This window comes from Typopeltis vanoorti, chromosome 14 (genome assembly GCF_054136105.1).
Source record: "Typopeltis vanoorti isolate ZY-2024b chromosome 14, IOZ_Tvanoo_1.0, whole genome shotgun sequence".
NCBI lineage: Eukaryota > Metazoa > Arthropoda > Arachnida > Uropygi > Thelyphonidae > Typopeltis > Typopeltis vanoorti.
The window spans coordinates 18,062,395-18,301,801 of NC_143562.1; the positions used below are offsets into that span (position 1 = coordinate 18,062,395).

Here is a 239,407-nt window from a genome sequence, read left to right on the forward strand (position 1 = left end):
TGTAGCGGATTTATTTAGAAGTATAACATCATCCGCATAAAGCAAAGAGCTGACATTAACGTCTCCAATTTCGATATCAGGTTTAATACCACATTCCTTCATAATGTGATCCATATAGATAATGAATAACAGAGGGGATAATGTACATCCTTGTCTCACACCAGATTGAACATTAAACCATCTTCCTGTACTTCAAGTCTAACTGCTGACTTACAACTCAAATAAAGACTAAGTATTGCTTGATATAATGCCCCATTGACACCATATAACTGCAGCGTATTGAATAGCTTCTCTCTTGGCACCTTGTCATATGCCTTTTCCAGATCGACAAAACTTAAATACAGATCTTTGTTATATTCCCATGCTTTCTCGACTATTTGTCGTAAAGTGAAGATCTGATCCTGACAGCCTCTATTTGGCCTGAATCCAGCTTGTTCTTCACCCAGCTTTTCTTCCATAATTCTTCTCAACCGTTTCTCAAGTATACTTGCATAGATCTTGCCAGGAACACTCGGTAGGGAAATACCTCTGTAATTCTCACATTCAGTTTTATTTCCCTTTTTATATAATGGGTACTATGAGAGCTCTACTCCAATCATCGGGAATTCGTCCCTCTGTCCAAGTTTCCTAAACTATGCAGTGCAGCCACTGTAAGACTCTTATACCACCATACTTCAACATTTCTGGTCGAATATCATCTACTCCTGCTGCCTTTCCACATTTCAAGCCTTTGATGGCTTTTTCTACTTCAAGTATGGATATGTATTCCTGACTGCAAGCCTGGTCAGTGTTTTTTTACCACTGTGCTGTCATCATTGCTTGTTCATTTAGTTTTTCAAAGTAATTACTCCATACTTCAAGGATATCTTTTTCTCTTGTTTTCATGTCACCTTTATCATCTCTTCTTATCAACTCTTTTTACAGCACTCTTTCCTCCATTCCTAAGCTTCTTCAACAACCTCCAGAATATTTTACCACCTTCTTGATATTTATTTTCTATATTCTTGCCAAAGTCCTCCCATGACTTTTGTTTAGCTAGTTTTACACAGTGTTTAGCATTCATACATTTGTCTCTATATTCTCTAAGAGCACAAGCTGACTTATTTGACAGGAACTTTTAATATGCTTTCTTCTTTTCCTTCACTGCCTCTTTAACTTCCTGTGTCCACCAGGCAGTTCTGATTTTTTTTTATCCTTGCAGACAACCTCGCCATATGCCTCTCTGGCAGAATCAATCAATGTTTTCTTCAGAGTTTGCCACTGAATCTCTAAGGTTTGATTCCTGTTCTCAAACTGTTTCATTTTTTTTTTTTCAATAATCTTTCTATATTTTAGTCTACAGTTCACATCTGAGAGCTGCTCAACTTTTATTTGCTTTAAAACTTTCTTACATGTTTTTCTTTTCAATATGAAATTCAATTTTATCCTGCTCAAGACTAAATAGTGATCACTTCCAATTTCAAATCCTCTGTACACTCTGGTGTCCTGTACTAGGCAGAAAACATCACTATCGACAATATCATAGTCAATGAGACTTTTCTTATTCCTTGCCTCTTCTCTCCATGTGAATTTGTGCACATTTTTATGTTGGAACATGATGTTAGTAATAACCAGTCCATGTCCTGAGCAGAAATCCAACAGATATTTGCCATTATTATTAGCTTTGCTCTTTTCTCCAAATTTTCCCAAAATATTTTTGTATGTCTCACAATCATTTCCTACTCTGCTATTTAGATCCCCAACAAGGACCAACTTTTCCTTTTTCATTGTGTCAGTTGCTTTTTCTAAAGCCTCAAAAAATTCCTCCACTTCTACCTTAGTAGAACCTTCTGTGGGACCGTAGGCACAAATAAGTCTCATTATCTAGTTCCCCATTCTCATATTTGCCCACATTACTCTACTTGAGACTGACTGCCATTCAAGAAGATTAGCCTCGTATTTTGTGTTGAATACTATGGCTACTCCTTTTCCTTGATTGTCATTGCCTGAATATAACATTTTGTATTTATTGCTCAGAAAGATCTCACCAGTTTTGGTCTTTTTTGTTTCAGTCACCCCTATTATGTCAATCTGGTACTTATCTAATTCCTCAGCTAGCTCCATTTCTTTGCAATTCAGGCTTCGTACGTTGATAGTACCGATCTTTAACTCTGGTGATGTTGAGTTGAGGTTTGTTTTCAGATTTGTTCCAGTAGCTGACTTTTCGCTGTTCGCCCTGGTTCCCTGGTGAAAACAACGGGGGCCTTGTTTAACCAGGCGATGCCCCAGCCGGCATGAAATTTTGTCATGTTGTACCATAATTTTTATTTTGGTTTAACTAATAAGAATACAATTTGTTCGGCTAAATACCAAATTGCCAGCCCATCCTCGTTCGTTCAGTATCAAAGTAGATACCCAACAGGGTGCACTACGAGAAGGTGGAGGATTGGACATTAGGTCAGAAGCCCTGGCCGGTTCTCTGCATTCCTTTAAAGGCTATGTGGAGGTCTCCTCTCAGTTATACAGCTTTGACCCTTAAGCACCCCATATATATATATATATATATATATATATATATATATATTTACTTTTAATACTTAAAAAATAAACAGCATAAACTACCCTATTGGTAAATGTTATAGATGAGAATTCTTAATATTCAAAAGTTGGTTGAGTTAAAGTGAAGTAGCCAGTTTGTTCTAGTGAAATCCAGCATGTTTCATGAACTTATGAGTATAGTAACATACTGGATAAGAAAGTGTTAACCGCATTCAAGTAAAGAGAACCATGCCATTGAACAAATAGTGATGAAAGCAAGATTTTTAGATGATGCATAACAAATGATTTTTTTTTTTTTTTATAAATCATATAAAGTGTTTCTGGTATGAGCAAATATACATTAGGAGGAAAATTTGATTCTTTAACTGGTGAACAGGGGAAAATAAAATTAAGACTAAATGCTTCTCCAGCCAATTACCAAAATATCTTTAAAAACAGTAATGAATTTGGTGCATTGTGTGCAGTAGCAGAAAAATCAAGTCCTTTACCACTGGCATTTCTTATTTACATGCCTGAATAGGATGTACTTTTTCGTGAGATTGGTGGAAAAATTGCAATACTAAAATTCTTATTTTCATTTATGATCTGAATGGAGCATTTTCATAATAGTAAAACTATCAATCATTTGAATAAATGGACTCTGGAGATCCTGTGAACTGAATTAGAAACTTCAAGGGAAATGTCTGACATGTTTTGTGATGTGAAATGAATGCAGAAAACAACCTAAACTTTGTACAATTCTGCTGGGTTTGCTGAAGAACTCGAAGTAAAGCAAGAAATAGTTCTAATCTACCTGAATAAGAAACAGATGAACGATGCAATCTTCAAAGGTGTCTAGTGTGGAAGCTGAGAAAGTTGTAAAAGTAAACACTTCCTGCTCATTTTTGGCTGTTTTAATTTTAACCTACTGGTCTCAGAGCCTTTGCTTTGATTATAATTCCAAACCCACAAGCTATTTTCAAAGTGTTCTAGTTCTTTCATTCATGACATTTCAGATTTGACAGGCTGTGCTCTATTCAACACTAATGTCAAATAAAGATGATTGACTGAGAATATTCAACTTAGAAGTGAAGGTAACTCAACTACAGTACTTGGCTCAGATGTGTGTTGTGATTCTTGATATGATATAATTTTAAATCAACTGAAGTTTCTTGTGAAAGTGTGAAATGTTGTCTATTTCTATCAGAAGGGACACAGCTCCTAAATTGAATATCAATGATGTTGCTACTTTGTTGAATATCGAACTGAGAGAAATATAAGATCATACACATGTAACTTGATATCTATCATTATTATGTGACACCTCCAGAGAGTCCAAAGACTCAACGAGGGAGGGCACCAACTATTTGTCCCCACCACTCAAGACACCAACTGCAACGAATTGCAGCCACACCAGTGGCATCTATCACCAACCACTGCTAGTATTTTTACAGACAATCACAAATATCCATGTCCACAACGAGATTCAAACCCCGCAGCCTTTTGGCTGGAGAGCAGATATGCTGATCACTTGGCCAACCCAGCTGGCATTTTGCCACATCTTTCAAAAATAATATTTTGGCTATGTTTTGGGTTCGTTGCAATAGAAATTTTGTCTATTTCCCAAATACTGAGAAAATCAATCTGTTATTTCTGTTGAAATTGGATTAATAAGTGAAGTGTTTCATATGTCATTTTAAACAATCTTTCCAAGAGGAATTTGTAGAGTGGTGCTGTGTAAAATCTTAGCAATGTTCCAGTACTCCTGTACAGTATGATATATATATATATATAGGGAGCTCTGCCTCCCTGGTGCCTATGGCACCCAATCACCCCATGTTCCGGACTGGTAGGCCGGTTCTCGTTGAATTCCGATGACTCGACACTCAGGGTAGCCCTGAGTTTCAAAACGTTTCAAATAACTTGACAAAAACGTTAGCCTACATCTGTTTCAAGCCAACGTAACATCCGTTGCCAATTTCAGCTTATCATTTTATAGTATAGATATAGATAGAGTAGATATATATATATATTCTGTAGACAACTTCTACTGTTTTCCTACCATACCAGCTTTATCGATCCTGTTGTCTGTTTCCATGTTTAACTTACACTTTCACTACAAATCGTGCCTAAAACGTTTTACTTGTTCTATAGGTTCTCCATTCACAATGCAGTTGATATTTTCAGTGTCTTTGTCTTATTAAGGCTGACCTTCATACCATATCTATTACAACAGTTATTCAATTTAGTCAGGGAATCTTGCAGACTTGTAGCAGATCATCTGCATATAGTAAAGATCTCAGATTAAATCTCCAATTTTGATATCAGTTTTAATACCAATTTCCTTCATAATGTGATCCATATAGATAATGAATAACAAAGAGGGATAACATACATCCTTGTCTGACACCAGATTTAACATGAAACCACTTTCCTGTACTTCAATTCTAACTGCTGACTTACAGCTCAAATAATGACTAAGTATTGCTTGATATCATTCCTCATTGACACCATATAACTGTAGCATTTTGAATAGCTGCTCTCTTGACACCTTGTCACATGCCTTTTTCAGATCTACAAAACTTAAATACAAATCTTTGTTATGTTTCCATGATTTCTCAACTATCTGTCGCAAAGTGAAAATCTGATCCTGACAGCCTCTATTTGGCCTGAATCGAGTTTGTTCTTCACCAGGCTTCCTTTCTACAATCCTTCTCAACCATTTCTCCAGTATACTTGCATATATCTTAACAGGAACACTCAGTAATGAAATGCCTCTGTAATTCTCACATTGTTTTATTTCCTTTTTTATATGGGTACTATGAGAGCTCTACTGCAATCATCAGGAATTCGTCCCTCTGTCCAGGCCTTCTGAACTATGCAGTGCAGCCACTGTAAGACTTTTATACCTCCATACTTGAGCATTTCTGGTCGAATATCATCTACTCCTGCTGCCTTTCCACATTTCAAGAGCCTTTGATGGCTTTTTCTACTTCAAATATGGATATATATTCCTGACTGCCTGTCGGGTCAGTGTATTTTACCACTGTGTTGTCATCACTGCTTGTTTCATTTAGCAATTTTTCGAAGTAATTACTCCATACTTCAAGGATGTCTTTTTCTCCTGTTTTCATGTCACCTTTATCATCTCTAACTCTTTAACAGCACTCTTTCCTCCATTTCTGAGCTTCTTCAACAACCTCCAGAATATCTTGCCACCTTCTTGATATTTATTTTCTATGTTCTCCAAAGGCCTCCCATGACTTTTGTTTCAGTTTTACACAGTGTTTAGCTCTCTTACATTTGTCTATGTATTCTCTAAGAGCACAAGCTAACTTATTTGCTAGTAACTTGCTTTCTTTTCCTTCCCTGTTCACCATGGAGTTCTGATTTTTCTATTCCTGCACACAACCTCACCACATGCCTCTCTGGCTGAATCAATCAGTGTTTTCTTCAGGGCTTGCCAGTGAATGTCCAAGGTTTGGTTCCTGCTCTCAAACACTTTCATTTTTTCTTCAAAAATGTTTGTGTATTTTAGTGTACAGTTCACATCTGAGAGCTGTTCAACTTTTATTCACTAAAACTTTCTTACATGTTATTCTTTTCAATATGAAATTCAATTTTATCCTGCTCAAGACTAAATGGTGATCACTTCCAATTTCAAATCCTCTGTACACTCTGGTGTCCTGCTTCAGTGGGAAAACATCACTATCAACAATATCATAGTCAATGAGACTTTTCTTATTCCTTGCCTCTTCTCTCCATGTGAATTTGCGCACATTTTGGAACATTGTATTAGTAATAACCAGTATATGTCCTGAGCAGAAATTTAACAGGTATTTGCCATTATTATTATTAGCTTTGCTCTTTTCTCCAAAATTTCCAACAATATTTTTGCATGTCTGACAATTCGTTTCCTACTCTGCTATTTAGATCCCCAACAAGGAACCAACTTTTCCTTTTTCATTGTATCAGTTGCTTTCTCTAAAGCCTCAAAAAATATCCTCCACTTCTACCTTTGTAGAACCTTCTGTGGGACCATAGGCAGAAATAAGTCTCATTGTCCATTTCCCCATTCTCGTATTTCTCCACATTACTCTACTTGAGACTGACTGCCATTCAAGAAGATTAGCCTCATATTTAGTGTTGAATACTATGGCTACTCCTTTTCCTTGATTGTCATTGCCTGAATATAACATTTTGTATTTATTGCTCAGAAAGATCTCACCAGTTTTTGTCTCAGTCACCCCTATTATGTCGATCTGGTTCTTATCCGATTCCTCAGCTAGCTCCATTTCTTTGCCATTCAGGTTTCTTATGTTGATAGTACCGATCTGAACTCCAGTAATGTTGAGTTGGGGTAAGTTTTATAATTTGTTCCAGTAGCTGACCTTTTGCTGTTTGCCCTGGTTCCTTGGTGAAAACAACGGAGTCCTTGTTTAACCGGGTGACGCTTCAGCCTTCATGAAATTCTGTTATGTTGTATCATCATTTGAAATATTTCTGCATTAATAGTACAAACCTATCACCATCAATCACATTACTCATTTTTCCATCTACCAGGTTCTGCAAATGGTATTCTCTCAATCTCTCTCACATTCATTATTCCAGAGACCTGACACTGGTGTAGTCACACTTTTTTGGAACCTTTGAAAATTTTCCTTTTCTCTTCGAAAGGGAGAGGACAAAAATTCAACCTAATGTACCTCCAGTTCTAAACCGAATATTACTGATCTGCCACTTTTATTTGATAAGTATTCAAAAGGATGCTGGCTGCTAAATAAATGAAGTATTGTATCCAATAAATAATTTTCCTCTCTTCCAGTCACCTCTACAGGCCACATTGCACAACTAATTCTGTCTAAATTTTAAATAATTATTCATTCTGTTTTATGCTCCTTTAAAATTTCAAGGGAAAAAAAAAGAGATGGGGTTTTTTACGGGAACGATTTAATTACCTGAACAGTTTACACTGTTTTACCAAATTTGGAATAGAGCTGTTTTTTTACATTGCTTAAGATCTTCTGAATTATTCAGCCCCAACTGGATTAATATAAAAATTCACTCCACATCAGACTAAAATGAGAGGAGGAAATTACAGGAAGGGCAGTGTTGAAATAAATCATTTATGAATCTTTATATATATATATATATATATATATATATTAATCCTCACACATTAGAATTCTTGTAAATAGTTTTGGTTATTGTACTACTGATGCTTGTTACGTGCATGATTGAAGAGCAATATATATTTTGATCATCATTTAAAACTAAATTGTACTTACTAGAGGCCTGATAATTGTAATACAAGTAATATTTGTAATAAGATTTTTATGTGTCAAATACATAAAAAAAAAAGGCATCTCTGCATAGGAACTTTTCAAGTAAGAATGAATGCTGTGGTTGATGAATTGTCTGATGATTTTTTTTGAGGAGAAAAGATATATTTTGCTTAAATGGAAAATTAATTGAAAAGGAATTTTTCTTTAATCTTAAGTGTATAAGTTATATAAAAAAATTAATCTTAACTCAATGAAAGAAAAGAAGTCAATGTTCATTGTGCCATGTTTGTAGCCAGTATAAAGTGGAGGAATATGATGCTCCCAAGTCAATGCAACTTTGACCAAGTGAAATGGCTGCAAGAAGAGAACTGATGGAGTTTGAAAGAGGCATTGTGATTATGTCATATTGCAGGCCTAGCTGTTCAGCAAATTGGGTCATTCCAGCTCAACAATCAGTGATACCATACTAAAATGGAAGTGCAGGGAGCCGACTACTACCTGAGTGGACAACCAACAACACTCACCGAATGGGACTGTAGGGCTATGAAGGATATGTAAAAACTGCTATTTGCCAGCCAACATATTGAATGTAGTCCAGGCATCGAATGGAACACAAATCTGCACAAAAACATTCAGAACCAAAGTTCTGAATGTTTTTGTGCAGATGAGTTTTCATGGTAGGACTGCAATATGCAAGCCTCACATTACCCAAAGCAACATGTACAGTGGGATGCGGAGGCTTGGAAAGCTGTTATGGAGCGAAAAATCAAGCTACATCCTCTACTGAGTAGCTGGCTGGGTATGGTGAATCTCTCTTACCATAGTACATAACCCCAACTATGAAATTCAGAGATGGCAGTGTGATGGTATTGTCCTGTTTTGGCCTTGGACCTCTATGGCATCATGAACATTGAACTCTGAGGTTTCTGAACAATGCGCTCTGTCATAAAGCTGCAGCTGTAATAACTGTATGGTTTGTGGACATGAACATCACTACACTTGACTGGCCTCCACAGAGCCCTGATCTCAACCCTATCAAACATCTGTGGGATGAACTGGAGCATCAGGTGAGGTCAAGGGACATCTGCCCAACAGTCCAGGACCTCATTACATGCCTACAGGAAGAATGATCCAAAATTACCATTGATCACTATCGTACACTTTTCGAAAGTATGCCCCATATGATTGCTGCAGTCACTGAAGTGAAAGGAGGTCCTACATCTTATTAAAGTGGGTGCCATGGCTGTTTGTTCCTCATACTATGGCATCTGTTGACTTCTTTCTGAGCAGTGTATTTCACTCTAGTAGCTACCACTTCACATGAGATAGCTCAAACTCACTCAGCTAAACACTGTTCTTTCTGAAAAGTTTTATGTGGTTCATGTGTGAAAAATACTATTTCCTTATTTTTTGCACTTGAAAAATAAGTTGTACTTGCTAAAAAAACATTTTGTACATAAACACGTGAGCAAAGTATTGAAGGAAGGTGGTTACTAAACTTCTGAAAGATGATCAATATAACAGCAACAATAAAATGAGTCCTGGGACTATATGGAAGAGTCATGTTATCATGGCAATACTACTAATTATTTAATATATATAATTAGTAGTATTGCTTTTATTATTTTGTGACACCTCAAAGTAGCTTTCTAAACTGTAGACCATGTACTTTCTCAGCATAAGTTTTTTAAATGTACACTATCTGATCAAAAGTATATGGACAACCTTCTGTAATTCATAAACTGATGTCTAGATGTCACTATGACCTCACTTATTGGTATAAAATAAAAGGAGGCACGGAGCTGTGTGTTGTTCAATGATAAGAAGTATGAGCAGAATGGGTAGGTCAAGGGAACGCAATGACTTTGAATGTGGACTAGTTATTGGCTGCCACATCAGTAAGAAATCTGTCAGAGACATTTCAACCCTCCTGAAGTTGCCTAAGCCAGCAGTTGGTGACACGACTGTGAAGTGGAAATGTGAAGGCACAACAAAACCACGGTCGGGTGGGCCGCATTTGATGACGGACAGAGACCGTCGAGTGTTGATGAAGGTGGTGCGTGGAAATCGCCAGACATCAAGTGAAACAATCACCTGGTGCTTGTTTCATCACAATGCTACTAGCTGTCCAGCCAGAACAATGACTGTGCATCGATAGTTAAGAGGAATGGAGTTCCATGGTCGAGCAGCTGCCCATAAACCAAACATTTCTCCTGTGAATGCTAAACGCTGCCTGCAGTGGTGTAAAGAGCAACACCATTGGACGGTGGACAACTGGAAACTTATGATTTGGAGTGATGAATCACTCTTTACCATGTGGCGAATGCCTAGAGAACGATTCTTGCAAGTGTATGTAGTGCCAACAGTGAAATTTGGAGGTGGGGGCGTTTTTCATGGAATGGACTTGGCCCTCTCGTAACACTACACAGAAATCTAAATGCGGAAGGGTACAAGGACATTTTGATCCATTGTGTACTACTGTCTATGGTTGAAGATCAATTCGGTGATGACTATTGCCTGTATCAGCATGACAATACTATGCTACCTGCCATAAAGCAAGGCCTGTGAGGGAATGGTTTGTGGACAATAACGTTCCAAAAATGGACTGGCCGGCCCAGAGCCCTGACCTAAATCCCATAGAACGCCGACTTCGCTCCACACCTCACATCACGAACTACTCTGGCTACAGCTCTTCAGGAAGAATGGGCTGCCATTCCTCCAGAGACGTTCCAACACCTGGTAGAAAGTCTCCCCAGCAGAGTTAGAGCTGTCATAGAAGTATTAATGTTCACTACTGGAAAGTGTCACAGGGAAAGCCTGATTACAGTTTCGAGTAGGTGACCAGATAGTGTATATATGATACATGGAGATTCTTTGTTTCATGTAAAGGGTGTTGTACTTTCTCAGCATAAGTTTTTAAATATACACTATCTGATCAAAAGTATATGAATACCCCCTCTGTAATTCGTAAACTGATGTCTAGATGTCACTACGACCTCACTTATTGGTATAAAAGGAGGCACAGAGCTGTGTGTTGTTCGGTGATAAGAAGTATGAGCAGAATGGGTAGGTCAAGGGAGCTCAATGACTTCGAATGTGGACTAGTTATTGGCTGCCACATCAGTAAGAAATCTGTCAGAGACATTTCAACCCTCAAAAAAAAAAACTAGAAATGAAGTTTCCATTCATTTAAATACACTAATTAAAGATATGTTATGATAATAATCCAAGGCGCATACATAATTATAACTACTGACCTTCTATAGAGTACAGTAAAACAATATAAATAATAGGTACATTTAACTGGATATAATTATAAAATATAAAAAATTTTGATGCATACGAGATTGCATCAAACTCTGATGTGTGTTTCAACATCAGACATTTCAACCCTCAAAAAAAAAACTAGAAATGAAGTTTCCATTCATTTAAATACACTAATTAAAGATATGTTATGATAATAATCCAAGGCGCATACATAATTATAACTACTGACCTTCTATAGAGTACAGTAAAACAATATAAATAATAGGTACATTTAACTGGATATAATTATAAAATATAAAAAATTTTGATGCATACGAGATTGCATCAAACTCTGATGTGTGTTTTCTGGTAAAGACTTTCTTACTGTTTTAGCTGCTGATCAAGAATTTTATGGTCCTTGGTTGACACCAAGGACCATAAAATTCTTGATGATATTCAGAAGAGGATGTTCCAATGAACTGATGCAGCCTCCTTCACAGTCTCACTTCAACCACTTACTCACAGATGTTGTTTTGGCTCCTACTCATCTTATTCATTCAGTTAACAAGGTTTTTATCATTTTCCTATTCATGGTCCAATCTTTTATCTCTTTCATTACACTTATTCTATGGATAAGCCTTTCATGTAGTGTTTTGCCAACCATCCAAAAAACAAAAGGCTTTTTTTTTTAAATCAGATTTTTCAACTTCCTATGTGTGGTTTGTTTAGAATGAGAGTGGAACCTTCATTTTAAGTACTGCATTTAGTACTTAATGAAAAGGACTGCCTACTGAATTGTGTGTTTCCCTATAGGTAATGAACCAGAAGTAGACTTTGATGGAATTTATTGGAGAATCGTTTTCTGTTATTCATTCCACTATCAGAAAGTCACCCCATCATAAATGGATAAGAAGATATTCAATATTTTAAATTAAGAAAGCTGTATAGATACAGGCTTATCTCTGATCAGCATCAAAGGTTTGATATTTGAGTGTTGCTTGTTTCAATAGATATTTGGTTCTCCACTCAAGTAAAAAATCCTAATCAATGATGAATTCAGAAATCCTGTTATGTGCATAAACTTTTGTGCAATTATATCCTAGGAACTACAGCGAGCAACATTTGGCATCTTTAAAACTGATTTAACAATTTCCTTCTACTACTATTCATTCAGGAAGAACCCTTAGTGCTGCTTGTTTATGATTTCGTCTATTTATCACTTATGAAATTAGATGGTTCCTTTGAGCATGTTTTATATCACGGCAAGTTTACACAAAACTAAATACTGTCTGCATCTCCCAGATTTCACAATGGATATTGGTATATCCATTTATAAAAAACAAAAGCATCTAGTCTAGTGCAAATGAAATTCTAGAACAAAAAATAAAATAATGATTTAAAGAAATACCAGGAAACTTGTATAAAGAAACTTTATTCGGATTTTATTTTTATCAATGCATATTGAAATACTAAAATATATCTTAAAAAAAAAATACAAATAATAGCACCACAATCTGTTTGCTCTTCCCTGAATACATATACTGTATAAAAATTACAAGACTGACTAGTTCTTAAAAAATAGTGTGCTTGGCATTTGGAATGCAGTTATTCAAATAACATTTTAATCTATTTACAATACTCTTTTACAAGACTTGGCTTCAAATTTCCATTAAAACTGGAATATTAGCAATTAACATCATTTATTAATATTTAACAATTAGTATAAAGTTGCCATCAGTGTGCTTTAGGTTTGTGAACACATCTGTTAACAATCTGAAAAAAGATTCTTGATTGCTCTAAGAAAATGTATGTATGAGCAACCAAGAAACTTTTCTCAACACTTCAAAAAGACAAGGGAATATTAACTAACAGTTGATTAATTTTCAGGACAAAGGAAGTTCATTTTTTTAATTCATCATTATAGGCAAACATAAAAATGTGGACATGACATACAAAACACAATTAAGCATAAATAAAAAAGGGAAAAATTAATGTTACATGACAAAGTATAACGTTACGAGCTAAATATTTCCTTTAGTGAAGAAAACTGAATCATAACAAAAATACTATATTACTGAAATAAAGAGCCAAAATCTCCAAGGATTTCTATCTTTGAGTTTCTTATTCGGCTTTGAAATAATGTGGGATTTAATATCCCCCGTAATTTAAATAACTATACATATATATTGTCGAAGTGATTGAAATCATGGAATACCTTATTTTAAGAATCATTTTGTACCTGAAGATTAAGCTAAAAAAAAATACTTGTGCTCATTAACTTAATTTCATATTGCATTAATCATAAAGGAACGAGGTCTACAGCTGATGTTAATAAGTTATCAGTGCGTGATTACGTAATAAATTTACAATTTTACTGCTGACACAAGAAATATCTTTACTAGGTTCTCTCTTGAGAAACAGATATCAAACTGACTCATAACAGTCACTGTTCAAAAAAAATTTACTACATTATGAATATCAGGATATTAAAACAAAGTAATGAAAAGTTACTTCTAAGAAAGAAAATTTTAAAGTAGACACCCACATTTATTGTGGAATACTCTCAGATGTAAACAGCAATTCTCTAACTAGCACTGCACAACACTGAAATTACCTTTATGCAAAAGTAGGCTATTTTTACATAACTGTATATATGTTGAATATAAAATGATAATCGTGTCCTATCACCCAGCATTGAGTCAGTTTGAGGATGAACCCTCCAAGGCATGCAAATGCATAAGTGTTGTCATCATACTGATTGAGTTGTATATGCCATTCTCACTGTCCAACGGAACAGTTCTGCTCATATGCTATGATCACATGGCATCATGTCTGGTTTTGAGCCCATACAATTTGGTCTTTGCTTTCTGCACAAAAGACATGTTACATGATTTTAAATGCTGACTGAAGGTGCGAGATGTTTGATAAATGTATGAATGGTATAAACTCATTTTTCTATGTGAGAAAGTGAAACAAGCATTCACTTCTCTGCTCATGAAATGTAAAACTTACTTGGGATGTAAAACAGGAGAAATTGCCTGAGATATGAATCATGGATGAAGAGTTGGATGATCTTGCGAGAGTTCAATCTTACTAAAAATGTAAACTGAAATGTTAGAGCTTGAGATGCAAGATTGCAACTTACTTGAAAAGGGGCATGAAAACCACTTCACTTCAAAACAACAAAATTTAAAGGACTATGGATGAAGACAACTCCATGGATAGAACCAAATGTATAGCACATTTCACTTATGAACTGCAATTGGGATTTTCATCTACCCTTTATTCAAGCATCTTATATGATGATCTTGTCAGAGTTCAATCTGACAAAAAATGAAAATTAAATGAAAATTTTTCCCAGAAACTATACTTAAGAAAATTAAAATCATGATTTGGGACAAGATTGGAAAGTTCCTGAAAAGGTCATGATGATCACCTCATTTCAAACAGCAAAATTTAAAATGAGCAAAAAAAAGTTCTTCAATGATAAAAAGAGATGTTGTTGCATCAAAGCTGCATTTGAAAGCCACAATGGAAAATAAATATTGCTTTATTCCAATAGCAATACACTCTCCATATGAAGAGATCTTAAAGCAGTGAAGATTTGTTTCTTAAATATGTTAACTACAATGAATACAGCAGAGCATCTGCAATGATTTTAAAATGATAGCACTTTTAATTAATGGGCATTAAGCTAGGCTTCAAAAAACTTTTTTTTTTATAGCAAGATAGCAAAGCAAGACAAGCAAAATCTCAAGACTAATTATGGGGTTAAAAAAATCACCAGCTCAACAGCATTGTGTTCCAGTGAGTGCATTCTGTATCCTCTCCTTGTGAAACTCAAGAAAGTTCTCTTGTCATCTTTCTGCATTAAATTCAGTTTAATGAAAAATTCTGTTAAAGCTTTTATAAGAAGAGGTGATAATATTCAGTACTGAATGAATAAGTAAATAAGTGATGCAAAAAAATGAAAGTAGCCAGTTTTATAACCCTCAATTATGAATGGCAAATTCTTCCAATGACATCTTAAATTATATTGAAAAAGAAGCATGAAAACTTTTAAAGCTATTATAGCTAATTTTTAAAGTCTGTTAAAAGTGACAATTACAGAAATCATGCAAACACATGCTAAAGGCAAAGCAATTGGATACGTGTTATTAAAAATTCACTTTTGAATTCTCATTTCGATTTATTTCCTACTACAGTCAACCCTCCTATAATGCGATTAATTCGTACCGCGTTATATGGATATCGTGTTATAAGAAACTCAGATTTAACGTGCAAACCAGGTTAATTCGTGCCGCGTTATATGGAAACCATGCCATAAGAAACTCAGAATTAGTACGAATCAGATTGATTCATACCACAATTCATACCGCGTTATATGGGAACCACCCTTTAAATGATTTAAAATTTGGAGTTTGTCCTCAAGAGTTATAAACTTTCTTTTTAACTGTTTTCTTGTTTCTTTTGTGTCTGACATTATGCAAACCTGGGGTTAACAATTATTTTATTATTATTATATTACAACAAATAAAAAATATTACCTACAGTATTGTGTAATGTTGTCCAATTACGATAACATAAAAATTAAGCAAGCAAAAGGCACTTTATTGAACACTAATCATGATATGTACGTCTGCACGGATTTACAGACAGTTTCCTACTAAGTTGCACTTAAAATTGATGACAAAGTGGGTGGTTGCAACAGCGAAAGTTCGGCAGCGCTATTGGATAAAAAAATTCATGCAAATATGCAACAGCCAATCATACGGTCCATTTTAAGCATTAAAACAGAGACTGTGAACAATCTCACATTGTTTCTTCACTTATAGGGGAATTCCCTAATAACTGAAATTGGAAAATAGTGATGCACCTTCACCAAAAAGAAGGGAATTCCCCATTAATTTCAACTGCAAAAATTTAACACAGATAAATTCATGCTATAGAGAATCTTCTTAAACCAATTAAGTTGATGGAATGTTGTTGAACAGAAACCGCGTTATAGATGGACTGTTGCAATATTGGCTCCGCGTTATATGGAAACCATGTTATAAGAGTACCACATTATAGGAGGGTTGACTGTAATTGTGTTGGCTCTGTTTAGGGATGAGCATGTGAACAATTCTACCAGGACATTTCTTATATGGAACAAGAGCACTCAGGGAATTGAAACTTAAGCATGCTTGCTGGTTCTTAATTAACAAAACTACTGTATGAGGATTCAAGGAAGACTTTTTTTAAAAGCGTAAATATATTCATAAATAGAGTGATATTTATATGAAAAACTGGAGAGTGACAGGGCAATTCTATGTCATACATGTGGAAATTAATTACACTGCCTACTTTTGCTTCAAGGCAAAACAAAATTTTCCAGTCATTGCTTTCCCAATAAAGCTATTGCAAAACAAGCTTTTTTTTATTTTCTTTTGCTAGTGGGGGAGAGCACCAACATCTGTTTAAAACATATACTCTTTTTTACATATTATTTATTCACAGTTGACTTTACATTTAAGGTAAGATAAAACCATCTGACCAGCAAACAGTATGTATCTTTAATCGTTTATCAACATTCCTGTACAAACACGATTTGGTAATTAAATGTATCTTGAACAGGTTTATTTTATTATCATCATTATGTATTTATTTGTTACAGTAAATACTAAACAAAATTCAATTACATCTGAGCATGTAATAAAAAAGATATCACAGTTGTAGTTTGGATGCAACATTTATATAGAAGGATTTTATATATAAATACTTAAAAATTCTGTTCAAAGTAACATTATTAATTCCCTGCAAAAATAAAGCAACTATATATATCCTATTAACAATAAAAAAAACAACTGCCACACTAATATTTAAATTAACATATGGTTTTCACAATACAGGTTTTGCAAACTGGCATCTAGTTTTTTTAATGCTACTTTATATAATTATTGAATCTATTTCAATAAACTTGCTCAGCTAAAATGATATGATATAGTTACATGCCTACTAAGCATAACACTAATATGGTGGAGAGCCAGATGATTCAATTTATATAGAATAAGAGAAAAATCAGCCCCCCCCCCCCTCATAAAGGGGATAAATACTACTTTGATTTTATATTCCTTAAGTATTTTTGCCAGTTTTATGGAAACAGAGCTGATATATGGGAGTGATGAATCCTCTATTTTTTTCTTCATTAGAAATTTCTCTGGTTTCATGTCGGTTGAGTAGTCTGGAGATGGTGTGCTCACTATAGCCATTTTGAAGGAAAGTGTGTCTTAAATGTTGACAAGGCTAGTTTGTCCTTGTCAGTGATGAGTTAGCAGGCTCTTGCTCCTAGTGTGGAAATGATACCCAATTTTTGAGGTCAATAATGATGGGATGAAGCATGTAGATATCTGTCAGTATGTGTAGGCTTTTGAAATATAGAGACTTAATTTATCTGATTCCTTAGTTAATAGAAGGTCCAGAAATGGGAGTGAACCGTTAGATTCTAATTCACAGGTGACTTTTATGTTAGGGTGTTGATGATTTAGGTATTCATGAAAAAAGTAGAAGTGAAGGTGTCCATGGTGTCCGAAGTATCTTTTCTATAATTCTGGTTTATGATGGAATTCTTGTAGGGCCTTGTTTTCAAATGTTTCCATAGATTTGCTAAAACTGGCAAGATAGGACTTTATATTTGATTTTATATTTGAAGTATCCAGATGAAATGCAGGGTTTGAGGAGTGCCATAACCTTCTTAGAGAATTTATCGTGAAGCAGTGCAAGTAGATCATCAGTAGGAACATTGGTAAAAATCTGGCTACGTGAAAGCTTGCTAAAATGTCATGTTCATCAAGGATAACATTGCTGATGCTTGAAACAAAATGCTCAGATTTTTAACAACAGTGATATATATATATATATATATATCACCATGTATCACTTCCCTTTCATGTTAGGCCACCAAAAATAAAAATAAAATAAAATGTTTCAGATGCATTCTATTACTTCCAAACACAATGTTTGAGCCCAACTTCTACGGTAAATATATATATATATATATATGTATATACACACACACACACACACACACACACACACACACACACACACACACACACACACACACAGATATATATTATGGGAACAAAAGTTCATGTGTGTAGAGGCTTAAGTGCTGTGAGGACAACATGTTGGAGGCTTAATGGATTTTTTACAACACTCAAAAAGAATTAAAATAGAATTTAATACTTCCTATATTTCGTCCTGGTCACTAGGACATCTACGGGGATTACAAAAACAATTAATGTAACATATACACAAATAACAAACAATACTAAGCCCAACCACGTGGGTGACACTAAAGTCCTATCTAGGTAGAGCGCCCTCTAAGGGCAGTAGTAGGTGGCCTGGAATGTGAGGTGGGAACTCTGGTGATGAGTGTTTCCCAAATCTTCGGAAGCTTAATGCAACCGTATTTATTGAGATTTGGTTGGTTTTTGAGAGCTGCTGCTGCTGCTTCTAAGAAAAGTCTCTCTTTCTTTTTTTATAGAATGGAAGAAAACCACCATGCTCCACCACAGCAAATTCAAGAAGAGAGACTTTTCTTAGAAGCAGCAGCAGCTCTCAAAAACCAACCAAATCTCAATAAATATGGTTGCATTTAGTTTCCGAAGATTTGGGAAACACTCATCACCAGAGTTCCCACCTCACATTCCAGGCCACCTACTACTGCCCTTAGAGGGTGCTCTACCTAGATAGGACTTTAGTGTCACCCACGTGGTTGGGCTTAGTATTGTTTGTTATTTGTGTATATGTTACATTAATTGTTTTTGTAATCCCCGTAGATGTCCTAGTGACTAGGACGAAATATAGGAAGTATTAAATTCTATTTTAATTCTTTTTGAGTGTTCTAAAAAATCTATTAAGCCTCCAACATGAGGGGAACAAAAGTTGTTCCTGTAATAATGTGCTTTAGGCACCGTCCCCAAAACACTAAAAAAATATTTAGAAGCACTTCACAGTTAGATGGATTAAAAACCGGGCAGTTGCAAAAGGCCGCTTTGTTCGGCACAGCATTCATATTCAGAAGGTATTTCCACAATTCATAGGCCCTTGGGTAGGGCTCGAATTAGTGAAATAAAACCAGCCTTTTTACTTAAGGCTGTGAAAGCAAATCAAGCTCAGATGAATATTATATATCCAAAAAGCTTTAATGACTGTTACCGAGAGATAAAAAGATGACATGGTATATTTAAAAAGATACTAATAGTTAACAAGTTTCGTTGAATAGATCAACATCTTCAGGTTTCACAATCAAAGAAATATATAAAGAATTACAGAGACTTAAAATTGTAATAACAGAACAAGCACAAAAAGACAGTAGCGTGTTTGAAAACAAAATGCGAGCTCGAGTTCCAAACAAACGTATACTACGCGCTGTCGCGAGTGCACCAATACTGAACAGAGGCAATGTGTGCATCAGAGAGAGAGAGATTGAAATACTTAGGCTGTTGTTGATATGAGAAGAATCTAGAGAAATTTCTCTAGATTCGACAATCTTTCTTTCGAGCTCATCATAGCACACATGGATGTTAGAAGTTTGAGTCTAGTTCACAATGTGTTGGCGGCCTTCTTAAATGAAAGTTAACTGAAAAGAGAACGTGGCTAGAGAGAGCGGTGGCTCTAATCCTGTTATAGGAGATATCTCTACGGTGTTCTTCCAAATGTAGAAGGATGGATTTAGCAGTCTGACCATAGTATGGCTTTCCACAATCACATAAAATCTTGTACACTCCAGGAAACTGAGTAGGAAGATGTTTCTCTTTAGGTTTACTAAGTATTGAACAAAGTTTTGGGAGCATAGTGAAGCAAGTTCTGAAGTTAAACTTCTTGAGAGCTGAAGAGAGATGAAGGCTCTAGGGGAAGAGGGATCTTCAGAAGTAGTTGAGTGACTGGGGGAAAGAAATTTGTCAATTTTCTTAGGAGAGAAACCATTATTACTAAAAGTTTTTTTAAGAAAAAGGAGTTCATTTTCAATTTCTGTTTCTTCTGTGAGTAAAGATTTGGCTCGGTGAGCTAAGGTGGAAATAATACCAAATTTTTGTGGGGGGCCAGTGATGGGATGAAGCATGAAGGTATCTATCAGAATGAGTAGGCTTTCTAAAAATTGAGATTTTAATACTCTCAGCACATCTGGTAAGTTTCAGGTCTAGAAAGGGGAGGTAGCATCGGATTCCAGTTCGAAGGTAAAAGAGATTTTTTTCATGACACTTGTTTAGGTGGTCTAAAAATAAATTGAGGTTGTTGACACCATCTTCCCAGATGAGGAAAATATCATTGATATAGCGATACCAGAATTTTGGTTTAAGGTGGAAGGAGTTAATAGCTTTTTCTTCAAAATCATTGAGAAATATATCTGCGAGAATTGAAGAGAGCAGGCTGCCCATGGCCAGACCTGAGTTTTGTAAGTTGAAGGATGGATTTAGCCAGACTGCTAAATCCATCCTTCTACATTTGGAAGAACACCGTAGAGATATCTCCTATAACAGGATTAGAGCCAGCGCTCTCTCTAGCCACGTTCTCTTTTCAGTTAACTTTCATTTAAGAAGGCCGCCAACACATTGTGAACTAGACTCAAACTTCTAACATCCATATGTGCTATGATGAGCTCGAAAGAAAGATTGTCGAATCTAGAGAAATTTCTCTAGATTCTTCTCATATCAACACCAGCCAAAGGTTCAATCTCTCTCTCTGATACACACGTTGCCTCTGTTCAGTATTGGTGCTCTTGCGACACCGCGTAGTATACGTTTGTTTGGAACTCAAGCTCGCATTTTGTTTTCAAACACGCTACTGTCTTTTTGTACTTGTTCTGTTATTGCAATTTTAAGTCTCTGTAATTCTTTATATATTTCTTTGATTGTGAAACCTGAAGATGTTGATCTATTCAACGAAACTTGTTAACTAGTAGTATCTTTTTAAATATACCATGTCATCTTTTTATCTCTCGGTAACAGTCATTAAAGCTTTTTGAATAATATTCCAACTGAGTAAAAAAAAAAAATATATATATATATATATATATATATATATATGGAACAGTGATTTTCTAAAGCCACAAAGCATAAAAACAATGACTAAATCTTTAGGAAAGAAACAGGGCAGAGGGTGAGAATTGAAATTTAATAACTGAAGAGAAGTTCAGTAGATTCACTAAACAAATAGTAAGAAAGCAAATGTCTTCAATAGATGTAATTTCCTTCAGTATTATTATTATTATTTTGAACATTTATGGCTACTAAAAATAAATACTGGCATCTGGTTAAGGATGCATATCCCCCCCCCCCCCACAAACATTATAAAAATAATCACTTTGATCATGAATATTTAACAAAATTAGGTTCTAGAAACATAACACAGTGACCTTGTTACTACAGGTTTCACTCCACCAACTATTTATAAACAAATATCCATCAATATATACATTAAAGACAGTACACAAAAAAAAAACTCTGACCAGTCAGAGAACTAGATAGTAATGGTGTGTAGCATTGCTATCTATTAAAATACAGGGCTCATTTTATATCAAAAGAAGATATCATCAAGCATAACACATAAGCAAGTATATGTACAAATTATCAACATTATTACATTACGTAACATTTCATGTCTATTTCTTACTGGGAAGGGGACTTCCTTTCTTTGAGGTATTATTAAGGAAAGACAGATCCAGTGACTCTCGATCTTTCACTATTTGAGACTGGCATTTCTGCATATGTTTCATGACACTTTCCAAGCTGAAAAATTGTAAAATACCCTTCTGTATAAATAACATTAATTAAAACACAAAAGTAAATTAACTAAATTACCACAAATTAAGTAATGCTCTGTTTACAATGGCACTTGTCAGTGGCAGGATATGTAAAATTTAAAAACATATGTGAATCACTTTTTTTTGCTAATAGGTTTTGTAAACTTTTATTAGCAAGGTTACTTTGAAAAGTAACCTAAATTAAATGGTTTTTTTTTCAATAATTTGTTTTAAGATATACTGTTCGTGTTGAAAGTTATATTTGGTCTTTATTAACTATAATTAACACAAAACAGATATTTGGATTATAAGACCATAGGTTTAATACACATATGTACAAATTCGTTGACAAGTTCGCTAGCAAAACTGACTAGCTTTGTCAAGACAAAATGGTGAAAAAACTAATAAATGCAAAAAAAAAAAAAAAAAGGAAGAACAGTAACAGTTTACAACGGTTAGACAACAAAATTGGAAGGCACAGCGTGACACGGTATATGTAAAGCGCGATACTTCAGTCATTATTATAAATACGCGTTACATAGTTTTTAGCATACTGTATTCTGCTAAACTTAATGAGTTAAGATTTTTCCATATATCCTTTAATATTACTCCTTGGTTTCTATTAAGGTTGTTTCCTGTTAGAAAATGATATTCTAGCTAATATTACTCCAAAACCAACAGTCTCGTGGAGATACGTTGATGATGTATTTATTATCTGGAGAGAAAAAGTAGAAAGCTTACATGAGTTCTTATAAAAATCAACTCTTTTCATGACAAAATCAAATTTACTTTAGAGTTAGAAAGCAATCATTAATTACCTTTTTTGGATATACTTGTCAAAAGACTAGAGAATGAAGATATTAAACTCACTATATATAAGAAACCCACAGATACTGGACGGTATCTCCATTATTCTTCAAATCATCATCATCATCATATACAAAAATGCAGCATCATCCATATGCTATGAAAGAGAGCACAACATAGTCACAGACAAACAAGACGTACGTACAGAACTTTCCCACATCTCCAAATCTCTATCTCAAAATGGGTATCCTCTAAACTTAATCAATAAAATGCTCTATAAAAACAACGTATAGCAACTCAGTACGTATCCACCATTGTCATAAAATAGCTAGAATTTTAAAGCCCTATAACATCAAAGTGGTGTTTAAACTGACTGCTACCACTAGACAGTTTTTAAGATACCCTAAAGACAGTGCACCTTTTTTCAAATATGCAGGTGTTTACAGCATACCTTGTACGTGTGGACTATCCTACATAGGCCAAACTTCAAGAAGCTTAGAAATTAGACAGAAGGAACATGTCGGAGACGTTAATCATAACAGAACAGACACCTCAGGTTTTTGGCGCATCACTTCTCAACTTCAAACCATGCTATAGATTGGGATAACAGCTCAATATTATATATGAAGGAAGATTACAGATATCGAATATTTAAAGAAGCTGCAGTGGTCCTACGAACAGGAAACCACCTTAATAGAAACCAAGGAGTAATATTAAAGGATATATATGGAAAAATCTTATTAACTCATTAAGTTTAGCAGAACTACAGTAAGCCAAAAAATATGTAACGCGTATTTATAATAATGACTGAAGTATCTCGTTTCACGTATACCATGTCACGCGGTGCCTTCCAATTTTGTTGTCCAACCGTTACTGTATTCCTCCATTTTTTTGCATTTATTAGTTTTTTCACCATTTAGTCAGTTTTGCTAGCAAAACTAGTCGACGAATTTGTACATATGTGTATATGTGATTATAAGACCATAGGTTTAATACATCCATATGTGTATTAAACTTATGGTCTTATAATCCAAATATCTGTTTGTGTTAATTATATAAATACTGTATTATCCACACATAATCGTTTTGTTCTTCTAAGAGTAGATTGTCTACAATATTTTTAAGTCTTTTATTCAGTATTTTACTATATATTTAAGCATATTCATTTATAATTCCCATGGTCATCTCTATCTCCTTTCTTAAATACAGATAAAATCTCAACAATCTGATATAACTTCACATTTCCTTTGAGAATTATTTATTAATTTTAAAAATCTTTGATGTGATAATTCAATAGAAAAGAAATTTTCTATTTCTTTTCTCTTTAGTTTTTAATTTAGAAACAATTAAATAATGATCTGAAAACATTTCCTCTGCAAAAATGTACATTACTTACATGTGAAACTAGGTTATAAATAGTAATGATAGAGTTCAGTTAAAGTTCTTATTCCCCTGCATTCCAAGTATATTATGTGTGTGTGTGTGTGTGTTTTGAAAGAAAGTATTGCAGTAGTTACTTTTAAATTACAGGAAAAGTAGAAGTTGAATAATTCTTGACCATTATTATTTATGCAAATTTCTCCATATTACTATAGCATCTGGGTTTGAATTATTTCAAACTCTAGCATTAAGGTGTACAGCTATCAATATGTTATTATTATTATTATTAATAGAGACCGCCAGGGAGTCAGAGACTCATCGAGGGAGGCCACATACTACACACACCAGCTATCATACTTATTCTTGAATTCATTCACACAGCTTGCACTCAAAACATCCAATGGTAATCCATTCCAATCATGCACCCCCCCTCTAAGAGAAAAATCTAGCTCTCACACTCTTCTTGGCGGCCTTCATTCTCAGCTTCCAAGGATGCCCTCTTGTACCTTCCCCACACTCCATAAATTGAAATCCTGTATGACCCTTTCAGAAATTTGTAAGTCTCAATCATATCACTCCTCTTTCTCCTGTTTGCTAGTGTCTGCAGTCTACAAATTCTCAATCTGTCTTCATAATCAATATTCCACAATCCTGATGTCATTTTTAGCACTCTCCTTTGTACTGTCTCCAATATATCACAATGGAAACCAGGAGACAGACCTGCGCACAATAGTCCAAGTGAGGTCTTATCAAGGCCTTGCAAAGAGGCAAAATAACATCCTTATCTTTACATGTAAATGTTCGTTTCAGCATTGCAATTATCTTTTGAGTTGTATTTGCAATCTTTGCCACATGACCCCTAAACTTCAACTTCCTATCTATTAACACTCCAAGATCCCTAGCCTCATCAGTTTCTTCTAGCCTAATCCCACCAATATAATACAATATTGGATATCTAATCATGTGAAACTATGTTATAAATAGTAATGATACAGTTCAGTTAAAGTTCTTGTTCCCCTGCATTCCAAGTATATATATATATATATATATATATATATATGTATACTTGGGATTATGTATGTTTGTATATGTATATGTATGATGATATATGTATGTTTGCATACTTGGGATTAGGAGTTAAAATAACCAAGTTTATAAAATAACTTGGTTATCCTAATATATATATATATATATATATATATGTTTGGTTTTTTTTTTGAAAGAAAGTATATTGTTCTTTTTATTGCGTTTATTTATTTGTTTTTGTAGACCCCTTCATAAAACTCTTCGAAACGCTGTTTTTTAATCATCTTTTATTGATAGTCAATATAATAGCAAGCTTATTATGTTTAGGAGTGCTCCTTTTCATTAAGTTCGTGCACTAAATTAATCTCCACTGATATTTTAACTCTTATCAAATTAACAGCTTCAACAAACTTTTCTTTTCAAGAACGAGTGTGGTAAAAAAAGCAAAAGCGGATTATAAAAGGAAACTAGCTTTGCAAGCAAAAGAGAATCCAAAACAGTTCTTTCAATATGCTGCAAACAAGAAAAAAACTGTACACGGTAAAATGATTTTAAGGAATGACGATGGTAAGGAGGTCACTGAATCAGTCGATATAGTGGAGTTACTGAGCGCGCACTTTGCAAAAGCATATCATCCAGGTGGTGACATTGAAAAAATGAAGGAACCATTAGTTTATACGGGAATAGTGATGAATGAAGTGGAGGTGACTAGTCTATTACAGAACCTTAATGTGAACACATCTGTGGGATTGGATGGTATACCGGCACGGGTCTTGCATGAAGTGGCTAAAGAATTATCAGTGCCCTTGACCATGTTGTTTAATCTGAGTCTCAGGTCTGGCTTAGTCCCGAAGGTGTGGAAAGAGGGGAAAATAGTTTCACTGCATAAAGGAGGATCCAAGACTACGGTTGCAAATTACCGACCGATCAGCATATCAGGAGTCGTTGTCAAGGGAAAAATACAGGAATGGATTGATGAAAACGAGATATTGTACAGTGCTTTGTGAAGGGTAGATCATGCTTCAGTAACTTGCTCAAGTTTTATAACAAGGTGACGGCTGAACTGGATAAGGGCAATGGGTTTACAGTGATACTGCTGGACCTGGCAAAGGCGTTTGACAGGATACCACATGGAATACTAATCCGTAAACTACAACATATGGGAATGGATATAGGGTTGGTGAGGTGGATAGGTGGTTGGTTGATGGAGAGATATCAAACAAAGAGTAGTTTATTCAGGAGTAGAGTCCAAAAGACGACCTGTGACTAGTGGTGTGCCGCAGGGTTCTGTTCTTAGACCACTGCTGTTTAATCTGTTCATTAACGATATAGGGAAGGATCTAAGTGGAACAATTCATTTGTTCGCTGATGATGCAAAGTTGGGTAGGACAATAGTGAATGCAGAAGATGTCAAAGTCTTGCAGGATGACTTAGATAGATTGGAGTTCTGGGCTAAGGAGAATGGATGTCAATTTAATGTGACAAAATGTAAGGTTATGCATTTTGGAGTGAAAAGATTAGCAGCAGTATACCACATTTGATGAGGCCAGGGACTTGGGAGTGTTGGTGGATAGGGAGATGAAGTTTAGGGGGCACACTGCAAAAGTAGCTAAATCAGCTCATCAACTCACTTGGTTGTTGAAAAATACCTTGACGAGCAGAGACAAGCAAGTTATTGTACCTCTGTACCGAGCCTTGATAAGACCTCATCTCGACTACTGTGCCCAGATTTGGTCACCTCGGTTCCTTCTTGATGGGGAGGAGGTGGAGAGGATCCAGAGGCGAGTGACTAAGATGATAACAGGTCTATGGAATGAACCATATGAGAACAGGTTGAAGATTTGTGGGTTGCAGAAACTAGTTGATAGGCAGAAAAGGGGAGATATGATTGAGACATTGAAATAGCTAAAGGGATTCTATAGGATTAATTCAGAGGATATTTTTGAGATCAGGACTGGTGGTGGGAGAACTAGGGGACACCTATGGAAGCTGGGCAAGAGTGTGGTTAGCAGGGGTGTTAGAGCTGGGTTCTTTACTTTTAGAGTGGTAAATGAGTGGAATAAGCTGCCAGAGTCTGTTGTGGGTGCTATGACGGTGAACGAGTTCAAGACAAGGTATGATAGATACTGTGAGAATGTAATCGCATAGGTGTGTGGACATGATGTTTAGGGCCTCCCTCGATGAGTCTAAGGACTCCTGGAGTCGCCCGAAATAATAATAATAATAATAATAATGATATCTACATTCAAACCTTCAGACTCCCTGGGAGTCTAAAGGTTTGAATGTAGATATCATCCAAAATAACCATAGCCAAACTGCTTTTGTACATCTAGAATCCAGTATATACTGCTTAGTCAAAATAACACCCCTATGGGCAAGGTGCATTGTGCCATGTAATGAGTCATGTGTTTGTAGCTGGTATAAATTGTAGGAATATGATGCACCCAAGCCAGTGCAACTGTGTCCAGGCAAAATGTCTGTGAGAAGGGAACTGAGTTTGAAAGAGGCATTGTGATAGGATGCCTTGTTACAGGCTATCTGTTCAGAAAACTATTAACAAATTGTGCCATCTCAGGTCAACAATCAGTGATACCATATTGAGATAGAAGCAAAGGGAGTCAACTGCAAGTGCATGCACACTGGAAGACCCATCACTTTCACCAGATGTGACTGTAGGGTGCTATGAAGGATAACATGCAAAAACTGCCATTCTTTGGCTGCCATGTTGAATAAGGAGTTAAAGGCATCAACTGGAACACAAATATGCACAAAAAACATTCAGAACTGAGGCTCACAACATGAGTTTCTATGGTAGGATCACAATGCAAGTTTCAAATTACCCGAACCAACATGCAGCCTCATCTTCAGTGGTGCAAAGACTATGTACAGTGGGATATGAAAGCTTGGAAAGCTATGTTATGGAGTGACCAATCATGCTATACACTTTAATGAGCAGATGGATGGGTGTGGCAGATGTCCGATGAACATCCTTTACCAGAGCGTATAACCCTAACTATGAAATTCAGAGGTGGTGGTGTGATGGCATCATCCTGGTTTGGCCTCTGTGGTGTTACAAACATTGAACTCTGAGAGAGAGAGAGAGAGATATCTGAACATTCTCAACAATGCAATGCTTCCTACTTTGTGGCATTTCTACAGAACTGACATAGACAATGCACCATATCATAAGGCTGCTGCTGTAACTGCTTTGTTTATGGACATCACTACAATTGACTAGCCTCCACAGAGTCCTGACCTCAACCTACTGAACACATGTGGGATGAAATGAAGCATCAGGTGAGGTCAATGGATGTCTGTTGCACAACACAGAACTTCACTACATGCCTACAGAATGGTTCAAAATTCTCATGGATTGCTATTATACGCTTGTGAAAAGTATGCCACATAGGTTTGTGCAGGAAAAAAGAGGGCTCACATCTTATTAAGGTGGGCATCGTGGCAGTTTAGTTTATTCCTTACAATATGATGTCTGTTGATTTCTAATCCCCCTCCCGCATAACTTTTGATAGCTGGTATGTGGATGATGTCTTGTGTATTGGTGAACCAAATATGTACAACCTCACTACCAACCTCACCCAATGATTTCAGTAAAAGCTGAATTTTACCTACAATCAGAACAAAACAAATCTATATATTTTCATAATTTAATTTTAACTATATTCAATAAATTAAAGATGCTAAGAAATTATATTCTTGGTTTAATCCTTTATCCTAGTGTAAGCAAACAAAATTCGCATGCGAAGTAACTTCACGACTGGGCTACTTGTATACAGAGGCTAATGACTTTACATTAATTGCCTTGGTGGTGGTGGTTTTTCCCTTTCAGTCATTTCCAACCCTAAGTGACTTTGTAGGCATTGCCCACAAAGTGATCCTGGTGAGATTTTTTACAGGGTAGTTCACCATTGCTTCCCACCCACCCCAAATTTTATCCAGGCTCAGAACCGGCATATGGCTGGGACGTATTCATGACTGTAATCCATGTGTGTTCACGGGGCTGGTTTGACCGTGAACACACATGGGGGAATGAAAAACCCCTATCCCATATGAGACCGGCTAACTCATCATCGAAAGAGACCAGATAAAGGTTCCTCACATCACCAACGAGAATCGAACCCAGGTCTTTTCAAACAAAGGGCTTCTATACTGACTGAGCTACGGAGGCTCATCAATTGCCTTAGTATCCTGTAATGCAACACACATCCTTGCTTTCCTAAAAAATGGTTACAGCTCTTCCCATAATGCACAGCATTAGGGAAGGGCCACAATGGCCCTTTATTGAGGTGAAAAAGTAAAGGGGTGCTCATCATAGGCCTAGAGTAGTTAGTATAGGGGTACAAGAGAGAGTCTGATAGCATTAGGAGAAAGAAAAGACAGATAGATAGCATGAGAGATATAAAAGAGCTGAGGCCTTTTCTCTATCATCAGAGCCAAAGGCTATCAGTAATTCTTTTCACCAGTCTCATGCAGATGAACAACCAAAAGACCATTTGAAACTAAAGTGCAAAGATGACTGATACCCAGTTGGTTAGCCTTATCTGAGTTAACCACCTTGAGTTGGCCTTCTCTCCCTAGGATTGCTTTCCAGTCATCCCTGCAATTGACCATAAGACCACATTGAACTAAGAGGATGGAACCATTTAAAAAACCTCTCACAGTAAAATGAGGACAGTATGGCTTTCTACAAATTCACTTGGTATGTGTCCTGACAAGAGAAAAGAATTAAACAGTATAACTAGAATGGGAATACTAAAATCCCAGGCCTCGCAGTGAAGTTCTATCCCTAGACCATCAGGTCCTGGGGATTTTTCTTGTTTGGCATTCTTTATAGGCCGTGTTAACTTCAGATGCTATAATGAATCTGTTAAGCCCATCTTGGATATGAAAACAGAAAAGCCATTAATGTTCAAAGAGTTATAATTTCCCACAGTACTATTGTCTTCAAACAGATTTTTGTAGAGTTTCTGAAAGGAGTCAAGGAAGTTTACGAACCAGCTTCTCTCTTTATACAGGTCTTTCACCTTTTTTCTTTTGAGGAAAGTCTGTTTCTTTCCACATTTCAATCAAATTCTGTTTTACTGCTTGTTTGAATTTTAACCACATATCCCTGTTCCTGGTAACAGTATTCAACTTGAAGAGAGGGTCTGGAATTTGGTTGAAAAGATTAATGGTAAATTTGGTGGAAGTCTCCATGGTCCAGAACTGATCTCTACTTGTTCCATAGTGTGGAATTTAAGTAGAACTGGATTATGATCTGTCATGTTGATGTTAAGATGTTTTATCCGAATTATCCTATTTATAAGGGAAGAAGATATATAAATTTGATCAAGACAGGTACCAACACCTTGATTCATGTATGTGTAAGCCTAGAGATTAGGATTGTAAATCCTCCATATGTCTATTAGTTGAGAATTGTTGAGACATGCTTTTAACTGTGCATATCCCACTTTTCCTGGGGTGTCCTCCTATTTTGTCTAATGTGGGGTTTTCAATACAATTCTCCAACTGCTATGATGTAGTGGGCACTGTATAAATATGGCTCCAATTCCTGGAAGAATTTTCATCTAACTTTCCATTGGATGGAGCATAAACATTTATAAACCTTATTATATGTCCACAGTAATCCTAGTCTATTGTCAAGACTCTCCCTTCTGCATCCCTTTGGATATTACAGAATGACCCAAGGAGGTGGGCAAGAATAAGAACCTCTACTCCAGCCCTGTTAAATCTTCCAAAGCTCCAATAAGAAAGAAGTGGATATCTATCTGCTAAAGTTTTTATATCTTTATTTCTTGGAGAAACAAAAACCTAATATTATGGTGTAGCATAAGTTGGAGAATATAGTTTGTTTAATTTGCCTGTGGAATCCTCATGCATTTAATGAGGCAATGCAGAAAGGAGATGCTATGATTAATGAACTGTCACTGGTAAGTCTTTAACTTCTAAATTTTGGATGAACCTGATGAGGTCTTCAATCTGTGAAGGAGCAACTGTATAGCCTGCTTCTTGTAAACTGTTTTCCTGTTTTTAACAGTTGCTTTCCATTATTTCAATTTCAAGCCTATCATTCTTGATTTGGAAACTAGTTATTTTCTTTTCATGTAGATGATAATTGTACTGAGAAAACTTTGAATCAATAAACTTCATTATATTTTCTTTGATCGTATCTCTTGCTTTTCCTTTATTAGCAAGAGATGGCTCTTCATAGTCCATAAACTATTCTGAGCCTGAAGAGTTTTCATTTGATGATCCACAATCTTCTCCATCTTTACGTTTTTTATTATTTCTTTTTCTTTGAGATGTAGTTCCTTTTTTTAATTTTTTTTTGTTTATCCTCAATTTTTTTTTATTAATTCATCTTTCCTTTTTTGATGATCTTGTCTGCATATTAAGTTCTTTCAATCTTACTTCCTTTTTTGTTTCTTCTCCAGTTTCTCCTTGTAGAATAGTTTCATGTTTTTGCATTTCGTCTTGTATCTGTTCAGTTGTTATATTAGGTTCATTATTGGTAATTTCAACTCATGTTGTTTCATCTATATTTGACTGGGTAAGGGGCTCTTGAAGATCTGGAATTTTGGGACTAATTTCTAGCTGATTTAGTTGCACACATTTTGTGATTTTACCAAGTGTAGTTTCTTTAAAAGCGCCATCATTACTAGACTGAACTGGAATATCTGAGAACTCTTCATTATGCTTCTCTGATATATATGTTGTTCTAATTGGCTCTGCTGGTGCTCCCACTCTTTCAGCGAAAATTCTAAAAGGACAGGTGGTAATGCGGTGTTCGGAACTTTTGCATTTCTGACAGGATTTGAGACACTGATTAGCAATATGTTCGATTTCCATGCAGTTGAAACATTTAGATTTGGGACAGTTATCACCCAAACCACAACTCAGGCACTGTCTTTGTACTCTGGGATAGTTTACCATAACTCAGGATGTACTGATGTTGACAAAATTTGGTACAGACGTCTTCATATCCATTGTGAAGGTGATATCACCAGAAAACAAGTTTGGATCGTCACCTGATAAACCCTTTTCTATGTTATAATCGTACTCCATTTCGAGAATGTCTGTATAAGAATTTCATTATTGTTCTCTATATATTCCATTGGAAATCTTTCAACTTTTACTGTTTTTTTCCTGGCTCCCAACCATTACAGGAATACTAAGATGAAAAGCCAAACGGCTATTTTTCTGGCGAGGTTGATAAGTTAAGGGGATAAAAATCCCTTATTGTTTTTCAGCCAGTAAGCGAAACTAAGATCGAAAACTACGATCTGTAATGTTTCATGCTGACGAACTGTTGGCGTATCCAAGCGTAAGTGACCACTTGGTAGTGCCACACCACGGCAACTCGTTGCAAAGGTGGAGCAAGTTCCCTCACTGTTCTTGATATTTTCTCATAATGTAAAATACACAGCTCTTAGGAGATGTAGTACTGTTTTACATTATGAGGAGAGGTCACTACCCAGACCGGTTTCAACCTTTTTTGAGGTCTCATCAGTGAGTAGCTAGACCTAGAATATCAGAGTTTAAGTGAAAAGAACTTACGAACTTACAAAGAACTGGTGTGGCACTACCAAGTGGTCACTTACGCTTGGATACGCCGACAGTTCGTCCGCATGAAACGTTACAGATCATAGTTTTCGATCTTAGTTTCGCTTACTGGCTGAAAAAGAATAAGGGATTTTTATCCCCTTAACTCATTACAGGAATAATTGTGCTGCCTTTGAAAGTAAATCCCTGTAATAGCTTATCTCTTGTTTCCACATCTTTAACTACAATTAAATATTACCATCCACTGTACAGCATGAAAGAATAAATCTTACTAGAACCGACTATCTCTTTTAAAACCTTGGTCACTAGTCTCACTTCTTCACATACTGGAATTTCAATTCCTAGAATTCGCTCCCATGAAGGAATTGGTATCATTATCTTGGGAGAGCGGGAGACTAAAACCTCTGCGTTTGATTGTAAGAGAAAAAGAACCTTTCAGTCATAAGACTGAGAATTAAATAATCCTGTGATATAAAAACAACTCTACACTAACAGTAAATGCTCTATTTGAGCTACTATAACATGGCAGCCATGAAGCTACCAAAAGTAATCCCATAATGCAGATATAACTGCGCTACTAACAATCTTAATATTTACTTAAAAAAAAAAAAAGAAAAAGTTAACCAGTGCAGTTAATCAGAGGTTGAACAATTCTTCATGTGTGTTGAATTGTTGTTTCAGTTTAAATCCGCTATTTAGGTAATGGTGTACTGAAAATAGGCATTAACATTAAAAACCATGTGTTTCAATAAATAATAGTTACACCACTGTCTGAGAAGTATATTAAATATTCAAAATATTTAATTAAATAAATAAAAGTTTATATTTATGAAAATATTCAAAGTATATACTAACTCATTCATTAATTTTGTATTTTCACTTTTTACAACTGAAGTCTCTTCACGCAGAAGTGAAAGCGATGTTAATGTATCGTCTCCTTGATGTGACAAAGGACTGTTCTGTCCAGGTATATATGTTGAAGGAATCACAATTGACTGAGTTGGTGTAGAAAACGTTGAGGGTGAAGCTCCTATAAGTCTTTCATGATGAACACTATGATCCCAATGCGGTGGGGACATCATGGCAAAAACAGATCTTTGAGTTGATCCAGGAGTGCCAGTACTACCCCCACTACTTGGTGAAAGACTCTGAACAGAAGGAATGTATGAGACATGAAATGGTTCTAACCCAGGCTGAACACTCCTTGGAGAGCTCCTCTGTAAACTGTGAACTGTTTTGACCTGGAAAAAAAAAAAAAAACATTTTGTCCCAAATAATAATTATTAATAAATGAATAGCTATCAAATCAAATCCTGCATACCAAAGATTTTTATCTGATCCACCACCACTCTTGTGCAACTCTTACATAAAATCAATATATCTAAATAAAAAGATAACTCCTGACTAGCTTATATGTCTCAATCATATTCTCCCCCTTCTCCTCCTATTCACGATACTTTGCAATTTACATTCTCTCAATCTGTCCTTGTACTCCACATCACAAAGACCACTGACCACTTTTGCAAATCTTCTCTGGACACTAACATATCCTTGTCGCCATAAAAACCTGTAAAAATCTGTGCACATTAATCCATCCATATGAGGCCTGATCAAGGCCTTATACAATGGCATCATAACTTCTTTATTTCTACATGTCAGGATCCTCCGTATCATTACCATTGTCCGATGGAACAACTTCACAACTTGTGCAATGTGGCCCCTAAATTTCAGGTTCTTGTCTGGAGATCTAGGAGTGATCTCTCATCTTCTCTACCTTCTTTAAAGTTTCTCCACCAAGTGTATACTTTGCATCCCATATAACAAATAAAAATATAATTAAATATTAAAAATACAAAAAATAAATAATCATATTTAAGTTAATTCTGGAATTTGTGATGAACTATTTTTCACAAGAAAGACAATTTAAGTCCATCATTTCTATTTAGATTTGGTCAATGTAGCAAGGTGTCTCACAACTTTCTTTGTATAGATGTTCCAGGATATTACTTTTATGGCCTGATTATTTAATTTTCTTCCAAAGAAAGTGAAGTTTGGTGGTAATAGCATGCTCCGCAAGTCCTGATTGCCCTATCTCATGGAACTTAACAAAGTCTTATTATTCAGGTCCCCATGCATCATGAGGAACAATAAGACTATGTTATTGTTCATTATGATGCATGGCTACTGATCTGCCTGTTTGGCCAAAATATGATAATCCACATAGGCAAGGATTTGATATACTAGAGGGTGGGCTGAAGGTAGAAGTTTATCTTTAGATAAGCCTAAAAAAAGTAGATATGTTGTTAACAGGATGGAAGGACACTTGTAGGCCAATGGATCTAAGTAGTGTGGCTATACCTCCTGAGATGCCTTTAACATAGAATGGTGACATGACATACCACCTCTGTATCACTATTTCAATGAGAGAGATGATAAGGAAACTCTAATTTTTAATTATCTTGTTGACATATGATTCAGTAAATCCATCAGTAATGAAGGTACACTTGATGTAATTTATTTCTTGGGAGAGCAGCAATTCAGTGGAGCAAATATAAAGTCCAGTATATGTTTTCTTTCTGAATACTGAGAAGTGAAGGTTGATGAACCTGGTTGATGAAGTAATAGGGGATCTAAAAATATCACCTGATTATTCCCTTCTAATTCAAGAGTGAACTGGATATGATGGTGAAAAGTGTTGATCTTCTTGACAAACTTTTGTAGATCTGTATGGGATCCATGCCAAACCGTGAAAACATCATCGACATATCTGGAATTGTGGGCATGGGAAAATGGATGTCAGTTCAATGTCAGTAAATGTAAAGTCATTCACTTCGGCATGATTAGATATCCAATGTCGTGTTATATTGGTGGGATTAGGCTAGAAGAAACTGATTAGGCTAGGAATCTTGGAGTGTTGGTAGATAGGAAGTTGAAGTTCAGGAGATATATAGCAAAGATTGCAAATGCAACTCAAAAAATAATTGCAATGCTGAAACAAACTTTGACATGTAAAGATAAGGATGTCATTTTGTCTCTTATTCTCGACCTCGTAAAGATAGATAGGGGTCTAGGGACATGAAGAACCTGCATCACAGGTGGGTATTATTAGGGGCACAGGCATTGAGGAAGCAGATGGATTTACTCTCCAACTTCCAGTTTATAGAGACTAGGCATCCTGCAATCTCAACTTGGACTACTGTGTGCAGGCCTGATCTCCTGGTTTCCGTTGTGATTCTGATACAGTGAAGAGAGTGCAAATGAGAGTATTAAAAGTGATATCAGGATTATGGAATGCTGATTATGAAGACAGATTGAGAATTTGTAGACTGCAAACACTAGGAGATGGGAGAAAGAGGGGTGATATGATTGAGACTTACAAACTTCTGAAAGGGTCATACAGGATTTCAACTGATGGAATTTTTCAATTTATGGAGGATGGGGAAAGAACAAGAGGACATCCTTGGAAGCTGAGAATGCTGCCAAGAAGGGGGTGAGGACTAGATTTTTCTCTCAGAGGGTGGTGCGTGATTGGAATGGACTGCCATTGGATGTTGTGAGTGCAAGCAGTGTGAATGAATTCAAGAAGTCATATGACAGTATGTAGCCTTCCTCGATGAGTCCTTCGAGATTCCCTGGAGGCCTCTTTAAATAATAATAATATCATCTGTGCCATAAGGATGGCGTGAGAAGAATACTATTCAGTATATGTTGTTCAAATCTTTCCATGAAGTAGTCAGCTAGTGTGGGAGAAAGAGGACTATCCACTGATGTGCCCTCAATTTTTTGGTCAAGTTTGTTTTGACATGTGAAGTAATCAGAATGAATGACAAAGTTAAATAGGCTAACAATATCTGCTGGACAATCTTGCTTGAATTTCATGTGGTTTCATAATGATGAAACCCACATGAAAGTTCACGTTGAAATGAGAACTATTTTGATAAATGAAGAGGACTTTCCATGACTTGCACAGGATTTTCCTGTGAACATTGCAAAATAGATATTTTGTAACATGGAGAGCCAATACAGTCTGCCACAAAAAAATGATTCTGTTAAAATAGGCATTTAACAAGATGGTTGTAGTATTAATGTGTCAACTTGTTTATTTCAAAAATGTAAACTTCCTGGAATATGAAGTGCTATTAGTAATCTGAAAAAAATAAATAAAATAAGATAAACTAGCAATGGGATTTATAGTTAGTGAATAAAAGGTCACCAATAAACAGATGGAACTGGTGAATGAATTAAATGAATATATCAGATAAAATTAATACATCAGTTTACTAATTTATCTAATTGAAACTGTAATAATATTCTCGAAATGTTTATTACATTTTTATTATTTGTATTTTTAGTATATAAAATAGCACATTATCATCCTTTATCACTATTCACCCTTCTGTTCAACTTATATGTCAGATTAGTATGAATTATGGCTTACTAGTGCAGGCCATAATTCATTTCAGCCATTCTTTAGCCACTGCTGAGCAAGACTCCTCAAGTACTTCAATTCAGTTTCAACTACTGTCTTTCTGTCTGGCCACATGACCATCCTAACACATTTCCTAATTTTTAATGTTTGTAATGTACCACTGTAATGTCTCTCTCTATGGTAAAATACCATTATAACAAACTCACTGGCCTTGCAGAAGTCCAACCCCACGTCTGAGGCATTTGCCCACGTGCAAGGCGGAAGTGGCAAGAGGTAGGGGTTTGCTTTGTAGGGTAAAGCACCAATATGGTAGCATGAAATTTTTTTTTAAAAGTTGGATGGTTACATCACACCCAGAAAACTTTCTAGTATCTTACCAAAGTTTTCTTTTGTCTAATACTGCTACCACCTTTTTTTTTTTTTTTTTTTTTTTTTTTTTCCACTTGGATTGTTACATTAAACCCTGCAGAGAACCCTAAAAATTGCTGGCTAATGGGGCTCTGGCAAACCCAATTCCATGAAGAGCATCTGTTCTGATCACAAACTTACTACCGCGTCCGGGGTAGCCGACACGTCGAGAACTGCAGTCTGGGATCTCGATGAGAAATATGCTACAAGGCCTCTCAACATACTTCAGCTAAACATCAACAGCACTCAAAAAAAAAGATGGAAGAACTTAAAAACATTCTATACAAAAATAACATCCACATTGCATGCGTACAAGAAATGAAACTAAATCAAAATCTGAAGCTTCGAATTAAAGGCTATTCAACATTAAGGAAAGACAGACCAGATTGTTCTGGCAGAGGTCTAGCTATACTCCTACAGATCAAACACATCAAATATAAAGAAATCACATCGACTACAAACAGCAATATAAATAGTAACACAGAGGTTCAAGCAGTCAAGATATTTTTACCAAAACACTATTACAATAGTCAATGCATATCACCCAGACAACACAGATATAAATACAGAGATACTTCAACAACTAAGTCAAACAACGTCAGACACAAAGATCCTCTTAGGAGATCTAAATGTCAAAAGCCCAACTTGGGGCTCCCCACAACTAGATCAGAAAGGTGCACAAATAGAAGACATAATTGATGATCTAAACCTTGAGATCATAAACAACAAGCAAAATACATGTCCACCAAAAATAAAAATAAAATTAAAAAAAAAAACAGGCACAGAATCAGCATTAGATTATGAAACTGCGAGTCTTACCCAGTGGAAAATACTAAAGAATGCCATCAGTGATCATAGACCTATTATCACAACCATTAATTTGTAGCTAGACCAAAAACCACAGACAAAGAGATCTTGGAACTTCAGAAAAGCAAACTGGCCTAAATACAATTATTAGAAACATATATTGTACTAGCACCCGCTAGTAAAGAACTTGATCAGCAACTACTAACAAAACTAACAACATACAGAAAGATGCAAAAAATTTCAATTCCCAGAGGACTCAGGAAAACAATTGGGTTCCATTTTGGAAAGATCACAATATCAATGCTATGATCACTGAAAGAGATATTATCAACGAACAATTACAAAATAATACAGAAGACAACAGAAAGAAGTTAACAGAATTAACTCAAAACATAGAAGATGGAATTTCTAACTGCAAACAAAAAAAGTGGGAAGAATTCTGCAATAGACAAGATCCAAGAAAAGACTCACAACACTGGAACATCATCAGATTATTAAACAATGCAACACTTCCAGATACTGACCACTCTTCAAACACAGTCTCCTCAGGAACCAATACAGCAGCAAAAAACAAACAGATGGCAAATTTATTAGCCAAGCATTACTCTAATGCAAGCAAGCTGTAACACAACAAAGAAGACAAAAAGTGCAGGAAAATTGCAAAACATCTGCTAATACAATCCAGAACCTATCCTTCTGATGACATCTTTACTCGGGACCTCACAATGTCAGAATTAGAAACAGCAATTAGTCAAAACTGACCCCGACAAATCACCTGAAATTGATCTTATCTTTGGACATATGATTAAAAACATGAGAAAAATAACCAACAACCTTCTGAAGATATTTAACACCTCCTGGAATGCAGATAAACTAACAAAAACCTGGAAAACATCAGTCATTATACCCTTTCTAAAACCTAACAAAAACCCTAGTGGCTGTAAAAGCTACAGACCAATAGCTTTGATTAGTTCTCTCTGTAAACTAAACAAAAGAATACCAGACATGAATTGGCTCTTAGAAAATAACAAGATCAACTTCTACCAAACTGCATAAAGGTCTCAACACAGTACAGAAGATCAATTATTAATTATTTTATCTTAGCCAATCAGTCATAGATGGCTTTCGAGAACACCAAAGAAGATAACAGCAATATTCTTGGAGACAGCAATGCATCTGGAGACAAAAGTTAAAAATTGCATATGATACTGAAATAAAGGAGAATTCATTAATTTGGATTTCATATTTCATGAAAGGAAGAAAAATGAAAGTAAAAGGTAATGGAATTTATTCCAACATTCATTGAACTTGGGCTGGAATCCCACAAGGTTCTGTTTTAAGCCCACTCCTATTTTTCATGTATATGAACAATATCCATCCTCACATAATAAATGACACAAAAATAGCATGCTATGCAGATGATATAGTAATCTGGCACACAAGCAGTAATCCTCAACAATCCGAAAAAGTCCTAAATAATTCAATAAAAGACTAAAGATGGGCAAAGGAACTTAAACTACAGATAAATCCAGAAAAAACAAAACTGAGCATCTTCTCCACTGATAGAAAAAATAGACACAATTACAATCCTCAAATCAAAATATATAATACCAAAATAGAAAAAACAGTCTCCAAAATACTTAGGCCGAAACCTAGATACTAAACTGAGATTAACAATAATTCATATTACAAATATATCTAATAGAGCTCTTAAAAAGCTTAATATCATCAAAAGGCTTTGTGGAACAAAGTGAGGTGCAAAACCGAAGACACTCAAAACTCATATGACCCACTATGGAATATGCCTCATCAATCTGGGCTCCAGCTTCTACTAGCTCAAAAGAAAAACTTGACAGAGTACAATCAAGAGCAGCAAAAATTATCATAGGTGCAGTCTCATCCACAAATAATTTAAAAGCTCAACAAGAGTGTGGGCTTCAGGAGCCAACAGGATCACATCTCATTCAGGACTTTTGATGCCTGGACAAGAAAATCTAGACTAAAGAGATCATCTACATTACAATATGATCATGAAATTAGAAAACAGATCGACTCAGAGCACCTATCCATTGAAATAAGCAAAGAGACATTCTTTTTCCCTATTCTACTAAAAAACACAATGATAAACTTAAATCTCCTTAACCTTGTTCAAAAAAGCCTTACAGCAAGAAAATAAAAGATAAGGACTTGACACTATACATCACTTAAATAATCCAAACCATGTCATTGCCTACACTGATGGATCATCTGGTGAAGATCCTCAACCAAGGAGGTTCAGGGGTTTTTCTAACTCTACCTGGAGGCGAGGAAATGCAAATCAAAACCACAGCTGGCAAATAGCTTTAAACTTCACTTGTGAATTAACAGCCGTATAAACAGCTCTCAAATTCTATCTCTCAAATCCAGTAATAAACATTACAGAAGGAATAACCATCTACAGCGACTCAAAGTCTGCATTTGAGGCATTAAAAAATGGAAATACAAACCTCACACTGGAAATTCATGAACTATTAACAACCTTAAATTTGAAAAATAAGAACGGCACACTGCAATGGATACCAGCCCATGTAAATATTGAAGGCAATGAAAGAGTAGACAGACTAGCCAAAGAAGCAAGATAATTACCTCAAAAATTACACCCACTATCACTAACTGATGCTAACTCTGTCGCCCAAACAAGATTGGTAAAACAAACTATCAAGAAGAAGAATGAAATCAGTGAAATTAATGAAAATAGAGAAATAACTACAACCATCACCACCAGGCTAAGGATCGAAGATTTTAAAGGCATGAAAATTCATTGAGACAGTAGTAGGAGCTATTAAACATGCAAAAACTGTTTAGACGTTGAACTAACACCTGTCCATATTTATTCTTGTCCAGAAATTGCTGCTGCTCTACAGAAAATTGACAATAACCCTAGAGAAAAGCTCTATTCCATCCAAGTTCAACAGATTGCCAAAGCAGTTCTACAGATTAACGGTCATATCTAGAAGCTCTTCAATGGACTTGACAACAACAACAAACTCGCTCACTACAAAACACTATTGACAAGTCCTAGTCAAATTCCCACTGACAAAGTGCTGTGTCAAAAGAAATACAGTACAGCTTTATTCTCCCTCCTATTCTGATTTTGCTTTCCTTATGCTAACCATTCTTATAGCCTGGGCTTTATAATGTTTACACACTATTTTCTTTTTCTTCACCACCTAAATTTTTCTTTTTCTTCACCACCTAAAGTCCCTCCACCTATTTTATTTTTATGGAGCTCTTTTCTTAATAAATTCACACATTCATTTAACACTCCAACTCAATTTATTATTCTAACTCTGTGCAATTCAACATATATCCCTTCTTAATTGAAAGCTCCTGATGCCTCCATGTCAGAACTGTATGGTCAACTGTCCAACTGTCTACCAACTGTAGACAGTTGGATCCTTATTCAAATAAAAAAGCTACCATAATCATCATTTTCCTCACCCCTCAAAGAATATACCAGATATGATAATCTAATGCAATTACAATTTCATTATTAGTTTCTTATTGATAATTTTCTTGCAAATTAAATTTATTATCTTTATATCTTCCAAATTAAATTATAGGAGCCGTGATCGTCTAGTAGTTAGGACATTGCATTGTGGCCGCAATAACCCAGGTTTGAATCTTGGTCATGGCAAAGGAAACTTTTCCCCAGGATTTGAAGGGGATAAATTAACTGTGGAAAGGGTACAGAGGTGGATAACAAACACAGTCTCAGGACTGTACAATGTCAGTTATGAGGATCAGCTGAGGGAATGTGGCTGCAGAGTTTGGTGGATAGAAGGAGAGGTGATATGATTGAGACTTTTAAACTGTTGAGAGGTGGTTACATGGGAGTTCTTTTGCTTGGTTGAACAGCGAGAAGGGGTGATGACAAGGGGCCATGATAGAGTGGTGAGAGCGAGAACGGTCAATGAGTTTAAGGAGTGGTATGAGAGACTGTGTTTCCTAGGAGGGACCTCCCACAATGAGTCTTGATAGACTTGCGTTTCCTAGGAAGGCCCTCCTGCAATGAGTCTTTTGACTCCTTGTAGACCTAAATAATAATAATAATTATTATTCCAGTAAACAGGCTTATACGTTGGTTATGCATTACTAAATCACTTAAGAAATTGACAACATAGATACGAATATAAATTAAATTACACTTTAATAAATATTTCCGATATTTCGGCAACGTCATGTTGCCATCTTCAAAAGGAATGTACAAAAAAGGCATGTGCACGTAGGCACTACAACACAGTAACTGAGAATGAAGTGATGAAGCTATTGTTCTCCTAAAAGTCCTGATGGTGCCCCCCCCCCCCTAGCAGACTAAGTAGGTGTTCTTGCCGTTGGGCTGAAGGTTTGCTGATGTAAGCCTCCCAAATTTGGGGTAGTCTCATACAACCAAATTTGTTGAGATTTGGAGAGTTTCTTGGGGCTGAGGCTGATTCCATAAATAGTCTTTCGAATTTGTATTTGCTACAGTGTATTACTGTAGCTTTCTTCCACCATATTCTGTGGCGTGTATCCAGAGCAAGGTCTGCAAGACCAGAATGGATGTACTTGTGAAAACAGATGTAGTCCTTGTGTTCTGAAATTCTGATATTCACTGTCCTGCCTATTTGGCCAAAGTAAGACAGTTTACAGCTGCAAGGGATCTGGTATACACCAGGTAGGTCTAGGGGAAGTGGTTGGTCTTTAGTGGAGCGGTGTTAGATCCTGAATGAAGGAATCTTGCAAAGAAATCATTCATTCAGAATCTGACATACTAAACTACACAGACAAAGAGAAATACCTGCACATCACCTGAAATTAAAAGTGAAACTTCTTCACATATGTATAAAATTACATTCATTTTATGTACCATGTATTTAATCTATTTTGATCATATTAAGATCAAATTAAAGAATTTCTTAAAAGAGGAATAATTTAACTTATTTTAAGCCTCACTTAAGCTGTATAGAATAACTGTGAGTCACCAGATAGATATTAAGTAATAATTCTTAGAAGGTATACTACTACAAGTGTCCAGCATAATGCTGGCGGCAGTAGCTTACGTGGAACATATATCGATGCGAATTCTGTGAATACAAGAGCATAACAGCAAAGGGAACTGAGAAAAAAGAGGGCATTCAAACAAAGAATATAAGTGGATGAGTGCTGTATTGAAGCTCTCTTGTCTTATCGTTTTCCTGATTCCTGGTTCGGAAGTTAGTGGGTAGTTTGCATAAGGGGGGATGAAGTGTCTGTGCTAAGATGTCGGACAGCGAGCTTTTCTGAGAATGGAGTAGGATTCTATGCAGAGCTGAAGATAAAATTTCCAGTCCTAGCAGAATCGAGCCATCGCTGAAAAGTCCCATCGAAAGGAATGAAGATGTTTCCTGAGACGCAAAGATTTGAGTCCATGTTCGGCAGAAATTATGAAGATAGCATAACCCCTACGCTGGCGTAAGGACAGTCAATAGACAAGAGGTAACCAGACAGACGTACACGTGGAAGATGCAAGAAAAAGTTCGATAAAGTAAAATTACTCTATTTTGTGTTTAGAATTCCTTAGAAGAGAGAAGATTATATGTGAATGTAAATTATGAACATTATTCTAAAGAACTTTGTGGACAGACTCTAATTAGATAGTTAACCTCCTTCTGAGAGTAACATTAGAATGTTTATATTATCTTATGAATAGCTTGCAAAAGGGAGTTTTAGCTTAACATCATATCATTTGCAATCTATCCCAATTTTCAATTACTGTGTTTTACGATGTTTCATAACCTTTGTTTAATTTAAAGTATGTTAATTTCTTAACTCGAGTTTCCTTATTTAGTATTGAGTCAAATTGAATGTATGAATTTTTAGTGTATTTCGTTTTGATATTCCAATAAACATGTCATATTTACCTAAACCTGAGTCATGCCCGATTATGATTCCAAACTATCACTTACAAAAATAGAACCTATTTTGATGGGAAGGAATTAGAAAGTGTACATAATTATAGTTTAGGTCACGACTGCAGTCTGAATCTATACAGCCGTATTAAAGTAAAGTATTGTGTAAGAATGCCTCAGAATCAAGTATTGTCTCCCTGAGTAAGGATCTTTTCTGCTATAGGATACTGGCAGGCGCAGCATAATATAAATTTGCCAGTATCCGAAGAGGAAACAATCCTAGATGTAAGTATATTAGGCCCTATATCTGAAGAAGTAAAATAGTGATAGAAAGATAGAACAGGAATATATAAATCAGTAAAATATAGAGAAAGCAACAACATAACAGCGGATTTTCTGTATGGTGTGTAACAGGAGGTCAAGTCATGTTTTTTTAAGATTTTGGTAATTTTTTCCGAGGTGCCTCAGATGTAGGAAATGGTGATATAGATTTAGAGTAATCCTTGTTGTGGAGGGGGGGTTGTGGTTTGTAGGTTTCAATATTTTTTGGATTTTTTTTTAGGGGGGGGATGATAGCATTGGCTGAGAAAGTGTTGAGGATGTGATTTAGTTCAGTGTTTAGGGCCATGTCATTAGAACAGATTAGTTTAGCCCTGTTGTATAGTGTTTTCACCACTCCATATTGTTGTGGGGGGGGGATGATTGTTGGTGAATGTACCTGCCTGTATGGGTGGGTTTTCTATAAACTGAGAAAACCAAGATTCCATCAGGCTGGCAGGTGACTACTTTGTCTAGGAAAGGAAGGCTGTTGTTTTCCTCTTTTTGCAGGGTGAACTTGATTCTGGGGTGTTGGTTGTTTTAGTGTGTTAGGAAGGAGAGGAGTGTATCAAAGCCATGTGGCCAGATAGCGAACACATCATCGACATAGCGAAGCCATATGGTTGGTTTTTGTGGGGCAGAGTTTAAGGCTTTCTCTTCAAAAGTCTCCATATAAAAAGTTGGCCAAGGGTGGGAAGAGTGGAGAACCCATGGCTGTCCCCTCTATTTTTGTAGAATTTTCCTTGCCAAACAAAATAGCCTGAGTTCATTGTGAACTGAAATAGGGCTGTGATATCGGGAGGAAATTTAGCTTGGATTAGCAAGGATTCTTTGAGTGGGACATTTGTGAATAAGGAGGAGACATCAAAACTGACCATTATGTCAGCGTGTTTGAGTGCAAGGATTTCTATGCTGGCTTTGGCCAAATGTTTAGCTAGTTTGTATGTGGGAGAATCAATGCCATCCACTATGGGACATAATGGAACATTTTCCTTATGTATTTTTAGGAGTCCATAAATACGGGGGGGGGGGGGGGGGTTATGGAGTTAAATGGTTTTAATTTGTTAGTGACTTTTACAGGCGAGAAGAAGTGACCTTCTTAAGGAGCCTGTGGAGTTTTCTAATTTGTGAGTTGGTGGGATTGTACTCGATAGGGAGGTAAGTAGCCTGATCTAACAATAGAGCATTCAGCTTGCCTGTGTAATCCTTTTGGTTAGGCAATACTGTAGCGTTCCCTTTATCCGCTTTGGTGATTATTATTTCCTGGTTTTCCTTTAATTCTAGTAGAGATTTAATTTCCTTACTGGGCATGTTAGTTTTTGGTGGTTTTGCTTTGGTCAGAATACAAGCCACATCCAGTCTAATATCATTGGCGATGTGGTTTGGAAGGTGTCGTATCCCGCGTTCAATTAGTATCATAATATCTTCAGCAGGTATTCTTCTGGGCACAATGGCGAAGTTGTGGCCACGTGAAAGAGCATCGAGTGCTTCAGGTTTCACACTAACTGATGAAAAGTTGACTACTGTTTTGGTAGGATGTTGTAGTTTCGAGTTCGAATTCTTTTTTAAATTTTCAAATTTTTTGATGTGTCAATCTCATACTTTTTTAAATTCTTTCTCCACAGCAGTGCATGAGATGTTGTAGAATAGACCAAATTTTGAGGCTTAAGGTGCTTGAAAGGTCATCTTCGAGTGCCTGGATAGCTAAGTTAGCTTCGTTCAGGAAATAGCGAACACATCATCAACACAGCTCTATTTCAGTTCACAATGAACTCAGGCTATTTTGTTTGGCAAGGAAAATTCTACAAAAATAGAGGGGACAGTCATGGGTTCTCCACTCTCCCCACCCATGGCCAACTTTTATATGGACACTTTTGAAGAGAAAGCCTAAAACTCTGCCCCACAAAAACCAATCATATGGCTTCGCTATGTTGATGATGTGTTCACTATTTGGTCACATGGCCAACACCCCAGAATCAAATTCACCCTGGAAGAAGGAAAAAACAACTGCCTTCCTTTCTTAGACACACTAGTCACCCACCAGCCTGATGGAACCTTGGTTTTCTCAGTCTATAGAAAATCCACCCAAACAGGCAGATACATTCACCAACAATTCCCCCCCCCCACACACACAATAATATGGAGTCATTAAGACACTACACAACAGGGCTAAACTTATCTGTTCAAATGACAATGCCCTAACCACAGAACTAAACCACATTCTCAACACTCTCTCAGCCAATGGCCCACCACAAAAAATACTGAACCCAATAAACCACAACTCTCCCTCCCCCCCCTCACAACAAAGATTACTCTAAATCCATCACCATACCCTATATCCGAGGTACCTCAGAAAAAATTACAAAAATCCTAAAAAAACATGACTTAACTTCTTGTTACAGACCATATAAAAAATTGGCATCCCTTATCCCTCTACTAACCCCCCCCCCACTAGACCTACCTGGTGTATACCAGGTCCCTTGCAGCTGTAAGCTGTCCTACTTTGGCCAAACAGGCAGGACAGCTAATATCAGAATTTCAGAACACAAGGACTACATCCGGTTTCACCAATACAGCCACTCTGGTCTTGCAAACCATGCAATGGATAACCCCCATAGAATACGGTGGAAGAAAGCCATGATAATACACCATAGTAAATTCAAATACGAAAGGCTTTTCATGGAATCAGCCCCCAGCCCTATGAAACAATCCAAACTTCAACAAATTTGGTTGCATAAGACTGCCCCAAATTTGGGAAACCTACATCAGAAGACCTTCAGTTCAATCACCCAAGAATACCAACATTGCCCACTAGGGGGGCACCATCAGGACTTTTAGGAGAAAGAATAGCTTCCTGCTTCATCCTCATTTACTGTTTGTTGTGCCTGCGTGCACGCGTCTTGTTTTTAAGTTCCTGTGAAAATGGCAACGTGACGTTGCCGAAAACTGGAAGTGTATTAAAATTTATTTTAATGTATATCCTAGTATACATTGTAATTTCCTTAAGCTTTTTTAGTAAAAATGCATAACCAACGTCTAAGCCTTTCCACGAGAATATAAGTTCAATATTGCACTGAAGACAATATCTGGATTCTCTTCTACTACTGTTTTTTGTATAAACATGGCATCTCCTTACTACCAGATATGTGGGATAGGTAATATGCTACCAACATGTCTAAAATTCTATTTTAGGAGGATGCAATGACTGATGACTTGTACACTGTTCCATAGTGTACAAGTCATCAAGAAAGAGAAAAGAATCTATTTCTGCACCTTCTATTATGTGTCCTGTTATTTTCCCTCTCTCAAGTACAATAGAACATAAAATGTAAGAATGAACTTTTATGTTCAGGAAACTGTTTATTATACAATAGGTACTGGGGAAACGTGTGCAACAACTGGAAAATAAATTTCTATTTCAGCATTTTCCTTAAGGAGGGATAGTATTTGAACATCTGATCAGCTTTATCCATATCTTTCATGTGCCGTCTGCTTGTTCTAGTCAACTAAAGATGAAAGCTTTATTTTTCTGTCATTTGTGCTCATTTAGTCTTTGTCACGGTTTCCATCTCTAATAAGTGCATTGCTGAAATTACTCATCTTGTCCCATCTGCAAAAGTATTTAGCCTTTACTCATGAAATTCGTTTCTCCTTTCTTTGTTTCCTTTTCCCACAACTGACTGGTGCCCTCTATACAGACCAAAGTGTCACAAATGTAAGCCTGTGACTGAACCATATTGTAGTAAATGTCCACACATATTCTGTATACTTTACACAGCAGATCTTTTACTAGGTTCATCACTGTTTCTTTTACATACTTATCCATTCCTAAAATTACTTCACAATTTCAAAGGCAGAACAGGATTTTGCAACAATGTATGTAAGCTTTAATTATGTATATATCTGGTTTATCATGTTGAGAAATATTGTACTTCAAATGCCCTATTCACTTCAGCATACTCTCGTTAAGAGAGGGTGTTCTGGAATATATGTGGTTTTGAATTTCTGCACAAAATAATCACTAGTCTGTGTTGCTTTCAAGAATGGCTAAATTATCACAGAAGTGAAAGAATTTCTGAATTAGTACAAAATGATCTAAAAATTCATTAAGAAAATCATAAAGGTATTTTTCACATCAAATTTAAAATTAAAAACATTACGATAAGGAAAGTTCGTATACTATACCACAAAGTCAAAAGCCAGTTTCAAGAAAATAAAGCTGCAAAGCTTCAACTTAAATGCCATGTCATCAGCAAAGCACTCATTACAATCTAAATACCTGAGACTTCAAAAGCGAATTACCAACATACATCAATAAAACGAAAATGAAGAGTATTATCTAACCTTTGATAAACAAAAATCAATTTTAAATCCCATAACACTAATAATTGTTTTAATGTCATGATATGACAAATTGCAAACTTACTAGATGATCAACTAGATTCCATACGTCCATTTGTCTTTGTTTTTGCCATTCGTCTAGTCTGATATCCCAGTTTTCTGTTTCAGTTAATGTGAGGGTTAGCTCAGGATGTAATGCTTCAGCTTCCTTTCTCAAATGGAACACTTTCCTTAGTACATGAAAAAAAAAAAAAAATGAATTAATAAAATAATTTAAACAATGTAAGTAGGTACAGTAGTCACTAGTTATAATGCCATCCAGGGCCGGATTTAGACTTGCTGAGGCCCTAAGCTATACAAAACTAGGAGGTCCCCTACTGTTTTAAATTACATCAGCTGGTTCTCAGAAAAATTTTAAATATATACGCCTTTTTAATATATGAAAATATATTTTTTAATTTTTATTAAAAAAATAATAAAGTATGCGTTTATTTTCTAAATAATGATTTTAAAAATTAATTTAAAATTTTAATTAATATGTTTTTGAGAGGGAAAAAACCTCTTTTGTTATAATTTGTATATTTAAAATTATTTAGAAATTATCATCATGATATGTCTGACTTCATTTGAGTGATTTTTCCACGAATATTTTTTTATCAATTTTTATATTTTTTTTATTTGAGGCCCTGGCAGATTGAGAAGACCTAAGCTATAGTTTTTTAAGCTAAATCCGGCACTGATGCCATCTCATATAAGGGTTGTTTGAAAAGTTCGGTAAAAAAATAAGTTATACACATTTTTTTGGAAAAAATCACCTTTACTTCTCAACATAGTCTCCATCGAGGTCTACACATTTGATCCAGCGAGTTCCCAATTTTTACCATCCCATCTAAAACGTAGGATTTATCAAATTGTGCAAAATAGTTATTGACAGCCATGATGACATCCTCGTTCTAAGAAAATTTTTTTCCAGCGAGCCAAATTTTTAAGTTTGGGAACAAAAAGAAGTCACAGGCCAAGTATGGAGAATATGGTGGATGTGGAATCAATTCTTGACTCCCATGACTTTTGTTTAGATAGTTTTACACACTGTTCAGCATTCTTGCATTTGTCTCTGTATTCTCTAAGAGCACAAGCTGACTTATTTGCCAGGAACTTTTGATATGCTTTCTTCTTTTCCCTTCACTGCCTCTTTAACTTCCTGTGTCCACCATGGAGTTCTAATTTTTCTATCCTTGTAGACAACTTCACCACATGCCTCTCTAGCTGAATCAATCAGGGCTTTCTGCAAGGCTTGCCACTGAATCTCCAAGGTTTGATTCCTGTTCTCAAACTCTTTCATTTTTTCTTGAATAATCTTTGGGTATTTTAGTCTACAGTTCACATCTGAGAACTGCTCAACTTTGATTCGCTTTAAGACTTTCTTACATGTTATTCTTTTCAATATGAAATTCAATTTTATCCTACTCAAGACTAAATAGTGATCACTTCCAATTTCAAACCCTCTGTACACTCTGGTGTCCTGCACCAGAGAGAAAACATCACTATCAACAATAACATACTCAATGAGACTTTTCTTATTCCTTGCCTCTTCTCTCCATGTGAGTTTGTGCACATTTTTATGTTGGAACTTGGTGTTAGTGTTAGTAATAACCAGTCCATGTCCTGAGCAGAAATCCAACAGATATTTGCCATTATTATTAGCTTTGCTCTTTTCTCCAAATTTTCCCAAAATATTTTTTTATGTCTCACAATCATTTCCTACTCTGCTATTTAGATTCCCAACAAGGACCAACTTTTCCTTTTTAATTGTGTCAGTTGCTTTCTCTAAAAGCTCAAAAAATTCCTCCACTTCTACCTTAGTAGAACCTTCTGTGGGACCATAGGCACAAATAAGTCTCATTGTCCAGTTCCCCATTCTCATATTTTCCCACATTACTCTTCTTGAATGGCAGTCAGTCTTGAGACTGACTGCCATTCAAGAAGATTAGCCTCGCATTTTGAGTTGAATACTATGGCTACTCCTTCTTTTCCTTGATTGTCATTGCCTGAATGTAACATTTTGAATTTATTGCTCAGAAAAATCTCACCAGTTTTGGTCTTTTTTGTTTCAGTCATCCCTATTATGTCGATCTGGTACTTATCTAATTCCTCAGCTAGCTCCATTTCTTTGCCATTCAGGCTTCTTATGTTGATAGTACCAATCTTTAACTCTGGTGATGTTGAGTTGGGGTGTGTTTTCAGATTTGATCCAGTAGCTGACTTTTTGCTGTTTTCCCTGGTTCCCTGGAGAAAACAATGGGGGGGGCCTTGTTTAACCGGGCGATGCCCCAGCCGGCATGAAATTTTGTAATGTTGTACCGTCATTTTTTATTTTGGTTTAACCAATAAGCATACAATTTGGTCAACTAAATCCCAAATTGCTAGCTCATCCTCTTTCGTTCAGTATCCAAGTATATACAGGGTGCACCACGAGAAGGTGAGGATTGGACATTAGGTCAGAATCCCTGGTCGGTTCTCCGCATTCCTTTAAAGGCTATGTGGAGACCTCCTCTCAGTTATACAGCTTTGACCCTTAAGCAAGTCTGCAGGTAGAATTGAAGTATAGGAAGATGGTTTCATGTTAAATCTGGTGTGAGACAAGGATGTACATGATCCCCTCTATTATTAATTATCTATATGGATCACATTATGAAGGAGAAATTGAAGATGTTAATGTCAGCTCTTTGCTTTATGCGAACGATGTTATACTTCTAAATAAATCCGCTACAAGTTTGCAAGATTCTCCTGACTAAACTGAATAACTGCAGTAAAATATATGGAATGAAGGTCAGCAATAAAAAGACAAAGACAAAGAAAATAGGTAGAATCGTTGAAAATGTCAACTGTGTTTTGAATGGGGAACCTTTGAATGGAAGTAGTAAAACATTTCAGCTACTTAGGTACAATTTTTAGTGAAAATGGTAAATTAAATATGGAAATAGATCAACAAATCTGGTATGGTAGGAAGTCAATTGAATTAATTCATATGGAATAAGAGAGAAATTAGTTGGAACACTAAATTAGCTGTATACAAGGCAATGTTCAAACCAGTTTTTACTTATAGATCTGAGAGCTGGGTCAGAAGTAAAACACTTGACCAAAGACTAGAGACTGCAGATATGAGAGTCCTGAGAAAGATTAGAGGCATGAACAGATGGCATCAATGGCAATATCATATTAAAAACGAGGATATTAGGAAAGAACTTGATGTCAGCATCCAGGAATGCGTCAACAAGGCTAATCTCAGGTGGTATGGTCACTTGAACAGAATGGGCGAGGAAAGATTAGCAAAGCAAGTGTTCTCTGCCAGGTTGGCAGGAAAACGACTGAGAAGAAGACCAAGATATAGGTCGATTGATATGGTACAAAGTGCCTTAGACGATATGAATATAAGATCTGATAATGATGTTGGAGTCTTGACAAGTAACAGACTGATTTGGAGGAAAATTGTAGATAAGAAGTTAGTAATGAGGTAAATTTTTATGAAGTACTATCATATCCTGTACACCCCTTGAGGGTACATATCAGGAATTTGATGATGGTCATCAAATTTCCATGGCTTGTGCCCAAATATGGATACATGACATGGAAAGTTCAGATTTCCCCACCAATACAAGATTACATGGCTCTGTACTGTACTACTTTCTTCCTCCTGTTTCCTATACATAAATGACCTTGTCCTACTGAACAAAAATTTTGTTTGTAGCTTTACTAATGACAGTATACTTGATTTGTTTTCTTCATTTCACAAACTACTTTACAATGTACATTGGGGTTCAGTATTCTGAACTACAAAATCATCCAATAATCAATGCCTAAACTCTGATATCATCACCATTCTTCCATGAGGTGAGAACAACATTCTCAACTTCGATGCTACCAAAACTCAGTTCTGTCTTATAAGAAATGTCTCACTTCACTTCCCACCACCTCTGGTAACATAGATCTACAAACAAGACTGGATGACTTGCACCTATAGTTGAGTCAAACACATCAACATTAACTTATTAAAAAAAAAAAAAAAAAAAACTAAGTGTCCTGATGCTATCCAAAAGAGTGTAATCCAATTAACTGATAATTCATCTCCCACAAATGCACCCAAATCACTTTCTGTTTGTCTGTCTATATAAGTATTTTCATGAGCAATGGTCTGTGGAACTGCCCACCATCACACACAACACATACAGTGGTTTGCAATATTAAATACGAGAACTATAAAATCAAAAGTATTCTACAATGTATTCCTTACCAAATCACATATATTCAATATGTAAATAAAGTAACATATGAAATTTCCAATAATTAAATGTTCATTTATGCTTTAATTCATTCTACTTCACTTATGTATTAAATAGATGTATATTCTGCCCATATTTGAGAGAACCATAGATGGCAGAGTGCCAAGAAGAGTCAATTTATGTTCAACGGAGTAAAAGAGTAAGGGATGTACAAATTTGGCACCAACACACAAAATCATGTGCTTTATAGATAAAATTTTCCAACAGTTATACAAGCAAAATAGTTACCACTTTAAAACCAGAACGTTCATAAAAGTAAAAATTAATTTTCTGACGTGTAATAATAAACACTCATCCCACAAAAGATTGATTACCCTATTATCGGAATGGAATTGCCTTCTTCTGCCATGCACAGAAGTGTCGAGGGTTCTCTCATCTGTGCTCGAACTATACATCACATTCATACGGAGTATCCCAATATTTTCTACAACAACCAGTAATACTGTACTGTAGATATATAAATCAAATTAAGAACTATATAGGACATTTATCAGCATTGCACACAGGAGCTTGACCTCTTTCATAGCATTACAGGCATTATAATGTGCATATCATCAGGCTCTTTTATACAGTGCCAAAACTAAGACCATTAACTATTTATAATTTTAAAAATACAACAAAAATTATGAAGTAATATAGTAGCAGAAGAAAGCTAATTGTGTTACATAATTTAGTGGTTTGCAGAATCAAGTAAGAGAATCATAAAATGAAAAGTATCTACAATGTATTCGTTAACACAGTATGACAACAATACTAAACATACAAATGCATCACTTCTCAACATTCTCCCACTTTGAACGCACGTAGTGCATAAACTTCTGGACAACTATGGGGGAGGGATGGCAGATCTGCAAGCAATGTATGTATCATTACCTCTACTTCTTGACTGCTAGTAAAATGGCAATAATTTATTGTTTAAAATACAATACTAGAAGAATGTTAATTATGATAAATAAACTACTGGTTTGCAATATTAAGTAACAACCACAAAAATAATATCTACAGGGTGTCCCAAAATTCACGCAAGATTTAAATTTAGCACCATTTGTACGGTAAAGTGTTGCCAACGAGAAAAAAAAGACAGCATGACAGCTGACAGTTCAGGGTTATTAAAAATGGAGCGCTACACGAAAGAACAACACATTTTCATTGTTGAGCAACATTTTAAAAATAATGAAGGTTTGGCAGCTACAGTTCGCAATTTTCGTACAAAATATGGTCGAAATAGTGATTTAACTTCATTAACTGTGAAAAGGTTAATTAAAAAATTCAAGGAAACTGGATCAATTAGTGATCTTATACACTCTGGCCGTCCTTCAACAAGTCGTTCAACAGAAAACATCGAAGCAGTTTGTGAGAGTGTTGCTGAGAGTCCAGGAACATCAATTCGGCACCGTGGTCTTGAATTGGGCATTTTGAGAAGCTCTCTACAGCGTATTCTCATGAAAGATTTGCATCTTTATGCTTACAAAGTTCAATTGACTCAAGAACTGAAGCCTACTGACCACACAGCGAAGAGAGTTCGTTGAATGGATTATGGAACAACAACAAGTGGATGCTTATTTTTCGAACAAAATCATCTTCAGCGAAGAGGCTCATTTTCATCTTGATGGTTTCGTTAATCGATAAAATTGTCGCATTTGGGGTTCAGAAAATCCATGAGTGATTGCTGAGAAACAAATGCATCCACAATGTGTCACTGTTTGGTGCAGATTTTGGGCTGGGGTCATCATCGGTCCATTCTTCTTTGAAAATGCGGCTGGTAAGGCAATAATAGTTAATGGTGCTCGCTATCGCGACATGATAATCCAGTTTTTTGTGCCTAAATTGCAAGATATGGATGTGGACGACATGTGGTTTCAACAAGACTGTGCCACATGCCATACAGCCCGAAAAACAATTCAATTACTGCACGAGTCATTTCCTGGTCGTGTAATTTCCAATTTTGGTGATCAGAATTGGCCGCCCAGATCATGTGACTTAACGGCGTTGGACTTTTTTCTTTGGGGTTTTTTGAAATCTAAGGTTTATGCTAACAAGCCCATGACCACCCACGCCTTGAAGGAGGAAATTGAGTGCTGTATCAACGAAATTCAGCCACATTTATGCAAAAATTTTGACAAAAGAGTGCGTATGTGCCAGCAAAGCCGTGGAGGCCATTTACCCGATATGCTATTCCATGCATAACCCTATACTGTATACTTTATGAATCAATAAGAAATTACAATTTTTAATTAAAAACCTGTGTTTTCTATGAAAATTACTTCTTGCATGAATTTTGGGACACCCTATATAAGATACTTTTAGCATTTGTACGAGGATAAGTCAGAAAACACTGCCAGTTACCTTCTGTTGGCAATAATAATAATTATTATTACCATTATTATGTATACTCCTTCAGGAAGTCCAGGGACTCATCTAGAGACAACCATTTTGTCATATATATACTTAAATATCTATCATGGGCAAACCATTATCTCCTATATTAGCAAATTTATATTTAGAAAACTTGGAGGAAAATGGGCCAGATTCTTTAAAGAAGTGTCTGAATCATCTCAACAATCAATACCCAAGAGTACAATTTACCTTGGAATTAATGGTTCTCTCCTGTTCCTGGATGTAAAACTCATTTGTGTCAAAAAAACTGAAGATCTCCACTTATAGAAAACCCACACATACCAACAGATACCTTCATGCACAATCGCATCATTATCCACCTCAAAAACTTGGAATCATTTCTACTTTGCTTGCTTCCTCCTCAGTGAAGAAGAGATTACCAAAGAAGTACAATTTATTTCTTCTTACAACTTTCAGAAAAACAGCTATCCTAAACAGATTGTTTGTAACCTACTTTTTAATCCACTTGCTCACCGTATTGAAGATAGTATTGATGTAAAAGGCTTTATATCTCTACCTTCTATCAGTTCTGTTTCATCAAAGTTAGCTAAAATACTCAAGAAATTTAAAATCTGCACTTCTTTTACTCCTCTGTTCAAATTCCGTTTTCCTTACTCGGTACATACACCTAAACCGAAACATGATAGCCTAAAGTATCCAGGAGTTTATCTTCTTTGGTGTAACTACAATGCACCTTATTTTGGTCAGACAGAGACATCCATTGAGTTGCATATGGGAAAAACCTGTGACAGACATTACATATGGCAGACCTAGAGTCAGCACACTATCTAATCATGTTCTTAATTCTACTCGTCCTAACAAGGAAGAGTCTGTCACTCATCCAGTGATCTGGAACAAATCAGAAAACATTTTAAGATGCTACAATGAACTGGAGAGAAGAACTGTAAAATTAACAGAAATTGTCCTCAATCAGGTTCATACTAACCTTAGCCATAACCTATCTGACTGTCATTCTTCAGCTATCCAACTTTGGTGTATCCAGAATGGCTTCAAATGTTAGCAATACATTTACAAGTTAATTTATACCTGCCTCTTGTAACATATTTTTGCATTTCTCTTTTCATGTTATGCACCCGATGAAGTTTTCTAAGAAAATTATACTAGTTGTGTGATCAAATAATAAATAGTATTTTTCCCAATTTTAGTATAATATAACTTGGCTTCTAGTCATTAAATTTATTTAATCATGTCATATAGCAGAATAATTCTGTTGTAATATATATACATACATATATATATATATATATATTAAAAAAGAAATGGTTCAGGTATTTTCACTAAATGCAGAATGAGATGCTTAACAAAATTTTACATTGTATCCAACACTACCTGATGCATGCAAAAATATCTTGTAGCTGTGATTTCCTATGAGTAAGACAAAGATTAATTAGAGGCTCCATTTCTGCGTTGTCATGTGCAGTATACCTTTCCTCTGAAAGAAATATAATTAAGGTTAGTATTATCGATAGAATTAAAAACAAAAAGATAACAAATAAACGAAACATTGAACTAATTTCCAAAACTGAAAAACATATGGCAGAAGGATTTACTATTTATTTTTTCTAAATAATTTAAGGAAATTACAACGTAAACTAGGATATACATTAAAATAAATTTTAATATACTCAATATTTCGGCAACGTCACGTTGCCATTTTCAAGGAACTTAACAACAAGACACGTGCACGCAGGCACAACAAACAGTAAGTGAGGAAGAAGCAGGAAGCTATTATTTCTTCTAAAGTCCTGATGGTGCCTCCTAGCGGGCAATGTTGGTATTCTTGGGTGATTGGGCTGAAGGTCTTCTGATGTAGGTTTCCCAAATTTGAGGGGCAGTCTCATGCGGCCAAATTTGTTGAGGTTTGGATTGTTTCTTAGGGCTGAAGCTCCACGAAAAGTCTTTCATATTTGTATTTACTATGGTGTATTATCGTGGCTTTCTTCCACCCTATTCTATGGCAGGTATCCAGCGCATGGTCAGCAAGACCAGAGTGGCTGTATTGGTGAAACCGGATGCCTGTCCTTGTCTTCTGAAATTCTGATATTTGCTGTCCTGCCTGTTTGGCCAAAGTAGGACAGCTTACAGCTGCAAGGGACCTGGTATACACCAGGTAGGTCTGGGGGGGAGGTTGGTCTTTAGTAGAGGGATAAGGGATGCCAAATTTTTATATGGTCTGTAACAAGAAGTTAAGTCATGTTTAAAACATAACTTCTTGTTACAGACCATATAAAAAATTTGCATCCCTTATCCGCTCTACTAAAGACCCCCCCCCCAGACCTACCTGGTGTATACCAGGTCCCTTGCAGCTGTAAGTTGTCCTACTTTGGCCAAACAGGCAGGACAGCAAATATCAGAAGACAAGGACTGCATCCGGTTTCACCAATACAGCCACTCTGGTCTTGGTGACCATGCGCTGGATACCTGCCACAGAATAGGGTGGAAGAAAGCCACGATAATACATCGTAGTAAATACAAATATGAAGGGCTTTTCATGAAATCAGCTTCAGCCCTAAGAAACAATCCAAACCTCAACAAATTTGGCCGCACGAGACTGCCTCAAATTTGGGAAACCTACATCAGAAGACCTTCAGCCCAATCTCCCAAGAATACCAACATTGCCTGCTAGGAGGCACCATTAGGACTTTAGGAGAAATAACAGCTTCCTGCTTCTTCCTTACTTACTGTTTGTTATATCTGTGTGCACGTGTCTTGTTCTTAAGTTCCTTGAAAATGGCAACGTGATGTTGCCGAAATACTGAAGTGTATTAAACTTTATTTTAATGTATATCCTAGTTTATGTTGTAATTTCCTTAAATTATTTAGTAAAAAATGCATAACCAATGTCTAAGCCTTTCCATGAGTTTTACTATTTAACTGTATCATAGAACTGCATACCCCGACTCAACTGAGTTGGGGGCATACAGATCTTTATCTACTATTATTAGCATAATAAGGTCATCCTCATCATCAAATTCTTGATATGTACCCTCAAGTAGTGTACAGGATATGATAGTACTACATGAAAAACATCATTACTATCTACAATTTTCCTTCAAATCGATCTGTTACCTATAAAGACTCCAACATTATAAGATTTTATATTTTTATCTTCTAAGGCATTTTTACTCTATCAATCTACCTATATCTTGGTATTTTTCCTGCCAACCTGACAGAGAACATTCGTTTTACTAATCTTTCCTTTCCCATTCGTTTAAGTGATCATACCACCTGAGATTAGCTCTGCTTAAGGATCAAAGCTGTATAACTGAGAGGAGAACTCCACATTCCTTTAAAGGAATGTGGAGAACTGACCAGGACTTCTGACCTAATGTCCAATCCTCACCTTCTTGTGGTGCATCCTGTTAGGTATCTACCCGGATACTGAGCGAATGAGGATGGGCTGGCAATTTGGGATTTAGCAGACCAAATTGTATTCTTATTGGCTTAAACCACAATATAAAATGATGGTGCATAACAAGGTAAGTAGCTTAAATATAAAACAATATATACAAAATTTCATGAAATACATACAAAAAAAAAGTTTTATTAAGTAGCCAATCATCCATAGTAATATAACAGATAAACTAACTTGCAATTTTAACAGATAACAGATAAACATTCTTGCAAATTTTATATCTGTGGTGATCATGTTTCAAGCAGATTTAAGATTAATTTTTAGTGAATTAAAAAAAAAGTAACAATAAATGAAGCATTTAACTGATTTCCTTTTCTCCATATTTTCCTCCAAACATTTCTGTCTTGGAATAGTTTCCTCTGCTGTTTATAGAATGGAGAAGAACAATTTTTTCTTTATATTAAATGTCTTCTCTAATTACTTGCAAAATACCTTTACCTCGTTCTGGTGGGCCATTCTGTAGAACCACAGATTGAAATATCTCATTGTCTAATTTCTCGTTCTGAAATTTGTCCGCATCACTCTACATGAAAATGGCTTTCATTCAAAAAGTTTTTTTTTTTTTTTTTATAGTGCTGAATACTACAGATACTTCCTCTTTTTTCTTTCCGATTCTTAATATCTGATTAAATTATTTATATTTATTATTTAGAAGGATATCTCACTTGGTCTTCTTAGTCTCAGTAACACCAATTATTCATATATTATGGTAATTTGTCTGTTTCTACCTATCTACATTCTCCTCTGACTCTTTTTGGTATCTATCTTCAATTGGAGTTTGTTTTAGTATCTGACTTTCACAGTGACCCTTGCTACCTGACAAAATTTGCAGGTGTCTTGTATAGCATACAAGATATAGTGATGCTGAACAAACACGATATCTAATTATATTATACCACTATAACATATATGAAGTTTCAGTCAATATCAAATACAATTTGGTCAGCTAAGTCTCAAATTGCCATTCATCCTTGTTCAATATTCAAATGAATACCTAGTAATTGTTGGACAAATGGACTTTCTGTCCTCCCCCCCACACACACATTCTTCATCACCTTTCGAGGGTTCAGCAGTAAAACAGTTCCGCAGGCTGGCTGCTGGATATTACACAGGACTGAACTGCTAGTAACGAATCTGGAGGCTTCTCGATCAGCCAGTGTCAAATCCTGCAGTCACATGTTTTGTCAGTTCGTGACTGGAGGAAGACCAAATACTGTGGCTGTAAGGGGAACTGTTGAGGCCGCATATGGAGGAGACCGAGTTCCCTCTATGAGGGTGGTATGTTTACATCTGCTACCTTTCACTGCATGCCCCTACTTCTTCTTTATCTCTTCTTCACAAAATACAATGAACCACAACTCAAACAAATGCAATTTTACTGAGGATCTCAAAAGTTCTCCCACAAAAAAATTAGTTAAAAAAACATTCCAAAATCCAATCAAACAACCCACCAATATCAATTCTTACCAAAAAAAAATTTCCACATCTACTTCGCCAATATCTGTGGTCTAAAAAGCAATATAAATAATGTGCACCACCAACTATAGTCATCTAAACCAGAAGTACTATTCCTATCAAAGGGGACTTTAATGTGGGACTGGATGGTATTTCACCATGCATTTTGAGAGAATGTGCTAAAAAACTGACAGCTCCTTTGACATGGCTTTTCAATGAAAGTCTGGATACACGAAAGGTGCCCAGGGAATGGAAGGAAGGTAAAATAGTGCTATTGCATAAGGGCAACACCAGACTGGAAGTGTCTAATTATAAGCCAGTTTGTGTGTCATCAGTAGTTGTTAAGATCTTGAAGAAATTAGTGAGGAACCATATACAGCATTGGGCAGATGAGAGTAATGTTATTTGTGAGAGTCAACATGGATTTGTTAAGGGGCACTCTTGCTTTACTAATATGCTAGCCTTTTATAATAAAGTTACAAGAGCAGTTGATGAAGGAAAGGCATATACTACCATTTTCTTGGATTTAGCGAAGACATTTGACAGGGTGCCACATGATAAGCTGATATTTAAGTTGCAGCACATGGATTTGGATGTCAGGTTGGTCAACTGGATTCAGGACTGGCTGTCTGATATGTATCAGAGTTATGTATGGTGAGACAGTTTCAAGGAGGAAGAAGGTTACAAGTGGGATCCCACAGGGTTCAGTACTAGGACCTATATTGTTTAACCTTTATATCAATGACATTGTCAGTGGATTGCAGGGAGGATATTCAGTTGTTTGCGGATAATGTGAAGCTGAGAAGGGTTATTAGTAATAGTGCAGATGTGGTAGCCCTGCAAGAGGATTTGAATAAGCTAGACAGATGGGTAAATGAATAGGGGTGTCGGTTTTTAATGCAGCAAAATATAAGGTCTTCAGGTTTGGGAAACTTCATACTCTATTGGAGGAGTTGTACTGGAGGAAGTAGGGGAGACAAGAGATCTAGGATTGATGATTGATAGAAACCTGAAATTCAGGGGACATATTGCAAAGGTGGTGAAGGTAACACAGAGGATTGCTGCAATACTGAGAAGGATGCTGACCTGCAGAGATAAAAGAGTTATCATTCTGTTGTATAAGACCCTGATCAGACCACACTTAGACTATTGTCCTCAGATTTGGTCCATATATTTGAAGGGAATAAATTAACTGTGGAAAAGGTACAGAGGCAGATAACAAAGATGGTTTCAGGATTGTACAATGTTAGTTATGAGGATTGGCTGAGGGAATGAGGACTGCAGAGTTTGGGAGACAGAAGGAGAGGTGATATGATTGAGACTTTTAAACTGTTGAGAGGTGGTTACAGGGTTGGCACTGGGAAGTTCTTTCTCTTGGTTGAACAGCGGGAAGGAGTGATGATAAGGGCCATCCCTGAAAATTACAAATGGAGGCTGTGAGCAGGAGGGTGAGGAGTGGTTTCTTTTCATGGAGGGTTGTTGAACAGTGGAATGCATTGCCTGATAGAGTGGTGAGAGCGAGAACGGTCAATGAGTTTAAGGAGTGGTATGATAGACTTTGTGTGGAGGCCTGAATAATAATAATAAAAACTCACATTGGCTCCCCTTTTTGCATTTCACCTACCAAGCAGGCAAGGATGCCGAGGTGTTTGCCAGTTTAATAAATGTATTTTTTTTCTCTTTTGGTGCTGTTTTATAATGTGGGATCTCTATTAGGAACAATTGTAGGTCCATATTAAAAAAAATTCTATTTTGCTTTCTTTTGCAGAAACATAAAGAAAGTTGATTTCATTCACTCTTCTGCACATGATTATTATTATTTTTTTTTTATCAGTAGTAATCTTGGGTACCTGCCTAATTTTTTCATTGGTACCTGATTAGATGCATCAACAACCATTGCAATCTTTTATATATATATATATACACACACACACACACACACACACACACACACATGTTTACATATTTGTATATGACATCTCTGTAGGTGAGTGGTTCAATGTATCAATTGCCTGGTTTTGAGATTCATCTATGATAAGATGACCTAAGTAAAGCCAAGTTAGCTTGTTTTAATGGTAGGATTTTTCTTTTAGGAAACAGGAAAACTAATTCTTGAACATGCAATTGGTGGACCTAGAAGATTATGGAGTCAGAACTAGCTTCCCTATCCTAGCAAAATTAAGGTGTAAGAAAGTTAAGTTACTTGGCTGAAGCAGACCAGAAGGCCAAATAAATGAATCATGAATCTAACATGCAACATGATTTTGTAGTTTTAATGACTGTAATAAAATGCAAGTAATGGCTGAGTCCTATCTGCAACAAGAGGGGGGGGTATGTAAAATCAAATGAAAAAAAAACATTTTATTTTATGGAAGAATTTTAATTTTAGTAGTTTGAAACAATGTAACTGCACATTTTTCCATACTATACGAGTTGCAAGACATTATGAGAGTTTTAGAATTAGTCAGGTTGTTTGAAGAGAGAGACTAAATGCATATATAAAAAACAGGTGGTTGTTAAGAATAAGTTCAGAAGTAAATACAATATTGTGAAATACAGAATAGATGACTCCAAAAACTCATACAAGGATAGTCTGAAAAGTTCTCAGCCTAACAATGAAAAAACAAATTTATAATTTCAAAATTATTTTTATTTTTCAACATAATCTCCCTTAAAACTAATACATTTATTCCATTGATGCTCCCACACCATTATCCTGTCCTTGTAGTGGTTTTCAGTAAGATCTAAAAAATATCCATCTACAGCTGCAATCACCTCTTGATTCGAAGAAATACGTGACCAGCGAGGAGGATTTTTAGTTTTGGAAAGAGATAGAATTCAGAGAGAACCAAATCTGGGGAATAGGGTGGATGTTCCAACAATTCACAGTGTCTTAATTTTCCCATTGCCAAGACACCTTTGTGGGCAGCTGCATTGTCCTGATGAAAGATTATTTTTTTTCCTTCTTGCCAGGTCTTTTCTCATGGATTTTTTCATCTAGTCTGGTTCAAAGATTGGAATAATATTCTCTAACCACTCATTAGCTACTATAAACTTTTATTACATTCAACACAGGATATATAACACTGTATATAAGATTTTTCTCACCTTTTGTTCTTTTTTTTAATCGTCCATAAGCAGCAATTATCTTCTGAGTACTAAAAAAATAGTTTGATAAATTTATTTAGTTTCATAATTTTATATTTGTAAATAAAATTACTGAAATTAAGCATTTTATAGTATAAACAGAAAATACTAAAGCCATAAAATTTATAAGTATTTTGTATTCCACATATAAAAATCAGTTAAATGCATTTAACTGTCAAAGTCTATAGAGCTAGCCTCTGATAGAATGGATAGCACCCCTGGTTGGTAACCAACAGGTTATGGGTTCAAGTCCCACTGGTATGGATGTTTGTAAAAGTCTAGGTAGGAGATGATTTCCAACACACAGTGTGAGATAAACACGAGCATTCATCTCACTGCCTGTGAGATGAACAGTGATCAAGTGAAGAGTCAGTTTGAACAAATGAAGTGAAGGCCATGCTTATTAAAGGCACTCAAAAAAAAAAAAGTTTTATGTTTGGTCTCTAGAAAGTGATGTAACTTGGATTATCTGATGCTTAGTACCTATGAAATTAATGTACTATTTGTTGCCAAGTTTTATGGATGGGATTATCATAAAATAAACTATCCCATATACCTTGAGAGTATATATGCCCAACAAGCCTGTCACTGCAAATTAACGAAATTATTGCAGAACAATGTGGAGAAAGCACCCAACTATAAAAATAATTCAAATAATTCAGTGTCGCATTTCACAAGAACCACATTTCAGATGTTAAGTGAATAACACTACTCCCAAATGCCATTTAATCACTTTTATTTATAGCTAATACTACTTGTTAAAGTATAAGCTCGACCATAAAGACTTAAACATGGATTCCAACATCATAGTCCCCGGAAAAACAGATATAATCAGCATTCTTGGATGTGAATGCTAGGACCATTTACTCTATTGAGCAATTCCTACAAGAGTACTACTTCTAGAATCAACTGTCAGAAAAAAAATCAGAGCAATGCTAAATCCATACTTACTCAAGCAAGTAACAGCTTCAAATAAATCCATATTCCAGAAGTATATCAAAAACATCATAACAAATACAACATGGATTACTAGCTTTAAACTTCCTACTAAAAATGCTAATTTATTCAAGCTGATAAAAATATGGCCCAAATTCTGAACTAAAACCCCAGAGATAACCATTTCTTGCAAGTTCAAAATACCATATTACAGTTAAGCATAAGCAGGATGCAAAGAGACAAAATACAAGAAATACAATAGACACCTGCTACAGTCAAAACCACTAAGTACCAGAGACAGTTTTAGCGCAAGGGTCAGTTACTTAAGTAAATGTAGGGGAGAAAAAAAAACACTGGCCTTACCACCATCATCATGAAACAAAGGAAATGGCAGGAAAGATAAGAAAATAAATCGTAAGAAAATCGAAAAACATAGAAAATCACAGAAAATTTAAAAAAATAGAAATTGTGAGAAATGAAAAGGAATTACAGGAAATAAAAAATAAATCATGGGCCATAAAAGCAATTGCAAACATAAGAAAGTAAATCATGGGAAACAGAACAACAGAAATCATGGGAAATTGTAAACTGACAGCAGTTTACAAATTGGCAGAAACATAAATGACATGAAAAAAAGTACACATGCAAACAATAATGAGAGACATAAGAAAGAACTAGAGAAGTATGAAATTATACAAACAGAAATCCAGAATTTATATTTAAATTTTGAGATGTTATGTCAGCTTAATGTCACCTGAAATCTTCATAATAAATTAAACATGTGCAGTCTGTACTAATAAAATCAAAAATATCCTGAAAACTTCAACAGTCAGTCAACTTTATAAATGGCTGCCTTCAATTACACAGAAGGGGGCAAAGTGATGAACATTAGTCTGCATTAGTTAACCCGAGGAGAGGAGAAAAGTGATTGATGGAGCTGGTATGAATGTCATAAATAAATTTAATTCAGAAACAAATGAGTACACAAAGACAATCAAAAACAAGAGATCAAAATGAGATTGTCAAAGTGCTTCAATAAGGATGTGGTCATTCCTCACAGCAATACAGCATTCACAACAATGTTTCATAGTGTTTATAATGGTATCTAGGAATTCAGTTGGTAATAACCATTGCTCCTGCAAAGCTCTCCTAAGTCACTCAAGGTTTTGGGGAGAAGGGAGGAGGTTAAGAGCAACACTGTTTGGGATACTACCTAGAGCATCCCAAACATGCTTAATATGATTAAAGTCAGGAGACTTGGTTGGACAGTCCACATGTATGCAAGATACTCTCTTTTTGAAGATACTGGTTCATGAGTTTTGCTTGATGAGTACAAGCATTATTGTCTTGTAGGATAAATGTCTCTTTTATTGCACTTACATACAGACAAGCATAGAAGTCCAGGACCTCATCTCGTTAAGGTGAAGCATTCAAGGTTCTGTTAGGTAGCACATACAGGTTGGTGCATCCACCCAATGAAATGCCTCTCCAAACCATCACACTACCTCCACCATAAGTGTCCCTTTCATGAATATTAAAGGGATGATAATGTGTCCCTGGTTCACTCCAGATCAAAGCATGCCTAGTATCACTTTGTAATGCAATTATATGTATGCTCCATAAAACACAAGTCGAATTCAGATTAGTAAAAATGTATTCCTGCTTGAAACAAGTTTTTTTTTTTTTTAATTATGCCTCCCTCCCCCACCTCCATTGTGGTAAAATATATCACACAGAAATAAGAATGCTAGTATAAGTCAAACTAATTTTGTTAAGGAACATTCTTCATATATTGTTCCTTGATCGTAATCTGCAGATAATATGATATTCAAATAATAATGTTCAGATTACAAATGTTCTCAGAGATAAAAGACAACAGTAACAGATACTCACGTCTCTTCTAATTTGTCTTCTAACTTGGATTTAGCATAAGGGTGCCTTTGTAGATCAACAGTGTTGGTACTGATAACATTAGAACGTGTCTCTAAAGCAGCTGCTCTTTCTTCCTAAAAGCAGTTGACAATTTATGAAATGAAACTAAGATAAACAAATAAAATGCATCAAAATAAATAACACATACAATTAATTCATTATACAGAAGAACACTATCATAGCAAATTTGCAATAACAAATTATTGAAAATTGCCATCAATCTCCAATAGCATCAATGCTATTTTTAAGGAATTTCAGTAGGACAAATTTTCCACCACAAAAAACCTCTTTCTCCCTAGGATTAATTATCATGAGAATTTATATATATAAAAATCCATATATTCAGTATTAGTTGTGATTTTGGCTATAGATATATAGCTAAATCTCAAATAAATGAAAAAGAAAATTTATTTAAGTTAAGGGATATTACATCCCATATTGTTTCATAGCTGAATAAGAAACTCAAAGAGTTTCATGCTGAATATAGTAAATATATAAAGTTTGGCGAGTCCAAGCATAAGCAAATACCTGGATAGTGTTACAACTGACCCTTTAGGGAGTGCAACACTGAGGCAACTCATGGTAAGGGTGGAGCAAGCTCCGATCACTATATAAGTTCTTAAGCACCCAATCCCTAAATAGCGTATTACATGCTAAAGTACTGTGTATATAGGGATAATGATACTAATATTTTAACATTAATGCAAAAATCTAGTTAAAACATTTAATTAAAACATCAATTTCTCCTATAAATGAAATTAATTTCAGTTTGTGGCAGTACTTCCATTTCAATATTTTAGCATCTGCGTTCCTTGAAAGAAATAAAAATATATATTTGTATCATTATTATAATTACAGCTATTTTGCCTGCTTCAGTTTAGGAGTACCCCTGGTAACTGAAGCAGGCAAAATAGCTGTAATTATAATAGTTTATAATGAGGAGTAACATGGGAGTTTTCCCAGAAATAATATACATATATTTGTATCATTTATATCATAGCACCTGTGTCATACTGTACATGTGATAAGCAGCAGTGTTACATACTGTGTTTCTAATTATCTACATTTTCTGGTGTACAGATTGTTTATGATGATGCTAATCACAATGTATTTTATGCAAGCTCGCTTGATTTATATTTTATTAACAATATTTTTGGAAAAATTACTCACCAAATGCTTGACATTTTTCAGTTGTCTACAGTGTTCTTCCCACATATCAGGGACTTTTTCAAGTGCTGAGGAGAAAAAAAAAAGTTATTCACCTAATGAGAATTAAACCGATTTGCTAATCTTGCTATAGAACATTCATAAAGTCCCATCCCATGCTGAGATGGGTTTGTTAATTGGGCTATTTAAAATAGCCTGTGTGTACAACAATGAAACAGTAATGCTCTCAAAACAGTATGTCTCATTTGAAGGAAGAAAAACTCAACTTGTCTGCAGGATTCAGACAGCATTCTATCATGGATTTGTAAAGGGTAGGTCCTGTTTTAGTAATTTACTTGCACTTTATGATTGGGTAACAGGTGTGTCAGATAAGAGGGAATCATATACAACGATATTCTTTGACTTTGCAAAAGCATTTGCTAGATTACCAATAAGTTGGAGCAAGCTGCAGAGGATGGTATATTGGTTAGATGGATTGGAGACTGGTTCTCTGAATGATACTAGCAGGTTGTGTATGATGGAGCAGTGTCTCAAAAAAGGAGGATAACCAGTGGCATGACTCAGGGTTCTGTTCTTGGGCCATGCTGTTTAACTTGTTTGTAAATGATATATCATGTGGACTGAGTGGGATCTTCAGTTGTTTGCTGATGATGCAAAGTTGGGAAGAATTATAAGTAGCACTTGGACAAAGGAGTGGAGTTGTAGTTTTAAATAAATAAGTGTAAGGTGTTACATTCTGGAGTGCAGAAATTAAGGCTGTGTACTAGATCAACGGTGCTGTACTGCAGGAAGTGTATGAGATTAGAGATTTGGGAGTGATGGTTGACAGTAGACCGAAGTTTAGAGAGCATACTACTAATGTTGCAAAGGCAGCACATCATAGTGCTATGATAAGAAGTACTCTAACATGTAGTGATAAGGAAGTGGTTGTACCACTGTATAAAGCACTGGCCAGACCATACTTGGACTATTGTGCTCAAATCTGGTCAACAGGCTTTCAGTGTGATGTGGAGACGTTGTAGAGGGTCCAGAGGTGAGTGACTAAGACAATATCAGGACTTTGGACTGCTGGGTCTAGAGAGAGAAAGAAAGGTTGAAAAAATGTGGATTGCAGAGGTTGGTGGATAGGAGGAAAACAGGTGATATAATAGAGACATATAAGTTACTGAGAGTATTTTATCGGATTAATTCACAAGATTATAAAAAGAGTAGAAGGTGAGAGGGGAAAAACCAGGTCACTCCTGGAAGTTATGTAAGAGTTTTGTGAAGAGGGATGGGAGTAGATATTTTACATGGAGAATTATCAGTGAATGGAACACATCACCAGAATGTGTTGTTAATGTCAAAGGATTTTATAATTCAGTACGATAAATATGTTGTCAGCTGAATGAACCTCCCATGATGAGCCTGCCATCCATGGAGGGTGCAATTATAATAGTATATATATATATATATATATATATATATATATTTTATGTGAATCCAACCAATGAATGGTAGTAAACCTATCTGTCATAAATTAGTACTTTGGGTGGGCTAAGGATTAATGCTGGTTATTCTAGAGACCCAACATGGAACTTTTCAAGCCACTTCAGACCTCTAATAAGCAAAGTGGTAGTCTCACTCTCTGGGCAGTGAAATTCATCTCTCATCCAGAAACATCCACACATTTCCATGCCCATAGATTCATATCCAGAAACTACTGGTTAGAGAACAAGATGCTATTCACCTGGTCAATCTGCCTTACATGCTATTCAATATTAAACCATCTTCCTACATATTCTTCAACTATAACTAATAACTTGCAACTTATGAGTAAACCTCTGCATTGTACTAAATAAAGTTCCACTTATATCATGCAGGCATGGCATGGTGAAAGTGGAACAGGTTTTCATTTGTTACTTTATTATTATGCTGTTTTAAAAATCAACAAAGTTTAAATAGATTCTCATCACATTCGCATGATTTCTTGAAATCCACTTGTTCACCACCAATTTTTCTTCGCCTTTTCTCAAGTATGTTTGATGATTAATAATAATGCAATTTATAAATATGATGAACTTAATATAATGAAGCTGGCGTGAGTGGCCGAGTGGTTAGCGTATCCGCTCTCCAGCCAAAAGGCTGCGGGTTCGAGTCCCACCATGGATATGGATGTTTGTGATTGCCTATGAAAATACTAGTGATAGACATTAGATGGCATTGGTGTAGATCAGAGTTTCCCAAATTTTTTCTACGACAGAACACTTCACAAATCCTGAAATTTTAACAGAACACCTTGGTTAGAGTCGAGTATCATCGGTCTCGTATTCAATGTAAAGCTAAGCATATACAATCGCCGAAGTAGGTTGCATCGCATCGCATTGACCTTGCTTGTGACTGCAAGTTTCCTAGAACAGATACCTCCATAATTCACTCCTGCTCGGAGATGTCGAAAACTGCGGATGGCTGAGTTAAGGCCAGCATGCACTGGCCTTAGTAGCACAATCCACACTCAAAATGAGAAGTGCCTGATTTCCAAACATGTTTGAACTTATCTCAGCATTTAAAACCATTCCAGGCTCATATCAATTTTGATAATTTTTCAGGGAACACTTATTCACTTTCTGTGGAACACAGTTTGGGAAACCCTGGTGTAGATGATGATGGTAGTTGAGGTTTGCTGTAATTGGTAGATTGAGTGATGGAGATGGAGAATTGTAGAGAGGGGTGCCCTCCCTCAATGAGTTTTTGGACTCTTTGAAGGTGTCATAAATAATAATATATGCAAATTAAATTAAAAAAATATGACAGCATCATCATCAAATTCCTGATGTGAACCCTCAAGGGGTGTACAGGATATGATAGTACTACAATGAAAAATTGACATCATTACTAACTTTCTATCTACAATTTTCTGCCAAATCAATCTGTTACTTGTCAAGACAACAACATTATCAGATCTTATATTTCTATCGTCTAAGGCACTTTGTACTGTATCAATTACCCTATATCTTGGTCTTCCTCTGGGTCGTTTTCCTGCCAACCTGGCAGAGAACACTTGTTTTGCTAATCTTTACTCGCCCATCCTGTTTAAGTGACCATACCATCTGATATTAGCTCTGTATAACGCACTCCTGGATGCCAACAATGTCAAGGTCTTTCCTAATATCCTCTTTTATTTTTTGATATTGCCATTGATGCCATCTGTTCACGCCTATAATCTTTCTCAGGACTCTCATATCTGCGGTCTCTAGTCTTTGGTCAAGTGTTTTACTTCTGAACCAGCTCTCAGATCCATAAGTTAAAACTGGTTAGAACACTGTCTTGTATACAGCTAATTTAGTGTTCAGACTAATTTCTCTCTTATTCCATATGAATTTATTCAATTGATTTCCTACCATACCAGCTTTGTTGATTCTGTTGTCCATTTCCATATTTAATTTACCATCTTCACTAAAAATCGTCCCTAAGTAGCTGAAATGTTTTCTTGTTCCACAGGTTCCCACAGGTTCACAACACAGTTGACATTTTCAACGATTCTACCTATTTTCATTGTCTTTGTCTTTTTATTGCTGACCTTCATGCCATATCTATTACAATACTTATTCAATTTAGTCAGGGATTCTTGCAAACTTGTAGCGGATTTATTTAGAAGTATACCATCATTCGCATAAAGCAAAGAGCTCACATTAACATCTCCAATTTTGATATCGTGCTTAATACCACTTTCCTTCATAATGTGATCCATAAAGATAATGAATAACAGAGAGGATAATGTACATCATTGTCTCACACCAGATTTAACATTAAACCATCTTCCTGTACTTCCTTCAATTCTAACTGCTGACTTGCAACTCAAATAAAGACTGTATTGCTTGATATAATGGCCCATTGACACCATATAACTGTAGTGTACTGAATAGCTTCTCTCTTGGCACCTTGTCGTATGCCTTTTCCAGAACAACAAAACTTAAATACAGATCTTTGTTATATTCCCATGATTTCTCCACTATTTGTCGTAAAGTGAAGATCTGATCCTGACAGCCTCTATTTGGCCTGAATCCAGCTTGTTCTTCACCAAGCTTTTCTTTCACAATTATTCTCAACCGTTTCTCAAGTATACTGGCATAAATCTTGCCTGGAACACTCAGTAGGGAAATACCTCTGTAATTCTCATATTCAATTTTAATTCCCTTTTTATATATGGGTACTATTAGAGCTCTACATCATCAGGAATTCGTCCCTCTGTCCAGACCTTCTACACTATGCAGTGCAGCCATTGCAAGACTTTTATACTACCATACTTAAGCATTTCTAGTCGAATATCATCTACTCCTGCTGCCTTTCCACATTTCCACATCAAAAAGCCTTTGATGGCTTTTTCTACTTCAAGTATGGAAATGTATTCCTGACTGTATGCCCGTTGAGTGTTTTTTACCACTTTGCAATCACTGCTTGTTTCATTTAGCAATTTTTCGAAGTAATTACTCCATACTTCAAGGATATCCTTTTCTTCCGTTTTCATGTCACCTTTATCATCTCTAACTTCTTTTACAGCACTCTTTCCTCCATTTCTATGCTTCTTCAACAACCTCCAGAATATCTTACCACCTTCTTGATATTTATTTTCTATGTTCTTGCCAAAGTCCTCCCATGACTTTTGTTTAGCTAGTTTTACACACTGTTTAGCATTCTTGCATTTGTCTCTGTATTCTCTAAGAACACAAGCTGACTTATTTGCCAGGAACTTTTGATATGCGTTCTTCTTTTCCTTTACTGCCTCTTTAACATCTTGTGTCCACCAGGGAGTTCTGATTTTTCTATCCTTGCAGACAACCTCACCACATGCCTCTCTAGCTGAATCAACCAGAGTTTTCTTCAAGGTTTGCCATTGAATCTCCAAGGTTTGGTTCCTGTTCTCAAACTCTTTCATTTTTTCTTCAATAATCTTTGCTTATTTTAGTCTACAGTTCACATCTGAGAGCTGCCCAACTTTAGTTCGCTTTAAAACTTTCTTACATGTTATTCTTTTCAATATGAAATTCAATTTTATCCTACTCAAGACTAAATAGTGATTGCTTCCAATTACAAATCCTATATACACTCTGGTGTCCTGCACCAAAGGGAGAAAACATCACTATCAACAGTAGCATAGTCAATTAGACTTTTCTTATTCCTTGCCTCTTCTCTCCATGTGAATTTGTGTACATTTTTATGTTGGAACATGGTGTTATTAATAACCAGTCCATGTCCTGAGCAGAAATCCAACAGGTATTTGCCATTATTATTAGCTTTGCTCTTTTCTCCAAATTTTCCCAAAACATTTTTGTATGTCTGACAATCACTTCCTACTCTGCTATTTAGATCCCCAACAAGGACCAACTTTTCCTTTTTCATTGTATCAGCAGCTTTCTCTAGAGTCTCAAAAAATTCCTCCACTTCTATCTTAGTAGCGCTTCTGTGGGACCATAGGCACAAATAAGTCTCATTGTCCAGTTTCCCATTCTAATATTTGCCCACATCACTCTACTTGAGACTGTTTGCCATTCAAGAAGATTAGCCTTGTATTTAGTTTTGAATACTATGGCTACTCCTCCTTTTCCTTGATTGTCATTGCCTGAATATAACATGTTGTATTTATTGCTCAGAAAAATCTCACCAGTTTTTGTCTTTTTTATTTCAGTCACCCCTACTATGTCGATCTGGTTATCTAATTCCTCAGCTAGCTCCATTTCTTTGCCATTCAGGCTTTTTATGTTGATAGTACCAATCTTTAACTCTGGTGATGTTGAGTTGGGGTGTGCTTTCAGATTTGTTCCAGTAGCTGACTTTTCGCTGTTCACCCCGGTTCCCTGGGCGAAAACAACGGGGGTCTTGTTTAACCGGGCGACGCTCCAGCCGGCATGAAATTTTGTCATGTTGTACCATAATTTTGTATATTGGTTTAAGCCAATAAGAATACAATTTGGTCAGGTAAATCCCAAATTGCCAACCCATCCTTGTTTATTCAGTATCCAGGTAGATACCCAATAGGGTGCACCACGAGAAGGTGAGGGTTGGACATTTGGTCAGAAACCCTGGTCAATTCTCCGCATTCCTTTAAAGGCTATGTGAAGGTCTCCTCTCAGTTATACAGCTTTGACTATTAAGCACCCCAAAATTACATTTAATATAAAATCTTTATTTATTCGTATGGAGTTTCCTCCCTTTTTCTCCTCCGTCCCTGTTGGGGAGAGTTGAGCCCCCTCATGAAGAGTTAAGTATATATGGCTGTAGTTCACGTGGCTGGTTTGTCTGCTTGCGGGACGAAAAATGCCAGATAAACTGGCGGAAAAAACCCTACTGCCTGCGCAGACAAATATTATTGTGATAATATTTGTCTGTGATAATACATAAAGATGGTTTGATGTAAAAATCAAAATATTTCTATTATATGTCTGAGATTGATTTTTTTATTTATATCAGCTGTTTTGTTCTACAACAGGAACTTAGCTTTTCTTTTTAATTTATTATATCAACTTTCTTTCTAACGACATAAAAACTTCCTATTTTTTCCTTACTATAAGTTACATCCTGCGAGAAACAGGTATTAAGTCTCAATATGTATGTTCTCATTTTGAAATTTGTTACCCACATCAATTCACATGAAATCTGCTCCCATTCTAGAAGTGCCTGGAGCTACTCCTTCCTTTTGCAGATAACATAATGCCTACGTAAATCCTGTTATACTTATTATTTAGAAGGAATCATTTTTAGCCTTTTTAGCTTCAAAAACACCAATTATGGTGACATGGTTACTTATCTAATTTGTCTGCTACTTCTGTTTCCTTTCCATTAATGCCTATTATATTGGTGGTCCCCATATAACAACCTCAACCTCCATAGTTGGAAAATATTTCCAACTGTGGAGGTTGAGGTTGTTCCATTAGCTGACTTTTTTTAGTGACTTAATTTCTCACCCTGTTTCTCCATCACAAAGTGATGGAGAAACAGGGTGGGAAATTTCTCTATCACTCAGTCTTGTATACTGAGTGATATGCTGGAATTGATATTTGATTATGTTTCACTATCATATCTAAAAACTTCTTCTATCTGAAACATATCTCTAATTTTCAACAATCTGAATGGCACTGATTTTAGCAATTAAAAAAAATTAATTATTCATCATCATCATTGGGTCATCATATTTAAATTCACATGATACCTATTCAAGGTGTTTAGAAGTTCATTAATACTGATTTTGACCATAAGAAAGTAAGATGTTTATGCATTATATCCAAAGTAACCTATTATGTTTGTTGCTAAGTATGATATAGGCCAATTTGCCAACTACATTAATAACTGAACCCTACCTGAAAAAAAAAAAAACCTTCAATAAAAACCTCAGTTTCTCATATCAAAAATAAGGTCAGAACTTAGCTCTTTTTCTAGAAAAATATATAACAAAAATCATTTAGCAAATGAAAGTTCATGTCGAGCTACTATTTTGTTTATGTTAAACTATTTTGTTAATGATTCTAAACATTAAATAGTATAATTGTTTATATACTATTATACATAAACAATATGTATTATAATACATATTTTATGTACTATAATAGAATTAGGTCTTCTTTATCATTTCACTAATCTGGACCTGGTCCTCTGTTTTGGTCTCACCCCAGTGGTTCATTAGTCTGCCTCTATTTCTCTGACCCTTTGGTTTGAAGTTCATTATCTTCCTAAGAATTCTATCATATGCCATTCATTCTAGATATTCTTCCATTTGATTCTGTATTTTTTTCATTACTGGTGTTTGGTTTAGTTCTTTCAGTATGCCTTCATTTCTCTTTATATCTAGTTTTATATAACTCACTGTTCTTCTCATACATTTCATTTCTGCTGCAGTGATTCTTTTCTTATCTCTTTCTCTTATTATCCATGCTTCATTGCCATATTATAATAATGTCGATTTTGATAAAATATTATACATTCTTAGTCCAATACCAATATAAAATATTATGGGATTATTTCTTTACATCAGTGTCTCACTTATTCAAGTAATGCCAGTGCATGTATTTTAACTGTATACTGTTCCCTGATGATGCCAATTTGACCTTTGTGAAATTCAAGCAATAGTAGTTAAAATTTTTAGTTATTAGTAGATATACGATATTATATATCATATCACGAATATCATCATCATCATGATGAATGTCATTATACTGTCATTTCTTTGATACCAATATACAATATTATAGGAAATCGCTTGCTATTTATAAATTTACAATATATATTAAAAACAGAATAAATTTCCCATATTTAATATACATGTACTTACAAACAGGACCAGTCTTGATTTGCTTGTCATACTTGTCAAGATCCAATTCTAAGCTAATAAAAAAAAATAAATTATTTATATATATACACATGCACAAAATCACACATCATAAATTTGTTAGTCGCTCAAAGAGAAAAACATATATCATATGGAAAATCAGAATTCATGGAAGAATATTTTTACAGACGGTTGAATAAACATGAGAACTCAGTTTTCTCCTTAACCAGTTAAGTCCCAATGGCCTGTCATGGTCAAATAAACATTCCTTCAAACAAAACTAATTAATACCAAGAATAGGACAGCTTAAGATTATCAGAGCAGGTATTCTTGGCTTGTCTGTTTTGCAAGTTGAAAAACCAACAATATATCTTGCACAAAGTTCTGATCTCTTAATTTTTTACTTGCAGTAAAAAATTAAGAGATCTCCAGAAGATTAGCAAGAGATTTTCTTGGAAATAAAATCTCAAACCAAATGTTCAGTGTGCTTTGCACTTCATTAATGCATACATGATAAGCCATATGTAGATGAAGTACCATACATGATGGTCAGATGAATTTGGACGTTTAAGGCCAGAATAAATTTACACATTTTATAGAATTTGGCCGTTTAAGGCCAGAATAAATTTACACATTTTAGGATGACAGATTATAAACTTGTGTAATTTATTCTGTCCTATGATAAAGGTCTATCAAGCAAACAGATAACTAAGAAATTAAACAACTTTTTTTTTTTTTTTAATGTGGATAGACTTCCAGTACTCTCAAACTGAAAGGTCCTCACTTATTCAGGAGCTACCTTTTGATCTATCATCTGGAAGTACAAGGGCCTGCTACTAGATAGATCCTACTGCAAGTATAGCTTTGAAGATAAGTGGGGCAAACAATCTCATCTAATAAGGTGGAAATACTTGGAGATAGTATAGTACACTAGTTCTTCTTCACTTTTAATCAGCTGTGAAATTGGACTTCAAGTGACACGAAGATTGTCTTTAGACTTATTAAAAACGAGGATATTAGGAAAGAACTTATCATTGTCAGCATCCAGGAATGCATTAGCAGAACTAATCTCAGGTGGTATGGTAACTTAAATAGAATGGGCGAGGAAAGATTAGCAAAACAAGTGTTCTCTGCCAGGTTGGCAGGAAAACGACCCAGAGGAAGACCAAGATATAGGTGGATTGATACAGTACAAAGTGCCTTAGACATAGAAATATAAGATCTGATAATGTTGGAGTCTTGACAAGTAACAGACTAATTTGGAGGAAAATTGTAGATAGGAAGTTAGTAATGACGTAAATTTTTCATGTAGTACTATCATATCCTGTACACCCCTTGAGGGAACATGTCAGGAATTTGATGATGATATACATATATATATATATTTGTAAATTCTACACCATTCTGAGTTATCTCCAAATTTTCTCCATTCTCTCTCATTCTGTTTACATGGATAATTTCCACTTCACTTCCCATCAAAAATTTATGATGTATGCATTTTTTACCTCCTATGCTCATTTTATTCTTCTTTCAGTTGCTCTTTGCTTGTAAGATTATATTATAATCTGTGGTAGTAGACAGCGGCAGATGGCGTTGTATGATGAAGGTTGGTGGAGTAGTGACACAAAGAGTTGTAGAGTAGATGCCCTCCCTCGATGAGTTTTTGGATTCCCTGGAGGTGTGATGTAATAGTAATGTAATATAGTACATTATCCAGCTGTAAAAGTTGAACAGATAAAATAATAGAGATCACTAAAAAAAAAAAATAATAATAATAATAGAGATCATTTCAGCCACTCAACATCAGAAGCAAAATTCTCAGCCACTGAAATGAAATGAAGCAGCATGGCAAAATGTCTCTTCTTTATTATTATTATTCAGGCCTCCATGGAGTCAAAAGACTCATCGTGGGAGGTCCTTCCTAAGAAACACAAATCTATCATAACACTCCTTAAACTCATTGACCGTTCTTGCTCTCACCACTCCATCAGGCAATGCATTCCATGGTTCAACCACCCTCCATACAAAGAAACCACTCCTCACCCTCTTGCTCACAGTTTCCTTTCGTGACTTCCAGGGATGGACAGGGGGAAGTACTCCCTTTGTCATCACTCCTTCCTGCTGTTCAACCAAGCAAAAGAACACCCCAGTGTCAACCCTGTAACCACCTCTCAACAGTTTAAAAGTCTCAATCATATCACCTCTCCTTCTTCTATCCACCAACTCTGCAGTCCACATTCCCTCAGCCGATCCTCATAACTATCATTGTACAGTCTTGAAACCATCTTTGTTATCTGCCTTTGTACCCTTTCCACAATTAATTTATCCCCTTCAAATCCTAGGGACCAAATCTGAGAACAATAGTCCAAGTGTGGTCTAATCAGGGTCTTATACAATGGAATGATAACTGTTTTATCTCTGCAGGTCAGCGTCGTTCACATTATTGCAGCAATCCTCTGTGTTACCTTCACCACCTTTGCAATATGTCCCCTAAATTTCAGGTTTCTATCAATCATCAACCCTAGATCTCTTGTCTCCCCTACTTCCTCCAGTATAACTCCTCCCATAGAGTATGCAGTGTCCCAAACCTCAAGACCTTACATTTTGCTGCATTAAACCGACACTCCTATTCATTTGCCCATCTATCTAGCTTATTCAAATCCTCTTGCAGGGCTGCTGCATCTGCACTATTACTAATAATCCTTCCCAGCTTCACATCTTCTGCAAACAACTGAATATCCCCTTGCAATCCACTGACAATGTCATTGATATAAAGGTTAAACAATATAGGTCCCAGTACTGAGCCCTGTGGGACCCCACTTGTAACCCTCTGCTCCTTGAAACTGCCCCACCATACACAACTCTCTGATACCTATCGGACAGCCAATCCCGAATCCAGTTGATCAATCTGACATCTAGACCCATGTGCTGCAACTTAAATATCAGCTTATCATGTGGCACCCTGTCAAATGCCTTCGCTAAGTCTAAGAAAATGGCAGTATATGCCTTTCCCTCACTAATGCTCTTGTAACTTTATTATAAAAGACTAGCATATTGCTAAAACAAGAGTGTCCCTTCACAAACCGATGTTGACTCTCACAGATAACATTACCCTCATCTGCCCAATGCTGTATACGGTCCTTCACTACCTTCTCCAAGATCTTACTAACTACTGATGACACACAAACTGGCCTATAATTAGACACTTCCAGTCTGCTACCGCCCTTATGCAATGGCACTATCTTACCTTCCTTCCATTCCATGGGCACCTTTCTTACAGCCAGACTTTCAATGAAAAGTCAGATCAAAGGCACTGTCAATTCCCTAGCACATTCTCTCAAAACTCGTGGTGAAATACCATCCAGTCCCACAGCCTTACTGACATCCAGAGTACTCAGTATTTGAAACACACTCTCCTCCTGTATGTTTTAAACATAAAAATACATCAGAATTCACTACCTACTTGATTTTTTAAACAGAGTACAGTACAACTGAAGATTGTATTGACATGTTATGTAAACATCAAATGAATTTAAGAGCATTCATTTTGTCTTCATTGATGACTGAAATCAATCATAAAATTTTGTGAGAAATCATAATTTTCTCACAAGATGCTACTTATAAAGCTACAATATTCATTCTACATGAAAATAATTGTATTGAAAGACTTTTCTTGTTTCATACAATAGTTTGGAAGATACTCTCGTGAAAGAACAAGCCATTCTTCTATTTTAGATTGAAGCATATCCACTTTGCTATTAGCTGGTTGTGTATTTAAATTCCACTGTAGCATGGATATTTCATAATCTGATACTGCCATCTTGCTCATAAGAGGCAAGAAGTTATCTCAAAATGTATTATGTTTGATTTCAAGAATAAATCCTTAGTCCATACACAGCTGAAAATGTGTGTACATATTTCCAGCTATTAATGGATGGGATTATCATAAAAATAAAATTAGCATCTTGAATAAATTTCTGTTTCAGTTCTAGATGCAAAGTTGGACAAGCAAAAAGCAAAAGTTGTTTGTAAACAGTTGCAGGAAGTAAAACCATAATATCCAGGAGAAAATAACTGATTACTTCTAAGTGAATTTGGTTGGCTGCCTTAGTATAGTTGATTCAAAGGAAATATATTTGCATAAACCAGATCAATTAGTATTGTCATTATACTTTTCTTTTTTACTTTCCTCTAGCTGTTGGCAATATTTACATTTCTTTGAATTAGGGAAAGTTCATTTCCCTCAAGTTCCATGGAAAAGTAGCTTTAACACAGCCTGATTTCTCTGTACATATAAATATTTATTAATTATCTTAGTTAAATATTCATATTAATCTTAAAGGAGGAGAAGTTCATTATCATTTAACATGATCATAACTTGGATAAGATTGCTAGTTGTCTACTGAATGTGCGAGTTTGGGACTATGTGCCACAGAAAAGAGAAGAGCGATATCAGTAAGGAAAACCTTACCATTTCCTTCCTAAAACAGAAGAAAAAGACTAATAGTTTCTCCAATTGGAGATAATTTCTAACTTATTTCTCTTCCATAGGCATGTGATGAAACCATTCTGCTACAAAAGTAGTAAGTTCGTACATAAGTATAGTTATCACTTGAACATAAAATAATATACTCACTGCTTAAATCATATGAAAAGTAGATACCTGTTTTCAAAAAATTTATATTTAGCCCATAATTTTCTACTTGTATTAATCATCTGTAAGGCTTCTTTATGCATAGCAGAAGTACTTGCAAGGAGTCGTAATCTGAAGTAAACAAAATAAGCTCTAGTCATTTGTAAACAAATTATGTAAGTGAAATAACAAGTGCAAAATTTGCTCTCTAAGTAGTTTTAATAATAATAAAAAAGGCATTGTATATTACCCAGTAAAAAATGTAATAGTATCTTTGTTAAATCTTAAAATAAAGGATGCAGTCTACTCTCATTACAACAAACGTATAAGAGAACAAAGGAATGGTTACAGTAAATGAATAGCTTGCTACAGTGAACTTTTTTTAGAGTAACATTATGGCTAAATTATGTTTGGCACGAAATTATATTCTTGTTTAATCCTTTACACGTGAAGTATCTTCATGATTAAGCTACTTGTGCATAGAAGCTGCTGACTTTGTTAACAATCTCAGTGTCCAATAACGTAAAATACAATGCAGAAGTCATATTTTCTATATATCTTATTATTAAAATACTCTTCCATTTTTCACTTGATTGCTTTAAATTAAGTGAATATACTTTCAACAATTATCTGTGATCCAGATTATTTTAATAATCATGTGATACAACTTTTTACAACATGTATATGGGAAAACATGGATTCTGCATTGATTCAACCTTAAGGCAACTGTGAAGATACCTCACATGCAAACCTTGTTTGTTTTTATGCTGGGGATAGAAACATCTGGCAAAAGAAAACCTGCCATCCCTAAGTTGAAGCTTTAAAAAGTAAAATAAGCCAAGGTAGTAGGATGACACAGATCCAAGTGAAAGTTTATTTTGAGGAATTAAATATTATTATTATTATGGACTACTTCATGGAGTCCTTAGACTCATCGAGAGAGGCCCAAAGCATCATGCCAAGTACTTTAGTGTCACCCACGTGGTTGGGCTTAGTAATGTAAGTTTTTGTGTGCATGTTACATTAATTGTTTTGTAATCCCCGTAGATGTCCTAGTGACTAGGACGAAATATAGGACGTATTAAATTCTATTTTAATTCTTTTTGAGTGTCGTAAAAAATCCATTAAACCTCCAACATAATGTCCTCACAGCACTTAAGCCTCTACACAAGTATCCAACATTTGAGTAGCATCTATCATATCATTTTTGCTTTGAACTTATTCACAGTCATGGCATCCATAACCAACTCTAGCAACCCATTTCACTTTTTCACCACTCTCTAAGCAAAAAATCTAGTTCTAACACCCTTGCTAAGTTTGCAGGGATGGCTCCTAGTTCTGTCACCAAACCTGTTCTGAAAATTATTCTCTGTATTAATCTTGTAAAAACCCTTCAGTAATTTGTATGTCTCAATCACATCACCTATTTTCTGCCTAACAACCAATTTCTGTAACCAACAAATCTTCAACCTGTCCTAAGGTTCATTTCATAGGCCTACTACCATCTTCTTCACTCTTCTCTGGATCCTCTCCACCTCCTCATGGCCAAGAAACCCAGGTGATCCTGCATGCAGTAGTCAAGATGGGGGTCTTACCAAGGCTTTATAAAGAGGTATAATAACCTGCTTGTCTCTGCTCATCAGCGTATTCTTCAGTATCTGATGAACTGCTTTAGCTACTTTTGCAATGTACCCTCTAAACTTTAACTTTCCATCCACTAAATTTCAATTTCCTGGAGTAGAGTTCCATCAATCTAGTATACAGCTAATAATCTTTTCATCCTAAAATGCATTGTTATATCCCCGTTTTTTTTGTCTTTTTTATTTCTGTTATTATCTTTAATTGTCTTTTTACTTTACTTTAACTTTAGCATTAAGTTTTGTATCTCTTTTTCTCAGACTTCGGTTGCCGACAAATTTGTATAGATTAGAGACTGTGCCAGCCGGCAACTAAATTCTGATACAATATCCAATAACACTAAAAGAAAATGTAGGGATCGAGAAGTATGCAGTCGTGGTCCCTATTTTCATATCACTATTGGTTTCCCCTTTAAATGCATGGTACGAAATTTTCCAAACGGTAATTCAAATCCGCAGAAGATATGACAAACTCAATTGATTATGTAAAAAGAAACACATTTATTATTTCACAAAGACAAGTATACATGTTATTTAAATTCTTAACCTTAAAAGAGACTGGGTTCCCCTTACTTAATTAAACACATTTAAACTTCTGCACTATGATCTCTTACTGGGCATAAATTCCTCACTTCTGTACATATATCTATCCTCAGACTCTCACAATTAAGTTACCTGATAATATCATACATGAAACATTACATATAAACACTAGACAATTCAATAAATCTGATATGTAATTCTCTAGGACAACAGTACTTATTTCCACTTAATTCTCTCCCCCCAAAAAATCTGTTAACATTTAACTACTTTCTGAACGTATGACATTACTTTCCTTAAATCACTTAAACAGTCTGGAGCTCGGCCTCCTACTTGGCTGGAGCCTAATATGCTTTCTTCTTAACAGTAGACAAAAGTGTCCAAATTGCAGACTGTTCCTATGGCACAACACGTAAATAGCGTGTGTTCTTAACTTCTGTTTCTTTACTCCACGGATACTTTAATCCTACATTAATATAAGGAAATCTTCGCTTACCATTCTTGCTTTGACTAGGTATTCTGATCTGTTCACTGTACCTCCTCTGATGGCTGGCTTTGTTCCTTTGTTCTACACGAACCGCAAGCACTCATACACGGACTTGTACGCTGACGTGGATTTCACCAGCGGCTCTTCCTCCTAATGTGTTTGAACACATTGTAGTTGCAGCTTTGACCGATGTAACATGCATAGCAAGGGGGGAATTTTGCTACACGTGGCGACAAGCACTACATAGCTCTCCTACGGGAAACTTGGTGCCGACGAACCTCGGAGACGAGACACAAGCGATGAGAGATAAGAGATGAGATCAGAGAGCGATTCAAACTCCCGCCGAAACTTATATACTCCGGAACAGCTCCCTCACTCGGCGGTGTCATCATGCATACGGCGGCAGCCGATTGGACGCCGTGGCTACGAACTGTCTTCACATGCCATAAACTTGTACTTAGTTTATACATATTCATTTGTTAATACTACATGACTTTCTACTTCAATTCATTCACAATTACTATCTTAATAAACTTATGGGCTATCTTAACAGTGTTTAGAATTTACACATCTGGTTATTTACATTTTCCTGGGACATTATTCGGTACATTTCCCATCAGAAGGCATAAGCATGTCCCTATCCCTTCCTTCTGAGGTAACGTAACGTTGGGTGGGAAAAAGGGATGACTCATCACTTTTTCCCGACACAACAGCATAATCTTATAATTTTGCCACGTTAAACTTTGACACAACAGCATAACTTTGCCACGTTAAACTGACATCCACTTTCCTTTGCCCAAACTTCCAGTCTACCCAAATCATGCTGAAAAAATTTTAGCATCTGTATTAACATTTAGCATCTGCTCTATCCAATTTTGCATCATCGGCAAACAACTGAACAGTTCTCAGATCCTTTCCAATATCATTAGTGTACATTTTTAAGTAGCAGCAGCCCAAGAACAGTAATTATCTTTCAGTATTATCACTGATATTTACATTTTCCAGTCTTCTATCAATACTCTCTGCTATCACATAACTTTTTCTCTCTGCATTTACTCTCAAAATATTTATTAAACTCACCAGTTTCACTCTCCTTCTAAAAATTTTTCAATTTTCGTGATGAATACATCTCACAAATTTTACACTGGACAAAATCAGCAAATTTAGCTCACCCAACAAGGATGTCTTTGTTACCATTCTTCTGCTGGCATAGGTACCATACCAATCACGTATAGTTTAAGGAAATATACGTTTTACTTATCTAAATAACTCAGTTTATATTGTATGCTTATAAAACAAATAAATACAATACATTAACTAGTATTATTAGCAAAAATTGAAAAAAAATTACTTATCTTTCTGCAGCATTACAAATCAACAATGTTAATCAAATATCTTTGAACCCAAATTCAAACTGAAGTGTGGGCATAGGACAATGGTTGTCAATTTAATTTTCCATAATACTAAACACAGTTTATTTCTCTATAATTTTTAAAAACCAACAATCATTATGTTGGTTTTTAAATCGATCCAGCCAACCACTGTTATGTACAAAATTTTTGCATCCAAATTCATTAGCAAATTTTTCTGCTTGAATCTTCAAAGACTGGACTGTCTATTATGAATCCAGCACTTCTTTGTGTAGTGAACCATTGAAGGAAGGCTTCATAAACATTTTTAAGCTCACACATTCTAAATTATAGTTTTTTTTGTTTTGTTTTGGTTATGTTGTTTTCTAATGTCAATATATAAACATCTTTATTCTTCCATGTCAATACTGTTGAAGAGGATAAAGAAAACTTTTAACACACTTCAACATTTTAGGACAATGTTCTAATTCACAAATAATTTTGAGTTTTTCATGAACCAAAAGAACTTTCTTTTAGTAGACTTTTTTTATGGAAGAGTTTGTTTTTTTAACTAATTTTACATTCATGGCAGTGTTTGCATAAAGTGAGGGAGGATGGCCAGAGGCTAGAACACTGGAGAGGTAAGTAGTGAGAGATGATTCCCTAAGGAGAAGATTAGGTTATAAACTGCCTCATAATCTGATGTAGGTGGTTTCTTGTAGCTGATGTAATTCCAGTGAATATGTTGCAGCTCCTGAAATTTTTAGTAACACCACCACAAAATTCACAAGAAATTAACACTTATGTCAGATATACCCAAGTAATTTTTGACATGTTTTAATTTGCTGTCAAATTAGCATTTTTAGCTTTTTATCACAGAAGTGCAGATTTTAATGCCAGAATCAATGAGGATTGTTTTGTCTAACACAGTCAAGCAAGATGTTTATTAGACCCTTCCTCCCCAGATTCATCCACTATAAGCCAGTTATTTTCAACCAATTTATGACAGTTATTTTGTTTAGTTTTCAAGTAATTCTCTTTAGTTAAATATTTCCACATTTTCATGATCCACCATCAACCAATAAGATATCTAGATAACACCTTCATTTTCCTCGAAAGTTTATGCTTACTACACTGCATTATTCAAGACACATTTGCTTCTTCACACTCCATATAGCAAGTATATCCCTAAATGTGACAGTTATCACTCATGACTAAGTCCTTTTTTTTTATTCAAATATTTTTTCTTTGATTTCCTGCCCATGAAAAATGAAAGAGACTAACATTAATACAACACCCTTAATAAAATATTTACAACCTAAACTTCTTCTAAACAAATCTTTTTACATTAAAATTCAGCTAACATGAATGAACGATATAATAACAGGAATAGAAGTTGCTGGGTACAGCATTTTTCGGCAGGATAGGAAGGGAAAGCATGGTGGTGGAGTACTGCTTATGATAAGTGACAACCTATGTCCTCTAAGAGTGGAGGCTTTGGAAGGCAGTGACACTAATGATTTTGAAAGCATATGGTGTGAGGTGGAGGTGGGCAAGACAGGATATTTAGTGTGGTGTTGCTACAGACCAAGGAGCACAGAGGGTGGGGACCAGGAGATGTTGAGACAGTTGAGCGTGGCAAGTGCAAGAAGAATGATTGTTATGGGAGATTTTAACTACAGCAATATCCGTTGGGGAGAGGCAGATGCATGTAGCAATAAGGACCGGGAATATCATTAGTGCTTGGGAAATTGTGAAGGAATATTTGTTAGCAGCAATGGTAAGCTGTATTCCACAAGTGAAGAAGAGGACACAATTGGGAGTAAAATGGATGAGAAACAATATTAAACAGGAACACCATGCAATAAAGAGGCTATGAAAGAAATATAAGGAGACAGGTGAAGAGAAGATGCATGAAGAATATAAGACACAGACCAGGAGAGTGACTAGTATGGTAAGGAAGGTAAAACTGGAATAGGAGAAAAGATTGTCCGTCAGATCCAAGGAAAATCCTAGGGAATTTTTTAGCTATGTGGCCAGTAGGAGGAGAAATGACTATGGAAGAATGACATTGTGGGATAAAAATGGGAATACAGTGACTGATGTAGATGACATAGTGGAATTGTTCAATGAACACTTTATTGGAGTATTTCATCCTGGAGGAGTCAATTTGAATACTACAGGGATAGGGCAGGTTTGAGGTTTAGAGGTGCAGGAGGAGAACGTGTTTCAAATACTGAGTACTCTGGATGTCAGTAAAGCTGTGGGACTGGATGGTATTTTCCCATGAGTTTTGAGAGAATGTGCTAAGGAACTGACAGTGCCTTTGACCTGGTTTTTCAATGAAAGTCTGGCTGTAAGAAAGGTGCCCATGGAATGGAGGAAGGTACGATAGAGCCATTGCATAAGGATGGTAGCAGACTGAAAGTGTCTAATCATAGGCAAGTTTGTGTATCATCAGTAGCTAGTAAGATCTTGGAGAAAGTGGTGAGGGACCGTATACAGCAGTGGGCAGATGAGGGTAATGTTATCTGTGAGAGTCGACATGGATTTGTGAAGGGGCACTCTTGTTTTAGCAATATGCTAGTCTTTTATAATAAAGTTAAAAGGGCATTAGTGAAGGAAAGGCATATACTGACATTTTCCTAGATTTAGCAAAGGCATTTGGCAGGGTGCCACATGGTAAGCTGATATTTAAGTTGCAGCACATGGGTCTGGATGTCAGATTGGTCAACTGGATTCAAGATTGGCTGTCCAATAGGTATCAGAGAGTTGTGTATGGTGGAGCAATATCAAAGAGGCAGAAGGTTACAAGTAGGGTTCCACAGGGCTCAGTACTGGGACTTATATTGCTGCCACATCTGCATTAGTAATAATGCAGATGTGGCAGCCCTGCAAGAAGATTTGAATAAGCTAGGTAGATGGGCATGAATGGGGGGGGGGGGTTAATGCAGTAAGATCTTGAGGTTTGGGGCACATTGATGGGACACTGCATACTCTATGGGAAGAGTTAAACTGGAGGAAGTAGGGGAGACAAGAGATCTTGGGTTGATGATTGATAGAAACCTGAAATTCATGGGGCATATTGCAAAGGTGGTGAAGGTAACAAAGAGGATTGCTGCAATACTGAGAAGGACACTGACCTGCAGAGATAAAAGAGTTATCATTCCGTTGTATAAGACCCTGATCAGACCACACTTAGACTACTATTCTCAGATTTGGTCCCTAGGATTTGAAGGAGATAAATTAATTGTGGAAAGGGTACAAAGGCAGATAACAAAGATGGTTTCAAGACTGTACAATGATAGTTAAGAGGATCGGCTGAGGGAATGTGGACTGCAGAGTTGGTGGATAGAAGAAGGAGAGGTGATATGATTGAGACTTTTAAACTGTTGAGAGGTGGTTACAGGGTTGACACTGGGGAGTTCTTTTGCTTGGTTGAACAGCAGGAAGGAGTGATGACAAAGGGAGTACTTCCCCATGTCCATCCCTGGAAGTCACGAAAGGAAACTGTGAGCAAGAGGGTGAGGAGTGGTTTCTTTGTATGGAGGGTGGTTGAACCATGGAATGCATTGCCTGATGGAGTGGTGAGAGCGAGAACGGTCAATGCATTTAAGGAGTGGTATGATAGACTTTGTGTTTCCTAGGAGGGACCTCCCACGATGAGTCTTGATAGACGTGTGTCTTAGAAAGGACCTCCAACGATGAGTCTTTTGACTCCATGGAGGCCTGAATAATAATAATAATAATAATACAAAATAAACCAATAATGATATAGCTCAAAGTATTTGCTTCCTCTTAATTTTACACATTAATTATGTAATTAATTCAGCTGTTTATCAGTAAAGTATATGTAAGTAGAATCCACTTTCATCTTCTTTAAAAATAATGCCTCACAAAAAAAAAAAAAAAAACTAATATATTAACTCGTGTTTTATATGTAAACATTGAATTAATCAAAACTAAAAGATTCAACAGGAATGCATTTTGCGCTGAATTGAAAATTAAACAAACTGAGAAGCATGCACATGCAAAGCTTTTTTAGATGGCTGGGATAAGTGGGATCTACTTTGGCTAATATGTCATTTTATTCAAGTTCAAATTAAGTAGAATTTACAATTAACACATGTGAATTAGATATGAACTATAGACTCAACACAAAGGAAATATGAATACTTACAAGATGGCTCGAAATGCCAGAGCTAGTCTTCTGAAATTAAGAGATTCTTTCTGACTGAAATATACTGCCTGTGACCATACCTCTCTTTGTTGGTCATATGTCATCAACTGCTTTGAATCTTTTCTTATTGTTTCCAGTAGAGGTGGTAAATTTACTTGAATCGGTGGGATATACACAGATGGTTCTTTATGAAATAACCAAATAATCATTTCTTCATCTTCCTATAATAAAGATTAGCATATATTTTTGAAAGTCAAACATGATAACTTTTAACTATAAAAATAATGAAGATCCTGAAACATTAAATCACTGCAGAAATTATGATGCAAAATAATGGGCATGGGTGTGAACAAATATAACCATAAAATCTAGTATGCTCTCTAAAAATTCCACACTATACACAATGTAACCGATCATTTATAAAAGTTTATGAAATGCATATAATTGTACATTTCATCATATGAGAACAAAGGCCATTCAAAAATATCCAAGGTAGAATTTTTTTTATAGTACGACTATTGAGTATTGAAGTGATAACTATGTAAGATGTTTGGCGGGATCTCCTGATGACACACACTTGAAGAGATGGTGACAGTTTGAGTTGATCTAAAATGCAAACAAATTTCCTACTCTGCTGCATATTGAAATGTTCTGTGTCATGTCACCATATACAGCTTTTCTGTATATCACTAAAGGGCAGAGGTAACAGAAAAGATTGCATTAATGCAACTACACAGTACTGAACAGTTTCTGGTACAGGTGGGCAAGACTTAGGGCCACTAAATTTGACAATATACAGCAATGTATCTAAAACAGTGAAAAAGTGCATGCATTGTATAGCAACATTAAAATAAAATTCTCTTAATAATAGATGGCATAAACAGAAGAGAATGGCCAAGATGAGAATGGATAGATTATGTGAAGGAGTGCTGTCAAAAGGTTTGTAGGATTTCAGTCATCTGGCAATGGAGAGAGAAATGGCAAGGAATAGTGCATCGGGCACCAAGTATTAGATGACTCATGAACACCGATGATGATATATCTTCAATAAAGGCAGCTAGAAGTTATATGGCTGCAAAGGGAAGAAATTATGAAACATATTAAACACAATAAATCCTAAGAAAGCATGTTCTTATCTTCTTAATTAAAAAAAACTTTGATTTTGAAAACTAAAAACATTTTAATTTTTTCCAAATGACAGACATTTACTATTATTTAATAATTGCATTGTGAATAATAATTGCATTATTAAGAGGTACATGACATCAGTAATATCATGCAATTCTACAAACTACAATCAAAGACCAATATGTGAATACAGTTCAGGCATAACTTACAGGTTTTGAGCAGAACTGCATAGCACCCTTCTTCGGATCTGGAAGCTGTCCCCTAGGATATAACAATTCTTGCTCTAAAATGGGAATCCCAGTTTCCTTTTCTAAGTATTGCTGCAATTCTTTCAGTGTGGTTTCTTCTGTCACAGGAACAGTATAAAGCTGAACTGTTTCTATACAGAAGACATTTACCACCTATATAAAATGCAATTTAAAATCTAAATAAGAGCAGATAATTTAGCATTCTTACTCTATAGCATCTTTAGAAGTCAATTATTGTATTTCTCATTTACAATACATAAAGTGTTTCAAATCAACAGGACTTTGTACTGCTAAATGGCTAGAAATATTAGGTAATAATCACTTACACAAGCATAAAGAGTAGGCTAGAAAAGTGATTCAGTTGGTGAGGAAAGTGAAATATGAATGGCAAATAAATGCTGGAATGGTTTGCAGAGTGGTTATCAGATCCGCTCTCCAACCAACAAGCCGAGTTTAAATCTTGTTATGGTCATGGATGTTTGTAATTTCTTTAGATAGCTGATGGATTTCATCCTCCAATAAAAGACCACTCTGTTTATTATAGAACTGAAGTAATTTGAAAAGTTTCATTTAGTCTCTAGAGTAGAATTTCCAGACTGTATAAAAAATAAATGTACAAAAAAAAAAAAATAATAATAAATAAATAAAATTTCTAAAAAAATTGTAAAAAAATCCTTAAAAAAATTTGTGCCCATGGCATATATATAGGTTTACAACCTTTTGGGTGAGACACATTAAAAAATTAATTTTTTTTTTAATTTAGCCAATCAGGCCAACCAAAATGCCAGCACTCTTTCACTACGTGACTATTAGAAGAAAGAATAATAAGTCGATATAAATAGGAGACTGAACCATCCATGAAGAATATGCAGTTTGGGGGAAGGATGTTTAATGAATAATTCATCAAAGTATTTCATCCTCTTAAGTGCAACATTATGCACTTAAGAAGTAGAAGGAATGGCAGAAGATGGGCAAGTGGAGAGTGAGCAAGAGGTACATGAGAAATTAAGTAAATTCTAATAAGGCAATAGAACTTGATGACACATCAGCATGTGTTGAGAGAAAGTTCTTGTCGGTTAATGACAGCCTTGATGTACTTGTTTAACAAGAGTCTCACAATGGGACAAGTCTCAAAGGAGCGGAAAGAAAATAAAATTGTTACACATTGCAAATTAATGAAAAGATGAGCTTCCAGTTGAGGCCAATTAGTTTATCTGGATTTATGGTTGAGTACTGGAAAGGCTGGCAAGGACTTGGATTCGGAATTACATTGGATTCAGCAGGATTCTCTATGATGGGTTTCTTAAAGGGAGATCATATTTTAGCAATCTACTTGAAGTATTCCAACAGGATGGCAAATGCATTAGACAAGTGAAATTCACATACAGTAGTTCATTTAGATTTTGCAAAAAAAGCCATCAACTGCCACATGACAAGTTGGTTAGTACACTGAGATTTGATAACAGATTAGTGAGATGGATTATCTTATTTCATATTGGGTTCCTCCCTTTGCCTCCTCATCTCTTAGGATGGGTTGAGCCCTCCTAATGAGTGATTAGGAAAGTATTTTATGACTGTAGATCCATGTGTGTTTATGGGGGGGGGCCTGTTCTGAGGGACGAAAAACCTGAGTTTCCAGGTGAAGAAACCCTCTACCTCCATATGAGACCAGCTAACTCACCTTTAGTTGAAAGAGACCAGAGAGGTTCCTCATGTCATGGACAGGAATCAAACCCGGGTCTTTCCAACCAAAGGACTGAGTCTATACTGACTGAGCTACAGAGGCTCTAGTGAGGTGGATAAGAAACTGACAGTCAGATAGGTATCAGCAAGTTATGTACTGGAGCAGTATTGCAGAAGGAAAAAAAAATCAGTGGTGTGCTGCAGAGAGGTCTGTTCTCTCCCTGCCTTCCATATAACAAAAAGTTTCAGTAGATATCTTATAACTACCATTCAGAAGTTTATAGACCTCTGGCAAGGTTTCTAGGAAAATTTGCCATAATAAATAGCCAACATTTTATTCCATTAAGAAGTTTTGCATTAATTTTTGTAAATAATCAACAGATGATAAAGGGTATTATAAAATCATTAAAAACGGCAAATCTTTATTAAGGTGAATGTCAGTGAACGTAATGAAGTAACATAATGATACATAACATAACTAATTAACTTTCTGCAGCGGATTGTCAATTCAACAAATACATCAGTAACATTGCTCATTGGAAGAAATGCTAATGCTGTGAAGCATTTAATTTTCATGTTGAATTCAGCATCTGTTTGATAGTGTAACTTCAAACCAATGGAAACAGTTTTGCGATAAAGATTTTGTGCCATATGAATATGGCACAAAATGTAAAGATGTTAGAAAAAGTGTTGATAGATAGTTGCTTTCTCGAAGTCAACCATTAATGTTTTGAGATCTAATGATGAACGTAAGCCCCTTAAAGCACTGAGTAATCTGCTGTAATTTAATTCTGATTTGCCAGGAAGCAAAGCAAAGCAAAGCAAAAAGCTGCCATGGAATCCTTAGGGGTCTCATGCCAGTCCCAAGCCTGGATAAAGGAGAGTCGGTCAGATGAGTGTCAATGCTCTGACTGTAAAGACAAAACACGATTGTTATCCTATACCTAGACAATCAAGCTACAACATACCAGCTTGGATGTCGCCCAGATCAACAAGGCCCACAATACCAATCGAGCAATCGGGATTAAATCAAAAAATGAGATACCGAAAGGAAACAGAAACTAACAGAACTATTATCAGTAGGAACATGGAATGTACGGACACTTTGAATGTCAGGAAAACTAGAATTACTTCGCAAGGAAATAAAGAGATATCAGTATGATATACTAGGACTGGCGGAGATGCGATAGACATCATCAGGAGCGATAAATGGATGCGAAGTCATATGGTCAGGGCATGACACCAAGCATGAAACAATACCAGAGCAAGATGTACTAATTATTGAAAGAGATTGGAATACCAAAGTCGGAATAGATAATGATGGTTGGGAAAGAGTCATGAGAAAATCGTTTCAGAGAAAGAAATGAAAGAGGTGAAAAAATGTTAGAATTTGCTGTGGACCATGAGATGATGATCTGTAAAACAAGATTCCAGCAAAAGAAGTGTAGAAAATGGATGTGGTGATCAAATGATGGGAAAACCAAGAACATAATTGATATGATTATGTTTAAAATAAGATGGATAACATCGGTACAGCAGTGTCAAACTTTTCAAGGAGCAGATCTCAGATCATCGTTTAGTGATTGCAAATATCAAGTTGAAATTAAAAAGAAAATATAAACCCCATTATCAGAAACAAAGAATAAGGGAAGCAGAAATAGGAGGAAGGTACAGAACAGTGTTAGCGGAGAAACTTAAGTGTGGACAAAGAAAAAAATTCAAATCTAAGAGTGAAAAGAGTAACGAAGGCGATAGAAGATACAATTGAAGTAGAGAAGATCAAAGAAGAAATGGATTAGACAAGAAACAGTGAAGTTAGTAAAGGAGAAAAGAATGTTGAAGATAAGAAGGGATACATCAGAACAAATAGAGCAATATAGAAGAAAGTGTAATGAAGTGAAAAAAGCAGTCAGAATAGATAACATGAAATGGTTAGAAGCTCAATGTAACAATATATAGAACAGCACTATGGAGAGCATAAAACTAGGGAGGTGTACAAAATAATTAGAACCATTAACAGAAGGTGGCAACAAAAAGAGACAACAGTTAAAGCTGAAAAAGGCAAAGTATTGATGAAGAAAGATAAAACTGTACAGCAATGGACAAGATACTGTAGTGAGTTATATGAAAAAAAACTAGATTTAGATAGCATTGGGAAACTGACGGAAGAATTGAAGCAGATATCACCACCAGGTAATGAGTATGATATGGACATTTTAAGAGGAGAGGTAGAAAAAGCAATAGGATGGCTAAAACACAACGAGAGTCCTTGTAATGATAACATCACTGGAGAAATGATTAAATATGATGCCGAAAGTATGGTTACAGAAATGCACCGACCATGTAATATGGTATGGAAAGAAGGGAAAATGCCAGAGGAGTGGGTGAAATCGATATTAGTGACATTATACAAGGAAATAAGTTAGAATGTAAAAATTATAGAACAATTGCCTTGACAAATCACCTTGGTAAGGTGATGTAGATGATATTGACAGAAAGATTTAGAACACAATTGGAAGCATACCTTGCAGACAAACAAGCAGAATTTAGGAAAGACAGAACTACAATTCAACAGATTTTGACAATGTGGTTAATAGCAGAGAAAACGAAAATTCTCTCTGTTTCAACTTCACTAAAAACTGCTCACCATTTTCTAGAAATTTATACTCATCTGGAATTATATTACACTTCTTTCAGTTGGGATAGGAAATGCTTGGTCTTTCTTTTTCCTCCATCTAATATTATGACACAAATTTGCTAAAGACGACATCAGAGATGTTGTTATCTAAATTTCATGAAATATTGGCAATTAAAGACAAAGCAGAGATTTGTGAACTAGTAGCTGATGATTTTAAGTTTGCCATTGCTTGATAAACTTTAGATTTCCAGAGTTGAGAAGGGTGACAACGCTCACCAAATGTTTTATATAATGGAGTTAGTGCACAGAAATATTTATCAAAGGAAGCACACAAGCAGACTGTCAGTTAGAAAGCTCAATTTTAAAGAAATTACCTTCCTCTAACTAGTTGGTTGATAAGGTCACCAGATTGTTAGTTTAAATTATTTTTACAGCAAAGATGTCTTATGGCAAAAATGTTTATAGTGAATTTTCTGATCATGCTCAATCATATAATGCTTCTTGCTCCTTTTAACCAGAGTCTGCAGTCCACATACTCTTAATCTGTCTTCATAATCTACATTCCACAATCTCGATTTAATGTTCTCTTCTTTACACTCTATCCAGTAGCTTATTTATCACCACCAACCCCGTGAACAGTATTCTAGGTACAGTCCTATCAAGGCCAGGAAAACAGACAAAATGATTTTCTTATCCTTACACATCAATGTTCTTTTCAATATTGCAATTGTTCTCTGAGTTGTATTTGGAGTTTTTGCTATATGACCTTTGAACTTCAAATTCTAGCTAACACAACTCTAAGATCACCATTTCTTGTAGCCTAACCCCACCAATATAGTATGCCATTAGATATCCCATCAGACCAAAACATATATGAGGGCGGTCCGAAAAGTTCATGGCCTAACAATGAAAACACGAATTTATAATTTCAAAATTATTTTTATTTTTCAACATAATCTTCCTTAAGACTAATACATTTATTTCAGCAATGCTCCAGCACCATTATCCCGTCCTGTAGTGGTTATCAGTAAGATCTGCAAAATACCACTCTACAGCTGCAATCACCTCTTGATTCAAAGAAAAATGCTGACCAGAGAGAAAAGAGTTTTAGTTTTGGGAAGAGATAGAAGTCAGAGGGAGCCAAATCTGGGGAATAGGGTGGATGTTCCAACAATTCATAGTGCATATCCCTTAATTTTCCCATTGCCATAACATCTTTGTGGGCAGGTGCATTGTCCTGATGAAAGATGATTTTTTTCTTCTGCAAACCAGGTTTTTCTCACAAATTTTTTTCATATAGTCTGGTTAAAAGATCAGAATAATATTCCCAAAATTATTATTTTATTCTTTTCAAGATAATTCATAAACAAAATACCAACAAGGATTTGATGAGTGCTAATATGAATTTGATGACAGAAAGTGTTAGTAGCAAGAATATCGCAGGAAGAATGAGTGCTCGTTCAAAAGAGAAGTATGGTGTGAAAGAAAGGTGAAAAATTGTTAAGAAAGCATTGAAAAAGGAGTGATTTGAAAACTGTAATGGATGGTAAAAAGAACCAAAGGAAGGCAAATGTGGAGGAAGGAAACAAAATTGAAAGAATGAAAGAAACCGGAAATAGATGACGAAAGGATCAAAAGTGGGAAAAATGAAAAGAATGAATGAAAGCGAAAGTTGGATGCATGGAGCGAAAGTACAGAAACTCAAAAGGATGAATGAGAGTGAAAGTGTGAAGTGGAGTCGAGAATTCGAAAATTAGAAAGATTGAACAGTGACAGAGAGAATGTGACACAAGGTTCGAAAGTTGAATTGGGTTGGATGAGGCAAGAGATGAAATGGATGCAGAGTAAAATTAAGAAAATGCAGGTGAAAACGATTAAAACAAATCAAGTAGGTATGAAAGAGTTAACAAAAGACGAGCGAGTGGCATTGTATGGCGACTCCATTATTAAAGGTGTGCTGGATGAGAGGATGCACAAGGTATGCTTTCCAGGCAGAAAATTAGTAATTAAGGCATTGGACATGAGGAGGAAGTGAGCAAAAGAGTTGATGGTTTTAATAGGTATGATGCCCCAGTCGAGCATCGAGAGATTACATTGAATGAGTGTTATCAGTGGAACTAGCTCTAGACCCAGAAATGAGCTGTTGTGTTTATATACAAATGCAAGAAGTGTAGGAAACAAGGCAGATGAAATGGTTGCACTAATTGAGTCTGTTCACCCAAAAATTGTTGGAATAAGTGAGACATGGTTAGATGAGGACAACATCCTGACAGGAATAGAGATGGAAGGATATGATGTGTTTCGTGAGGATAGAAGGGATAAAAAGGGAGGGAGAGTGCTATTCATGATAGAGAAAGAGTTAATTCCATACAAAGTAGAGATGCAAGAGGGGAAATAGTGCCAGTGGTTTTGAGGCAGTATGGTGTGAGATAGAGGTGAATGGAATGAAATAATACTTGGTTGGATGTTGTAATAGACCAGGAAATGTGGATGGTAGTGACTATGAAATGTATAATCAAATTAGCCAAGCAAATAACAAAAGAGTGATCATAATAGGCGATTTTAATTATGGCAGTATAGAGTGGAATGATGAGATAGTAACTGGAAGTAAAGAAAATGAGTTTGAGTTTTTGAGGAATAACTACCTCAGACAGCATGTGACAGAGGGCACACAAGCATTGAGGGGTCTTGGATTTGGTTATCTCATCGGATGTAATTACAAATGAAGTGTCAAATCACCCACCAATTGGTGAGAGTGACCATGAGGTGATTACCTGGGTGATTGCCAGCAGTGTGAGGACCTCTGTAAGAAAAGGATATATGTGGAACTACCTTGTAGTTCCACATATACCCAAGGCAGGGGAGGGGGGATTATGAAGAGCTCAGGAGACAGCTTGCAGGTGTAGCATGGAATTAGGAGTTAGCTGGAAAAGAGATCAATGCAGCTTGGGGGATTTTCAAAAACTATCCAGCAGATGCAATGTCTAAATGTATTCCAAGGGAGAAAAAGTTAAATAAGGGTAGGTAGGTGTGAAATGGATGAATAAAGAGATTAAGCATGCGATACAGAGAAAAAGGGCATTATGGAGGCAGCATAAGATTAGTGGAAATAACCAATTCCATGAAGACTACAAAGTCTAGGCAAGGCAGGTGACTTGGTTGGTTAGGGTAGCTAAAGAGAGGTATGAACAGCAGTTAGCTAATGAAGCCCAAAAAAATCCTAAGGAGTTCTTTCGATATGTAGCCAGCAAAAGAAAGAATGATTATGGAAGGATGCCACTGATTGGAGAAAATGGTATAAAGACAGCTGTTGTAGAAGGTGTGGTGGAGATACTTAATGAGCAGTTCATAAAGATCTTTCAATCTTAAGAATATGACTTCATGGAGAGATTGAGAGCAGTTGATGATCAAGAAGAGAAACTGACTGTAAGTGAGCAAGAGGTGTATGGGGAGTTGAACAAACGAGACGTAAATAAGGCTGTGGGACTTGATAATATATCACCACGTGTTCTGAAGGAATGTGCCAGGGAGTTGATGCCAGCCTTGACATATTTTTTTTAATACGAATCTTGCACTGGGTTAAGTTCCTAAGGAGTGGAAGGAGGGCAAGATTGTGCCACTTCATAAAGGAGGTAATAGAACTCAAGCATCGAACTATAGGCCTATCTATGTGTCAGGTGTCGTAGTTAAGTTGTTAGCAAAGTTTGTGAGAACTAGGATTCAGAATTGGGTTGATAACAATGGTATTATCTTTCATGGACAGCATGGATTTCCTAAAGGGACATCATGTTTTAGTAATCTACTTACTTATTACAATAGGGTGACTGCTTGCATGGACAGAGGAGAAGGATACACAGTAATATACTTAGATTTCACAAAAGCTTTTGATAGATTACTGCATGATAAGTTGATAGTCAAACTAGAAAGGATGGGGTTGGATATTAGATTGCTGCATTGGATTGGAGACTGGCTATCTGATAGGTATCAACAAGTTGTGTATGGGGGAGCAATATCCAGGAAAAGGAAAGTTACTAGTGGTGTGACTTAGTGGTCTGTTTTAAGGCCATTGCTGTTTAACTTGTATTAATGATATTGATGAAGATTTGGATGGAGATATTCAGTTGTTTGCAGATGATGCAAAGTTGGGACGAACCATGAAGAGTAGAGAAGATGTTGTGGCCTTACAAGAAAACTTGAATAAATTGAGTGATTGGGCACAGGAATGGGGGATGTGAGTTCAATGTTGCAAAATTTAAGGTTTTAAAATTTGGAAAACAAAAATGGGATGTAGAATTTATTCTTGGTGAGGATATATTGTCAGAGGTGGAGGAAATAAGAGATCTGGAGGTGATAGCGGATAAGGATCTGAAATTTAGGGGACACGTAGCCAAAATTGTGCAGACAACCAGTGGTGTAGCAAAGGGGGGGGGTCCACCCCAGACGGCACTTTTTGGGGGGTATCACATGGGACACAATTTTATTTGTTGACGATTCTTTTATTTATGTTACCTTAGTAATTTTTATTACTTAATAATTAGTTTTTAACAACTATACTTACAACTAAAATAAATAAAATATAAATATAACAAAACCATTACATATCCCTATCATGCTATAATCCAAATTCTTAAAAATAAAATGCATGGCAAGGCAATTGCTTTATTGGTTTATTGCTTATACTGTGGCGGCTGCTTCTCAGCAGCTGGCACCACACAGTCAGTACGCATTTGTGAAAACATATTGTTTTTTTTTTTTAATTTCTTCTTCTAATTTTGGTATAACTAAGGCCATCGGCAGGATTTTAGGGCTCGGTGGTTCCCTATTATATTAGGGTTTTTGCTTAACCCTCTTGATGCGTTTCTTAAAAATTCTTAAAAATAAAATGCATGGCAAGGCAATTGCTTTATTGGTTTATTGCTTATACTGTGGCGGCTGCTTCTCAGCAGCTGGCACCACACAGTCAGTACGCATTTGTGAAAACATATTGTTTTTTTTTTTTAATTTCTTCTTCTAATTTTGGTATAACTAAGGCCATCGGCAGGATTTTAGGGCTCGGTGGTTCCCTATTATATTAGGGTTTTTGCTTAACCCTCTTGATACGTTTAGGCAGTGTATAAAAATTAATAAACATAATTCCGTTTTTACCCTAAAAATGCTAAAATGCCTGATTCATCATTAGATTTTTTAATCTGTTACAGATTTATATTATTTGGCTCATTATCAAAACTGTTCAAAAATATTTATTATATTCTTTATTCATGGTTAGTCTAGAGCAGGGGTGGACAACCCTTGGCATGCCTGCCAAATGTGACATGCCAACGACTTTTCCAGCACGTAACCCAGGGCTCATCTTAAAAAATAATTAAATAAAAAAATACATTTCAAACATCTTCACTGACTTGTATATTTTAAATTAATATAATACAATTTTATTAAGTACAGAGATACCAAATAAAAATGCAATAAATAAGCAAACCCTACCAACTGTTTGAGTAATAATAAGTAATAAGAAAATTAGAAACAAACATCCTATTTCCAAGCCATCTATATCTCCGCGATATACTGATGTAAAAGTTTCATCCAGTTCAGTTATTGCATCATTCGTCAGGCATTCAAATGTAACGTGACTACTTTACCATCATTTGATATATCTTTTCATGTTTCGTAAAGAATGTATCCATTTTCTAAAGTCTGTATATATGTGGATTTGGATTTTATTAAATCGTAAGTCATCAAAATATGGATTGGAAATATTTATTGTCAATTAATATGTTTAACTTATTAGATATAAAAGCAAATTTCCTTTACATTGCCATAACATACCGTATTTAACTGAATATAATTCAAATTTTTTTTACCCAAAAATTAAAGCTAAAAATCGTGGTGCGATATATATGTGGGGATTTTTGGAAACTAAAGTTTTTAGTTTTTTTCATAAAATCCACGCATATATCTCACACCATGATTGCAATTGCTATTTCCTACCTAGAAAGCAGTTTCCTTGTGTGCATCCTACCCAAATAGCACTATCTTCTTTCCCATTATTTCAAGCAAAAATTACCAGTATTATACTTAATGAATAATCTTTCACGAATGACTAATGAACAGACAGCTATGGAACTAGGCCAGTAAAGATATAGCGGCTATGAAGACGTGCATATGACTGGTGCGGTATTAACAAAAGATCCTGCGAGTCAAAGATAAGAGCCAGCAGACAAGTTTTGAATCGAAATGCTAATTTTCTTCAACCAAATTCAATATCTGAAAGTACCATTAACACGTTTATGAATTTTAACACTTTCCGTTGATTTTTATTGTTGCTTTGCATTTGAGCTGGGGGGAAAGACTCCAACACATCTAGTTTTTAGTGTTTGCTGGTGCAGCATATGGTTTTGCTCGAGTCTAAACAGCATAGTTTCTGTGGGAAGGGGACAAGTGATTCATTAGTTAGTTCCATTTTTATCTCAGATGTCTAATTGCACTGTTTGTTGCAATTATGGTATAAGGTACAGACTGCAAATGTCTGTACCTTATTCAGTGATACAATAAAACAACCTGCTTTTACTTGTGTCTGCAGTCATTACTGGCTACTGGGAAGGGAACGTGGTTTGCCACGGGAAGCGAGTCACTATCGCCCTGAGGTGAACGTGATTACACTTTTTTTTTCTTGTGTGAGGTATACGCAAAATTTTTCAATTTCTTTTTTTGCAAAGTAAAATCAGAGGTGCGAGATATACACGAAGGCGAGTTATATTCCAGTAAATATGGTAAGTTATTTTTAAAGCTATGTGAAATGTATTATTAATATTCAGGAATATGAAGTGTTATCTGCACGTGATTAAATTGCATGCGTACCCTTCTCTTTCATTTGTGCGTGTAGGTCGGCTTATAATTGTACAAATTTTTGGTTTGCTTAAACTTGGTTGGTATATGCAGAGAGTGATTACAATGAGATCGAGTCCAAATTATAATTTTTGTCAGTGTTTATATGTCTCTGTCCACATTTTTACATCCCATAATCCAATTTTCATTAAAGTTGAGAGCTGTATGAATAAAGAAATTAATTAATTGCTTTCTTATATATATTTATTTGCTTCTTGCTCTTTACAGATTGAGCAGAATGTCACCACCACCACCACCAGCAAAGAAACAGACATTCAAATGAAAAGGCTATTAGACAATTTAAAGAATACTGGACTGAAAAATGTGGCATGATTAAGAAAGATAATAAAGCATTATGCATTTTATATTTCAAATCAGTTGTTTGTAAGACTTCTTCCGTAAAGAGACATTTTGAAACTGTGCAGAAGAAATTAAGTAACAAAAGTGAGCAAGAACAAAGAATTAATTTCTCGTGAACTGAGCAAGACAAAAAAAAATAGTCCGATATTTGATGAAATTTATTTCAGGTGGGCCTAGTTCCAACTTAATTGCAGTCAAATTAGAACAAATATCAGAATGGAAAAACATTTCAAGAGTAGTATGGCAAGTATGTACCCTATCTCTTCTGCTTTTTAACACACACACACACACACACACACACACATATATATATATATATAAAATTTATATTTATACAAATCCAGCCAGACTGGCACCCACAATAAGCTCTTCATCAAACTCCGAAAGATCCTTTGTTTTTCCCACTGTGATCAACACTACTGATAATATCTGAATCCCACTATAACTATATGACAAACAAAACCTAAATTTGGAGTATCAAAATTTCATTATGAAACAAATATCAAATTATGGATGCAACCCATGGTAAATGCAAAACAAAGTGTGGCCTACCAATTGATTTAGACAGAGGCAAGCACATACAGCCAATTCTAAATCTAAAAAAAATTTAACTTCTTTATAATTAGTACCGATTAAATTTAAATAAAACTTTTATTTGCTTACTGTTTTATCTAAGATTATTTTTAGCCATTCAAAGGTTGAGATACCATCCTTCCTTCCTCGTTTTCTTGGATCATATTCAAGCATTAGCTGAAGCCAGCCCTCTATGTCCCTTTTCAAAATGCTGAAAAGAAAAGTATTTAATTATGAGGGTTTTTTTTACTAATTAGATCAATAGCCATGCTCCTAAATACATAACAATGTCAGACAAACAACTTCTCCCATTAGAATTCAAATGTGTAAAATTCCCTCTCCCCACACAATTAAATTTATAATTCATAAAAGTGAAATTTATCAAACAAAAGTAAGGATTGTTTCCAACCCCATCACCACTATCCACATGTGGCAAAAAGGTCAAGTGTTCATGATGAATTGATATTTCTAACACAAATGTTATTTTGTAAATATATATATATACACACACACAGACAGTCAGGTCTCTTTTTATGCGGTAGATACGTTCTACAGAAAACCGCATATAAAAAATTGCACAAAAAAGGCCTAACTTACGTTGAAAAATTATGAATACGTTCCATAATTTTCTAAAAACCCATAAAACCGAAGCATTGAATTAAAATAACCTAAAATCGCATAAAAAATTTATAAAAATTCAGGAAAATAAGAATGCCTAAGTTTGTTTTAAAGCTTTATTCATTTAATTTTATTGAAAAGTAACTTTTTTTTTTTTTTTTTTTTACATTTTGTCATCAGAATTATCATCACTATTAGACAATATTTGGCAATGTTTGCAAACTGGTGCAAAACCACTTTCATCACCAGAAGAGATAGTCAGCACATCAGATCTGTATGGTAAAGCAACGGTTCTTAACAAACAAAATTAACCCTCATACTGTGCTGATTTTTTTTCTTCTGACAATGTAATCAGTGATTAAACTTTGCGATGATAATTTCACTAATTTTTTTATACAGCTCGTGATATCCAGACATACAGCTCTTCGGCTCGCATTGGAATTTAAAGGCTCGTTCAGAATTTGTGTCATTAACAAGAAAATGATTTTCCAATTTATTGCACAGTTCAAGACCTTTAGAATTATATTTGCAGTGAGGGAGACGGGGGACAGGTTTTTCTTCCACTTCACTATCATTTTCTGGATCTTCAATGATATCTAAAGTTAATTGATATCCAATAATATCATCGTCACTTAAGGCATTATCCACAAGCAATTCGTCTACATCGTTCTGGCTAAATGTATCAAAACCTTCTCCACCAATTTCCTGTGTCAAAGTAAGCTGTGCCAAATTTCAGCTGATAATGTAGATGTTTGCAACACATCCAAGCCAAGCTGCTTTCCAGCAGGCATTTAAAGTTTGTGGTCTTATTTCAGCGATAGTAGATGCACATGATTTAAGCAGTCCAAAATAGAAAATTTTTTCCAAATGTCAGTTACTGTTAATGATTCATTTTCTAGTTTATCCAATATAAATTGAAAAATGTGCTTAATGTAATATTTTTTAAAAGTAATTATACTTTTAAAAAATGTTTTAAAAGCAATTATACCTTGATGTAATGGCTGAATAATGCTTGTTGTATTGGGTAGAAAAAAAAAACACTTATTGCACATTTGGATGTTCTAAATGCGAATGACTTGGTGCATTGTTAACAATTAATGAAACTTTAAAATCGAGAGCTTTATGCTTCATATATGTTTCCACTTCTGGTACAAAGCAATTATTGAACCATTCAATAAATACAGCAGTTGTTACCCAGGCCTTTGTATTAGCCATCCAATGTACCGGCAGCTGTTTTAGACCTTTGCCTTTTAGAGATCGTGGGCTTAGAAATCGATTTACTAGGAGGGGTTTCAACATTCGATCTCCTGATGCATCGCTACAAAGTAACAACGTTACTCGATCTTTGCTTGCTTTAAACCCATTTGCTTTTTTTCTCAGATTTTACGATGCAAGTGCGATTAGGCATTTTCTTTCAAAACAATCCTGTTTCATCAGCTTTAAACACTTGATCGGGACAATCCACCATCTTCAATAATTTTGGCTAAACTTCTCTTGAAAATTTTTGGCTGCTTTTCCATCTGCTGCTGCAACCTCGCCTGTAATCTTCACGTTATGAAGTATGTTCCTTTTTATAAACCCGGTTAGCCATCCTTTGCTAGCCAAAAATTCTTTATCAGCCTGGGAAGCAGAAGTTGATGGCTCCAATTGCTTAATCTGTTCATAAAAACCGAAGAGCTTTTTGTTCAATTAAATAACCACTTCTAGGAATTCTTCTTTGAGTTAATTCTTCAATCCAAATTACGAGCGCTTGTTCCGTGATTTCTAATAAAGCATCTCTTGAGTATGGTGATAATTTGGCACTTAGTTTTGTGTCAGAAATGACAGATTTTCTTATTGCGACTTCACTCTTTTTAATTGCTCTTATAGTAGATTCGCCTAAATTAAAATGTCTACCAATTGCCGTAGATCCCTCTCCTTTTGCTAAGCAATCAAAAATTGCAATATTCATTTCCAAAGATAAGCAATTTCTTTGGTCCATTTTTTTTCCATTGGGCCAAATTTAATTAATTATTAATTAATAATAAAAAATCAGGTAAATCAACAATTATTAATTAATAAATTACAAAATAACCAAGGTGTTCATGAAAATTCCAGAATTTGAAGTGTTCCGTCATAGGAAAAGTTTGGGAAACGCTGGATTACCCTATTATCGGAATGGATTCTCCTTCTGTTGACATGCGCAGAAGTGTCAAAAGGTCTCGTATCTGTGAACGTACTATACATAAGTTTTGAAGTTATGCGCCACATAACTTCAAATCCATATAAAAAAAAGACCTGATTGTGTATACACACATACACAAAAAATTAAAAGTTTGCATAAAAAAAATTCCTTAATAAAAACAATACCACTTTTATGACTTGCATACATAGGTCTACTGGTCGCATGCTAATATTGCCCACCTGAGGCAGTTATAGCTCTCAGCTTTCAATGTTAAAACTTGTAAAACATCAATTGGTAAGTATTGTTGTTTATTTATCAACTAGTGCATATCATGACTTAAGAATAAAGCAAAAATTAGTCTTTGTTGGGCCAAAATGATTATCAAATAATTAATTATAATATAATAATTAATCTTCTTTTAAATTTTATTTTTCATTTCAATATATTATACTAGGTATATAATCATTATAGCATCTAAAATAAAAACACTGAATTCAGCTGTATTTTGCTAATGCATTTATTTAATTATTATTAACTTACACTCCTATTTCAAATGAATTAATTTTTAATATAAAGTGTTTTGAATTGTAAAAAAAAAATTTTTTTTAATTAAATTTTTTCACATGTTAAATGATTTATGATAAATAATCAAGAAAAAAAAAAAGATAAGCAACCTCAAAAGCATCAAAACAATACCATGTGAAGAAGCCAGCAGCTGTATCAAAAATGTATTCCAACCAAAGAAGAGAAGGGAATGAAAGGATGTTGCTCATAAATTTTACGCATTCAAATGGGAATTAGAATATGTGGTAATGGAAGTCAAGGAGAAACCAGTGAGTTTATTGTGTGAAAAGAATGCAGAAAGTATAAGTGATAACTTGAAAAACATTTCCATTCTGCATATAATAACTTTAGTAATGAGTTTGCTGTTGGTCATTAAAGTAGTAGTGAACATATTCCTAAAATTAAGTTTTGAAGGCAAAAGAAAAATATGAAATGATTGCTTTCAACCTCTGAATTAACTAGTTATTTTAGCTAGCTTTACAGAAGTTTGGATTATATATCACAAAAAATATAATTGAATCTGTTATGGATATTCTATTAATGTATTATGATAAGAATATAAAAAAAAAAAGATGTCATGAATAAAATTCGAAATTTACAACTAAATCACCAAACAGCTGCACATTATCTTTGCATTTTGCAAATTATTAAGGCCTTAACTGTGAATGATTGGTCTTAATATGTGAATAAATTAATAATATAAGACAGTTGAAAAACTGCATTCTGTTTGTCGTTAACAATTTAAATTCCATGAGGAATTACTTGCCATAAATATTATGAAAAATCAAACTCAAGGGTTCAGCCTCTGTGACAAATAATGGGGTGTGTTCAATGGTTGATATACGAAAAAGTTTTGTTGGACTTTTAAAATTATAACTACAAAATCAAAAGTACTGATTTATCAACATTCCATTACATTATCCATCAGGAAAATTTATGTGCACAAACATCTAGAGAAGATAGTTTTTTTTGATAGATAATGCGGTTAAATTTGTAACCAATTTTTTGAATCATCAATAGGTTCAAGTCCTGTTAAAATAAGTAGTGGTAAAATTTTAGAAAGATTTATTGAGTTGCTGAGAGTAGGAGAATTTCTTGGTAGGAAAAAGGAATCCCTCCCCCATTCCCAAGAAATTTATTGAATTATCAGTATTATTATTCAGGCCTCCATGGAGTCAAAAGCCTCATCGTGAGAGGTCCTTCCTAAGAAACACAAAGTCCATCAAGACTCATCGAATTATAAAGTTATAATAGTTATTACATAGAAAGATTTGCATTTTTAACTGATAATGTATGTTTTATAAATCAATTAAATTTGAAATTACAAGGAAAAGACAAAGTTAATGATTTAATGGTGTTTATTTAGGAATTTAAAATGAAATTAAAACATTTCATCAAACAGAAAAAACCTGATGATTATGGTCAGTGGTAAGCGGTTTGAGTGATTAGAAACCTTGCTAAAAAAAATCCAAAATTGACTTTGAAAATATAAATTTGTACTGTGTTCTTGAAGTTGAGAAAGGGGTTCTAGAGTGCGATATAATTTTATTACAAAGCCAGATGATAAGCAACCTTAAAAATGAACCAGTTACTGATGGGGCATCTTAATTTTCAACAAATGTAATGAATTTCAGATAAAAGAAAACTAATTACAAACTTATTCATACATTTTCGATTAACATGTTTTTGCAAAAGACATTTTCAAATTTGTGCTGAATCTAAATTTGTTCTTTTATTTTGAATGAAAGTGAGAATCACAATGAATGCTATATAATGCTATGCCAAATTTCAATCTTTTGATTTCAAGAAAGCAGTGTCATTTATTAATGAATGACAATAAGTGTTAAGTGTACACAGTTTTTTTTTTTTTTTTGTTAAAAAAAGAGAGAGAAAGAGAATGTAAAATGTTGTGAATATATGTATCTATATGAATATATGCATCCTAAGGACAGGTAAGCTGAAGAAGAAAAAAGAATGGGTGCAATATCCTAAAAAGTTATTAAAGGAAAGGATAAGAATATTCATTACTGCTTATAGCCAAATAGCAAAACAATGTTTGCCTTTAAAAGTGACTGAGAAGTCACTTTTAAAGATGAATTCTTCTATGAGCAATATATTCACTTTATTAGTGCTTTTAATTCAAGTTTTGTTGGAGTGAGAGCTGTTCATAACTGCTGATTGTTGTCAGAATCCAGCAAGAAAACCCAATGAAGACAAACACCTGACTTTCAATACCATACCATGGAATCTTATGTTTGGGATTTTTATTTTTATTTATTTTATTTATTTTTTTTTTTTGTAAGTAAACTCTTGATTAATATGTAAAACATAAGTGTAGAGGAAAGATTTTAAAAGATTTGGCATATTTTGTTTTATAATCAAACAGCAAACATAACTGTATTGGGAGAAAGCCTTTTGCCCTCCCTTACAAGATTTTGGTCTGATCTCCAACAAGAACAACAGTTCAAATAGGCAAATATATCATCTCCTGGACAGGATTTGCTGTCTTTTAAGCAGTGCAGAATTCCAGGCCAACTCACATGACAAAACTGTATTCTAATAAGCCCATATTATTTTTTGAAATTTCAACGGCATCATTTTGTTTGCTGGCTATAAATTGATAATGGTACCAATTATCAATTTTTTTTTTTTCATAAGTAATTCTTTTAATTACTACTGTGATTTGACCAATGGTTCATGTAAATAAGCTCGGCTGATGTGAAGACAAACTACAACTCCAAAAGAAAAACTCAAATCGCATCTTTCTTTAAATACAAACAAGTTTGACAAGTTCTAAATTTTCTGAAATTTTAAACCAAACTCACCTACTTATATAATTAAAAGAGTTAATTTCACTGGAAAATACGATTTTTCCATTTTCATCTAGAGAAGCACATATTTCGGATGGCTTCTTCTTCATAACATGGGGAATCCTGTTCATATAAACACAATAGAAAAAAAGTTTATTACTAATGGCTGGGAAATACATGTAAATGGCAGAGATATCAGATTTAAAAGACAGGTTTAATTGCCCTCACCTAGTAACTACTGCATGTATTTAAAATGTAGCATTGCAGCACACATAATATTAAAATATGTTACTTAAACAAGAGTGATGCAAGATTATCGTTATTGAGATTGATTAATATCCTGAGGCTGTAACTATTTGATAAAGTAGTTAGAACCTCCATAGCTCAATTGATACTGATGATGTCCTTCAGCTGAAATACTTGAATTTGATGATCTAGGACATAAAGAACCATTATCAGGATTTTTCAACTGAAGGTGAGTTAGCCAGTGTTATATGGAGGTGGTGGTATTTTGCTTCCAAAAATTATAGTTTTGTATCCCACAAACAGGCAAAGATAACTGGCCAGAACACACAAATTATTATAATTTGTGTGTTCTTAAAAAAAATTATAAGCTAAATAATCTTATTAAGCAAGAGCATTAAGCAATTCATAACCAAACTATGATGAGAAAGGAATACTACATGCAAAAGGATGAGATCAGTTAGGAAAATTATAAGGAGCAGGCCAGAAGAGTCACAACTACTGTACGGAAAGGTAAGTTTGAGTATGAAAAGAAACTGACTCTGCAAACTAAAGACAATCTAAAAGAAGTCTATTGTTATACTATGAGTAAAAGAACAAATATGATCTAACTCTACTGAATGTAGATGGTATGTATGCAGAAGAGATTGTTCAACTCATGAGTGCCTATTTTGATAGAGTTGTTGCATAAAATGAATAAGAATTTGGCAAAAGGGGTTGATGGGATATTAGCACAAATGCTAAACGTGTGTTCAGTTGAAATGCCAATTCCTTTGACCAGTGTTAAGTCAGAGGACTTAACATTGTTATCACTTTCTTTTGAGACAATGACTTATCAGAAAATTAATGATTTATCAGAGGTAAAGAAGCACTTATATAGAAATCGTAATTAGTTTTTTATATCTTATTTAGTATTGTGAAATTTTATTGTATTATTATCATATAGTTGCTTAGTCTAAAATACTGTAAATAACTAAACCAGTTGCTGGGTATAATTATCTAAATGTGAAATGGCTGACTGCTGAGACATGTGGTGAATGTACTAGAATATCTGTTATGTAGCACGATGCCTCCCCCCCCCATTCCACCGTAACGCTACGAGAGTTACGAAAGGATTCCGTGAACTAAGTGCTGCGTGACACAGTGAAAGCATGACGTACACAACGATGATGAAAGAGAGAAACGGCGCAGTGTATAAAAGCAGATGTAACGCTGCAAACCGGACTTTTAGACGTTTTCCTGCTGCTGTATTCCTGTGCCACAGAAGTCCGGCTGGTATGGAGCCTCCACGTGGGTTTCCTTTGTTCGTCGAAGTTACGACCAAATGATCAAGAGAACTTACCAGTCGGAAATGAAAGCCCAGCAGATCCTATTAGTGGAAAACTATAGAATAACTCCAGTTGAAGTATAGAGGGAAATCGTATAGAAAATCCCGAGGAAATGTGAAGAAAGGTGATCATATAAGGTAGTTATCTGACGAAAGAATTGAAGTGGCCAAAGTAGAATATCCAGCAAATTGGTAAGGTGAAAACTTTATGTCTACTAACTAATGAATTGACTGAGAAGATTTTAATGTGTGTTAAGAGACATTTCTTTGAACTGTTGCTGATAGATTTAGAAGGAAATATAATAGTGTCTCATAAGTGTATTTTGAAAGAGAGTGAAATATGAATGTTCTTATTTAAATCAGATATATGTAAAATTTGAATAGGATTGTTAAAGAGAATCTTGAATGGAATTTGATAAGTATTAAGAGTAAAAATTTAAGTGATTAGAGTAGAGAATTGAGACTAAGTGATTAAATGTTAGTAATTTTGTTTCAAAGATAGAAATTCATGAAAAGGGATAATTACTGTATGTAAGAGTGTTAAGGCTGTATGTATAATTTAGTTGAATGATTAACTAAGTGCTTATAAGTGTAATATATGAATTCTAAGTGTAATTAAAATGTTTTGTTTTAATGTAAATGTTGTCTTGCCTGTACTTCATCCTACTGCACTTGCTCATAAGATATAACGAACCACAAAAGCACGGGAAACTGTGTAATATAAGGTCATCACTGCAAGTTGTAAATTTATAGCTGAGAAGAGTGAACGCTGACTGGTTTCTAACTCCTTGGTCCTACCTTTTTAGTATATCCTAGGATTCAGGGTGGCGCAGCATATACAAATAAATATTCTCTGAATTTGAAAAGGGAGATAGAACCAGTGCTGAGACAAAGAAATTGGCATCTGCCATTTACATTTCTTTGTCTCACAAAACAACAGCTTCACTCTTATCAGGAATTTGGCCAGTAGTGTAAAAGAGATAAGAAAGGGCACATTAAGGATAGGATATGACACAACACCAGGCTATATAATTTGAGCCTCAGAACAGGAAGATTCCACAGGAGTGGAAAGAACTGTAAGGTAATCCCATTGCCCAAAGGTAGTGCAAAGACAGGTGTATCCAACTATTGACCTATCAGTGTCTCTAGAGTGGTGGTGAAGATTTTGGAAAAGTTGGTTAGGGATTGCACACAGAAATGTGTTGACAGAGAATCTATACTTTTCAATAAACAGCATGGGAAAAACATGACTTTCCTAAAGGAAAGTCATGTTTGAGGAACCTGCTCCTATTCTATAATAATTTTATGTTTGGGTGAGACAAGGGGAATGGATATACCATGATACTTTTGGGTTTTTCCCTTATTCCCATGGTTGAATTATTGTTTTTGGCCTTCCAACCCAAGCACATGCACTGAATGCGTTTCTGAAATAATCCTCTCCAGAATGGAAGCACACATTCTGCATTCATTGCTTAATTCCCATTCCCTAAGTAAGCCCTAGTTCTTCAAAAATAATAATAATAAAAAAAATTAAAAAAAAATAAAAACACACCAAGGCTGTACAGATGAAGAACCAAGCATAGCACAAGTAGTTATCAAGAATTCTACCTTCTCTCTCTCACTGTTTATACCAAAGCCCAAAACAGTTGCAAGAAAATCATCATTGAATCAAAACCCAATTCTCAAAGAGCCAAAAGCGGGAAACTTGCACCATGCCCAAATGGCAGCCATGCATTTTAGTCTCTGGGCAAAGCAGCTGGTCACCTCTTGCCTGGTCAACTTTTGCCCAAAATTGCTCCCACTACTACAGAACCTAGATGGGGTCTACTGCATCACCTGCAGAGAAAGCTAATCTCCTGGCATCAGATTTATCCTTACATTCCTGCACAGATGATTTTGGTAAATGTTCCCCAACCATTCCAAATATCCCACAACCAACACCTTCTCTGATCTATAATTCAGGAAGTGATCAGAAGAATCCTATCCAAATTAGATACCTGGCCCTAACAGCATTCATTCCTCCAACTGTCCTGAAGATTTGCACTTCAGAGTTGACTCTTATTAGAACATGAAATTAGCCTATATCCAACCTGTTCCCAAGAAGGGTGACAGATCCTTACTATCAAACTACTTATGCTATCTTAAAAGTACTCAACTAATAAACAACTATCAGTATGGATTCCGCCAGTGCCTTCCAAGGGATATGCTTACCTTTTACACACATCTTTGGATAAGCACCATGGAAAAGTTTGGCAAATCCCAAGTGGTTGCACTAGATATCTCCAAGACTTTCAAGTGAGTCTGACACAAGAGCCAATTAAGCTTTTATCATTCGATCTGCTCTCATTCTCATGGCTTCTGCAACTCTGTCACCAGTTTTTTCACTGGACCCACATTGTGTGTAATGGTTGATGGTTCCCTATCTTCTAACTATGCAATTAATACTGATGTCCCACAAGGCTCGCTTTGTTCACTCACCTACCCTGTTTCTTCTAATACATCAATGGCCTGCTCCAATTGACCACCCATCCAGTACACAGTTTTGCTAACAGTACACTACATCCTCCTCACTTGACAAACTTTGCACCGAATAAACCACCACAACTCACAGAGCATCAACCTCTACAAGCTTAAATTCTGATCTCCAAACCATTCTTCGAATGGAGTTAGGATAATCTTATTGATTTCAATGCCTGCAAAAGACGGTTCTGCCTTATTTCCCACAAAACAGAACCAGATCTCAGTCTTACCTTTAACAACACCCATATCTCTAGACAATATGAATCTCACTGATTATGATTACCTTGAGATCAAGACTTTCTTGGCATAACAACATTACAATCATTGCATTCTCAGCATCCATAAAAATAGTCAGCACAATACAGAAGAGAGTAGTCAGACTGATTAATGACTCATCTCTTACCAACTCACTCTGACACAGGCATCTAGTATCTACTGCATGCATCTTCTAAAAATATCTCTATGGTAAATGCTCATCAGAACTATCATCAATAACTCCTCCTCTCTCTCTCTCTCTCTACCAAATCCATTGAAACATGTGCACTACCACCCAATATCTCCCTTCACAGTCAAACTCCAAACTCATAGAACAAGTTTCTCTTCCTCCTCCTCCATTCCTACTGCTGTACTCTGAAACAGCCTTCCCTCCCATGTGTTTCCCAAGTAATATAATGCAATGAACAAAGTTCGACCATAAATCCAGAATATGTTGCAAATCTACATAATCTTCCTTATCCTGATTGAGATCTAAGCTGTCAGCTGTGATATCATATGCATTTTACTGCAGAATGTAAATTTAATTATAGCCTTTGCTTAGAAATTATATTAAAACTTTTACAAATGGTAAAATTGTAAAAGTTTTAATATAATTTTCCAAAATAGAATAATAAAACGAGGTTATCTATAACACTTAAGCAAGGTCTCTTAAGCAAAAAGGGGATAAAGATTTACATCACAATTGTCTGATGCCAGGATATCAGGAAAAACACAGAAGATTCAGGTAGACTAATGCAATTAATAGTGCCATTGAAAATCAAAATGTAGAATATGACAACATTGTAGATCTGAATTAAATTTAATAAATATGAACAGATATTCAATATTGTTTCAGTGACACCTTTTTCATAAAATGAAAAATGTTTCTAATAATTTAGTAATAATTTCCAATAAATTTTTATTACTCTGTAGCTATTACTCTTTATTTTTAAGTAGCTGGTAAAGATTATAATAAAAAATATATATAGTCGAATTTGGTTACAACAAGCACAACAGAACTGGCAAAATTTGATCATCACAAACGACTCACTATTAACAGTGATGAGTTAAATAATCTCCTATTTTTCTTAAATTCTCAATAACTCAATAAAAAAATAGATTCAAAACACAAATAAAGTATTAGCAAGAAAAAATAATATAATTACATACTTAGATAATATTTGTATGAATATGCTTATATAAACTACCATACACTTCATATTAAACAAGTTATTTGACCATCACTTGTCCATATCTGTCCATAATATTAACTAATAATAAACAATTTCAATTAGTCATAAAATCATCATCACACTGTTATGTTGATTTTTAAGTTGATCCAGCCAACCATTGCTACACACAAAATCATCACGTGCAAATTGTTTAGCAATTTTTCTGCTTCAGTCTTCAAGATCAGACCATCGATTGAAAATTCAGCATTTCTTTGTGTAGTAAGTGAACCAATGAAGCATCAAAGTTTGTAAGCTTGCAATTTCTAAATTTTTCTGTTTCAGTTATGTTATTTTCCAGTGCCAATATGTGAACATCTTTATTCATTCACAATGTTGATATTGTTGAACAGAAAGAAAACATTTTACACACCAACATTTTTTGCACCACATTTTAACACACAAATAAATCTGACCTTTTGGTGAAACCAGAGACATTTTCTTTTAGTAGACATGTTTCTGATGGAAGGCTTCATTTTTAACTGATTTTACAATTGTGGCAGTGTTTGGGTGAAGCGAGGAAGGAGGGAGAAAGGCTAGACACTGGAGAGGTAGGTAGTGAGGGGAATAATCCCCAAGGACAAGATTAGGTTATAAACTGGCCCAGAATCCAAGTGCAGGTGGTCATAACAGCTAAGTCACTCTTTTCATTTTTGTCTATTCAAGAACTATCTGAGTCAATTGCCTCTGGACCCTTTCCAATATCTCTTCTTCCTTTTGAAAACCAGGTGACCAAATCTGATCAAAGCCTTATGTCGGTGTCTCCCACATTGCCAGAATTTGTTCCAATGTGACCTCTAATATTTAGATCCTCATCCACCATCATCCCAAGATCTCACATTTCCTCTACCTCCAGCAATATATTCCCACAAAGTGTAAATTCTACATCCCATCTTTGTTTTCCAATTTTTAAGACGTTATATTTTGCAACATTGAACTGGCATCCCCATTCCCATTCACTCGGTCTATTCAAATCTTCTTGTAAGGCCAAAACATCTGTCTACTCCTCATAGTTCATACCATAAACAAGAACACAGCCTTCAAATTTAATATGAACAAGCTCCTTCTTTCCCAATTCTCTTGCTATATACATACTAACATACTATAGGTAGACCAACTAATCTCTCGTGGAATGAATTGCCAGTGGATGCTGTGTGCACAAGTAGTGTGAATGAATTAAAAAACAGGCATGAAAGCTGGTGTGAGTAATATGTGGGTCTTTGTTGATGAGTCCCTGACTTCCTGGAGGTCTTTCTTACTAATAATAATAGCCATCAGCCTAATATGTGAGTAGAAGATAAGATTAAAAAGTTGCAGGGTTGTAAACTTAGTTGCATTCGTATAACAGAGTAAGGATTAGATAATCCAGTATCCCTCCTTCCATTTTAGAAACCAAACATTGCACTTTTTTAATCCAATTTAGGCTTCAAATAAGCAAGTGGTAATCTTACACCAGACAATAAAATTAATATACCATATACAATAAAATTCATATTCAAAACAGTTAAGCAATTTTTTGTGTAACATTGAAGAAAGAAATTTGTTTCAAAGGACCGAGATAATTAAGATGAACAGCAATGCATAGTAAATGTTCATAATCTCTCTTTTAAATCTGAATTAAGAAGTAAAAATCAACATGTTAGATAGTAATTTTTAACATTGTGAGACCACTGCTTTTTAATTAAAAATTTTTCATAGGTGTCTAAGCCTGAACTTTATTTGAAGGAACCTATATAAAGAGATACCTTTTTATTATTATTAATAAATAATACATCAGTAACAATATTTTTGATTTTGTTCTTATTTTTTTAAAGGCAAGGATATACAAGTTTTTATTTCTGAAAATACAAAAACTAGTGGAAACTACAGTTTGAAAAGCATAGTATCAGGTTATAAAAACATACCAATTCCAGTTTATAGAAAATCTAAACTATCTGATTAACTTTAATGAAGATATCCTCAGTCTGAACAAAATTTGGATTATCCAATGAAATTCCAATTTTCAAGTTCATCAGCATGATTTAAACTGATCCTTTCTTTATCCCTGACCACAAGAGCACAATCCTTATACAGTGCCATAATCATCTCCCCATCAGTATGCTCTTTATATAGGAGGTTATATTAACACAGTTACAAAGAATACTGTGTATTCTTTGTAACTCTTGCAACAAGTCGTTTGAACTTCAAGTGTTTGCCAACACTCTCACTCCATTCCCCAAGTCCAGAATCACATCCCACTTATTAAAACAGCAATTCCTCCACTCATTTGTCCAAGGTAAAGTTCATTTAAATTTTTCTGAAGGGCATCAAATCATGTATCAGAATCACTTTTTATAACTCACTCTCTCTCTCTCTTCAGGTTTGTATCATTAACAAAATTAATATATTCTGTCAATTTGTATGAAATAACATCAAGCTGAACAGCAGTAGTTAAACAGAATTCTGTGAAATGTCACTGGTTATCTTCTTTTTCTAGGACTTTGTCCCCCCACACACAACAGAATGGTATTTTTCAGGCAATCGATCTCTTATCTTCCTGACTAATGTATTATCACCTCATCTTTTCCAAAACTTTACAAACCCATTCTGATCATTATAGAGAATTCTATACCTATCAACCTATTTGTTATTTCACTCCTAACCAATTTCTCTGATACAAATATCACAAATGCAGATATACAGACCAGTCTATATTTGAAAGCATCTGTCTTGGCACCACATTTGGACGGGGGTGCAATTAGTTAAATATAGACTGCAAGACTTAATAACCAACTCCCATGATGTTGAATTCGAACAGAAGTTCGAATTCAACATCAGCAAGACTGAGTTCACCAATCATACATGTTTCACTATTTGCATCTTTCAACATGAAGGTAAGTTTTATTAGATTACATTAACATATTAAAAGGTATATCAGAAATTTTACTATTTAATCTTTTAAAGTTTAAAAAAAAAACTCATGGTACTGAAAAGCTAACACTATTTCTTTCTTTCTAGAAGAAGCTCACTTAAAAGTTATACTAAAAAATAAAAATAACTAACTTACCATTCAGGAGGTGTCATATTCGATAAAAAGGGACGATGACCAGTAATTGCTTCAAAAGTTACTAGTCCAAGGCTCCAGTAATCCACTGTACAGCTATATTTTTTACCTTGGAAAAGTTCTGGAGCCTAAATATATAAATCCTTGAAAATTAAATTTGTACTTGACATAAAAAAACACACACACATAAATCTTTGTGCTATACTAAGACTTGATTGATTAGATTTGTAAGGATTTAATTTATGGTAGATGATTAAGCCTTAGCTATATTACTTATCAAATTAATTATGCATTTTCTACTTTTCTCCCAACTGGTCATAATTCATGATACAGTAGCAACTGTTGGCTAATAATCTCTCATTAAGTAACGAGTTGTCAGGAATGATGATCAGTAGTACTAATTCGACAAGGAGTGGCCATACATTCAGTAAATTACCATGTTACAAATGCGCTATAAATTTTGCAGCCTTTCACATGTGATGTTGATAAATATTAAAAAGAATGATCTGAAATGATCATATCGTACAGTGAAGTTCATCACTGCTATGGAAACTGAATCAAGATAATTTCTATTAACAGACAGTACATATTTTATGCTGTCATTTACATCATAACTGTGTATCATTTCAAATAATGTTTGGCTAATTTTACCTTAAAACGTCTGATTTAAACTAATATTTAATCAAAAAATTTTAGCAGATATATCCTAAATACCAAATTTCATTTTATTATTTCATTTAATTTTGAAATGTTTGAATTTTTTTTTTCTTATTACATAAAAGCATTATAGAGCCTGTGTAGTTCAGTGGAAGTGGCATGTGCATCCATAGCAGTAGACCACGTAAAGGAAAAACCTAAGTTCAATTTTAGTTGCTGACTAGAGAAGCTTTTTCTAAGCCTTTCTTTGACAATTTCTCGAATTAGTTGATCTCTGGCATGGGCAAGCGGGATTTTTCTCCTAGAAACTCTGTTTTTTTTGTCTTGGAAACTCAATAAAATTGACCACAGAATAGAGCTAACACTATTTCAGACAAATATGTTGTGTTGTTGGACCACGAGTTGGCAGCACTTGTCAGCTGCTTCTCTTCACTGGATGTGTAGCTCAGTGGCGTGTGCATCCATAGCACTAGACTGCCCAAAGAAAAACCTAAGTTCAATTCTAGCTGCCGACTAGAGAAACTTTTTCTAAGCCTTTCTTTGACCAGTTCCCGAATTAGTTGACCTCTGGCATGGGCAAGAAGGTTTTCTCTCCTAGAAACTCGGGTTTATTGTCTTGGAAACTCAATAAAATCAGCCATAGAACCATCACTATTTCAGACAACAAATATATTGTGTTAGGGTTAAGGACCATGAGTCCTTAACCCTACCAGAGAAGAGAGGCAGCACTTGTCAGCTGCTTCTCTTCACTGGATGCCCTTTATAATTAGTGATAGCCTTGGGCCAGTTATCTCTGACTGGCTACCAGTGGAGAATGCACTGCCCAATCAGTCTCCAAAAGTTATATAGAACTAAAATTGCTTTATCTACTCCCTATAGTAGAATAAAAGTTGTTAGTGATTTTTTTTAATAAAAGCACATTAACAAAATTACGTATTAAATGATCTGATGTCAACTCATTAAATTATACTTGCCACGAAATTATATTCTTGTTTAATCCCAAGTGTAAGCAAATAAAATATGAGTGTGAAGTGTCTTCATGATGTTGACTCATGTTTTGGTTTAATGAAAGAAAAGAAATGTCTAAGGATTAACTAAATTAAATTAAGCAAATATTTTGGTTTGACCACCAAGCCATCTTCAGAGGCATTTAAATAAAGAGTATGTAACAAGACAAACAAAGATCATACAGTATTAGTAGTAGTAGTATTATTTGTAATACAGTATTATAAAATCCTTAGAATTTATTTTATTTATTAATTCAGAAATCCTGCTCTAGAAACCAAACAAGGAACTTTTTCAAGCCACATCAGGCCTCCAATAAGCAGGATATGGTCTCACACCAGAAAATGAAATTCATCTTCTATCTAAAGACAATTACAAACACTCATACTGACCACAACTAATCCAGTAGGTAACAGTAGTAATAGTCTCTCAGAATTTTGGTAGTGTGATGTAATGAAGCATTTGTTTACCTCAAGCACTGTCAGTGATTAAATCTACTGGCAAATTTTCATGAGTCAGTAAAAAGTATGCACTTTATCAATCTGGGATAACATTTCTGATTTCTAGTCACTTTATGCAGAGCAAAACAGGAGTAAAATGGCCGTTTAGAGGCGTTTTTTTTTTTTTTTTGTTATATATGAGCCATAAATTTCTCCTAAACCTCCAAAATTCCATTTATTTTTGATAATATTCATTTAATGTATTTCAAATTTTATACACTACCACTGGTTCAGGTATTTCAAACTAACTGCTATCGGTGGATGTCACACGTTTTGCCATTCTCTTGACTTTATTTACTAAATGCTACAATTCCTAAATATACCATGTATATATTAGTGAAATCATACAGCTAAAAATCCTTCCCTTCTTGAAATAGCTCTCCTCTTGACTTGAGACTTGAATATTGTTAAAAGAAAGAACAGAATAGATTTTGTCTTGTGAGGAATGAATCAGATATCAAGTTTTAAAGGGATTGAATTCAACTTTAGTAGATGAATTTCATTACCTCTGGTGTAAAACCAGCAACATGGTTACAGAACACCTGAAGTAGAATGAAAAAAGTTACACTGGATCTCTAGAGTACAGTTTTCTAGATTAATTAATACCCTATTCAGGTTTTTTATCCTGCAAAATAGACAAACTGGCTAAAAGAACATATGCAATTACAGATAAGATTAACTGCCTGACCATAAGCAGTAATCAGGTTTCTAAGATGCCAAGTAACTTGGCTGCAACAAGCCACTGAGCCTAACATTAAGATGGGATGGAATGAGTGTATATACAGGGGGTAGGTGTCCCATAAGTTCCAAAAGATTTCAATAATTCATAAAAATTAGAAAAATTTGTATATTAGACTGCGGTTTGCACAAAAGTGAATCACAAGGAAGGGAATTTTTTCTTTGGCAGGGAGAAAAAAATTTACTTCAAATTTTCACCAATAGAGGGTGCTGTACCACATGCATCATTTGCAAATATGTGCAAATGAGAGTTTTATAAATTGCAAGGTGTACTGCTGGAAGGTCGTAATGCATGAGTGTGAATTCCCAGTCATTGTGGCGAACAGAATTGTTTTTGTAAGAAGAAAAATTTGTTGCCGTGATGCTTATGCACCATGAAGAATGCGAAATACTGACATTTTTGCTATGCCTGTGATTCTTGCAGCTTCCCGTTCGCTGATTACACCACTTGTTGATTGTGCCACCAGGGAATTCATTTGCGATACCATAATGCTGGTACGAGCTTCGGAAAAGACTGGTCTGCATGTTCGAGGGTGATCTAACAAATTTCTAGTTTTCTCAAAACGTCGTATTGGAGACTGTAGTCTGGCCGAAGCGATAGGACCTTGACCTTTCTTCATTCTTTTCTGCGTTCGAAACTTTCATAAAACGTCTGCTATCAATTCTCCATTTATGTAAGACAACTTCACTAACAATGCCTTATCCACCAATATAAGCATCACAGCAACAAATTTTTCTTTTCTGTTCACCCGAATGACTGGGAATTCACGCACATTCATTACGAGCTGTCAGCAGTATACCCTGCATTTTGCAGAACTCTCATTTGCACGTATTTACAAATGATGCATGTGGTACAGCACCCTCTATCAGTGAAAATCAAGTAAATTTTTTCACCTTGCCAAAAAAATCCCGCTCCTTGCGATTCACTTTCATGCAAACCGCACTCTAATATACCAATTTTTCTCATTTTTACGAATTATTGAAATATTTTGGAACTTATGGGATGCCCTGTATATCTCAAAGTCACAAGCCTATAGTGGTAACTTTAAACTCTGAGCGCAATTAAAGAGTTTAATTTAACTTTGTCCTCATTTTATTCTTTGTTCCCTTTCAATTTTTTTTTTTTTATTCCAAACTCAAAGCATGGTCACTGTTAAAATTCGAACTTTATTAATGGCATTGAAAAACAAACAATATTTCCCTACTAATATAACTACAGGTAATACTTATCATAAGTTGGTAGAGTTGTTAAAAATGCAAAACTAGCCAAGGCAATAATGAAACCATGCAGTATATTGTAGTAAGTAAAACATACCAAATATTGAAGGGTGCCTACAAATGAGGTACATAAGCTTCCTTGATCAAGTTCTTTAGCATATCCAAGATCAATAACTTTATATACCTCCTAGATAAAAAAAAAATTAGCTTATATAAAAAAATACTTACATATAATTTAAAAAGAAATAATATATGTTAGATAAGTTAAAAGTTTAATATTTTTCAACATCGATCAAAATATATTGGAAAATATTTGATTCTGTATTCAAAAGTTAGTTTAATAAACATTATTACTATATACTCTATAATAATATAAGAATTCTGAAGCACATGATTCCAGGAGCTCCTCCTTTCTTAAGCAGAGAAAATACTACTAAAAAAAAAAGGCAAGCAGAGACTGATATTGTTATTTCATGTATGATACAAGCTGTTTGTTCCCAGTCTTTTCACACATATTCATATTCGTGTTTATTTCAAAACAAAATGCTTAATAAGTTATATTCATATTTCTGAATTGGGATTTTACGATACAACTATTAGTTGTCTAAGGTATATTTCAATAATACTGACAACAGTACACTTCAATGTGAAGATAAAATCCTGAAAATGCTTCAGCAGGCAAATCAAGTATTTTATCAAGATGGATATTAAAAAAAATCAATATAACATAACCAAAAGGTTAATGAAAGTGAAGGTAAAAATTTCTTGCAAACTGAAATTTTCTGGGATAACTTTTCGACAGGTTGTCCACATATTACACTATATGTGAAAGCCACCTTTCTGAACAAGTATTTTGCATTTCATTAAAGTTTTAGTCTCTCGAGTTGATAATTTTGAATCTTACTGGATTCTCAGTGAAGTCACAGAATGGATAAAATAACTTCAATTATTTATTACTGAAAATTAAACAGTGTGTAAAAATTGACAATTATAAAGGAAAATTAATCCATTCCCAACATTTTTTTTATTTGATATTAATGTACTGTTATACATAAATGAAAGATGAATTCTAAATGTATGTTTTACATAATTTTTATAGCAAAAAAAAATCAGTGATTATGCCTGAAAAATAATGAAGTGCTGTATGACTTCTGTAGTCCCCCAGGTAATATCAACTCACATTTATTGGTAGATTCCTCTATAATGAGAGAAATATTTGCCACCAGATAATAAACTGACAATGTTCAGCTCAAACACTGATGATAATGATGCAAAAAGGTCTGGTTGTCAAAGAACTTCAACCTCATTCAATAACACTGCTGCTATTCAACAACAACAGATATGTAAAAATCAAGGATACTGCTACTGATCTTCGTATTTTGCACATTGTTTCCTATGAGTGTCTGCATTACAAGAAAGATACAGCACAGTGGGTGCCTACCTAGAATATCAGCATGATAAAAATAAATTTTGTATTGCATTTTCAACATAAATGCTGGATCTGAAATGATCTTCCAACAACCAAAAATTTCTGCAAATGGACATCAGCATGAAAAGTGATGCTGATATGCTTTTTTTTTTTGGCAGCAAAGGAATCATTTCCTGCCTGAATATCAGGATATGCAGGTAGGCAAGAAATCAACTTTTACTGGGTCAAGCTGCATCTGACAGGACAGTTGGGCAGTACTTAAATGATAAGATTATATTATTGCAAACTTCCTGTCAACAATTATCTTACAAATTTCAGGACTCCAATGCTGTCAGATCTTATATTTTAATTTTCTAAGACATGCCTAACTGCAATCAAAAAACAAGGCTTGTAATTTCTCAAAAGACATCATTTAGATGATTTCACACAGAGATCACAGATGTAAGAATCTATTTTCCTTCATAATGTGATCCATATAATTGATTATATTAATTGCATTATGAATGAAAACAGCCTCTTGCATCTGTGATCTCTTTGATCAAATGTTATTTCTAACCCAGATCTCAGATCCATAAAACTAGTTAATATACTCTTATAACATATAAATTGAATCAACTGATTCAACACCATACCAGTTTTGCTTAATCTATTTCCATATTTAACTTACTACTTATACAAAAAATTGTACCAAAAATAGTTGAAATATTTTACTTGTTCTGCAGGTTATTCCATTCAGGGTTGCACTGATGTTTTCCATATTCCTGCCTATTTTTATCATGTCTTTTTATTGTTGCAGGAATCCTCCTGCAACATCAAACTGCTTCAGAGCATAAAATCATTTGCATAAAGAGCTGAGGCTAACATCTTCAATTCGGATATTAAGTTTGTGCTACTTTCCTTCATAATGTGATCCACATATTACTATTTTTTTATATATTAATTCCATACACAAGAGGTCAGTGGCCCTATAAGCACATCACTGCTGGGTGTGGGATGCAGATGAGGACTGAGATAAGATAGACTGATGACAGGATAAAAGGAAAAAGCCTGTGCTAAATGAACTGTGTTTGAAGGAAGTACTTTTTGTGAAGGAATAAAGTTGCATACTTAGATGTCTTGTAATGTCTCAAAAGACATCATCTAGATGATTTCACACAGGGAAGAATTATCGGAAAGCTTGAAGAAAGCCACAGAATTACTGATGTTGCCAGAATGTTTGAAATATCGCATAGCATTGAATCCAAGCTCTCGATAGTGTTTCAAACCAACAGAATGTGTTCCAAATGTTTGGTATGAGGTTGCCCTCGCTCTACCATGGAGCATGAAGACAGATTTTTGGTAATCATAATTGACACATAACAGCAGGTCAGCTTGCAAGTTGGCTCCATTCAAGCACAGTATGTGGATATCTCAAACTGTGGCAAGACATCTGTAACAGTAGAACTACATGCCCAAAGGCCTGTAAATCTGCATCCCTTGATCCAGAGCTCATTGGAACACGTTTTTAGAAGTGTTATATCCATAAAAATTGGGCAGGACAACAATGGGCTAATGTACTCTTTAGAGATGAGAATATCTGTCAGTTTAGTCTTTCCTCCAATTCTAGATGACTCTTGATCTGGCATGAAAGTTACTGCTTACCATCATGAGAATGTTCTTGAAAGGAATAGATACGGTGGTGCTGTGAAGCTTTGTGCTTAATGTACATTACTGAGCTGCAAATAACAGAAAAAGAGACTGTGACTGGTGAACGATATTGCAACGAAGTTCAGTGTTGTGTTCAATTGTTCTGTGGTGCTGTAGGCATAGAATTCAGTTTTATGGATGATGATGCCACACCATCATACACAAGCAGTGAAGATACTTCTGGAGACCGAGGATATTAATCAAATCGAGTGGTCAGCATGATCCCCAGATCTCAGCCCACAGAACATGTTTCGGACGTAACAGGGAGATGCATTGCTGCTCGAAATTCCCCCCCAGAAAACAAACAAGGCCTTATATCCTTGTTCTGAAAGAGGAGTGGGTCAGTTTGCCTCAAGAATTCCTGAATCACTTGGTGATAAGCATGGTATGATGTTGTGAAAGCTGCATTGCAGCATGCGGTGGACATATTCCCCACTGAAATGTGTCTCTGCATAGTTTTCTGTGAGCACTGTACATTAGTTCCTTACCTAGTCCTTAGGAAATTTGTGACTTTTGCCAAAAACATATTGCAATTTAATTTGTATGAAATTTATAACACATTTTTTGAATAATATAATTGATTAATATACTGGCAATAAATTTATGTCACATTTGGCTATAGTCATAAAAATTTTTTCATATAGAGGTAAACATGTAGTTCAACCTTAGCATTTTGAACCAGTATACATGGAACAATTATGTTGTATCAGCTGACAAAAGAAATATCAGTACATTATTTGAAATGTTCATTAATGAAACAAAAAACAAAACTTAAAATGAAACTTTCTTTTTTTTTTTTTTTTTTTTAATATGTAATAAACTATATTTTTGTCATGTAGAAAGTATTTTTATAAACTATATTTATAAGCTCTGTATTACTAAAATCTTGGTATTTCTAGTCTGGCTCCCACTGATGAGATCTCAATAAAGGTCGAAACCAGTCTGGGTAGTGGCCCCCTTGCCTTTAATACATAGCATCATACATCTCCTCCAGGAGGTGTACTTTGCATTAAGGATAAATATTAAGAATAGTGATTAGAGCTTATCCAACTTTTACCATGAGTTGCCTTGGTCTTGCACTATGTGTGGGATCACCTAGACTTGCAATACTTGCAGGCACAAACTTGATATACTTGTCTGTTTGCTTACTTGGGAAATGGAGTAAAACCAGGTTTAAAATAGCCTGGTATCTTTAACATATATTTTTGTCATTTTCTCAATAGGAAGTGTAACTTTCAGTTACTTTTGCTATGTTGCAACATCATTTCAGCTGCAAAACTCATATCTACAATAAGTGCAATTATTTATGTTCAAAGTCTATCACTCACATATTATCGCAAATATATAAGTTCAAATACACAAACAGACTTAGGGCTCTTAACATCCTAAATAAATTATTTCAACTAATAATATCTTATGTGTGCTATACAAGTGCATAATAAACAGATATTGCACAGAGGTTTCCAAAGTTAGAGTATTAATTTAGAATGTGAGGAGCTGAAGGATCTTCCTCAGCCATAGCCAAGTTAGCTGGTCTTGGGCATGGACAGTAGGGTTTCCCCCCAGTTTATCCTGGGGTTTTTCATCCTGTAAAGCAGGTAAACCAGCCTCGAGAACCCAACACTACAGGACATATGATACACTGGGGCACAGGGCTGACCACCTTATCCTGTGAACAGTTTAAGGTCCGATGATTAATAAACCTTCGATACCGCAAAGTAAAAGAGGGTAAAAAAGGAAGATGAGATGAGAAGTATTAATTTTAAATTTAATGTAAACACAAGTAAAAAATCATGATATGTAACAACATATCTCACTAAGCTATTAAGATATAGCTATGTTTTAATGCTAATAAAGTTACCTTTGGTTGTTTTCAATTCAATTATTTTTAAAAGAGAACCAAGTAGTTTATTCAAAGATTAATATCAATCTTGAGATCATATACCTTTCCATCTATATCTTGGATGACAATATTTTCGGGTTTCAAATCACGGTGTATTATCCTTGCAGAATGAAGATACCTAACAGCTGAGGATACATGTCTCACCAATGTGCGAACCTGCTTTTCACTTAAGCCACAGCAATTTTCTGGCCTGTTTAATACCTAAGAAGAAAGAAGATTTATTTTCTTATTCAGTAGAAGGAAAAATTCTCTAAAAATCAAGGTAACATTGCTAAATCTCAACAATAATGCTTTTTTTCAATAAAATAATGGTTTGGATAGATAAGAAAAAAGGCTATGCTGTGATACTGCTAGAATTGGCAAGGGCATTTGATAGGATACTGCATGGAATGGGGAAGGGGACATGAAGCTGGTGATGTGAATGAGAGTGTGTGCCTGGACAAATAGGAATGAGGAGATATGATTGAAACAATAAGTTAGTAAAGAGGCATTATATAAATGGCTGATGCAGAAGTAGTTTTCAGTATATGACAAAAGATGAGAGATGGATGGTTACCCTTCAAAGAGTATGATTAGAAAGTAGTACATGGAGGAGTCAAATCAATGCAGGTGACTGGTAGTATGTGTGCACACATGCTACAGGGCTGCTGCTGTTTTTTTCATTTTTTTTGATCCTATAAATGAGAGGTTGAAAGATCTATAAGCTATCAGCACTAGGTGAGGGACACACGTGAGGACTGAGACAGAAATTTATGGACTTTTTTTATTTTTATTTTGAGGAGTTGCAGATTTTAGTTTGGGAATACTTCATGAGGAAGATTGTTCCAGGGGATAGAGATGGATGGAATAAAAGTTAAAGAGGAAAAGCAGGTTCACTGTGTTTGCAGAGAGCCATGACCATTGAAGTACCTGTAGAACAGGCATATTGCTGAACATTGCATCTGTGAGACAGAGGTCAAAGTGAATCTGTAAGATGGGAGAGGATCATCTATGAGCTAAATTGCTCTCCTCTGAAGAGTGTCAAGAATTTTTTGGGAAGTTTTAGGTGTACCACTCCAAATATATGAGCAGTATTTTAAACATAGGCAGATTAGGTGTAGTTAAGAGCTAGCTGGGTGTAAACCAGCATCCCGAACAAAAGAGAATGCCTAGTTTATGCCAGAAGAGACTGGAAGCAAATGTTGGTCCAAGCAGAGAAATCTGATCTTGTCTGGTCATTTGTGTATTACGGAGGGTAAAGGTAGGTGAGCCGAGATCTCTTTTGCAAGAGAAAAGGCAAGACTGTGTTTTACTGATACTGAATGACACCAGGTCCTCATCCCATTGAAGGATGGTATATATAAATCACTGTGGTACTGGGCGTAGATGACCTTGAACTTGAGATGTCAGAGTACTGCATAGTTTATCAAATGATATCAGTGCAGACAAAGGTTACCAGCTAAACATGGGAAATGCAAGGTTAGGCATCTTGGAATGAAAAAAAAAAAAAAAAGTACAAGCTTTGTATTAATTAGATCACACAGCTCAACATCAAATTGATAAGGCTAAGAATCTGAAGATGGATCATTTGGATGTTAACAAGCACACTGAAAAGGCAGAGAGACAGATATAGCTTTTTTTAAAAGATTTTGATATCTGGAAGATTAGGTTGGTCACCCAGGTTTCTTGGGGATAAGAAAGTGGTGAAAAAGATACACAAGCAAGTGACCAAAATAGTTACAGAATCGTGGATACTTCCTGATGAAAGAATGAAGGTTGTGAGGTATCCACGATTCTATAACTATTTTTCCTCATTTCCATCAGGAAAAGATGGAAATGAGGGGATATGATTAAAACAATAAGTTAGTAAAGAGTTATAAATGGTTGATGCAAAAGAAGTTGTTCAGTATATGACAGAAGGTGAGAGATGGTCATCCTTGAAAAGGTATGATTATCAAAGGTTGTTGTAAGGACTAAATTTTTTGCTTGGAGAGTAGAGAATGAGTGGAATGGGTTGCCAGAAGTGGTCATGAGTGCACTCTCAGTGAATGACTTTAAAGAGAGATACAATAGGCATTGAGTGAATAACAGTTAAGTGTGGGACAACCACAATGAGTTTTCAGACTCCATAGCAATACCCATGTCATAATATCATCTCTAGATAAGCATTTCTTATATCAGGAATGCATCATCATCAAATTCCTGATGTGCATCCTCAGGAAGGTACAGGATATTATGATGGTACTACATGAAAAGGTTACATCATTACTAACTTACTATCAATAATTTCCATCCAAATGAAATTTGTTATCCATCAGGACTCCAATATTGTCAGATCTTATACTTTGGTCTTTTAAGGTACTTCTTAACTATATTAATCTGCCTAATTTGTGGTTTTATTATTATTATTAGACACCTCCAAGGAATCCAAAGACTCATTGAGGGAGAGCACCTGCTCTACAACTCTGTCTCCACCACTCAATCCACCAACTGACTGCAACTACACCAACATCATCTACTGCTGCCCACCACCATTAGTATTTCCAAGGGCAATCACAAACATCCATGCCCACAGCGGGATTCGAACCTCCTTTTGGCTAGAGAGTGGATACGCTAACCACTGGCTTTTTGTCTGGATCTTTTTCCTGCCATCCTGACAGTAAACACTTGTTATGGTAGCCTTTCCTCTCCCATTCTGTTTAAGTAATCACTTCATCTGAAAAAAAAGATTTTCCCCCAAGTGCTCTTCAGACCTCTGAAGATGACCCCTAAGTCAAAACAGCTCATATACCATAAAGCACATTTTTATTTTGTTCATTCATTTTTCATGAAGGTCCCATTATGTCACCACAGTATGTATTCCTCTGATTTTAAAAATGTTCCATATATGTTTAATATTTACTTTATTCCCATCCGGTAAAAAAAAATGTCCATGCATTTAATCTATTTTATGCTACAGTTTGTTTTAAACTCCACCTGTAATTTATTATTCTTTTGTGAATCCGATTCCTCTAGTAATATATATTATTCTTTTCTGGTTTCGGATTATTATATTTACCAACAATGTCTCATTAATATTTATGTTCCAAGAAAATTTTAAAATTAACAAGACTAGAACATGAAAACCTACCCGAGGGTATGTCTGAATGCACATCACTTATGTCATTATACTTTCAAGGTATGTCTGAATATATATCATTTATGTTTTAATTTATATTCATATAAATCGTAGAAAAATTCAATGTTTTTATATAGGGGTGCCCCTTAAGTACATAAGCATTTGCTATTATTGCAATGATCATCATCATCATCAAATTCCTGCCATGTACCCTCAAGGGGTGTACAGGATATGATAGTACTACATGAAAAAATTACATCATAACTAACTTCCTATCTACAATTTTCCTCCAAATCAGTCTGTTACCTGTCAAGACTCCAACATTATCAGATCTTATATTTCTATCATCTAAGGCACTTTGTACCGTATCAATCCACCTATATCTTGGTCTTCCTCTGGGTCGTTTTCCTGCCAACCTGGCAGAGAACACTTGTTTTGCTAATCTTTCTTCGCCCATTCTGTTTAAGTGACCATACAACCTGAGATCTGCTAATGCATTCCTGGATGATGATGTCAAGTTCTTTCCTAATAGCCTCGTTTTTAATATGATATTGCCATTGATGCCATCTGTTCACGCCTCTAATCTTTCTCAGGACCTTCATATCTGCGGTCTCTAGTCTTTGTTCAAGTGTTTTACTTCTGACCCAGCTCTCAGATCCATAAGTTAAAACTGGTTTGAACACTGTCTTGTATACAACTAATTTAGTGTTCCGACTAATTTCTCTCTTATTCCATATGAATTTATTTATGTAATTGACATCCCATTATACCAGCTTTGCTGATTCTGTTGTCTATTTCTATATTTAATTTACCATCTTCAGTAAAAATCGTGCCTAAGTAGCTGAAATGTTTTACTTGTTCCACAGGTTCTCCATTCACAACACAGTTGACATTTTCAATGATTCTGCCTATTTTCATTGTCTTTGTCTTTTTATTGCTCACCTTCATACCATATCTATTACAACAGCTATTCAATTTAGTCAGAGAATCTTGCAGACTTGTAGCGGATTTATATAGAAGTATAACATCATCCGTATAAAGCAAAGAGCTGACATTAACATCTCCAATTTTGATATCATGTTTAATACCACTTTCCTTCATAATGTGATCCATATAGATAATGAATAACAGAGGGGATAATGTACATCCTTGTCTCACATCAGATTTAACATTAAACCATCTTCCTGTGCTTCCTTCAATTCTAACTGCTGACTTACAACTCAAATAAAGACTAAGTATTGCTTGATATAATGCCCCATTGACACCATATAACTGTAGCGTATTGAACAGCTTGTCTCTTGGAACCTTGTCACATGCCTTTTCCAAATCAACAAAACTGAAATACAGATCTTTGTTATATTCCCATGCTTTCTCCACTATTGTCGTAAAGTGAAGATCTGATCCCGACAGCCTCTATTTGGCCTGAATCCAGCTTTTCTTCCACAATTCTTCTCAACCGTTTCTCAAGTATACTTGCATAGATCTTGCCAGGAACATTCAGTAGGGAAATACCTCTGTAATTCTCACATTCAGTTTTATTTCCCTTTTTATATATGGGTACTATAAGAGCTCTGCTCAATCATCGGGAATTCGTCCCTCTGGCCAAGCTTTCTGAACTATGCGGTGCAGCCACTGCAAGACTTTTATACCACCATACTTCAGCATTTCTGGTCGAATATCATCTGCTCCTGCTGCCTTTCCACATTTCAAACCTTTGATGGCTTTTTCTACTTCAAGTATGGATATGTATTCCTTACTGCATGCCTGGTCAGTGTTTTTTACCACTGTGCTGTCATCACTGCTTGTTTCATTTAGCAGTTTTTCAAAGTAATTACTCCATACTTCAAGGATATCTTTTTCTCCTGTTTTCATGTCACTTATCATCTCTAATTACTTTTACAGCACTCTTTCCTCCATCCCTAAGCTTCTTCAACAACCTCCAGAATATTTTGCCACCTTCTTGATATTTATTTTCTATATTCTTGCCAAAGTCCTCCCATGACTTTTGTTTAGCTACTTTTACACAGTGTTTAGCATTCTTTCATTTGTCTCTATACTCTCTAAGAGCACATGCTGACTTATTTGACAGGAACTTTTGATATGCTTTCTTCTTTTCCTTCACTGCCTCTTTAACTTCCTGTGTCCACCAGGGAGTTCTGATTTTTTTTATCCTTGCAGACAACCTCACCACATGCCTCTCTGAATACCCCCCCCCCCAGAATCAGTCAATGTTTTCTTCAGAGTTTGCCACTGAATCTCCAAGGTTTGATTCCTGTTCTCAAACTCTTTCATTTTTTTTTCAATAATAAGGGTCAAAGCTGTATAACTGAGAGGAGACCTCCAGATAGCCTTTAAAGGAATGCGGAGAACCGACCAGGGATTCTGACCTAATGTCCAATCCTCACCTTCTTGTGGTGCACCCTGTTGGGTATCTACTTGGATACTGAACAAACGAGGATGGGCTGGCAATTTGGGATTTAGCCGACCAAATTGCATTCTTATTGGTTAAACCAAAATAAAAAAATGGATGGTATTGCAATGATAGATATATTTAATACATGAACATTTTCTTCATTTCTTCAGATTTGCACCAAAAGTTATAGTAGATGATATTTACAATTGAATATTTCTACAAAAAGGAAGTAATGTTCTTTCTTAGCTGATATTTAAAGTTTTATAAGATGTTTGGGTAGGACTTCACATATCTTCAGACCTATTCTGAATGTGTGTTGTCAAAGAATCCTCTGTACTAAAACATTTAAAAAGTTTATCCCTGAAAGAAAACAATCATCCCTGATCTCATTGTTTCATTTGAGTTTAGAAATCAGTTTTATTTTGACACTCATGTGCAGGACTCAACAAAGAATGTAAAGCATTACTCATCCTGCAAAAAAATAACTGTCGAAGAATACCCCCCCCCCCCATTTTTTTATGCTATATCTAAGTAAGTCAATAGGAGTTTCATAAAGTAATTACTGGCACTGTACCATGGGTGGAGAAGTTATTTATTTATTTTTATTTTTTTTAGTAAATGAAATAAAGATCCTGTTTTATCTAGTTTTGCACCAACTCACCAGCTAGCAAAATCTACTTACCACATGCAAGTGGACAACACCATATTTGTCAAGCCCTGCTCATGAAGCAAGAGTTAAAATGAATTTTTCCACTTTATTTATTAAATAAAATAATTTTATTATTCTGGAAAGGGAAGCAACATATATAGTTTAACATTAATGTTGTTACTGAGTTTAGTTTTTAAATTAGAAATAAAATCAACATATTTTTAATTTTAATTGACATACACAGCATCCATACTTAAAATGAGATGCAAGTATAAAGAGCATTCTGAATGAGTGCCTCACTGTAAAAATGCTACCAGATATTGTAACAATGCAACATGAAATTGTAAAATGACTGCTAAATTTCAAAATAAATAGGTCACTGGATTAAATATAATTTATTCAAGTGGAAACTAAAACTGTACTTATATGTATATGCTTGTGTGTGTGCGTGTGTGTGTGCACATGTGTTAAGGCAGTCACACAACACATACCTTTCTCAAATCTCCACTACTACAGTATTCCATAGCTAAAACAGGAAGTTCAGTAGCTGGAACATCTAGCTCTGCAGGAACATCAATAGCCTTGACAACATTAGGATGATTTAATCGTTTCATTATGTCAACTTCTACTTTCCATCTATTTCTGTGCCTTATAGATACTTGACCTTCTTGGCCAAACCGGAATTCCTTTACAGCAAGCATATCATTTGTGTCCTAGGGTTAAGAACAAACAACAACAACAAAAAAATGTTTGTGAACAAAAATATTTCAAATTCAAGTGTTAAATCACATAAAATCACGCATTATAAAACAAAAAAAGTTTATAGCATAGGTTTGAAGTAATATCAAGAAGAAACCAACTTATATAATTTTAAAAAATTATTGAAATTTTTTAAAATTATATCTTAATCGTTCCAAGTAAGATATAAAATTAACAACAGAGAAGCAAATAACACTGCTCCAAAAAACAAAAAAAAACTAATATGCAACAGCATATGAAATATTCAAACACAAATCTCTTGATGTATATGTTATCATTATCATCAACAGACTTCCATGGAGTCAAGAGACTCATTGCAGGAGGTCCAACTCTCACATGCACAGCTCATCATACCTCAACTTAAATGTAATCACTGTCTCTGCACTCACCACACTCTCAGACAATGCATTCCAATCACCCACCACTTGCCATGCAAAAAAATCTACTCCTCACCCACTTGCTCACATCCACCTTATACCAAGGATGGCCCCTCATTCTTCATCTGTCTTCAGATATTCTATGAAAATTCTCATCCACATTAATCTGATAAATATCCCTCACTAACTTATATGTCTTGATCATGTCTCCTCTCTTCCTTCTATCCACTAGGCTCTGTAATTTACATTCTCTCAATCTGTCCTCATATTTCAGAGATCAGAAACCAACTTAGTCAATCATCTCTGAACCCTCTCCAACATCTCATCCTTTTTCAAAACCAGGTGACCAAATCTGGGCACAGTAATTCATATGTCACCTGATCAAAGCCTTGTACAATGCAATCAAAATATCTTTATTTCTACACGTCAGTGTTCTCTGCATCATTCTGATAATCTGTTGTGTTATCCTCACAATCTTAGCAAAATATCTATGAAATTTGAAGTCCCTATTCACCATCACCCTCAGATCTTTAATTTCCTCCACCTCCTCTAAAATATCTCCACCAATCCTATACTTGACATTGCATCTTTGCTTCCCAAATTTTAAAACTTTACACTTTGCTACATTAAACTGACATCCCCACACACTTGCTCATTCAGACAGTCTATTCACATCCTCTCGCAAAGCTCCAACATCTGCTCTACTTCTCATAACTCTTCCAAACTTTGCATCATCTGCAAACTGTATATCAACCATTAAAGCCATTTCTAATGTCATTTACATACAAATTAAACAACAATGGCCCAATGTGGCAAACAAATATTTCCGAGTAAGAATTAACACTATTGAAAGCTATTTTACATCAACCAAGTTCCTTATACTTGTTATACGTTTGTCATCATGTCACCATTTTAAAATTAACAAAGAATGGATTATTTATTAATGTATATTAAATTAAGAATTATTTAATATTATATTCCAAACATTCCAGATGGAAACAAATGGGGGGGAGGCCTATAACCATAAACAGTTATAAAAAGGGCTGAGAAGAAGAAGAAATATTCCAGACATCCTAACTAGAATACAGAATTAATCACAATAAAATTAATAACACCCATTTTATGATTCTGCCTGATTGTGAACAGTCTGAATCGATTAAGTGAAGTTTGTGCTAAACACAGTAATTTTCAATGGTGCCAAATGTTGCACTACTGAAAATTAGAAAGAAAAAAAAAATTATAATTAACAAGAAATATAGAGTAAATGAAAAACAAATTTCAAAATGAGAAATTGGAAAATGAGTTATTTATTCAAATGAATGCTCTAGCAAAGGAGTAGAGGTACAGATTTCTTCTATATTCAGATGGATTGCAAAATTTGGTCCTAAATGTCCAGACATCCTCTTCTGAATTTTTCAATATCATATCATTCATTATCATTGTTCTTCTCAGCTATGTATTATCATACCAATGCAAAATACTATCTTCTTTCTCACACACCCTCAAAACTGTTCAGCAGAAAGGCCGAGCTATCTCTAACACTGATCTCAAATCATTCACTATCCGATTCATAATGCATTTCAGGTCTATTTATACCAACCATCACTGTTGTGCCATCCACATCTTGTCCTTTCTTTACTGCCAAAGTCATACTCACTACTGTCTGCTCCAGGCAAGCACTCCTCTATCATTCTGCTCTGCACAACTTAAATCTAATCTCTATACATTATACTCCTCACAGATCCATTCATTCATTCATTCTTATTCTAATTCCATCTCTCTCTCTCTCTCTCATTTCTCCTTTCTTGCTCCTACTCTCTCACCTTCCTCTCATTTCCATCTCTCTCTCTCACTCATTTTTTTTTTCTCATAATTGTTTTCTGTTCTATTTTCTCCCTTACTCCCATCACTCTCAAGACTTTCTTTTGATCTTAAATCTCCTTTAATTTATTTTATCTGAAAAAAATTCTTGCTTAAAAAGTTACTTAAAATATTTGATCATTGCATTTCTAATTAATTATCAGTAAGCATTGTATACTGAAAAAAAAAAAAAAATCGAAATAAAGCTACACTAGTTCCTTCACAACATTTTCAATTTTTTCTGTGACAGCCTATTTGATAATACATGAGGAAAAGACTGATAACTGTATAAAAAAAATTAATGAAAACATTGTAAATAACTCACTGCATTTCTCCAAAGAATTACTGTACCAAATCCTCCAGCTCCAAGTATCCTGTCCTTTCTCCATGATCCAAAGCTTGTAACTTCTTTAAAGTAAGTCATCTCCTCAGAGATTAATCAAATTCTGAAATAAGTGGAAATTAATTATTCACATAGTGAATTCACGTCTGTTGCATACAGTAAAAAGAATGTTCAATTATATAAATTATTCATAATAAAAATCCAAACAGGTATAGTGCAAAGAGAAGAAAGCAGGTTAATCTAGTACTGCATTATTCAATCTTTTCAATTACATGGTCCATCTATGCCATAATATTATTATTATCATTCCTGATACCTCCAAGGAGTCCGAAGACTCATCACGGGAGGACACCTACAACTGTCTCAACCATTACACCGAATCTCTACTACGAATCATCTCCATCAACACCATCTACCAGCCACCACCACCACAACTAGTATTTTTTTTGTCTGTAAATTGCATGTGTTCTGAAGGGCTGATTTGTCTGTATGCAGGATGAAAAACCCAAGTTTCCGGGAGAAAAAACCCTGCTACCTCCGTATGAGATCGGCTAACTCACCTTCGATTGAAATCGTCCAGATAAAGATTCCTCCCATTGCGACGAGAATCGAACTTAGGCGTATTCCAATCGAAGGGCGCAATGTACCATTGTTCTTCCAATTGCGCTACATATGCTAACCACTCCTAGACAAAAGGTTGCATGCGAATCCTACCGTGGGCATGGACGTTTGTGATAATCTTTGCAAATACTAGTGGTGGTTGGAGGTAAATGCCGTTGGTGAAGCTGTGGTCAGTTGGTGGATTGAGGGGCAGAGCAGCTGTAGAGCAGGTGCCCTCCCTCAATGAGCCTTTGGACTCCCTGGAGTTGTCCAATAATCATAATGTAGGCACTGCTATTATATATTTTAAGCACCTCCGTAGTGCAATTGGAAGCACGACGGTATGTTGTGCCCTTCAACTAGAAAAGGCCTAAGCTCGAGACTCGTCATGATGCGAGGAATCTTTATATGGACTTTTTCAATCGAAGGCGAGTTAGTCGATCTCATATGGAGGTAGCAGGGTTTTTTCCTCCCAGAAATTTGGGTTTTTCATCCCGCATACAGACAAATCAGCCCTTCAGAACACAAGCAATTTACAGACAAAAAATACTAGCTTTGATGGTGGTGGGCAGTAGATAGCGCTGATGTAGATGATTGGTAGTAGAGGTTCGGTGTAGTGGTGGAGACAGAGTTGTACAATAGATGTCCTCCCGCAATGAGTCTTCAGACTCCTTCGAGATGTCACGAATAACAATAATAAGGGAGAAACAATATCCAAAATCTGCTTCTTATCAATAAAACTAGAGAAGAAAAATAAAATTTATAAACACTTATCAGCCTAGTTGGCTGAGTGACTAGTATCCACTTTCTAACCAATTACTCTCCATTCTCTATTACAAGAAACATTATGGCACTCAAATTATTCAAGATCTTCCATAACCAATGTCTTAAACACTGATCTCCTCACTATTCTCAACTGGAATGAAGACAATCTAGTGCATTTCAATGCTATCGAAACACGATCCTATCATATTACCCTAAAGAAAGATCCTACTTCATCCTTTCTTACTTCAGATAATTATTATTATTATTCAGGCCTCCATAGTCAAAAGACTCATCGTGGGAGGTCCTTCCTAAGAACATAAAGTCTATCAAGACTCATCGAGGGGAGTCTTGATTACTTACCACTGTTGCTAACAAATATTCTTTCACAATTTCCCATGCACTAATGATATCCCGGCCTTCCAATTCTTCCCTCCATGAAACTTCCCCAAGTTGACATCTTAGACTATTATAATCACCTGCCTTATAATTCCACATATGTTCCTGTCTCAAAATGGGTCCTCAATTCCACGATATGAAAGTGTTCAAATAATCCAAATTTAGTTATGTTCTCATTTCCAGACAAGATCAGTTTTCTTGATGTTTTCAAGGTATCTAATCATGTATAGCATTGAGGTTTTTCTTATCAAGCTACCATCTTATGGTCTACTTGCTGCTGTTTGTGATACTGGATTGTTAGTTCATTCAGTGTAATGGTGGATAACCTTTTCTCGTTAGATTTCTTTATGCTGAAGTACCACAGGGTTCTGTGCTCTCACATATGCTCTTCCTTCTATATGTCAATGACCCTCCCTCTCTCTCTCTCTCTAACTTCAAATCGTATCCAGAGTTTGCTAATGACAGTATTCTCCATTTTTTCTCTCCTTCATTGGAGAAACTTTATAGTACTCACAATTCACACTTCAAGATCTTTCTTAATCATGTCTTAAAAACTGATCTCACTATTCTCAAGTAAGATAAAGATAATCTAATGATTCAATGTTATCCAAATTTATTACTTGAGAGAAAGATCATACTTCCTTCCTCTTTGTGTTGATAATGTTCTGGTTTCCAGTCAAGACTACTGGAAGTTTATTTTGCACTTGGTTAGACTATAATAAATTTAGTTTAATCCTTTATCCAAGTGTAAGCAAAAACAAAGTTTGCACCTAAAAATATCTTCAGGACTGAGGTAAGGTGGTACATCCCTTGGCAACTCATAGCAAAGGTGGACCAAGCTCTCATCACTCCTTGTCTCAGTATCTCCCATAATGTAAAGCACATCTCCTTGCGGACATGCATAATGCTATGCATTAAGGGAAGGGCCACTATCCAGACCAGTTTCAACCTTTATTGAGGTCTCGTCAGTGGGAGGCAGACCCAGAGTGGTGTTACTAAGGCAGAAGCGAAGGAGAGGTCATATTTACCTATACGAGTTGCCAACCATATACTCGTATAGGTAAATATGACCTTAGTATGACCACTCTGGGTCTGCCTCCTACTGACGAAACAAGGAGTGATGAGAGCTTGGTCCACCTTTGCTATGAGTTGCCAAGGAATGTACCACCTTACCTCAGTCCTGAAGATATTTTCAGGGCACAAACTTTGCTTGCTTACACTTGGATAAAGGATTAAACTAAATTTATTCCAGTCAAGACTAATTTTCTCTACTTGGACTGACTTTCACATCTAGCTTATCTCCTGGCATAAAAATGCAGGGTGTTTCAAAAGGAATGTCCCGATTTGAAAATTGTATATCTCTGCAACCATGAACCACAAATGAATGCGACCTGTACCATGTGCGATATTATACCATATTTTATTATATGATAATAAAATATATTATATCATAATATATTTTATTATAGTATACCATATCATACCATATTATACCCAATTACCATTCATTCTTTTTGAAACACCCTGTATATTATATTCAGAGCCTACTCAGCGTCTAAAAAAAGTTGGTTTTTTTTTTTTTTTTTTTTTTTCATTCAAAAGACTCCTTTCTTTCAAAGTTACAGTGGTCAACATTCATAATCAATCCATTCCATAGTGTAGAATTTATGGAAACAAAAACACGTGTTGGATAATTACTTTAAAATTCAAAAAATAACACTCCACTCGAACCTCTACATCATCAACATTATCATACAAAGAAACAAGACATAAGCTATAAGCTACATAACACTACACAACAATAAGCTAAATTTAACTGCTTTGTTAATCATTTACACTAAACTGACTGCTGGTGAAAAATGTGGCCATTTGGCCCCACAGCTGCCAACTTTAAATACATTCCTAAGCTACCTAAACAAACAACACAAATGTATCCAATTTACCATCAAGATTGAAAACAACAACTGTCTTCCCTTTCTAGACACACTTGTCACATCTTTCTTCAGGCTGTCTTTCCTTCACCGTCAATCACAAACCTACACATACACAGGCCAATACATACACAAAGATTCATACTACCATCCAACACAAAACTAGGAGTCATCAGTATCTTCAAACAAAGCCCTAACAATTTGCTCCAGTGAGCTGGTGCTAAACAAGGAATATGAAATTATTAGTCAAATCTTTATAAAAAAATTGCCACAACAAAAATGCAGCTCACAAGATCCTCCACAATAATGTTATGAAAGGTAAAAAGATTACAAAAATGCCATAGCCATATCATACATCAGGGAAATATCAGAAAGAAAGAAAAAAAAAGAAAACTACAAAAATTAACTGGAAAGGCAACAAGTCCCTACACTGCACCAAAACCATTCACTGGTTTGAAAGAAAATTCAAGGAAGCTTGTAAGCTGCTGATTCATCATCCCAATCTCAACAAGAATGATGGATTAGTAATTCCAGGAATCTGGAAGACCAATTTGCAGAACATGAAGGCCCCCCCCCCCCCAACACGTAAACAGGACCTGTAGAGATGCATTTCATGAAGTTCAACTGTCTTTTTTTTTTATTATCTGTATATTATTATACTTATTATGTTAAAATATTTTTATTTTATTTCTGAAAAAGAGAGCCAAAAGGCTTCACTTCGGCAATGCAAAATTATTCAAATTAAGTGGATATTGAATCCAACATTATTCGGCTTTGAAATAATGTTGGATTCAATATCCACTTAATTTGAAGAATTTATTTTATTTAATTATATTGTATTTATTTTATTTTTATTCACTTACTTTTTTTTCCCACCAGAAGAAGTCAGGCTAGTGTAAACATTAACAAAGCAGTTAGATTTAGCTTACTGTTATGTAGTATCATGTAGCTTGTGTCCTGTTCATATGCATGTTTTCCTCATGATGACTTTGATATTGAGTGCAAAACATCAAGTGTTATTTTCTTAATTGTAAGTAAAATAATTGCTCAACATGTGTGTTTCTTCCTCAATAAATTCTCCATGACTACATTTTTCCTGCTCAACTTCTTTAGCCTCTTTCCATCCACTGTTGGATATAGGTTTTCCCCTTAACTTTCCAGTTCTGTCTCTCTTTAGCCAATGTCCAATGCCAAACTTTGCAGCTCCATCTTGTTCTTTGGTGACCATTCCTTCTCTTGATAATCCACTCAGTGCTTAATTTTGTCCACTTTTCATCTGGCAGTCTATTAATATGGCCAGTCCATCTCCATTTACATGCTTTACAACACTTCACAATAACTTCTACTTCAGTCATCTCTCTAATTCTAGTATTTCTTATTCTATTCCCCCCCCCCCGCTTTTTTTTTTTTTTTTTTTTTTTTTTTTTTTTTTTTTTTTTTTTATGTGGAGCATTCTTTTTCTCCAAGGCTCTTTGGGACACACAACCGGTCCTCCTGTTTTTAGCTGTTGCCCAAGTCTCACTTGCATAGGTAAACACTGGAATAATGCATATATTAAAGAGCTTCTTTCTAGACATATAGGTAAATTTCCTGGCAAGTAATCTTCATACAGCCAAACTGCTTATGTAATTCTTCTACTTATTTATCTCATTTTTCCTTAAAACTAACTAATAAACCAAGGTAAATATAGTCCTCCACAATTTCAATATGATTATCTGTTAGTTTTATTTCAATTTGGTTTCAGTTACATTAAACCTTTAAACCTTTTTTTTTTTTTCCAGCTTTCTCTATCAAGTTCATTTAGCATTTCGTGAGCTTCTTTATTTTTTGCTAAAAGAACAATATCATCTACAAAATGTAAGTGATTGAGTTTTTTTTTTTCCATTGATGCTAATTCCATAGTTTTCCACAGAATTCCATAGCTCTATGTTCTCTAACATAACAAAAAAGAATTTGGGTGATGTAGGATCACCTTGCCTTACTCCTCTCTCAATATCAAATTCCTTTCTCTGATGCTCTAGCTTTATACAGGCTGGTGAGTTTTAATATACAGTTGTTAATAATTAGATATACTTTCATGGACAACTTTGTTGTTTTAAGATGTTTTTTTTTTTTTTTTTTTTATTTCTGACTGATACAAAGAGTTCAAAGGCTTTTTCAAAATCTATGAACACTAAATGCAAGTGACCAGAATCAAGGGAGAATGTGAGGTGGACTACTGTGGTGAAAGATCTCATTGATTTTCTTTCTTTCCACAGTACTATCATTTCCCTTACCCAAGTTCCCTGGATGAGGAAGGAAAAGTGAGAAGGATGGAGGGCTCCACTTAGTTGAACAATGGATTAGGCAAAGATAAGTCTTTGAAAATATGTTATCCTCCTCCAGTTTTGCTCTATAATTAATGCTCATCTAATAATGTCTGCAAGCTACCATACATATATAACTTCTACTGTATTACATGGAAGCAAGACTACATTCAACATATTTCAAAAAAACTTACATAAGATTTTTGATAAGGCATTCATTGTACACTATTCAATTGCAAGCCTGCATTTTACAGTTTCTAGGTTCTCTTGCTTTTTTTTTAAATATCAATATCACACACAAGAAGTTGCTGAAACAATCAGTGCCATGTGTGAGCAGGAGTTACGACAGCAGTGGTTAAAGTATTCATTTCTGCTCATTTTCACTATTTTGGTTTTGCTATTATAAATGTGTTGTAGTCTTTAAAGGTGATATACTAAGAATTGTGTTTTCTATTTTCTCTTGGGAATCAGCCATTAGAACAATGCCATCTGTGCTAATATAGTTTATATTCTATCATTTATATTTATTTCATCTTTGACTGAGGTTCAACATTTCTTGAATATAGATATTAAAGAGAAATCTGACAGACTTACTTTATTATTATTATTATTCCTGACACCTCCAAGGAGTCCAAAGACTCATCACGGGAGGACACCTACAACTGTCTCAACCACTACACCAAACATCTGCAACAAATCATCTCCATCAATGCCATCTAACACCCACCTCCACCACCACCACCACAACTAGTATTTTATGTCTGTAAATTGCGTGTGTTCTGAAGGGCCGATTTGTCTGTATGCGGGATGAAAAACCCGAGATTCCGGGAGAAAAAACTCTGCTACCTCCGTATGAGATCGGCTAACTCACCTTCGATTGAAAATTATCCAGATAAAGATTCCTCCCGTCGCGACGAGAATTGAACTTAGGCCTATTCCAATCGAAGGGTGCAATGTACCGTCGTTCTTCCAATTGCGCTACGGAGGTGCTTTATCATGTTATATTAAATAGCATTTGAAAATTATAGAGATGTCTTCAAACCTTTTAAGTTTTCTATAAATGGATCAGAAGTATGAACATAGCTCTCAAATAATTATTAATATGCAAATCTCAGAAAATGTTAGTCAACTAAGTGAATTCCAATCCATTTCAAATCTTGAATATACAGAACTTTTAAATTATAGAAATTGTTTGTTATTCTCCACGATAAAATCATGGAAACAGTGAAGTAAATGAATAATAAACATTTTCATATTTCTGGCTCTATAAATTTAATTGATGTGATGCAAGTACACTGCTCAAAACAATTAGAGGTGGTTTTAGTTTCTGTCGAATAATTATAAATTTCTGCAAATAATTATAACTATTGGGTGCTTGATACATGAATAAACATTTCTTACTTATGGATAGGGTGTAATTGATGAGACATTGTTTAAATAATCGATATTTATTACAAATTTAACAAATTATACATTTTAGCGTGAACTAATTTTGACAAGAATATCCCCTAATTATTTTGAGCAGTATATATTTAAATCAGATTTTAAATTTAACCTGAAATGACATGAAAGGCAAAAATTAAAAAATACCAAAGACAATTAAAAATGAATTACCATAGACATAACATTAATATATTGTAATAACACTTGAATAATTTGCTACATCACATTTGCTATTAAAGAAATAACTTTATAAAAAAAAAATACATTGTTAAACTGAATGACTACATAATTATATCATAATTATGTTGCATTATTTCCAGGAAGAAAATACTGAAAAGACAGGATATGATTAATTTATAGATTAGCCATCTCTCCTTTCTCTTTCATGCCTCTCTCTCTACACAAGAACTAACTACACAGATGTAGTTCCTTCCTTCCTTCTTAGTATTCTTAATGCCAGTATTGTACGCATTCCACAACTTTTCATTAATCATAAAGAAAAAATTATAAAAACATTACAAAGTTAATGCTAATTACCTGAATTAAATAATTTTAAATCTGATATAAATATGCTGTTTGAAATCCAGTGAAGCATCAACAGCTTAACAATAATTTATTTTATTCCTTGGTGGTGTTTATATACCATATAAATTAATATAAATAACTGTTGACACCTAAGCCTTTCTATACACAGACTTAGGTTAGTGTAGTAATAATACATACACACTAATTATTCAAATCTGTGAGAGAGAGAGAGAGAGTGTGTGTCCACACACTTAGATTTGAATGCATGTTTTTTTTTTACTTCATTTATTTTTATAAAGAAGTAAAAATAAGCATTTCAGTGTAAATGTGCATTATACAGCAAACATTGTATTACGATATATATTATAGTTTTTTTTTTTTTTTTTGGATGGGAATCAAACCCAGGTCTTTCTGGCCTAAGGGCTTTGTCTATACTGACTGAGCTATGGAGATCTTTGTTTTATTCTCATGATTTCTCAGCTACTTGTCATTAAGTGAAAATCTGATGCTAAAATCCTCAGTCTGGCCTAAATCCAGCTTATTATTCTCCAAGCTTCCCTTCCACAATTTTTCTTAAAATTTTCTCAAGTATTATTATTATTATGGACTACTCCATGGAATCCTCAGACTCATTAAGGGAGGCCCTAAACATCATGCCAAGCACTATCCAACATTTGCATAGTATCTATCATACTTTGAACTCATTCACAGTCATGGCATCCACAACAGACTCAGGCAACCTATTCCACTCATTCACCACTCTCTCCAATTAAAAAATCTAGTTCTAACACCCTTGATAACTACACGCTCAATTTCCAAGGATGGCCCCTAGTTCTCCCACCATCCTGAATAAGTATACCTGCATAATTCTTAGAGGAATACTCAGTAGGGAAATTCCTGTAATTCTTACATCGTTTTATTTTTCTTTTTATAGATAAATACTGTGACAGCTCTATTTCAATCATCCAAAATTTAACCTTCTGACCAGGCTTCATGAATTATGCAGTATAGCCACTGTAAAACTTTTATACCTTCATATTTGCACGCATTTCTAGTTGAATATCATCTACTCCAACTACTTTTCCACATTTCAGGTTTTCTAATGGCTTTTTTTCTACCTCAAGTATTAATATGTGCTCCTTGAGCATCCTTTGAATATTTTCTACCACCAGGCTGTCACTGTTGGTTTCATATGGCCATCTTTCAAAATAATTCTGACATCAAGAATGTCTTTATTTTCAGTTTATGTCACCTTTATCATCTCTGATTCTTTTTACAGTACTCTTTCTTCCATTTCCTAGCTTTTTAGTAGATAAAATACGAGAATATTTTGCACCTCCTTGATGTTTATTTTCTATGTTCTTACCAAAGTTTTTCCATGACTTTTGTTTGGCTAATTTTACACACAGTGCTTTGATTTCCTACATTTTTCTTTGCATTCTCTAAGAACATAGCTGACTTACTTGCCAGGAACTTTCAATAAGCTTTCTTCTTTTCCTTGACTTCCTCTAACTTCCTGAGTAAACCATGGGTTTTTCTATCCTTGCAGACCTCACCACATGCCTCTCTGGTTGAATCTGGCTTGTTTTCAAACTCTTTACAGTTCACCTCTGAAAGTTGTTCAAGTTCACACAACAGTTCACACCTTTATGTGAACAAATTCACTTGGAGGAACATAGTGTTAGTAACTATTAGTCATGTCCTGAACAAAAAAACATATACAGAGTATACTTATAGAGTCACAAAGAAAGAGAGCTTGCTTAATTTGATCAACTGGGACATAAAAAAAAACTGCAGAAAGTTTTTTTTTTCTATAAAATTTTCTTAATGTAGCTCTTATAATGATACATTACACAAATGGTATTCTAATAAAGAATATGTCAAAAAAATATTTTTGTGACTTTCCTTTTTGAAGAAATATGTGCATGTTAAAATAAATACAACTATAAATAAAACTTAGAGCTAAAAAAAAGTGAGAAAATTAAAAATTTAAATATAAAATGTCTTTTTTTGGAAACCTGCTAAAAAAATGAAATACAGTCAGCATGGGTTTGTTAAAGGTGATTTTTTAGTAAATCTACTTATGTATCCCAACAAATGTCACAAAATTCATTGAACAAGACAGATGCATATACAGTAGCATAATTGGATTTGTCAAAAAAAACTTTCAGAGGCTTCTACATAATAAACTAGTAACTAATTTGAAACAGATGCAATTGGATAATACACTGGTGAGTACGATAGGGTAACTGTCTGTCAGATGGGTAGCATATAAGGGAGTTATATCCCAAAAGAAGTACATTATAATGTTCTGCTGAGGTCTGTTTTGGGATCATTACTGTTTAACTTGAAATGGGCATGCTTCGCTGGAGATAAAAAGTTGTTTTGCTGATGATGCAAAGTTATAGTGGAAGAACTGTGAGGAGTAGAACAGAAGTTGTGACCTTACAGGAGGATCTGAATAGATCCTCCTGTAAGGTCACCTGTGAGTGAGTGAATAGAGCTCCTGGTTCAATGTTGCAAAGAGTAAGGTCTTAAATATGATGGGCAAGGATGGGATGTTGAGTATACAATTAATAGGGAAAATCTGAAGGAGGTGAAGGGGACAGGTGATATGGGAATGGTGGCAGTAATGGACAAAGATTTTATAGGTTATTGTTCCCTTCTATAATGTGTAGATCAGGCCATTTATGAACTGGCATGCACAGATCTGGTCACCTGATTTTCAAGGAGATGTTAGGATATCTTAGAGAGGTCCAGAGAAGATTCACTAAGCTAATGTCAAGTTGTGGAGTTATTGGAATGTGGGATATTAAGAGACACACTGAGAGAATGTAATTTGCAGGGCCTCATGAATAGAAGAGGGGATAAGATTGAGACATAAGCTAGTAAGGATTTGTTAACGTGGAGAAGATTTATACAGGATAGGCGATGGGCAGAACAAGAGGTAAGTCCTAGAAGTTGTATAAAGAGGGTAAGGGCGTGAGGATCATGTTTACAAGGAGTGTGGTTAGTGTGACATGAACTGCCTCAGAGTGTGGTGAGTGAGGAAATTGTGAATGTGTTTAAGATACTATTTGATAATCTTTCTGTGTGTGAGAGTGCAGACCTCTGCAACAAGTCTTTTCACTCCATGGAGGTCTGATATTAACAATAATAATTAACACAAAAACACAACTACTCATTATATTTTAATAATTAAAATACTTTGCAAAAATGTAAAGAAATGTTATGTATTCAAATCTGTAAACATTTTAAGATCACTAGTTGTTTTGTTGAAATAGATTCGCTAGCATCACAGTTTACCAATTCAAAAAAAATTGTACTGAATCACTAAAGCTTGCATCTATGGTATTTATATCCTATCCATGCAATCTCTTTACTGAGAGTTTTATGTGACATCTGACCAAATATTTTATTCTCTTCTTACAAATCATTTCTGCCGACACACCTGTCTTTTTCATGTTCAATAGAAACACTTCAATAGTATCTTTTCAACAAGCACTAAAATTTCCTCTATTCACTTAATGCCTTTTATAAAGCTTTTGACAAACTTTGCAAGCCCTAACTAATGTTGATGATGTCAGCGTTATGCACAACATTTGACCACAGAATATTTTGGTGAGCCTCCTTTTTGCTTTGGTGCTACTTGATTGATATATTTTGTTATATTGTAGAAGACAAAAATTAAAGATGAAAAACTAAAGATTTGTTCTTTCTCTCTGATTAATTGGAAAAAAAAAAAAAAACCTAATTAAATTAAACTTGCCAAGAAATTATATTCCTATTTAATCCTTTATCCAAGTGTAAGCAAACAAAGTTTGTGACTAAGTTACTTATATACAGAAGCTAATGACTTCATATCAGTTGCCTTAATATCCTCATAATGCAACATACGTATACATGCACACATGAGCATGTGCACACACATAGCCTTTTGGACATGCATAATGCTAAGCATTTAATTTGTAACCACGTCAAAAAAAAACTATAAAATTAACTAATACATGAAAAGTAGGTCAAAATGTGGTTGGCACGAAAAAATAAACCGAGTGCAGATTTTTGTTTGATATTTATTTTATTTGATAGCTTATGGTTTCAGGTACATATTTATTGCTAACAGGTACTATTAGTAACAATTATATACCTTAGTATGATTGCAAGTGTACTTGTTACATGTCACTTAAAAAAAAAACTGTCTTGAAAAATCAGTCACAGATTTGGTATTACCTCATCATGGCAATGAGGGTGTAACTATAAGAAGTATTATTACATTAAGTGGACACCTACTGAGTTTAAATTAAAGAAAATTGTTAGTTTATTTTAATGATATTGATTACAACACAATGATAAGAAAACAACTAATAATTAACATTAATTAACCATATTTGCTGATATTTTGTTAGTATTATATCCATCATCTTCAGAGCACAAGAACAGTTTGTTAAGGTACACAAAACAACAACAATTGGGTATAACAGTGAGACTATTTTAAATAAATTGTAACAGACAACACAAGGAACTCAAGTTCTAATTGGTGCCAGCTACTTGAAAAAGACAGAAAATAAATATTAATTAGATTTTAAAATGACTGTCTCCAGATTTTTGGTAAATTTATACAGCCATACTTCTTGAGGTTTGGAGTATGTTTTAAAGCTGCTGTTGATTCTAAAAACAATCTCTCTGACTTATAACTACTTCTGTGTAGCATTTTTGTTTTCTTCCATTTGATCCTGTGTGAAGGGGATATCCAAGTCATGGTTTGCTAGACCCAACTTGCCATAATGATAGTGCCAAATTATTTTTTATGTTCCAATAGTTCTTCAACAGATTCCAACAGTTCTTCCTTTCAACAGTCTGTCCATTGTAAGCCAAGTACACCACCATCATCCAGCTCAACAGTACAGTATTCTAATTCACAGAACTTGAGCAATCTATTCCAATGACAATGCTCTTACCATTGAACTCACTTACTTGCATCACACTTAAATTAACTTGGCTATGGACATACAGTTCTTCCTGACTGTTTGCAGTAAGCCAGGTCACAAGAAGAGGGCACTTCATAAACTCCTGGATGTGATAAAGAAGAGCATTTGTCTTACAGCGAACAGATGAGAGTTGCCAATTTAACATATGCTTTAAATATGGTGCGCAGCTGATATTTATTAAGTACTCTAGATATCTTTTCAGAAAATCTGGTACACAGTCATTTTAAGATTTAATTAATATGTTTTCTCTCTTTTTCCAACATACATGGTGCCAATTAGGACTTTAGTTCCTTGTGTTGTCAGTTACAATTTTTTTAAACTAGTCTCACTGTTATACCAAATTGTTGTTTTGTGTCTGTTTTGATCTGTTTTAACTGTGACAAACTGTTCTTATACTCTGACGATGCTGGATATAATACCAGCAAATAAGTTATAAATATCAATTTTATTCTTATCATTCTGTGTTGTAATCAATACCATTGCAATAAACTAGCATGTACTACCAACGGATAAGCCTTTCTACTCATTAAAAAAATTAGTTTGGATAACTGGATAAGTGAAGTAAATTGAGAATTAGTCATCTTACAGACAGAGAGATGCATACCGAAAATTCCTGAGTGGAATATGCAAAGATAACTTCTGCAATTATCATGGTATATGCCACTCATAAATATGCTATTTATGAATTCATTATAACAGATATGCAAATCACTCAATGAAATGAAATGTAGTATTTTTTATTACTATAGTTTTTATTGCAGGCTGCAGGAATATAATGACACTGATTTATATATATATTATTATTATTATCCGGGCCTCCATGGAGTCAAAAGACCCATTGTGGGAGGGCATTTTTAGGAAACACAAAGTTTATCATACCACTCCTTGAATCCATTGACCATTCCCACTCCAACCACTCTCTCAGGCAATGCATTCCAAGGTTCAACCACCCTCCATGCAAAGAAACCACTCCTCACCCTCTTGCACACAGCCTCCTTTCGTAACTTCCAGGGATGGTCCCTTGTCATCGCTCCTGCCATTCCACCAAGTAAAAGAACTCTCCAATGTCTACCCTGTAACTGCCTCTCAACAGTTAAAAGTCTTGATCATATCACCTCTCCTTCTTCTATCCACCAAACTCTGCAATCCACATTCTCTCAGTGGATCTTCATAACTCATATTGCACAGTCCTGAAACTATCTTTGTTATCTGCCTCTGTACCCTTTCCACAGTCAATTTATCCCCTTCAAATCCTGGGGACCAAATCTGACAACAATAGTCTACGTGTGGTCTGATCAGAGTCTTATACAATGGAATGATAACTCTTATCTCTGCAGGTCAACATCCTTCTCAGTATTGCAGCAATCCTCTGAGTTACCGTCACCACCTTTGCAATATGCTCCGTAAATTTCAGTTTTCTCTCAATCATCATCCCCAGATCTCTCGTCTCCCCTACCTCCTCCAGTAAAATAATTAATGTCAGCAGCACCCATGGTTCCCAGGTGGGCACCCTCCAAAGTACTAACTAGGCTCAGGTTTGCTTAACTTCAGTGATCAGACGAGAACTCGTGCTTTCAAAGCGATCTGGCCGCTGACAATAATATATACATAATATATATACCGCTGACATTATATATATATATATCATCATCATCATCAAATTCCTGCCATGTACCCTCAACGGGTGTACAGGATATGATAGTACTACATGAAAAAAATTACATCATTACTCACTTCCTATCTACAATTTTCCTTCAAATCAGTCTGTTACTTGTCAAGACTCCAACATTATCAGATGTTATATTTCTATTGTCTATGGCACTTTGTACCGTATCCACCTATATCTTGGTGGGTCATTTTGCTTCCTCTGGGTCCTTTTGCTGCCAACCTGGCAGAAAACACTTGTATTGCTAATATTTCTTCGCCCATTCTGTTTAAGTGACCATACCACCTGAGATTAGCTCTGCTAACGCATTCCTGGATGCTGACAATGTCAATTTCTTTCCTAATATCCTCGTTTTTAATATGATATTGCCATTGATGCCATCTGTTCACGCCTATATTCTTTCTCAGAACTCTCATATCTGCAGTCTCTAGTCTATGGTCAAGTGTTTTACTTCTGACCCAGCTCTCAGATCCATAAGTTAAAACTGGTTTGAACACTGTCTTGTATACAGCTAATTTAGTGTTCTGACTAATTTCTCTCTTATTCCATATGAATTTATTCAATTGAATTCCCACAATACCAGCTTTGCTGATTCTGTTGTCTATTTCTATATTTAATTTACCATCTTCACTAAAAATCGTGCCTAAGTAGCTGAAATGTTTTACTTGTTCCACAGGTTCTCCATTCACAACACAGTTGACATTTTCAATAATTCTGCCTATTTTTATTGTCTTTGTCGTTTTATTGCTAACGTTCATACAATATCTATTACAACAATTATTCAATTTAGTCAGAGAATCTTGCAGACTTGTAGCAGATTTATATAGAAGTATAACATCATCTGCATAAAGTAAAGAGCTGACATTAACTTCTCCAATTTTGATATAATGTTTAATACCACTTTCCTTCATAATGTGATCCATATAGATAATGAATAACAGAGGGGATAATGTACATCCTTGTCTCACACCAGATTTAACATTAAACCATCTTCCTGCACTTCCTTTAATTCTAACTGCTGACTTACAACTCAAATAAAGACTAAGTATTGCTTGATATAATGCCCCATTGACACCATATAACTGTAGCATATTGAACAGCTTCTCTCTTGGTACCTTGTCATATGCCTTTTCCAGATCGACAAAACTTAAATACAGTTCTTTGTTATATTCCCATGCTTTCTCGACTATTTGTCGTAAAGTGAAGATCTGATCCTGACAGCCTCTATTTGACCTGAATCCAGCTTGTTCTTCACCCAGCTTTTCTTCCACAATTCTTCTCAACCGTTTCTCAAGTATACTTGCATAGATCTTGCCAGGAACACTCAATAGGGAAATACCTCTGTAATTCTCACATTCAGTTTTATTTCCCTTTTTATATATGGGTACTATTAGATCTCTACTCCAATCATCTGGAATTCGTTCCTCTGTCCAGGCTTTCTGAACTATGCAGTGCAGCCACTGTAAGACGATTATACCACCATACTTCAGCATTTCTGGTCGAATATCATCTGCTCCTGTGCCTTTCCACATTTCAAGCCTTTGATGGCTTTTTCTACTTGAAGTATGGATATGTAAAAAACACTGGTAAAAAAACAGTCAGTGGTAAAAAACACTGACTGCATGCCTGGTCAGTGTTTTTTACCACTGTGCTGTCATCACTGCTTGTTTCATTTAGCAGTTTTTCAAAGTCACCTTTATCATCTCTAACTCCTTTTACAGCACTCTTTCCTCCATTTCTAAGCTTCTTCAACAACTTCCAGAATATTTTGCCATCTTCTTGATATTTATTTTCTATATTCTTGTCAAAGTCCTCCCATGACTTTTGTTTAGCTAGTTTTACACAGTGTTTAGCATTCTTGCACTTGTCTCTGTATTCTCTATGAGCATAAGCTGACTTATTTGCCAGGAACTTTTGATATGCTTTCTTCTTTACCTTCACTGCCTCTTTAACTTCTTGTGTCAACCATGGAGTTCTAATTTTTCTATCATTGCAGACAACTTCACCACATGCCTCTCTAGTTGAATCAATCAGGGCTTTCTTCAAGGCTTGCCACTGAATCTCCAAGGTTTGATTCCTGTTCTCAAACTCTTTCATTTTTTCTTCAATAATCTTTGTGTATTTTAGTCTAAGTTTGACTAAAATATACACCTGAGAGCTGCTCAACTTTTATTCGCTTTAAAACTTTCTTACATGTTATTCTTTTCAATATGAAATTCAATTTTATCCTGCTCAAGATTAAATAGTGATCACTTCCAATTTCAAATCCTTTGTACACTCTGGTGTCCTGCACCAGGGAGAAAACATCACTATCAACAATAACATAGTCAATGAGACTTTTCTTATTCCTAGCCTCCTCTCTCCATGTGAATTTGTGCACATTTTTATGTTGGAACATGGTGTTAGTAATAACCAGTCCATGTCCTGAGCAGAAATCCAACATATATTTGCCATTATTATTAGCTTTGCTCTTTTCTCCAAATTTTCCCAAAATATTTTTTTATGTCTCACAATCATTTCCTACTCTGCTATTTAGATCCCCAACAAGGACCAACTTTTCCTTTTTCATTCAGTTGCTTTTTCTAAAGCCTCAAAAAATTCTTCCACTTCTTTCTTAGTAGAATCTTCTGTGGGACCATAGGCACAAATAAGTCTCAATGTGTAGTTCATTGTGAAAACACACCCCAACTCAACATCACCAGAGTTAAAGATGAGTTGGGGTGTGTTTTCAGATTTGTTCCAGTAGGTGACTTTTTTCTGTTTGCCCTGGTTTCCTGGCGAAAACAACGGGGGCCTTGTTTAACTGGGCGACGGCCCAACCGGCATGAAATTTTGTCATGTTGTACCATCATTTTTTATTTTGGTTTAACCAATAAGAATACAATTTGGTTGGCTAAATCCCAAATTGCTAGCCCATCCTCGTTCGTTCAGTATCCAAGTAGATACTCAGTATCCAGATATTCAGTATCCATATATATATCTATTTTAAGTACTAACTGGGCTCAGGTTTGCTTAACTACAGTGATCAAATGAGAACTGGTGCTTTCAAAGCGATCTGGCCGCTCACAATAATATATACATAATATATATAGTGCTGACATTATATATATATTATACAGATTTACATATATATCTGTACCTTATTAATGCAGCTTTTATTGCAAAGTACAGAAAAACAATGATACCCAATTTATACACATGCTTAAAAAAAAAAAAAAAAAAGATAAATATAGTATTGACCCAAAATGCAACAAACTATAGGACTTTTAAGTTACTAATCAACTGGAAAAATTGTGTCAACAGCAGGCAAAGTGAAAATCAGTGCAATGCTTCCATACTGAATTTAAAACATTTACATGATGCTGTATGGGGTCAAGGAAAACAAGAAACCAAACTATACAGAGGAAAAATATGTTCAATTATTAAAAAAGCTGTAGAGGTAATTCAATAAAAAGAAAGATACAAAACGTTTTAAACATAAAACATTTCTGATAAATTATTCGAATAATACTTCGACAGATACCAACTAATGAGCAATAACAATACAGTGAACTACAGCAGTTCCTTTAAAAAAACCATACCATAACTCTTCAATATTGTGAAAAATTTATTTCTTCACTCAACAGTAACCAGAAATAAGTTTTGCACAAAATAACTTCAATACAAGTTATTCAAATGACTGATTGGCAATGTAAATGTAGCATGCATTACAGATAAACAAAATAATTCTACTGCTTGCTAAAGGAATTAAAATAATGTTTAATTTATGACACTGAATGGAAATTTTTCATACATCTGCTGTGTGCATTCCATGGGAAAAATTCAAACTCTAAGACGGTGGCGATTCCTGACTAATTTGGAAGGGACAACTGAACATCTGATGCGAAGGCGACAGAAAAATATTGTATGTTCATTAACACTTTGTTTTATTAATAATTAACTTCAATTTTCGATAGTAGGATTTCGGGTTTTAAGTTTATAATATACTAAATGGTCTACATATGGGTTTCTTTTTGTTGTTATTTTGATGAAAATTTCAAAATGGATACTTTAATTTGTTGAGGAGGAACAATCTCACCTTTTTTTTTTTTTAATTCATGTACTTAAAAAAAAATTAAAATAATAATAAACGATAAATTAAGTTACCTGGAGTGCATAAACACATCACAGGTTTAAATGCCAATGAAAGCGAGTTCAAATCATTCACCATCTCCCCCCCCCCCCCCCAAGACACACATTTCCTAGCTAAACTTTTGATAGATAAGTTCGAAACTTGGAAACTTTGTCTGATATTTAAGTTCAAATACACAAATAAGAATGTGATGAAGTTGTTCACTCGAAAATGGAATATATATCATTTTGATTAATAAGATAAAGCACGTTCTCAAAACGGCATACATATTATTTTGATTAATAAGATAAAACACGTTCTCAAAACGAAAACACTTCATCTGGAGTGCCCCAAATTAAACAACCATAACACATGGTTGTTGTGATGACTGTCACGCTCCTAGCGTCAATACTTGATATGTTACTCCCACTGTAAAGATAAAGATAAAAAAATAATAAATAAAATAAAATAAAAATTTTAAAAATAAGCGCATTTCTTTACTTTGATGAAGTTTCATTATGGTTTATAAAATCAATTCTACAAAACAATATATATTTTGTTTGGATAATGGATCAGAAAGTTCACCATGCTTGTTCATTAAGATGTTAGGAGACTAAAGATGAATTTTCTTGGGATTTTCTCTCTCTCTGTCTCTTTCTTTTTCTATTCATTATGACAACGGATTAATAAAGTATCTACTATTCATTCTGTCTTAATTGTTTTTAAATTTTTCTTGATTTTAATGAGAATTCCTCATATCGCCAATTCTGTAAATCCAAGAAATGTACACAGAATAGTGATCGCAGTTACCGAAAAACAAATATCTAAAATATCTGATTATTCTGGCAAACAAATAAAGGAAAAATAAATTGTAGTGCATATGTAACTAGCATCACCAATGTACAGAAATTCTACAATTAATCAGAGCTGATAACAGTAAATCAAATACAAGTGATGAGTTCATATATTGCACAGACCTACAAAAATTCTGCCCTGGGCAGAATTTTTGTAGGTCTCACCCTCAGAACGTACCCAAAGATAAAACCATGCAACATAACTGTAAAATATTATAATACGTTTATAGTAACACTGAGTTTCAGCAACACATAGTAATAGTCTTAAATAAAGTGTTGTCCGAGGCCTTTTCAAAATCTGAAAGGTGGCAGTGTACTCATCCTTTCTTATGTACGTATGACTAAACCAAATTAAATGAATGAAACCAAATTAAAATACAAAATGAAAGTTAATTCTTACAACTACTTCTTAAGAATAACTTAACATGATTGAAATTATACACAAAATAATATTTGGTTGATATGAAAATATGAGCGACTTCCAAAGAATCACAAACTTACCTGAATAATAATGGAAGTTATGTTTATAAAATTAATTCCGGTTATTAATTTTACTGTTACCATCTAAATGAGTATAGCTAGAAAACTAGCAGCTATATGTGAACACCTGATACAAATCTAAAGAACTGTATTGGTAACGACCTACGGAAATTGCGTTCCGTCACAGCATATCCGTCACAATATCTGATTCAACAGCCGTTCACCTCCCTAGTACTGCCATCTGGTGGTATAAAATTCTTTCATTACATATTATAAGAGCACACGTGGAGATTCTTACAGGACGCAGTTTATAACAAGGATGATGACGTTTAGAACTACAAAATTTATGAAACGGAACGAAACCAGTCTTTCATTTTATTAAAGTAGTTTTCTTTTCCTTGTAAGCTAAGGGAAGTGAAGAATAAGTTTTTCTGGGAAAGCACAAAAATTAAATAAAAAACAAAACAAAACAGTATTTTATTAACAGACCTAAAAACACTGTAGTTAGCTGTGATGCTAGAAAGATATGTTCCTAATCATAACTAAGGCCGACGGGGGGGGGGGGTACGGTCCCTCCCCGTCGGGAAGTCCGGAAGGGGATACGGTCATATTATTATCAGCCGGGCCGACCTTGTTGAGAAAGACGAAAAGATTTCTTCATAGGGGCTCGAACGTATAGTGTGTATCGAGTTTAAAAACAAGTTTCTTCTGAGGGGGCAAAAAAGGGTACTTGTATTGACCCAAAGAAATTTGTTCATTAATAATAAATAGAACATAATAAATGAACTATTCATGTAAATTTATATTAAAAAAATCAAAAAAAAATAAATCAAAAGTAAATTTATATACAAAAAATAAAAACACTTGTATTTCGTGATAAATACGACTAAACATACAACTGGACCATTACATTAAGCACGAATGGAAATGAAAACAAATGATACACGGTGCATTCTAAAAAGAATGCACTTTGTAGCGTTTGTTTATTGCTCTGATACCAGCAGTATAATTCTATCACGTACATAAGGAATAATTTAAATATAGCCAATGAGCTGTGAGGCATTATTCGGTGGATTAGTAGTGGCAGTTCAAAGTCGCCAACAAATGTTTATAAATGTATTTACGTGTATATTAAATGCTTTATTTGTCCTTCAGTAATTTTACGTGCGTAGTGTATTAATTCTAAAGGAAAGGTACTGTACATAAGTCAAGAAATGAATCTACAAGAACTAGCGTAATAGACATTAGTTTGAGGTTACTGATGTAGCCTCGAGGTAACTGCATAATTATACTTATTATGCCTGCGCAACTATAATTATACTGAACAACGTAAGCCCGATACGTACTTTTTTTTCTGCATTAAAATTTAAATTAATTCTATTAATTTAATTTATTCTTATGATATCACATTTTCTCGTTTAATCTGATTTATTATTATTTTAAAAAATTCAATCATTATTATTATATAAAAAAAAAAAATCAGCTAACGCCTTTTTATTCCCCGTATACGGGGAGTACGGGGAGTAGGCGAGGCCATTTAGCCCTATCTAACTTTTGGAGACTGAGTGGGCAGTTCAATCTCCACTGGTACCAATCAGAGATAGATGGCCCAAGGCTATCACTAATTAAGCGGTACTCAGTGAAGAGAGACGGCTCAAATGTGCCGCCATCTCGTGGTCCCTAAACCTAACACAATATATTTAATGTCTGAAATAATGTGGGTTCTACGGTCGATTTTCTTGAGTTTACAGGACGAAAAACCCGAGTTTCCGGGAGGAAAAACCTGCTTGCCCGTGCCAGAGATCGACTAACTCGGGAACCGGTCGAAAAAAGGCTTAGAAAAATTTCCTCTAGTCGCCGACTAGACTCGAAACCAAGTCTTCCTTCGTGCGGCCAAGCGCGGTGGTTGGCAAACGCCACATCCACTGAGCTACACAGGCTCAGCTTATTATTATTATATTATTATACAGCTTATTATTATATGTGCCTTTAAATTTCTCTTTTAATTTAATTAAAATTAATATTATAATGCTGTTTAGTTAATTTTATGTGAATGATGATCATAGCCGTGTACCACCAGGATGGTGTGGGCTCAAACCTGGAGTGAAAAAGTAGCCACGTCTGGTCTCTCGAGGAATAGAATTCCCAGGAATATCAAACCCCTTAACCTACTCAATGCACAGAATATGTTATAGCATTATCACACTCAGGGTTTAATCTTGGGGGGGGGGGGGGGAGAGTTGAGTAGAAGAGTTGAGAATACACACTACGCATTGCATACGACCTATGACCTGCAATGATCGCTAATTCATAAGTAGTAGAGAAAGAGAAGACACGACCAGTGGGTGAAAATTTTAAGTTGGGGTGCTACATGTACAAAATAAGAAAAATAATTCATTTTTTCCTAATCAGTAACCAATTTATTAATAAGTAAATTTACATATTAAAAAATTGCTTTATTTAAAATATTTCACCCTCACCACGAACACACACCAATAATAAAAGTTTCGTACACAGAAATAACGCGCATCTGTAGCGACACTGCTCAATGAGCAGTGTCGGTTTCGACATTACGACACTGTGTTATATCAAAGTGCATTAGTTTCGTGTAATGATAATTTTTCATGTAACGATAATTGAGAAAATATAATTCTTTTCATATTTTCAACAGTGACACTCATAATTCAGCCTTGTATCTACAATAAATAAATAATTATATGTTATTTTAACAGAAGAAAATAAGATTTACTAAAAATATTTCACCCTCACCACGAACACATACCAATAATAAAAGTTTCGCATCTCACAGAAATAATGCGCGCAACCATACAATTTATCTGTAGCGACACTGCTCAACGAGCAGTGTCGAATTCACTTAAGTGCAGTGCAAGTGCAAACGAATATCTGCGAGTCTAGCCGGAACTGACCGAACGTGATAATTCTGACACTGCGTTAGATCGCAGTGCATTTGTTTCGTAATCTAAAGCATTGATCGAACAATTCCAATTATTAACTATTCAATCAATGTCAAAACATAAGCTGTAACCTTTAACATGTTGTATTGCATTTATATAATGTTGTAAGCATTGTTATTATTTATAAACACAAACAAAATTTAATTTTTTTTCGTTTTTTTTCCTTGTGGGTGCTGCAGTGTAGCAGTGCTTATGTACGAGCCGCCACTGGACACTACACAACAACAACAACAACAACAACAACAACAACATAATAATAATAATAATAATAATAATAATAATAATAATAATAATAATAATAATAATAATAATAATAATAATAATAGTAAATGAATTTTAATTAGGAAAATATTTTTGGAAAATTTTCTAATGTTTTTTTTCCTTTGGGGAGAACAGGGCCCCTTTCTCCCCCTCTGGGTGCGCCACTGTGTTATAGGTAGATTTAGTTTAGCCTCACGTATACCCTCGATTGTAGAAATGTCCTTTGGTCGAAATGATCGGGATTCGTGTCTATCTCTGATATCTGCCTAATTGAACTGAATTTGATTTAGCAGTCGCATACAAGTGTCATGTATCCATCCTAGAAACTCGAGTTTTCATTAGGCAAATCGGTCAGAGAATACATTCATGAGGAACCTTTATAATCACTTTTCCACCAAAGGCGAACGAGGGTTTTCTTTGCTTTTTTTTCGTCTCACAAAACAAGCAAGCCGATTGGAGAAGAATACATGCAGTGAGCAGATATAATGTAAGGACACACAGTGTTAATTGTTCTCGCCATAATTCCAACCAATCCGATCTTAATTAATGAATGAAAGATGAGACCAGGAAATTTAGAGTTACTGAAGTATGAAGATAATGTAGAACATGGACTAGATATTCCTTTTGGAATATCTAGCCCATGTTCCCAGAGATGTTAATTTCTAAAAATTCCAGTTAGTATTCACCATACTTATAAGTATCTCCTCTAACGTACTAATGAAAAAGGATATCTAAAATATTTTTGTGAAAAAAAAAAAAAAATTGGGGGACAACACATCGATGCTGTATGCTTGGAAGTAATAAAACACAGATCGCTTTAAAAATAAATAAATAATTCTGAGAAAAAACAAGCCGGTTTCTGCACCAAAGACCACTGAATTAGAGTAAATTATTATTATTATTATTATTATTATTATTCCTGATACCTCCAAGGAGTCCGAAGACTCATCGTGGGAGGACATCTACAACGGTCACTACACCTAACCTCTACTACGAATCATCTCCATCAACGCCATCTACCGCCCACTTCCAACACCACCACAACTATAAATAAATATAGATAGTTGAAGTACTCAAAAGAAAGACGTAACCAAACTGTTTGATAAGTCATGGATGTTAGTATTACAATCGCATCACTATTATACGAAATCTGAATTGCAAACCCAGTATTATTAATTTTTATCTAGTCTTCACACTCATTCAGTATAGGCATTTTTCGACTGAAGGTGCATCACCCGGTCTCACACAAAAGTAGCAGGGTTTATCTTCCCAGAAACTATAGTATTTTATCCAGTAAAACTGGGCAAAGTGGTGAGAACATGAGCAACGAACACATTGACACAATAGACAGGCGTCATACTTTTAGTTGCTTCGGCTGGAATTCAAAAACAACTCCTTAGTAACTACCCAAGAGTAGTCTTCCAAATCACATCTACTCTTTTACTTAAAATTCATTGATTCGTTTCTATAGCTACCACAATCACTATATCACTTGTTCCCAGTATTCATTCTTTGACTCTATATATCATAAAGATAACAATTTTATACTTTCACTTTGAGTGATCGTATCAGATACTGTCCAATCTAGAATCTAGAATTTTTTAAAAATCATATTCAATATCAGTTTGTGTGAATTTTCTAAGTATACTTTAGCTTCTATAACATTTATGCAGTAGATTCAGTTAAAAATTAATAAGTCAACTCTTTGAATATATAATTTATTTTTGTTCTACCCCTTCCCTGTATTTTTTTTTGGAATGAAGAAATAGAGAAATATTATTAGGGATAAAAAAGAAAGTCACTGTCCCTTCATATTAGCTAAATATACTGAACAAAATCATGTCTTCCATAAACATACTTAGTGCTTCTATTCGGTGTCTCAAATTCTCTAGACAAGTGATTTGCATTCCAGAGGGGATGTCACTGGCTAAATCAGTATATAACCGGTAGATCGTGATTTGTCTGTAGACCTCCCACGAGTTAAGGTTGCATTCCAGAGAGGGCAGACATTTGTAAATTAATAACACAAAATTCTGGTTAGAAACTAGTAGATCACGTGTATGCTTAAAGATATGTGATTAGCCTCTGAAGAGTACAATCGTGGTGAGCTATAAGGGGCTCGCGCGAGCCCTATGCAAATTTTTTCTGAAATTTGCGAGCCTCTTGTTCTTCTTGTTTAATAATCTTGTAGAACTAGAAAATATATCACCGTAGAATGTACAGGGTGTTCGGGATAAATTTGACAGTTTCGTAAGGAAAAAGAAAATCTTCTTTGTATCTATTAAATTTAATGAATTGACAAAAAAACATTACAGGCAGAGTTAATTACAATACTATCAACAAGATTTACTCAAAATAACCACCATTAGCATCGATCACAGCTTCAATTCTGCTTCGGAACCTCGAACAAGCTGATGCTACAGTCTCCCTGGGAAGGGCCGCAAAAACTGTTTTAATTTTATCCATTAACTGGGCTTTTGTATTACTGGAAGTGCGATTGGTGTCTTTTTCAACTGCGCCCCATACAAAATAATCCATGGGGTTAAGGTCTGGGGAGTTTGGAGGCCAAACATTTGGACTGGTGAAGTCGTAGAAATTTTCAGACAACCATTTTTGACTTTTCCCAGAGGTGTGGCAAGGGGCCGAATCCTGCTGCCATACATACGGCCTACCATTGGCTACCCTTGTTATCCAGGGCTTGACTACAGTTAGCAACTCCACGAACAAAGCCCGAATTCCAATGCCAGGGTTCTTCAACACCTGTTCCTGCAGATTTGTGAGGAATTCTGCTGTACGAACGCAATCAGATCGTCTGCTAGGGATCTTTCTTCTTGCTACATCCTCGTAGTCACCATTGCAAGTCTCTAGTTCATGCCTGATTGTTTTTACTGTATTCAGGGAGCATTGGGCAGCAGTCGTAATATCCTTATTTTGATGGCGGGCACGAATCATCATGATACAAGTTATTCTCTTCCATGATTCAGGTGGGTTCCAGCTATCCATCCTTTCTGACATCTTGTATATGAATGAAGAAGGGTCCAAACTTTTAAATGAAGAGAAGTGTGTGTTAATACATGTAACTTACGGAAAAATATAATTAATTATAAATATATCAAATTTATCCCGAACACCCTGTATACATGCTACTATAATTGCTACTTTAAATTCATATGGATTTTCTGATAACTATATAAAAAATCATTTCATTGCACTTTGTTCTGATGGCGCTAGTGTAATGTTAGGAAACAAGTCAGGTGTTGCAATCAAACTTCTACAAAAATTTCCCAACGTTATGATTTGGCATTGCGCTCATCGTTTACGCTTAGCATTAGACGATTCGATAAAAAAACATTAAAGAAACAAATCATTTTGAAATATTTATGGATAAGTTATATGTTTTTTATCATCAATCACCAAAAAATCACCGAGAATTGAATACGATTGCAAAAGACCTTGGTATCGAAATTTTAAAGATCGGCCGTGTGTTTGGACCACGATGGGCAGCTTGCAGTTTACGAACGGCTCTTTTTTTGTGGAGAAATTATCCAGCTTTATGCCAGCATTTTGCATCGAACGATAAATATAAGGGCTTTTTAAACCGACTTCTCAATTCAGAATTTTTAAAAGCTCTATCATTAATGATTGATATCCTACAGGAATTATCATATCTGTCAGAAGCTCATAAAGTCGCAATATAAGTATTATAAGGGCTAAGTTAGGCCTTTTTTTTTTTTTTTTTTTTTGCTCGACGATGCGAGCCCTTTGTTAAAATTTCCATAGCTCACCACTGAGTACAATCCAAGATAAGTGTTTTCAGATATTATATACATACCCGAATAATATATATATATATATATATATATATATTCTTCCATTTCAACAATGAATTTCAAAATACAGTATCTCATCATAAGAGAGCACAAGAGTTGGTGGTTGTAGTAGGAACAAATGATTTGGGTGGGAACAAGGAAAATGCCAGGTTGGATATAAGGAGATTATTAAGGAGAATAAAAGATAACAGTGTGGTAGGAAAGGTAGTCAGTGTGTTGCCAAGGTATGATAGTGCTGAATTGAGGAGGCGAGCAAAGATTATGAATGATATATTAGCGCAGTTATGTGAGGAGAATGGAGTGCATTTTGTGAATATGTGGGAGGAATTTGAGGGACGGATGGAATTGTATAAAGAAGATGGGCTGCATTTAAATGGTTTTCGTGTGAGTCTGCTGGAGAGATTGTTACTGGCAGGAGAAAGTAATGACTGTAATGAATATATCTGAGGTGGTGCGAAGTGATACGAAAAAGCAAAAAAGTAGAGTAGGGAGAGGTATTTGTTCACTTGCAAATGGGGAGGTGAATATTATGAATGAAGGAAATGAGAGAGTGGAGGTACAACACGAACAGGGAAACGGGGGGAGTCAGGGTGGACGGTGAGGAACTTTATGAAACATGCGGGTGCTGAAGTCAGAAGTGAATGTGTACGCAAACAAACACAGATTCAGATGGCCTGGGATGGGTGGGAAGAGTTTAGGTGTGAAGAAAGTTGTAGAATTGGTGGTAATATAGAGGAAGTGACTGGGGAAGGTATTGAAGAGTCACATCCTAGGAGTGACGTTGGTAGGACTTGTAGAAGCGGTAATGATTTCTTATGTTTATTCACTAATGCTAGAAGTATTCGAAATAAGGGGAATGAAATTGTTGCTTTGCTCGAGTCTGTTCGCCCCAAAATTGTTGGTACAAGTGAGACGTGGTTAGATGACGATGACATCCTGACAGGATGTCATCATCATCTAACTGGATGAAGATAGACAGGGAAGAAAGGGAGCAGGAGCACTGTTAATGGTAGCAGATGAGTTGTGCCCATCTAAGGTGGAATTGCAAGGTGCAGATAGTGATTACGGTTTTGAGGCGGTATGGTGTGAGGTAGAAGTAAACAGGATGAAATATTTAGTTGGGTGTTGCTATAGACCTGGTAATATGGATGGTAATGAGAAGGAAATGTATAGGCAAATTGGCCTAGCTAGCAAGAAACGAGTTATCATTATGGGCAACTTTAATTATGGTAATATAGACTGGAAGCAAGAGACTGCGTCTGGGAGTTAAGAAAATGAATTTTTGGAGTTTTTGAAAGATAATTACCTTAGGCAGCACGTAACGGGGGTACACGAGGATCAAGAGTATTGGATTTGATCATCTCATCAGATGATGTTATTATAAATGGGGTGTCAAATCTTCCACCAGTTGGTGAGAGTGACCACGAGGTGATCACGTGCAAGGTGACCAGTCATTCGAGGACGTCTGTTAGAAAGGAATATATGTGGAATTATAAGACTGATAATTACGAAAAGCTCCGGAAACAGCTTGCGATTATAAATTGGAAAGAGGAACTGGATGGAAAGGATATTAATGCTGCTTGGGCCATACTCAAGGACTATTGGGTGGAGGCAATATCACAGTGTATTCCAAGGGTCAAGAGGGTAAATAGAGTGGGTGTAAAATGGATGAATCAAGAGATAAGGTATGCAATCTGGAAGAAGAGAATGATGGAAGAAACACAAAATGAGTAATTATAACAACCAGTTGCATGAGTAGTACAAAGAGCAGGCGAGGAAGGTGACTAGCTTGATAAGGGTAGCAAAAATGCAGTATGAGCAGCAGTTAGCTAAAGCGGCCAAAAAAATCCTAAGTAGTTTTTTCGATATGTCGCCAGTAGAAGAAAAAATGATTATGGTAGGATGGGATTGATTGGTGAAAACGGCGGAATGATAACCGCTTCTCAGGATATAGTTGAGATATTTAGTGAGCAATTTCTAAAGGTATTTCATTCTTGTGAATGTGGCATCATGCAGAACTTGAAAGCAGTGGGAAAGGAGGAGGAGGAGGAGGAGGAACTGTTAATAAGTGAACAGGAGGTATATGAGGAATTGAATAGACTTGATGTAAATAAGGGTGTGGGACTTGATGCTATTTCACCACGTGTCTTGAGGGAATGTGCTAGAGAGTTAACAACAGCTTTTGTATATCTTTTCAACATGAGTCTCTCACTGGTCAAGTTCCAAAAGAGTGGAAAGAGAGTACAATTGTTCCAATTCATAAGGGAGGTGATAAGAGTAAGGCTTTGACTTATAGACCAGTCTGTGTGTCTGGAGTTGTGGTCAAGGTATTAGAGAAGTTAGTTAGGAATAAGATTCAGAATTGGGTTGACAACAGAAAAATACTTTTTGGTGGCCAGCAAGATTTACTAAAGGAAGATCATGCTTTAGCAACCTGCTTACTTTTTATAATAAAGTGACAAATGAGTTGGATAAGGGTGTTGCATATACAGTGGTATATTTAGATTTTGCAAAGGCGTTTGATAAATTGTCACATGACAAGCTGGTAATTAAATTGTAACGGATGGGGCTGAACAGTAGATTGACTCGCTGGATTGGAGATTGGCTGTCTGATAGGTATCAGTTGTCTATGGAAGAGCGATATCCCAGAAGAGGAAAGTTACTAGTGGTGTACCTCAAGGGTCTGTGTTTGAGTCCATTGCTGTTTGTATGTAAATGATATCTGGAGAGGTCTGAATGGTGATGTGCAGTTGTTTGCAGATGATGCAAAGTTGGGGAGAGCTATCAGGAGTAGTGTGGATGCTGTAACTTTGCAAGAGGACTTGAATACACTGGCTGAATGGGTATATAAGTGGGGATGTCAATTCAATGTTTCAAAGTGTAAGGTTTTGAAATTTGGGAAGCAGAAATGGGATGTAAAGTACACAATCGGTGCGAATATCTTGGAAGAGCTAGAGGAAATGAGAGATCTGGGAGCGATTGCAGACAAGGACCTAAAATTTCCGGGACATGTTACTAAAATAGTGAAGATAACACAGCGGATAATGGGAATGATGCGGAGGATATTGACTTGTAGAAGTAAAGATGTTACGGTTCCTTTGTATAAGGCTTTTGATTAGGCCACATATGGATTACTGTGCACAGATCTGGTCAACTGGTTTTCAAAAAGATGAAATTGCGTTGGAATATGTTCAGAGGCGATTGACTAAGGTGGTTTCTGGTCTCTGGAATGTAGAGTATGAAGAAGATGGATAGAAGGAGAGGGGGATATGATTGAGACATATAAGCTGTTAAGATGTCATTACCAGATTAATGTCAGGGAGCTTTTACACAGAATGGGTGAGGATAGCAGGAGAACAAGAGGTCATTCCTGGAAGCTGTATAAGGAGGGTGTGAGCAAGGGAGTGAGGAGCAGGTTTTTTGCATGGAGAGGTGGTGAGTGATTGGAATGCTTTGCCCGAGAGTGTGGTGTGCAGAGACAGTGAATATATTTAAGGCAGAGTATGATAAACTTTATGTATAACAGTCGACCTTCCACGATGAGTCTTTGATTTCATGGAGGTTTTTATAGTAATAATAATAATAATAATAATAAAGTTGTCATTTTATACTTTTTTTTTATAACAGCCTTGTGAGCTTTCAGACTCCGGTGTTTTGTCACTTAAAAATCGACTTTTCCAAAAACAAACTCTGATTTTCCAAAAATTTCTTTTGGAAAATCAGAGATAGCTGGCCCAATTCTATTAATGATTTCAACTGGCATCCGGAGAAGAGAGTACGGAAGATATCAACAGCTATCCTGTGGTCACTAACGTTAACACTATATACTTGTATATATTATTGTCTAAAAGAGAATGAAGTCTATGGTCAATTTTCTTGAATTGTGGAATTAAACACCCGAGTTTCCAGAAGGAAAACCTTCCTGGCATGCACCAGAAATCAATTAACTGAGGAACAGTCTAAAAAACGAATGACAAAAGTTCCGCTAGTAGCGGCTAGAATCGAACACAGAAATGTCCTATTTCGGGTGACCTACTACTTTGGATGCAAATATCATTTCCACAGACTAAACGGGCTTGTTGAAATCACAGTGTATGATTTCTGCAGGTTGTGTAAGTAGTAAATTCAACTCAGATAACTTAGTCTGCAAACTTATTATATTCGTGCCTTAGGTGGGATAACATAAAAGTATGATATATTTGCTAGCACTGTGTTAAGCTCAAATAATTTCTTTCTAGCAAAAGAGAATCGTTGTTTTTTTTTTTAGAGCAGACTCAATGGTAAGCACTATAAAGTATTATTTGGAGTTATGGCCGAAGTAACTAAGGCTATGAAGCCAATGCATTATATTCGTTAGTTGTGTGTGTTTTCTGAATGGTGTGCCTGTTTTGTGGGATAAAAAACCATGGCACCTCTGTATGAAGCCTTCAGTTGAAAATCCATTTTAACGATTTTTAGCATTCTGGATGAGATTCGAAACTAGGTTCCAACCTGCTCTGGAATGAGGAGTACAAGCGCAGTTATGTAAAGATTAGTCAGATCTCATAAAGAGGTGGCATATTATTTCTTCCGAGAAATTAGAGTTTTCATCCCACAAAACAGGTAACTTAGCAGTAGTGTGTAGATGTTTAATAGAAATAAACTACCCTCATTGCTTCAGTTGTTTTGCTATAACTGAATAGAATTCTTCTGGAATTTCTTTACCTTGCAGAACAGTTTCTTTTCGTATTCAAACTCAGCTTTCCATACAAGAGTTGAAAATCTTCTGGCCTGTTCCTTATAACAATTTTCATAATTGACATCTTTCTTGTGCACACAGTATTCCTTCCACGTCATCTTTCTTTTTAATCTCTTGCATAACAGGACTGTGCATCCACATCATTTCTATCTTATTCTTAGAACTCTAGGAACACATTCTTATATTTCAAGATTTGTGCATATTTTTAAATTCTGCCCACGCACTGCCTATATTCATCCCATCAAGCAACTGGTATTCATGACAGAACTTGCATAATCCTCAGTTGGTCATAATTTCTTGCTATGTATATAACCTTTTCTGAATGGAACATCCATAAACCTACACAGTAATATACGGTACCCATGTCGGTACAGCATATCACTGTCACCAACCAGAGGCAGAATAGTACGTCTTCAACTGAAATCCCTCTGACACCATAATCAGGTCGAACACTCTTCGACCTGATTTTTCTGCTCTAGGAAACTATCTCGCAACAACCCAATAAATTCAGTATCATTCTTCTCATGAGATTTCATCGTTAGCAAATCAATTCCGAGATTATCAAATCATCAACGAGTCACACATGATGATTTTTCATTTCACGCCCATCATGTTTATTTGGTAATGCATTTCGTTTTCACTAACAATCCATTCACTAGCTCCGTTACATTACTTCCACTGTGTATTTGAACTTCTCAGACTACGCCTCACGTCAGATAACTTCAAACTCATTGCCCAATGGAAAATGTTATAGTATTGCAGTCATAACTTTTTGCCTCAACTAGTCTCAACGCATTCCGTATCATTAGTAGCAGCACACACCCTCCTCCCTATGCTTCATAAAATTACTCTACCCTTTATTCTCGATAAGCGTTAGTATATCTGCCTATAATCTAAGGTCCAAATGTATTCACTAAGGCAACACATTCTTCCCTTTTGTTTCTAATACTCCTGGAATTCTTATACAAACATAACCAAGGATATTAATCCAATCATTTTAATGGTTGGATTAAGACTGTTGGTTCAAGTGGCTAGCATTCTCCCCAGATCTTAACCCTATAGAATGCGTTTGTGACGCAATAGGGAGACGCACTCTGCTCGAAATTCCCCTTCGGAAAACAAACCCCTTGCTCTAAAGAAGGAGTGGGCTAGTTTGCCGTAAGAACTCCTGAATCACGTGGTGCTAAGCACGGTACGATATTGTAAGAGTTGAATCGCAGTTCGTGGTCGACATATTCCATACTGATATGCCTCTCAGAGTGGTTTACTGTAAGCACTGCACATTAATTCCTTAACTGCGTCCTTAGTAAATTTGTAACTTTTGCCAAAAATGTATTGAATTAAATTTGTAAGAAATTTATAACACTTTTTTGTAATATAATCTATTAGTATGCTGGCAAAAAATGTATGTCCATATTTGGCTGTAGTCATGAAAAGTTTTTCATATACAAGTAAAAATGCAGTTTGTCCTTAGCTTCTGGACACTATTGTAGTTACATATGTCTTTTTTGTGTACTGTAGTCTGTAGTCTGCACTGATTCACTTGGACTACTTGCTGAATCTGTTCTTGTTTAATGCCATACTCATGTAGACATCTTCGAACAATTTGGCAAGGCATTTTAGCCCTATCTAACTTTTGGAGACTTAATGGGCAGTTCAATCTCCACTGGTGACTAATCAGAGATAGCTGGCCCATGTCTATCACTAATTTTAAACGACATTTGGTGAAAAGGGTACAGGATAAACTAGAATGTTGGTTCAAAGGTCTATTTTCTTGAGTTTCTTGGAAGGAAAAAATCCGCTTCCTTATGTTAGAGATTGACTAATTCGGGAATTGTTCGAAGAAAGGATTAGAATAAGTTTCCAATCAGATTTCAAGTTCAATTCAATATTTGGAAGGTGGAGCAAGCTCCCTCACTATCCTTGATATTTTCTCATAAAATATCAAGGGATTGATATTTTATCTTATATTATATCTTAGTTATAATATATGGGCACACCTTTCTGGCATTCGTATAGTAAAGGTATGTAAGTTCTTTTCACTTAAACTTTGATATCATCCAGGTCTACCTACTCACTGATGAGACCTCAAAAAAGATTGAAACCGGTCTGGGTAGTGACCTCTCCTCATAATGTAAGGCAGTATTGCATTTCCTAGGAGCTGTGGTTTACATTATGAGAAAATATCAACGATAGTGAGGGAATTTGCTCCACCTTTGCTTCGAGTTGCCTTGGTGTTGTACTACCAGGTGTTCACTTACGCTTAGATTCGCCGATAGTTCTTCGGCATGAAACTCTTAGATCGTAGTTTTCGATCTCAAAGTTTTGCATACTGGCTGTAAAATAATAAGGGATTTTTATCCCCTTAATTTAATCAACTTCGCCAGAAAAAATAGCCGTTTGGCTTTTTATCTTAGAACATCTTTTTTTGGGAAGGCTAGCGCTATAAATGCAAATGCCATTTCCACACAGCTACAAAGGTATATTGATCTCCGGGAAGAAACTGATAATAACATCGTTTCTTGTCTATCATGCTGCACAAATGCAGTAAACCGAGATAATTATTAAAGGTCCAAACTGGCTGCTGACTAATTTCCAAGGTTTGGGCTAAAAAGAATGCCCCCTTATTTTTAATGTGGAAGCCACCTGCCCCACAGACAATTGTAAATCTGTACTTCATTGTTCTTAGCACTGTGAGTGGACCAGGGATTAGATAATATGGAAATCTTGTTCTAGATACCAAACAGAACTTTTTTAGGCTACATCAAGCTTCCAGTAAGCAAGATATTGATTATACGGCGAGCAACAAAGATCTCTATTATTCAAAGACATTTACAAAGCATCCATATCCATGATGATATTCAGATATTCAAATCCATGCCCTTTTGGTGGGGAAATAGATGTTTTCTCAGCTCGTCCAACCAGGTCACTGACTCCTTTTCGGGAACAAAGAGCCGTTAGACTCTTTTATATTCTTTTCATTTATAATATTGGAGTGGTGTACGGAATTTTATAAATGTAATAAAATAGATTTTGTTTCCGACTGAGCGATATTGTAGTCAATCGGAAATCTACAACCTAGAATAAAACTTTTAACTAGCATAAATGACAGAATCAATATGATTCGTATTTTTACTTCAATAACTGGAAATGTGCGGCTGTTTGCCGATGGCGCAGGGATGCAGAGGCTATGGGAGGTGGAACAAACGTTGTGGTCTTGCAGGAGGATCCAGACAGGCTGTGCGAGTGGGCAGAAGGGTAAAGCTATCGATTTGTTGTTGCAGGGTAAAGGGAATTGAGATGTGGTGGGCAGGATTGGGATGTGGAGTGTGCAATTAGTGGAAAGGTTTTGAGGGAGGTGGAGGATATGAGGGATCTGGGAGGTATGATGGATGGAGGCTTAAGGTTTGGGGCCACATTGCTGGAAATGTGCGCATTCCGGTGGATTATGGGAATAATTAGAACATTCACATGCAGAAGCAGGTAGGTTGTGGTTCTCGTTTGTGGGGCTTTGATAGGGACCCATATGGGCTACTGTGCGCAGATTTGGGTCGTCTGGTTTTCGGAGGTGGGAGTTGAGAATGTATAGAAGAGGGTTTGCTGTATTAGTGTCGGATTTGTGGAGTGTCACATGCGGTGGGGGAGTTGACGGTGGTGTCATTTGTAGTGCCTTGTGAGCAAAAGAGGAGAAAGGGATGTAATTGAGACATGAGCTGGTGAGGGTGGGTGTTGCCGGATTGATATGGAGATGTTTCATGCAGCAGAGGGAAGCAAAGGTGGAACTAGATGCCGTCCATGAAACTTGTGTAGAGAGGATGTGAGCGGGGAATAAGAAGCGTGTTCTTTGCATGGGGAGTGGTTGGCAGATGCTCTCCTATGCCAAAAAATCATCGAACCGCTCCCCCCGACACAGTGCGTTGTATCGGGGGGCGCGGTTCGTTGATTTTTTGGCATAGGAGAGCATAGGCTTCCCGTGTGAGTTCTTTGACTCCATAAGGTTGAATAATAATAATAATAATAACAAGTTTTATATCCCAAAATGCCGTATACATATTTGGATTAAAAATTAATTACTTTAAATTAAATTAAACTCCGTGGAAGTCTCTGTACGCAGATTATTTGCAGTACAGTAGATATCTGTGCGCTCATAAACCTCTGAAAGAGGAAAAGCGAATTTGAGAATGCAAACACAGTGCAAGGAACTTCATCCTAATCCTAACCTACGTTTATATTAGAAAGACCGTTCAAAGAAATCAAATCTTTCTAAGAAATTTGGAAACTGATGATCCAGATGTTAACGGAGCTCAAAGATCTAGTTACTAGTTTGGTGGCCATTTCAGTGTGATATTAAATACTGTAGTTTCAATTGCGTTTGCACGAAATACCACTGTTCATGACAATGAGTTATGGGATGTTAAGTTTCGAATTTCGAAGGCTCAATTAACAATAGTTTACCCTATTATCGGAATGGATTCGACACTTCTGCGCATGTCAAAGTGTTGACATGCGCAGAAGTGTCGAAGAGTCTCGTATCTGTGACTCTCGTATCTCGTACAAGTGAAGTCATAAAAATGATCTTCTACAGTATATTTAGGTATACTGGAAGAAACAAGGTGCCCCCGAGAATTTAATGTACTTAATTGCTAGTTTTTTACAGGCAATTTGTATCTTTTTCAGAAAGTGCGAAGAAACTTGGATTTCAAAGAGGAGAAACCTAATATCTTTCATTTTTGAAATTATGGATTCTACAACTGTGTTAAAATAACTCTTTTTATTATTATCCCGACGTTTCAATCTTCATATCAAGATCATCATCATCTGGAGCATACATAAACATACAAGACAAGCTGCATTACATTTCAAACCGTAAGCTAAAGAAACAATGATTTGATCACATGCTACTCAATGGCATGACCTCTAGTGAAAAAAAAAAAAAAAAGAATAAAAAAAATTACATCAAGCTAGATTTAATTTATGATTACATGAATAAACATTCTTGTTCCAGTAACAGTGATGTCGTATTTCTATTATTACAATTGTTATTTTTGATTAAAAAAATTATTTATAAATTACAACATGAATAAACATTCTTTCTCATAGATTTTTTCTTTAACAGTTTAACAGTGATGTCTTATTTTTTAGTATTAAAGTTGCTATTTTCGATTTAGGATCACGGATTTTCTAGTCCTGTTTGTAGTTGTTCTTAGAAAGGAAGGATTCGTGGGACGAATATATGCCTTCCATATGTATGGAATTTTTAGACCATCATTATTGTTTAGATTGAGGTGGTTGATAACGATCTCACAAACTTCCTTAAATTTGCATTCATACCATGTTTTGGTGTGATGTGGGTAACTAGTGCTTTTCTAGTCAATTCTATGTAAGGTGTTCAGGGCATGATTCACTATAATTATTATATTTGATGTGTCGTTTATGTTCTTTTTGTCTGATCGGAATTGTGCGTCTTGTTTCTCCTATGTATGGTATTTTGCAGGCGCAGTAAATATGGTATACTCCAGGGTGGGCCAGCGGAGGGAGTGGGTCTTTGGATGAGTTGAGTAAGCTTTTTAATTTTGCAGGAGGTGTGAAGGTGGCTTTGAGGTTGTATTTTTGTAGTACTCTGTTTATTTTGTCTGATGTTCCTTTAATGTAAGGAATGGTTATAGTTTTATTGTAGTCTGGGTTGTCTTTGTGTTTTACTGAGGTCTTGTAGAGAATTTTGTTAACAGTGTTTTAGCTGTATCCATTTTTTGAAAAGCATTGCTGATCATAAATTCGTTTTTCAGCGCCTGTTCATTGGAACCCTGTTTTTTAGGGTATTGATGACACCTAGTTTTTGTGTTGGGTGGTGGTAGGAGTTTATGTGTATATATTGGCCAGTATGTGTCTGTTATCGGTAAACAGTGAAGGAAAGATTGCCCGAGGGAAGAGGCGTGAAAAGTGTATCTAGAAACGGCAGTGTGTTATGATTTTCTATCTCAATTGTGAACCGTATGCGTTTCTGTTGCTTGTTTAGGTGGCTAAAGAACGTGTCTAGTGTCTGGCAGCCATGAGATCAGATCGCGAAAACATCGTGAACGTATCTAAGCCAAACTTTGGGTTTTAAAGGAGAGTAACCTAAAGCAAGTTGTTCAAAATGTTCCATATAAAAGTTAGCAATTGGGGGGGGGGGTAATGGCGAGCCCATGACTGTGCCTTCTTTTTGTAGGTAAAAACGTTTTGCCATACAAAATAACCAGAACGTAATACATGCGCAAAGAGCGCCGTGATATCTGGAGGAAATTTGTTCTGTGAAAGAAGAATTGTGTCATTCATTGGGACATTCGTAAAGAGTGCAGAGACGTCAAAACTGACTAATAGATCATCTTCTTTTTCTAATGTAATGTCTTTGATGATGTTTATGAAGTGTTGTGTGTTTTTGATATAGGAGGGGAAATGACCTACCAGCTCCTTGAGTGTTGCCGCTAATTTTTTGGCTAAGTAATAAGTCGGGCTATCAATCCCTTCGACTATAGGCCTTAGCGGTGTGTTTTCTTCGTGAATTTTCGGTAGCCCGTAAGTTCTTTTTGATCGTATCTTCGGGCCATAGATCGTATCTTCGGACCATTTGGGTTATAGTTAACTAATTGGTATGTGTTATTGTTCGATACCAGCAGATTCATTTTTTCCACATACATGGTTTGTGGAAAAAATGAATTTTTTCCACACCTTTATCTGCTTTGGTTATTAAGATGTTCAGATTTGACTTTAGTGATTTTATCGCTGTTAATTCGTGTTGAGTTATGTTTCTTGTTATTGTTTGTTATGATTTAAAATGTTGGCGGTTTCTAAACGTATTTTTCTGCTATGTTATTTGGGATGAATCTTAGGCCTCTTTCAATATTACAAATAAATTCAAGTTTGTTTATCGATTTGGGTGCTATGGCATAATTTAAACTTTTGTTAAGTATCGAGATTTCGTCTTTGTTTAAAGCGTGGTTGGATAGTTTAACTATATTACTGTTACCTGTAGGTGATCGGTGGCTCCTGTTGTTTCTTGCTTCTGGTTGGTTGTTATTGTTCATTGTGGAGAAGTTTGAATATGGCGGCTGGTTTTATCGATCTTTTAGTCATTGGAATTTGGAAATTAGATTTTCTTTCTTCGTTTGGAGGATGTGATTCGCCGTGTTGTCAGTAATCTTTTCCAGGATCATCCAGCATCTGAGTTTACATAGCTTGAAAGTTCTGTTTTTTTCCTTTTGTAGCTGGTTTTGTGTAGCGGCTAAGTTCTTTCTGGAAGCTTGAATTTGTTCAGTGAGAAGTGCTTTCTCCATGCGGAAGTATATTCGTTGCGCTTTTGCCGAGGTGAATTTCCTTTTTAACCTGATGCAATTAAGAATGATATTGCTGTCCCTACACCGGTTTAAAAAAGCCAGTCGATTGATCAAATTAGAAACCTGATTCTTCAGCTTACCGTATTGATTGCATCGCTTGTGGGTCGAATCTCCATGAATTATCACAATCCTTTCTTTTAGTGTTACACGGTGATCGGCATTCATTTTTGAAATTAAGGCGTCTACAATCGTGTTAAAATAACTCTTTTTATTATTATCCCGACGTTTCGATCTTCATATCAAGATCATCATCTGGAGCATACATAAATACACAAGACAAGCTGCGTTACATTTCAAACTGTAAGCTAGACAAACAATGATTTGATCACATGCTACTCACTGGCATGACCTCTAGTGATAAAAAAAAAAAAATAAATAATAATAATACTTACATCAAGCTAGATTTAATTTATGATTACATAAATAAACATTCTTGCTTACAGATGGTTTTCCTTCCAGTAATAGTGATGTCCTACTTCTATTATTACAATTGTTATTTTTGATTTGAAAAAAAAAAAAATTATAAATTACAACATGAATAAACATTTTTTCTTATAGATTTTTTCTTTAACAGTCATGTCCTATTTTTTAGTATTAAAGTCGTTATTTCAGATTTAGGTCCTGGATTTTCTACAGTCCTGTTTATAGTTATTCTTAGATTATAGTTATTCTTAGAGAGGAAGGATTCGTGGGACGAATATATGCCTTTCATATGTAAACAGAGTATGTTTCCATATGTGAACAGTGTTTCATATGAAAAAATAATAAACAGAGCTACAAAAATACAACCTGAAAGCCACCTTTAAACCTCCTGCAAAATTAAAAGCTTACTCAACTCATCGAAAGATCCACTCCCTCCGCTGGCCCACCCTGGAGTATACAGTATTTATTGCACCAGTAACATATCATATATAGGAGAAACAGGACGCACAATTCCTATCAGACAAAAAGAACATAAACGACACATCAAATATAATAATTATAGTGAAGCTGGCCTCTCTGATCATGCCCTGAACACCTTACATGTGAGATCGTTATCAACTACCCCAATCTAAACAATAATGATGGTCTAAAAACCCCATACATATGGAAGAACAACTATAAACAGGACTGTAGAAAATCCAGGATCCTAAATCTAAAATAACAACTTTAATACTAAAAAATAGGAAATCACTGTTAACGAAAAAAATCTATAAGAAAGAATGTTTATTCATGTTGTAATTTATATATTTTTTTCTTTAAATCAAAAATAACAATTATAATAACAGAAATTGGACATCACCATTATTGGAAGGAAAACCATCTGCAAGCAAGAATGTTTATTCATGTAATCATAAATTAAATCTAGCTTGATGTAATTTTTTTTTTTCACCAGAGGTCATGCCGGTGAGTAGCATGTGATCAAATCATTGTTTCTCTAGCTTACGGTTTGAAATGTAACGCAGCTTGTCTTGTGTATTTAGTATGCTCCAGATGATGATCTTGATATGAAGAGTCGAAACGTCGGGATAATAATAAAAAGAATTATTTTAACACGGTTGTAGAATTTATAATTTCAAAAATGAATGCTGATCACCGTGTAACACTAAAAGAAAGGACCTAATATCTTTGTGTGAGATCGGTTAAAGATCAGAATGAAATCGATTCTCATTCTGATCTTTCAATCCAGAGCGAGTGTGTCATTATTTCTGATCTAGCAAAGGAGGCAGTCTTTTTAATTATTTTATTTTATTTTTTGGTGTGTCTGTGTGTTCTTATGTAGTACGCTCACAGACACGAGACTCTTCGACACTTCTGCGCATGTCAACACTTTGACATGCTCAGAAGTGTCGAATCCATTCCGATAATAGGGTAATCAAACCTTATTGTGGGATGAGTTGTTTATTATTACACGTCGGAAAATTAACTTTTATGATCATTGTAGTTTTTCAAGTGCTAACTATTTTGCTTATATAACAGTTGGAAAATTTTACCTATAAAGCACGTGATTTCGCGTGTTTGCGACCAATTTGTACATCCTTCATTTCTTTCTCCCCTTCAGCATGAATCGACTATTCTTGGCACAAAGCCAAGCGAAGCTCAGCAAGTGTGGGCATACTATAATCATATCGCCGTACCTTCTTTTGCGTAAACCCAATGGCCTCAAATATATTCCTATGTATTCTCTGATAGGAGAATCGTTTAATAAACGATTCTCGTGTCTTTGAGAGTCAAATCTAGGTAGATGTATTTTTCTCCCAGAAATAAATTTAGATCTAATAATCAACTTCATAACACAGTAAACAATAGTTTTTTTTTAAAACATATTTTAAAACTATTTTTTAAAAAAATAGTTTTTTTTAAAACATCGGTAAGCTTACGAAATAAAGTGAGAGTATATTTAGGTTATCCCAAATATAATATAATAAAAATCCTAATTACTAAACTGGAAAAATTCTGTATTCTTTTCTCTAGCGTTTCGACCGCCATTACCGCATGACCTATATATCTAGGCCATATAAATCACAAAGGTACTCGTGTGTTGCTCATTAAATTACTCACGACATTGACACTTCTAAATAGTGTCAATGTCGTGAATAATTTAATGAGCAACACACGAGTTACGAATCTATTTGCATAAAGAAGTAAATATTTTTCTTTCTTTACGCATAATGCTTTAAAGTAAATCTCTTTATATAATTGCATGATTCAGCGAAAATTTAAATATGTTTTGCTAGAAAATCCAGTGTAGTTCACTTATATCAATTACAGACGCAATTTATTATTAAAATATCTAAATAGTAAATAGATTGAAAAAAAAAAATTCTTGATTGCAGATCAGTGACGTAAGAACCATTATTCTGCCCTCTAACGGGAGAAAAAATTTGGACTTATTTTAGAACTTCGTGTCTTCCAGGTTGGAAATCTAATAGAGAAAAATAATTAAATGGCAGTCGACAGTTAAGTAAAATACATTTCTCTCTATTTACGATGCTGCTAAGGAATTACTTCTTTATTTACAAGGGAATCGTTGTATGTACATTATGATATGAATTTAATTTAATTTATTAATTTATTCGTATATATATATATATATATATATATACAGGGTGTTCGGGATAAATTTGACATATTTATAATTAATTATATTTTTCCGTAAGTTACATGTATTAACACACACTTCTCTTCATTTAAAAGTTTGGACCCTTCTTCATTCATATACAAGATGTCAGAAAGGATGGATAGCTGGAACCCACCTGAATCATGGAAGAGAATAACTTGTATCATGATGATTCGTGCCCGCCATCAAAATAAGGATATTACGACTGCTGCCCAATGCTCCCTGAATACAGTAAAAACAATCAGGCATGAACTAGAGACTTGCAATGGTGACTACGAGGATGTAGCAAGAAGAAAGATCCCTAGCAGACGATCTGATTGCATTCGTACAGCAGAATTCCTCGCAAATCTGCAGGAACAGATGTTGAAGAACCCTGGCATTGGAATTCGGGCTTTGTTCGTGGAGTTGCTAACTGTAGTCAAGCCCTGGATAACAAGGGTAGCCAATGGTAGGCCGTATGTATGGCAGCAGGATTCGGCCCCTTGCCACACCTCTGGGAAAAGTCAAAAATGGTTGTCTGAAAATTTCTACGACTTCACCAATGTTTGGCCTCCAAACTCCCCAGACCTTAACCCCATGGATTATTTTGTATGGGGCGCAGTTGAAAAAGACACCAATCGCACTTCCAGTAATACAAAAGCCCAGTTAATGGATAAAATTAAAACAGTTTTTGCGGCCCTTCCCAGGGAGACTGTAGCATCAGCTTGTTCGAGGTTCCGAAGCAGAATTGAAGCTGTGATCGATGCTAATGGTTTTTTATTTTGAGTAAATCTTGTTGATAGTATTGTAATTAACTCTGCCTGTAATGTTTTTTTGTCAATTCATTAAATTTAATAGATACAAAGAAGATTTTCTTTTTCCTTACGAAACTGTCAAATTTATCCCGAACACCCTGTATATAATGATATTTGAACCAAGATTTTTTTGCTACTTTGTTGCTGCTCTGTTTTGAAACTTGAAGTAACATGAATATGGAAATATTTTCGTTACTTACATATTCCTGAGATCACAGAGAAAAAATTTCAATTAATGGTTTATACGATTTCAGTATGGAATTCTGAACATCATAAGGCACGAAAGAAAAAAGAAAAGTTGTGTTTACTGGTAGACGAGTCGAAATCCTAATAATATACACGGCATTTCTCCTAGCTTGTTTCCTGCACTTCATATGTGTGTTTTCTGTCTAGCAAGTTACTTTTGATTGCGTGTCCCCTTGAGAACTGGTGCATAAGCTGTGCATCTCAGATTTGTTGATGAGATTCAGTGTAAGGAAGGGAACTTTTATGAAGAGTATTCCATAGAGATTACATCGTAGGCACCGAAGATTGGTTTCCGGCACTTCTGTCTAATTTAAAGCTGCCGATGATGTTTGTTCTCCTAAACTGCATTCTCCGTTAGATCCTTCGCTATTTTTTTTATTGTGACTTCTATTCAAACTTCTATTTGATAACAGAACTCCAGAATCGCTTTTACATCATACTACTTTTCATTGTGATTTGTTTGAATCGAAAGTGAGTGCTTTAGAATTTATGCTATTTCAAAAACATGTCTAAAAAAATAAATAAAAAAAATCTTAATATAAAAAAATCATCGAATATTTATAATACATTGCTGCTGCATGGTACTTCAAATAAATGTTCAGTACACATCGTATTTTGAGGCATTATTGAATGTGACAAATAAAGCTAGCTTCTTCAATTATTTAAAGAAGTTAAAAAAAACTATTTCAAGTCAAAGTACCTTGTAATGAATAAACAAATAAAATATGTATTAATAATAATTAAATATGTAATACTTAATTAAATTCTTTCAATATCAGTTATGTAACTTAGTCATTCTTTTTCTCGCAGTGTTGATTCAGCACCTTTAAGATGACTGAAAAATACCAATAAAAATAAAAATAAAATAAATCTCAAAACATGGAATACAAGCACATAGTGATTTCATCATTATTATTATTATTATTACGTGACATCGCCAAGGAATCCAAGGACTTATCATAGGCATGCGCACTGCGCTATCTATCTCGCCTACTCACAGTATTTTGGTCTGTTAATTGCGGATGTTCTCTGGGCGATTTACCTGTATCCGCGAAAAAAATCTTCCACTTTTTATGGGGTGTTAATTCATCTTTAAAAATGTCCACAATTATTACGTGACATCGCCAAGGACTTATCATGGGCATGCGCACTGCGCTATCTATTGCCTACTGACAGCATTTTGGTCTGTCAATTGCGCATGTTTTCTGGTCGATTTCCCTGTATCCGAGAGAAAAATCTTCCGCTTTTGTATGGGGTCAATTAATTCATCTTGAAAAATGTCCACAATGCAAGCACATAGTGATTTCATTATTATTATTATTATTATTATTATTATTATTATTATTATTATTATTATTATTATTATTATTATTATTATTATTATTATTATTATTATTATTGTTATTACGTGACATCGCCAAGGACTTATCATGGGCATGCACACTGTGCTATCTATTGTCTACTCACAGTATTTTGGTCAGTTAATTGCGCATGTTCTCTGGTCGATTTTCCTGTATCCGAGTGAAAAATCTTCCGCTTTTGTATGAGGTCAGTTAATTCATCTTGAAAAATGTCCATATAAGATTTTTCTCGCCATGAAGAGAATCAAACCCAGATCTTTTCTAATCAAAGGGCACAGTGTCTCGTTGTTCTTCCAACTGCGCTACTACAAATGCTATAAATGCATTGCATCAGTAAAGAAACTACTGTAAAGAAACATCAGTAAAGAAACTTTTTCGCTCATCGAAAAAGAAAAACGCACCAAATACTCATCGAAATTTGATACACCGTACTCTAATACATTGCATGTACTATTATTATGTGAAATTATTATTATGTGAAACCTTAGTCTCAGAAAAATCCATGTACTATTATTATTGCATTTTTTGTTTATTTATTTGTAAATTTACATTTCACAGAGAGATTATTTTGTTCAGGTTACTTGCATTTGTACAGTTAACGCATTGTAATTTTTGTTCTGTTCGAAAAGTTCAGCATAAAGTGCTAAACGAATAATAGTAATATTAATAAAAACAACAACAATAATAATAAACTTCAACCCCTTCAGCTTCAGTTGCATGTGATTCCTTCAGTTGTTTTGAACCTTTTTTCCCATTTACACCACCCAAGTTGGTTTCTTTGCAATTAGTTCAGTAGATAAAAAAAAAATAAAATAAAACTGCATTCTTTCATCATGAAGTGCTTCAATTACTTCAAAATAAATCTATTTAGATTCATTTTAGATACTATATAGAGAAATTTTTGTTGATGCAGTTTCATAATTAAAGTTTCTTTTCCGCTGATTTGCTTTTACTTATTTTAAGGCTAAAATATTGAGAGAGAATGCTTAAAAAAATGAAAAGAAGGAAATGTAATGGATTTTCTTTACAAGAAAGGCCCTCCCCATATCGATTTCTGTAAGCAGTAAATTAAGTACTGACAACTTAGCAAATTGATTTAAGGCCTGCTGGGTAAAGAAATAAGACGGTATAGTCAAGGGTTACATGAATCAGTAATTTCAAACTTGTAACTAATACTACTAAAACAAAAAGTTAAATAAATATATATGCTATTCTATTTAATGTAGGGTGAATTTCTGGCTTTGTGGGAATAATGATACCAAGTTGGAACTATAAAAAGGAATCGAAATACATAAATCCGCTGAAACATAAATCATACATAAATAATAAATCATATGTTTTTTTTATTTTTTTTATTTTTTTTTAATTCAGTAAAGGAAATAACCCGAACTTTCTAGTGTTGAAATTGTTGGACAGCCTGTTTTCACCTCCGTCATTGCCAGATTAATGCAATTTCTACCAGCATGAATACTAGAGAGAATTTTCGTATCTCATGTTCCTAATCTGAAATGGTATTATTGTAATCTTTTAAACTGAAGTTTCGTGGAAATCTGAAGACGATTTCCATGCAACGACCAGCACACCGTTATGCTCTAGTATATATTTTATAAGTGTTGTCCATTTTTATTCTTTTAATTTTTTTAGCTACCAAATTTTTAAAATTGTTTATTTTTTAAACCGACAGTCTGTTTTATTCATTATCTCTCCGCTATTAATTCCATTCGTGTTTTTATTTTATTCTTTTATTTTTTATAGGGCTATTGCATAAATATCTGTATGTTCGCATATTCATCATCTACTTTTTTCTCACCGTATGTTTTACGTCTCTTCTTGTTTTGCCTTTTACTTCCTGAGAAATATCATTTCGATGGGTTTTGCGAAATTGTTTGTTTGTTAATGGTCGTGACTCACAGCTATAAGTTGGAAATTGCGTATAAAGTGAGCAGTAAACTGAATTGCTTTGACAGGTTTGAGAGAGGCTTGGAATTACTTGAATCCAACTTTCTCCACCTTAAGTTCATATTTGCAAGAGTTCTTTGCATGCTAACATACCGAAGTTTTTTTTCTTTTTTTTTTTCTTTCTTTCACAATCTAGGCGCCTCTGTAGCTCAGTTTGTTTAGACGATGTCATTTAGTTAGAAAGACTTGGGTTTGAATTCCGCAGGACACGAAGAATCTTTATCAAGGCTTTTCAGCTAAGGTGAGTTAGCCGGACTCATACGGTGGTAGCAGAGTTTTTCATCACAGAAATTCGAGTCTTCGTTCGGAAGTTTGCAGACAAACAGTAATGAATGAATTAAAAAATAATAATAAAGAAACATTGAAAGGAGACTTATTTGCAGATTCAACTTAACTTGTTTCTGTTCTCTTCCCTTTGTGTGTGTGTGTGTGTATATATATATATATATATATATATATATATAAATTATATATGATAATATAATATTATCTTTGACAATATACTTGAATTTATTTTTTACACTTGCTGTTTTTGCATTTCAGATAATATTTTCTTAATGGTTTATTTTTAGTTTATTTTTTAACATAAAATAAACTAAAAATTTCTTGAAAGCAATCTTTTCTTTATACCTAACTTTTTGGAAATCGCTAAGCAAGTCGTCTCTGCGTTTCATCATCGCCTTATTTAAATGTATTTCTGGTCTATGCATGTTATATGTAAGAAGATGTCTTGAATAGGACTTAGTATTTTTTTTTTTTTTTTGCATACTCCTGCATGTTCTGTCGTCGATTTGGCTAAATTTCGATGTTAAAACTCCAGTTTGTTTTGGGAGAAAAACACTACTGGTCGTGTTTAGAAGCTCGCATTTTCTGCTATTAGAGGATGATCATTTTTGAGCTTTCAATGATTAAAAAAAAAATTTTTTTTTGTCTATCAGACATTCAGAGCACTTTAACGTAAGTGCTTTTAAAACAATATTCGTCCAAACATGCCGAATGTGCTTAGAAATTAAGGAAGTTGCCTCCTTGAATCTGATCATACCCACACGGCTGATGAGTATTTTTTTTTTTTTTAATTAACCTGGTAATTTTACTGACGGACCTCCTGCATTGCAGAAACTTTCCAAATAGACATTCGTATTAAGTCAAAACAAGAATTTCAAGTCCCCCCCACACACACACTTTAATACTCCGAACATGCGAGATGTCATTGGCCTAATGAACCGTTTCCCAAACTTTTTTTTTTTTTTTTTTTTTTTTTGTCCGTGACCTAAACTTTAAGATAGGATTCGTCTTGCGACACAAAATGGGACCGGTTCCACTCAACACGCGAGAAATCGCTTTAGGTTTAACGAAAATTGATTTAAAAATCTATTACTAAAATTACTATAAAGCTTGATAAAGAAAGCATTTAAAATTATACAATAAAAATGAAAAATGAAAATAAAAATAAAAATTATAAATATAATAAATTGTTTTTGCAAATATTATATATATAATTTTTTTTTAATTTTTTCTGAATGAGATATTTCATAATCATAGGAAATAATTATTAAAACTCTTGCGAATTTTATTGAACATATCTAATTTCACAGCTGTTGGGCGAAAACTAAACAGTCTAAATTACCGTATATTGTGCAGTTTTATTGTCAGACTGAAATCTTCGTTCGTTAGGAATATCCGACATTATATGAAAATAGTCTCCATGTGCTCTACACGTGCGCACACGCACACGCACACACGCACACACACACACGCACGCACGCACACACACGCACACACCTAATACTACAACTTGGGCTAACACTACAACTATTCTGCAGCAGATTATTGTTCTCCAGTAGAGCTAAACAGTCCTCACATCAAGCAAATCGACACGCAAATAAATGCTGCAATGAGAACAATAACAGTGTGTGGTAAATCCACTCCTCTACTGGCTTCCAGCTCTGAACAACATTGCACTACAAACTTGCGCAGACGAGACGCTCTCGTAAAAGAGTACAGAAAAAGAAATAGTGATCCCCTCTCACCAATGACGACGTCCCACATTTAACTATAAATCGCCTTAAATTCCGAACGTATTCCACTAAAATTGGCTGAAGAACTTGTAAATAGCGATTTCAACGTTAATTCGAAATGGCTAGAAACTTGGAAAGAAAAATCGCCACCAGACTTCAACAAGTATATCTTTCCAAACCATAATCCGAAAAGGGATTGAGCTTCCACGCCACCTATGGAAAAGCTTAAATAGGATATGCACAGGACATGGTATTTGCGCAGACAGCTTACGCAAGTGGGGAAGATCACCTACACCCCAATTTGACGGTGGGGCAATGAACCAACCATCCGCCACATTGTGGAGGACTGCAGCATACGAGCCTACCCTGGTAACCCGAGATACTTTTTTGAGGCCGATCCTTCAGCTCTTGAATGGCCAGGTGAACTAGATTTAAAATTTTAGTCTCTTTTATCTGAATTTTATATCTTTACTAGTTATTTGTACATATACACTATCTGTCTCTGTTATCTTGTCTACACAAATATGTATTGTATATATTGATATCATGTGTCCTTTTTGAATGACAAACTCTATGTTAGTTTTTTTTTGTTTTGTTTTTAAACTCTTTATTTTTTATCAGTGATATTTGTATATCTTTAGTAAAACATATGCAATTAACAGAGGACGCATCCAGTTAACAGACCTAATATGATGATCTCCTCAGCCTTATTTGTTTCAGAGTTAATTGCGATTTTTCCCAAATCTGATTTCGTAAACAATCTAATGTATGCCATTAGACTGAGATATTTCAGTCCAATGGCACATTATTGTTCAACTTTAAGGGGAAATTAAACTGCTCGGCAATTTGCTGAAATATTAAGTTTTATTGAAAGTAATTTCATGGATTCATGGGAATATAAAGCATATAATAGATGTTGTGTGCGATTGAGAACAAACCTTAAAAAAATACTTAGGTTAATATTTATTGGAAGAACAAAAAAATCACTCCACTAACTTTTTTTGATAAGCCTTCATATGTATTGGTTTGGGAATATTTTCTAACACGAATGCTTGGAAGCGAAAGCGTTTCGCATCACTCTTATTAAGGCTTCTCATAGCAGTTGTCCATTTGTTTCTCGCGATAAATATCAATGGGAGAAGATTTGGCTTGGCCCCGTGCATGTTCATACATATTTTTCAGTTCGTATACGAAATTCTTTAAGTTTACATTTACTTTCACGAAGTAAAAGGATATTTACATTTTTGACAATATGTCGAAATGTTTTGCGTTTAATAACGTATCAGAAACACACACACATGCACAACCGATGACCTCATCTGCATTTATGAATTTTCAATCATATTTTTTCACTATTATAATCGAATCTAGATTTACTAGCAGATAGTTTCTATTCGCTGATAGTCAATGGAGGAACTGAATTTATGTTCAATATTGGTGCATCCTCTTCCGTGTGCAATGAGCTGTTGAGTGTACTTCCGCTTAAAGTTTGTCAGAAATTCTAAGAAATAAAGGAAATTTTCTTGTGCAGTGCATATGGATTTAACGAGAAACCATTGAAATATTTCTGTAAACGTTTCAATCACATTTCGGCAAAATTCACTGAAAATAGAATTCGTCAAAAGGTGGGAAAAATGACACAAATATAATTCGACGAAAAATTGATTAACTGAAAGTATCTTTGTACTGACTCACTTCCCTAATCGACAGAACAAGACCCTCTTGGAAGCGTTAGACGGACTGTCGTCAGATCTAGAATTCCATCAGGTAGCTGAACATAACAAATAGCGAGATTTGGTGCCCTAGAGCAATGTTTCTCAAACTTCAGATATCCGCGTACCCCTTCTTAAATTTTCATTATTACTAAATACCCCCTTATCAAAATAATAAATAAATAAATAAAGTATATTTCATTGTAAATGTCTATTTTATTTGAAATTATGTTCAAGTAAACAAAAAATATGATTTATTTTTAATAGAACAAAATTTGGAATAGGTTCCTCTTCATTTCCCATCCATGAAAATCCACATTTCAAGTAATTCATATCATACTTACGAAGATTTTTCATTTTCTTCCCAGTTGGTTCTCTAGAGATGTCAGACGACACACCATTATCAATTTCATTTGATCTAGATGTAATATCAACGTTTTCTTGTTGCTTACAGCTACTTGTATTTGCTATATTGCTCTCTTTTGTGCGTTTTATAAATCTAGTCTTTAACCAATGATCCATACTTAAGGATTTGAAAGCTAAAAAAATTACCGTATTTACTCAAATATAACTCAGATTTTTTTCCCAAAATTAAAACTAAAAAATCTGGTGCGAGATATATGCGGGGATTTTCTCAAAAAAAAAAAAAAAGAAGTGCATATGATTGGTGCGGTATTGACAAAAGATCGCGCGAACCAAAGACAAAGGCAAGCCAACAGTTGAGTTGAAATGCTAATCTCTTCAATCGAATTCCATAATATCTGAAACACATTCACTATATATTTCTTAGCTTTAACACGTTCACAACGGGGTAGTGTCAAGCAAAACCATATGTTGCACCTGCAACATATGGTTTTGCTTGAGTCTATACAGCAGTTTCTGTTGGAGGGGGAGATGTGATTCATTAGTTAGTGCCGTTTATATTCCCACTTGTCTCTAATTGCACTATTTGTTGAGAAATATATTACACAGACTGCAAATGTCTCAATACCTTATTCAGTGATACAATAAAACTACTTTTTTTGTGTGTGTGTCTTCAGTATAGACGCTGTTGGAGAGGGTGTTGTTTACCGCAGGGGGCGAGTTACTATCGCCACGACGTTCACGTCCTGGCAATAGAAACTCGCAATTTGAGTAGGAGAATTCATACATAATATATAATTCATGGAGAAATATATACGTTTAAAATGATTATTTTTTTTCTTAATAGTGGTTCCATGCGTTAATGATGCATAGCCGAAAATTGCCACGTATCCCCTGAAGACCTTTCGCGTACCCCCGGGGGTACGCGAAAGATCTTCACGCTTATCTCAATGTTCCATATAGGTTATAAAAAAGTATACAGCTTTCAAATGTATCAAATATTGATTCGACTTTTAATATATCTATCGGGTGTCGATATTCCAACTTTTTCTGCCATGAAGTCCATTTTGTATATCACCTGCTTACAGAGGTTTGTTAGTACTTTGGAAAATACATGAGGCATGTAAATTAAGGCATGTAATAAGGCATGCAGATGTAAATTAAATAAGTCCTGTCTTCATATTTGCTGTCTTTTAATGCGTGTGTTTTCCGACACTTTAGAATGATCATACCTCAATGAGTATAAAATATCAATTTATTAGTATTGCTATTCCTTTCTTTTATATTTTGAAATGTCCTGTCTGATCTACTAGTTTTTTAGCTTTATTTTCTTATCAATAAGCTCAGGTCAAGAAACAGATCATTGCGAATGAACCTATACGTCATTCTAATCTTCATTTTCCTCATAACGCTGAAGGAAGGCTACAAGATATATGAGCGATAGGTTGGCCTTTTCTAAGAGGCCACTTCAAGAAAAGCTAGCCCGGAAGTGAAAGTTCCGTATAAAATTGATTAGGACTGTTATCAAGGTCTTTTTACGAGGATCTTAGTTCTTACGCTGAACTGATAACCAGTCATTGCACTTCAAAAATGAAACTTGTGATTATTGAGATCGAAATTTAGAGATATGTATTCAGTTAGATTGTTTCGTATGCAATTTTATATATCTTTAAAACGATACATCGAAATTACATAACAATACGTTATTCAGAATCGACTGTTATATTTATTTGAATCTTCTCTGGATAGCGGATAAAACATGACCAAACTAATAAATCATAATTTTTTTTTGTAGAGAAACTAAACATTAAAATTAAAATAATTCTGTAATATGCGTATTTCTTGCAACAGAGAATATGATACGTAGTTGATTGAATATGTTGAATCTCGTAAAATACCAGCATACTTCTTTTCTTCCCAATACATAGTCATTTGAGGAGAATGTTGCTAGAAGACGAAAATCAATCAATCAATCAAATTTGTTTCAAATGAATGCGCTGTTTTTCTGACTAAACGTTAATATGCCATTCCTTCTAATAACAATAATTATTATTATTATGTGACTTATTGTAAGATATTCTTGATGAAGAGTTACGGCCATTGTTCCGGTTAGGATCAAAATTTAGCATACTTCAAAAATATATCTGAACTCTACCAACAAATATTATTCCATTTTTTTTTTCACCACTCTGCTATACTGTGCATGTACTGTCCAATTCTGTTCATTTATTTGTATTAATATTAATAACATTAATTGTAACTTAAGATGAATTCAAAAATTTAAGAAAGAAACCTTCTTTCATTTATAGAGTAATAATAAAAATTAATAAAAAGTGTACTAATATATTCAAAATAATTTAATAATTTATTTCATAGTTTAAAAATAAATTAATATTTTAAAGGAATTATGAACTTTTTTTATTTATTTTTATAGAAATCCGTTTATTTTCTAAAAGAGTATTCTCTTTATTTAAATATTTCTGGACCTCTGATCGATAACCATTCAGGTAAAAGAGATTATATTTCAAATTTTAAATAACCAGATTGCAACATTCTTCTGTATCGTCTGCCGAGGATCGAGTGTACCTTTTCGATTTATTATTGAAGCCTTTTAGTTGATTTAATAACACAGTTTAATTAAATATAATATTTTATATTATTTTTAAAAATTCATATTTTAATATATAATATAATATTTAATATTTAATTAAATATAATATTTTATATTATTTTTAAAAATTCATATTTTAATAAATATTAATATTTTAATCTTCTGAGTTCAAACCGCCACAAATAAATACTTGAGTTTTCAAAATTACAGGATTTTATTATTTTAACAGTGTTCTGTCTTAAGGTTGTCCTAACATGACAATGAATCTTGTACATAAGGTTGATATTTGGATTTGTATAAGATGAGTTGCACTGAGATTCTAGGTTATCTACTAGTGCTTCGGCTTTCTCTTCATCTTTGTGAACTGTCCCTTTCTTGGTTGTTTGTATAGGGGTATGAGTTGCTTTTTGGTGCGGATTGCTCTTAAGAATTTCCATACAGATTAATCTTCAGTATTGATGTTAGCCAATTTGGTTTCCCATTGATGGTTTCTGTGTTTTTGAAGAGCTTCTCGGACCTGTCTGTTTAGATTGTTCGATACTGTTTTATCTTGTGGGGCTCTGGTATTGTGGTATCTCTTCCTGGCTCTATTTTTTGCTCTGATTAGATCCATGATTTCTTCAGAGATACGGGTGGAAGACAGTGGATTGTCTGACTGATTCTATTGCTTTCTGAATTTGTATGGTTAAATTTTTTATTGCTGTGTCAATCTCTTTCTTTTTACTGATATTGGGCACCGGACCAATATGATCGGGAAGAACCTTGGCTAACTTGTCCCATGGTATGAATGTGTGCAGAGGAGAGAATTGATCTGATGAATCTAGATTAAGCACTATGGGACTGTGGTCAGAAGATAATTCGTTGACTGATTCCAATTTGAATTGGTATCTTAAATTTTTAAAGATGACAATGTCCAGCACATCCGAGCCACCCGAAGGACTGAGGTGTGTGGGTTCGGTAGGGCCGGTCACAACAACAGAGTTGAGCATTGCATAGTTGAAAAGTGTGTGGCCTTTGATGTTAGTTGATGAGCTGTACCGAGCTGTGTGTTTTGAGTTGAAATCTCCTGCTATAATTATGGAGTCATTTGGACCAAGTATGGAGTCCAGATCTGTTGTCAGCAGAGGAATGCTTGGAGGGTCATAAGCAGCATAGATCTTGAGACTCCCAGGATTGAAGATATGTACCTCCACACCGGTCACCTCCAGGTTTACTGTTTTGGGCTTGTCTATTGTATTATGATTCAAATAACTCTTAATATATATGGCTGTGCCTCCACCTCTTGTGCCAATTCTGTCGTTTCTGTACATTGTGTATCCACGGATGTTTGAGTTATTAGCTGGTCTTAGGTGTGTTTCACCAATCAAGATGATATCAGCACTGAGATGAGTTGAAAATTCTTGAAGTTCCAAAATCTTGTTCTTCAATCCATTTGCATTCCATGCGATTATCTTAAGAGCTTTTGGTTTGAATTTATTACTCATGACAGGTGGCTGTTATAATGTTTTGAGTGCCTTGTAGGAATCTCTTTCTGGAAGATGTTGAGGGGCATGTCTCACTGAATTCCTGCAGCATAGTGGCAAGTGAGGCTGTTAAAACGGATGTTATGTTGGAGCTTTCTCCCTCGAGAGATGTAGGAGAAAGGAGGACTAAGGAGGCTTAGTTCTTGCAGCCTCAGCATATGTTTTGGTCATGGTTGTTCCTTCCTGTGAGGTAGAAGGCAAGGTGTTTCGGATTGGAGGACGATTTGTTTGGTTGCTTAAACGTTGTTATGTGGAGGCGCAAGATTGACTTTTGTTGATCATCGATTTTTTGGATTGGAAAGGCATCCCTTGTAGTTGGCGGGGTGAGATCCTCTGCAGTTTGCACAGCATACTGGAGTTCTGCGTGGTTTGGTGCATGTGATGGTCTAGTGTCCCTCGCCGCACTTCAAGCACCTGAAGGCTGCCTTACATAATTTTTGGGCATGTCCAAACCTTTGGCATCTATGACACTGACCTGCAGATGCTCTTTTCCTAAGAGGCTCAGTTGAAAGCTTGAGTCCGCATACTACAGTCTGTTCATAGATCTGCTTTTGTGTGTTGCTTATTTCCACCAGCACCAAAGGCATTGGTCTTTTATCTGATCTGAGCATTCTGCTCACTTTAACTGGAGACAGGCACTGTCTGGAGAGATCAGTGGTCACATCTGCAGGAGTGATACTTTCAGCTATCCCATGTAGAACTACCTTCAGGTTCTTTTCGCTGGGTAAAGTGAAGGTGTGATATGGGACGTTAGCATTGTCCATAAATCTGGTCATCTGTCTGTAATCCGAGACAGTAATGGGTTGTATTTTAACTGCCTCATCTGAGTTTTTGGCCGATGAGACTGAGATGTTTTGTTCTCTGAGGGCTGACGAGTCAGGGATCCGTTTTTCCTTATCCCTTAATATGACTGGTGGTATCTTTTCTTTAGGACCATTGAGTGTTTCTATCCCTGTTGTTTGGGTTCTTTCAAATTGGTGAAGATTTTCCTCTTCTTTTTGACCAACTGGAACTCTGTATCTGTTTCCAAGGTATGATAACTGCTGTCTTAGGATGTAGCATCTTCCATACTTGGGGAGTGTGCAAAATCTGATTGCGTCAGAGTTATGGGCTCTTCACTTATGTCATCCATATAGTCCTCTGTGACTGCTGTGGGGGGGATGTGTCAAAGAGCTTGACTTTTACTGGCCAATTATCACTCAGCAGCTTTCCTAGTCTGAAGAATTCCATGTATACTTCCTCGAATTTGGCCTCATTCAGAAGTTTTGCCATGAAAATAATTTAGAAATGTGTAAAGACACAGATGGAGAAAGAGTAGAGATTGCTCAGGTGTTCCGAGCAGGTAAGGATAATCCTGTGGACTTTTGAGGATCCACTAACAAATCCCGTAGACACAATAAGGTGCCTACCAGCAATAAAATGTCACGATATAAAACAATGGCGATACTAGCGGCAGTAGGCCTAGCGTATCGCCTTTGTAAATTCAATTGACTTACCTGGATAAACCACTATGGAAAAATAAAGTGTCTGTTTATGGCAACAAGCAATTAACTGCTAATACTAATGAATAAGCCTAAATCTCGCTAAAAACATATCAGTCAAATTCACAATTCACCATGAATAATATAATACACTACACAAAACACTAACACGCGAGCCGCCATCCTTGCATATCTTTTCTTGCAATCTCTTTCCACAGGGATTAAGAAAGAAACTGCGCTTTATTCTATTAACAATATTCTTATAAAATAAAGGTGTACTAGTAAATATTATAAATATAACAGCACATATCATTTGTAAAATAATTATGACAACATTTTAAGAAAACAAATTAATGTTTATAAAATTATTATTATTATTATTATTATTATTATTATTATTATTATTATTATTATTATTATTATTATTATTATTATTATTATTATTATTATTATTATTATTATTATTAACTGAGACATTCAGCGAATCGAGGACTCGTCGTGGGAGTCGATTAGTTTTGTTTTGTTTTTCGATTAGATATTTATAGTCCATTATGCGTGATATATAAAGCAAACAGTTATTTCTAGGTTCAGTTTTACGAAAACATGTATTTCAGATGTGCCTCACTTGAAAGAGATAAAAAACAAAAAAAAAACATCCAATCCAGATATCGCTCTCTAGTTTTGTTTCTACATTGGTTTGGAAAGAGAAATGATTAATATGGCTAACTGTACACTCTCCTATCGACTTCAAAGTGTTAAATAGTAAATGTTAACGCATGGATATTTAGAACTAACACTACGATTGTTGTTGTTGCAAAAGTTTGTGCTTACACCTTGGTGTTTTAACAATATACAGATAGTGGAATATAGTGCGAAAAAAAATTCTGTGGGCGCAAAGTGTTCCTGATTATCGGTTTCATTGATGCAGGGCTACTAGTGGTGTATTGTTCTTATTGTCGCATGCTTTTTTTTTAAGCATGTTTTTGCGTATTTGTGAGAGATGATAAATTAAGTAGTCCTACTGACTCATGATTAAAAAGAGGTATAATGGAGTTGTCTACTTTGCGGGGAAAAAAAAAAACGGTGGAGTAAGACATCAGCTCAAAACCACTACTGTCCGACCACAGATACGAGAACCTCAGTTGGCTCGGTGCCAAGAAGAATCAATTCATGTTGAAGGGGGAAAAGAAATAAGGCGATGTACGATTTGGTCAGTAACACGAGAAATCACGTGCTTTATACGTAAAATTTTCCAACTGTTATAAAAACAAAATAGTTATCACTTAATAAACCACAATGTTCATAAAACAGAAGTTAATTTTCCGACATGTAATAATAAACGACTAATCCTGCAATTCGGATTGCAGGATTACCCTATTATCGGAATGGATTCTCCTTCTTCTGACATGCGCAGAAGTGTCGAAGGGTCTCACATCTGTGGACGTACAGTAAAATGCGTTATTTATTTATTTATTTTTACGAACAAGATTGTTTCCCTCTATATATGATCAAGACCATCTTGATCATATATAGAGGGAAATATCTGATGAGTCCCTGTGACGTCGAAACATGTTCATTTACCATTTCATTTCAAATGCTCTGATTTTTTGTATTTCTTCCTCATTGAGTGTCCAAGTGTCGGCTGCACACGTCGCTGTAGGTATAATAATAATGTTTTTTTTCCATATTTCGTTTAATTGATTCATATTAGACCATCCTTTGTTAAGTCTGTAATCAACTGTTTCTATGCCGTCTGGGTTGCGAGTAATGAGACTGCCAAGAACATCTTTAGCCTAAACGAACTTTTGAAAATCGGTAGGTAGCTGGTTTTTTTTTTGCAGTTGATCGTCGCCAACAGTTGAGTTCATGACTTCCGACGACAGCACGACTTTGTGGAAAAGAATGACAGATAACTGTCGTCACGTATTTCTAAACCCGAAATGGTAAATTATTGCCTAATAGAGGGTGCATCCTAAGAATTTTTTTGAGTTGCGGAATTCACAGTCCGAGTGTCCGAGGAATAACTTTAAAGGTCCGTTTAGATTTTACCGCCAAATAAGATATGGGAGAGGGATCACGCATACGTGGTAGCATAAAGTGTTTCATTAGCTAGCTGTTGACCATTTTACTTTCGTTCCGTCTGTTTATATATTTGGGTGATTATCTGTGATTGTGAAGAATTTTTCTGCAATGCGTATCATGTAGGTCTGGATATCTGATAGGTTGGCTTCTCGGTGCAACTGGAGGTTTTTGATGAACCAAGAGCATTAAATGCCATTCTTAGGCATTGTTCTGGATTGTCTGTTATCTGTTGATGTTTCTTTTAGTTGTGTGTGTCCCCATAATGGTGAGATGTAAGTTAGTTGTGGTCTTATCCTGATTTGTAGAGGAGAATTTTTTTGTTTATGTTTAAGAAGCTGTTCTTATTCAAATGTGGATATAGCTTTGCTATTGTCTGACTTGCTTCAGTGGAGACACCATTTATGTGTGTCTTGAAATTTAGGCGTTTATCAAGATGAACTCCTAGATATTTGGTAGAGTTGTGCCAAGCGATGATTTTTTCAAACATTTGTATACTTGTGTTCGGTTCTGCTTTACGTCTGGTGAAAAGTACTGCGGAACTTTTTTCTGGGTTGATTGAGATACGCCATTTGCTGTACCAATTCTCTAATTCGTTGATTGCTATCTGCAACTTGTTTACGGCCATTTGCGGACGGAGGGATCTGGCTGTGATAATCGTGTCATCGACTTAGAGAGCGGTGATGGATGGGGACAACTTGGGGAGATCTGCTATGTATATGGAGAAGAGTAAGGGAGATAGCAGAGAGCGTTGGGGACTCCGGCTGTGACTCTTCTTTCAGTGGATCTGATTCCATCGATCTTTATTCTTAATTTTCTGTTGTTCACATATGTAATTAGTCCATAATGCCAGATTCTGTCGAATGCTTGAGTAATGTCCAGGAAGACTGTGCCAAAGTATTGGTGCCATTCACTTCCTCGAGTGATGTATTCGATAACTCCGTATATTTGGAGAGTTGTGGAGTGATATTTCCCAAAGCCAAATTGCTCATTGTATGACGTGGTTATTTACGGCTGCTTTTTGAATCTGTATAAGAATAGTGCGTTCAGCTATCTTGCCTACGCATGATAGTAGGCTGCAGTGCCGGCTCGTGGCTTGAAATCGTGGGGGTGCTGTAACTTTTGAAATATACATACGCACTGTAAGTACAGTGTATACGTGTTTGAATAAAATATCAAAATTATGGTAAAAAAAAATTAAACATGAAAAAATATTGTTTATTATCGATAAAATTAAACAGTTTGGTATAATTCAAAATTACTTAAAAATAAAATCCATTATCTTAACCCCAATAATGTTCTAAAATAAAAACTATAACAAATGTTATGTCTTTAATTGTAATGTCTAAATATTTAGAGAGACTGAGTAAACACGATAAGCACTACGAACACTCTACTACTAGCGCAAACTGCATATAAACAACAGTGGAACTGCGCGACGGACAGTGCCGCATTACGCTAATAGCTCGCATCTCACTATGACGTGCGTATACTTGCGCGCATAGCAATATGACACTGTGGTAAACACAGTGCTGCTAGCGCCCTCCTAAGTGCTACAAGATGGATTTTTATTATTTTTTATACAAAATAAGAGAATTGTATAGGATTGTTGACGATAAAATTAAATATTACAAGCAAATATAAATAAATTAATAAATATATTTATATATCGAGAAAAACTGAAGGTGCTACAGTTCCGCAGTGCCTGTGCAAGAGCCGCCCCTAGTAGGGTGATGGGTCGATAGTTCTGTGGAAATTGTGTATTTTTTCCTGCTTTCGGAATTTGAAAGACATCTATTAGTTTCCATCTGTCAATAAAGTCATTTAGTCGTAGGATGACATTGGAGATGGCCACTAGATGCATAATACCTTTACATGGGAGGAGCAGTTTGAGCGCTTTGTTCGTTATTCCATCTGGACACGGTGCCTTTTTGTTATTTAGCTTTCTCATGATTGGATAAATTTCTTCTGGCAATATGTATGTTGTATGTTTGTATGTTGGACTGTGGGTGTAGCGTTCTGAGTTTATTTACGCACTTGGATGCGGATCTTTCTTATGAAGTTTAAGTCTACATGTGCATAACTGTGGCTAAATTGTCTTTCTAAACTATCTGCAAATGATTCTGCTTTTCTTTCATCTGTACAAACAATTCCACATTCACCTTGGATTGGAGGGAGTGTGTTTTGTTTTGAGCGACCTCATAACTTTCCAAATTGACTGGTCCTATCTGCTTCGATGATGTATCTTGTTGTTCTAATGTTGGTTTCGATGGTCTTTATTGCATACCGAACAAGGTTCGTTCTCTATTAACTACCTGTTTGTCTGTGGGATTCATTGTTCTAAGATATTGTTTTCGTAGCCTGTTCTTTTTTTCGGAGAAGTTGTTTGACTTCCTGTGGGAGTCTGTTTGGCTGTGCATGTGTGGTTAAATTTGTTACCTGTGACATTGCTGCTAATATTTGTTTTTCAAAGGTTGTCACTGCCTTTTCTATTTCTTCGGTGGATGTTATATGTGGAACTGGGCCGAGGTTTTCCTGGAAGACTGAGGGGAGTTGTTTCCAGTTAATAAAGGTGGTGGTGTTTTCAGTTAGATCTTGTATGTGCAAGTATTTCTCCTATGCAGGTTGTTATGTTCTGAAGGTTAAGTTTATTACTTTGATGTGAGTGGTTTATTCTTGACTTTAGGTCGTTTAGGTAGGTAGGTTGGTCTTGCTACTTCAGCGTACGTCCTTCCGTTTGTTGTGGAGACCATGGTTTGTTGGGAGGACCTGCGCTCTTGTAGGAGTGTTGATTTGAAGTTGTGTCTTCTGATTTTGGGGAAATGCCGGCACAGCCCATGTAATTGGCGGGGTGTGGGCCTCGGCGGTTTGCGCACTTTGCTGGCTGTGTGCGTGGGTTTTAACATTCAATCGTTGCATGTTTGCCATCACATTTAGCGCATCGATAATCTGCTTTGCAACAGCGTTGTGCATGGCCAGACTTTTCTCAGCGATGACATTGCGTCGTTATTGACTTGTGTTTTAATGATTCAGTCTTTATGGCTAAATCAGAGATAGTTTGGAGATCCTAGATGTGTTTCTGGTCTTTGCTGATTTCAACCAGTATTAGGGGATATGGTGTTTTGTCGGCTCTGCGCATGCGGCTGACTTTAACAGGTCTGAAGCCTCTGTTTTGGAGGTCTACTTGAACTTCGTCTATTATAATTGATTCTGTTACCTCTCTGAGCACAACTTTGAGGTTCTTCTCACTATTGAGTGCAAATGTATGGTAAGGAAGGTTGCTATTATCCAGTAATTCGGTTAGTTTTCTGTAATCGGTGGAAGTTTTTGATTGGATGCGAATTCCTTCTTCTGTGTTGGTGGCTCTCGTAAATGTGATTTCTAGGATGACTGGGGTATTCTTTCATTTGAATCGTTATTAGTCTCAATTTCCACTGGTTTGAGTGTTTCTTTAGTAATGGAGATTTTCCTTTTTTTATTTTTAACTATTTGGAAATCCTCCTGTGTGTCAGCTGTGTCCGGTACGGTGTGGACAATGGTTTGGAGTTTTGCCGCATCTTCGGGATTTAGTGATTGCTCTGGTCCCTGTTGACTGATGTTTCATGCTGTCACGTTCTCATGGTTTCGGTCATCCAGACTATCTTCGGTGACAATTATGGGGAAAAACTGTCATGCAACTTTATTTTTCCTGGCCAGTTATTATTAAGTACTTCCCCTAATCTGATGAACTCCCAATATACGTCTCCGAATTTCGTTTCATCTATTAGTTTTTCCATGTCTATATTCCTATCAGTGATTTTATTTGTTAAGATTAAAAAAGATTTTCTTATCTGCGTTTATCCAAGCTACTCTTCTAATGCGATTCAAAATTTATTTAATCACTTTAATTGTTATCACAATTCATCATCAATCCGACAATTCACTTACTACGTAATTCCAGTTCACAGATTCTTGTGATTACAATCTACTTTATCCTTATAAGGACTGGCTTAAAGGGGCGAAGCAATAATGCTTTTCATCTTCCCCGTTATCTGTAGAGGACAGTGTAGGGATAAGGTGTTATTGCGCTATTAAAGCTCTGATCATGGCAAGAGGGTAACAGCAATACCCGAGCCTCAGTTAGAACTTCATTGGCTACAGCATTGCCATCCATTACCCTCCAAGGGTATTGGATTGAATGAATCAATCACCGCATGACACCAAATAATATTTCACGTAGAATTCTTATGAATAGCGAACGTTCAAATAATAAAGTAGATTAAATAATCTATAATCTACTTTATTATTTGAACGTTCGCTATTCATAAGAATTCTACGTGAAATATTATTATTTACATTTACACCAAATAATATTTCACGTAGAATTCTTATGAATAGCGAACGTTCAAATAATAAAGTAGAGATTATTTAATCTACTTTATTTAATCTACTTTATTATTTGAACGTTCGCTATTCATAAGAATTCTACGTGAAATATTATTTGGTGTCATTACCTTTATAATCACTATTTATGCGTAACTACATATTAATTCCCAAAATCTAATATTACACCAATGAGTTCTTAGATATAAATTGTTTATTATTATTATTTTTATTTATCCCTCAAAGAAAAGGGTCATAAACATATACCACGTTAGAGCCAATTCATTAAAAATAATGAAAAGATAATTTTATAATTTTATATAATATGTAAAATTAAATCCTTAATAAGTGTTAGTTAAAGTTATTTTTACCTAATAATTTTTAATTTTCTATACAATTATCTTGCAATTTTAATTATATTTAAAAATTTTATGTTCATTTTTAAAAAGTTATTTGATTATTTTAATTTTTGGTAAGAAATTAAGACACCTTTCATGTTTTATGTAAAACTTAATATATATTTTCTAATATACATTTTTCATTGAGAACATACTTCGGGTATTTTTCTGTTATTTCTTTTATTTTATTTCTTTTATTCACCGTTAGAAGGTTAGAGGTTTTTATTTTATTTTCCAGATTAGTGCATTTTTAAAAAAAATTAAAAAGCATACCTACCAGGAAGAACGAAATCGGTACTTAGGCGAAATATCGTTCACTATTGATATTGATATGAAAACACCAGTACCGAACATCGTTACCATAGGGACATTAAGAGTTCTAATTAACTATCTGGGTGTCCAGAAGCATTGTTTGCGCTGTGGTTCTACTGACTGCCCCAGAACCAGGTGCTACAACTGGTCAGATGTAGGGCACATTTCTAGCAAATGCGAAAAGCCCTGTAAAAAATGTAATAGTGCAGACCACCGTATAACAAATTACCCGCAACGCACATTTGCCGAAAGATTAGGAGTAATAAAAGAATCACAACCACCTCTTAATAATGATGAGACTTTCCCAGAGCTTTTATCGAAACACAAGAACACCTTCTCGCAAGCTGTGTCAAGGAAAACAAAGCATCAAAAGAGCCTGAAATGCCGTCTCCTGCTACAGCTGACTCTGAGGATCACATACAACTGGAAGTATCAATCCCTACTACTCAGGAAATGGAACACATTTTCAGCAGTAGGTTCGTTTTGTAAAGAATCTTGACATCCGAGATCTGGGCCGAGGAACACCAGCGTGTTAATACATGACTCTCCCCTTCTGTTTTGCCTCTCTTAACGTGTGAGGGGCTCCTTTCACTATCTGAAGAAGAGGCGATATGGAAATGTATGCTGATTCAAAATATTAGACTGTTATTTCTGCAAGAAACCCACTTTTACAGGTATCAGAATATCAAAGACTTTACCAACAAATATCCTGTATTTTCGTACTGTAATTTTCTGATTCTTGCGAAGAGACCCGCATTCTTTTCGACAATAGAAACTTACCTTTAAGGAGCCCACCACATTGTTTTAAAGGTGGACTTTAATTGTATTGAAAATCCAGCACTCGACAAAATTGGAGGCAACTCAAGAAGCGGGACACGAAGTAGGCTACAGCAACTTACAAACTTTCCTAAGAGACTCCTAGTTCGTAGATGTAATGGAGAGTCCGTAATCCAAACACGATAGCTTACACCTGTTTAAACCGAGGAGTTGGTACAGCTTGAAAACTTTAATGATAACGTTTCGGATCACAGTCCAATCCTACTTACGCTGCAATGGTTCGAAAGTATAAAGGTGGGTCCTGACCCATGGCGACTTTCACCACATTTCTCACCTCTGTTCTCAGCTAAGCTTCAACATTTGTGTGCTCTACTTGGAACAACACTGGCTGAGATTGGGGTGCGTAGGTTAGTTTTAAGGCAGAGGTAAAAACGCATTTGCTAAAAGACATCGGTTTCGCAATCTTTACAAGGAACGAAGTTGGTTTCAAGCCAATCAACGTAAGGTCTACAAAGTGATAATATATGGCGAAAAATAAACTCGGAAATAGAAGCAGAAATAAAAAGTCAGAGAGGAGAAAATCCTTAAAATTCGGGTGTAACTACGCTCTACGCTCGGTCAACAAACCATCAGCGGCAACAACGAATACTTGTCTCCTTTACGAAGCACTACTAGCGGCTCTTCGAAGACAGCAGTGATACCCCTGATTGCTCTCCCTGGACCGTTGATGAATTTCCTACTCAAATACAAGAAGGGCCAGATAGACCAATCACCACATCAGAAATAAATCGTCTTACCATGCCGCGCCCGAAGTTACCCGGGCCGGGTGGATTAGACGTAGAATTCTATCGCAAGGTGTGGGACCTCATTCTTCCTATCCTGGTGATACTTGTCAACCCCTTTCTTCTCACTGGTGAAATACCAAGTGAGTTAGTGCAATGCCACACTGGGTTGATTCTGAAGTCGAACAGGAATCCCTCCCTAATCGGAAACTGGTGGCCAATCACGGACGATAAAATTCTTGCCAGTATAATTAACAGCCGACTCCAGTTCGGGATGATCAAATCCACACAGGTTTATGTTGTCCCGGGCTGTGCAATGGAATTCAATCTTTTCCTACTTAGAGGCCTGATTCACTTAGTTAACATCAAGCAGCTGTCAGTGATATTGCTTACAGTAGAACTGTCGAGCTTTCGATAGTGTCCGGCACTCATTTGTGTTTTATATTTTGAAATAGTGAACAGCACCAGGGCAGTAAGGGGGTATTCAACTCCCATTCCCCTCCAAAGAAGTTAAGGTAGGCTATTACCTTAATTTCTCTGGAGAGGGATGGGAGTGAACAATGCAGTAGGGACTGACTTTTATGGACCCTGATCCTATATTCGACTTTTTCGGAATTTTAGAAAGATATATCCAAGTCAGCGGTCTTACATCCAACGCTGATAAAACGCACTACGAATATACGGCAGATGGAACCAGAATCATATCCCTTTTGGACTTGTCCTCAAAGAAGATCCTGTTACTATCTTGGATTCTTCGGAACACATCCAGAGCTGCAAGTAGAGGAACTGGAGATCTTTGCGGTTGACGTCCACAATCAGAAAAGGCCAAAAGCGGAGATTGTGCCGGATCAATCACTCTCGTATCAGCTGCCCGGATCTGGGTACCGATAATGAGGTCCTTTTTAGCAACATATAAGAACAGAGGCTACCTGGCGAGGGGGGAGACCTAGCTTGGAGGACAGTATACGGTCATCTCCCGGTAAACGTCAACAAGTGGAGAACACAACATCGCTACAGCTCCATTCTGTAATGTGTGCTACAATCTTGATCCAGTCACCAACCTTCTTTACTCACGCCCCATTGCATGTGGTGGATGGACGCAGTCATCTAATAGACTACGTATACCGTTACTCACCAAGTAACAGTTTATTTTTCTACAGTTCCATACACCGGTTAACAACAAGCAAAGAATCCTGATATCTATAATAAATGAGTTGAAGTACCACACATGGAAGGTCCAGAAGAGATACGAAAAAGATTCGCAACCTCCAAGTCGGTTTTAATTGTACTGGATTGTATTGTTTAAGTTTTATAACTCTCTTCGACGCAGTATCTTCAAAGTATTGAGATTTGATGATGCATTTACTTAAATTGTGACTAATCAGGATAAAATTATGTTGGAGAAATATAATTTTTCCAGTCTCATTTTGCAATTCTCCCCAAAAATCTCTCAATATTTTAAATTATCACATGTGGCATTTATATTTGCATATCTACATCTCTATCTACGGTACCATTCGATATGACCTACGTTGATTATTACATAATCAATATAATTCCTTGTGCAATTTCAAAACTACTCTAACGGATGAGATAGCTGTACCAACTCGAAGGTATTTCTCACAACAACCAGTCAAAAGCATGCGGGAGATTGCGCATGCGTTAGATTAGATATTTATTTAAGCAATTTTTAATAATGAAATGAAATTTCAAAAATATTATATAAAAGTATAAATGGTGTGTGAATACAACTTTAAAATATTCAAAGAAAAATTTTAAAACAAAAAATAACTTTCCAATTTACTTATCTTATAACTGCGTTTTTCATTGACAATAAATAAGTAACATCCATTTAAATTTCGCCTAACAAACGAAGCTACTTACTGTTGAGTGTAATGATGGAGTATTTAGCATACTCCATCATTACACTCAACGATAAAGTAGTTTCATCTAAACAATATCGCAATGTAGACTCGTGAATGTATAATAATCACGTGCTCTTTCTGAAGGAAACACATTTTGCAGTTAGAAAGACGCAACGTTTTTTCCCAAGTCGTACTCATTCATTATTCTGAGATTTAGAAATCGTAGGAACCCTCAAATATATCCACTTGTAAAGGAAGGTATTAGCTATTAATTGGATCAAAGGAAGATAGTTAGCTATTTTGATTACGCTTAAAAAAAGGATCTCTGAATAATGTTGACTTCTCTGTTTTAATGAAAATTGACACAAAAGAAAAGAGACGAAAGATGTACTCTTTTCCACACCACCTCAGAGGTAGAGTACCAGGCGCGCTTTTTTTAACGTGGTATCCCCAGTAGGCCTAATCCACGCTTTGGAAGAAGTAGTGGTGGCTACATTTTTAAATACATCACCGTTCCAGAAATCCTGATATGTCGATTATTTGACACATCAATATTTGCACAATCCTTGTACAATTGGATTGTTATTATTATTATTATTATTACGGGACACCACCAAGGACTCGTGGCAGGAGGGCACTCTACTGTGCTACACACGCACGCACACACACACACACACACACACACACACACACACACACACACACACACACACACACACACACACACACACACACACACACACACACACACACACACACACACACACACACACACACACATCTCACCATCTTCCTTATTACGTAATTCTCCAACTAAACACAACGACACTCCTACTTCTATCAACGCCATCTACCGTCCATCACCACCACCACCAACAACAACAGTATTTTCCCTATAAATTGCGTGTCCTTATGGTTGATTTGTCTGTACGCGCGATGAAAAACCTATGTTTCTGAGAAAATAAAACCATGCAACCTCCTTATCCGATCGGCCAACTCACGATCACATAAAGTATATGATAATCCTACATTATCATACATTCTTTCAATTAGCTGAACTTCGTACAATGGGATTATCATATACTGTATCCCCTTTTGCTGAGATTCAAATTATATAGCCAGTTGAGCAACATAAATGGAATACGAATTGGGAAATTCGTATTCCATTTATGCAAAAGCACTAGTACGTCCTCCTTATATACCTGAATCACTTCCTTCAGGTGAGGTAGCTGTGAAGTCAATATTGCATACATTAGCTTGAAACCATTTATCAAAATGACACTCATTAGTTGAATGCAATCTTTTATGCAACCACAATATGCACACCACCCGAATTGAGGAGAGGTATTCTTTCACGTCCATTCTTTGTTGCTTCCAACACGAGGATAGAATTCTTTTGGATTGTTTAAGCTTGTTTCATTTCGTAGCCACAGTTAGTTTTTGTCACAATAGTTGTCACTCTTTTGGCCTGAATCTTATAATTTTCATTGCCGACATATGAAATGCCTAGGGTATTATTTCCACATCATCTTTCTTCCTCCCTACCGGCCGATGTGGATGAAATAGTGACACCAAATTGCACTTCTTATCCATGTTATTCATTGGGTGTTAGATCTTCGTATCCAGATTTAGCTGAACGTCTATAGACGTCGTGGCCGGTTGGGGGCTTAATAAGATGTCGTATCCATTTTATTCTGCCATGTTTATTTTCAAACTCAAGGGACACATCCTGATATTGCACCAGCGATATGTTTTTTAATATTCGCACAGCCATCTAACAACTGACACCGAACCTAATATTCTACACAGTCGACCACAACTTCGTGCTTTGAAGTTCATCATTCTCTAATCGGAACATCCATGAACTCAGCTAATTAGCACGTTCTATACCATGATCACTTCACCAACCTGAGGCAAAACAATCACGTCTCCTCTGAAACCCCATCGACACTATTATCAGGTCAATTATTCATTGACCTTTCCTTCACTCACAGTCTCCTTAAAGAACTTGTCGTATAACAGCTCAATAAATTCAGGTGAATTCTTTTTACGAGATTTCAACGCTACCCAATCAGTTTTCAGATAATCAAACGCACCAATGATGGTTAATCGTTTGGCACGCATTGAATCTATTTAGCTGGTGCACTTCATCGTCCCTTGCAATTGATCCAGTAGGTCTAAAGAAACACCCCGTCATGTATTTGACCTTGTTAAATTCCATTTCACACAAAACAGCCTAAAACTCACTGCTCCATGGGATTACGAATACTCTTTCTAATATTGAAATCATAGCAATCCGTCCTAACCTGACTCCAATTATCTGATAACCTTAACATTGCATTACTTCCTCTCCTATCTTGCTTATCCTTCGTGAAAATACCGCATCCTTTACGCTCCATACCCCTTAATGTATCTGCACCACTTGTGAGCCAGCAATCTTAGGCCCCCACCGTATTAAGGGAACAACATCCACTTCTTTGTTCCTGATACTTCTGGCACTTGTGCGTACACATAATAAGTTACATCCATGTTTTTTTCTTTCTTTTTTGTGTGCTTTCCTCTATACTCTGATCAAGTAAGGCAACTTTCAGACTCCTGTTCTTACATAATGCTTCGTCTTTCAGACATCCTTGAATCAAGTCCGAACCTCTTTTTTTTTCCGATTTTTTTTTTCCTTTTTGAAAAAAAAAAGTCCAAATTACGAAATTTTTAAAACACTTTTTATAAAACTATTAATAAATTATTTGTAGGACTAAAATATTTTTGTTATTTAGAAAATTCTTTAAACAATTTTGTAAAAAGTAAAAAATTAAGACTTACCAATTTTAGTTTTAAATAGACTTTCTTGAAATAAGCCTAAAATGGGATAGTTTTGAAATGCAGAGGTAATGAACAATCGACCGTGAGATGCGGTGATTGGTTCATTAATGCCCTTGGGGGTGATGGATAGCAACGCAAAGCTGTACCAATGAAGTTTAACTGAGGTTCGGCTGTTGCTCTTACCCACTTGGGCGATGAGTTTTTGAGTTCGCTTTCTTAAGGTTTTTGCCTTAAGGGAGCACTTTGAGTCTCCGAGGAAGGTGTTCTCCGGCACGGCCCGCTGAGGGGCTTTGTCGGTGAATTATTTTCCTCGGAATTTGAGCGGTTCTGCTCGGTAATCGAGTTTCACTGAGTAGAACCAACGCTGAGATTTGGACGGTCTTTCGCCCACGAATGAGTGGTCTAGAGATCGTCCATATTTTTGAGATAGAACCTTTACTTACATAGTCGATTGATTTTATATTTTTGAGATAGAACCTTTACTTACATAGTCGATTGATTTTATATTTTTGAGATAGAACCTTTACTTACATAGTCGATTGATTTTATACGAGATGCCCATATAGGGTAACGGATGGCAATGCTGAACCAATGAAGTTTAACTGAGGTTCGGCTGTTGCTGTTATCCTGGGTAAATGAGTTCGCTCTCTTAGGTTTTGACCTAAGGGAGCACTTTGAGTTACCGGGGAAAGTGTTCTCCGTCGCGGCCCGCTGAGGGGTACGTGCCGGTGAATTATGAATTATTTTCTTCGGAATGAGCGGTTCTACTCGGTACTCGAGTTTCACGGAGTAGAACCAACGCTGAGATTTGGACGGTCTTTCGCCCACGAATGAGTGGCCTAGAGATCGTCCGATATTTTTGAGATATCACCTTTACTTACACATACGGTGATTGATTCATTCAATCCAATACCCTTGGAAGGTATTGGATTGGCAATGCTGTAGCCAATGAAGCTCTAACTGAGGCTCGGCTATTGCTGTTACCCTCCTGCCATGATCAGAGCTTTAATAGCGCAATAACACCTTATCCCTACACTGTCCTCTACAGATAACGGGGAAGATGAAAAGCATTCTTGCTTCGCCCCTTTAAGCCAGTCCTTATAAGGACTATTATATAATATAATATATAATATAATAAGATTTCGAGTGATTGATTCATTCAATCCAATACCCTTGGAGGGTAATGGATGGCAATGCTGTAGCTAATGAAGTTCTAACTGAGGCTCGGTTATTGCTGTTACCCTTCTGCCATGATCAGAGCTTTAATTGCTCAATAACACCTTATCCCTACACTGTCCTCTACAGATAACGGGGAATATGAAAAGCATTCTTGCTTCGCCCCTTTAAGCCAGTCCTTATAAGTTATATATATCAGTTTTGAAATGATAGTTTCAAGATGGCGGTATCGATCTAGTTTGGATTTTGACAGTTGATATAAAATGTGATTTAAGGAAATTTGACTAGTTAATTTACTAGTAGTAAATCGTTTTACTACTATAAACAATCGGTTTATTTTTCAAAGAGGTATTTTTTTATACACCAAAGAATCAGCTACGTAGGTAAGTCAAAAAATTTCAAAACAAGGGCAATACACTAGGCCTACAGCAATTAGTATCGCCATTGTTTCATTCACTTCATTAGAAACTGTATCCTTATTATTGTGGAAAGGGAAAGGCATGTCCTGCTCTACCGAACAAGGCTTGGGTCTAACCATGGATGCACCGTACGAAGAACTTAATTTTAAATAGCTTCTGGCATTATATTTAAACACGTAGGCAATCTGCTTCGCACAAAATGGCCAGGAAAGGTTGTAGTTCATGAAATAAAAGAAGTTGATACAGATGACTCTCAACTCTTAGAACTTCTTCAAGACAGCGCTAGCGAAATAGCAACAACTGCTGAGGATAATCCCCTTACTGACCACACCGATTATCAGGAGGTTCGCGCTCTCAAAAAACGCAAAACTCCAGCCTCTGGCCCACCCAATGCGGATGGAATGGAAGAAGATGGTCCTGTCCCGGTCTCTCCTACTTCCTCAAGGGAAAAGATACCCCCGATTATTCTGCGTGAAAAGAATAAACGGATGTCGCTAACGACTACGATGTACAATCAACAGATCCCATACAGCCAAGCAAAGAATGTCACAGACGGTATTAAAATCCAACCCAGGACAGTGACCGATTATCGACGGTGAACCTCTGAATTGAATACCAGAGGTATTCAGTACCACACTTTTTCACTGGGATCAGAAAAAAATCTCAAGGTAGTGATTAGAGGTGTATCTGAAGATGTTTCCACAGACGAAATCACTGCAGATCTTCACCAGCAAGATTTACCACCCGTAAAGGTCAGCAGAATGATCAGGAGAGACAGGACTCCAATGCCACTGGTGTTAGTAGAGATCAGTCAATCCTACAAGCACATATATGATCTGACGTCCATCTGTGGACTGAAATTACTATAGAACCATTAAGGAAAAGGGCTTCAACAGGGCAATGCCATAGTTGTCAGAAGTTTGGTCACGCCCAGAAAATGTACAAAGCTAAATTCAAATATTTAAAATGTGGGGGTCAGCAACCCAACAAATACATGCTCTAAGCCAAAATCCACCCCGGCTAAATGTGCCAATTGTGGCTGTCCTCACACTGCCAACTACAGAGGATGCGCGCACAATCCAAGAAATAGAAAATCAGAAGAAGGAACATACTCTTCCTCTCTTAGCACACCTACGTCAAAGACTACTTCACAGCCTCGTAAAGATTAACATAAAGAGTCAGAAGCCCATCTGCTGAAGTCAGAGGCCCTTAAAAGAACAACTCAGCAACAACAGTCTAGGACGTATGCGGATGTAACTCGCCCTGAACAGACATCCCTGGAACAGCCAACATCACATCCAAATCTGACAGCTATCATTACCTCTTCCTTGGCAAATATTACTGTTGGATGTTGGATTTTAGCAGATCCAACCCCTCACCATGCTCTAAATAGATTTCTAAAGGACACATAAGTTATTATCTCATCGCTCACTCATGAACAGAAATCAAATAAAATCAGATTCTTTACAGATCATAGCATGGAATGCGAACGGATTAAGAGGTAGAATCTTGGAGCTTCGTGTGTTCGCCCAAAGGCGTCAGCCGGATATACTCTTGATAAGTGAAACCCATCTCCGATCATCAGATAATTCCAAAATAAATGGATACCAGCTGTACAGAACTGACAGATTATCCCGCAGAGGATAGAGTATTTTCAGAGAGAACGGTAAGAACAAGATGAGGAGTGGGGAATTACTAATAAGAGGACGGAATGAAACCCTCCCCCCCAATTAGGAGCACATGAGGGAGACAGGAATGCAGCTGGAAGTTCACTCGAGTCTCTTTGGTGTGAGAGAAAGGCCAACGGGACGAAATGTGCAATTGGTTGCTTGTCGGATGTCACACTTGACGGATGCATGGACAAACCTCTGGGATCGCTGTGTACACGCCCAAGGGGACTACGTCGAAAGAGACGGTGGAAACGACAAGATGGGTAATTTTTTATGGTTAAATTCTCCGAACGTTTCTGTTCAAGACACTGCTTCTCACCTGTACAATTGTTGTGCTGTATAAACCCAAAATCCGATCATCTTTGGAATACCAGACTCACATTTGGCATGGAATACCAAAAGCCCCGAGTAATGATCGCTTTGTCAAAGATTCACTTTTTATAGGCGCAGTGTTTCTGCTTTTATCTCTGTATTGAAACCTCAGTTAGCTGTAATTCCAGGTCTAACTATTCAGCTTCAACCTTTACGTTTTAATAAACATTTTAAAAAAAGTGCATGAATTTAATAATTCCTTTGCTTTCCAAAAAAGATAACTTACGCAAAAAACGCAGGCAAAACGTTGCTGACTATAAGGGTGAAGCAAAAATGCTTTTATAATCCCTGCTATCTGACAAAGTTACTGTGTAGGGGAAAGTTTATGAGCTAAGTGCGAGTAGCTCTTAGTAGGTGCGAGTTATAGATCCTCGTTAGGAATTAGGATGGCCTTAGGTCTTCTATATTTGGAGAAATCTGATTCATCATAGTTTGCTGCTTGTTGTACTAGTTCATTTGGATACGAAGGCGATGCTGAGAAGAACTTTACTGCTAAAGATTGCAGGAAAGAGTAGATATAAAGAATATTTGAGTAGAAATCAAAAATCTCCTGAACTTGAGGTGTGAAATACAAAAGATAAAGACAAAAATTGGCACGAGAGCTGAATGCAGACTTTTTTTTTTTTTTTTTGAATCTGTCTCGTTTGAAGAAGATGTCAACTGCGAAAAAAAACGCTTAAATTTGTAGGGAAAAAAACCCCACTGATTATGGATCTTGATCATTAGCGTTACACATCCGGTCTATACTGTATTTAGATGCATCAATTTAGTTTTATATTTCATTTAGTTTTCTATCCTCTTTGGCTGCAACCAACACCCAATAGCCTTCCATTAGGAGTTTCCCGTTTCCTACGATTTTTAATCTCCAAGGAGACACCAGCGGATAGCGACCGTAACGAACTTGTGCATGTTTGAAGCTACAAGATGTATTTGTACAAAGAACGTATAAACACTATAAAATAATATGATTCTCTGTATTTAATACGATTTAGTATTTTGGCGAAACCAACTTAATGAGCGTAACTGGTGAAGAATTTGCAACTATATTTTGATACAATTCTGTATCAAAATATAGTTGCAAATGCGATCAAGCGATATTTGTCAGCAGCAGTGACCACGAAACCAGAGTATCGGAGACATGTTTATCCCGAATGATATTCGGGATAAACACACATAAATAATCGACTTGGAAATATTTCTGCCTTAGATGTTAAAGAAATGTATGCTTTTCTGTAAAAATATCATTACAAGCGGCAAAACGAGCAGACGAGGGCAAGAAGCATAAACTTGATAATGAAAAGAATTTATTCACACCTTGAAAACAGTAAACAATACGATTACTATGGCCGTCAGTTTGATAAGCGTAATAATAGACTTTAAACTTACTGAAAAGTCTCTAAATCTCTTCATAAGAATAAAATCTGATTAAATATATTACATAATAGATGAAAAAAATAATAATTTTAACTTTTTCTAGAAATTTAATTTTTTAATAAATGAATATTTTACACACCCATTATAAATAAGAATGTAAATGATATTTATTTAAAATAAAACTCGTCTGTGATTGAATACGCCATGTTCCGATTTAACTATTTCCCCAGCTATTGGAAAGTCGCAGATGTAGTCCCAGTGCATAAACCAGGTAAAGATCCACACCTGCCTGAAAGCTATCGACCCATCAGCCTAATCTCAAACTTAGGCAAAATTGCTGAAAAAATCATTCTCTCTAAACTCCACGCCTCAGTAAAAGTTAAATATCATTCCTAAGGAACAATTTGGATTCAGACAACATCACAGTACTACTCAACAAATTTATAGGATAATTGAGTATATCACCACCGGATACAATTGGCACCAGCACACCGGAGCAGTCTTCCTTGACATAGCGAAAGCTTTTGACAAAATATGGCACTTGGTATTACTACACAAACTCATTTCAGCAGGTATACCATCAAGTATCATCCACCTAATTAAATCTTACCTCCAGGACAGACACATACAAGTCAAAATAAATGGTACAGTTTCAAGTCAGCGACGGATCTCTGCGGGAGTTCCTCAAGGTTCCCTATTGGCTCCGATCTTATTCTCAATATATATGGCAGACATCCCGCACAACCCAATGTCATCCATCTTAGCACTTTATGCGGACGACACAGCAGTTCTTGCCAGATCTCTACGACCTCATCTTGTCACTAAAAAGTTGCAAGAAAACCTGCTACAACTAGAACATTGGTTCTCCAAATGGAGATTACAAGTGAATCCCCAGAAGAGTGTAGCAATACTTTTCACCAGAAGAATGGCAACTCCCATGGGGGACCTTTATCTTTTCAACACCAAAATCCCCTGGCAAACAGAAACAAAATATCTTGGAGTAATTCTGGACAAAAGATTAACGTTCAACCCACACACCAAAGCCTTAAGTACGAAAGCATCTAAAACTATTGCACAACTTTACCCTCTAATAAATAGAAAAAGTAGACTGAATACCAGAATCAAAGTGCTCCTCTTCCTGTTGACGATCCGCCCAATGTTGACATATGCCTCTCCAGCCTGGAGCCACACATCCAACTCCAACATCCTCAGACTGCAGAGAGTGCAAAATAGTTATTTATGCATGATATTGGACGCACCGTGGTTTGTAAGGAACGTGCAACTGCATAGAGATACAAACATCCCTTACATCTACTCCTTCCTATTAACTACAGCAGAAAAATTTTTCTCAAAGACCTCTACACACCCCAACGATCTAGTTAAACAAGCAGCAAACTATGAAGAGACTGACCTCTTCAAATACAAGAGGCCAAAAGCCATCCTAAATACTTGCAACAATGACTAATCTCCGTGCCCCCCCCAGGGCGAGCTCTCAGCTCATAAATCTTTCCCTCAATTCATCCTCCTTATCAGACAACGGGGAATAAAAGCATCTTGCTTCACCCTTCTGGCCAATGATGTTATGTGTGATTGAATGAATTGAAATTTTATTCATAATTTTTAAGTTTTAAAAGAGGCATACCGTGAGTAGACATATCGATACAAAATTAATAACGGAAAAAACTCACGTTCAAAGATTATTTAATAGTATAATTTTCGCCTGTGTGTCACAGGCATCTTCAGTACATTAAGCTCAAATTAAACAATAACTGATAATTCCAAAAAGCTGGTGAAAGATAACTAAAAAGGTCAATAACTTTCCTAAAAAATAAAAAATAAAAATAAATAAATAAATAACAATAAAAATAAATAAAAAATAAAAAATAAAAAAATAAAAATAAAAATAAATAAATAAATAAATAAATAAAAAAAAATAAAAAAATCAATACAATAAAAAGTTAGGAAAGATTAGCTGATTTGTAAAGTACTATCTCCCATAAAGGGGATAGACGTAAGCCGTCGGATCTGTTTAAGTTAGGAGAATGAAGTACAGTTTCACATGTTTCTTTATAAAGGCGTTCCATGAGAAACTGACTTTTGTGAAGAACTTTTGTCTTTCTCCAATGAACTCTGTGTCTGGTGAAGATGGCATGTTCTGCAAGTCCAGACTTTTCAGATTTAAAGTATTCAATATAAGATTGGTGTTCTTCTAGCCGAATAGAGGCAGATCTTCCCGTTTGTCCGAAATAAGATAATCCACAAGAGCACGGAATCTGGTAGACACCTGGATGATTAAGATGTGGAAGCTTGTCCTTAGGAGAAGTCAGAAAGGTGGAGATTTTTCTAAACGGTCGAAAGGCAACAAAAATATTCAGTGGTTTTAAAACTTTTGCTATACGTTCACTGATGCCTTGTACATAAGGGATAGTAATGCGCATTATTTCTTCTGTGTTTGAAGAGGAAGACATATTAAAACTACTCAAAGTTCTTTTAATGAAGCAATTCTTATAACCATTAGATAGAAAGGAAGAAGTTATATATTGTAGTTCTTTCTGTAAAAGATCGTCTGAAGAACAAAAGGAGTGGGCCCAATGAACCAGTGTTTTAATAGTTCCTGCCTTTTGACTGGGATGGTGATGAGATTCCGCATGGATATAATGGCCTCTATGAATCTCATCACCATCCCAGTCAAAAGGCAGGAACTATTAAAACACTGGTTCATTGGGCCCACTCCTTTTGTTCTTCAGACGATCTTTTACAGAAAGAACTACAATATATAACTTCTTCCTTTCTATCTAATGGTTATAAGAATTGCTTCATTAAAAGAACTTTGAGTAGTTTTAATATGTCTTCCTCTTCAAACACAGAAGAAATAATGCGCATTACTATCCCTTATGTACAAGGCATCAGTGAACGTATAGCAAAAGTTTTAAAACCACTGAATATTTTTGTTGCCTTTCGACCGTTTAGAAAAATCTCCACCTTTCTGACTTCTCCTAAGGACAAGCTTCCACATCTTAATCATCCAGGTGTCTACCAGATTCCGTGCTCTTGTGGATTATCTTATTTCGGACAAACGGGAAGATCTGCCTCTATTCGGCTAGAAGAACACCAATCTTATATTGAATACTTTAAATCTGAAAAGTCTGGACTTTCTGAACATGCCATCTTCACCAGACACAGAGTTCATTGGAGAAAGACAAAAGTTCTTCACAAAAGTCAGTTTCTCATGGAACGCCTTTATAAAGAAACATGTGAAACTGTACTTCATTCTCCTAACTTAAACAGATCCGACGGCTTACGTCTGTCCCCTTTATGGGAGATAGTACTTTACAAATCAGCTAATCTTTCCTAACTTTTTATTGTATTGATTTTTTTATTTTATTTTATTTATTTATTTATTTATTTATTTATTTTTATTTTTTATTTTTTATTTTTTATTTATTTGTTTATTTTTTATTTATTTATTTATTTATTTTTATTTTTTATTTTTTATTTTTTATTTATTTGTTTATTTTTTATTTATTTATTTATTTTTTTTTTTTTATTTTTTTTTAGGAAATTTATTGACCTTTTTAGTTATCTTACACCAGCTACTTAGGTGGCGCTTTTTGGAATTGTCAGTTAGTGTTTAATTTGAGCTTAATGTACTGAAGATGCCTGTGACACACAGGCGAAAATTATACTATTAAATAATCTTTGTACATGAGTTTTTTCCGTTATTAATTTTGTATTTATTCATAATGGATGCAGACATTTGAATATCTAGGAAGTGTTATTAGCAGTGATGGAAGATATAAAAGTGACATAAAAGCAAGAATAGCGATGGGAAGAGACGCCTTTAATAAAAAATGGAATTTATAAAAAAAAAAAAAAAATCAGCTAACGCCTTTTTATTCCCGTATACGGGGAGTTAGCCCTATCTAACTTTTGGAGACTGAGTGGGCAGTTCAATCTCCACTGGTACCCAATCAGAGATAGATGGCCCAAGGCTATCACTAATTAAGCGGTACTCAGTGAAGAGAGACGGCTCAAATGTGCCGCCATCTCGTCTTCCCTAACCCTAACACAATATATTTAATGTCTGAAATAATGTGGGTTCTACGGTCGATTTTCTTGAGTTTACAGGACGAAAAACCCGAGTTTCCGGAGGAAAAACCCGCTTGCCCGTGCCAGAGATCGACTAACTCGGGAACCGGTCGAAAAAAGGCTTAGAAAAATTTCCTCTAGTCGCCGACTAGACTCGAAACCAAGTCTTCCTTCGTGCGGCCAAGCGCCGTGGTATGCAAACGCCACATCCACTGAGCTACACAGGCTTCAGAAGCAAAATGGATAGAAACCTAAAGAAAAGACTAATAAAATGTTACGTGTGGAGTGTTGCCCTCTACGCAGCTGAAACTTGGACATTGAAGAAAGAAAAAATTAAGATTTTGTAAAGCTTTGAGATGTGGATTTGGAGAAGGATGTAAAAAATCAAATGAACAGATAAAATAACTAATGAAGAGGATAAGAAAAAAACTCAGCTTATATTGTATGGTAAATTAGCGATATTAAATAAATATTGTAGTAAAAATAGATGAAGTAGCTTTCTACACCTATCAGGGACACTCTTTGTAAATGCAAGGCGAATGAAGATGGACACTCTAGTTTGAGAGGGTTTTAGGTGAAGTTAATACAATAAATATAAAAACCCCTCAACACATGATTTAAGTTGATAATAATAATGTAAACTCAATTGTATAGATATACCATTCAGCATACACTTTTATATACAATTAACTGATCGTTCTGCATACGAATATGAACAAAATTCAACACGTGAAGAAATGGAGGAATGCTAAAACGCACCTGTAGCAAAAAATCACAGCAGTTTGCTTCTATGTATATATGAGAACAGACGTTGAGTAATATATATATGCTATTCCTGATATCCTCAAGTACATTATAAAGAATATAGATTACTGAGTTTATTAGAATTTTGCGCATTTTATTTATATTTTATTATCTAAATTTCTTACATTGAGGTTATAGTTGAGAGCCTAGTAGCTTGCACCACCTTTTCCACGAGTTGCCGTCGTCTATTTCATTGAAGTGCATATACGTAATCTATAAATAAATGTTAATTAACAGTGTAATTTACTTTTTAAATTAAATCAGTTTTAATTTAATATTAATCTTGTTGCAATTAAATTAAATAATAAATTTAAATTTCAATTAAACAAAATTAAATTTTAATTTATACGCGAATCAATTTGAAAGCAAAATTATGTATTAACAAAACACCAGCGAAAAGAGCAGATAACAATACTTAATAATGGAATTGGATCATCGTTCTACTCTTGAGACGCTTCTTAACGTCGACTGAGAATTTTTGCCTGATGTGAGATGAGATACGGTTATGGATATGGATATGGATTTTCTTCTTGGTAGAAAGTGTTAATCTAATATTATGGATTTTCTTCTTGGTAGAAAGTGTTAATCTAATATGAGAAACTTTGGTTTTGTAGCGTAGCAGCTAAATTAACTAGCAGAGACGTGATTAAAGTTATTAAATTACGGATTATACTGTATTTAAGAACAGCAGCAAAGGTAAGTGGACTGTAATTGCAACGAGGGCGATTCGTTAGGCCTAACAGCCGTTAGAATCGCCATTATTAGCACATCTATTTCAGATCCTTATATTTGCAGGAATTACTTGCGTTTATACGCAAATCGTTAATGATGAATGTGTTAGATTTGGACGCCCTCACAGATTCTGTGGATGAAGAGCCAGCGCTTATTCTTGTAAATAAACTTCAAAGGAAGTTTAAGCTCAAATGGCCATCAAACATGATAGATCCTGACATCATTATAGACTCTCTAGATAAAGGATTGGCTTTCAGCTTCATACAGAAACTCCTTAAGAAGTTCGAGCTTGAATGGCCCGGTTTCCTAAATTTTTACTCTTTACCCGAGACTGATGAAGATCAAAATGAAGACGCTCCTCAAATGGAGGAAAAATTAAATCTAGTAATCTCTGACTCTACTCATTCAGATCAAGGAGAGAGGCACGCGCGCAAAAAACGCAAAACTCTCGCCTCGGAGTCAGCAAACGAAAATGGTATGGATGAAGATGCCCCAACACAGATTCCTCTGCCTCCACCAATGAAAAAGTGCCTCCAGTCATTCTTACGGAAAAGCCGAGATGGACAGCCTTAAGAACCACTATAGCCAACCTGCAGATAAATTACTCCACTGCCAAGAGCACAGAGGAGGGCATCAAAATTCAGCCCACTACAGTGACTGACTATAGAAATTTAACCAAGGAGTTCGATGTAAGAGGTATACAATACCATACCTTCACACTTACATCGGAAAAAAATTGAAAAGTGGTACTCCGAGGAGTATCTGAAGACATTGAAACAGCTGAAATAGCTGCTGACCTCAACATGCAAGATCTGCCTCCCATAAAGGTCAGCAGAATGTACAGATCAAACAAGACCCCTTTGCCTCTGGTATTGGTGGAAATACACAATATCTATAAAGATATTTATAACTTGAACAATCTGTGGGCTTAAGGTCTCACCGGAGCCACTTAGGAAGAGGGCCTCTTCTGGGCAGTGCCATAGATGCCAAAAATTTGGTTATGCCCAGAAGGTGTGCAAAGCTCAATACAGATGTTTAAAATGTGGTGACACCCACCCCACACATACCTGCTCCAAGCCAAAAACCACCCTAGCTGTGCGCTAATTGTGGTCGCTGCTACCCTGCAAATTACAGAGGGTGCATTTGCCACCCAAAAAACAGGCAAACTGAGTTAATCAGTCAATCTACCTCACTATCAGAAACGAAAGCCCCAGAAGCTCAAGTTCATCAGGCTCCTATTAGTTTGAACAAGATGACAGGTGTTCACCCACCATCAACTGAGCCCCCCAAGAAAATAAATGTTCAACACCAAACAAGAACATATGCTGACGTGGCCCACCCCAAAAAAGCAATCCATGACCAGAATATGCCAAATCCACATTCAAATATAACAGCCATCATCACCTCTTCTCTTGTAAATATTACAGGATTTCAGTAACGCAAATCCATTGCTGAGCGCTACAAAGAGTTTCTTGCAGCAGACACAGTCCATTTTATCTGCACTCTCCAATGCATTGGAAAACATTTTCCCCTGATTCTCTAATGATATTGCATGGAATGCCAACGGCCTTAAAAATAAAATACTAGAAGTGCAGGAATTCAATAACAGATATAATCCGGATATATTATTAATTAATGAGACTCACCTGAGACCTGCTGACAATCCTAAATTCAAAGGATATCAACTCTACAGGAATGATAGGCTGAATTACAGAGGTGGTGGCACAGCCATCTTTATCAAAAATCACATCAACCATTATGCTGTAGCCATTCCTACAACCACTGATCTCGAACTCACAGGTATCAATGTCATCACAAACTCTGTCGGAAACATAAAAATCTATGCTGCTTATAACCCACCATCAAAAACATTACTGACCACAGATCTGGATGCTATCCTCGGCGTTAAACTGCCGGTTATTATTGCCGGAGATTTTAACGCAAAACATCACGCCTGGAGCAGTAGGGCTATAAATAGGAATGGCCGCATCCTCTTTAACTACACAATCTCAAATTGCGCAACTGTGGCTGGCCTCTCAGTGCCAACTCACCACAGTCCCACTGGCTCATTCGACGTCTTGGATATAGCTGTCCTTCAGAATGTCAACCTACAGTACACCCTGGAATCATTGAATGAATTATCATCAGACCACAATCCTATTCTGCTCCAACTGGGTTATCAGAGGGGACTTCCCCCCTTCGCCTCACACCTTCATTCCCTGGGAAAAAATATCCAAAATGCTTCCAAACTACATTGATCCCATCCCTCATATTAATTCCAAGGAAGAAATTGATTCTGCAGTCATTAAACTTACTGATCAAATCAACGCATCCATAGCATCCATTACCTCATATTCTATTGCTTTCAAACCTAAACGACTACCAGATGACATAATGAACTTAATCAGAGAAAAAAATAAAGCACGAAAAAGATACCACAACACCAGAGCACCCCAAGACAAAACATATCTCAACAAAATGAACAGCGCAGTGAGAGATGCATTTAAAGTCCATAGAAACAAACTATGGGAAGACAAATTAGCCTCAATATCACCTGGTGTTCAAACCGTCCGGAAGTTCCAGAGAAACATCAAAAACAAAAACAGATCTCTTCCTCCTCTCAAATCTGACCTGAACATTGTTTACATTGTTTACACAGATGCAGAAAAAGCCGGAACTATAGCTAAAAATTTAGAAAGACAGCGTAGCCCTTCATACAATAATCTAAATTTCAATCATATTTACAAAGTCCACCGCCACGTCAGACACGTGTTAAAACTGCCTGATACCTGTACCAGCCAACTCACACCTACTTCCCCAGCTGAAATTTATGACATTATAAAGAACTTAAAGAATAAAAAAGCTCCAGGGCCTGACGGCATTTCCAACAAATTTATTAAACTGCTACCCCGAAAGGCCATCGTATATCTCACAACAATAATAAATGCTATGTTCAGGTTTAAGTTCTTTCCCTCTGCATGGAAGTTGGCAGATGTAGTTCCTATATACAAGCCTGGCAAGGATCCTGGGCAGCCTCAAAGTTATCGTCCCATAAGTCTGATTTATAATTTGGGCAAAATAGCAGAAAAAGCTATCCTTTCCAGAATTCAACTTTCAGTAAAAAAAATTAAACATCCTTCCTTCAGAACAGTTTGGTTTTTGCCAGTTTCACAGTACCACCCAACAAAGTCATAGACTAATCGAATTCATTACCACAAGTTACAATTGGCACCAATACACCGAAGCAGTGTTTCTTGACTTAGGAAAGGCGTTCGACAAATTATAGTACTTTGGACTACTATACAAGTTGATTTTAGCTGGCATTCCATTAGATCTAGTCCAAATTATAAAGTTATTTCTTAGTGACCCAAGGCCATCCTACTTCCAAATGAAGATCTTTAAATCGCACCCACTCAGGCAGAGCACTTAGCTCATAAACCTTTCCTCACACAGCAATCCTTATCAGATAGCAGGGATTATAAAAGGATTTTGCTTCACCCTTATAGTCAGCAACATCTTGCGTCTTGCGTTCTAGTCATATGGTGATAGTCGTATACCCTTGGAGGATAATGAATGGCAATGCTGTAGCCAATGAAGTTCTAACTGAGGCTCAGCTATTGCTGTTACCCTCCTGCCAAGATCGAAGCTTTATACAGCTCAATAACACTTTATCCTTACAATGTCCTCTACAGATAATGGGGAAGATGAAAAGCATTCTTGCTTCGCCCCTTTAAGCCAGTCCTTATAAGGACTTAAGATTCTAGTCTTAGGAGGGAAGGAACGAGGATTTTGATGAGAACGGGCGTGTTATTTTAGACTGAGCCTGATTACATTGCATACAAGGTTTCCCAGTAATCTCACATTGCACTGGTGCTAACACAGTGTGATTCCTACTGCCTCCCCCTCTGCAAGAAATGTGCAAGAGGTCAAATGGCCGGCAGGCCCCACCCGCAATGAGGACCAGTGGTGGAATTAAGGTTTTATTGGGAGGTAGGTTTTCAAACTGTAGCCAACTGAGATATTGATACTCCTTTTCCCCAATTAGTAGGTTCTAACAAGACTGCTAGTAGACCAACTCAGTCTACAAGACACTTGCTGTCAGGCTTCAAGCCCTGCGGGATTGTACACTGCTAGTAGTCCGTCTAGGTCTACACGATACTTTGCTGGCAGGCCCCTGGCCCTGCGGGATTATTTATACTGCTATTAACCAATTTCTTCTGGCAGGAAATCGCCAATTTGACATGGGAAAGTCAAAGAACAGATCCAGATCCTTGATAAGGAGCAGTCCCTACTCAAACTCATAATAGGCAAGTTAGAATCTGACTGCCACTCTAATGATCAGGATGGAGAGGAGGAGATTGAGATCTCACAAGATGATCTTATTGCTGCTCTGTCTCTAAAATCTCTCTGTCAAAACATTTTTCAAGGGGAGCACTCCAACAAAAGAAGAACTATAGAACACCAGATGGATGAAGACATACCAACATTAGACGTCCCGAGGAACACCGAAAAGGTTCCACCAGTAATACTAAGGGACAAGGATAAATGTACACTGTCACATCAGCCCTTAGGGAACACAAAATCGCATATTCCTGGGCTAAAAATCAAGCTAAAGGAGTCAAAATCCAGCCAGTCTCAGTCACTGACTACAGACAGCTGAGAAGATTAATGGACAACAAAAGTCTTCCATCACACTTTTACTTTACCCACTGAGAAGAATCTCAAGGTAGTGCTTCGCGGAGTGACCGAGGGTGTCACCTGTGAAGAAATCACTGCTGATCTTATGAGTCGGAGCCTAACACCAGTGAGACTGAGCAGGATGCTCAGGGCAGATAAATGACCAATGCCACTGGTACTCGTAGAAATTGATAAGACGGAGAAAGAGATTTATGAACTGACAACGATATGTGGCCTCAGAATTTCTACTGAACTACTAAAGAAGTCGACAGCTGGGCAGTGCCATAGGTGCCAAAGGTTTGGCCATGCCCAAAAACTTTGCAAGGCACATTACAGGTGTTTAAAATGTGGTGAGGGCCACCAGACCGTCATGTGTACAAAACCAAGATCAACTCCAGCTAAATGCTCCAACTGTGGAGGACCTCACCCCGCTAACTACAAGGGATGCATTACACACTCAAATAACCGAGGGTCAGGAAAAACTACTGTTCCAACACATTTCGGCGATGCTCAAGACAGCCGTGCAAGTCACATCCCAGTCCAAATTATCTCCAGCTCGACAACTCAAGAAAGGAAACAAATGCCTAAAACTTATGCAGAGGCAGCAAGAACAAAGGCTACTCCATCTCATGACCATATAAGCTCAAATCTAACATCAGTACTAACTGCCTCACTAGCTACCATGTTAAAAGAATTCAGTTTGACGAATCCTTCGCCGTCCTCCATGAAAAGATTCCTACAAGGTACCCACTCAATTCTGACAGCCCTCAATAATGAATAAAAGAAAATTTCATCCCAACTCTCTCATGATCACTGCATGGAATGCCAACGGACTCAATAACACATTTTGGAACTGCAAGAGTTCTCTCACAGACACAATCCTGACATAATACTGGTAAATGAAACTCATCTCAGGTCAGCTAATAATCCCAAATTACGGAACTATTATGTAGAAAACAGATAGACTCACCAGCAGCGGAGGAGGAACAGCTATATACATTAAAAACTACCTAAGCCACAATGATCTGACCAATCCCCAAACCAAGAACCTAGAGATAACAGGCATTGAAGTTCATACCAACAATGCTGGTAATATCAAAATCTATGCTGTATATAATTCACCCAGCATTCCATTGCTGGTATCTAGCTTGGACTCCATTCTCGGCTTCACAGACTCCATCATCATCGCTGGTGACTTTAACGCCAAACATACAGCCTGGTATGGCTCCACAATCAACGACAAAGGTCGAACTCTAAACGATTACTCAACGCAACATTCTATTGTTGTAACAGGACCCACAGAGCCCACCTATCACAGCTCAACTGGAAGTTCAGATGTACTGGACATAGTCGTCCACAAAAACATCAGACACCAATATCAGCTGGAAACAATAAATGAACTTTCGTCCGATCACAACCCTATTCTGCTTCAACTTGGTACACAAGAACAATTCTCCCTCCCCACTCTTTCATATCTTGGGACAAACTCTCCAGAATCATACTCGATCACATTGGCCCAGTCCCTACTATTCACACTAAAGAGGAGATAGAATTGGCTGCAAACAACCTTACCAGTCAAATCAAAAATGCAATAAAGTCAATCACCCAAACTACAGTCTTTCATCCAAGTGGTCAGATCCCCGAGGAAATCATGGTTTTAATTAGACTGAAAAACAAAACCAGAAAGAGGTATCATAACACAAGAGCCCCTCAAGATGAAGCAAATTTGAATAAATTAAACAGACAAGTCCGTGAAGCCCTCCAAAAACATCGAAACCAAGAATGGGAATCTAAGCTAACGAAATTAAACCCAGAAGACAACTCCATATCCATATGGAAGTTTCTGAGAACCTTTCTCGCTAAAAGTCAACTTTTATCCCCAATTCAAACCACGAAAAGAATAGCTCATACTGACAAGGAAAAGGCAAAGGCTCTGGCCGCCAGCTTGGAAACTCAATGCAACCCCTCATATGAAAATTTGAACATCAATCTCATCTACAAGATTTACCGCCGAGTTAGGCAGGCCATAACACAACAAAAAGATGACCTAGACCCTCTCACACTCACTTCTCCAACAGAAGTTATAAACATTATAACCCACCTAAAAAACAATAAAGCTCCAGGTTCAGATGGAATTACAAACAAAATAATTAAACTACTCCCCAGAAAAGCCATTGTACATCTAGTCAACAATTAATGTCATCCTCAGAGTCAAGTATTTCCCTTTAACAGGGAAAATAGCAGATGTCACACCAATCAAAGAGATTGGGAAAAAAGCCCAATTCCTGAAAGCTACAGAACTAACAGTCTTCTGTCTAACCTTGGAAAGATCGCAGAAAAAGTAGTCCTTACTAGGCTTCAATCACAAACGGACCAACTACGTATAATCCCAAATGAGCAATTTGGATTTAGAAAAAATCACTCCACCGTTCAGCAGATCCACAGGCTGATCGAATATATCTCCGAAGGCTTCAACCGGAACATTCATACTGCTGCAGACTTTATAGATGCTGCAAGGCTTTTGATAAGGTGTGGCATCAGGGTCTCCTCTACAAGCTCATCGCATTCAATATGCCTACTAATCTAGTTAAAATAATTCACTCTTACCTCAGAGACAGATACATGCAAGTCAAAATAAATGAAACTGTATCAACCAGACGCAAGGTTCTGGCGGAAGTGCCGCAGGGCTCACTCTTGGCCCCCTTGCTGTTTTCTATCTATATTGCTGATATTCCTCAAAACCCAGAACAATCACTGCATTATATGCTGATGACACTGCGTTATTAGCAAGATCTCTCAGCCCCAAACTAGCTGTCAAAATACCCCAAAACAGTATCCACACATTAGAGAAATGGTTGATGGACTGGAGAAGCCAATCTAATCCGCAAAAGAATTCAGCCATACTGTTTACTAGAAAAAAGCCTCAAATCAAGGAAGATATACATTTACTAGGTGTTAAAATCCCATGGCAAAATACAGTCAAATATCTCGGAGTAATTCTCGATAGAGAACTACAATTCGCCAATCATACAGAATACATAAGTTCAAAGACATTCAAAGTAATAGCGCAGCTCTACCTCATGATCAACAGAAAAAGTAAATTCGATGCTCAGAACAAACTGCTCATATACAAGATGGTAATATGCCCAGTTATCACTTACGCATCTCCTGCATGGAGTCATACTTCGAAAACAAATATCCAAAAGGTGCAGAGAATACAGAACAAATGTTTGAGAATGAGTTTGGATGCTTCGTGGTTTATCAGAAACTCCCAAATTCACAGAGACGTCAACATTCCCTACATCACATCTCTCCTTCATGACCTAGTTCTTCATAAAGTTCTGAAAAGTTCTTCATAAAGACAATTAATCATCCCAACCCACTGATCAAGCAAGCTTCAGACTATAATGAAGCAGATTTCTGCAAATACAAGAGACCCAAATCAATTCTATGCTCAGCTGAACACAGTTAATCTCACTGCCCTTTCAGGGCGAGCTTAAAGCTCAATAATTCTCCAACCAAAGAACTTTCCTTTTCAGATGGAGGGGAATATGAAAAGCATTTATTCATCACCCATCAAAACAGTATCGTTCTGCGTTCTGCGTTCTACTCTTAGGCCAGAAAAGTCCTTTTTAGGACTTCCATGGTAACGGATGGCAATGCTGTAGCCAATAAAGTTTTAACTGAGGCTCGGCTATTGCCGTTACCCAGCCATGACTAGAGCTTTTTAGCTCAATAACATCTCATCCACACAAATTTTCTTCATTCAGATGACGCGATAAAGAGTCAAGAACTTAGTCCATCTCCAAGTTCTTTTAAGAACTTTAAGTTCTAGCTTAGATGTGGTTAAAAAAAATTCCTTTTTAGGACTCCCAGGGTAACGAATGGCAATGCTGTAGCCAATGAACTTTTAACTGTGGCTCGGCTATTGCCGTTACCCAGCCATGACTAGAGCTTTCAGCTCAATAACACCCCATCCACACAGATTTTCTTCATTAAGATGACGGGATAAAGAGTCAAGGCCTCAGTCCATCTCCCAGTTCTTTTAAGAACTTTAAATTCTAGTCTTACTTTGCATGAGCGGACCAATCTCATAAATAAACGTGTTTTATTATGAGTTAGAAATGTCGAGTCCTGGGAATTCCACCGACCTCGAAAATGATTTTCTATCTCTTTCACACTCACTCATCAAATTTCTGTCCATCTATTGTTGTAAACAAAACCTCTTTCGTGTAGAATTACCATAAAAATATGGGATTCGTCATTGGGTTAAAAAATTCTGAAATAAAACAAAAAAGTCAGATACAGTTTTTGATTTATCAATTTTCTTAAGTTGGACATAACAACTGCGTTTATGGTCTGGTGGGGTTTAGTGTAAAATTTGCGAACTACGAAAAAGTGTGGTGTACTCTAATCAGAAACATCACTGAGATATTCGGTAAAAATGAAGCAGCAACTATTTCATTACTTCATCAATAGGGCGATTCATGGCGCTGCAATATCTTAGTGGGTATTGCAGCGCCATGAACCGCCCTAGTGGCAACGTTTAGAACTAACGTTAGTTTTTGCCCAAAATAGAATTCCATTGCTGTACACCTCATGCTAAATATCAAATCGCTTTGTATTAAAGAAAACCCACTATGGACTTGTTTGTTTGTAAAAGAGCTGGACAAGTTGGCATATCCGCTTGGTGAATGGGTTTTTATTCATCTTAAATGGAAGGTGTTTACACTAACGACTTTAATTTCAATGTACAACGCTGATCATTTAAATCCCGAACAGGATCGCTTCGGAAAAATCCTGGAAACCAGATTCCCGTGTATTTCGGGATTTCCACAGGTATAGATTTTTATGTTTTATTTTATGTTCATAATTCAACATATAATATATTTTGTTTATATTAGAAAGTATTACTATAGTATACTTAAAAACTGATGAATCTTGGTGTTGGATCAGTAATTACAATTGAGTGTAATTACTCTTTACGAATTGTAGAGATGAACCAAACAGAAGTATTGTTACAATAGATATCTTGGCATTAATTCTTCTGGTGTGGCCGTTAACGTCTACTTTAGGTGTGATATTTGGCATGGCTGACGAGGATCAAGTTTAATAATGGCTGCTAAGGGATTAGGTAAGTGCGAAAACTGAGGACAGGATCTCTTCTACAACTCTCACTTTGTGTCAACTCCATGCACAAAACAAGAGCAGATTTTCTGTTGTGGGAATTCTTATCATGATTTTCTTTATTGTTGTTGTGGAAGAGAGGCTTTTTGAGTACAGGGTAATTATAATTAAAGTTCCCATTTCGAAAGGCTGTAAAATCGGAACGATTTAATATTTAACATGATGATGTGTGCGATAACGAATTTTTTTTACTCAAAAGCCAACGTTAGTTCTAAAAGTTGCCACTAGAGCGATCCATGGCGCTGCAGTGCCGTAGTGGGGAATTCAAAACGTCACAGAACCACACACAACATATTCGATATGTTATCCTCCATTATAGGCAGCATGCAAATCGCATATTCACATAACGTAGAGTTTCACGCAAAATGTTGTGAATATGGCATGTAATGCTGTTATTGAGGTCCACTAAGGTGGCTATGTGTCCATGATAGACAACGTTTTTGAGATGCCCCACAGCCAAAAGTCGCAGGAATGTATATCTGGCGGGAGTGCTGACCACCTGGTACGAAAATGGCAGCTGATGATTCCGTCCTGGGTAAAATGTGTTCGTAGTAATAGCTTGACATGGATGGTGATGTGAGGTGGGACACTATCCTGCATATAAACTGGTGGATCCAGGCACTAACGCTGTTGAAGTGTTAGGATCAACTGATTGGCTAAGAAAGATGTAGTGCTGGCCATTAACAGTGCAGGTAACGAGACCAGCAGGATCGAGGTCCTCGAACAAGGTCCGATGATGAATTCCGCTCTAAAAGTAGTGATCTTCGGGGGAATGAAGAGGAATCGGTTGCACGACGTGTGGGTTTGCCGTTGCCCAAATTGTGCAGTTGTGTGCATTCACAGCTCCGTCCAGATGGAAGTGAGCTTTGTCAATCCAGAAAAAATGTTCGAGGGCCAGTTTTCCAGTTCATTCCGAGCAAGAAACTTCGGGGCAATGTTTCTAGTACATCCAGGGCAGGATTAAGCAATTGCTGAATGTGGGAATCTTGTAAGGATAACTCAGAATTCGCAGTACGACTTTGTGAACTGTGCTTACGGATTTGTCTAAAGGCAGAGCAATACACCTTCCGCTGCTTCCTCCGACATTTGTAACCTTTCTTCTTCTAACGCTGTGCCCACTTCCTCCACTGTCTGTCGTTCGATGGGCTTCCGTCCTCTGCCAGGTTTGACATCAAAAGAACCTCTCTTCAAATTTCCGGATCGTGTTGAGTAAACCTTTGCAGTCAATGTTCTGAACCTCGCAGTACTGTCAAGGGACATCTGTTATTTTGGTAAAACAACTTCACGAGAAGTGCGGGAGCTTTTGACAATGGTGAATTGTGCTTTAACACGTTGTCTACTCACAGGCAATGAACAGACGCATTCCTCAGCCACCTGCTTTTAAAGAAGCTACTTTAGAAGCATACTTCATTGAGAACATTTGTCATTTGCATAAATAGTACAGTCGGAGCGTCTCACTGCATACCAAGAGTACCATACGTCATTTACATGTATTGGGGCGCCATGTATCATCCTAGTGACAACTTTTAGAACTAACATATTAATTATTATGATCTACACTTAAGTTTATTTTTAAGAATTTTAATATTCGACACTCTTTTATCTCTTTCTTTTTATCTCTTTCTGTTCTTTGGAAATAATTAATTACATTTGGAAGAATTCAGTGTGTATCCAGTTCAAGTTTAGAGTGTTTTGAACTAAAGAATTTCTTGTGGTGAACATCAAATGAATTGCCTAAATGTTTTAGTGCTTGATAGATATCATTTAAGCAGGGGCGGCTCGTGCATAGGCACTACGGAACTACAGCACCCCCAATTTTTCTCGATATATAAATATATTCATTAATTTATTTATATTTGCTTGTAATATTTAATTTTATCATCCGCAATCCTATACAATTCTCTTATTTTGTAAAAAAAATAACAAAAATCCATCTTGTAGCACTTAGGAGGGCGAAGGACGCTAGCAGCACTGTGTTAACCATAGTGTTCATTTGCTACGGGCGCAAGAATATACACGTCATAGTGAGATGCGAGCTATTAGCGTTATAATAAAGTATGATTTCAGAATGTGATATTGCTTCATTTCAATAATTTACGCAATTCTGGTAATTTCTCTTATGAAGGTAACAGAACTTAAATTTGTGACGTACATTTTACTTGACAACAAATTATAATTTTGTTTTAAACCTTACACAAGTCTAAGTAAACAAAGTTTGCGTGTGAATCATCATCACATAATGAAAATAACACTTCCTTTCGGACGTGTGTGTGTGACTTAATGCATGATGGGAATGGCTACTGCCCAGACACCTGTCTGGACAGGCACGTGCCTGGAATGAATTAATAACTATTTTTCTACACTAGTAAAATGCCTACACTTCTTCGATGCTCTTTTTTTTAGTCCAAATATTCTTTTAAATCTTCCTTACGAAGTCAGTTTACTCTGAAAAGATTACACAGATTGAGAATGATTAAATGATGAACAAGAAACAACTTAAAAGACATAACGAAATCCGGGTCTCTCAAGTGAAATACCTCTTTGTAGGCAACTGTAAAAATTCTTTCAAATAAATAAGAAATTTCTTATTTATTTGAAATCTAAGAAATATTTAGATTATTTAGAAAATTAGTTATTTCTTATCTAAGAAATATTTAATTTCTTTTTCAAATGTTCTAATTAGAAACGATATTTTAATTTGAATATAATAAAACATTATTCCCTATCCTAAATACAAATAATATTAGAGACATAATTAATTAGAATATAATAAAACACCATTCCATTTCTTATATACAAATAATACTAGAGAGTAATATTGAAATGTTTTCATTGAATTGAATTATGTCGTAATTCCTTGGTAGAGTATCAGTGTTTTTATTTTTATATTATATTATATATTTTATATATGGATGCTTTTAGAGTAGCCATAGAAGAGCGAAATATAATCTGGCACTGCTGATATTCTGATAGATGATACGCTAATTTAGGAAAGATTGTTGACAAGAAGTTAGTAATACTGTAAACTGTTTATGTAGTATTCCGTGCCTTGATGGGTACATATCTATTTTGATCATGTAAATAAAGGATGCCTTTAATTTATTTATATAATTATCTATTGCAAAAATCCTGTGCCCTCTTTCTATATTATTAAAATAGAGTATACAGTATTAGTTATATATTGCATATGCTTGTCTGACGGTATTTCGGTTTTAATGTTCGAAAAATGTGGTAGTAAAAATTTTAATATTTATTATTGATGATATAACACAATCCTTTATTATTATTATTATTATTATTATTGATGATATAACACAATCCTTTTTGGCTGATTGTTCACAGTAAATAAAAATTTAAATTTTTGAACCAAGTTTTATATTTTACATATATGTTGCATAAATGCAATTAGAAACGTGTCCTTAGACAACATATTAACCATTTTAAACGTAAATTTTTGTAAACGTAAAGGCAAATCTCCTCCTACTATTCCTAATGTAAACCAACACTGTGTTTCCACTGATCTTTCGTCAGGACAATCTAAATATAAGCAACATCCTTGATACCACTAAGTACCTTCGTCAAGACTGTCTACTTAATTCTGTCCCAAAACCAACACCCATACTTATGTGACATCCATCCAACAGTATTCCAGCTTGTCGCTAAAAAGGAAGGTGAAAGTCAGTCATCAGTATGGATTCTGCTGTTCTCGTCTTACAGCAGATTTTCTCGTTAGCCTTATCCCTTTGGACACAGACAATAGAAAGATTTGAAGAGACTCAGGTGGTTTCATTTCATTATTCAAATCCATTTGGAAATATCAAAAGCAATCTTAAGTATTGCAAACTTCTTATCTGGTGGTTGTCCAGATGGTTTTCTCTAATCAATTTTCCATCAATGCGAGTGTACCTCAAGGCTTTGTGCTTTACATTCTTTTTCCTGTTACTCTTTCTCTACTTGATTCTATTCATGTTTTTGCGAATATCATTCCTCTTTCAAAACCTCGCAGTACTCTGACTCGAACTTCGCGATCTTCGATGCACAATGCATAAGCATCGATCTCTAGCCATTCTCAAGGTGGATCGAGATAAACTAGCTACTTTTGTTAGCATTAACGAGATAGTTAATGCTAACAAAACACAGTCCTGCCATATTTGGAAGAGAGACAGTGCCATAATCTCCTTAACTTTTCAAAATGTCCCATTCACCAACGAAGACCAGTTTTCTCTCAAGGATCACCTTTCACATCTAGCCTAACATGACATTAAAATATTATTATGTTATTGACATATTCTAATATTTTATTAAGGGTAAAATATTATTTACACTTCTTTTTTCAAATTTTAATTTTTAAGGCTGCTTAGCTCTGTAGAAGTGGCACTTGAATCCTCTGTGTTAGGCAACCCAAAGATAGATTGAAGTTCAAGCAGGAGCGGCTCGAGCATAGGCACTGCAGAACTGCGGCATCCCCAATTTTTCTCGATATATAAATATATTTATTAATTTATTTATATTTGCTTGTAAAATTTAATTCTATCACCAACAATCCTATACAATTCTCTTATTTTGTATAAAAAAATAATAAAAATCCATCTTGTAGCACTTAGGAAGGCGAAGGACGCTAGCAGCACCGTGTTTACCACAGTGCCATATTGCTACGCGTACAAGCACATGCACGTCATATTGAGATGCGAGCTATTAGCGTAATGCGGCACTGTCAGTCGCGCAGTGTTGTTTATATGCAGTTTGCGCCAGTAGTAGAGTGTTCGTGGTGCTTATCGTGTTTACTCCGTCTCTTTAAATATTTGGACATTACAATTAAAGACAACGTTTGTTATAGTTTTTATTTTAAAATATTATTGGGGTTATTGATAATTATGACCTCAGAAATACAAGGTATTCCTTCGCTAAACACTTCGTAGCTGCTAAATTATTTAACATGGATAAAGTAGCTAATTTTAAGAATAAATTGCCTACAGAAGCAATAAAATTGACCACTGATCAACAAAGAAAAACTTGAAACTCAACATCGAATATTCTACAATAGACCCGACATACATGATTATTGTAAATTAATTTACTTTTAAGTAATTTTGAATTATACCAAAACGTATAATTTTATCGATAATAAACAATATTTTTTATGTTTAATTTTTTTTTTAATTTTTACCATAATTTTGATATTTTATCCAAACACGTCTACACTGTACTTACAGTGTGTATGTATATTTCGAAAGTTGCAGCACCCCCAAGACTTCAAGTCACGAGCCGCCACTGAGTTCAACTCTAGTTCCTGTCTGAAGGAAATTTTTGCTAAGCCGTTATTTGACTGGTTCCCGAGTTAGTCGACGTCTTGCACCAACAAGCGGGTTTTTTCTCCATAAAATTTAGGTTTTTCATCCCGTAAACTCAAGAAAATCGACCATATTAAGTTGGTGCTATTGATTCCTAATTCCCTGTATTCTTTCATCCCATAGATAACGATAATAATCATAAATGATTTTTAAAAAAATATTAAATTAAGTCTTACAGAGCTGTAAAATAATTGCTGGAATATTCAGACCAAATAAGTTTTACTTTTGAATGAATATTTCTCGGTATTTGTTCTGAAGCATTTCTTTCGGAGTTATATTTTAATCGTCGCCAGGTAAAGTATTCTGCTTTCGATCAGTAATTAAGTTAAAAAAACGCGGTCAAGGTATATTATTTGCAATGAGCACTCTGGAAGGTTAAATTCTGTTTTCCCCACTCGATAACATAAACAGACACCTCTACAATTAGTTCGTTCTTACTTCTCTACGATCCGACATTTATATTTATGGAGTTGGGTGATTGATTCATTCAATCCAATATCCTTGGAGAGTAATGGATGGCAATGCTGTAGCCAATGAAGCTCTTACTGAGGCTCGGCTATTGCTGTTACCCTCCTGCCGTGATCAGAGCTTTAATAGCTCAATAACACCTTATCCCTACACTGTCCTCTACAGATAACGGGGAATATGAAAAGCATTCTTGCTTCGTCCCTTTAAGCCAGTCCTTATAAGGACTCTACGATCCATAACTCCGGTTACCAGACATTATAAAAATGGACTGTAAAATTATTTCCATTAGAATTTTTCTAGGAATTTATTACGAAGAAACGCATTGCTAACTTTTTATTTATTTGATTTATGGAGTTTTTTCTCCATTAACTTGATACTTAATTTTAGAAAAAAAAAAATAGCCTCTAACCTATCTTTTAAGTTCCGTCTAACTTACCACTTATCACTTTTTTTTTTTTTTTCTTTCTTACCGCATTGCGCCCAGATTTAAATTTGGTAATTTCTAGCTCGAGACATGGTTTTTCGATACAGGTGATAAACAGATAATATTTTATTTTAAAATGAAATGCAAACTTGATTATTTAAATAAAATTATTGCATAGTTAATGCTAAAGCTCTTCTGTATTTTTTTTTCTATTTTAAATATCTTGTTTGAATTTAATAAAATTATATTTCATTTTACAATGATTTTTCCATTTTTTACGTAATTTAATTATTTATAATACTATATGAATAGTTGCTGGCTTCGAATGGGTAGGTTGCCACTTTTCACCAAACTGTAGGCAGTAACATAACTACATTTTTGGCGCCCTTGGCAAATTCGTAGTTACACACCTTTTTCCGTAGCCCGATAATTGGTAAGATATCCTGTCACTGGTGACGTCCTTGATACTCGCGCTCTGGGCAATTTCCTCAATGCCATAGTGTTCCGAAACAAGCAGGTTTTTTAGACGTTTTTTCCTTGATTGCAATATCGCAAAGGTTTGAGACAATTACATCAAAATGTTGAGAGGTATTAATGAGAATATTTAATCAGAACTTGGATTAATAGCATCTACAGCGATTAATAAACGAAATCTCGCTGCCTAGTTCCATAAAAATAATTTTGTATCGTAATATTTATATATTTCCTTAAAACCATTACATAAAAAAATATCATTTTTTTTTCATGTTGTTTTAGTCCTCAACTTTATGGTTGGTTAGATAGCAAAATGCTATTTTACCAGGGAATAATGATTACGAGCAAGGTGCCTTACGTATTTATGACTGTAGACGTGTGTGTTCATGGGCTGGTTTGCTTGTTCTGGAGGAACGAAAAACCCGAGTTCCGGGTGGAAAAAACCCTCTACCTACGTATGAGACTGACTAACTCACCTTTATCTGGTCGAAAGAGACCAGATAAAGGTTCCTCACGCCACTGACGGGAATCGAGCCCAGGTCTTTCCGACCAAAGGGCTTCGTCTATACTGACTGAGCTACGGAGGCTCAATTAAAATGTTAACGTTTTTAAAATTAAAGTGAAAAGAAAATAAATGAAATAAATCAATACAGTTGGCTTATCGGCTCTCCAACCAAGCTGCGGGTTCGAATCCACCGTGAGCATGGATGTGAATGTTTTTTGGTGGGTGATGATTTTCACCGCCCGATGTGAAGCCACCTTCTCTCTTATTGGTGGCCTAAAAAGTTCCATGTTTAGTCTCTAGAGAAGAAATATATAAAATTAATCAAATATATATATATATATATATATATATATATATATATATATATATATATATATATATATATATATATATATATATATATATATATATATATATATATATATATATCCTTAGCACCCACAATACTTTGTTGAATAAAAGTTGCATAAAAAATAAAAATAAATGAATGAAATAGGTGAAAATTAATGAAATAAAATAAAATAAATATAACAGAAAAATAAAAAATCTTTTCGATTTGCAGTTTTGTATAAAGAATATCACAGAGAAACATGTAAAAGCTTATAAAGAATTTATTTGAGCCTCCACATTCTGTGATTAGGAAGTGATGCAGGCATTTCCAAACAGGATGGAAGGAAGGAAGTGGAAGAAGGAACAGCTATTCATAAAGCATTTACTATCACTTACAGAACGCGTAATGTAATGTAAAGTGTAATAAAATCTAATGTCGTGTCATCACCTCATTCAGGATGACCGATGTTCATATAATCGACAATTATTCACACTCTTATTCTATCCTATGGTCTTCCATTTCTTTTTAGTTGTCCATAAAATGTAAAAACTACAGCTACATTTTTGAATCATTTTGACCCTGAAACTACATTATGAATAAGCAAAGAAAAATGCCTACATCGTAAGAAGCTTCTGGGCTATTAGCCACCATGAATCATAGCGGCTTCCGCTTTTTGAGAGTGAAAATATATGGAAATAAATAAATGATGAGTACTTAAAATTGGTAAGCAATAACAAAACGTGTGATGAATCATCTCAACTGATGTCACATAAAAGGAGAAAAATAGTGGATAATTTGTACTTTTTGAAATATTTTCTCTTGAATTGATTCAAAAGCAAATAAACACATAAAGAATAATGAACTGTGACGTAGAAAAAAATATTAAATAATAAAAAAAATGAGAAGTACTACTTCCGTCGTCTGCTTTTTTAAAAACATTTCTAGATGAAATTGACATTTTTTGCATGAAAAGCTGAATATAACGTGGTGGCGCTGTTACATTTACTTATTTTTAGTATTGTTAAGGCGTTTGGTTTTATTTTACATTTTTGCGCCTTTTTTTTTTTAAATCTATGAATGTGAAATTCTTGAAGAAAATATTATTTTTGAAGAGGATTTGGGAATTTCTTCTAAAAAGAAGGCTCATGTTTTCCACAAAGCCGAGGAATTATATAGAAGCGCGCGAGAGAAGGAGAATATTGTCAACAACTTTCATTCATATTGCTGTATATTTTCCCCTAGAATCTCCTTTAACAGTATTGCAATTTTCTGGTTTCATGGCTTCTGAGGACATTACAAACATGTTCGAAATAACTTGTGTGATGTCCTCAGCACTTTTCAGAAATGGCAGTAGTGTTTACACGAGGTTTATTACGCCGTTCCTACATCGTTTAAAGCATGAGTTGCGTCTACAAGATGCTACACTACTTTACTCTTCTTCCAAGATGCAATCTTACTTCCATTGCACCGGAAGTGTCACTTCCGGGCCAATTGCGATTACATCTTGAGACGTAGCTCAAAGAGATACGTCAAGGAAGTGTGACAAGTGATGATGGTAATCATCTTGGCAGAATGCCAAATGAATCTGAGGGAGCTCTGAAAGTTGCCGAGCAAGTGGACCCGCAACCATGAAGTGCAAGTATAGGTAAAAGAGCTAACGGAAATGACACTTCGAAGTAGTAGAGAACGCCGTTTGTGGCGTTCCAGGAGCCGCAAGGTGTTACACGCAAATATGCAGGAAATGAAGTTAGGCTTTGAAAAACAGCAAAAATTATGTTCTTTGACGTATTACTGACGAAATTGTTTTGAGTTCATGCAGATATTTTGGATAGCGGATGTGGTGTAAGATCTCTGACATCCGTTATCTAAACCAATGTATCCTGTAAAATGTATTAGTTCCAGAACACCTTCTCTAATTATGTTTTTATTCATTTCAGCTACCCTTGAGGCCATTGTGATTCATCCGAGATCCGTATATTCTACGTATCAGTGATCCACGTTTTCCTAGTACAGTCTGTAACACTAATGTTGCCCTGTCGTTAGCAACACCTGGGATCGATACCATCCAGGATGCGAAACATCTTTATGAGGATTTTCCAACTAAGAGTGTGTTAGCCATCGTTATACAGGTAAGATCCTATAAAAACAAGAAAATTTGCGACTGCAAGAAATAATTAAAACGAGAATAATATGTCTAGTTTTAGAAACTAGTTTAATATTTTTATAAAACTTAACTTTGCTATTAGCTCATAATGAGCTAATGGCAAAGGTTGTTCTGAAATTTCTTAGTCATAATATAAACATAAATATAATATAATACGAAACGTTTAAAGACGTAGCCAGTGTTGTTTAGAAAATAGTGAAGTAAATAAATAAAATTTCCTAACACCTTTTACATCTAAAGGAAATCGGTGGACCCCTTTAGTCTAATGTAACTTTTGAAGACTGATAGGCTACTAACTCTCCCCTTATCATCATAGATCTGGCTAGCCCAAGTTATAATGATTATAATAGGGGAGAGTACAGCAGACAATTGCTGCCATTTCTTGGTCTCTAACCCTAACGCTATATTATTGTCTGACATATTGTGAGTTCTGCAGTTGATTTTCTTGAGTTGGGGAATTGAAAACTTTAGTCACGTAAAACTATTTAAATGTTAAAAAAATAAGTATATAATACAAAATGTATTTTTAACTTCTGAAACACTTTCACTATTTTTATTATTATTATTATTTGTCACCTTCATGGAGTTCAAAGACTCATCGAGGGAGGGCATCTACTCTACAGCTCTGCTTCCACCACACACAATCCACCAATTGACCACAACCACACCAACGCCATCTACCGCCGACCACGACCACTAGTATTTCCACAGACAATCACAAACATCCATGCTCACGGCGGGATTCGAACCCGCATCCTCTTGACTGGAGTGCGGACACGCTAACCACTCGGCCAGCCAAGTTGGGCCGATAACCGATGGCGGCAATTATCTGCAGTAGTTTGCCCTCAATCCCTTTAAAATCATTGATAGCTGTGAACTCAGCTTCTAGTAGCGGTTAAAAGTCGGTTTTCAAATGCTAATCAGGGCTATAAGAATGTCGTCTAATCCCTTCGGAGAATAAAAATGGTGTTAAGTGATTTATGCTATTTAGAAATCTGGAAAATTGTATCGCACTGCTGTGAATTATGTTCACCTCTTACTATAACAAACATACTCATTATAACACAAAAGTCTCAAATAAAATCTTGAAGGTACAACGCTGTTCTAAAATAAAATTCACTATATAAAAACGTTCCCGTAATCCCTGTGAGTTTGTTATAGTGAGAGTTGACTGTAGTAGGAAATTTATCTCCTGAAAGTAATGGTTTACATTTGCTGCCTAGAAATTAAACTACGGTGCGTTAGGAAGAATTTTGCTTCTCGTGGCAAGAAAGAAAGAAAGAAGGTGACGATTCCATCATATAGGAAACATTTTTGAAGCCTTTTACAAACCGGAGCTGAGTTAGCCAGTCCCAGATGAAAGTGAAAACACTTTTTCTTTTACAAGCTGGAACTTTATTTCAAAATAAATCGGCCTAAGAACACACTCGATTAGCTACCATTTACGTTGATTCTAAATACCTAATATAATACTATTTGCCTAAGTACAAGCTAAATGTCTCTGAAACATAGCGCGAGGCCCTTAATCAAATATCTGAAGACCCCTTAATGATCTGCAAATTTTTCTAGTCAAAACACTACCCTCAATGTTTTATTTGCATTTTTTTTCGAGTTTGTTCCACTGTGAGTGTAAGCTCAACCATAATCACGTAATAACCTAATTGATAGCTAATCGGTTATTCTGAAGCATAACATGCTTTACTATCCCCTACAGATGCGAGACTCCTTGACACTTCTACGCATGGCAGAAGAAGGCGAATCCATTCCGATAATAGGGTAAGCAATGCGTTTCGTGGGATGAGTGTTTATTATTATACGTCAGAAAATTAGCCTTTTTTAAATGAAAATTCTAGTTTTAAAAGTGGTAACTATTATTGAAAAATTTTACGTATAAAGCACGTGATTTCGCTGTTGGAGACGACTTCGTACATCACCTTTTTCTTTCTCTCCCCTTCAACATGAATCGACTCTTCTTGGCATTGTGCCAGCCGAGGTTCTCGCATCATTGGTCGGACAGTATTTGTGTAAACATGGCTGAACCACTACGTGGACCAAAAATATGAACAGCATGCGACGATTTGATTTCTGTAGACTGAATTTGATCGTACGAATATTAATCAAATCTACAGTTATAGTTCTGTCTCATAAAAATCTGCGACGGATTCACCATTTTCAAAAAACCGCTTAACCGGTGTCGTTGAGTAAGAATAATCATATTCTAGTTGACATCGAAGAATGACCAAGAACAATTGAAAAGACCGCATACGTTATTAACAACAATGGTTAACTATCCGTAAAGTGGCAAACTAACCGTAAATTAGCAGTGCTTCTGCCTATAAAGTCAGCCATTGTTGTGAATGGTTGTGTGCCTTGTTTCATTGGACTATAACGTAGATGTGCTATTCAAAAATTGTTTTAAAATATTTTAAACAGATAAATAAAACTTTGCATTTGTGGATTGGATTGCAACCAAATTATTTATTTTCTGCAAGCGAAAAAAGAAATGTATACTTGAAAAAAATATACTTGATAAATATATACTTGAAAATCGCCACATTTCCGCTTATAATTACTTAATTGGGCTTTTTATCAGTCAATTTGGATTCAGTTGATCTTAGGTAAAGGGAAAAAAATCGAATTTGTGGTATTTTTACTCTGCAGCTCAAAAAAAATCAACCATTTAACTAACCGTATTTCGTGCAGTAATACCAGTTAGAATTAGGAGCCTAACATGGCAGTTGTTGACAGGATATTTGTAATAATAAACTTCGTTATTCAGTACTGTCATAGTATCCCGTACATACTTTGAGTAGACATCAGGAAATTGATGATCATGATGGCAGTCGTGGGACCCATTCTTGTCAGTTATTCTTGCCAATACTTCCGAAACGCAATTCGTATATAGATTCTAGAAGGAATCAGCCAAAGGTCATTGATTGATTCCTTGAGAAATTTTAAGCAAAAATGTTCAGACAACTATGTACGCTTCTGCTAACTGGTATACTTTGCAGGTCCACTGGGTGGTTTACCGAGTGGATAGTGCACCAGCTCTCTGACCAAACAGGATATGGATTCGAATCCGACTGTGGGCATGGGTGTTCGTGAGTGTTATTGCTCAATGGTGAGACAGCAACCGTAGTTATTGGAGGCATGTGAAAAAAGTTGAGTTTATGGTCCGTAAAGCAGCGTTTCCCTATCATCATTTAGCGTATCCACTTGCTAATTGTGCAACTGGTTTTCAATCTTTTGTGGTTAGAATTCACATACAAAAGAAATGCAAGAATATAAACGCTGGTATTGTTAGCTTGGATTGTTGTGAGCATGATTAACATCTGTTAAATTGAGTGTTGCTCTGAGCAACTCATTGTTAGACACTCGCAAAAGATTGCATTAAAATCATTCATTTCTCCGTGGAGACAGTTTGCTGTGAGCAGGACAGCTCCTTACCGTAATTATCAATACGAAATCGTAAGGCTACATTAAATCGATTGAAACATTAACAGGGATTGCTGCACAAAGGCCAAAGAACCCTTAGATGCTGGGTTAATTCCTATTGCGACTTGTTGAGACGCCCATGACAGAAATCGGCCATCTGCATATCTGGAAGAAGTATAGATCATCATGGACGCTTGGGGATAGGATACCTGTAAAGTATTCGATAAAAAAAAATGCTGAGTTAATACATGCA

The 239,407-nt window shown here is 35.6% G+C and overlaps 1 protein-coding gene, 1 long non-coding RNA gene and 1 pseudogene across 3 annotated transcripts; 1 reads left to right on the top strand and 2 right to left on the bottom strand.

Moving 5' to 3' along the window:
- Positions 1–21,117: 21,117 nt before the first annotated feature.
- Positions 21,118–156,315, bottom strand: IKKbeta (inhibitor of nuclear factor kappa B kinase subunit beta). Of its 2 annotated transcripts, none has more exons than XM_090404079.1 (19): positions 156,252–156,315; positions 135,680–135,800; positions 132,850–133,071; positions 126,242–126,400; positions 121,279–121,368; positions 117,067–117,191; positions 108,462–108,569; positions 102,381–102,501; positions 90,116–90,307; positions 88,779–88,999; positions 80,616–80,717; positions 75,956–76,008; positions 67,657–67,721; positions 66,448–66,560; positions 63,580–63,629; positions 56,931–57,033; positions 48,929–49,073; positions 33,487–33,872; positions 21,118–21,823 (listed from the first exon to the last, which is right to left on the bottom strand). In XM_090404079.1, exons 2-19 carry the CDS (start codon positions 135,776–135,778, stop codon positions 21,697–21,699), a joined length of 2,481 nt encoding a protein of 826 aa, XP_090260205.1. In that variant the 5' UTR covers positions 135,779–135,800; positions 156,252–156,315; the 3' UTR covers positions 21,118–21,696. The 2 variants fall into 2 exon arrangements, with proteins under 2 accessions (XP_090260205.1, XP_090260204.1); XM_090404078.1 differs by lacking the exon at positions 156,252–156,315 and adding an exon at positions 155,784–155,951.
- Positions 150,129–150,247, bottom strand: LOC150099270 (5S ribosomal RNA; annotated as a pseudogene).
- Positions 156,316–156,863: 548 nt separating the features above from the next.
- On the top strand, positions 156,864–179,297 carry LOC150099271 (uncharacterized). The gene is made up of 3 exons (XR_016549337.1): positions 156,864–157,091; positions 177,756–177,951; positions 179,088–179,297. It is a non-coding gene; the product is annotated as an uncharacterized LOC150099271 (long non-coding RNA).
- Positions 179,298–239,407: the final 60,110 nt, after the last annotated feature.

Coding starts and splice junctions, on each gene's coding strand:
- IKKbeta (XM_090404079.1), bottom strand. CDS start 135,778: ATGACTTACTTTAAAGAAGTTACAAGCTTTGGATCATGGAGAAAGGAC. Junction 121,369..126,241: donor TCCAAGATATAGATGGAAAG/GTATATGATCTC, acceptor TTTTTTATCTAG/GAGGTATATAAAGTTATTGA. Junction 67,722..75,955: donor AATCAAGACTGGTCCTGTTT/GTAAGTACATGT, acceptor TTTTCTCCTCAG/CACTTGAAAAAGTCCCTGAT.